At 37.7% G+C, this 281,838-nt stretch overlaps 1 long non-coding RNA gene across 1 annotated transcript; it reads right to left on the reverse strand.

Annotated features, from left to right (window-relative positions):
* Nucleotides 1-83,766: 83,766 nt before the first annotated feature.
* On the reverse strand, nt 83,767-222,272 carry LOC117664380 (uncharacterized). Its single transcript, XR_004591019.3, has 4 exons — nt 222,178-222,272; nt 216,702-216,726; nt 215,558-215,700; nt 83,767-83,838 (listed from the first exon to the last, which is right to left on the reverse strand). It is a non-coding gene; the product is annotated as an uncharacterized LOC117664380 (long non-coding RNA).
* Between the last annotated feature and the right edge of the window lie 59,566 nt (nt 222,273-281,838).

Genomic DNA, 281,838 nt, shown 5'->3' on the forward strand with positions numbered 1-281,838 from the left:
CCTTTTCATTAGCAAAAGCCCTGGAGGTCATCTTAATCAAGTAGTCTGAAAAAAAAAAATTCTATGGCAATGGAAATCATAAGGTAAAACATTAGAGGTACATTATTATGGCATAGCTGGGAACTAAAATGTAGCTTGATTACTAATTATCCCCATTTCTTCTGAAAACATTTTTTAAAAATCACATGTTTATATATTAACATTTTTTAAAACCCAAGAGAACATAAAAAGTTAATAGTTTTATAAAAATATAGTTTAATAAGTCCTAGAACAGTTCTAATAATTAGCCAAAAAAAAAAAAGAGCATAAAATCTTTTCCCTTCTACCACAGATGTATGCAGAAGCAAGTCCTTCTGAAATCAGCAGGATTTACTTCTAAGTAAACCTAAATCCGGAGCTGTGAAGTTTTGCCCATTTCTATGGAAACAAATCCCAATAAGCTAATGAAATCTACTCTGAGTAAGTATCCCTAAGAATATAACCTCATATAAATCTTATGGCTCTCTAGTCAGAAAATTTTGGCTAGGATCTACAGAGGCCCTAAAGACAGAGTGCCTGGTCTCATATACATTAGAGATTGCAAAGGAGAAAACACACACACACACATCCTGATACTCCTTTCTTGTGTGCAGATTCTTTCTATTTCAGCTGAAAAAAAAATTATTACACGGATAATACAAAAATAAGAAAGGCCTTACCAAATATTCAGTACATGTTTCCATAAGTAGTGCTTCATTTAATTCACACTGAACTTCAGCTAAAGTACCGGTAGATCCTTTGATTCCATTTTGATGAGCCAAAAGTGTGATTGTGTAAACACAGACACACAGACAGAGAAGGGCTTTTTTCTTTTTTAAGGCAAGAATTCTGTGCAACTATATACACAGGATATTAGTATAACAATACATTACTTTTATCTCAATCTTTTTCTGACAGCAATCAGAGATGTTTTGAATTTAATTGTAAAATCATGTGATTAATTAAAAAATAAAGTTCTGATTTCTAAAATTTATCAAGCAATAAGGAATACAATCAACATCTGAAATAGAAATAAAACACTGAGATATGATACACTCTTAAATTAGTAAACTCATAGTACAAGCATTGTAAAGATTCGTCTTAGGGCTTTCTTTGTGTATTGCTCAGAGGCATCAGCTGATACAAAAGGGTCTAGGACAACTCGCCATAGCTAATTCACTGGAGGACAACTTACCGTGGGATAATTCAACACTGCATTTCATCATTTCATTCAGGTATTTTTATCATTGTACTTGTCCCAGCTTCTGCCAACCTATCAATTCGAAAGCACATTAAAAATGCAAGTAGAAAAATAGGGACCACCTTTGGTGAGAAAGTGACAGCGTTCTGTGCACCTTTGGCATTTAGTCATGCCAGCCACATGACCACGGAGATGTCTTTGGACAGCGCTGGCTCTTCGGCTTTGAAATGGAGATGAGCACCGGCCCCTAGAGTCGGTTCCCCTCGCACATATGTGCAAGGGGAACCTTTACCTTTACCTTGTGCATTGCTCAGAGGCATCAGCTGATACAAAAGGGTGTAGGACAACTCACCACAGCCAATTCACTGCAGGACAACTCACCATGGGATAATTCAACACTGCATTTCATCATTTTATTCAGTTATTTTTATCATTGGTGACCACATTTTGGTTGATATTATTGTAATATCAACTGGATTGACTTTCTTTTTTTATTATTATTATTGGCCATGGCTCTGTCAAGATTAATTTAACCTTTGTATTTGTTGCACAAGGCAAGTTGGCTGGGGTGAGTTGTCCCATTCCGAATACAAAATACCATGGCTCTGGCTACTCAGCCATGCACATTGCCACTGTGATGTATTATCATTGCTAAAAGAGTTGTAATATAAGAACTGAAGTAACTTGGGAGGCAGATACTGAAGAAAATGCATTCTTGCATAGAGATATACCACTGTGCTCATTAGCAGAGACCTTTGTGATTGAGCATCAGTCAGGAGGAGGGGGGGTGTTTCTAGTGTAGCGTCTAACCTGCAGAAAACCCGCATCTAGAGATAAGCATTCACTAGCTCTGCTGAAAACATTTATATTTACCCTGGCAAATATCAGCTTATGTTGGTATGTATTTCAATAGTCCAATATAGAGGGAGAATATTCCAATACTCATTTATCCATTTGGTTGCTAGGAGGCTGGTCAGTGAGGTCATCAAAGGTTATACTCCCTCTTAAATACTAATGTAGAATATTGGCCTTACCCAGCACTGCTGCATAATTTCTTATAATGTTTAATGGTTATAATTTGATTCATTCCAAATACAAGAAATAAAATTCTAGCCTCCCAACCCATTTCTTTCAAATATATTGAGTTATAATGGCTAGAATTTTTAGCAAACAATATAATAGGCCACACTGGTTAAGAATATTGGGTGTGGTCATTCAGCACATTTGAAACACAGCAATGTTCAAAAGACAAGTCACATGTAAGCATAACGAGATATTCTAGCCAATCACATGTGGTGCTGTACTCCTTGTACTGGGAGTATGTAAACGAACTGAACTGACATTTTCAAAATGCAATATATACAAGCTAATTTATTGGCTCCTGCCTCTCTTTGTTTCAATCAACTCTCTTTGTTTTCAATTATTAAAGCTGTACTTTTCCCACTCTATCAAAATTGGTTATAATTTCCTGTAACACTGAACTTCACTATTCTCAAGATCCTTTTGAATTTAATTTGCAGGAATGGTTTGGTAATTTTTTTTAGGTAAAATTTCATAACTAAACTGCAAGGATCCCTTTGTTTATGAGAAGGCATGACACACACATATACTTTATAGTGAGCTGTTAAATTCTGCAATGTAGGAACAAATAATTTGACTGGTAGCTAAATGTGCATAATTGCTCCACTTCCTAAGAAAGCGGACCATTGAAAACTCATTTTATCTGGAAATCATTTGGCACTAAACAAGATGCCACAGAATAAACTAACTCATCTTTAAATTAGATTACAGTCCCAATGTGGATTACAGTTAGAACTAAAACCATGGCCTTATCTATACAGTGTAGGACTACCATATCTGGTTTGCAAAAAGCTGGATAGCCATTAAATGGAAGCTGTGCTATATTTCTCTCTTGTGGTTATCTGGATTCTTGTGGCCTACATATGGCAACCCTAATGCAGATGGTAACTAAACTCCATTGCAAAACTGAAAAGGTTGGCAACATCCATTAGTGCTATAGTGGGGCTTCTGCTTTAAAGCTGGAGAAAGTTGGCTAATTTGCCTTCACACATTCATGTAGAGAAATTAAAATTAAGCATAATTTAAAAAATAATGGGCTACTTTGTTTTTTATTATAGTATTTTAATTGATATTAAAATATTAAATTATTTTAAGTGATTTATTAAAGTTGATGCTAATAATGTTTAGTTATAAAGAAGAAATATGTGATCATCATTTAACTGCAGCTTCAAATAAGATATAAATATTAAAGTCTATAACAAAACCAAATGGTTGTTTGATATTGAAAATACCATTCTCAGGTGTTCGTGCATCATGTTAAACTAAAATTGGTTGTTTTGGTTTTGCTTAGGGTGACATCTAAACCCAGCCATTGTAGTTTGTAATCTACAATTCAATACTTAATGTTACTTGTACCCAGCCAATTGTGGCTGTTTAAAGAAACCATAGGTTTATGTTATGTGCGAACTTTGTTGGTTTAATAAAATTAGAACAAAATTAACCAATTAAACTATATTGTGGAAGATCTATTCTATTTAGTTTAGTCATTGCTGAATCACTTGAGGATATTTTACTTAAAATGACAAAGCAAAATGACAAAGCAAAAACATAGCATTGTTTGATGCTATGGGAAATCAAATCAAGTAGGATAAGCTAGTGATACAGATCCAGGCAAATCAGTGGAAGGGACAAAGACATAGAAAATAATAACTCTTCCCTGCTGCCTAGACTGTAATCTGCCCTTATTTATTTAACCAGTACAGCGAATATATTTTAAGAGAAGCTGAATTGGAAGAAGATGAGAGTGGTTTTAAAATTAGAGAAAGAAATATCAATAACCTGTGCAATGCCAATGCTACTACTCTGATAGCCAAAAGTGCAAAGGATGGGCAAGCTCTAGTAATGTTAGACAAGGAGCATGTGAAAAAAATGTGACTGAAAATAAATATACAGAAAACAAAACAAATGACAACAAATAGAACAACCAACTTTAGGATTGATAATGCAAACGTCAATGCTAAAATTTAAGATCGGCTATCAACAGTAAAGGAACAGTCAAGAAATACACTGCAAACTAGAAGGAGATACAGCAGCCATAAAAGCCTTTGAAAAGATATAGAAATGTCTCTATGCCTATAAAGATCAGAATAGTGCAACCCAGGGTATTTCCTGTGACACTCTCTGGTGTGGAAGTGGATGTTGGACTATGAAGAAGTGAGATAAGAAGATTGATATTTTTGAAATTTGATGTTGGAGAATGCTCCTGAAAATACTGTGGACAACCAAGAAAATAACCAATGAATCATTGAAAAAAAAAATCATACCAGAGTTCTTTCTTGAGGCATAAATGGCCAGGTTCAAATTATTCTACTTCAGACACATGGGAAGACCAACTCTTTGATTATAAAGTTCTACTACTGGCAAAGGTGCAAGGGAGGATGAGAAGGCGATGTCCAGCAGCAAGGTGGATGAGTTCTGTTATTGTGGTAATGGATACACCATTGGTATGCGTAAAAGATTCAGTTTGTGACAAATTTTCATGGAAAAAAATATACCTAAGTGGTGATTAAGAGTCAACACCAATTTAATGGCACATAATCTATCACTGGTTTCCCAGACTTTTCGCAAACTAAATCGGGTAAACCACAACTAGACAAACTTTATATTTGATAACTTTTTTTTTCAAAGTGCATGTGATTTTAATATAGATTATATGATGGATCTTCAATCAAATAGATTCTATAGTTGATGAGCCATTAACTAGGATTAGCAGATTTTCATTTGCAAAAATCTGTAAAATGTATCATTTTATATGGATCCTTCTTCATGGCAGCCAGTTACTATTGTTCTCCAGCAATTACTGTAAAAGAAAGGGGGAGGGGGAGGATTATCTTTTTTTTTTAATTTCCCCCAAAGCAAAATCTGATTCTGGTATTTAAACTTATTTTCAATTCTTCTGCTTTACTTCCATGGTGGCTGAATGAATGCATGATATTCACTTGGTAAAAACCTATTAAAAGTGACAGTTAAAGAATCAATAAACCAATAAGTCTACTTTGGCTGCTTTATCAGTATTGATTCAGATCATAATTATTTATTTTAATTCTGGACTTGCTGAAGTTGCTAGATTTAACCCTTTGAATAAATACCTGTTCTCCTTGACTCTTGTAATGCCAGAAGCTTTTATGTATCATAATGAAGCTGTTTGGAAAGTTTTGCTTACAATAGCAATAGAAGTGGAAGATAAATGGTAGAACAAATACTGTAATTTTTGTGTCATTGTATTTGTTCTTAATAAAAGAATTACCCAAGTATGGACTTTGGTTGTTTTGTTTCCCATAAAGGGGTGGGGGGGTGATAATGTTATTATAGCTTTTTCAGGTTTGATTGGTTTTCCAAAGTCCATTTATTACATAATTTTTGGTAATAGAATCTTGAGAATTGTGAATATTTTTAAATGATCAATGCTGAGTGCCCTTAAAAATTGGCACCATAAGTTTTGAGAGGATTTGGAGATGTTAAATCAATCAAGCAATTACTTTGTTGAAAATAATTAAAAGCATGGATTCAGAAGGTCAAATTAATGCTTGTAAACAAGAATGTTAACTCACAGGCAATTGTCTAGATTTAATTCAGAAAGAAAAATAGTTTTTAATTCATAGGACAAATATATTTAAAAGTAATAAAGTAGTGCAGCAGATTGGCAGTGGGGAGAGGCATAGAACATAAGGAAAAGAGATAGGGATACAAGAATGATGCAATTTTAGCTTATTAGTTAGTGCCAAGTGGTAGACTGGCAAGGCAGTTGATAAGTATAGTTCAGCAAGACCTGGAGAGACCCAGTGGCTTATTAACTGAAAAAAGAAGGGGCTTAGGATCCATGATGGCATATGAGTGCAGCAATTGAAGAGGGAGAATCACTTCCAAAAGTAGACATTCCACATGCCTTTAACCATGGCGCAAGCACGGTCTCTTCTTTTTAACCTGTCCTCAGGACATAGATTTTATCTCATTCTCTCATTCTCTCACCCGAACGATGCCCTTGAAGTGATGTCCCAGTGTCTGGAGGCCGTGCGGGCCTGGATGGGGAGAAACAGGCTCCGACTCAACCCCTCCAAGACCGAGTGGCTGTGGCTTCCAGCATCCCGATATAGCCAGCTGACGCCATCGCTGGCTATTGGGGGCGAATCACTCGCCCCCACGGAGAGGGCTCGCAACTTGGGCGTCCTCCTGGACGCACGGCTGTCTTTAGAAGATCATTTGACGGCCGTGGCCAGGGGGGCTTTTTATCAGGTTCGCCTGATACGCCAGCTGCGCCCCTTTCTAGATCGGGACTCTCTACGCACAGTCACTCAGGCACTAGTCATTTCCCGCCTGGACTACTGCAACGCTCTCTACATGGGGTTCCCCCTGGGGTGCACCCGGAGGCTCCAGCTGGTCCAGAACGCGGCCGCGCGGGGGATTATGGGGGCGACGAGGCGCTCCCATGTGACACCTCTCCTGCGCGAGCTGCACTGGCTCCCAGTGGTCTTACGGGTGCGCTTCAAGGTGTTGGTGACCACCTTTAAAGCGCTCCATGGCTTAGGGCCGGGGTATTTACGAGACCACCTTCTGCCACCAATAGCCTCCCACCGGCCAGTACGCTCGCACAGAGTGGGCCTCCTCAGGGTGCCGTCCGCCAGACAATGTCGGCTGGCGACCCCCAGGGGGAGAGCCTTCTCTGTGACGGCGCCCACCCTCTGGAACAACCTTCCCCCAGAGTTACGTATAATAACAGACCTCCGGATTTTTCATCGGGCCCTGAAAACCTATTTATTTCAACAAGCTGGGCTGGCCTGAGTTAAATTTTAAATTGATTTTAAATTGGGTTATCTTAATTTCGGCCAAAATATTTAATTATTTTAATACTGTTCTTAAATTTTGTATGCTTTGTTTTTATCTTGGCTGTGCACCGCCCTGAGTCCTATTGGAGAAGGGCGGTATAGAAATTTAATTAATAATAATAAATTCGATTTCATGGAAACCATGACTTCCATGGGCCTGTCTCAGGTCATCCAAGGCACAAATAGGAATAGTAGTCATATGCCTGATTTGTTGTTCTTGTCAAAACAGCACCTATATGAATTGGAATTGGTGGGCCTATCTTTGGTCTCCCTATTATGGTCAGATCATAGTCTAATGGCTATGAGTTTATCAAGAGGGGTACTGCAGGGAAGCGGCAATTATTAGATTGGTCTAATCCCAGTGCCTAATGGACCCAGATCGGTTTCAGAAGGAACTGGGGCAATGGTGAAATCTAAAATTTGTTACTACTGGTTCTGTGGGCGTGTCTTGGTGGTGGGGGTAATGTGACTGGGTGGGCGTGGCCAATTTTTTTTTAACTTTTAAAAATATTTTTTCTACAACCTCTTTGGCGAAGAGGTTCTAAAAAATGCTTTCAAAAGGCTCTGACGATCCCAGCTGAGTTGCCTGATTGGCAGAGGCTTTTTAAAAAACTCAGCTTGGATCATCAGAAGCATTTAAAAGAAAAAAGGATTTTTTGAGCCGCGCGATCATCAGAGGCTTTTTTTTTTTTACTTTTAAAAGCATTTTTTCAGCCAAAGAGGTTGTAGAAAAAATGCTTTTAAAAGTAAAAAAAAGCCTCTGATGATTGTGCGGATCAGCTGGGCATGGGGGGGGAGGGATTTTTGCTACCGGTTCTCCAAACCACCTGCCTCCATCGCTACTGGATCGGGTGATCTGGTCCGAATCGGGAGCATTTCACCCCTGAATTGGGGAAGGAGGATACAGATGTCTACCTGAAGGGATATGCTGAGGAATTCATTAATTTTCTGGAAGACAAAATCATTTCAATTCATTCCCAGTTAGATATCAATATGGTTGCTGATCTGATGGAGGCACCTGGAGCAGATTTTTGCCCATTAAATGATTTGACCCTGTTGCTCCTGACGAAGTGGACAGCATTGTAGGGAGTAGGAACACAAGCACAAGTCTTAATTTCATCCCCTTCCTGGCTTGGGAGGTAAGATGTGGGTGCATTCAGGTGATTAATGATTCCTGTGGGAGGGAGTGATGCTTCAACCTTTTAAGGAGGCTGTGATCCATTCTCTTGTTAAGAGGCCATCACTAGACTCAATCCTATTGGATAATTTTTATCCTGTCTCCAATTTATCTTTCTGGGGAAGATTGTTGAGAAGGTGGTTATGTGGCAACTTCAGAGGTTCCTGGATGAAATGGATTATCTGGAGCTTTTCCATATATTCAAAATTCTGACCAAATATGTGGCAAGAAAAATAAGGTAAAATCTCTGATTTTTTTTCCCAGGAGAAAGGAATTCCAACATTTTTTTGGGGGGAAATGTAGCATTGCTGCTAAAAAAGCTAAAGAGGAAAATATACTCCCTTGGGATTTGAGAGCAGTTTTAAAAATCAAGGAGGTTGTAGATGGCTGGAGAGATGAAAGTGAGAGGCAGGTCATATGCACAAACCCCTGAAACGAGAAAAAGCATAAGCATGCTATACTCACATGGGAGATCTTTTAAAGCATTTTAAAAGCAACATCTTGTTCATCAGACTGAGTAAGAATTGGGGGGAAATGCAGGAGTTTTTCTGCTCAGTAATAGCACTTTATGGCAAAAAGAAAGTAAAGTGTGAGTCAGCAAAAAACAAAACAAAGCCCCAGAGTTTTGCAATAATTATAATACTGGTATGGTTAAAGGTGGTGTCTTTTACAAACAGTAAAATAAATCTTGGCTACATTAAGTGTTATAAATCACAGTGATCCATCTCCCACCTCCACCTTTTGGGTGACAAAGTTGTCAGGTAGGCATGTCAGGGACCTGTTCAATCTCCCACTGGCTACAGAGTTCATTCTCCAATTGATGTCAAGGTAGTTAAAGTCCTCCAATACTACAGTGATGTGCTTCCTGTACACTTGGCTAACTGATTGGTAAAAAGTTCATATTTTCTCTGCGTGGTTAGGTGATCTGTAGTATACACCTATGGCAATGTCATTTCTTTTCCCTCTAATATTTACCTAAATACTTTCAAGAAGGTTTTTATGTCTAGTGTAGCCAGGGGTGGGTTCTAATTTTTTTTTACTACTGGTTCTGTGGGTGTGGCTTATTTTGTGGGCGTGACTTGGTGGGGGTAATGTGTAGCCAGGGGTGGGTGTGGTCATTTTTTTTAACTTTTAAAAGCATTTTTTCTACAACCTTAAGAGGTTGCAGAAAAAAATGTTTTGAAAAGCCTCTGATGATCAGGTAACTCAGCTGGGATTGCCAGAGGCTTTTAAAGGTGTTTTTTTCCCTACGACCTCTTCAGCCGAAGAGGTTGTAGAAAAAATGCTTTTAAAAGTAAAAAAAAAAAGCCTCTGATGAGGTGGGTGGGGTAAGCGAGCGGCGACCGGGTCGGAGACCAGTTCGGGAGCATAGCTAGCCAATGTTATTACCAGTTCTCCGAACTACTACAAATTTTTACTACCGGTTCTTGTGAACTGGTGCGAACCCACCACTGAGTGTAGCAAATTCTTTATGTACTGTGCAATTCCTCCCTCTTTTTTAAAGTTGCTTCTATTTCTTTTGAACAATTTATTTCCTTCTAGTGGTATGTTTCATCATAGGTTCCATTCCACACGTTTCAGTAGTAGTAACAATATTGTATCTGCCTTCATGTACTAGGACTTCACATTCTCCCTGTTGGTTACTCAAACTTAGGCCATCTTAGCCCTTTACCTTGCTTTTGCTTCCTATGCCTCCTATTTTATATCTAAGTTTCCCTTCCTTCTCACCTCTCCCTTTCTCATTTTTCTGATTAGTGATCTTGGGGATTATGCTTGGAGTTTGGTCTCTTGATTGTTCTGTCTCTCCTTCTAATTTTAGTTTAAAGCCCTTGGGATTCTTTATTCATGTCAGAAGCACCTACAAATTATACACATATATAACATTCAACACTGAGCGAATAAAATAGGTATAAAATAGGTCACAAAAATGCAACATGTATCAAAATAAGTAGAATAAATAGGATTAAAATTAAATGCTCATTATTGGCTATGTCAATAGCATTTTCTCTCACCAGCATGAGGTCTTCCTCCATACATGTTGAAGAATACTACTTGCCTGGTAGCATGTGTGAGATGAATTGTTTTTATTCACATTCACACAGGAGGGAAGGAGGGAAGCCTCCTTTTCTTAGATATTCCTGTGATCATCCTATTCAGGCATGCAGTCTATTTAACAATTTCTATGCAGACCAAGACTGTTCTTGACCAGGTAGCAGACAGTCATGTGGTTGTGCACAGTTGCTCAGTAGCTCCTTACTTACCTACGGAACTTGGGATGAGCTGAACTAGTTGTTTTCCAAACACATTCTTCCCGGTTCTTGTGAGATGCAGTGCATCTCTTACCAGAAATCCTTCCTGTAGGTAATGTAATCCATGGTCCAAAAATCCAAAGTTCTCTCGATGGCAGAATTGTAGTAAATATTAAATATTTTACTGCATTAAATATTTTATTGCATTATTATATTAAATGTTTTATTATATTACATGTTAAATTAAATAGTTGTATTTAATTTGTGCAATTTAGCTTCTAAATCTTCAATAGAGCTTTCAGAACTGGACTGCAAACATCTCCGTGTATTTTGCTGTGCCCTCAAGACCCTGCTGATAGTTATTAGCATGATTTGATTATGCTCTTGTCAAAATATCTAGAAAAAAAAGGTCCAAATATTTCTGGAATTTTCAGCCAAAGATGTATTGAAATGGTGCTAAGCACTGCTTACTATCAGATCCACTTGCCGGAGTGCAGAATACAGTGCACACCAATAGAACATCAGTTGAACTGAGTGAAAGCTAATAAACCCCACTGTGATTTAAAGTGTGAAACCTGGAGGGCTTGACTAAGGAGCTTCAAGTAGAAAAAGACAGCTGACTTTGCTGTTGTATTGCCTTGACATTGATGGTAAGGTGGGAAAAGAGGAATAGATTTCTTTTACTTTATTCATTTGTGTTTGTATAGCCTGCCATCAAAGTCTCATATATCAAAGAAGTGCTGTAGTTCCCTGGAGTTATACTATTATTTTAATGCAGAACTGTTAGTAAGCTGGCAGTGCATCATCTCTAGTTCTCATTGGATCCTGTTGAATTCAGCTTGGGGATTCTCAGAGCACATAAATTCATTCAAAACGAGCTTTTTATGCAGGTTAAAGAACTATAGAATCATCTCTTTAAATCAGGGGTATCAAACTCAGCTTCATTGAGGGCCGCATGAGGGTTGTGTTTGACCTTGGGGGGCGGAGTGGGTGATGCCAGGGTGGGCATGGCCAGCTTGACGTCACTCGTGTCGGGGGCACCTATGGTAGCCCGAGTGCTCTGCAGAGAAAATGGGCTTCCAAGCTCTGTTTTCGGCTGTGACAGCCTCCTGCAACCCTCTGCCAGTGAAAATGGAGCTGGGAAGGACCGCATGCAGCCTTCCTGAGTTCCATTTTCGCTGGCAGAGGCATCGTGGGACAGTCATTCGCTGTTTCCAGGGCAGCCCCATGGACCAGATCTAAGCAACCCATGGGCGAGATGTTGTCCCCAGGCCTTGAGTTTGACATCCCTGCTTTAAATGGTCAGCCATGATTTAGCAATATGTCTTTTGATAGAAAACTAACACTTCAAAAGGAAGGTAAAATTAGGGCCTTTTCATAGGCTTCTGGCAAAAGCTATAATAATACATTTCATGATGTCAGCAGACAAATGAGACAAATTTAGTAATTTGCTCCAGTTGCATCATGGCACAGACAATGTACAGTACATAACTTGTATCATTTCCATGGCTATGTCGCAATGTGCATTTGCTTTGATATACTATTCTTTATTTTAAGAGGTAAGAATATTTTTTACATAATGGACAGTCATGAAGTAATCCTAGATTACTACTAGAAGTCCTAGAAAAGTTTATCGTAAACTTTTAAAAATACTGTATTAAAGTTGTTCTACATTTTAAAATCATTCTTATTCAATTTAAGAAAAAGAAAATTACTTTCATTTCGAAACGTTTGGATAGGCAGGGTGGAAAGTTATGATCTATATTAGTTACAGAATAGCTAGGAAACCCAAAAGCGTTCTGAGGATTAAGAATGAATAAGAAGACAAAGGGAGCCCTAATCTTTTAACGAATATGTATATCTCTACAGTAATCAGCTCTGTTTAGTGCAACTTAATTGGAGTTAATCTTATGTCTCAGATTACAAACTTCATATGCAATTTGTGTGTTTCTGTATGTGTATTTGTAGCAAGAAGTTACATTTATTATGTAATGTACATTTATTTTTTTCAGTATCACAAGATTATCGAGTGATGTTTAGCACAAGCATTTTAAGTACCCTCTTCATCTGTATATATAGTTACCATTTAACTTGCAAATGTATCATTTTCTTTATTTCTGAAAATATCAACATGTAGAATAGGAAAAACCTTCAGCTGAGAATACTTTTGTTTTCTATATATGATTGCCACTAGTGACTTTTAACATATCATTTATATATGTACAAGGACAGCAGCCTGTCCTTAACTCATGTATAATTATGTATATTCGGATGTTCTATGGAATACTTTGTTCTCTTCATATTAGTATGTTTGCTTCTCATCAGCACTTTTATTTCCAGAGAAAAACCCTTCTATTTTAACTTCCCATAACCATAATCTGCTTTGTCTGCTGTTTAATAGGAAATCAATGTTGTTGTAATACAATGAAATTAGCATTGATTTATTTCATTGGAACTGGCAGCTAAACCAATAAGGTATTAGTCAACATGCTCATAGAAAGTGGCTCAACTGGTCTCCCAAAACCTGGTGATTTCTCTCTCTCTCTCTCTCTCTCTCTCTCTCTCTCTCTCTCTCTCTCTCTCTCTCTCTCTCTCTCTCTCTCTCTCTCTCTCTCTCTCTCTCTCTCTCTCTCTCTCTCTCTCTCTCTCTCTCACAAACACACACACTAATAATTAAATGCAGTATCTGGCATGAGCTTGGGAGAAGATAGTAAGACAAAATGTCAGATACCAAAAATTTAATGAAAAGCAAAGCAAAGCAAAGCAAAGAAACGAAAAGAAAAAAGAAAGAAAGAAAGAAAGAAAAAAGAAAAAAGAAAAAAGGGAGAGGAGAGAGGAAAAAGGAAAGAAGAGGAGAGGAGAGAAAGGAAGGGAAGGGAAGACAAAATGTCAGGTGCCAAAAATTTAATGAAAAGCAAAGCAAAGCAAAGCAAAGCAAAGCAAAGCAAAGAAAAGAAAAGAAAAGAAAAGAAAAGAAAAAGGGGAGAGGAGAGGAGAGGAGAGGAGAGAAAGGAAGGGAAGGGAAGACAAAATGTCAGGTGCAAAAAATTTAATGAAAAGCAAAGCAAAACAAAACAAAGAAAAGGGAGAGGGGAGGAGAGGAGAGAGGAGAGGAGAGGAGAGGAGAGGAGGAGAGGAGAGGAGAGGAGAGGAGAGGAGAGAAGAGAAGAGAAGAGAAGAGAAGAGAAGAGAAGAGAAGAGAAGAAGAGAAGACCTTAACCATCAAATTAAAATTCATTATTGGGTTAGGATGGCATATTCACCATATACTTTCCTTTCACATCCTATCTGGGATGTGAGCTGGCTGAATAGAGCAATAAAACCCACCAAACCCATGTAGGAGATATTCACAAGGGAAAGGTTAAAGAGGATGGTTAAACTCTATTATTCAGGAGAGTCAGCATTGCTATATTTGTGCGTATTATTTTCATGGCTTAATTAGCTTAGTAGTATGTGTGTCAATTATTTTCATGGCTACATTTTTCTTGTAGCTGACTGTTCAAATGGTTTTAAAATGGTCTCTGTTCTTTCACCAGCATCATTTCAATAACTGCTTTATTGCAGGTTTTCATACTTTTAGTAAATATAATTGTTACAAAGGAAAAAGGGATGTTTTTGATAGAGGCATTTGTCATAGCACTTAGTGATCACTGGAAGAATGACTAAATGAAGCCAGGAGACATAATTGGCACCGCAATGTCAAAAGACTAATAATTTTAAAAATGCAAGGGCAAAGCAGAGGGGGGGGGAGGGGTATATTGGTAGCCTACAAATAAAAGCATTTTTAATTCATTTTTTTTTCCAGATCAGGATCACACTTGGAAATCAGGCAGAATAGTTTTTTAGGTAGAAGGAATACAGAAAACAGATAGGATGTCAGGAACCAGTCAATCCAACCTGCAGACAGCATTGACCAGCATTGGAAGGAGAATATATAATCCCTACCAGCTGTGTAGCAATGTGACATCCTCTCCCTGGGTAAGGGAAAGAAAATAGAGTTTGGCAGTGAGATATAGCCCTCTCCCTCCCTATCGTATACTTATGCATGAATATGGAGGTAAAATAAGTCAATGACTAAATATGCGTGATAATGTAATTATGTAAATGTCATAATTTATCTAGCTGTGTCAAGCACCCTGATACAATGTTTATTTTATTGTCAGATTTATATGGTCACCTATCTCACACGAAGTGACTATGGGCAGCATACAATAAAACCAAGAATTAAAACAATAAAAATGGATAACTCTTATGAGACGGAAGATGTAACTATGGCATTTATCTGATTACATATTTTGATGCCATCAAAGTTTCGTACGGATGTCTCTGTCTTTGCTGAGGAATCAATCCACTCTACCCAAGAAAAATAAAGGTACTTGTTTTGGGCAACCATGAGGACCATAAGAAGAATGGAATGGAAACCAGTCACTAAGTGATTTTGTTCATGATCTTCACTTACTCTTCCTTTCCTGGTTGTATGACATGAGAACAAGAAATCATTCCCTACCACCACCAATAACCCAACCCAAAGCCTTACCACTCAGGCTTTGATATAACCACCATGTGACATATTGAGTAGTTTGGAACATGTTACTATGCAAGATAATGGGGCAGTGGGGCAGGAGAACCATGTTAATATATGGTTGAAAAAAAAATAGGACAAATCAGATTAGCTAGAAAAGATATTAATTCTTTTTTTTTTTTTTTACTGGAAATAAGTTTATTTTCTTGGATATTGCCCAAGGGGAGAAATGCCTAGGAACTGTGTTATTGCTTATGATCTTTATTCCTAATAAGCATATGTTCTTGTTTTATGGGGATCTTATTTGTAAAATGAGATTCCTGGATTTAAGCCTGCTTTGAAGTTTTGTCCCTGTACTTATTAACAACTGAGTGGGTGAAGAAGAAAGGTAACTATAATACATTACCCATCATGGACAAGTTCAAACTGTGAAAGGTGATTTAGGAAAATAGGTTATCTTAAAAAATTGTTTGGTTTTTGGTTTTTTTCCTAAAAGATCAGGAATAAAAATCCAGAAGTGTTTCTCCATGGATTGTTATAGGGAACATTCTGGATATACTGTACATTTATAGATGGGAATGACTACGCCTTGGGACATTGTCTTCTGCTGGTAACAGCATTAACTAATCATATTCAATCTTGCAGGAGGAGCGTGGTCCAGGAGCCATCAGCTAAGGAATGTCAGTTGGTAGGGCCCAGAAAGAGGGCCTTTTCTGCCATGATGTCCTCTCTCTGGAACAGCATTGTCTGTGAGATTAGGTTATCCCCAATTCTGTTGGCCTTTTGCAAAGCCCTAAAAACCTGGTTATGTTTTCTGGGGGTAATTTAAGGTATTTGACTGTTATGTGTTTTTGTTTTATATTATATATTTTATTGGTTTTATCTATTTTATTGTAAGCTACCCAGAATCATGTATGTAAGATGAATAGCTATGTAATTCAAACGAACAAACATAGCCACATAAAATTTCTAATATTTTAAAATGAATTTAGATGGATTTATTTTAAAAGCAAGATTATTAAGTACTTTGTTTTGTACTTTATTTTCAAGAGAATCATTGTTAACAATACACAAGGGGATTATCTGCTGCCATTACCAGTAAAGGAACATATCCAAGTATTTTGCCCAAAAAAATTTTCAGCATTCTAATTGGCTTTGGATCTCACCTATCTTCTGAGGTACTGAGAATTGACAAGTAGAGAGTATCATGCTGCTATAATCAACTATTTAAAAAGAAAATGCAGCACAATTAACCAATTAAAATAGCCCACTCATTAAGGCTAAAGTGACTAAATGTGATTAAACTATTGCCATCAGATATTCTGAAGATATCAAGGTGAATGTTGGTGGCAGGGAATGGAACACATTAGATCAGCTAGATTTTAAAGGCATGTTAAGGCTTAGGAGCACTGTTTAAGAACTATTATCTACTGATAACTGGGTTGTACTTTGGTTATTTATGCAGCTGTGTCAATGCATATTCTACTTCCCAAAGCACAGAAGTAGAGGTTCTTGCCCTGAAGAGTTTAGACGTCAACTCATTTATTGCATTTATATTGCAGTGCAATCCAACAATTCTCAGGGGCGTTTATAATTTACTGAACAGAAAAAACAGTTTGAAAACCCATGGTATGGTTAAAAATACTGATCAAGTAATAATTATAAAATCTTAAACCAAATGATAAATATAGTTAAAATACAATAGCAGAAAAAGTAAAAGAAAATAAAAAGAAAGAAAAGTTAATGCCAGGCATGAACTCAGTTAAAAATGCTCTCTAAAATAGTTCCACTTTAACATCTTCCTGAAGATTTGGACTAGAAGACTTCCATGATACCTTCCAACTCTGTTATTCTATTGTTCTGAAAACCAACCAACACACCATCTTCACTGACAGATTATTCTACATTGATGTTATCATGAAGAAAAAGTTCCTTCTAGCTTTTGATTTTTTTTACATTTTGGAAATATGGGACAAAAAGGAGCTTCACCCTAGAGATGTATTGAGCAGAGATCTAATAGAGCAGATTGATTCCAATTGGAATAGGTATCATGCCCTAAAAGGCTTTATAGATCAAAATCTGTACTTCAATTTGGGAAATCAATTAGCAACCAGTGTAGGGTCCACAGAATTGGCTCCCAGAGGTGGCTTCCTGTGAGCAAATTGGCCCCTGCATTCTGGACCAATTGTAATTTCTTTTTTTAAAAAAATAATCTTTATTTACATTTTTCGTTAAAAAACATAGAAACAACACATCATAAAAAGATAACACACAAAAAAAACAAAACAACAATAAACATACATACTTCCTTGCTTCTTTGTAGTACCTTAATACATAAATGTTCAGTACTGTATCTCTACATTATAATCTGGGGAAGACAAAACAACTTACATGCCTTAATATATCAATTAGGTCTGTCCGACCTCACTTAAATAAATACTTGGGAGTGTGGCTTACCAATAGGTGTTCGAGTCTACAGGAGGACAATTATAAGAAACTACTAGCCCAAACCAAAAGAGATCTAGAAAAATGGGGAAAAATACAATTCTCATTACTAGGACGAGTAACAACAGTAAAATCTTACCTTTTACCGAAGTTCAATTTCTTATTCCAAACTGCCCCAGTGAACCTATCTAAAAAATTTTTTAGGGAGCTAAACCAATTAACAACTAAATATGTTTGGCAGGGGAAGAAACCGCAGATCAAAAGAAAGATGATGCAAGAATTAAGAGAAAGAGGAGGTTTAGGATTACCTAGTTGGGAGAATTATTATTCGGCTGCATTATTAACTTGGGTAAAAGAATGGATTACCTTAGGTAATAGTCGTCTCCTTAAATTAGAAGGGTTTGACCTTCAACAAGGGTGGCATAAGGCACTTGGGTGTGAGAATACTGCACAAAGTAAATGGTTTACCCGACACTACTTAAGAAATATCTTAATTCGAAATTGGGAAAAAGTTAGTAGAAAATATTACACTAAAACACCTTGCTGGTTAGCACCTCTAGAAGCAGAGACATATCCCAACCTTTACAATGTGGCCAAAAAATTAACATATAAGGAGTTGATGAACATACAAGGGAGATTAAAATCTAGACAGGAACTAAACTCCAAAGGGGTGCAAATAGATTGGTGGAGTTACTTGCAGATTCAATCTAAATTTCAAAAGGATAAAGATGGGAAAGGCATTAATGGGGACACACAAGAGCTAGATAAAATTCTGATGGGCCAAGAAAAAGGCATGACCTCAAAAACTTATAAATTGCTTATGAAAATGGAGATAGGTGAGGAAACAGTTAAGGACACCATGATCGCTTGGGGAAAAATTTTTGGATACCCATTATATTTAGACAAATGGCAAGAGATTTGGTGGGATAATATGAAATTAGTTGTATCTACAGCGTATAAGGAAAACATCTATAAGATGATATATAGATGGCATCTACCCCCCGATAGAGTAGCAAAAATGTTCCCGGGGCTTACGGCAGAATGTTGGAAATGCGGGTGGGAACATGGCACTTATTATCATCAGTGGTGGACATGTCTGAAAGCAACGGAATTTTGGGGGAAAATAAAAAAATGGGTCAATGAGATTTTAATGGTAAAAATAGATTGGAGACCAGAGGCATGCCTGCTCGGGTCCAAGCCGGAAAATATAAAAAAGGATTTGTGGTATTTGGCTTTACATATTATCACAGCGGCGAGGTTGACATACGCCAACTCTGGAAAAAACAGAATACCCCAACAGAAGAGGCTATTATTAAAAAAATCTTAGACTGTGCGGAAGCGGATACATTAACCAAAAAATTAAAGGAGAGAGAGCAATTACAGGGAGGTTTAGTATGGGATAAATTTTATAAATGGCTAGAAAAGAGGAAAGTAAATCCCATTTTAGAGGAGGAATGATATCTGTTGAGAAACCTATCCTATATAAGGACCAATTGTAAGTAGTCTTTAAAGGCATCTTTTTCAAGAGACGAATGAGATAAAAATTAAAATAGGGGAATCTATTGTCCATGGTTATATGTGTGGCTAATATGCATCTATTTTCTGGCAGATACAGTACAAATCATTTATTATTCTAGTGTTACAGTACATTTTTTTTATGAATCATGGGCTTGCTATTTAATTTACAGGACAAAATATGGATTAAGACAGATGGAGAGACTGTATCATCAGTTTATATACAATGATCTTTGCACATTATTTGGGTTAGGGTTGAGTAAATCAATTTCAGTTTCTCACTATTTCATATTTTTCCAAATATAGTAAGCTTGTATTATCAAACTGAAGGGTTTTGTTTAATAAAACTTGTATATATTTTTGTGCATGTTTCTCCAGTAGATCCATTTTTGCTTGTCATGTTGCCTACTGCTCTGCACACAATATTGTGAAAAATTCCCTACTATAAATCATCTTATTTTCATTTATATATGTATTTTTATACAGAGTTTTATCTAACTTTTTTTTTAAATCTTTAAAAAAGCGCATTGCAAAAATATAAAATTGTGACTTGACTTATAACTAAATCCTGGGTTTATGTATGTGACAGAAAAATGAATGTAAAAGTCAAAAGTCATTTTCTTTTTAAAGAAAAATTAATTTCTTCTATGCTTCCATCTTATCTTTCAATCTTTTCTTCCTTTATATTGTGAATGTTGGCAGATAATAGATAAGATAGATAAGAAGGGTGTTCAAGACATTCACTGACCACGACTGAGTGATGATTTTGATGATCCTGCATTTCTACAATAATATTTCAACTCTCTGAATCCAAGCAGTATATGCTGTAGTACTGAATCCTGTTAGGGTAAAGTTCTTACGAAGAAATTTTTTTTTCAGTACTCAGACCAGGGGTGGGTTCTAAATTTTTTTACTACCGGTTCTGTGGGTAAGGCTTATTTTGTGGGCCTGGTTTGATGGTCATGTTTAGGATTTAGCAGAGGTGCTGGTCTACCAGGCTTTTAACTGCTTGCAGAGCTGTACTGGTCTACCCATTTGTTTTTAGAGGCACTGGTCTACTCATTTGTTTTTTGAGGCACTGGTCCACCCATTTGTTTTTTGAGCACCCTGGTCTACCACCACACTGCCTTTTAACACTGATCAACTGTAGGCCGGTCCTTTGAAGCCCCGCGGCAAGAGTTTAAACAGTTTTTTTCCTTCTAGCTGATCAGATGGGACTCGGGAGGCAGCAAATAGATTGGAGGTGGGGCCAAATAAAAGGTAAGAATAATGGGGGGGACAGGAGGGCCCAGCTCCCGAACAAAGAGAACCGGTTCGGTGACGTCATATCGTCACTACCGGCTTGGCCGAACCAGGCCGAACTGGGAGGAACCCACCACTGACTCAGACAGTAGACAAATTTTACCAAGTATTTGTGTGCCCTGTGTACTCTAACTTAGGCCTCTTTGGCTTATAAATAAAGATAAATATATGTGTTCCAGGATAATGTTGTAGGATCCAATCTGGGTTTAGCCTTCTGAGCTTTCAGACTCGTGCTGGAGCCCACGCTCAGGTAATTTCTCTTTAGCAGAGTATGTGTCTTCTTGGCTTCTTAGTTCTCTCTGCAATTTTTCAGTCAGGGATCCACCCAGAGTATTCAGGGGTGACTCTCTCAAGCAGCAGTGTTGATTTTCATAGGTGGCCACCCCCTGTTTCAATTACAGAGTTTCTCTTTGCAGGACAAAACAATAAATAAGAGAAGTTATTTTGTGTGGCTTAGAACTTACTTTGTGTGGCTTAGAACCATTTATAACAAAATCCTAAATATCCAGACTTTCTTAGTGTATGACACCCTATCTACAGAATACAGCTACATTCACAAATTTGGTCAAAGTGTGTATTTCCAAGAATCTATGAGGAGAAGGAAACACAATCTCTATACAGTATAGGGTTCAATATAATTTTCCTGCATATTTGCAAGTATATCTATGAATTTGCAGGTATTGTCTACTAAAAGAAAAGTAGCAAAAACTTGGCACCAACTTCCAGAGGAGCTAGTGAGTTAATCATCAGTAATGGAATTTAAACTTGCTTAGGATAAAAACATGTTTACCATCTGACAAAAATTTAAAATAATAAAATAAAAATTAATAAAATATACAAATAATTAAAAATAACAAATAAATAAAAAAGAAAGCAAAAAGAAAAAAACTCAAAGGGCAGACTCAATGGACCACTAAGTCTTTTTCTGCCATTAATTTTCTATGTTTCTAATGTATGTGTATTTCCAACAGAATACTAATGCAAACTATATGCACTTAATAAAAGTAACATCCTATTCTGGAGTCAATGCTCCTGTTCTCCTATAGGCAAACATCTCTCTAAAATTTGTTTTCCTGCTTTCCCTTTATTCATCTCAATTTTTTGAAAAGCCATTTCTCTTGCTTCCAAATCATCCTTTCCCAGCCTAAAGGGATAGTTTAAACTGCAGAAGACACCTTTCTTTCTTTCTTTCTTTCTTTCTTTCTTTCTTTCTCTTTCTTTCTTTCTTTCTTTCTTTCTTTCTTTCTTTCTTTCTTTCTTTCTTTCTTTCCCCCCACTCTCTCTCTCCTTCTCTCTCTCTCCCCCTGTATGTTTGTGTGTGTGAGTCACAGCCGTACCTCTTCTGTTCTTCTGTAAGGATGGCAAGATGTGGATCAGGTTGAAATTTTGAGGCCAGGGTTGGATAAAGCCTTTAAAAACATTATTTTCTTTCTTTCTTGAGGATTTGAGGGCAGGGAGATTAAAGTACAAGACAAACACTCTGATGTTTAGTGGAAAATTGATGTACCTATTTACGGTATATCGTTTTCAGAAAAAAAGAAAAAAGTTTTTGAAAACTGAAAAGTTTGCTACACAATGTCATAGGTAAGATTTGTGAGTGAACACAAGGCTCCATGTAGTTCATGAAACACCTGGTCACTTTAGATGGACTGATTTGCCCCTCAGTGCTTATTCATTGACCTTTTCATTTCCCTTAATTACTTAGAGAATGCTTGCAAAGACAGACAGTTTTTCCTCCCTTTCTTTATTCACCTCTGCTTTTTTTGATCAAAGCGGGCAGGTCAATAGAATGACAGCACAGAGGAGATGCAGTAGCATTGCCAAGGTTACAAATGCCTCCTGAGGCCCATCACAAAACATTTTGGATGCCCTATCTCAATTCTTTTTATTTATTCTTTCAATCCACCCTGCCCACTGCTAAATCTCCCATCTACTCTTCTAAGACACCAGTGTCAGGCATCTCAATTTTTCCAGATTGCCTCTGCTCAGGAAAAACTAAAGAAAAAGTAGGAGGTCTCCTTCAGAAAGGCGCTTAGTTTGATTTTGAAATTGAAAATGATGATGTCGTTTGCTGGCCGTCTGGGCTGGAGAGTCAGAGACTTCTTCCAAATGATCCTGCTGGTCTTTTGAAAGACCCTGAAATTATGGTTTTGCCAGTGGGCATGAGGACCAGAGAATATGGCACAGCTGATTTTGAAGAACCATGAAGTTCTAAGATTTATCCCTTCTCCAGAACTTTGGAATTTTACAAAATAAAAAGTAAAACTAAACCGAGAGTTTCTTCAGGCAGAACAAGTATCCAGTCACTGAATTACAATCTCAATAGGTTTCTAGATGGGTAGGAAGAGCAGGTATGCAACCCTCTCTCTTTGTGCCAAATTAGGACAAAACGTTGTCTAGTAAGAACTACTGTGAATTATAAAACAATTTTGGGGCTGGATTGGGGAGATGGAATCTCTAGAGACAGGAATCTCCAGAGATGCACAATGTATTAAAAATGCTTTACTGTTTCTATCAGGCAAAACTTTTTTCTCTTGCATATCTGAGATAATTTCATAGACAACCTAATAACCATTCACTGAAATTTCCACACCCCTTTTTATTATTTATGTCACTGTTAGCACAAGTTTCTCAATAACTTTTTTTTAGTGTAAATCTTCCTGCTTTTCCTTTTCAGTAAGTACATTTTCTTGATTCAGGTTTTAAAAATGAAAACAGATGTAGGCTCTTATTAAATAGAGCTGCCATTTGTATGACATGCTTTCTCCCCAGGTTTCTGTTGTTGTTTTGGGATTTTTCTCCTGCAAATGACAAATGTTAAGTGAATGTTTATGGCATTAAGGTCTGGAGGGAAGGAAACATTCAAATTAACTTCTAGGGAAATTTTTGGTGCAATTCTTTTATTTTCCTACTACATACAGTACATTATTTTAACAGAGCATATTGTTAAAGTCAACAGTTACACTGTGTCACAAACTCTTGTGGAGCCTCCGGATAATGTGAATAATGAGAAACTACCACACAAGGAGGCTGTCAGAAAATAAATCACACTTGGCTTTTTTTTTTCCACCAAGCAAATATTGTGCTAATTAAAGCTCGATTTCTCAGGATTCTAACACAAAACCCACTATTGCTCAGATAAAGTTTTCAGTTGTCAGAAGTAACAGCTGAATATTCGCATTCCTAGAGGAATTTCATTTTCAAAAATATGTTAACAGACTCTCATTTTATTTAACAAAATTAATAAGCCCATCTATCCAAGAAAAGCAATTGGAGGACTTAAGTTATTTCTCACTTGCGCTTTCTCCAAGCAGTTCCCCATCACAACCTCTGCTATAAGTTTGCCCTCAAATATGATTCAAACATCTTTGGAACCTGTAAGAGAAAATCAGTTTTGTACAGGGAACCCATCAAAGTACATCCTACAGCTATAGAAAAAAACCAGATGTAAAAAATGTCTATACTGAAATAAAAATTATGAAAATAATTCATATATTTCACCTAGAAATTGGGGAGAGGGGAGACACTTATGCCATTTAAAAGCATCATTTTTTATTCTTCCCTTTAATCGCGTCTGATTGTTTGAGACTGCCTGGACAAGTCCCTATTGTTTTCATGGCAAGGTTTTTCAGAAATAGTTTCCCATTCCCTCCTTCCTAGGGCTGAGAGAAAATGACCAGCCCAAGGTCACCCAAATGGCTTTGTGCCTAAGGCAGCTAGAACTAGAACTCATGAGCTCCTGGTTCCTAGCCTAATGCCTTAACCACTACACCAAATTGGCGCTCAAAGGAACCATAACTATTAGTTATCACAAATAAATTGACCAGAAGTCAGATATTAGTCTTCAAATTTTCTTGCTAGAAAAATCTAGCAGAGGTGATAATAGAATAGTAACAGCTGTTTTATTATACCAAGATTATGTTTTAGGATAATAAATCTACTCCTTGGCATTCTCTGTGTTTCAGAGAACAGGATTAGTAGGTAGTAGGGAGGAAAGATATATAAATATGTTTACAATTACAAGCAGTATTTACTGCAACAGAGAAGATTTGGCACATCCATGAAATTCATAACATTCCTCAGCATGCGTACCTTGTCCTAATCGGATTGTGAATCAGTTTGACTATATCCAAATTGCAAGGTGATATTATTTTTCTGTTTCACTTGGATAGAATGGAAAATCTGAATTTGCTTTATTCTGATTTTGAACAACTGTGTAATTCTCAGATTGATCTCTGAACCGTTCTTCTAGAACTCTGGCAAGGTGAAAAAAGCAAAACAGAACTGAGATTTTCTCCAAGCAAAGCAAGTGTTCAGCCACTGGATTATGATCTCTTCTCAAAAGGCTCATTCCATAGCAAGCTAATTGAAACTTATCTATAGCAAATATATATCATACATGGCCATTCATGTATTCATTGTCTTGCATTGTGATGCCACTTGGGAAAATGCAAATCTACCCAAGGCTTACTTTGTTGACTATCAAACGAATCTCCAGAAATATTTGAATAATTAAATTATACTTTGCAAGAGGAAGCAGTATGCCTTTGAGAAAGGCATTACTCTTAACTGCACTTTATGTCAAATTCTTATTGATTCCATTCTATTTATATAATTATAGGACAATCAATCTCAAAAACTGTAAGCATGGACACATATTTCATTTCTCAGTTACTGCCTTTATTAGCATTATTTTAAAATCATCATAGAACATCTCCATAGAACCTGTTGCTCACATGATTTCTGAAAAGAGGACAATTCAATAATTACTCTCCATGTTAAGCTAATTGGCAAAGCAGAAAGATAGCCTGATTCCTGGGGATTGATCAGATGGGATATTTGGGATATTAACTTTGGGATATTAAACTTTGTCTCATAATTTATTTTATACCAAAAAATGGCCAAATTAAAAAAAAAATGATCTCCAAGTACAGAAAATACAGAACAAAAAATAGGCATTAGGCTGAATATTGTCTCAACACTCAAAGATTCCAAAGAACATCCTATCTTATCTTTTTCTTTTTGTATCTTCTTTTTGTCTTTCTTTGTCTTTTTCTCTTTGGCCATCAAAGTTCTGTAATGACATTCTAATAAAACCACAATATTTCATGTTCTGCTATGCTATTCAAATATTCATAAAACAGCCAGTATTGTCCCATTTGTTTTTCATTCTTCCCAAAATATACTTATAAAGCATTTTTTATTTTGCACAAGTGATATATATGAAACTTGTGAGATGTCATAAATAGAGATGATTTAACCCATCATGCACATGAATAATTTTTATTTGAAATGTGACACATAAATATGTTTTAAAATCTAAGATGTATAGGGAATTGCGTTTCTGGCTGATATCCACAAATCCTCCACTAAAAGAATATTTATTATGATCTAGAATGTTTAGATAAACAGCTGTGCATCAAACTCAAATATGTGATTTGGTCTTAATAATAATAGGCCCATAAGGAAAACTTCAATCTTGTTTTGTCATGCAATTAGTAATTTTGTAAAGAAATTCCAGATTTTCATATTTCACATGTTAAGAAGTGGGGGAGAGGGGGGCAGGAAACATTTATTTTTATTTACACAAAACTTACGCAAAATGTATTTTTTTTCTTCACCATTTTTAGTTTAATAACTTACTTTGATAAAATTTCATATTCCATACTCCGCTATATTGTTTCTCTACTATTTCTGTTTCCCTATTATTTTAATATATTATTTTCATAGAAATGATTAAGTTTTATTATTACATATTATACTCTGACATATGCCTATTAAAATATCATTGATTTCACTATATAATGTTATAATAGTTGTTCAGAGATATTGTGCAATTTGCTATACAGGACTTATCCCATGTATGTACGTATAGGATATACGTCTTAATGTATTAATTATATACAGTATTCTTCCTTGATACAGACCATAGCATAAACTGAAATAATTTGGTCATTTTATACTGTGTGGTTGTCTTCCTTTAAATGAATCTTTTCATATATTTTTTACTTGTATAGCCAAGTGACAATATTACTAAATGGTTATAGGTCTTTTCAATATCAGTTATTATGGGGTGAGAAAATCCCATCAGAATAGGAAAAATCTTTATTCTTCTATATAATGATATCGGTTTTCCCCCCCTTTTATGTACATTCTGATATTCCAACTTTAAGTAGATGCAACTTTACATGGAACTGCATTTGAATTCAGTGGGACTAATTTCCAATATCTATGTTCCAACATTTCCTTCTTCACTTATTCAAATGCAATAAATATGGCATTTATAATGCTCAGCTGATTTCTACAGAATTATTTACCAAGAATTTATGTGAAATTTGCTTGCTTCATAGAGCACATATTTACTAACAAAATGGAAAATAAAATATTTGCTGCCTTGATTATTTACCATCGGGTCAGGATTAACTCTTAGTGACTACATAAAATTTCTCCAGGATGATCTATCCACAATCTGGCCATTCAGTCTTCCAACAGTGTATATCATTGTGGCTGAAATTAAGTTCATCTACTTTACTAAGATGATCCTCATTGTTTTCCTTCCAGTTTTGCCTTATGGACATTCTAATTTATAATCTGAGGTACAGAAGGAAGAAAGTTTGGAAGAATCAAAGGTAAAAAGAAGTATATACAATTAAATACAGTTCCCTAGATATACCTATTTCTTACCAAAATGAAATTAAAGATACTAACTAATTAAGCAAGAATCATGTCCAAATATAGGTTTTCTTTCGTATACATTTAAAATTATCTGCTTTTGTTTCTGTATAAAGTGTTAACTGTGGTTGTACTGCTGTATACCGAAAGTTTTTAACATACTGCTTACTCAAGTACTGTAGCAGAAACAGACTGTTTAAATGTTCTAAATTCTAACAAATTACATTTCTAACTGTTTGGGAGATTGGAATAACACACACCAAAATGTGCTCTTTTTGCACATTTTCAAGTACAGAATTAAATAGTAGAAATATGATTGTGGTAAGAAAGCAGTTCAGAAAGAGTAGTTTATAGTACATTATGATGTTATACATGATGCTTTTACACTGCAATCCTCTGAGATTGTAATGAATAAAATCTTGCCACATTCTTTCCTGCATTAATCATTTCAAGCTGATCCTACAGGATACAAGGGCAAATTAAATTCTATTTGCAATTTCATGCATGGAGCACAAGCGCTGGCGATTCCTGAGCTAGCAGTTTTTCAGTAAGACAAGCGTGTAAGTTGCAATTATGCAGCTACTGTCTCCCATGTGCCAGCTCTCTTATTACTGACAATTTTGTAAATGAAAATGTATGAATAGTATTAAATTCACCTTCAAGAGGTAGCAAATTAAAATGAATAACATCGGGCCATGTTTATGGGGGGAAATCCCATACTGCTTTAATGATGAAAATTACAAATGGAAACCCCTTGTTACCTTTGGGCTGCTTAATCTTCAGGCTGTTTTTTTCGTAGTTGTACATGATGGGTATCAAAAAGCAAGAAAGAATGATGACCCAAAACCTCATTCAGAATTGTCAGTAGAAACTTGCAGAATTCTCTCAAAATGGCATCCAAGTAGATCGTGATCTTTTTGTTGTCTAGAAATAAAATACTGAATGCATTTCCTCATTACAATCCTGCTTAAAGGGACATTAGATATTTTAAAAAATTCTTCATGGGACCATAAATATTGCTTCTGCTGCTCAAACTACATCTGCTTTAACAGACACCTCTATCCTGTTTATGCTATCCCATTTTCTTGATTAAGCAAGCAATGGGATTTTCAGTCTTGAATGTCTTCCTATGAATTGGGGTTATAGCAATATCAATAGCATTTAGTGCTTTACAGCCCTCTCTAAGTGGTTTACAGAATCATTGTCCCCAACAATCTGGGTTCTCATTTTACCAACCTTGGAAGGATGGAAGGCTGAATCAACCTTGAGCCAGTGAGATTCGAACTGCCAAACTGCTGGCAGCCAGCAGTCAGCAGAATTAGCTTGCAATACTGCATTCTGACTATTGTGCCACCATGGCTCTTATCCACTTCATTTGAGTCAGTAATATGAAAATTTCACAAAGGCTATCAAAGAAATTGATTTGATTAAGAACCCCAGATCATCTAGGGCTCTGAGTGTTACGTTGGCCAAAACTTAACTTCTCTTTTCAGTGTTAAATATAGTTATAATAATTCAAGACACATACAATTTCATGGGATCTAACTTAAAAATAGTAGCTAGATGAATTCTAACTTCAGTTATCTATGTTGACAGTTTTAAAATATTCAGTATATGTTCCATTTCATTATATTGGGAAAGATTGAGCAAAAATTTAAGTTTGGCCTGAAAGAAGAAATTACAATTAGGCTTCCATAATATGTTTTTCTGAGCATTTACTCACTGACCTAATCAAGCTGTTCTGGATATGTCTTTAAATACCAACAGTGCTGAAAAAATTGCCACTATTGGTAATCATATCAGCAGATGTTAAGTTTGACACATTCAACTAGGTTTACCCACATAACACTAATTTCCCTAAGGTAGAAGACTAGCTTGGACAACTTTTATCTCATTTTTATGAGCCTAGGACATTTGAGTATGAAATTGAAATGAGCTACTGACCCTTCCACCTCAAAGGCCCTTCTGATTATTCCCAATGTTGTCTATTTCCTCTATATAATTATAGACAGGGTATAAGAATCACTTTAGAGCTATTATGTTTACAAAGTTTCAAGTCATAAAACATTGCCAGACTTTTACAAACAAATTAGAGATCTTATAGATCAGAGCTACTCCTTTGATCTAGGGAAATCTCACTCTCAGAAGCTAAAAACTTATAAAAAGCATTTATGGAAAGTCTACAGTTTACATATATTCTATCTAGACTGATTCAGGTGATGTTGTTGGATTCAACTTTGTTATTTTTATGTATCCTACTTTGAAGCAATTACCCACCTGCCCAGTTGACTTGTCTTCAGAATTGGCAAATATCTGTTTTTAGAGGGCAGATATGGGCATCTCCTTCTATTAATTCCCTACTTCAGTTCAAAGCAACCTTAGAGTACACTTTTCTTTTCCAATTCCATAATACATTTAGCAAGAATCCATGCCACTAATTGTCAGAAAATGTGATCACTGATGGCTTCAAAGATTTTAATAAATAATTTTCAACCTTGAAGAATGTACGTGGCTCTGTTTAACCCACTTAGCTTACTGCAGAAACTCTGACCTCCAAAAGGAACAAGTTTTTTTTTATTGGAAAGAGATAGACAAGAAAGTGGGCGGGGGGGTCGGGGATTTTCAAATCATGTTGATCTGCCATGTATCTATTGTAATGGAGTTTGCAATTGGACAAGCTGTAGACAGAAGTAGAGATGTTAACAGATAAATTCAAGTGATAAAGCAACACTAACTAATGGGGTGTATCAAATACGTCAGTTATTATCACTGCTGCCAAAAGGGTCTTATGAGTCTCATAACTTCCAAAGAATATCAACGAAAAAGTGGGGGGAGAAGGTTGGCTTGAATGGTCATCTTTGCCAATGAAGAGATTTGCAGCAGATAAACGTTGTCTCTCAAAACTGATTTTTAGAGGTAGCTTAATACTTTCAGCCAGAGAGGTCTTTTTATGAGGCCTCTCTGTGCGCTTCAGTGCTTCACACCGAGAGTTAGTGCTCTGGTAGAGATTTACTGTTACCATTTGACTTGTTAAGCAACAATCTGTCCTTTCTGTGAGATTAACTGCATCTGTCCAGCCTGATAGAGGCTTGTGCTGCTAATTTTATATGATTTATTGTCCTGATGATACTTTTCATTTCTGATGGAATCACTGGAACCAGGCAGAGGAGAATAATGTAATGGCTTCCTCACAAAACAGATATGTGGAATCAGCTGAAGCAATTTACTGTGAACCAATAACAGTATACAGATGTGCATGTTATGAATTGAAAATTGACTCAGACAGGAATTCATCCCATTCTGTTGTAACCCAAGTTAATTAAAACATAGCAAAATAAAAATAAATTGGAGCCACCAGAAGCTGAGCCACAAAAAAAAAATGCTTTTACTTTAGATTTTTCTTCCTTTCCCTTCCTTAATTAGGCAACCAGTGTCAATTTCTAGTAGAGGAGGCAAAATGTGGGGCAGGTATACTATTTCAGCCTCTTACATTATTTCAGTATTGCTATCATTTCACAGAGACACATTTTCAGATCCTGCAAAGGATGATGATCAGAGATTGGAAGAGAGGGGTCATACCCACATCAACCTGCAATGGAAAATAAGCTTTTATCTGATCCTACTTACTGCTGATCATCTGGCTTTCTTATGACAAATTTTACACAAGTTGCAGTTTACATGAGAGGTTGTTGGCTTAAGAAAGAAACCATAACTTTAAGACTGATCCAACTAGGACAATTTAAGCCTGCCTCATTCATGGCTGGAGACAAACTGAAGGCAAATTCAAGGGGAAACAATTGGGCGCTGTTGTTCAGATCATGTGTAAATCAGTAAACATTATATTAAGCCTCAAGCTTTTAAGTCTTGGAAATAATCTAGTCCTATTAAACCTTTTGGACCTGAGCTTCAACCTGAGCTCTCATTAGCCAAAGGAATTGAGGGTGTGTTGAGACCATTTCACACAATGTTTAAACTCAGTTCCACATAACTTAATTTTAAATGATTAAGGCACCAGGCTAGGAGCTAGGAGAATGTGAGGTCTAGCCTCACAGTTTAGGCAAGACAGCCAGCTGGGTGACTTTGGACCAGTCACTCTCTCAGCTCAACTTACCTCACAGGGTTGTTGTTGTGGAGGAAATAGGATGATGAAGGAGTATTGTGTATGTTCATTGAGTTTTTTTATTAAAAAAATAAAATAAAGGGGGGATATAAATAAATAAATATTATCACCCCATTGTAAAAGACATGTTAATCATTGCCTTTAAAAGTATTTAAAATTCATAGTCTTCTTCACTGTTTCTGAGTTCTTACAGACAATAGAAAATGTTGTAACTTTAAAAATATATATGAACAATTCAGGGAACAAGTGCACAAGAAAAGTTGAAATCTGAAAACAAAACAAAATAAAAAACATGTATAGTAAATGCAAACTGAATAAAGTCACAAAGGAAGTACCATATATAGACAAGAACCCCTGAACTATAGAGCTGATTTCAGAAAAGCAAAAGTTCAGAAGGAACCGAGGTTAATGAGAAATGCTAATAAGAACATTTTTAGAGATGTTCAAAATAAAATGAAATTGAATTGGTGCAGCAGTTGCTCAAGGAAAACATTAAAATGCTACTAGAGAACAGTGAAAAATATGGACCTATTTAGTTTCCATTTTGGTTCAGTAGAGAAGTATGTATTATGAAGAGCAAAATGAAAGACAGGATTGAATCCCAAGATTAACAGAAATATGTCAGAGAATATATTTTAACTCTAAATGTATGTAAATCTTAAGTACTAAGTAATCATGCAGAACTGATGAAATGCCAGATGATTGGAGAAAAACAAATCCTCAGAAAATGGCAAAAGGGACATTCTGCAAATTACCGGTCACTCAGTCTGACTTTAATAGCTAGAAGTATTCCAGAGCAGATCTGAGAGAAATTAAAAAACACTTTGAAAACTTGTAGCAATTACCAGAGATTAGCATGGATTTCTCAAAAACAAATCTTGCAGTTTAACTATTTTTATTTTTTGATCAGATAAATTACTCAATAGATTATGGGAATACAGCAGACTTAATTTATTTTGCTTTTAACAAAGCATTGGGCAACAGGTGAAATTTGACAGAAATAAATCCAAACAACAAAAGTAATATGTCCAAATATCAAGATACCTGGCTTGATAATAATATTTAAGGAAAGGAATCTTGTAATAATTCTTGAATAGAAATTGAGGTAGAGCCATAAATATGACTAGTTGCAGAAAAAAAAATGCAATTTTGTTATGCATCAGTAGAGGTATCATTTTTAAATCTCATGACTAATCATTCCACTGTATCTTGATTTAGTCAGATCTACCTTGAAAAATGTCCTTAACTGTGGGTGAATTTGGGGAAATGAAAAAAGAAGAATGGGGATGGTCAGGTTATTATAATAATTATAAAGTGAGATTGTAGGAGCTGAATCTTTTAGCACTGAAAATAGTCAATTATTCAGGTGTGCAGGGGGGCTCTCTTTCACTGAATTCATTCAAGCATGTGTTTGGAATGTTTTAAATTCTGGTTTCTGCACTGGTGAAGCCTAAGTAATTCTTTCCAAATATGTTTTAATGTATGATGGAACGCACTCTTGGACATTGACATGCATTACCAGCCAAATGATTTAATATTTTGTTAAAACCAGTCCCTTATCTTTTAGTTTGGCAAGTTTAACATTGCTTTGGGCTTCATTCAGTTTTTCAGCTCTCAGTTTCCTTAATGTGGCCACCCACCAGCCCTAACTTGGCTGTCCCTTGCCCTAATGGAATGTTACATATCTGTTCTATTCCTGCCAACACAATTGGAAGTTCAACTGTGCTCTCAGCAATCTAATTTTGACTCAAAGCTGACTTTACTTTTAAATGCTGCACATTTGGGGCAGGTCTGAGCTTCTTGACAATGAATGCCTTACAGGGACTGGCCTAAATGTTTATTAGAGTGAGGGGACAACTCTATGAAAGCTCTTTTCTCCATGTTAGCCATTTTATCTGTGGCCTGTCTATACTTGGTTGTTTTGCACTAGTGATTGATCATTTCTTCTAGAGTCGCCCATCCATTGTGCCAAAATAGCAATAATACAGACAAGCATTGTAATATTTCAGCAACAGCTGGATGATGCTATGAAGATACTATAAGTCACTAGAAAACATTTTTGTGGCATCAAATCTGATTGTGCCATCCTGTCTCTGCAAACTAATAAACAGCAAATCCATCAAGTCAAAGGCTGACTTAACAAATCCAGCCATTCATGAGCGGTCCTTTTCATAAGAGGTCAAATTTTGCCAACCAGCTGTGCAACTCCTTTGACACCTCAGAACATGCAACTGTCATAGCAATAATCCAAGCAGGCAAAGCAGGCCACCTTTCAAGAAGAAACTAATTATCAATCTTTAATATAGATCAGGGGTCTCCAACCTTGGCAACTTTAAGCCTGGAGGACTTCAATTGCGAGAATCCCCCAGCCAGCCAGTTGGCTGGAGGATTCTGGAGTTGAAGTCCTCCAGGTTTAAAGTTGCCAAGGTTGGAGACCCCTGATATAGAGGACATTGCACTACATTTCTTTCTTTCTTTACTTCCTTCCTTCCTTCTTGCTTGCTTGCTACTGATTTTTAAGATATTTTCCTTTCATGACTTTGGGATCTTTTCTCACAACATGAAAATACACTTTCAGAGAGACAGTTTTTAAAAAAAGTATAAATAATTGAAATGATAAGCAACATTTTTCTCCTCAAGAAGAAAGTTGGCACAGTCAGTAAATTCCCCATGATTCCCCTGTAATAAATGCACCAATCATAAATCTATCAAAATCTAAATTGTTTCAGAGTTGCTGATTCTTTGCTGGTAATGTAAGTTAGTTAAACCCTGAATTTATAATAAGTCCTTCTCTTATGGAAATGGGAGGTTCAAAAATCTGAGAAATAAAAATAAACACGGTTCCCCCTTGCACATATGTGCTATTCATTCCTGACTCTAGGAGATGGTGCTCATCTCCGTTTCAAAGCCAAAGAGACAGTGCTGTCCAAAGACATCTCCATGGTCATGTGGCTGGCATGACTAATCGCCGAAGGCACACAGAAAGCTGTTACCTTCCCACCAAAGGTGATTCCTATTTTTCTATTTCTTACATGCTTTCAAACTGCTGGGTTGGCAGAAGCTGGGAGAAGTAATGGGAGCTCACCTCGTTATGCAGCACTAGGTATTCGCAATGCTGAATTGCTGACCTTCGATCAACAAGCTCAGTGTCTTAGCCACTGAGCCACCGTGTCCCTGTTATATTTGAGTGCACCCAAACCCATATCCTAGATTTCTTTCCTAGCAGCACCATCCTTCCCTTTAAGATGTTGTTTCAGACAATAGGAAGGATGTTTGGTTGATTGTGCAGGGCATAAGCAAAGTGTGCATCTTCTACTGACATGCCAATTCCACAGTGTCCTTTTCCTTTTTCCTCTTGACCACCCCTATGATTATAAATGAAGCGGAGAGACCGAACCGCCACTTTTGAGCCAATTAAATGTACCTTGTCAAGCCTCAAATGTCAGCTCTTGCGGCTGATATTGATTCAAGGCTTTGCCAGGGAAAGCCATTGGAAATAATCATAATAGACATGTCAGTAGAAGTCTAGCAATTTGCTGGGTCTTTTGTAAAGACAACTATGATCTTTGCATGCTAGTAATTAACTTTAGTGGGATTATTCTAATGCAGTAGAATAATCTAATTCATAACAGCAGAACAGTGCTGTTACTGTTTTTAAGATTAACATCTAACTTGTTCCATAATCGAAACAAGCTAAATGTTAATTTAGTTAAATTACTACATATTAACTTTTGTATTCTCCATGCTTTCCCCACCCATCCAGCCCAAGCCAAATTGGACAGGATTTTCCCCACATGACTGTAATTAACTTGTATGATTTTGAAAAGAAAATCATTGCCACAGTGTTGGCTTGAACAGTTGGATAATAAAAAGAGAGATAGTTGTAATCTTTTTCTTCCAAGAAACAGACTTTCATCCTGACACACTGTTTGTCAAATTAGTTATTTTATACTTCTTTGCTGACCAAATTCTGTTATTAGAATTAAGATTTTTATTTTTCCAAAGTTGTGTTGTGGTCCGCCAGCAGCCTGCAGAGCTGGCAGCAGAATCAGACAGTGAGGAGGCTGGTCCTGGAGTCTGGGGAAGGCTCGGATGAGGGCTCTGCGTCGGAGGCAGAGATGGGGCCAGGGCCATCTGGGAGTTATGCATGGACTCCGGAGCCTCCTGAGTTGGGCATCAGAGAGGCAGAGGAACAGGAGGAGCCTGTTCCTAGTGCGCACATGCGCAGAGCTGCCAGAAGGCAAGAACAGTTAAAACAAAAGGGACAATTCGGGAGTAAGGCCTGGAGATGATCGGCCCCTCCCATAAGTCTTAAAAGAGGAGCAAAGGCACGTGGGTCCTTTGCAGGAAAGCAATGCTGTTAATTTTGTTCCCAGTCTGAAGCTCTGTTTGATTCTGGACTCCGTGTGACTTTGCCAAATAGGTCTTTGGTAGCATGTCAAGGGAGATAAAGGTTGATGATTATCCCAAAGGGCTTCTTCCGAATGACTTTTTGCAACTAATTGGGACTTGTGTGTTGCAATAAAAGAGGTTTTTGGGACTACTCGTGTGTTCTAATGATTCAGGAAGCCTAGGTCACAACAAGTTGGCAGAATAATAAAGTACTATTCATTTAATATGATACTGTGCCTTTCACTCACAGATTCTGAAGTGATACCCTGGAAGGCACGGTGTGAAGACATCATTGGGTGGAGAAAGATTCAGTTTGCTTCTTCCCCAATTCTGAAGCCACACCCACTAATGTCCACTGACTGCTAAAAAGAAAGTATATTACTATAGACATTCCTATTCTGGGAACTGCTGAGTTATGTATGCACAGTTTAATGGAAAATCCCATTATTTGCTTAATGGAGCAAAACCCTGGATTTATTAGAGGATTTAAGTCTGTAAATAGAAAAGTATTTAACTGAGTTAAGGTAAATATTATCATGCATCACTGATAAAATACCTGAATATATTTTTTGGCTGGAATGGTGGTTTCCAAATCAGAACAAATAAATAAATGATCTTGAATAATATTTCCCCAGAAGGCAAGAGCTGGTTCAATAACATTTTCTATAGCCACAGTAAAGCTGCCTTGAGACAAACCTTTGTAGTTTAATGCAACTGAACAATGCTCTCTAGAATATCTGCTTAACTGACAGATCTTGCCTCCCCCCCCGCTCATAGGCTTCCAAAAAGTAAGCTATTTGACACAATGCTCATTCTATTAGAATCCAGCCAACTCTTTTATAATTCATGTGTTGGATCATTAAGAAGGCTGGTTGAGCCACTAAATAATTTCTGATTTACTGGCTCTACCTCTTTCATAAAAGTGGAGTTATTGGACAAACAAGTCTGTCTGTTAACTTTTATCAGTCGAGGATTCATATAAAAGATAACTAGACTTCTTTCCTGTCAAAGTTTTCTTAACAACATTAAAATAGCAAACCACAATATGGTGGTTTAGAACAGGGATCCCCAACTCCTGGGCTGCAGACCAATACTGGTCCATGGTCTGTTAGGAATTGGGCTGTGCAAGTGACAGGCAAGCGAGCAAAGGCTCATCTATACATGTGTAAGATCTAGGTTGTGCACAATACCCCCCACCCCTTGAGTCCATGGAAGACAATTTTTCTTCCAAAACTGGTCCTTTGTGCCAGAAAGGCTGGGGACTGCTGCTTTAGACCATACATTGTATAATATACTATGTCTGTGATCTGAAACTCAAGACCTTAAGCAGGTAATATGCAATTACCTAAGTTAGACCAACTTGTCGCCTTCCTTTGCTTTTCTTTTTTCCCATTTTCCCCAGATAAACTCAATTTATATTTCTGGTCACTTGGCTGCACTGTTTTTAAAAGGAAATTTCATTAAAAAAAACCTACTTTGCATGCAAGTGACACAACTACCCATTATGTTCCAAGGATTATTAGAAATCCCTTTTTAAAGGTCTATGTTTATGGGTTTAGCAAGAAAACATAAAAACAGTTTTTCTTTTCTTTCCATGAGAATGGGAGGAGGGTTCCAATATCTATTGCAAGGGTCCTCTTTGTAGACTTCAGCTCAGCATTCAATACCATCATTCCAGATATTCTTCTAACTAAACTAAATCAGCTAGCTGTACCTGACCACACTTGTAAATGGATCATAAGCTTCCTAACAGACAGGAAGCAGCAGATGAAACTAAGTAAAATTACATCAGATACTGCACAATTAGCACAGGAGGCCCCTAGGGCTGTGTGCTCTGTCCACGTCTCTTCTCTCTATACACCAATGACTGCATCTCAAAAGATCCCTCTGTTAAAATACTGAAGTTTGCAGATGATACAACAGTGATTAGTCTCATTCAAGACAACGATGAATCTGCATACAGACGGGAGGTTGAACAACTAACCTTGTGGTGCAACCAGAACAATCTTGAACTAAATACACTCAAAACCATAGCAAGGGTGGCGGATTTTAGAAGAATAACTCCTATACTACCACCTCTAACAATACTCGACAACATAGTATCAACAGTAGAGTCGTTCAAATTTCTAGGTTCTATCATATCTCAAGACTTAAAATGGACACCTAACATCAAAAACATCATCAAAAAAGCTCAACAAAGAATGTTCTTTCTGCACAAACTCAGAAAGCTCAAACTGTCCAAAGAGCTGCTGATTCAGTTCTACAGAGGAATTATTGAGTCTGTCATCTGCACCTCTATAACTGTCTGGTTTGGCTCTGCAACCAAACAAGACAAACACAGACTTCAACAGATAATTAGAACTGCAGAAAAAACAATTGCTATCAATCTGCCTTCCATTGAGGACCTGTATACTGCACGAGTCAAAAAGGGGGCTGTGAAAATATCTACAGACCCCTCACATCCTGGACATAAATTGCTTCAACTTCTACCCTCCAAAAGACGCTTTAGGGCACTGCACACCAAAACAACTAGACACAAGGACAGTTTTTCCCCAAATGCCATCACTCTGCTTAACAACTAATTCCCACAACACTGTCAAATAATTTACTAAGACTGTATTACTATTGTTCTTCTCTTCCTTACTAGTATCTATCTCTTCCCACTTATTACTATAACCATGTTGCTTGTATCTTTCAGTTATATTGTTTTTATTTGTTTCCTAGTATGATTTGATAGCTTATTAGTAACCTTGACTATCACTAAGTGTTGTATCTTTTTATTCTTGATGAATGTATTTTATTCTCCTTATGTACACTGTGAGCATATACACCTAAGAAAAATTCCTTGTGCGTCCAATAACACTTGGCCAATAATTTTATTCTATTCTATTCTATTCTATTCTATTCTATTCTATTCTATTCTATTCTATTCTATTCTATTCTATTCTATTCTATTCTATTCTATTCTACTCTACTCTACTCTACTCTACTCTAATCTACTCTACTCTACTCTACTCTACTCTACTCTACTCTACTCTACTCTACTCTATCCAGGGTAGGAGGCCTCAGGAGATTCAATACATGATGACAGCCTACCCTTAAGAAAAATGGAGGAGAGATCTACCAATATCAAAATCATTCCTAGATCTATAAATTCTTATGCCAAATTTTCACAAAGACTTAAAAGAGGTTGGTATACCTCCTAGCTGTGTAACATTTCTCAGCTGCAGTTATTCTCCCTCTAGAAATATCCTCTGGCAGCCTGGCTGTAACACCTTGGAGAGCACTAAATTGGGGCTAGCTTCTCCATAGTAGTGTGATTCTTCTCCACTCCTCCTTCAGTTCCACATTTAACATATTTGTAGTTATAAGTGGCAATTTTCTTGGCATTTTATCATTTAAAAATATTGAGAAAAAGATTTCTTTCTAAAATGAAAAAAAATATTGGAAAATAGACTTCTTTCTGAAACAGGAAGATTATCATTAGTTTCGTTCATATAATGACATCATGAGTACAAATAGTTTTCATGCTTTATCTGTTCTCAGAAATGCCATTATGCAGCCAAATCAAATTGGAAACATGACCTCACTGTTTCTAAGAAGCAGACAAAATTGCTAAGAAGCAGACAACTAGACAAAATTGTGCTTGCTGTTCTGACCCAGAGAGTCACATTGAGTAAGAGAGGCAGAGAAGAGCCAAGAGATTCAATGCCAGATACACAAGTCAATCCAAAATTCACTAGGTAAAGAAGTGATGATGAATCAAGCACTAAAACTACTGTACCATATCTGAAGGTGATTGGGCTGAAGTATGGGGAAGATGCAGACTATACAGACTATGCAGACTATGCAGACATACCATGAAATGCAAGCAAAGGAGCAAGAGGTAAAATGTCTATGGAGATAATCATCTAGGTCATAGTTGTCCTTAAGGACAACTTTTTTTTTTTTTACAAAAGGCAACCAGACTTTCTTGATTTTTCTCCCCCTTTGATGAAAAGTGAAACATTTACAAAGGAAAAAACCAAGAAAGTCCAGTTGCCTTTTTTTTTTTTAAAGCAGCTTTGGGAGAGTCAGAGGTGAAGGTCCTGGGCATGATGTGCTGTCCCAAACTCAGTCAGTGCTTATTAGTACTTGTGCATGATTCCAACTACTGGCAAAGCAATTTCTCTCAAGGAACCTGACCCTACAGTTTGACAATGCTATGCCATTGCTCCTTGACCCACTGACTCACTGACCAGATCATGTGAGACCAGATCACGGATTATAGCTGCAGGAACTGTGAATATAAAAATAAGAGAATCTTCACCAACTAAAGCTAACCCACACTCTCCAGCAAAACAAAGGTCCCTGATCAATGTACTCATCACTCATTTCCTCTTCCGGAGGTAGGCTGGTTGTGACACATATCGAAATACTATTCTGTTTCTCCCAAAATAAGACATCCCCTGATAATAAGCCCAATTGGGCTTTTGAGTGCATGGCAATAAGGCCAAGAGCTTATTTCAGGATTCAAAAAACTATAAGACAGGGTCTTATTTTGGGGAAAACATGGTAACAGATCAGACCAATGTTCAGAATTGAGTCTGCACAGCCTTTTATTATTATTTTGGCCTCCAATGTAAACAATTACATAAGGAAATGTTGCTAAAGGCAGATAAGCTCTATAGAGTGATCAGTGCTGAGGTGAACATGAAAGTTTGTTTTCATTTAACAAGTGATATTTTGGACTAATGTTTCCCCAAAGTTAATCATATATTTTCCCATGATAAATGATTCTGGGATTTGAGATATTTTCTTGAATAAATTTGGTTGTGGAAGAGTAAAATGTAACTTCTAATCAATAATTAGTTACCAGCTAATTCTTGGACTACAATCCATGGATTTGTATGATTTTGCAGGGTTTTATTAGTGATGGATTGTTAAATCAACATAATAGGAAGGTGTGACTAGTTTGAAAATTTATAATAAAGCAGAGGTGCATAATTTCCATTAGTGCAGCAGACTTTAGATGCTATGTTGAGAGCCGCGCTTCTTGTGGATGGAGTTATGAAATTCTAGACTCTGTTTCCTGGTTTATAATTTCTTAATCTACTATAAGTGTCAAGAAGATCTAAGGAACAGATCAGCTTTCCTGTCATCCTAGGTACATAGTTACTTTGATTTGCTGTTTTGCACAATTGGAAACCCTAAGAAAGCTTTTTTCCCTTGCCCACTATCTTACTCTTTCCCCTGTGATTTTGGATGGTAGTATTGATTAAAAGATTCTATCCCTATGATTCTGGATAGTTGACAATAGAATATTCTGCTCTTAGAAAATAGAAAAAAACCCTGGAATTATCTGGATATCCTGTGATCAGCATATCTCTTGATCAGATCCTACTTACAGATGAAGTGCCATTCATTGCAACACACTCTGCTGGTGTACTGCAGCATGTAAGATCACAATGTGTATTTTATGTATTGTCATATTTTATATTGCATTTATAGCCTAGACTTAAATTCCTTTCTTTGATTTTATTTATGAGTTATAGTCAGGCGGTTTCATGCAAGTACTTCAGCTTTGGTAAGGAATTTTTATTTACTATGGTAGTTTCTTAAACTACAATGGTAGAGATGGTTATAGATGACTTGTGCATATATTTCTTGTATTGGTCTGAGACCACATAAAGACTGACTGATTGACTCAGTCTAATAACATTAGACTCCTGCTTCATTTGGGTTCCTAGTTCTTTTTTCTATATAATTTATAGTTTGGCATCTCTGAACTCTTAGTACTTCAAAACGTTTTCGTACAGTTACCTGTATAAACCCCCAACTCACAGACCTGCTGTCATTCTATCCTCTAGCACTCACCAAACCATTTGGGAAAACAGTAGTAAATCGTTGTGCCCCCTGTATTGTTTATCAATGCATGCTGATCATGGCCTGTGAAAAAGTGCACAGCCATAGTACTATGCATTCACAAGGGACCTGGTTTTAATCAGGTTCTAATGTAATACACTGCCAAGTTTCTGGAGGGTAAATTCACAAGCTTCTTCAAAGCAGGTCTTTTGGATGAATTATCCCCTTTTTGCTTTCCTCTTCTGCTCACTGTCTCTCCAGTGGAAGTGGATTTTTTTTTTCTTCAAAAGCATCAGAAAACAAATCTGTATGCTTTAAGTATGATTTTATATTTTTGTAGCTCTTATTGGTGAGATTAAGGAAAATAATTTGGCCATAAAACTAATGAACTAGATGAAAAGCGGATCAGAACAGAGACACCAGTTTTACGGAACATTTCTATTATGCATCAGAATCCTAGAAATCTTCAATATGGATTTTGCTTTTATAAAGAAGTTGAGAATAATCTTCTATCAGTTTCTAATGGAAATGTCATATCAAACATTTCAAACAAAAAAGTGAAATCCCTCCCTTCATTCCTCATGAGTTAAGAAATGAATACCACAATCACAAATTAATTCAAATGACTATCATCTATTAATTTATTATTCTTTTTAATCTCATTTTCCCTCAAACCAGTGTGGTTCAACTGGGGCAGAAGGAGAGAAGGGGAAAACATAGTATCTTTGTCAACTGTTCAGACTCTGACCATGAATATCAAACTGTCAGATGTTGTAGAAGGAAAGCCATGTTAATCTATGGCAGCAAAAAACCAGGCCTCTGGTAGCCCCATTTCCAACCCCCTTTTTTCAAAAGGCATAAGCTTTTGTGAGCTGCAGCTCATTTCTTAAATTGCATAATGTGGAAACACTGATGGAGTATTTAAATCTGAGGCAGGTAAGGAAGACAGGTTGGTGAAGTACATGCAGGTTACATGCGAGACAGATTACAACTGCCAGACTGGTCTTTTTTTCTTACATATAACCTTATAATTGGATTGTCACAGGGCTAGAGAAGTGGAAGAAAAAAGAGATAAATGCATGTTCATTTTTCATCTAAATTATTTATCTTTGGTTTGAGGGAAGCTGCTCTTCCTTAAAATGCTCATGAGGATATAAATGGAAGAAGAGTGACATAAAAATAAAATTAATAAGAATATATAATCTAAGAGGAAGAGATGGATTGTAACAAACACAGCTAGTTTGTTAAAAAAAACCTCTCCTCTGACAGATTAGCCTACAAATAGCTACACCATCCTGAAAATTTAAAGAGATTGGGCATTTAGAAAAATATGAAATCCCAGTTTTGAAATCCTTGACTTTTGACTTTACTCACAGCTACTTTTCATGTCTGTTCTCATTTGGGCCCTTCTTTCTTGGCATAGAATTGCTACATGCCTCATGCTTGAAATTTGGCAGGTTGATTCCTAAGGGATTAGCTAAAATCCTGAAAATTTCATGGCAATTGAATGGTAAACACAAATATTACAGGCAGCAGTAAAGTGGCTTGATCTCTCTTTGAAAGAAACAGGACATGAAAATAATGAAATATTGTGACCTTATGCAGCTGTTAATGGAAGGGAAATGAATTTTGATAAATAGAAAGGAATGGTATTTTCTTTTATTTGAACCAAATAGGGAGAAAATTGCACAAATAATGTGTTATACTTATGACACATAGTGCCAAAGTACTTCATAGATTTGTCATTAACTACACATGCCCAAAGAGACCAGTATTGCAATGTGACTGGAGAGATAGCCTTTATCTCTCCATTAGCTCATGTTTCTTTGAACTGAATCCATCCTTTAAAAGTCTGGGAGAAGGAGGAGGAGGAAGAGGAGGAGGAGGAGGAAGGGTAGGGGTAGGAAACAACACTTGCTTTGAAAAGGTGTCCTTTATTGTGCCTACACTTGAGGAGGAAAAGGAAATTCAATTATTGCTGAACAAAGATTATCTTTCATATTTTCTAACTTTTTATTGAGTTTAATGAAGGACTTGCTTTAGAAATTTTCTCAAAGGAAAAATAGAGTTTCAAAGCATTTATCACATGTAGAATATTAATTGCAAAATGGCCAAAGGACGTGCATTGTTCTGTTCCTGCTTTCATTCTACAGTCATCTCTGCAGCAATCTGCACTTCCTTGCCTTCCTACACTTCAATTCATTCCCAGGAGAAGACATTAATGAGGGAATTCTTCTCACTGGACTTCTTCAGTAGCAATGTTAGCATCAGTACTAACAGAGAGAATTAGCCTTGAAAGAATAGTGAGGAATATTTTTCCTGTAATAATCGTCAACCTGATTTTTCTAATGGGAAATTCTAAAGACGTATTTATAATTTCAACAGTGGCTGAGTTGGTTAAAACTTTCTCTTCTATAATATTACCAAAAAGAATATAGGTTGTCCTCGATTTATGGCCAGAATTGGGACCAGAATTTCCATTGCTAAGCAAGGCAATTTTAAAGGAACTCGCACCCAATTTTATGATTATTATTTTTTTTTGGCTACAGTTGCTAAGCAAATTACTGCAGTTGTTAAGTGAATAATATGATCATTAAGAAAATCCAGTTTCCCGCACTGATTTTGCTTGTCAGAAGCCAGCTGGGAAGGTTGCAAATGGCAGTCACATGATCTGGGTCATGTGGGATCATGTACATCATTCCTTTTTCTTATTTGGTAAACAATGGCTTCTGAAAAGATACCGGTAATTTCATAGGAAATCATGATAGCCCATATACAACACAATTCTTATGATATTTCCAGGAGAATTTCATAATCATAATCACTATGTGAATATATTAAAGGAATTTAAAGGACAAAGGTAAATTCTGCAAAGATTTGTCGTGTGTGTGTGTGTGTGTGTGTGTGTGTGTGTGTGTATGTGTGTGTGTGTGTGTGTGTGTGTGTGTGTATGTATTTAAATAATTTTTATTAAACAGTTTTTTAAAAAAACAAAAAGATATATTAACACTTTCTTCTTTTTAACAGTTTTGCGTTGATAATCCATACTTACACATTTTTTCTCTCTTATCTTAGTATATCTTTTATACATATATTTCTAATATATCATATATATACCATTATAATTTATTATATTATTCTAATTGTTTTATTTACATTTGACATAAACGTGTACACAATTTCCTTTCCACAATTTTTATTTCTTCCCATTTCTTCCTATATTTCTCCACCTAGTTCAACCATTATTTAGTCTTCCCTTGTCCTTTTTTCCCTTTTCCTCCAACCATTTATACCATCTTTCCCAGACTAAGTAATATTCTGTTTCCTCTTTTTCTTGTTTCGCCTTCGTAAGTTTATCCATTTCCGCACACTCCATTATTTTTCTGATCACATTGTCTTGTATATATTTTTAACAATTAAGCTTATTCATTTAAAATTAATGACAGGACATAAGTTGGTATGTTAAAAATATTGGAACAGAGTTCTAGCAATTTCTCTTACATAGCCTCAGGCCCCTTGGAGATTATGGAAAATTTAAAAATTCCAAATTGTACTAAAAAAAAAACTAAGCAGGATCAGATTGGAATCATCCAGGAAAAAATACACTGAGAAGTAAAGCAGAGAAAGAGAGAAGAAGAGAGAAGAAGAAGAGAAAGAAGTCCACTTGTATGTCACCAGAAAACTGCATGGAAGTGTTGAGCTTGACTTTATTTTCCTGATAGATTATACCACTATTGGCATTAATTAAGGAATAGTGGAAAACTCTAAAAGCCCATCTGTATAACTAACTTTAGTCTATTCTACCGGTAAAAGAATTATTTCATTCTGTTCAAATTCTTTGTAAAGCACTGGTAAAACACTATTTCTTTTACAGGTATCTACGAAACTTGTTCACATTTTAGGCCATGTTGAATTTTATATCTGGTCTTTAATCAGCCAAAGCTAATAGTGTGATAAATAACTATATAAAAGCTCTGGCTGTAACTCTCTTTTTCTTGCAGAATCTCTAGTTCCACTTTTGTTGCACTGAAGGCTAAATTGGTTTTGTTAATTATATTTGCCTATGCTAAATCTCTTACTTAATATACAGTTATCTATTTTGCTTTAAACTGCCAAGCTGAGTTGTGCAACAGCATATATTGTATGTTGAGATAAAATATAATCATGGCAAACAAATTAATAAAGAAGTCCACAAATTTGTCTTTAAAACATTAAATGTTGGAGGATAGAATAATTCTATATATATAAAAAGAAAATATTTCCCTAGCATAATGATGAACAGTGAAGAATACTGACTTCTGGTGGCTCACCACTACAAAGTAGACATTTACGCTTAGCTAAAGGAGGGAGTGCAATACATCATGAAAAAAGAGGATAAAAGAGTGTTGAAGGAAGCAATTTTGTATGTGTAGAATATGGGAATCTAATTGGTGCAGAGTAGTGAAGCAACTCTTGTAACTTCAGCAGATGTTTTCCCCAAAAGAATTCATGAAGGAAGAAAGAATACCAGGGGAGTTAGGTCCATGTTATCTGGCAGATAATCAGAGAAGTAAATGACAGTGAGAAAATGCATCTAGGGTAGCAATCTCCCTGGAAAAATGCAGAGTGACAGATTAAAAGGGAACATAGAGGAAATTCCTAACTCTGTTTAAGATATCTCACCACCCCTTGTAGTCTGTAGGTTGTGAATTGCTGAAGAATCAATATAACTGAAGTTGCTGAACCCTCCCAGTACAGAAGACTGTGGCTTATGCAACACTCTTATAGCATAAAATTGATCAAGTACTGTATTATAAGCATCTCCTTCCCTTCCCTAGTCATGCTGTCATTAAAAAGCTGGTTTCCATGAGAAGTGGTGAATAACTGCAGCAAACAGCCCTCCATATACACGGGGGTGTATAGGATCTACATAAGGAAATCACACTGAATTTACGTATGTTGCTTTGTCATGACATCATAGTGTACCTGGAAGAAGGGCAAAGTTGCACAGTAAAGTTTAAGTATTTAATACAATAAGCAAAGGTATCACCCAGTGGTCATGTGTATCATACAAATCAATTTTTCTGTATGCAAATGTAATAATAATTTCAGTGATGTAAAATGGTGCTACAATACATCTAAGGAAAACTACAATGAAGGTAGTAGCATGACTGCCAGCTCAGTTTCTTTTTCCAGTACTAAACATTTATTGGAAACCTTATGATCCCTGTCCATCTCTTGCATTTTCTATTATCTTTAAACTAGATATGGGCTAGATGTCCCTAATGATATTTTCAGATACCTTTCGGTAGCACACAGCTGCTGCTTGACAATATTGTAGGAATCTCATTGGTTTTCATTCTGTTTCCAAGCACAGCTCAGTGTGCAAGTAGGTAAATTTAAAGCACTAAATATGTCTGGATATTTAACCAAGCAACCTGTTCAAATATTTCCTCCTACAACAATTTAATAAATGAAATTGACCACCTGCTGGAAAGCAGCTTAGGTGGATGCAGAAGAGATTCTTCTCTATCATGTCATCAAATCTGTGGAGCACCTGTTTTTGGAAAGCCATTTAAATCATTTTTTCCAGACATTTTCATGTGGACAGTCTTTTTTCCTGATTTATGATTAGTTTTTAATTATTTGTCATTTTAAAACAATTGATTAGTTTAGTGCAATAATACCTCTTCCACTTGAAAATAATATTTCTAATGTTACTCTTTACCACTCCAGTTGCACAGAGACCTGCAAGAGGGGTACTGTCTTCTTATGATGTCTTTCAGTAAAGAAGACAGATAATATTCTTGAAGCTACTCTGGCAGGTATTGTCATAGTATTCTACAGTTATATGCTACTTTGCTACGGATGACTAAGGTGTGATAGAATTAAGGAAAGCTCAATTGGAGCAAAGTTTTAAAATGTCATCAGAGGTAGTGGCTTTGATAGCAGAAGAGGTAGAAGGAGAATATGAGTCAAAATAGGAGGAAGGAAGAAGGAATGGGGTAGGAAATTAAGAAGTGCCACTGAAGCTTCTTTCAGTGAAAGAAAACAAGGGGGACAAAGGTGTTTTTTTTTTTTTTTTGATATAGACTTCATTCATTGTTACCTTGCTTACTTCAATACAAGTAATGCAATCTGACAGAAGAAAACTGTGTTGTTTTTTTCAGTTCCTGTTTAATAGCGGGGCAGAGGAACTCAAATTTTGGACATTTCTCCATTACTGAGTTATGGTGCTCTCTGCGCATCTTTGAGTTGACAGAAAACTATATCAGCATTAAATCTGCATCCATGCTGATTTCTATCCTGTATCAATTGCTCCTGTTCCCTGTCATTAGACTTCTCTTCAAGTAAGTGACAAAGGCCATTTCTTCACTTTTGATTTATAGTATCTGCCAACACCACTAGACCATGTTTGTGTAATCATGCAACCTATATCCATAATTATTAAATTGACACAGCAATGGTTAGATCATGTTATTAGGTGTTATAAATCCCATGGGGAAGCAACCAGAGTCTAACCAATTTTACTTACATTGTGGCTGCTCTCTACTTAAGGAGGTTATCTGTATGCATATGAGTGTTCTTGAAAGCAGAAAACTGACCTGAGAAATGTTTAGTGATGCAGGTTTATAAGAATATCAAAGAGAAGAATTATTAATAGGAAATAGTCACCTGACTTGCTATATCCTACCAGAGGGACAGTCCAAGAAAAAAAAACTGGGAAAAGTTTGCAATATCATTACAGCGACCATATTTTCTTGGAAAAGAATAAAGGACAAACATGAAAAATAAGCCAACCTGAAAGAGGTTCATAAGGATAAAAACAAATTAATTGCTTATGCTTATAATTTTGCTTTACAAAGAAAAGTTCAAGACCAAGACCAAGAAAAAAACTTTACAAAAATGCATATTCTAATAAAAAATATCTGAAATCAAACTGTTTATGTACATTTATTTTTAAAAAGACAATTCAGCCTCCATATTTTATCCATGAATGTGATAACTATATATTAAGTGGCACCACTTTTACAGTAAAAGTTAAATGACCCAAATTAAGGACAAAAGTGAGTTTTTGAAAAATAAATAAATTTAAAGGATAGCTTTGTGAAATAAAGGACTGTCCTTCATAATAAAGGGCATTTGGTCATCACAAAGACAAAGAGTAAGCAGAAGACCTTCTGAAGACAAATGGGAGGTACAAATTACCGTATTTTTTGGAGTATAAGATGCTCTGGACTATAAAACACACCTACCTTTTTTGGTGAGGAAAACAAGAAAAAGAAATCTGCCTCTGCCTCTGCCTCCCAGCAATTTGCCTCATTGCAGCAAACAACAAATAGCCTGCTTTACTTTCATTTTCGTTTTCAGCATAGCTTAATTGGCACAAGAAAAAAAATCTGCTCCCAGCAATTGCTTGCAGCAAGCAGCAGAGGCCCACACAGCAATAGGCAATGGGAATTCCTGCAGCCTGAAACAGCTGAGAGTCGGGAGGCTGATCCAACAGACAATGTGCTAATTAGGCTGTGCTGAAGCTAAAACAGGCTGTTTCTTCTTGCTGCTTGCTGCAAGGAGGTAAATTGCTGGGAGGCAGAGGCTAAAGGGTGGGGGCCAGTGGATGGGCGGGGATACATTCAGTGTATAAGACGCACCCAAATCTTCACCCCCTTTTAGGAGGGAAATAGGTGCATCTTATACTCTGAAAAATATGGTACTTCCTTAACTTTCTGATTTTATCTTACTGCCCCCTTCCGGCTAGTAGGTCCTAAGGTGCTAAAAGTCAGTGTTCTTAGCAGAAATAGAGGTCCAAGAACACTGAAGACATTTTAAGCCTTTCTCACTCATGGGGATGAGATGGGGATGTGGCAAAAAAGAAAAAAAAGCTGTGGCCAGGTTATGTTTATTCCACATCTGGGTGCAAATGGAAAAATATCTGTTTATTAGTACTTTTATATGAAGAAAATTAATTCTGGGGAAATAGTGAAAGTAAGGGAATTTCTTTTTGCCTTTGGCTTGATCTGTTGTTACCATAAATCCCAAAAGGTGATCCAGATTGAATATTCTATTTATTGAAAAAAGGTTGTGCAATCCTCTTGTTCTTTCAAAAAATGGATTGAAAATGACCTTGTTCAACTTAATCACAGTGCTCAATAAATTATTCTGTGTTAGTTTCTCTCTCACTTATCCAAACCTATTTCACAGGGATATTGTAGAAATAAAATGATACACTATGTATACCTCCTTTTGCTCCTAGAAGAAATATTATAATGATAATAAGACTGGCTAGAGTCTGACTGGGGAGGAGAAAGAGAAAGAGAGGGAGGGAGGGAGGGAGGGAGGGAGGGAGGGAGGGAGAGAGATACACACAATGTATTGTATAGAATAGGTGGCAATAAAAAAAAAGAAGTGTCTGACATGACATATAGAAAGCTTCACGGAAGAAATAAAAATGGCAGCAACAATGATTTCCCAAAAACACAGTTAAAAAGCAACTACATTGAGCTACTGAAAAATTATAAGCACTGAAAAATTCAAGTAAAACTACAGCACATTACTTCTTGGGTAGCAGCTACTCGCATAAGGGAAGATGTGAAAATACCTGAAACAAGGAGAATCTGCTGACTGAAGCAAGTTGTGTGGGAATAATAGAGCCTCTGCTGTCAATTTCCACAGACAACAGCATAGCTGTGAAAAGCAAAGTGGGAGACTTACTCAGAACAGTCATAAGTTTTTGCTCCTTACCTACCTGGGTCAGCAAGTTTCTGTTAATACATTTCTGGATCAGGCAACTCGATGATGAGGAAGCCAAAATTCAGGCTGACAGCTGCTGGAAAATGTGGATCCATAAACCAAGATTTGGATATGTGAGGCAAAGGCAGAATTTCTAGTTTTTAAGTGCACAGAATAAAACGTTAGAAATGACAAGTGCATTTTCCATTTTTTACACAAGACAATGAAAGAGTTCCTATTCAGGTGAAATATATGACAAATTTACGGAAGCCAATGAATATTTCCATATATATTCACACACTATTCCATAATATTTGATACTTGTTTCTATCTTGTTATGAAATAATGGCAAAACAAAGAACCTAACCATCCCAGAGTAACATATGTTTCCAATTAATTTGTCATTGATTAACAACTTCATCTTGTAAGCAAATCAGACACTTAAAATGCTTCAGAAGTAATTAACTACTTTTAAGTAAATCGATCATATAAACAAGCTGCAATGATGTCAACAAGCTGATCAGAATTACAAAAAACAAAGAAGGCACAACCTTGTAATGCATTATAAATCACCAGAGATGTAAGTTCAGTTACTTCATGTAAAATGGTAGCAAGAATTGATATTTGGTTGATATTTGAAAACTGGGCAAAAGGGCAGGAAGGATAAGCTAGAACAGTGATGGTCAAACTTGCGTCGTCATGGTGTGGTCACGTGACGTATAGGGACTTTCCCCCCCTTCACTAAACCAGGCATGGGTGTGGCCAGCACGTGATGCATCAGGCCTGCGGGCTGCAAGTTTGACAGCCCTGAGATAGAAGAAATGAAATATGTTCTGCTTCAGCAAAGAATCATTGCTGCTGTGTCTCTTTAAGGAACATTTCCATAGACTTCAGAGACAGAATAAAACAAGAACAAACTTCAAACTTTCAAAGAAGAAATGCATGCAGGACTAAAATTTCTTGATTTTTTAAATTTCTGTTTAAACTTAACCTAAATGAAACATAATTATGTTCATGAATGTAATTTTCCCTTTCAGATACATTCAGAATTACTCTTTGGAAACAACTTTTGAAGATCTCTGGGAGCCTTATTTAAGTCTTTTGTGCAAGGTTATAAGCCTTGTGTCTTAAAATGTTATCTTCTTAGCTGAAGAATATTGGCAAAGTTGTAGTATTTAATTGGATAAGTATTTGTAAACACTATTTTTTTTAGTTTTTTTAAAAAAACTTCCATTTAAAGTAAAGGTAATGGAGCAAATGGGAGCAAAAGAAGCAGGAAAATCAGTGTGAATGAAGAACATGATAATTACATTTTTATGAGTGTAGTGTCACTGAGATATTGTTTCTCTTCTTTATATTAATTATACTTTGTGTTTGCAATATTATTTTATTCCTATAACTTTCAATTCAGGCAGATCGCACAATGTTTCAGATCGCACAATGTTGCATAGTCATACAATCTTCCAAATTAGGGTTACAGAGTAAAACTTTGTAGTTGTTTTCATTCGCAGGTTTCCTTTCCTTCATAACCATTTCCTGAATGATTTCTTTGATCCACATCTTTTCAGACTAGCATTTTCCATAGCACAAAATAAATAAATGGGGATTTCCCTCCACACTTGAGTAAGGGCATCAATTCAATACTAGGCCAATGAAAGTTTTCTCTTGCTCCTCGTCCTCCATCCACTTTTGAAATACTCAAGCCAAATCTGCTCTCAACAATTGTCATGCTATTTAATCTGCAGACAGACTCAGTTACCTGAAAAACAAAGATGAATGTGTTCTCATAAGACACATTTGTTATAAATCCATGCTAAAGTCTAGTAACATTACTTTAAATAAATTCTAAGATCTGCTGTAGACCATTGATATTTATCTGAATCCTTTTCTGTTTTGGAAGTTAGAGGAGCCTTTGCTTCCTGTTGGAAAAAAATAAATGGCTGTTTTTAGAATCTTTCAGCAACTTAATTCATTCTGAATGTTAGCTCTCTTATCAACAATTCTTTTTGTTCAGACTTCCAGTTGATGTCACAGCGAGAATGGCTGGAAAATAGCAGACTCCACTGAGCCCTGCGAAACCCAGTTGGCAACTGCTGTTGGGAGACCCTACGGGGTCCAAGCCACCTTGTTGGAATGGCGAAGAAAGGAAATGAGCTTCATAGACCACAAGGAACTTGCAATTTCCTCATTAGGTCCAAAGCAAGCTCTCCTGAGTGGCAGCAGAAACGATGGCCATTTTTGGCTAGTCACAAGCTGGGACAACCGGGACCAAAAGATTTGTGCTGGAGTGGTCCATGGACAGAGTATTGAAGCTGGGTGAGATAACTTCCAACTCTTACCTTAAAGACTTAAGTACAAGAATTTCAAAAAATACTCCAAGCGTTAAGGAAGCGACAATTAGACAACATGGAGAAGATTAAAGACTGAAAATTAAGAGCCAAAAGAAATGCCCAAAGGAAGCTTTAAAATATAGAAAGCTGGAAAAAAAGCTTAAGCAACTTGAAAGGTGATTTTTGGGAAAAACTATCTTTCTTATTTGTATCTTTAAACCCCCTGGAGAATCAGAGAATCAGCTGTTTTTGTCATACTGTTTTATGTTAGAATTGGGAGTAAGAGAGCCATCTACTGAAAGAAGAGGAGCATTACAGCGGGAGAATTTTCAATGAAAGTGTTTTATGTCTAATACATATAACAGAAGAAAGAAATCAGCACTTGGAAGGTGGCCTGACCTTGATTCTATTTTAGAAGGAGAGTTGGATATTTTGAAGTATTCAGTGAGCTTCTTTTCTTTTTTGGAAAAATTTTAAGAAGAACTAAATTGCAAATTTAAATTTCAAATAATTAAACTCTATTGAAACTGGTTATTGGATTGTGGATTTGAAAGATTGGAGGAAACCTAGTGGATTAACTAGGTTTCTATTTGATAGAACATTCTACAAAGCAAAAGAAGACAGGTGATAGAAGAAAAGAGAAAAGAAGAAAAGTTAATAAGACTTTAAAATCTGGACAATTGGGAAGATAAATAATTGTCAAATCAAAAGGCTGTAAAATATTAAAGAACTTTAAAGATTATAAATTTAGGGAATTTGGAAGTACAATTATGGGATTGACTAAATCTTAATAATAATTTGTTCTGTAGGAGTTTTTAAACACTAAGGTTGTGATGGCAAACCTATGGCACGCATGCCAGAAGTGGCACACATAGCCATATTAGTGGGCACGCCAGCTCAGTTCTGGCATGCATGCGCGCATTGGCCAGCTGATTTTCAGCCTTTCTGGAAGTAGGGAAACAGGCTGTTTCCTCCCTCCGGAGGGCCTGGGGTGGGGTGGGAAGGCCCATTTTTCTTTCTCACCTGGCTCCAGATCCTCTCTATGCCTCTCATCTGGGGAGGGCAAAAACAGCCTTTCCCACCCCCTCGGAGGTTCTCCGGAGGACCGAAACGGCCCGTTTCCCAACTTCTGGTTGGACAGGAAGTGACATTTTTTGCTATCCCCAGACTCCAGAGACTCCTAGAGAGCCTCCAAGGATGGAAGGCTGTTTTTGCCCTCCCCAGATGCCTAGAGAGAATCTGGAGCCAGATGAGAAAGAAAAACGGGCCTACCGGACCATCATGTGCCAGGAGCGGAGGGGAGGGGGAGTCGCATGCACATGTGTGGGGTGGGGTGCATAGAATTATGGGTGTGCCCATGCACACGCGCAAACCTCCCCCGCCCCTCTCTCCTGGCAAGCGATGGCATAAAGGTTAGGAACCATAGGACATAGGAACCATAGAGGGATATTGAGTAATTTTTATCAAATTGTTACAAAATGTACTATCAGGAGATAATAGAGCTATAGGAAGAAATAACTTTGATGTTCAAAAGCATGCATGAAACTATAAAGAATAATAAGGAGACAAGGGGATTGTCTAAAGATAAAGAAATGAGCATAGAAGGTTCTCAACAACTGGGGGGGGAAGATGAATATGATATTCAGAAAATATATGAGAAATTAGAAGAGGCAGTGGAAGAGAAAAATCAAAATGAGATGCAAGAAGACAAAGATAATGAAGAAGAAAGGATTGATAAGTAGGAATCAAATAGATAATTCTTTAAAAGTTTATAATAGAACAGAGAAAAAAAAGGGAAATTTCAAAAAAAGAGAAAGGTTTAGAGGAAAAAAAGAAAAATGTTTTCCAAAAAAAAAGAAAAAATTATGGATGGGTGCTCAAATGATACAGCAGAAAAAGATAAAGGGCAATCTGAAGGGAATACTCAGTGAGTATAAAAATGTCAAAAAAAGTTATAAGATTCCAAGAGAGAGGAATAAAAGGGTGATTAAAAAGTCAATAAATGACGGAACTCCAAAAAGGTTAAGAGATGAGGGATAGTGATAAAATATATTAATAAAATGCAAAAGTAGAAAATGCAAATAGGGAAAATAATAGTATATATACTAATAGATAATAGAATCTATTATAATTAAAAATAAGCTAAGGTTAAAAGATGAAAGTTTATAAGATTACCAGTGTGTTAAAATATATTGTGAATTCAAACTTTTAAGGATTAGAAATTGTGTGGATTTTAAGCTACAATCACAGGATTGATTAAATTTTAATATTTGGCTTTATTAGTAGTACTAGACATTTGGGATATCAAAATTATGATGGAATAATGAGTAATTTTAAAATATTAAATATTAGTAATTTAGTAGGGGATAACAAATAAATGGTGCAAAGAAATGTTATTTAGGTTTAAATGTATTAATGGAAAAAAACGATAAAAGAATTATAAAGAGAGAATGGTATTGGTGAAGTTGGAAGATTAAGATTATGTATATTTATTTGTATTATTATTGTTAAAATTGTTTAAAAAGGACATTGACCCAGTCAACACACTATCCACAAAATATGTATGATATGAAAGGAAAACTGTAAATAAAACTTGAATTAAAGAAAAACAATTCTTTTTGTTCTTTTTTGCTATCTTTTCCTATTTCTATATTTCTATTCTATGTTTTTGTATCTTGTCTGAGCTTTTTGTGCAGTTATATTGGCTGCTTCTACTGTCCTTTTTTCCTTTTGTTGCAGTAACTTGTTTTAAGGAACTCCCACTTATCTTGAGGCACTTTCCCCATTAGCTTCTCTTGCCATGGAATCTGGGGTTATTAAAATCTACTTTTTAAGCTCCAAGATATGTATTTGGTTAAAGTCATTATGGTTTCTTTTAAAATCAAGAACCACAAACACTCTCTCCCTGCTGTTCCACTTAGTTCCTCAACTAAGTCTTCTTTGTTAGTATCAATATTAGCTGATACTTTCATGTTGTCCTCCATTTTCTATTCTTCTCATTTTAACCCAGATGCTTTTTATGATTTATTTATTCAGTTTCTATAGCTACCCATCTCAATGATTCTGGGTAACTTAAATTCAAAAATATACAACAGTTAAAACAATAAAACCCTTTTAAAACAATAATAAAAGCCATCTAAAATAAATGTACTCAGCAGCCATGATATTTGGTCAGTTAACAGTAAAGCCAGGGAATGGGATCCTTAAAAAATTCAGTGCCTGAGACTTAGGAACACAGAACTCGTTTTTATGATATTCTTAAGTTCTTTTAGCTGTTTTTTTTTTTTTTTAAGTGGGGATTTTTTACTACCTGGCGCCATTTCAATTTTCTTTCAGTTTTCTCTCTCTCTTTTTTTTTTTTGCAACAACTGCATTCTCTATATAAACCTCTTATAATTATGAAATCTTATTTGCTATCCTGAAGAGTTCACCCTCATTTTGGTTTTTTCCTGAATTGAGCATTAGTATTGATAACAAAGGCCATAAATTTTATGAGCCAATATTCTTTTTCCTTTGTATTGACTGGTTTAATGGGATGTAGTTGCAGAAATACTCCTGGCTTTCTTGTACAGCACACATTTAGATCCTTAATTATAGGATTTTCATTTCCAAATTCCACATAATTCAGTTTAAAATCTCCTGATCAAACATGCTACATCTTGTCTACTATAGCATGGTATAATCTATAATGCTATTATACTAGGTATAATCCATCTTCTGATAGCAGTCATTTATTTATTTATTTATTTATTTATTTATTTATTTATTTATTTGTTTGTTTGTTTGTTTGTTTGTTTGTTTGTTCCTATTTCTATACCGCCCTTCTCCAAATTGGACTCAGGGCGGTGAACAGCCAAAGTAAAAACAGAACATACAAAATTTAAAAACAGTTTAAAATAATTAAATATTTTGGCCGTAAATTAAAACAACCCAATTTAAAATCAATTTAAAATTTAACTCAAGCCAGCCCAGCTAGTTGAAATAAATGGGTTTTCAGGGCCCGACGAAAAATCCGGAGATCTGTTATTGTACGTATCTCTGGGGGGAGGTTGTTCCAGAGGGTGGGCGCCGCCACAGAGAAGGCTCTCCCCCTGGGAGTCGCCAGCCGACATTGTCTGGCGGACGGCACCCTGAGGAGGCCCACTCTGTGCGAGCGTACTGGCCGGTGGGAGGCTATTGGTGGCAGAAGGCGGTCTCGTAAGTACCCCGGCCCTAAGCCATGGAGCGTTTTAAAGGTGGTCACCAACACCTTGAAGCGCACCCGGAAGACCACCGGGAGCCAGTGCAGCTCGCGCAGGAGAGGTGTCACATGGGAGCGCCTCGTCGCCCCCATAATCCCCCGCGCGGCCGCGTTCTGGACCAGCTGGAGCTTCCGGGTGCACCCCAGGGGGAGCCCCATGTAGAGACCGTTGCAGTAGATAAATTCAAATAAATTCAGATCATAGTTCTATCATTTCCAATGAAATTCCACACTAATTGCATGGCCAGATTTTCCATTTCAATATTCTTCTTTACACAGTCCAAACTCGCTTTTTGTGAGATGTATGACTACACAAATTTGATAAATGCATAAGAAAAGAATAAGGCAGAAGCCCTATCAAGGCTTTCCTTCCTTCCTTCCTAGATCTTTAAAGACCCTGGTGATAGCTGCTTGACATCCCACCCCTCCTCAGATACCATGCACAGATTAGTACGAAGGCATTTTTGTGAAATTAATCTTGGAAATTGTTCTGTCACATCCCTAAACCAGTCTCTTCACAGACAACACACTTCATAAATTAATGGCTGTAGTTGGCACACCCTAATTTCAATATCTCTGAGTAGCAACATATGAGTTTTATTGGTTTTCCTGCAGGATAGAGGCACTGTTCCCTTTTCCTTTTGACTCCTTCAGCCCATCTTCTGCTCTGCAAGCTCCAAACCTGTTACTCATACAAGAGCTTAAAAGTTGTTTCTTCTGTCATCAGAGCAGAGTATCTTCTTCATATGCTGCTTTTTATTGTTAATTTCATCCATTAAGCTTGCTACTTAGTTTGATTCTTTTTCTTATGAAGAGTTCCTTCCCTTTTCAGCTCCTGTTGAATTGTTTCTCTTCACCTGATAGAACCTCATTCTTTTTCATTAGTTGATCCAAGGCTAATCCTCTGGCTTTTTTTCTAAGCCGTATTAAAAGTTTTCACTTGTATCCACATGGGAAAGAAATACTCCTAATTATCTTTCTGTCCTGTTTGACAATACCCCACTAGCCTCTAGGCAAGGGGTCTCCAACCTTGGCAAATTTAAGCCTGGAGCACTTCAACTCCCAGAATTCTGGAAGTTGAAGCCTTCCAGGCTTAAAGTTGCCAAGATTGGAAACCCCTGCTCTAGGCCACCTCCTATAGTTCTCAATTGAGCTACCAAAATGTAGGCTTGCCCTTAGCAGCAGCAGCAATTCTATTCAGGTACATAAGAACTGCAATGCTAACCTATTAATAATGGTGTATTGATTTCAGGTTTTTATATATCACATTAAAATCCAATATTGGATGAAAAAACTATGCATAAATATATGTTTTACCTATCCGATATATTGTAAAATCCAGCAATTGTTTTAATACTGTTCTACTCATTAGCGCTGGTAGATTAGGTGTGACATTTGAAAATTCTGTATCATAGCACTGTTTATTGTTCTAGGCTTATCTTTTTCAGGAGATTTTTCTGTAATTTCTAAAGAAAACCTTTCCAAGTGTATTTTGGCTCTTTGCCATAAAGCCTTCATTCTTTTCTCAACCTCTAATGCTACCCAGCTGCAGCCTGATTTGTCAGTACTAATTAAGCACAGCACATTCTTACAGGATTAAGTGTGTTACTTATGAATAAGTAATTTACAGAGCAACAAAATAAGGCCATAGGCTATTAACATAATGGTGCAAATAAAACACAGCACGTACTTCCGCCCTTACACATTTTTCCCCTTTTAACAAGGCTCCTCCTTGGGGTCCCATCAGCTAAATTAGTAGAAATCTTCCAATGTGCAAGTATAAACCATTCCATAAAAATTTATTAAGTATTTAGACCCACGCTTTGGGTCAGTTAAAATGATGGGTTCATTTCAAAACTTCAGCAGAGGGAATTTTTAAGCAGTATGGTTGGATAGTGGTATTCCATGGCAATTCAGGTTTAAAATCTTATTCCCATAGCCTGTGAGGTATTATCATCATGCTCATCTCACCCTTTCACCCATATCAATGTGTGATGGAAAACCACACTTCTGGTGTTCTTAATTGATTACAAAACAAAGCTGCCATCATTCAGCACACATGGTGTTGGCAATAGTTTTACACTGTGAAACTGTTAAATTTGCATAGACAGAAAACATAGCATTAGAGGTTCTGTTTGTAGCAAGAACTCTGCAATGCAGTGCTTGGATGAAAGAAAATGGTAGAAAGAAACACTGCAACAGGAAATCCAAGTTGCTTTGTTTTTCTTCACCCCACAACCAGCACAATGTTTTTCTCCATTGCCAGAGAGAGAAGAATCAACTGTAAAACAGAAGTAGGAATCAGATGGGATGACAATCCTCTAAATATCAGTCTGATCAGCAGGAGACATTCTAAGAAAACAAAAGGAAATTCTTATGTAAGAAAAGAAGATAAAAATAGGGACTCTTTCTGCTACAAATCACTACATATATTGTACCAGCAGCCAATAGGTTATTTAGATTTATTAGCTTTAAAGGCTAATACATCTAATGTTGATAAAAGCTATAGCTGATGTAAAGGCAGTTTCAACAAAGAAGAGAAACATGTGTTGTAGGGACATATATAAACAGGTTTTATATCTTACCTGCATATGAACAATCTCATTCAAAAAATACAAGACACGGGTTCTAAACTGTTCTTATGACAGTAATTACAAAACCCCATCTGCAATATGTCCCAAAGATGTAATTGAAGGAATGTTGTGTGGGAAACTCAAAGGAGGAGCTTTCTGTATGAAGCTGACTATAAAGGATTATGGCATTAAGTAGAAAGGATGATGAGACTGGATTGTCAAGAGTGACTGCAGGGCAGATAAAGTGCAAAGGAAAGCCTAAGGGTGAGCAGATAAGAGATTGAGAGAGAGAGAGAGAGAGATGATAGAGATGAACTTTTATATACAAAATAAGATACAAAAAGGAATGGATGGTTTAAATCTGGGCATATTCACAGACAGAAATTTGCTCAAACAAACACAGGAGTAAGGCATAAGATTGTTCTAGCATTCACTTCTCACACAATTGTACGGTATGTGCCTTGTGTTTCCATTATAAAAGCAAATTCTCTATCAAGTATTTTGTCATGTGCCTAGAAAGCAAAATTGCTTTTTGGAAATATCTAGCCACTGTGGTGATTTGTATACAAGTGCACTGGTGATTCCTGTAGAGATCCAACCTAGTAAAGTTTTTCTTTGTGAGAAAGAATAAAAATGCTTTTTGGTGGTGGGTATTGTAAACCAGTTGTCCATCTCAGCAAACAGTTTTTCATATCTCTTGCTCTTCAACTTTTAAAATAGATATTTCATAGATGGAAGTATCTCTGGCATGCAGATGACAATTGCTGCTGTTTTCATAAAAGCAAAATGTTAATTATATATGTGTGTGTACATGTGTGCTTTTTATTTAAAAATAACTATCTTGACTATTTAGCTATACAGTTAGATTATTTTAAAAAGTGGCATCACAGAAGATTGGTGAAGAATTAGTAGTGTGGACTACTCTTTATAAATAAAAAATATTTGTGTATAAAAGATAATTTAGACAGTTGAGAATTTGTGTATTTCATGTCTGTGTTATGATCAAGTCCTGCCAAGTGGTGCTACCAAGCCATCTTCAACTATTATTGTTTATACTTCATGTCTCAAGTATGAAAAGATGGTAAAAGCTCCAGAGATTTTGAACCTCAGCCTAAACCCGAAATCCTGCAAAGATGCTGCACAATTGTGCCATTTTAGTGAATCTGTTCAATTCATGCTCTGAGATGTGACTCGGCTTAACTTCCCCTGTTAACTCTCTTACTATTTATTAAATGAAATCTATTGTGGCATTTCATGTGGGTTAGAGCTCTTTGCCTTTGAATCCTAAAGAACATAGAGGTTCATAACCGGCCCTGAGATGCCACCATAGCAATCTTTTTGTAATCAGGTAATTTTCAGAGGTGACAGATTCATAGCTCCCAAAATACCCAGCAGCTTTTAAAATAAAAGACTGAGAGGACATTCTGCTCACAGAAGGTCCAAATCACTTCTGAATAATTTTAATTCATTTACAACTGTAGCAGGGGTGGGTTCTAAAATTTTTTACTACCGGTTCTGTGGGCGTGGCTTATTTTGTGGGCATGGCTTGGTGGCGGGGTAATGTGACTGGGTGGGCGTGGCCAACTTTTTTTTTTTTACTTTTAAAAGCATTTTTTATACAACCTTAAGAGGTTGCAGAAAACAATGCTTTGAAAAGCCTCTGACGATCAGGCAACTCAGCTGGGATCGTCAGAGGCTTTTCAAAGCATTTTTTTGATCGTCAGGTTTTTCAAAGCATTTTTTACCACCTCTTCAGCTGAAGAGGTTGTAGAAAAAAATGCTTTGAAAAGCCTCTGACATTCCCAGCTGAGCCGCGGGATCATCAGAGGCTTTTTTTTTTTACTGTTAAAAGCATTTTTTCAGCTGAAAAGGTTGTAGAAAAAATGCTTTTAAAAGTTTTTTTTAAAAAAGCCTCAAATGAGGTGGGCGGGGTAAGTGAGCGGCGACCGGGCTGGGACCGGTTCAGGGGTGCTTTATAGAGAACTGGTAATGCTATTACCGGTTCTCGGAACTACTACAAATTTTTACTACCAGTTCTTGAGAACCGGTGCAACCCACCACTGAACTGTAGTAAGCAGTTATCTGTGTAACCATATCCCTTGCTGCTCAGAAGTAAGTACCACTGATTTCAGAGGACTTACTCTGAAAGAATTATGCAGAGCATTTCACCAAACTAGATACAGTCAAAGTTCAGTGAATATCATGTATTCATATCATCAAATAGAAAGCTAAAATAATTTTCCACTTAGAAACACTGAGAAAATGACTAAGAGTTTCCATTCTAGACTCATTTAGGGCAAACTAATAACATATTAGGTAAAACTGGTCAGTTGACTGATTCCTATTTATATCCCATTTCAACACCCCCCTCTCACTTAAGTTTATAATAAAAACATAGTATAAATAAAATATTTGTTTCCTTTAGCTTCATGCTGTCCTCATAATCTTTCACTCTGCAAAAACTTTGACACCTCTTAAATATGCCTTTGTTTCTTATTCTTTTATTTTTCTGCATGTTCTTAAATTTGGTAGATTACTTAGTGTAGCTGAAAAGGTTCCATCCAGCTATAAGATTTAAATCAACAGTTAATGGCCTTTGCAAATTATAACTTTAATCTTCAGATATTCACAGATTTATGCCGCTGTAGCAGGTGGCAATTTACAAACAGCAGATTCTAAGGAGAAAAGGAAATACCATCACTAATAGCTTACAGAAGGCATTTGGCTCATCTGTGCAAGATAATAGTTTATTGCCCCTATAGAAAGGTGATTCGATTAAAAAAGACAGAAAAGAAGCAGCAGGAAAAGGACATTGAAAGAACCATAGATAATAACTGCATTTAAAATATCACATAGCAGCTTGATTCACTTCTTGGAAATACAGCTGGTAGATAATACAATCTGTCCTGTCTTTTGTAGCTCTTTAGATGCTATGCTGATGAATCGCATACAAGTACTTTTGAAAACAAGCAGATGCGCTTTCTGTTAACTGAATCAAAAGCTCATCATATAGGAATTGGTCTCATAAGCCTAAAACAGCATGCTTAATAGTTTTCAATGGCTATCATTTTGGCATATGCACTTAGATTTTATAGGATCTGGGAGTTGGAAAAATGGTTTTTCTAGTTCAAACTTCTTCCATAAGAAAGATGTGATAAAATGTTCCTGGGAGAGTTTCCAATACTTCTTTTAAAAAAAACTTTCAAGAAAAAGATAGTAAGGTAAACCCAAGAGATTTTTCTACCTGATGAAGAAATTTCTAGCTTGTTAAAGTGTGTAGCACAGAAGGTAGTTGTGTGTGTGTGTGTATATATATATATATATGGGTTCTGTAGAAATAAAGTCATCAATATGATCCAACATACAACTCCTAGACAGAATAAAAAACAACAAGAGGAACAAAACAACGGGAAAGCCATCTTGCCCTATATAAGGGGAACAACAGATAAAATTAGCAAAGTACTACATAAACACAACATCAAAACCATATTTTGCACAGATAGAAAGATATCGTCCATTCTGAGAAACCCTAAAGACAAAATAGAATTAGAAGATCAAGGCATATACGAAATTCCATGTGCTTCCTGCCCATCAACATACATTGGACAGACCAACAGAAGAATGAGTGTGCGCATCGAGGAACATAAAAACTCAATACAAAAGCAAGAACACACATCATCATTAGTTCAACACATAAATACAACAGGACACAATATTAATTTTAATAACACAAAAACAGTTGCAAAAATAGAACATCTCAATGGCAGAATAATCAGAGAAGCAGTCAGTCAGTCAGTCAGTCAGAAAAGAGGAACCAACTTCTTCCCTGGTCCAACACCTTAAAGCCACAGGACATGATATTGACTTTAAAAAGACCAGAACTATCGCCAAAACTGAACACTTTAACAACAGAATAATCAGAGAAGCCATCGAGATAGAAAAACGCCCACACAGCATGAACAAACGAGACGATACCTCCCGCCTACCAGCCATTTGGAAACCCGCCCTTATTGACAAATGAGTCCCTAACACGACGAATGACACCAGACCCACACTCACGAGTGCCACACCTGATGTCACCATCACACATCCACGCAGAAAGCAGACTCAAACCCACACTGATAATGAGCCACGACCAAGGACCAGAAGCCAGACCGCAGCTGCATCATTAGCCACTTTAAACCCCTCCAATCCATACATGAAGCAGACTGACACCCACCATGAAGAGCTCGCACGGCCACAAACACGAAGCCAAACAACAACAACGCAGCTCACCAGCTCAAATCCCCCTGCAACTCAGACTAAGCTGAGCACAACCAAGCCCCCACCCAAACAGAACACACCCCCAGCCAATCAGAGCACAGCCAAGCCCCTAACCAATCAGAACACACCTCCACCCAATCAGAACACAGCCAAGTTCCCACCCAATCAGCTCACACCCCCACTAGCAGTTAAAAGGAAGAGACAGCTGCGATCTCACATTGCTCCTGGAAGCACGAAGCCGAGAACACCAGCCTGAAGATGACGAATGAGACTTCGTCGAAATGTCACCAAGACACTTCCAATTTTACGTGGGAGAAGACCCGAATAACCAAAGACCTACATACAAACACCCGCGAAAACCTGAGAAAACACACACACACACACACATATATATATATATATATATATATATATATATATATATATATATATATATATATATATATATATATATATATATATATATCCACAAACCATAATCTCTGAGATTAAATAAATCATTATTTGGAGGAAAAGGTACAATTTTTCAAAAATATTGTTTTAAGTTGTGAAATGATCATGATCATAGCACAAACAGTTGCTGAGACCAACAGCGCATTTTAATTTAAAGCATTTAAATTTAATTTGTTTGATGTTAACACAAATAGGTCTGTATTTCAACATTCAAGCTAAATAAAATGTTCACAACTACATTTTCTTATGATTCAAATGACCAGAATTGCCTTACCCAGTTTGCATCTGACTTATGGGGAAAAAATCTGGACTTGTGTTGATCCGTTAATGCTATCTTATGTATTGTTGTGCGAAGGTAGTTATGCTGCATCTTGAGATATTTAGATTATCTGGACCCTTTTCAATTGAATTTCATCCTTTGGTATGAGACAGAGACAACATTGTTTGTATTTGGGAATAATTTCTTGTGGCATAGGGATGGAGGTGATGCATTCATCTTGGATCTCCTTGATCTTGGATGGGCAGATAAATGGATGGGTAGATTGATCTTGGATGGGCAGATTGATGGATGGATAGACAATGGATGGATGGATGGATGGATAGATAGACAATAGACAGATAGACAGACAATAGACGATAGATAGATGATAGATGATAGATAGATAGATAGATTTTCTCAGTGCTCCATATTCTCCCCACTCCTTTTTAACAATTACTAGGTAACATCATCTGCCAGTTTGTGGAGACATATAATCAGTTATACATTTCTAGCCAAGGCCAGCCAAGAGATACTTTCGGATTCTCAGTGCTTGGAGGCTGTGAAGTTCTGGTTAGAAAGAACAAGTTTCAGTTCATTCCTTGCAAGAGTAAGTGGCTTTAGGTCAAGATTTGGTAATTTTCCATTTTTAGTTCTTTATGGACTGGCATTGTTTCAGACAATACTGGTATGTAGTTTGGGGCTCCTTCTGAATTTGTAACTCCTGTTTGAAAGAAGGTAGTAGCTATTGCTCAGAGGCTTTTGCAGAAATCCATCTTTCAAGCCTTCAATAGGCATTGCTTGTCATCATTCATGCATAGGTCACCTCCCAAATGGCTTATTGGGTGCTCTTCATGGGCTTCCCTTAAAGACTACTTGAACACTCCAACTGATATTATAATGTTTTTGACCAGGATGAGGCAAAGCATATTCAGACACAATATAGCAGGAACCATCCCCATAAACATCATAGGTTTGAACATATGAAAATAAGGAAGGGCTATCATTTTTCCCCTTCTGTTTATTGAGTCCACTTGTCAGAGACTTCCTGGACAAGTCCCTGCAGTTTTCTTGGCAAGGTTTTCAAAAGTGGTTTGCCACTGCCCCCTTTCTAGGGCTGAGAGAAAGTGACTGGTAGAAAGGAAAAAAAGCTTGAGAAGGAATGAATGTTTAAGTAAGAGTGCAGAAAGGTACCAATGTGAGTATAAATTTATTGAGTTACCATTTTTGTACAGCTCCTCCTTTCATATAAAAGTATATGTATATGTATATGTATATATGTATATGTAAAGGGACGTGGTGGCTCAGTGGCTAAGACGCTGAGCTTGTCGATCAGAAAGTCGGCAGTTCAGCAGTTTGAATCCCTGGTGCCACGTAACAGGGTGAGCTCCCATTACTTGTCCCAGCTTCTGCCAACCTAGCAGTTTGAAAGCACGTAAAAAATGCAAGTAGAAAAATAGGGGCCACCTTTGGTAGGAAGCTAACAGCGCTCCGTGCGCCTTCAGCGTTGAGTCATGCTGACCAGATGACCATGGAGACGTCTTCAGACAGCGCTGGCTCTTCAGTTTAGAAATAGAGATGAACACTGCCCCTAGAGCCGGAAACAACTAGCACGCATGTGCAGGGGAACCTTTACCTATGTATATGTATATGTATACATATACGTATATGTACAACCCTGATTAAAAACAATAGATACATTAAAAAACCAGCCACAATTAAAAAATAAGTATAAAAAGGCAAACAGAGAGGATGTTATTAACCACAGTAAAGGAATCATCCCAAAATCTCCGTAGTCCCCTGGGACCTGATAAGGCCTGATAACAGAATCTGGATATCAAGCCCTGTGGAATGTTGAGAGTAATGGGGCTAATATCATTCCTGGGGGGAGAAGGTTCCACGAGGGAGGTCCATGGCAGAGAAGGCCTGCTCTGCCATTTGGCATGTGCTCTTGGACATGCCAAATTGCAAACCCTGGCAGATGGAACCCGAGCATGGCTTCTCTGCCAGACCTGATAGAGTGGGCAGTTATAATTGGGGAGGGAGTTTTAATTCAGGTAATCCAGCTCTGTACCATGAAAAACTTTAAAAGTCAAAACTATCACCTTGAATTGGACCTGGAAGCAAACCAGCAACCATCGTGGCTTGCTAAGTAGAGCAGTAACCTGTGGCAGATATGTAGCCACACATATCTGCCCACATCACTGCATTTTATACCAGCTGAAACTTCCAGATATTCTTCAAGGGCAGTCCCGTGTAAATCGCATTATAGAAATCAAAAGAGACATAGCCTCCAAGTTCAAAATATGACAGATGCAATAGCTAGACAGATGCAATCCAGTTTGTTTCTCCTCAGATTGTAAGGGGCAAGTTGCTAGTAATCTGAGCCATTGACTAAATAGGAGATAAGAAAAGAGAAAATATTCTGGGAAGAACATTTCTCAGCCTTCGAAAAGCTGGATTTTTTTGGCACAAATCAGAGGATTAAAAATTAGAAAGCCAAAATGCCTTGATCATGTACTCTTTCAGAGCAAATTGTACTTTTTACTTTACTTAGCAATTTTCTATCTGGCCACCTTCATTAGGTTTTAATAGTGTGGCTCTATTTTAACCTGATGCACTCATTTTTCTTTTCACCAGTTGTCAACAAGACTTTTTTAAAATAGTAATATGCCACTGTGAGTGTTTAATTATTTTTGAGCAGCTTTCCATAATTCCAAATTAAAAAATTACAAAAAGAATGCCATACTATATTATTCTTATATGCATATACCGTACTATTTATGTTGTTTTTTAACATTATACACTTATCTAACATAAATGTATTACCGCTTCTAATAATCTAATATATTGAAGTAATTATTATAACAAGATATTAGAATGATCAGTTGATATTTCATTCCTATATTTCAGAAAATACATAGATTGGGTTTGGGATGTCAATTGTGTGAGGTAATAATTATTGGCTTACATTCAGAGCAGCTATACAGAATTTAGCTACCTTACAAGTGTTTTTTTTTTTTTTTTTTTTTTGATAGAAGGAAATGGGCATGAAGTTCCTCAGAATAACTTTGCACAGGCAGCAAGAAAGCAAAAATCTTCTTTGAATATATTGCTTTAAAAAGAAACTGCAGTAACGGGTGAAGAATAGATTCAGTTGAGCCATCACCACAAAGACACTCATAGAAATTTGTTAAATCTCCCATATAAATGTGCCAGGAATAGACTATTATTATCTGGTGCTGAAGAAAAATGTGTTTTTGGACTGGAGAGATGATTGAATTAGTGTAGTTGGCTGATTTCCATCTGACATTTTGATAGAGCTTGGGATGGGTCTTCTTTCTGGAATTCAATGTCTACAAGCTTTTCTCTGAAAACTCTTCTAGTCTAAGTGAATTTAGGAAAGTATATGAAGTCAAGAGCAAGGCCACCTGATAAACATGTTTGTGTATTCCATGAGGACTGGAATTAGGAGAGATGGAATCAGTCCAACTGGAAAATAATGTCATTTAAGCCAATAATTGAAGATTAATATCCATGCTCTACCTCAACCTACATTTGGCCAGTTTCTAGCCTCAGAACTGCATTAAATATGTCCTTTGAGGCTTGGAGCATTGCTCTTATTAACTTGGTTTGTACAATTTCCATCAGCCTATAATTTAGGTTGGGACCTCACTGGGAATCATAGAGCAGCTGAGCTCTATGAGAATTTGACTGTAAATAATTTAAAAGATGCAGAGATACCTTCTCTGCCTTTTGAATAGAACAATCTTAACATAACTAAAGAGGTATTTTGGGCTTACAAGACCACTACACTCATATTTGTGTTTCATGACCTGGAATCTTGAAAAACAACACCTAAATATTTGAAAACCCTGACTTGCTCAATTTCCTGCCCTTCTCTGCACAACAAAGCTTCCTGAATGATTTAGTGTTGGAATTTATTGTTGAAATGTATTTCTATGCAACAACTTCAGTAATATTCAGCCAGTAGATGGCAATATTTACAAGTTTAGATTTATGGTATATACTCTACGCCAGAGGTGTCAAACTCACGTCGTCACGGCGGCATCACATGACTTATCGGGACTTTTCCCCCCTTTGCTTAACTGGGCATGGGCATGGCTAGTGTGTGACACATCTGGCCCGCGGGCTGTGAGTTTGACAGCTGTGCTCTATGTTCTTTTGTTCTGAGTAGAGTTTCCGGTTACAATTATATAGTGTTATATAGTTGAGCAATAAAGCACATGGTGACTGTACTCTTTGTTTGCTGTGTGTGGTGCTATATATATAAACAGAATTTCTAACATTTAGCAAAGACCATTATTTTGGCTTTCTGGAAGTTTAGTGCAAGATGATTTTCATGGCAGTAGCACACCACACTTATTATTACAGCCAGTTGGGTTCCTTGAAAAAAAAAATCATTTCATCATTACCTAAAGCAGAAGTGATATCTGTGCAACTGCTATTCTAGGAGCATGGAAATTTGGATCTGAGACTTTGGTTAGTGAATTGATACATAAGTTAAGCACAGAAGGAGCTAAAATTAATTTCTGGACTACTCTGTGTATAAGAATTGGGTCGGACATTAAACATTGTCAGTCACATCTTACTCTAATCCTAGAATCTTGCTACAGCTTCAATGAACAATGATTTCAGATCTATATGCAGTCTCCTTAGTATTTCCTACAGAAGGGATCTCAAGATAGAATCAAATGTGGATCTGAAGTCACCAAAAACCATTTAGAGTAGTTCAAGATCTTACAAATATTATTCAGTATAAGTTGCAGTAAAAGAATTTGGTCAAACTCACATTGTCACGGTGCCGTCACGTGATGTATCGGGACTTTTTTCCCCTTCACTAAACTGGGTATTGGTGTGGCCAGCGCATGACAAATCCGGCCCATAGGCTGGGAGTTTGACAGCCCTGATATAGCATCTCCTGGCCAATTCTAAATCCCATCCCTTCATGGCTCCAAATAACTTCACCTGCCAGTCATTCTTGGAGTTTCTAGTCCAGGTAATACATGTACAACTCACTAATAATATTCAACAGACTTATAGGACTGCATTTGGTAGGATCACTTCTATTCACCTTTACTAAAGGTTGGAACAATTATAACCACCGGGCCCCTATTGGTGATACAGTGCATTTCCAGGCTGCCCATTGGATATGAAAAGTGAAGCCAGATTAGGATCCCACCAATCATCATGAAGTTTCAACTATTTAGGTGGAATGTGATCATTTTAATCCAAATCTAATTTAGGAATAAAGTTTTTTTTTCCACATCAAGTCCACAAAATGGGGGCTGCTCTGGGAACATATTCTTGTTTGAACATGAAGCCACAAATTCCTTTGAATAAGATTTTAAAGCTTCCTAGACCTCTAGAGAAAACTGACTGAATATATAGCATATATTATCATTAACTCAACCTAATACCATATGCCAAAAAGAAGGGATTTTTATCCTGAGAGACAGTCAGCTATTGCCACTGTTTCATTACACTTTCTATTTTACTGTACCTGTTGTTTTTGTTTCTATTGCTTTTTTTTTTTTTTTTTTTAATTGTAGTAACTCAGATATTGATATTTGCTCAGAGGCTCATTGATACAGTTTACAGGAGGTAACTAGAGCTCTTTTAGCAGCCACACGTTCTTAGTCAAACCATTTGTTGGATCTATGATTTTGTTTTGATTGTAACTTCTCTATCTGCTTGATGGGCTGTTTCTCACTAATCTAAACAAGCAAATTATAGTTTTAAAATGACTGGAGACCTGTCCTAGTACTTGCCATCAATATATAATTTCTTGTTCCGTCCGTTTAAGATGTTTATTTATTTATTGAATGTAGTTATCCATCTCACTTGCATGTAACTCTGGGCGGCATACACAATTAAAGCAAAAGTAAATCAAAATTAAAAATTATCATTAAGCAATTAAAAACAATTGCAAAACAATTACAAAAGAGAGACAAGAATGTTATCAAACTAATGCTAGCCATCTAATGTCCTCTGCATGGGTCTAAAGGTTGGTAAATTGAATTGGGTTTGTGCTTGGGTACCATTATTAATTGTTGTCGCTTCTTTTTTTTAACCCAATCTTCACTGCAAAGAATTGCAAGTGCAAGGTAGGCTATATAAAATGACTAAATAAATAAATATTACATTGGATGGCTTTTTAGATATTTTTTAATCCTGTCTTTATTATTTTTATAAATAACTCAACATAGTTAATAGTTTTTCCTCCTCTTATTATACCTACAACAACCATATGAGATGAGTTGGGCTGAATAGAGTGACTGGTTCAAAGTCACCCAACTGGCTTTCATACCTAAGAGAACGCTAAAACTCACAGTTCCCAGGATACTAGCCTGGTGCTATAATCACTTAACCTCTTTCTTTTAAAAAAAGTTATATTACTTTAAAATAAAATTACCGGTAATATCTATTGGACACAGAATAAATAGTTGATCATCTGGTCCTGAAAATATTATAAATAAACTAGAATTAGTTTTCACATATGCTTATTGATTCATGAACATGCATGAATATGATATGATGTTAATCTAATTAATCTAATTAATGCCTCATTATCGTAATGTCTCAAAATCAGGAAGTCACAATTGCATCAAAAATTAGGACATACACAAGATTCAGGCATGCACAGACCTAATGTGACCTGGAAAAAAATTGAAAACTACTAGGAAAAATTATCTATAGAAAGCTCTACTTTTTCTTCCCCCCTAATTCTCTAGTGGCCCTGTGGAGGCATCAAACAAAGGTACGCTTCATAGATAGAGTACAGGATTCGTTTGATTTTTAAAAAGCCAGATTTTCCTCAATGAAATCAGAAACTCTACCAAAAATGACAAAGCATGAGTTCCTATATAAGCTATCCAGAAGTGATGAACTGTAAAGCTAGAGGACCTAAAATATCAACCATAACACAGCTGTAGCCACAGGGCATTCAAAGAAGATTCTTCTTATGAGTGGGGTTGGGGTATCTGACTGGCCCCGTCCCCATCTATTCTCTGCCTCCTGAGTCCCAGCTGATCGGGACGAAATGGGGATTTTGCAGTACTCTTCCCCTGGAGTGGGGAGGGAATGGAGATTTTACAATATCCTTCCCCTGGAGTGGGGTGGGAATGGAGATTTTACAGTATCCTTCCCCTGCCATGCCCACCAAGCCACACCCACCAAGCAATGCCACGCCCACCAAGCCACGTCCACAGAACCGGTAGTAAAAAATTTTTAAACCCACCGATTCTAGGTCATTATGGAGAGAGAATGAATCAAATTTTGACCTGCACAGGTCAGAAACACGCTAGACAGAAGGCTGGCCCAAGAGAGGAAGGAAATGATGAAATCCCCAAGAATGTCAGCCTAACCAGTAGGAGATTTGTTTCATAAAAATATATTTTTTAGATAAGGAAGGAAATGCAGAGTTCCTCTGCTAACAATTTCTACTTTTATTGCCCACAGTAGCTAATAGATTTATAGGTGCATAAAACTGATGCATGCAAAGATGAATTCCAGCAGGATTCTCTTAAAGTAAATTCATACTTCTGAGCAAACCCATTCATCTCTGTGTCTCTTTGGATCTGATGAAGCTTTGGCCTCTCTTCCAACAGAGGGCTCTCTGTCTCATGGTGGTTTATTTCTCCTGAGCCGCCTACCTCTGTTTCTAAAATAAGAAAGAGCGGTTTCATCAGAACAAATTTTTCCAGAGTATGCATGAAAGCTACTTAGCTTTAGCAAATATAAGGAAGAAATAAATATGAAAAGCAGATTACATTCTCCGGTCATTAGTCTATCAGAATTAAAGGAAGCTAACCAGGATAAGATAAGAAGGCTCCTTTATGTTTCAATCTAGTATTCATTGAGAGAATTTTTGATGTGTTTTCTAAGTTGCTTTTCACAGCAATATCATACCCTAATTTTTAATTCCTAAGCATTCCCTATTTTAGAGGGGATCAAACTCTGAAGAGTAGAAATTTGAATAACTGCTATCTTCAAATATAGGAGGAGCAATCAGACTTGTGATTGTAAAAATAAGACATCTTTGCTCTTTCCAGGAGGGTATTTGGAGAAGGAGCATCCTATAAGCAATATCTAATATAACAAAGCTATGGTCAAATGCCTTGGTATCAATGCTGAGTTTTCTTCCAAAATTTTAACCATCCACTAATAATGCAGTTCCTCTTGTGCTCTCTCCTTTTATCAATGTCATTTTGATACATGTAAAAATAAGTAATCTGATTATAACATTATAACATTAACTGCTTCAGTTTGCACTAATGGGATCCCTAACTGGGGTCAGTAATTGAACATCAATGAAAAAGGTGATGGAAAGATATTACTGGTGGCAGATCAGCCAGCCCAAATTCAGTATCATACAGTTTGCTTTACCATGACAGAGAGAGAGAGGGAGAAAAATATTATGGGACGCATCAAAGCAGATCTTAGGAAACTATTGTTAACCCACATCAAAGATGGAGACCTGAGCAAGTAGCTTGGCAGGAAGAATCAGCATCATTGCAACAAGATCAAATGGAATAGAATATAAAGATACTGTATGTGTGCTATTCCTTCATCAGCCAGCAAGATAAATAAAGGAGAATCAAAGACACTTCCAATATTCATGATTGACTGGTAATTAAATAAAGAAAGAAGAAAGAGCCCAGGCAGTCTAGAAGACTAGCATTAAGAAGAAGCAATAAAGTGCCACCCATGCAAAAAAATAAGTAAGTGGGACATATCAGTCTCATCCTGGTGGCGTTTCTTTTGACAATATCTTTTACAACTACTTCAGCTGCCATCATAACACATAACCAATTAAAGTCAAGGATTGTCATTTTCCAATTCTACACAGGCAGATAATTTTCTATTGAGTGCAAATGTAGGTAGTTTGAAAATATGTGATTTTATTTAAACACTTCTCCTATACACATTAGCTTTGAATCCTTTATAGAGAAATTTGAAAATATTGACAATAAAAATATATTCAGTATTTATACATGCAGTAGATATCACTTTTAGCTGATGCTACCTAACTCCCTGAAAAATATTTTGTAGTAATACTATAGTATACAATAGTAATACTATACCATTAATAGAAATAGTGTTATTAAAAAATATAATTAGATAAAAACTAATGCAAACTTTAAAAAAGAATTTAAAAAATAGAACAAAAAGGGAAAGAAAAGTAAAAAAGAAAAAATATAGTAAAGATAAGGAGTATATAAAGAAATGACTTCCCTCTTTATCACAAGTAAAAACAATTTTACGAATTTATCACCTTCTCTTAAATGATATCACTTATCTATAAAGAAATCTGAAAGCCTAGTCATTCAGTCTTGATCAGCAAAAGTCTTTTAAGAGTTATCAAATTTAACATATGTATTCTAATCTTTATCAAATAAAATTTACATTCCTTCTTTTTACTTTTACTTTACTTTTAACAATTTGAGTTAAATAAGGAACCCTGATGGGGCAGTGGTTAGAATGCAGCATTGCAGGTAAATTCACAGCCTAGAGTTTGATCCTGACTGGCTCAAGCTTGACTCAGCCTTCTGTCCTTCCAATGTTGGTTAAATTTGGACTGAAATTGTTGGGGGCAAATTGCTGATATTGTAAATCACCCAGAGAATGCTTTAAAGTACTATAGGTGGTATCTGTCTAAGTGCTATTGCTAATATCCTAGAACCATGATGGCGAACCTATGGCATGCGTGCCACAGGTGGCACACTTAACCATATTGATGGGCACGCGAGCTCAGCTCCAGCGCACATGTGCGCAATGGCTAACTGATTTTCGGGCCTTTTGGGCCCACCAGAAGTAGGGAAACAGGCTGTTTCCTGCCTCCGGAGGGCCTCGGGGGGTGGTAGGGAAGGCCCGTTTTTTTCTCTCCTAGAGCCATTCTAGGAGTCTGGGGAGGGCGAAAAGTGCCCCCCCAAGGCCCTCTGGAGGCTGAAAATGACCCGTTCCCCCCACCGCTCCTGGCACTTGATGGCAAAAAGGTTAGCCATCACTGTCCTAGAACATGATTTTTCATTTTTCTTTGTCCCTTGTCACAAAATTCAAAGTTTTAACAAGTCTTTTATTATAAATCCAATATGGGAAAGTTATTGATCAGTCATTCTTTGTTATTTATTTATTTATTTTGTTATTTATTTATTTAGCACTTTTAATTATTAAGACATCAGCCAGTTTCATTTGCACAGTATATCCAGTAGTTCCATATCATTCTTGTAACCTCTCATTTTTATCTACATTCACATTAGTCTCAGTCTTGTCTGGTAAAACATTTTCCTCCTCCATAACATCTTTTAAACACATTCCATCTTCAAAGGCAGATACTGTTAAAATTAACTTTTGAGTCCATTGTTAAAAATATCCTTCAATATGTGCAAAGTTAAAACATTTCTCTCCATTCTGTATTAGTAAATCAAATTTACGTGTTCTTCTCCTTTAATTGTAATCTTTAGTTCCTTCTGGTTCCCTCTACTGTCCAAACTCAAAATCTCATTCTATCATATTTTTAAAGCATTTTGCCACAGGAAGGAATCTTATAATTAATTCCAAAATCTTATTTCAAGAGGTTTTGTTTCTTTTATTTTACAATATATAAAGCCCCAATTATATTACAGCAAATAATTTTGCAGACATAATGCCTACTTGACTGATTCCAAGCAAATAACATAATTGGTAGGTTTTGCAACTTTTCTTTAAAAGAATGATTGAAAGCATTGTTCTTTAATTTAAAACAGCTTCCTTAGCTTGCTGCCTACGAGATGTATAGGTCTTCAGTTCTCATATTTACCCCTGTGCTATTATTCACTAGTTAGTCACTGTGGGAATTTAAATCTAACACTCATGAAGATAATCACTAGATTGAGGAATACTGTCCTAAAAGAAAGACATTAGTAGCTTAGAATTAGTACCATGAGACTGGGAAAAGCAGATTAAGGGCTCCAAATAATCTGAAGATAACATTTGCAATTATGAATAGCTTTTTTTTTTTTTTTTTACTATTTTATTGAGGAAATATACTACTTCACCACAATGGAAAAAATTAAGTTCACATACTATATAAGCTATCAGTTACTGCTAGGTTATTTAAGAACCCTGGAGGTAAACCCACAGTGGGCAGCAGAGAATTCACATATTAAAGTAATAAAACTGAACATCTCTTTTCATTATTCTCAGTAAACAGTGACATGTGATCACATTGAATTGGCTGGCTTGGAAGAGTTCACATTGAAATCTTTGGACTGGAAGCGCTTTTTTCATCATCCATCACACATCAGGGGCAGGAGGCAATAATCTGTAAATCGGCCACCAGATATTCGCTTCCATGAAAACATCATATAAAGGAGTTTTCATAACACTAAAAAAAAAAATTGTAGGGAAATGGTTAATAGGAAAGGAAGGCAATATGGTATCTTAACAATGTAAAAATGGGTATATGAAACTGTGGCGAAGAAATTGTTGATATGAAGTTTTAGAGAAGTATGAAAGAGCAGCCCTGACAATGAGTTCTATCAAGAGTATCCTAAAGGCAATTTAGGAAGTGCTGACTTGAAAGAGGGATCAGTGTTCGCCTCTGCTTTTGACTTCACATAGAAAAAAAAAAACCCTTCCTTTTGCAATTCATTAGAAGAAAGATTTGAAAAATATGGCACACGTGGGAATCCATTCAGAAAGTAGAAGTTTTCTCATTCTAAATTAGCTTTGTGATGTTTAAATAGCTAAAGCTGGCTGGTTAGCTATTCTGTTGCTTCATTCAGAATGAAGTAAGGTTTGTTCCTCTTAAAAATAAAATCAGGGTATTATTCATAAAGAAAATAGAACAAAATAAAAAGAAAAGGGAAAGATGAAAAGGAAATAGTCCGATGTAATGGATTCAAATAAAACTGTTGATTGTGTGGATTTAGCTCAAAAGAGCCTTGGTAGTACAGCGGTCTAAGGCACCCTGTTATTAAGCTGGTTATTAAGACCAGCTGTCTGCAATTACTGCAGGTTCGAATCTCGCCAAGGCTCAAGGTTGACTCAGCCTTCCATCCTTTCTAAGGTAGGTAAATTGAGGACCCAGTTGTGGGGCAATAAGCTGACTTTGTATAAATATACAAAAGGATGAAGGCTATTGCTGAGCACATCGTAAGCCGCCCTGAGTCTCCGGAGAAGGGCGGCATATAAATCAAATTTAAAAAAAACAAAAACTAAGGCATGTAACATTTTATGTAAATATCATCTGACATATTTAGTGCTAAAAACCAACAATAAAAAAGATAATTATAATTTTATAAACTATATAAAAATATTCCTTTTTCTTGATAATTGCTGAACAACCATTATTACTTCATTAGGGAAAAAAAATCTGCTATGTGAACTCTCTGGAGTTCATTTGATTAAATTTTTCCAGTCATTTCTGGTTTATAAATCCAGTAATGAAGTATAAGATATATAATGAATTGTATTAAAACATTCTGTCTCATTAGACAATATAGCTGTTGTCTCTCTTGGTAATACAGGTTAACATAGAATGAGAAACAGTCAATGAGATCAAGGCCAAAAGGCAGTTGGTCTTCTCCTCAAGATGCTGATAAAGAAGCAAAAAGTCACAGTCTGAGTCATCAAAGGTCCTGGAAAAAGTCTTGTTTACCCTGTGAAAAAGCACTTTAAAAAAACTTACTTCATGTTCTGTGCATTTGTCAGAAATTATGCACCTATCATTATAGTAGTTAAAGGTTTCCCTTTCCAGCTGACAAACTCAGCATCTTTAACCGCTGAGCCATCACTATAATATGCTCATTGATAAATTTAGTTGGAAATTCAAAAAGTTGTATTTTCTTTATCTGCTTTTCATATATTGGACTTTTCACCAAGGAAGCAACATGACTTTTCTCAAAGTGGACAGGCAATATGATTCACCTCAATGATGTGTTTTGTATTGGCTTGTCAGGCCATGTTTGGTCCTTTCAGTAGCTGCAAAAGGCATGTTTTGGATTTCAAAACCAGGTTCAGAGAATGTTTGACTTGCCAGGGACTTTTTTATCCAGTCCACCCATATTTAGAACATGAATCCATAACACTACATCCCTAATAAATAACAATCTAGCCCCCATTTTACAATATCTGGTGCAGGCATTAGCCCCTCTAAGTAGATCAGACAATGAAATCAACTCCTCAGAAAAAATCAGAGTAGCTTTATTGAGATTGGCTGTAATAAGAGAAACTTTTAAGTTTAACTGTGTTGTACTTCCTTCCTCTGATAATCAGAGAGACATCTACCTGAACCATTTCCAAATGTTATTTTGTTCTAATTTTTTTTAAAAAAGAAAGTTTCAGTGTGTTTTTGCCAAAGTAAAGGGTCCTGCACATTCCTGTTAAGATCACCTTCCTTCCATTGTGTAATGGGAATGATATATGGAAATCAGGTGAAGAGATGTTACCTAGGGAATGGTCAGATAAGAAGGAGCCTAGCCTAGGTCAGTGGGTAGAATAAGAAGCTTAGGAGGAGTCCTCCCTAAATTATTGGACCGTAAATGTATTGGCAGGCGTATTGTACTTTCAGATATGCAAGGTTCTGTTAATGTAACAGTAAAATAGGATTAGCTTATCTGGTTCTGGTTCCTGTTTTTGTATCTCAAAGAGCTGACGCACTATTAGAGTAGGCAGAGTATTCTACTGTTTAATTGTTGTTTGTCATCAGTTTGTCATCAACTCTTCATGGCCAGATTTTCTACCACTCTGGTTTTCTTGATAAAAATAGGAGTGATTTACCATGGCCTTCTCCCATGCAGTATGACTTGATACCTTTGTCATTGTCACTAAAGTAGAGGTGAGCTGCAGCCAGTTTGCACCAGTTTGGGCGAACCGGTTGTTAAAGTTTTTACCAGTTCAGAGAACTGGCTAATCCCACCTCTGGCTGGCCCCACCCTTCCCTCCCTCCCCTCCCCTCTCCTCCCAGGAGTGCCCTCGTGTGCCCCATTTTGGATTCCAGGTTAGTGCAGGAAAATAGTTGGGATTTCTGCATGATCATTACTGTGAGCTGAGTTTGAAATGGGGATTTTTGCATGATTATTATTTCTTACACATTAATTCTTTTTCTTTCCAGAGCCTTTTCTTTTTTCAAATCTGTTTTTTATTTGTTTATCCCTTAGCTTTGTATTTTTTTGATGTATGAAGGATCAAATACTCAGCCATTATATCTCCACATTCCTTATTTACAGAAATCATAACAAAATTTAGAATGAAATCCACTGGGAACCATCTCATATAACACAGGCTCTGAGTCCCTCTAACCAAAAAGGGCTTATCAATAGAAGATAATATTTGTAACTCAGGGTTGAATTGTGGGTTCCTTGGTGCTCTCTGACCTTGATGTTTCATTACCAAACTAGGTAACATCATCAGTACTAGAAGGGAGTGGAGTTTGCTCTTATTTTCATATACTAGTGACTTACCCTGTCAGTGTTGATCAGTTCCTTCACAAAAAGTATTTTGATTGGTGTTGGGTCTCTACAGCCTCAGGCACAGAGGGCTATTCTGTACCCCTCCCCCAAATGTTCTTTAAAATACAGAGTTTCCCAGCATTCCTTTAGGAACCTCCAACATGCAAACTGTGGTTACTCATCCTAAAATGAGTCCTCTTTACCTAGAGCTTCAATATTTGCTGTTTGCTGGGGAGATGTGTAGCTAAAAGTCAATCTACATTTACATCTGATTTTGGGGATAGTTCTTCATAACCAAACAAAAGTGTATTTTCTCTGCAGTTCACACCAGGGATGAAATGTAAAATTTGTTACTACCGGTTCTGTGGGCGTGGCTTGGTGGGGGGGGGTTAATGTGACTGGGTGGGCGTGGCCAACTTTTTTTTTTAACTTTTCAAAGCATTTTTTCTAATGCTTTGAAAAGCCTCTGCCGATCAGGAAACTCAGCTGGGATCGTCAGAGAGGCATTTTAAAAAATATCTCTCTGCCGATCAGGAAACTCAACTGGGATGTCAGAGACTTTTCAAAGCATTTTTTAAACCACCTCTTCAGCCAAGAGGTTGCAGGAAAAAATGCTTTGAAAAGCCTCTGACTATCCCAGCTGAGCCACGCAATCATCAGAGGCTTTTTTTTTTAACTTTTAAAAGCATTTTTTCGTCAAAAGAGGTTGTAGAAAAAATGCTTTTAAAAGTAAAAAAAAAAGCCTCTGATGATCAGCTGGGCATGGTGGGGGGAGGGGCAGGGATTTTTGCTACCGGTTTTCTGAACCACCCACCGACATCACTACAGGATCGGGCGATCCGGTCTGAACCAGGAGCATTTCACCCTGGTTCACACCCCTTGCTGGCTGGATCTGGACATTACAAAGCAAAGCCTATATTTTGTAATTAATCCCGGTGCCCCATTTTGGCTGGCAGAGTGCTGCAGGAGGCTGAGTGCTGTCATGCCCCCTGGCCATGCCCACCCCGGCCACGCCCATCCTACCACACCCACCCAGCCAGTCATTAGGGCAGAGAACCAGTTGTTAAATTATTTGCAGCCCACCATTGCACTAAAGTGATTTTCTTTTACGGCATCTTCCTATATCCTATATATGTGCTATATGTTCCTATATATGTGCTTGTTTCCTTTAGTTGAATGGCTGGGATGAATTTCTTTCCTTGGGTAACTCTGTTGAGAGGGAATAATTTTGCATGCGCTTCTCTTTTTATTACGGAACTACTGTTTCTAGACCAAAGGAATGGTGTGTGTGTATACTGAACCAAGGTTTTATATGTAATATATAATTACATATGTATATGTATATATTATATATATAAAATCTTGGTTCAGTATATACACACACAAACACACACACACACAATTCCTTTGGTTTAGAAACAGTAGTTCCGTAATTTAAAAAAAAAAGATACATAAAATTAACACAATTGTTCTCAATAATACATGCCAGTTCCAGGAAAGGGTAACGTTCTTTTTTAAATGTACACAATCTGTTTTAATTCCTTTCCCACTACAGATAGTTACATTTTAATGGGTTTTTTTATGTTTTAACCGTGACTTTTTAAAAATATATTTACCATTTACTTCATTGTTGTACACTATCTAGAATCACTTTTTTGGTGAGATAAGCGGCTATATAAACCTGATAGATAAATATTTCCTTGCCCGTAGTTTGTAGGATCATTCACATTCCATTAAACAAAAGGCTGTGTTTGCTCTTTTCTATTCTTTTGGTACCACCTCACCAGTTCTCCAGATGTCTGCTGGTTTCTTTGCATTAATATCAGATTTGCATACAAGATCACTTTTGCCAGTTCCTTCAACACTCTGGAATTCAATTCACCTATTTCTGAGACTTGAATTCACTTAGGTTGGGTCTTGTGATACCAGGGGTGAAATGCTCCCGGTTCAGACTGGATCGCCGATCTGGTAGTGATGGTGGCGGGTGATTCCGAGAACCGGTAGCAAAAATCCCTGCCCCCGCCCCCATGCCCAGCTGAGCTGCGCGATCATCAGAGGCTGTTTTTTTCCTTTTAAAAGCATTTGTTCTACAACCTCTTCCAATGAAAAAATGCTTTTAAAGGTAAATTAAAAAAAGCCTCTGATGATCGCGCAGCTCAGCTGGGATCGTCAGTGGCTTTTAAAAGTGTTTTTTTCTGCAACCTCTTAAGGTTGTAGAAAAAATGCTTTTAAAAGTAAAAATAAATGGCCACGCCCACCCAGTCACATTACCCACCACCACCAAGTCACGCTCACAGAACCGGTAGTAACGAATTTTACATTTCACCACTATGTGATACCTTTATTTAGTGCTGGACTTTCCTAAATCAGGTCAGGAAAGGCTTGTTCTCTTTTTCCCCAATGCAGAGAAAGTACTAAGCAGTTTTGCTTTCTCCTTATTCCCTATTATTTCCCCACGTAGCAGACCAGCTATTTTCTTCTCTTTTCAGACAATACTCAAAACATTCTCATTATATTTTGTATTCCTTGCCAGCCTCATCTCATTTTGAACTTTAGCCTTCCTGACTTCATCCTGACAGGCTCAAACTGTAAGACTGCATTTCTCCTTACTTATTAGCCTCTTTTCCTTTCTTATAATCTCTCTCTTTTTAGCTGTTGTTTTGTTTGCTTCTCAGCTTGTTAGGGAGCTCACTACTCATCCATACAGGCATCTTGAAGCTTTGCCATTTTCCCCCCTCTCATGGGGATTATTTATTTATGCATTTAAAACATCTGTTTACTGCATAAGCACTTTCCAGCAACATTCAAATAATTTAAACTTTAGGTTAAAAATGGATAAATAATGTAATGGTGAACTACATTAAAACATTATATGAATTATACAGAAGAAATTAAACAATAAAAAACAAATGTAAACTATCATAAAATATTAACACATTATTAAAAGATTTGAGATTAAAAAAAAGCTCTTGGTGAAGTACCCCAAAATCCATAAAGAATCTGCTAAATTGTGCTCACACTGGAGAAAGTAGTTCGAGAAGGGCTTCCACTGGAAAGGCAAACACCCAAGAATACACCCATTCATTGCACTTCAGGGTGGGAAGGCTATGGGAATCTTAAAAGACGTATCTTAAAATATGAATAGAAATATGTGGGAAGAGACATTCCTTCATACAGTATATTGGAGAATCCAAGGGTTCCTGCCCTAAAAATGACAGCCACAACTGGACAAGTGAAGTCACATCCCTTTTTACATTTCTGCAATGTATGTGATTTAGAATGGAATGGAATGGAATGGAATGGAATAGAATAGAATAGAATAGAATAGAATAGAATAGAATAGAATAGAATAGAATAGAATAGAATAGAATAACAGAGTTGGAAGGGACCTTGGATGTCTTCTAGTCCAAGATCCTGCTTAGGCAGGAAACCCTATACCATTTCAGACAAATGTTATCCAATCTCTTCTTTAAAACTTCCAGTGTTGGAGCATTTACAACTTATGGAGGCAAGGTGTTCCACTAATTAATTGTTCTAACTGTCAAGACATTTCTTATTAGTTCTAGGTTGCTTCTCTCCTTGATTAGTTTCCACCCATTGCTTCTTATCCTGCCCTCAGAGAATAGCTTGACTCCCTCCTTTGTGGCAGCCCCTGAAATATTGGAACACTGCTATCATGTCACCCCAGTCCTTCTTTTCATCAAACTAGACATACCCAATTCCAGCAACTATTCTTTATATGTTTTAGCCTCCAGTCCCCTAATCATCTTTGTTGCTCTTCTCTGCAGTCTTTCTACAGTTTCAACATCTTTTTTATATTGTGGCGACCAAAACTGGATGTAGTATACCAAGTGTGGCCTTACCAAGGCATTTAAAAGGCACAGGGCTTTGATTGCTCATCTGTGTCCAGTATTTTAAAGACAGTGACTGTGGCTATGCTAGGACAGATTTACAGATTAGCGGAGTTGGAAGGGACCTTATAGGTCATCTAGTCCAATCTCCCGCTCAAGCAGGAGACCCTACACCATTTTTGACAAATGGCAATCCAATCTTTTCTTGAAAGTCTCAAGTGATGAAGCTCCCACAACTTTCGAAGGCAAGCTGTTCCATTGATTAATTGTTCTCACTGTCAGAAAGTTCCTCCTCATTTCCAGATTGAATCTCTCTGTGGTCAGTTTCCACCCATTATTCCTTGTCTGGTCTTCAGGTGCTTTGGAAAATAGCTTGACCCCCTCATCTCTGTGGCAGCCCCTCAAGTATTGGACACTGCTAACGTGTCTCCCCTGGTCCTTCTCTTCACTAGACTAGCCATGCCCAGTTCCTGTAACCATTCTTCATATGTTTTAGTCTCCAGTCCCCTAATCATCCTGGTTGCTCTCCTCTGCACTTTTTCTAGAGTCTCAACATCTTTTTTATAGTGTGGTGACCAAAACTGGATGAAGTATTCTAGATGTAGTCTTACTAGGGATTTATAGAATGGTATTAGTGCCTCACTTGATCTTGATTGTATCCCTCAGTTAATGCAATTTAGGATTGCACTGTCTTTTTGGCTGCCGATGCACACTGCTGGCTCATATTTAGCTGGTTGTCCACTAAGATTCCAAGACCCCTCTCATAATCACTGCTACAATAATTTGTAACTTAGTTTTCAGTACAGGTAGTCCTCAATTTACAACAGTTCATTTAGTGACCATTCAAAGTTACAATGGCACTGAAAAAGTAACTTATGACTGTTTTTCAGACTTGTGACCAGTGCAGCATCCCCATAGTTACATGATCAAAATTCATATGCTTGGCAATTGATTCATATTTATGACAGTTGCAATGTCCTGGGGTCATGTGATCAGCTTTTGTGATCTTCTTCTGACAAGCCAACTCAATGGACAAGCCAGTTCACTTAACAACCTTGTTACTAACTGAACAACTGCAGTGATTCACTTAACAACTGTGGCAAGAAAAGTGGTAAAATGGGGGAAAAATCACCTAACAAATGTTCCACTTAGCAATATAAATTTTGGGCTCAAGTCATAAATGGAGAACTACCCATCTTTGATTTTCCATATTGCCCTAGTTTACCTTTAGAATTTCAAGCTTTAAGAAGTACAGTGCTCACCTTTCACTGAAAGCTGTCTTGCTCAAGTCAGAGATAATTGTCTTCTTTCAACTTTTTCTCCCCAAGTAAGGGACTTGTTCTCCCTCTAAGGAAGCAGAAAAATCTAGCTATTATTATATTTATGTGATCTTTAACATTGTCCAAGCTTTGAGAGCTCTTCCAACTATCGCTGTGTATTAGAAAAATTTCTTTCATTGCAGTCTGCTTTGGAATTTAGAATTTATGAGTGAAAGTACAGAAAAATCTGCTGCATGCAAACGTTGTTTTGTTCATTGTAGTTTGTCCAGATTTTATATATAGGATAGACTGCCATTTATACATATATACAGTATGTACATATATTTGCACATTGAAATGCACATACATGCACAGAAACTTAAATAAATAAAATGTTATACAGAAAAGAAACAAAGCTTTCAGAATCTCATTTCCTGGGGTCGATTTTTCACTTTTCCTTTTGATCCAGAGTACATGCAATGATATATGTTGTCAGTATTCATTTTGTTTTAAACAAACCCGAAAAAGAAACAAAGCAAAATTATATATGTACAATAAACCCTCAAGAGTGCAGCATTAAGTGATGATTTGCATATGTAAACTTATCAAGAACTAAATACTGCAGATGTAACTATTATTAAAACAGCTTTAATGAATTGAAACTGGAGCCATGGAATAAAATGTAATTTACTGATAATGCATACCAGTGGTGGCGAACTTCAGGCGAACCAGTAGCAGCAGCGGCGGGAGGCTCCGCCCATTCACCTGGACATCATCACGGACGCTCTGCACACGTACATGCTCATAGTTCCAAACCAGTAGCAGAGGTAAGTAAAACCCACTACTGATGCATACATGTATAAATTAGTTTTCTTATGTGTCACAGATGTAGCTTTAGCCACTTTTTCAGTTAAGATATTTAAAGTTCCCTCTTGACTGATTTGGTCTTTCCCCTTTCTATTCAATAAGAGTCTACCTTCTGTTTTCTTGTTGAAAGAACTAAAGAATTATTGTCATCAATTGTCTTGAACGTTTAATTGTACAGGTATAATGCATGTTTAACAGAAATGTCAGAAAGATTTTAAAAGCATGCAACTAAGAAATAGAAATAAACATGTCTGAAAGAGTGAATTATATACAAACAATATAGCTAAGCCAAGGCAGAGCAACAATGAGCCATTCCATTGGTAGATGGAAAAGAAAAAAACAATGCATTGCTCATTCACTGCACAGAGATGCACACCATTTCATAACAGTTGGCTTTCTAGCAGTGCAGCAAATGGTGGGTGAAATCATTACCCGTTCACATTTGAATCAAAAATAAATAAATAGAAAGTTTTTAAAAAGCATGCCAGGTTTTGAAGTGCTCAATATTTGTTTTATAAAGCAGCAGGTTCTTTATACAAATGATACTACCTTGTTTTGGCGCTATCTTTAATAAATGTAATCTTCCCTTTTAATTGTCCTTTTTAAAGAAATATTTTTTTTAATGTTGTATTGCAGTGTTAACAACCACAGAGACATAGTGGTACCCTAAATTTGCAGACAATTAACTTTTGAATGCATTTTTTTCATGGGGTATTAAAGAAATGTTATGTAATCCAAATCAGTCAGTCAGTCAGTCAATTTCTATACCCGCCCAATTCAAGCAAGTGATGCTATGTTACCAAAGAAGTCTGACATCTATAAGGGTTGAAGTTGGTGAAGTGGGAAGTAGCCTTGCTCAGAAAGAGCAATTATATAAACATGCAAAAAGTGCATTCCAGTCTTAAGAATGAGGGTGGGGGATGGGTGACCAATGCCAAAGGAAAAGGCTTCAGTTTTAAAACCTGGTTTGATTCTTCCCCTGGCAAATTTTCTAGGCAGATATGCCTTCTCTCATCTTCAAATAAACCACATAAATTTGTTAAGCTTCATCTCTTCTATAGTTCTTGAATGTGGGATTGAATCTGTCTAGGGATATGAGAGTAATAACTGTAAAGAGTTTAAAATCTGACACGTTCCTTCAAGGACAACAGCATATACTTGAATAAGATAAGAGAAAGCTTTAAAAAGTAAGACATGGACAACCAGTTTATTGTAGTAGTTAAGGCAGGAAGCTACACTAGGAGACTGTGAGATCTAGTCTTTTCTTAGGCACAAAGCTAGCTGGGTGACCTTGGACGAGTTGCTTGTTCTCAGCCTTAGGAAGGAAGCAATGGCAAATCACCATATCATCAAAACTCAGGACATGTGCAGGCAGTCACAGGAAAGGAGGAGAGGAGAGGAGAGGAAGCACTAGGTGAAAGCAGAGCCAAAACATATTAGAAATACTCATTGTCTGACACACTTCCTATCTCTTCCAAGTAGCAAGCTGTAAGGAATGGATAATTATATCTTGACAAAAGTCTGAACAGATTGCTTGAACAAGAGAAACAAGTGTATGAAATTAGGTCATGGGGCTAAATTTTATTCCACCCTACAATATTTTCATTTGTTAACTCGGTCACCATCTCCTAAATTTTGATTGCTTTTATTGGACTTGGAACCTTGTCTGAATCCTGAATGACAGGTATCTATAAACTATAGAAAGAAGAATTATTCCAATGGATTTTCAAAAAAAAATAGGAGTAAGATTAAATCAGCCTTCTGCAATGATCTGTTTTGATTGAAGCTGAGTATCTAACACATCAAAAGATATGTGGTCAGGAAAGTCCACCTACATTAAACCAAAGGGATGATACAATGAAACCTATGTCTTCCAATAAAGTAATATTGAGATGTTGCTTTGAGAAAGAAAGTTTTTTAAAATGTATTCTGATGTATCACTGTAACAAAAATTCAGTTTACCTTCTGCCAATACTGATAACAGTATCTGTGTCCTAATGACATACAGAATTACAAACTAACCCCCCAAAATTCATTTAACTAGTTAAACTCATTCACATGTTAGCTTATAGTCTTATGTGTTTCTAAAATGGAAAATTGGATTATTTTCATCAATCATATGGGTGAAAAACTCTGGCCTTCAGAAAGAGCATTAAGACCTACCTCTACCAATTGGGATGTGTTAGAATGATATCCAACTGTGGGAATGTTCTTTTTACCTTTCTAACTTTTTAACTTTTCATTCTGTAACTTTACCTTTTAATTTTTTTTAACTTTGTTCTTATTTATGCTTTTATACTATGATATATTTTTATTATAAGACCCAAAATTGTTTAGGTGAGATGGGTAATAGACATGTAACAAATAAGTAAATAAATAAATACAGATAACATCTAGTACGGGGGCAGGTCAACTGTCTTCCAATAATAGAGTGCAATGGCTATAACTGATATTTGACCCCACTTCTTATGATGTAGTCCCGCTCTTGCATCTAATTTGTTTTTCATTTTTAAGCAATGCTAAGGTGGCCCTGTACATGTTTTAATTTAAACTTTATAGGCTTAAATTTACAGTCTTTTTACAGTTTTAGTAGTGTAAAATTATAATCTAGCGTATTTTAATTACAGTGAAATAAAAATTCCTCTCAACTCTGCTCTACCACAAAATACCTTGCAGATTCAAATTGTACCATGGCTTCACTTTAAGCATATTTAAAAAGGTCATTTGATGAAGATTCATATAAATTAGCAATCTTGTTTTCAACTATTGCAAGCCAGATTTTTCAGGAAAACCACACAGCAAGGTCTGAGGGCAACAAACTGTGCCATCAACCACATCTGGACAATTATATTTTAGCTTTGCAAGATGAGCTGTGAATGCTGCCACTTTATTCCATCTGTCACATGGATACTCAGAATGAGACATGTTCAGTTAACTATGGTTTCCCATTTCATCCAAATGGGGGGGAAAATCTTATTAGATTTATATACTATTCCAGTCATCAACTGTTTCTGAGTAGTTTATAGTCATACCATACCTAAACAAAATAAAATATTCCTATGCCAAAGAATCATAAAAACTCATGTAATCATATACACCTACACAGGGAGAATCTAATGATATGAAACCAATTAAGGATTCTAAATCAAGTTTTGTAAATTTGGGGGGGTGTCAGCTTGGAGAATGATTTTATCAAGCACACATTTCTCACAATGCTGTTGTCATTAAATTCTTCTTTTTATGCCAGATTTGGAACTTGTAGTTCAATTATTGGCTTTTTAATCTGTTTAATCTCTTCTTCACAGGAAACGGTTTTAAACATGGCAGTTTCATGCTTATAGCACTATCTTCTTTGAATATATTTAATCTGTTTTTGAAACCATCTAAGTCTGTGGCCACTATAATCATTTTTTCTGGAAGTAAAATGGGAATGTTGGTGATCATAACTTCATAGCATGAAACTTCCATGCCTATCCCCAATAATTTGAACTGACTGGATATGTTAATTCTCCTTATATTGATGCTTATTTCTCTTTACCATTGGACAAAAACAAATTTGCTGTCAGACTAAGAAAAAAAATCATTGCTTGCATGGCAAAAAAACCTCAGTAAAATTTACTTTTAATGAGATTGCGTAGTAATTTATCCATTGTGCTACTTTTATTGAACTTATTTATGTCCATTATACTTTACAGTTTCTATTAGTAGCTGTGAAGTAGCTAATAAAATCCTAGCCTTCCTTTCTGCATGATAACTCCATTCCACCTGGTAAACTGCATAAAAACAGGGAATTAAAAAGATTGAAAATGACCTCACCTACATTATATGGAAATGGGAAACATTGTCAACTGGATCCTCAAAATTGCTCAATGCACTGTATAATATAATATTAATATACTATAATATACTATAGTATATTACTAATAAACTATACTATAATATTAAGATGAAGTACAGCAAATGAGAATGACCTGCCTGCTAGTAGTTGTAGTAAAACGGCTGAAAAGACCTGTTCATCCTGGCCAATCCAGTTCAGGATCTTCTTTCCAAGACAGGAAATCATTACCATTTAGAACATACTTCAACTGATTTTGTATTGCAAAAGTCCTCTTGACAACCCAGAGAATTAGTATGATGTAATTAACTATTAAAGTGTTGAACTAGGACTGGAGATATCTAGGTTCAAACCCCATCATGAAATTGATCCTCTTCGAATCACCATTTTACATTGTATAATTGCTGCGACATTAAAATACCAGGAAGAGAATATATAGCTGTAACTACAGATTATCATGTCAGGGGCTTTGCACTGGATAACAAAAGGGTTGCCTCATCCCTGAATCCCACCAACTTTGATATATTTATGTGATGGAAATATATAGTCCTCCTCTCTTTGAAATCTAAGACACCAGGGTCTTATCCAGTAGTGGGATTCAGCCAGTTTGCACCACTTCGGGAGAACTAGTTGTTAACTTTCTGAGCAGTTTGGTGAACTGGTTGTTGGAAGAAATCATTAGGGCAGAGAACCGGTTGTTAAATTATTTGAATCCCACCACTGGTCTCATCCCATATCATGCAGAGGGGTACTTGCATTCCGGCAAATGTAGCTACAGCTGTCCTTCATATCTCCATGCATACTCCTTCCCATCGTTCCAGTCCACGTGAAAATTGATTTCCCTTTCCAGGGTTTGCTTTCTAATTTTTAAAATATTTACACCAACCTTCCCTAAAACCAATACTTGCAATCTGCCACCCCATTTTACTAGTGATGTTTTGTAAACATTTTCTGCCTATGTGAAATACTTACTATGTTTACATGCATCCTTAAGCTAAACAATTCAGTTAATGAATGCACAACCATATTATACTCCGTGACCTGCATTTCTTTAACCAGTCTTATTATGTCATCCAAATCCAAAATTCCCACTACCGGGTTTTCAGTGAACCAAAATTATAGCCTTTAAAATACAAATGCATCCATTTAATGAGCACTAAAAGGCATTCACTTAGAGAAGGCTGGTATAAATTTTTAAAAACAATAGATAACAAGCCCTCAAAATATCCAGGTCATCATCAACATTATTATCACCATCACCACCACTAATGGATGTATTAAGGGAATGGAAATTTTTGGATCCCCATTCATGCTGCATTTAGAAGGTATTGAACTTTATACCTTTTTTAATGAAAAGATCTGCCATATTCAGGCAGTAATATGTATGTCCTAACCCTCCTGCTCATTCTACTGAGTCCTGTCACGTCTGTCCTAGTTGCTTAACAGTGAAGTACACTTTTTTTTTAAAAAAAGAAGACAATATTTTGAAGAAGGCTAGTACATATATAGCTCAATACACACCCACAGTTTGTCACCCATCTTATTGTACTCATTGTTACTAGAATAAGCCATTCAAAACACGTGATGTTCCATTCTATAGCTTTTAGATCAGTGTTTCTCAACCTTGGTAGCAGCGCTGGCTGGGGGATTCTGGGAGTTGAAGTCCACCCATCTTCAAGCTACCAAGGTTGAGAAACACTGGTTTAGATCCAAAATTTCCAAGAATGGTTAAGATAGAATATCATTAAGAAGCTAAGCAATACCAACAGAAAAAGCTGGGGTTTTTTTGCCCCAGAATATATTTTAAAACCTTACTTTTGTTCACCGATCTCTGGATTCAGAAGCATGAGTATAACTTTAAAATGCTGTGACACACGTATGATTTTTAATGTCTAAAAATGCCTTCAGGAATTACGTTGAGATCAGCATGGGATCATATAAAAACTGTTAAAAGGGGGGAAAAGTGTTTTCCCCAAGCCCTAGCTGGTTTCACAATTCACAGCCAACTGTGCATTAAATCCTCAGCTCAGCCTTACATATAAACTGTTCGTTTTAGGTTCCTTCTAAGTGAGGCTATCATTCACTCTTATAACTATAATATAAGGTTGTCAAAAAGCTTCCAAACAAGCCACTGTGATATGGCACGGGCAGTTAACCTTTATCAATCCTCTTAGGTAACATTAGATTGGTCTGTATAATACATTATTTTTGTAATTATTCAGATCAGTTGTTTCTGAGGACACTGCTACTCTGCAGGAAGGAAAGCAGAACTCCCAAATAAAGGAAGGAGGGGGGGGAAGCAGAAACAAGCCTTGAAATAAATAAAGCAAAACGAGAACTCACCCCCTCACATGCAAGTACTATAGGTATGAGGTTGCAAACATTTCAGAGAAGCTCCTTGCAGGGAAATTAAAAAGAAATAAAACTCCAAGGGACTCAAGTTGATTCAAAGAGAAATGTATTTAATTTAATTTTGGAGACAACTCATGTTTAAGAGCACCAACCTGGGACAAATGTATTGAATAATTGATCATCCAAGTTTTGCAAGAAAGAAAAGATGAGGAACACATTTTTAAAAAGAATTCTTAAAAAGTGAAAGAAGGGGGGGGGGAAGAGAGGAATGAAAGGAGAGAAAGAGGGAAACTAACCATTTAAAGTAAAAGACCCATACCCTGCTACTGCCTTTCTGTATTTATGTGCCTGGAATCAGGGTTCACTATAGAATAACCACTGAGCAGAATCTGAGAGTGCAGCTGTCCTATAATGCCGTAAAGCAGCCTCTCTCCAACTAATGCCTTCCAGATTACTTGGATGATCATCTACAGTCATTAAAATACAGCCATTGATTCTACTGGCTGTGGATGGTGACAATTCAGATCCAATGCATCTTGAAGATACCAAGTTGGAGCACAGCTGTCCTGTAGCAGTGTGTCAAATTAGGATATGCTCCACAAAAGTACCTAAAATACTAGGGAAGTAAGTCTTGTTTTACTGCCAGAAAATCCCAAGGGCTTTTCACTGGATTTCTTGATTTTCATGTTCTTGGACATTTTTTTCTTTTCCTATTCTATTATATAAAAAAGAGAAGAGGGTTGCATAAGGTAGTGCCCTGTTTTCTTCCTTCTCATAAAGTAACAGAACTGAAATACTTTATTTACTTATTATTTGTAAAGTTATCTCTGAGTTATTTGGCCCAGAAAAAAAACATCAAAATTGAGTTACACACATTTCTTTAAACTAACAGCAAGATTAGAACTATCCTAAAAGCAGAGAAGAAAATGAAGATATTTAAAACCACTGAAAAGCCATGTTGATCATAAAAGTTTAATCAATCCATTTAATAATAAAGAAGTCAAGTCTAACTTTTCACCAAAAATTCCAAAACTATAGAACCTCCACCTTACAGTATCACTGTTTCTTAACAATGTCAGTGGTGGGAGAAATATATAAAAATAACTCTAAGGAAAATCTAAAACCTTTGGGAGACTCATCTTTGATCAATCAGACTTTCTGACATCCTGAATTCCAAATTCTGTTGGTGAAGACCAGCTCTCAGTTTCTCATCTTGTTCAAAATCTTCTGCCTCCACCTGGAGGCACCTGGTCTTTTTCACCACCCCAGGATTAATGAACAAGCAGAACAGATTTAACAATAAGTAGGAAACAGGAAATGAGAAGGTTAGGTTGTCAGAGAGAATTTATGAAGAAAAATGCAAGTGAAAAGGGAATAGAGATACTTTTCAAATGAAGTTGTGTGAATGCATCTGTTGAAGCAGTGACTGTTAACAAGGAGGGTCTACATCTATGATCTGTCTACATGTTATCTTCCAAAGCAGACTTGCTGGAAGCTAGGCAGATTGGAATTATAAGAATTGAGGAATAGATTGGAATTGAGGAATGGATTGAGAAAAGAGCTTGCTATCAGATTGAATTTAGAGAGAGTGTGACAAGATAGGAGAAAACACTAGTCACAAATCAGCTTCATTGATTAGGTCCTGTGCTTCCCAGGATCATCCTTGGAATACTCAGTTTAATTATGATTTTTAATTTGGTAGATTTTTTTAGTAGGGGTGGGAAAGTGGTCACTAAGATTTGACCACAACTGGATGGCACATAATCAGTCAATCAAGTGCTAAGGTTATATTGTGTAAGATGTGTGACCATGCACATCTTTTAAATAAATCAATAAACAATGCGAGCCAAGATTCATAAACCCACTTTAGATCTTAGATTATGATATTAATTTATTGATTCCAGGTTAATGTAATTTCTCAAGGCAACTATAAGACAAAGTTCAACTTTGCTAGTCAACATCACTAGTAAAATTCCTACCAATTGTAGTTGCCAAACATGTCCCGCATGTTAAAGTAATAGTGTTATCACATTTTTCCCTGCCTAAATCTGTAATGAATTGTGGACCTTCTAAGCTACATCTCTTGACAAGAGGAAATTTGAGATGTCCTGCATGTCAGCCAAAAATGTACAAAGAATTACAAGATAGGCCTGAAAAATGTCACTTGCTGACAGCTTATTCTTAAAATGCATAAGATACTAGTAATAACAAGAATTTAGACAACAATTTAATGTTTTCCCAAAGAGGGGAGAAGAAAGCTTTCTTACACATAACTTTGAAACATTTTTTTCTTTTTTCCTGAAACCATTAGACCTAATAGTTTTACTGCTAAGGTTGTTCCTGCACTATAAGTAGAGAATTTTTCATTTTCTAAGACTCACAGATTCAAAGAATGATAAACTTTGGTGCAATTTAGGCTCTGAAATGAAGGAGGCTTTTCCTCCCCTATCAATAGCTTGACTTAAACAGATTCTTTATCTGTTGCAAACATGCAATGGAATTTAAGTTCTTGCTTTTCTTGCCCTGCCCCTGTGAAATAAAATTTTGTCAAGGAGTGATAGCAGCTTAGATTCAGGTTAGTTTTTCTTCTTTAGATAAATAATGTTTTTGTCTAGAGATTGCTTTGTATCACATTCCCCAGTCTTGCTGATTGTCAGTCTATTTCATTCCCATGACAAAGGTTGTGCAAAGAACAGAGGATGTACCAAACTAAGTCTTTGTAACAACAGATGGAGAGATAACAAGTGAGACCAGTAACAAACTAATCCATCCTACCTTATAAAGTGCCAGACTCATAGTCCTTGCTACGCCTTGGATCAAGGTCAAGAGAACTATAGATGTTTCATGATAGTCAATTAAATCTGTCTGTGGATAAGATTAAACTTCTGTTGCCCTCAATAGGATATCTATTTAACAGAGTGTACTGTAACCACCTATTCTACTTACTGGAGCCTCTAAGGTATTAGCACTATTACACTGCTGTCCTTTAAAAGACAATTCTGAATCTCACAAAAGTTCAAGGAAAGCAAGACAGCATGTTTGATGAAATTGTATCAGGCTGATTTCTTTTCCCATGCCCTCTGTTGACTTCTCTACCACACTTTCTGGCTGACATTCAGGAAATGGCATTAAGATTATCAAGATGTATGAAGGTTTTATGTTATACCAACATGCATGTGAGTACACACAAACCCACATATATATTTAACATAAACATATATTTAAAGTTTTTATTGTTTTTTCCCCTAAAAAAATAGAATTTTAATTATGATGTGTTTTATGAATTGTAAGCCACTCAGAATCATTGACTGGGATGGGTGGCCATAGAAATTGAACAAACAAACAAACAAACAAACAAACAAACAAACATGCAATATTAACTGCTGCAGCCTGACATATTTCCAAAGATTTGACAATGTTAGTTTCAGGTCTACAATTAGCTGTGGAAGTTCAATTCAGTTATGGCTGTACTTACCCTTTTAAGTTGTGTCTGTCATTAAGCAGGTCATCAAGTGACCAACCCAAACTTTACAACATTGTTTTGTGATGATTGTTAAGTGAACCCATTGTTCTCAACATTTTCTCCCATCCTGCTTAATATGAACACAAATTTGCTGGGTCGAGTTATTCATTAATTTGGAGTTTGATATCACCAGTAAACTGATAGTACCCTATTTTTTCTTTCAGCCAAGTGAGGCTATTGAGGTTCTGCCCAGTGATAGGTTTCAAATTTTTTTACTACCGGTTCTGTGGGTGTGGCTTGGTGGGCATGGCAGGGGAGGGATACTGTAAAATCTCCATTCCCACCCCACTCCAGTGGAAGGATACTGTAAAACCTCCATTCCCTCCCCAATCCAGGGGAAGGTTACTGCAAAATCCCCATTTCCTCCTGATCAGCTGGGACTTGGGAGGCAGAGAATAGATGGGGGCAGGGCCAGTCAGAATTTTTACTACCAGTTCTCTGAACTACTCAAAATTTCTGCTGGTCAGAACCTGCTGAAACCCACCTCTGGTCCTGCCCCAGTGAGGGCCTGTTGCCTGGGGAGGAGCCAGAGGTAGTATTCAGCAAGTTCTGACCAGTTCTGAGAACTGGTAGAGGAAATTTTGAGTAGTTCGGAGAACCAGTAAATGCCACTTCTGACTGGCCCCACCCCATCTATTCTCTGCCTCCCGAGTCCCAGTTGATCGAGAGGAAATGGGGATTTTACAGTATCTTCCCCTGCCATGCATCAAGCCATGCCATGCCCACCAAGCCATGCACACAGAACCAGTAGTAAAAAAATTTGAATCCCACCACTGGGAGGAACCCATTCCAAACAAATCCTACCAAGAATCAGATATTGTGTAGATATTATTCCTCCCTGAATGTGATGACTCTTCATCCATATTCTTGGATGGGGTAGCACTTCCTCACTTAAGAGTGGTATAGAATTTGGGGGTTTCTTGGACTCGCAGCTCCTGCTCAAAGAGCAAATGGCAGATATGGCCAAGAAGCCCTTTGCATAGATTTCTTTTGTGTACCAGTCATCTCCTTCCTGGACTGGGGGGGGGGCTCATGCCACTCATGCTCTAGACCAGGGCTGTCAAACTCAAGGCCTGGGGGGCAGATCCAGCCCGTGAAGTGCTTAGATCTGGCCTGTGGGGCCAGAAACAGCAAAGGACCAGCCTGCGGTGCATCTGCCAACAAAAACAGAGCTCTGTTTTCATTGGGAGGGTTGCAGGAGGCCATTGCAGCCGAAAACGGACCTCAGGAGCCCATTTTCATTGGCAGAGTACTCGGGCCACCCCCACAACACAAGTGACATCGAGCCACGCCTCCATACCCCCAAGGTCAAACACAATCCTGGTGCGGCCTTCAATGAAATCAAGTTTGACATCCCTGCTCTAGACACTTTAGGTCTCAGCCACTGCAGTCTCAAGTTTGCAATGTGCTTTACATGGGGCTACCCTGGAAAATCACTTGGAGGTTTCAACTAGTCCAGAATGCAGTGGTTCAGGCAGTGATGGGCATGTGTAATTATAAAACCTTACATGGCATGAGGTCAGATGGATGAGGTCATTTGTTGGGCATGCTTGTTAATTTTGTTTTTATCTCTATCTTGTTTTCACATCCCAACTTGCTTTGATTTGCATTGGCTTTAGGGTATTATATTCTGAGCTCTTCAGAGTCAGTTGGACCCTGCCTGTGCATAAATAGAATTAAATAAATAAGTGCTAGCTGGGGATGAGGGAGATCATAATCCAGTATTTGTAATCCAGGCTGTTCTAGATTATCTTCATGAAAAAGAATCCTGTTTGTAGTAACATGAATGTTCTGTCCAGAACTTTAAATCTGGAATGTCACTTTATTCAAATTACACCTTTGATATAGCATTTCTTAAATGATTTACATGTGAGCGTGAACATGTGTAAAAGCATTTTAAAAAGTATTTGAATGCAATCTGGTAGAAGGGTAAATGTGTACAATATATTTATAAATATATTCATGTGTCTTTTGTCTCAAAGATGTGCAGGTTTTAACATTCTGTTAGCTACAGGTTTGTGATTAGATTGAGGCTATTATGAGTCAGAAATAAGAATTAGTAATCATTGCCTGTGGAGATGGACACTCCCATAGACTTCTCTGCAATCCCAGTTAAAGCACTCCATTATGCTGCGCCTTCTACAGAAAATCAATTTCTTGTTAATACCTTTAACACTCATGGAACTTAGCACTCAGAGCACATCGAGGGAGGAAGGGAGTGGGGTGGGGTGGCAATTTGACTGGGACTACAGCAGTGATAAAATGGAGAAGCTTTGTCATCTTCCCTATTGTGGGCCTGGCCCTCTGCCGAGAGTACTCTTTTGCATTCAAGACACCTCAGAGAAGAGTGAGGGGGACATTTTCATATAAACAAGCAATTTTACAAACAGACATCTGTGGCATAAAACCTAAATTACAGCCTTCTGTGAGGTAGCATCCACCTAGAAGGAAGCGTTATTGCATGCCCTTTCAAAAGGGGAGAACATTTTGTGTAATAAAAGTCAATTTGTGAGGGTCATTTCACAAGCTGTGGCAAAAGGAGAGGTGTCCTCATTTCCATTATGGGTGAACCACATCTTTTGTGTAACGTTTTCAAAATATTCACATCTCTGAAACACACATACTAAGCCAATCTGGCCAAAAACAGATTTTTTTTTCAGCATGGTTGCTTAATGTTTTAAAAAATGCATATGCCTGAACTATTTTAAATAGCTCAGATGGAATATATAGCACTTTTGTTTAAAAGGGAGGAGTTAATGAAGTGTAATCCAAACCCTGTTTAGGTGATCCATGTAATGATCTGTTCTAATGCATAAGCAAAGACATTGACTAATGGAAGGTTTCCTGATTTAAGAAGTACAAGGAGATTGAGGAAAGTTCACCTTCCCAGAAAAACAAAAATATAAGATCATCCTGCAATTATTGGCAGAAGCAGCTGAGACTGCAATCAAGTTTGGATTGTAAACAAGTGCATTAAAACATCATTTCTTTAGTCTTAGTTTGCTAAGGAAGCAAAAATTGGCTAGGTTCAAACAAAATAAACCACTAATTTTGTTTTATAAAGCACAATCACCCAGTTTGCAGAGTGTGAAATGTGTAGGATGATGGATAAACCTACTACAGTGGTACCTTGGTACTCAACTGCTTTGAAACTCATCAAATGTAATGATCAATGCAGTTTGATGTGAAAATGTTGTCCCAGTACTCATTATTTATTTGGTACTCAATGCACAGGCTAAAACTTATCAGTGTCAGCTGTACATTATTCCTTATGGGAAAAATTTCTTTGGTATTTGGATCCTGGGAATATCACAGACTTAGCTGTCATCTTATTATGTTCTGTAGTAAGGTAAATATAGGGTTTTTTTTTTCCCACTTATAATGCAATATGGGTTAATTGACCTACATTGTACAGATATTACAAATTTTAGAAGTCCAGGCTGATGTAATACAAATAATCCATTGATGTGAGAGCAGCTGTTTGTACGTAACTTTTCAATGAAATATGTGATGATTTTGAATATAAATGTAAGAAATCTTGCCATGGGAAACAGTGGATTAAAAAAAAAAATAAGGAGATTTTGAAGGCTGGACAATAGCAACAACCAGAAAAAGATTATAAAGGTGAAGAGACCCACATGTATAGAATGGAAAGGAGTATTTTAACTTTAGAAGAATTCAAGAATATCTACACTCAGATATTTCTCTTAAGATTGCTGTCATAACAATGGAGATACAAGAGGATAAAATTTATAACCAGGCTATTTTGAATATGGATTTTAAAATGAGAAGATACAAGAATTATATCGAAAAAATTTACAAAAGATTTACAACAGCTAATCTATATAAATAAAAATGTAAATGTCCGTTTGTACATAACCGCACATCTCTGAAAGTTCTTCACCGATTGCTTTCAAATTTTGACACAACGTTGCATTCGACTACGGGCATGTTTCTATATACCTATATTATATACATGTCACACCTTTGACAGGTAAAAACCATGAAAAACATTGGAAAACATTGAAAGACATTGACAAACATTGATATTGTACCTTTACAGGGAGGATACATGTGGGTGTGGCTTACTGACAGTGGTGGGATTCTGGGGGTTCTAGGGGGTTTGGCCGAACCCTTTGTTAAATTGCTGGCTCGCCCCGCCCCTTGCCCCGCCCCTCCACACTACTATTTATTGCCAATAAATGGGGCGGGCAAGCCAGCAATTTAACAAACGGTTCGGTGTTTTTTTGTTATTTATTGGCCCCGCAGCACACCGAACCATTTGTTAAATTGCTGGCTTGCCCGCCCCTTGCCCTGCCCCGCCTCGCATCCGCGCGGCATCAGCCTACCTTAACCCAGGGCTGGGCAATTGTGGCTCTTTTACAACGTTTGGACTTCAACTCCCGCCTAGCCCATTCTGGGGAATTGTGGAGAATTCTGGGAGTTGAAGTCCACAAGTCTTAAAGCTGCCAAGGTGGGAGACATCAAGCATGAAGCTGGCCAAGTATCCTCCTTGAAAGACAACAGTTGAACATCAGGAGAGCTGTAAGAGGGCAGGGCTACATTTGGAAATTTTCGCATTTTTGCAGGTGGTGCATTACGATCTAGTGTCTGCAATGGAGAGCAAAATCCGGCATATTTGCAGGACAAGGCAGCCCTCATCTCCTGTCGCTTGGGACTCGGAGCGGTAAACAGCGTCTGGTTCGGGGAGCAGCCGGATTTTGCTCTCCATTGCTCTCTTGGCCCCCTGCAAGCTCTCGTCTCTCGAGGAGCGCTCCCTGAAGTGGCGCGGGAAACTTTGGTTGGGCTTCTTGAGAGACGAGAGCTTGCAGGGAGCCGAGAGAGTAATGGAGAGCAAAATCTGGCTGCTCCCCGAACCAGACGCTGTTTACCGCTCCGAGTCGGCAGGAAACACGCCGCAAATATACCGAGGTGGTTTTTTTGCTCTCCGTTGCAGACACCAGATCGGCCCCCTGCAAGAGAATGAGAGAGAGAGAGTGGGGGAGAGAGAGAGAAAGAGAAAGAGGGGCAGAGAGAGAAAGAGAATGAGAGAAAGGGGGACAGAAAGAGAAAGGGGGAGAGAGAAAGAGTGGGGGAGACAGAGAAGGGGGAGAGAAAGAGAATGAGAGAGAAAGTGGGGGGAGAGAGGGAGAGAAAGGGGGAGAGAGAATGAGAGAGAGAGTGGGGGAGAGAGGGAGAGAAAGGGGGGAGAGAAAGAGAATGAGAGGGAAAGAGTGGGAGGGAGAGAGAAAGAGGGGGGAGAGAAAGAGAGAATGAGAGGGGGGAGAGAGAGAGAAAGAGGGGGAGAGTGCCTGAAGGACCCTATCCCATCACTGGGAGTCCAGGTGCTTCAGCAAGCGACGTGCTGGATTCGTATTAGTGGTCCACGAAATTTAAAATTATGAACTTGGTGGTCCCTGAGGTCCAAAACGTTGGGACCCCTGCTCTGGAGGATTTAAGTAGCTTAATTGTGCTTGCTTGCCAATACCAGAATTACAGAGTTGGAAGGGACCTTTGGAGGTCTTCTACTCCAGAGATCTCCAACTTTGGCAATTTTCTCTGCCTGGGCCTGATGCTTCCTGAGAGGCAGGGGGTCTCTCTGAATGGGACCCCCTCCCCAAAAGGCTGGCCCCAAAGCCCTAGCTCAGAGGTCTTCAAACTTTGCAGCTTTAAGACTTGTGGACTTCAACTCCCAGAATTCTCTAGCTAGCATAGCTGGCTGGGGAATTCTGGGAGTTGAAGTCTGCCAGGCTTAAAGTTGCCAAGGTTGGAGATCTCTGGACTAGAAGATAAATGATGACCTGTCAGAAATCACTTTTTTCAGCCCTCTGAGTAGTCCCTATGTGCATATGGACTACTCAGAGGGCTGAAAAAGTTATTTTTGACCGGTCCTCGCACTTTTGACCAGTCCTTGAACTTACGACTGTCCTCACATTTTACGTTTTGCGCCCTATCTTATCACCGTGGTGAAGAGAAGTAGTGGTGAAATGATTGGCACGGTTGTTAAGAATGCTGCAATGAGTATAAATGTGAGGATGGTCATAAGTGCGAGGACCAGTCAAAAGTGCGAGGATCAGTCAGAAATGACTTTTTTCAGCCCTCTGAGTAGTCCCTATGCACATAGGCACGCCCACCCCGTCACATGATCAGCTAGTCACGCCTAGTCACATGACCAGCTAGCCACACCCACCCAGTCACATGACCACCAAGCCACACCCCCAACTAAGCCACACCCACAGAACCGGTTGTTAAAAAAATTGAATCCCACCACTGCTTACTGATGATGGCTAACGAGCCAGAAATAGATCTATATAAGTCTCTCACTAAGCAGCATAGGGCAGCATAAGGCCTGCTGGCTGCCAGAAGAAAAAAGCCCAGAATCTCCACTGAGCTAGGGCTGTAGAAAAATCTTGATTACGTAGGAAAAACCTGGCTAAAAGAAAAACACACATAAAACCTACGAAAAGTAAGAATATATACACACATACACATAGACACACACACACATATATATAAAGTAAGAAAGTCATATATATATCTGCTAAAGAGTACTATAACATGATTTCTTCTTTAAAGAGCTGATAACTTTGTCATGGGAAGGTTCTGCTTCTGACGAAGTAAATAATCATATTGAGTGTTTTCAATGTACTCATTACATCAAATCTATTTGTTCCATGTCATCATTTTCAAGCATTCTCAGGCTTTCCTTATGTAAATGCCTGTCTACAGGCAGTGATGGGGTTGATGAGCTACTGAATTGAAAATAAATCTAAACAATGTTTGCATAAATCCATAGTGTAAAAGTTTACTGCAATAAATACTGGTTGACATGTCTAGTTAGCTTGAATATGGTTTAACATTGAACAGTTTCACAAAAGAGAAGTTAATCTTGCCCAGAAACAGTACAGAGACGAAGATAGTGAAGGTATTGCTATTATTGCAGCTGCTTCCTTTTTTCTACGTGAAGATAAGGGAAAACCTAAGTTTCATTAGTGCAGAGATGAAAACACTCGAGATCCCCACTGACTCTCATAAAATCAAACTGTTGAAGGAGGTGGATAGAGGAGACATCTATTCATGCTTTCCAACTGCTCCAGCTCTTCTACAGATCACATAGTGATCAGATCAGCTGTAAGCTGATATAGTGCATGTGGAGATGGTTATATTGGTGGACTAGCTAGCATGTTATAGAGTTCCTATTCAATTTAAGGTAACCAAAATACCATAGATTGTTCTTAAACAGAGCTCTGGGTTTAGTCCATGTAGAATTTCAATAACAATACCAGCTCTTTGGGTATGGAAAGAAGATGGTAATCACTGGAGTTACAAGATCAGGCTATAGTTATCCTGTTATTTTCTCAGTGACAGTGTGAAAGATCATTACTGTATTCCAGGCTACTTGAGCTCCTTATCTTTCCTTCATTCACTTCTTACTGACACAAAATATGCTGTTCAAGGAGTATTTTTTTTTTATCAGACAAGGAGAGAGACATGAGTGAGGTGCCATTTAATCAAATGCTACATTCACCCGTACATCACTCAGGCAGTTGGTGTTGAATTCCATACCAGCTTATCGCTGGCTCAACCTGAGTCTGGCTCACTTCCAGATGCTTCCTACACCATCATCTCCCCCTCCCTCCTCATATACGATAGGAAAGTAGACAACATTGTACATGGATTGGCTAACACAATCCAGGCCAGTTATGCATGATAAGCTTTTAAATTGCTGTTAATGTATGGCTAAAACTAAGTATATAGTATATTGTTGTGATGATTGGAACAATATACCACATTCAGTACTGCCTATTTTGTACATCAAATCTGTCCACATTATCAGATATCTATAGCTCAATGTTATTCATACAAAACAATTCTGATCTCTAAGCTGGAGGCAACTTCAGATTCTTTGTAAATTAAGGTGACCTTTACAAAGCATCTCTTATGATTGGTGGCATTTTCAGCCCATTGCGCATGCTACAGATTGCATTCCAAAATGTGGGCAGTGCTAGGACAAAAATGTAATTTTGCTTAATGTAATTTTAAAATTAAAATTAATAATTAATAGGACTCTCTTTATGTATGTAATAAAAAAATCTAATTGAAATTTATTGAGGTAAGATTCAGCTGAAATTGAAAACCTTGTGGAGACACTGGAACTTCTCAGTGTCATACTGGGGATTCAGAGGTCATATAATCAGAATGATAAGTAGTGAGTATGACAGAAAAGTTGCCATGTAAAACATGAGAATATTACCTTCCAGTACTTGAATGAATACTTTAGAGATTTAGGCTATCATGAAGAAATAATGTGATCTTTGTAGTAGTAGAAATAGGCAATTGCTTCTAAACTATTGTGAAAAATTGATTATGCAAATTTCCAACATTTTGAAGCTTAACGTGATTTAAAAAGCAAAGAAACATCTCCAAAACAGCTCTAACATTTAAGAAATAAATCAAAACTTCCAATGACATCTATATATGGATGGATCCTGATAGGTTCCAGATGGAGCTTGGGCCATTTCCTGAGGCTCTGACTCATGGCTCGGCTGAGGAGCTGGTGGCTGCCTGGGATAGGGCGGCCGCTGACGCTTTGGACCGAGTCGTGCCTGTGCGGCCTCTGACCTGTCGCCGAGTCTACCTGGCTCCTTGGTTCTCCGAGGAGCTGAGGGAGATGAAGTGCCAGAAAAGACGCCTAGAGAGCAGTTGGAGATCTAGTCGCTCCGAACCCGACCAAACACTGGTAAGATCTCATATTAAGACTTATCTAGTGGCGATAAAAGCGGCAAAATGTAACTATTTTTCCGCTCTTATCGCATCAGCAGATAATCGCCTAGCCGCCCTGTTTAGGGTGACCCACTCCTTCCTCCATCTGGGAGCATGGGAGGATCCCTTGCAGGGTTGTGCTGAGGATTTTGTCCAGTATCTGCACGATAAAATCACTCAGATTTGGGAAGGCTTAGTCTCTGACTGGGTAGGTACAGACGGGATGATGGGTGTCGGTCTTGAGACTGTCATTTGGGAGGAGTTCGACCCTGTTGCTCCCGAGGACGTGGACAGGATACTCAGGCGGCTGAACGCAACCACATGTTTATTGGACCCGTGTCCCTCCGGGTTGGTGCTGGCCTCCCGGGAGGTTACGCGAGGCTGGCTCCAGGGGATTATCAACGCTTCCTTGAGTGAGGGTGTCTTGCCATCCGCCTTGAAAGAGGCGGTGGTGAGGCCCCTCCTCAAGAAGCCTGCTCTGGATCCAGCTGTTTTGGCTAACTATCATCCGGTCTCCAACCTTCCCTTCTTGGCGAAGGTTGTTGAGAGTGTGGTGGCGCGACGGCTTCCTGGGTACCTGGATGATCTGGATCCACTCCAGTCCGGCTTCAGGCCTGGGCACAGCACGGAAAGGGCATTGGTCGCATTGGTGGATGATCTCTGGAGGGCTTGGGATAGGGGTTGCTCCTCTATCCTGGTCCTGTTAGATCTCTCAGCGGCTTTTGATACCATCGACCATGGTATCCTGCTGCGCCGGTTGGAGGAGTTGGGAGTGGGGGGGCACCGTCCTGCGTTGGTTCCTATCTGTCTGACCAGTCGCAGTCGGTGTTGGCAGGGGGGCAGAGGTCGACCCCTAGGTGCCTTGTTTGTGGGGTGCCTCAGGGGTCGGTCCTCTCGCCCCTTCTGTTCAACATTTATGTGAAGCCACTGGGTGAGAGCATCCGTGGCTTTGGGGTGGAATTCCATCAGTACGCTGATGACACTCAGCTGTACATCTCCACCCCAGGCCATCCCAACGATGCCCTTGAAGTGATGTCCCGGTGCCTGGAGTCCATGCAGATCTGGATGGGGAGTAACAGGCAGTTGCATAACAGGCAGTTGTGTCCCTTTCTGGATCGGGACTCCTTATGCACAGTCACTCAGGCACTCATCACTTCCCGCCTGGACTACTGCAATGCTCTCTACATGGGGCTCCCCTTGAGGAGCACCCGGAGGCTCCAACTGGTGCAGAATGCGGCTGCACGGGGGATTATGAGAGTGAGGGGGCGCTCCCATGTGACACCTCTCCTGCATGAGCTGCATTGGCTTCCAGTTGTCTTCCGGGTGTGCTTCAAGGTGTTGGTTACCACCTTTAAAGCGCTCCATGGCATAGGACCTGGGTATTTGCAGGACCGCCTTCTGCCGCCGATAGCCTCCCACCGACCAGTACGCGCCCACAGAGAGGGACTCCTCAGGGTGCCGTCAGCCAGGCAATGTCGGCTGGCGACCCTCAGGGGGAGGGCCTTCTCTGTGGCAGCTCCTGCCCTCTGGAACGATTTGCACCCAAAGATACGAAGGATATCGGATCTCCGGGTTTTTCGCTGTGCCCTGAAAACTTTTCTTTTCCATCAAGCAGGGCTGGCATGAACCCCCTTCCCCTTTTTTAGTCTTTTTTAGTTTTTTAGTTTTTAAATTGTCATTGGGTTTTAATTGAATTGTTTTAAATTGGGCCAATTATGTAATTCTTTTAATAATTTTAAATTTTGTATTGGCATGTGTTTTAGTTCTGGCTGTTCACCACCCTGAGTCCACTAGGAGAAGAGCAGTATACAAATTGAAATAAATAAATAAATAAAATAAATAAATATATGGTGACCATTTTGTCTCACTACCCTACTTATTACAAGTGTAGGGCCGTCCAAAAATGTAAAGTGTTGTCCAATTATTCTTTGTTTACAGGGTCATAAAGAATGCACTTCTGTTTTCTGATCTACTGGCGGATCTTACTGTTAATTAACAAAACTATAAACAAAGCATACCATTTTTCCATGTGTGATGGTAAATTCAAAACTGATTAGTATCCCTGCAGTATTTGAGGAATATTTGATAAGTACAAAGAAAAGTATCACTTTAATCATTATTCAGAATTCACCAACTTCTTCTGTTCTGCTACAAGGATTGGCAGTCCCTTTCCCGTAGGTCACATGGACCCATAGTCAAAAGATCAAGCATTAAGGTATATGATATTTGCATAAATGTGTACATGTAAGCGTGGTGCCTGAGGTGCCAATACAAACAGTAATTTTTTTTGTACTGTAATAATTTTGACAATACATATTTTTATTATTTATCAAAACCTAATTAAAAATCTCTGATATCTATAGATAGTAATGTGCCTTTTTATTGTATTGTAGTCCTTGACTTACAATTGGGATCCAAAATTTGGTTGCTAAACCATAAAGTTGCCTTGCCTAAATCATCATGCAATCAAATCTGATTTTATGACCATGGTTGTTAAGTAAATTACATGGTCTTCGAGTTAATCCATCTCCCCCCTCCCCTTTGACTTTGTTTATTGTTTCTGGCTGGGAAGATCTCAAATCACAATCACATAGCTACAAGATGCCGCAACCATCATAAAAGATGAGCCAGTTGTGAAGCATCTGAATTGTGATCACACAATCATTGTAAGTTAATTTTTCTGAAGCTGTTGTAACTTTGAACTATTGATAAATGAACAGATGTAAGTCAAGGACTACCTTAAACCTGTAAAAAGACATTACACTGATACCGGTACTTAGTTATAACGTTTTCTCTACTCCACAGTATATAGTGCCTCAGTTCTTACTTTTAAATGATCCAATTTTCAGAATATCTATCAATCCGTCTTTGTAGACTCACATTGCTTTGCTTTTGGTCATAACACTATCTACCTTTAGCATAAACAAGACATCCCAGTATTATCTAGAGGGACATACATTGACATCAGAATGTCACTACAACAATATTGTCAGGTTTATAATGACAACACAGTCTATTGAAATAAACAACTTCATTATTCTAACCTTAGCTGCTACAATCTATTTAAACTAAGCACAATGGAGACTATTGTGAAGGAACAAAGGTATTTTTCTTTCACGCTCAGCTAGGATTACTTTTACTCAGCTACTTTTTCTGGGATTTTTATTCTTAGAATATAATGTAAAATAGTTTCTCCTTCAGTTATAGTGAACCAAAATGTTTGACAGAAACTGTAACCATTGCTAATCAAGTAAGAGAATGATTTAATATGTACTTATATGCTCACTGATTATATAGCAGTATTCTTTTTTTTACAAGTCCCAAATGTTTCCATTCTTCTTGTTGTCCTTCTCCCTTTCTATCTATCTCTGCAATACAGCAACATTATTTCCTGTATTGAAATTATAACACCATGGGGTAAAGCATGCAACTACATAAACAGCAAACTAAGTGCTATTCCCAAATGTAGGGCTTTTGATACTCTGCAGAGCCAGAAAATTTTGCAACTTCCCAAACTCCAGAATATCACTAGAATGAAAGTTTATTTGTTGATTTCTTCTGGCTACTATTCCATTGTTGAGTTAAAAAGCTTCCAGATTGGCTGATGGGAGTTGCAGTAAAACATGAACTGCATTTAGCAAAATTCTGACCAAAACAGGACAAAAAATTAAAGACTAAATTAAATTAAAGATTAAAAAAGCTTGAACAAACAATATAGATCTTCACCTTACATTGAGAGATTGGTCACTTGGTCATAAAAAGTAGTCTTAAACTGTAGTGACACAATACAGGTAATCCTCGAGGTACGACAGATCATTTAGTGACTGTTCAAAGTTACAAGAGATCTCCCAAAAGCCATGTACGACCATGATTGAAAGATATTTTTTTTACAGAAATTATCCAGTCATTCACATATACGAATGACCGGGCAGCTTCATAACTTTGCAGAGACGCTGAAGCATGCCCACCTATCTCTCCCCACCTCCCATGCTTGCCTTGCTGGATCTCTGAGAGACTGGGCCTGCTTTGCCTCCCATTCCACCCCTCACAATGTCTTATTTACTTTCCAGAGATTCAGTATTATAGGCCGTTGAGTACAGTATAATGAGTACTGAACAAAATTTTCCTGTAAGGAATAATCTGATGAGTCACACGGCAGCTGACACTGACAAGTTCTAGCTTGTGCATTGAGTACCAAACAAATGATGAGTACTGGGACAAAATTTTCATATTAAAATGCATTGAATAAAAATGACTCTAATTGGTATTTGTAATTAACAGTCACTTTCTATCCCTCCCTAATATTCTTAAAATATGCAATGAATTCCATAGAAAACCTGTACATTACATGGGTCAGAAGGAGGCTGAGAAGGTATCTACAGACCCCTCATATCCTGCACACAAACTATTTCAGCTCCTTCCTTCAGAAGGGGTCTGTAAGGGCATTGTTTGCCAAAACAACTAAATACAGGGAGAGATTTTCCCCCCTGGTCCCACTACTCTGCTGAACATTTAATTCTCTCAGTGCTGCCTAATGTCTATTAACCCATGGAATATGGCTATAGTGTTGCTATTTATCCTTATTAACTTCTTTACTGCCCCTTTTATTGGTATTATTATTATTCTGTTGCTTTGTATGTACACTGACTCTTCTGTACTGGAGACAAATTTCTTGTAGATCTAATCACATTTGGCCAAATGAAGTATTCAATTCAATTCAATGAATCCAATTTCATTAAAAAGTAGAAAGAAAAAAAAAAGAAGTCCATGTTTCCTATGCCTTGACCACAACGATTAATCAACCCAAGGTCCTCAATGGTTATTCCCATATACATACAATCACCACATGTCCAGTCATGCTTAAAGATTTTTTTAAAGCTTCTCCTCATGTGCATTTTGCAGTGATACAACAAAGCTACAAGGTTACATGAATCCCCAAAAGACTGAATTGGCTCTCAGCTATCAGTCGTGTAAGGTCAGTAAGTCTGCTTGAAGTGAGGAGAAAGATTGTATATCAGCTCTATGTACAAGGAGGACACAGCAGAGCTTAAACGACAAAACTGAAAGGCAGGCAAGGTTTAGAGGGGCTGATTGATGGGAAGTTGGAAAAAAGTGATAAGGATTTACTTTTTACACACTGCAACAAAATAATCAAGCAAAGTTTTAGCCATGAGTCTTGAGTTGGAATAAATTATGTACCTCAGGTAAATTATTAAAATAAGCATATTTTTCTGAATGCTGAATAAGGGTCTTTGCAGAATCAAATTTGGATTTCTTTTAAGATGAATGCAGTGAACATTTCCTATCAATTTCTTATTGAGCTTTGATGAATGCTCTATAAGTCATGACAAGCCTCCCAAAATTATTATTTTTTAATTCTTTCCTTCTTTATATGGCTTATTTTGTCTCCCCTCTCCCCTCCCCTTTGCTTTCTTTGGGAGGAGAGGATATAATTGTTAACAGGAACTTGTCATTTAGCTCTGCTCTGTGTGTTTCCATTAATAATTAATCAGTCATAATAATGTTTAATGGCTAATTAGAGTTGCTTTAAAGCCCACTTCTGACTGACCCTGTTGTTAGAGCAGCTTTCCTCAGCCTGGTTCCTTCCAGAACTATCCAAATAATCACAAATGCCCATCCAACAAAAGCCATACTTCAAAAGCTATACTTCTTGGAATTATGGGAGTTGTTTTCCCAACACAACTGGAAAATTCTAGTTTGGTGAAGGTTATATTAGATGCACTGGTCACTCTGTTTCAGAATTACAGTGCCTTCAAAAGAGCTCTGAAAAGCTCTTTTTAAAGCTGATGACTGATGAGAATAGCTGGTGGTTACAATTTACACTCATGGAGACATCACTTTCAGTGAATTCATAATGAGATGCAGTTGTGATGATCACTGGTTTTGATATAATACCTTCCTCCCCACAAGGCTATCAGGAACAAAAGTTGACACTTGAAACTCAGATTTTCCCACATTTAAATTCTTGCAAATACGCTTCTAAACCAAGGCAATATATTAGCTTGATGTCAAGTTTAAGTGCCACTCTGCTAATTTCACTGCTAATCCAAATACTGAATAGCTAATAGAGTTGTCTCCCAAATTACTCTGTGGAGTCTGTTACCTATTGAACTTTGATTATTCAGTTCAAATCCCACTGATACGTTGGTAACTTATTATTAGATTTTTATCTTATCCTTTTTATGTTTAACTCAAGGTGGTAAACACACCTAATACTCCATCCTCCTATTTTCCCTACAACAGCAACCCTGTGAAGTGAGTTTGGCTAAGAGAGACCTACTTGCCCAAAGTCGGTTGAATACCAAGGGAATCTTCTGGTTTCTAGACAGCACTTTAACCACTACTCCATACTGGCTCTCTTGTATCTTATATCATAAGACTTATATCTTTTCTATCAGACTATCCCAGGGGAATAGGATTGCACCTGTTCTCCAATGTCAAAATTCACTTGCTTGATTAAGGAAAAGACAATAAGTGCATTTGTCAGTTACTGGAAAAGCTTTATGGACTTTGCTGAAAATAGAGATGAGCTTGTGATTTATGGGTTTCATGGCTAGAATTGTAGAATATTAACAAAGGGGAGCCATGTTGAAATCTTAAAAGAGGATAAAATATAAACTTATTTATAATTGCGGCTAAGATCAGAAGCTACCTTTTATATCTTTTTTTTGTCTTTTTCTTTCTTTGTCATTTTCATGTTTTTCTTATTTAACTATCACTTTTATTTTGCTTTTCACTTTAAATCTGTATTGTTTTTCTTTTTAAAATCTTTTCTAATAAAAATTAAACTTAAATGAATGCTTTATATGATAAAGTTTAATGGGAAATTAGCAACTATTGGACCTGAGGTCTGGAAAATGTTTCAGACTTGGTGTTAAAAATGTCCTTAATAAAAATAATGAAAAAACAGTTTCAATGTAGGTCCAATTGATGCACCTGTTACCACAAATTTTGTTTAGCTAAAACAAGATGGTTCATCTTTTGAAGTTTGGTTCCTCTACCCCAAACACTAGTTTAGAGGCAGAGACTTTGATGTCATATAACACTCTATTATACAGTAACTGAGAGAAAAGTTTTTTTTTTTTTTATGTACTGTCCTTCCTAAATGATGCCAAAACTAAGCTGTAATTTTATGTAGAACTAAAGGCCAGAGTCTTCAGTTTTTAAATTGGCTGAAAATAATAAAAGTGACTGATTTAAATCATGAGGATTCAGAAAAGCACTAGAAAACAGATTGACAAGAGGAAGTATCAGGAAAATGGACAGATCATTTTGTAGAACTAGAGAAGAAATCAAACAATGCCATTACTGCACTAGAGGGTATTTTTGTTCGTCACACTGTTAAGCATCACAATGATTTCAAGTCATTTGATTATATATCTATCTTCTGAAAAATGATATTCCTATCCTGAAGTAAACTGAAAATTTTCAAGTGCTTGAAGAAGACAGGTATTATTGTTAACGCTGCACTTACATCACATTCTCTTGATATTGCTCTAAAAGCATTTGAAGAAAATGACATAGGTTATAGTGGATTTGCCTCAGATAGAAGCAATAATGGTTCAGGGAAACTACTTCCAGTAATCGTCATTCAGTATTTCTATTGGAAGAATGGTGATTTTGCAATCAACATTGCAAAAGGTTTATGTTGAACGGGAGAGACAAAACAATTGCAACAAACTCCCTGAAAGTAAGGTTTTGTTTGAGAATTGTACTGTGTGTGTGAGAGAGAACTGCAATGCAATTTATAGAGAACTTTTGCATGAGGGAAGAAATAATGTGCTTACAATCTTAAATATGTTACTTTGGAAGAAAACATTAACTGATATGGATTGCCAAGAGCACTTTTGGAACAACTGTATTTGTCATGTGGCAGAAATAATGGATGTAAACACTCAGAGCTTTTCTTAAAAAAAGAAACAAATATTTTATATCCACAGTTAAAGTTTTACCTGAGTTTGCTGATAATCACAGTAGAAAGCAATTTTGTTATATCAAGGGATAATCTTTCTTCCAAAACATTGGAAGGTTATACTCCAGATGTTTCTGAATTTGAAGCCATTTTTTTTTTGTCACACAAACCACATATTTCTTGAACAGAATTCATTTATATTTTTCTCTGGCCGGTGTATTCTTTCACTCTTTTCCTATCATACATTCAATAAAATGAAAAGAAAACAACTTTTGTGAAAACACTGGAAAACTGTAACTTTGTCCTTTTTTTTGATTTAAAAAAAACATTATAAAGAATTACTTTTTAAAAAACATAAGCCTTGCAATTAAATAATCCAGAAACTGATTAGAACCAGGAAATTATGGTGGATGTAGATGGCAGCAATGAGTTGCTTATCAGAGCAAGACCCAGGCAATCCTATGACACTTTAGCTAAAAGATAAGCATTGGTTGTCAATTAATTATCAGGTATAATTTAAAGGTATTGATATACCTGAGTATCTACTCTCCTTTTATACCCAGTTGTTAAGCCTTCTGAAGTTAATTCTATTGTCGGTTTAGCTTTCTGGTCTGCAGAGCAGGCTCTCTCCAGAGTTGCTTTCAGGCTACAAAACACACCTCATTTTGTTTTAGCTTCTTCATATTTAGGAAATCTATAAAAACACATCTTTCATCCGATTTTTAACTGTTAAGCCATAGCATCACAAAACAGGAATATTCAAACAGCTTCTGATTTCATATTGTCATTAGAATTTAGAGTCCCTCATGCCTTCTGATTTACCTATAGCATTCATTTCTGCATTTTCAATCAGAAGTTAGGAATGAGAAGTATTTCCCAACACTAATTGATTTATTGTATAGCCAAAAGGTACATGAGTTGAATAACTTTAATTTTTTTTTTACATTAATTGATGATTGTGAACTAAAATCTTTGTGTATAAAAGTCAGCAAACCAAATGAGGATTTCTTTTACTTTTAAAGGGATATACTCATGGTTACTTAATTCTGACCAATTGCATCCTAATAAAATTGTTTTGTCATATGACCATGACAATTGAATAGCGTAAAGAAAATGCATTTTTTCATTTTTCAAAACATGATCATAGGTTTTAAAATAATTATGAGTTGGAGAGTCTGAGGAGATGATGGGAGTTGTAGTTCAAAATAATTTCGACAACTTTCCTACTCTAAATTTACCCAAAGTAATCAATCAATATTCAAATCAATAACAAATTCAAGCACTTTTGACTAGAAAGTGTTTTCTTCTCTTATTAAAAATATCCAGCTAGCAAAGACCATTTACTATTGAAAAATATTCAGATGGATAGTGTTTTTCAGTCATATCATATAATGTATCCAACACTGTCAATCTATAGATATTACAAAAATGCCGCTAGCTTACATAAATGCCATTAGCTTCCTGTATTTTCTTCTCACAATGAAATAATAAAAGCTTTATTCTACCTCTCTAGGAAATGGAGAATGTAAAATAATACACTGAGGATAATTGATATTGAAGAATTCATAATCTTTATCTGGAGATTATATTTCCATGTTTTGAAATAATTTCTATTTTATCTTATAGTGTTTCAACATGGTTTGGATATAAACCACTCTGGCTTCTATCGAAGACAGTGATTCTATTTTCTCTGACAATATAATAACATTCCATTATGCCATGATGGATGGTTATTAGGGGAAAAAAATCTCTTTTTTGGATGGTAATGACAAGCCTGAAGTTCCTGGTTCATGTCTCAGCCCAAGCTACTATCTTCTCTCTTTGAGTAAGGGAAGCATTTATATTTCATATTATATAACATGCAATCATTATTATTGAGGTAAAGCAGGCAAAGTATTTCCTACTTGGTAACTATACTCTGTTAAATAGTAATTTAGGATTTAGGTGGTTAGTGCAGCATTAAAAATAGGTTTATAAATATCTTTACTGATTTCCCACTTAGGTAGCCATATTATGCTTGAAGGGATAATCAAAGGATTGTTAACATTGAATACATAAGAAAATAGAGGATTCACACACAAGAAGCACATTTTCCCAATCAATTGGTAGCCCATGAAGCTCCTTCACATCTTGCTCCAGGTGGAGAAGGATTATGGCAGATTCTTACTGATATTTCCGAAAACACAATAAAAATCAACTTTCACAAAAGTGACACATGTGACAGTTCTTTCCATAATCTACAAATACTGAAATAAATCACTCAACAGAAGATTTTCATTTGAAAATTGATATAGGACCTTTTTAGTGGAAATGATAACCAGATTCATTGAGAATCTTATGGTTCTCATATGAGCATAAATGGCACCCCTTGTTTTATGTCATTCTCAGATCTTCACAGTACTTGCCAGTTAGTGATTAATTCAGCCTCATAACTCAACATCTAGTTCCATTTACCTAAGTTGGGGACTACAAAATTCTTTCTTGCTCAAGATTCAAGTTTTTGTTGGTTTAATAAATGCTATTTGATCCAATTAAAAAGAAAACAAAGATAGGGAGGATTAAAGACACGGAAAGCAAAAACAAAACTCAGAATTCAACTTTATCAAGTTTTGGGATCAAATTATAGAAAATGTGTTCCTTAGATTTGCTCTTTGACTCAAAGAAACATATATTTTTGGATAGTGAAAACCAGATAGATATGACAGTTTTTATATTAATATGGTCAGAGGAATTAATTTCCGGCGATATATCATGCTCAAAATACATATAACAATGAATATGGAAGTTTACCAAACATCAGTAAGTTTAAACATCTATCTTGTATATCCAATGTACACTTAGAAACATCTACTTCCATATCTCTATAAGCCTTAGATTTTGTTTGTCTTGAAACCAAATCAAAACAATCTCTATTGTACAATGCCTACAAAAAAAAGATATACCTTTAAGCTTTGCTATTTCTATGTTAGATATATAGCCCATTATCTGCCATTAAAATTTCAGTGGAAGAAACTTCCATTCATTTTCATGGAAAAGAGTCTAGAACTGGAATAGAGGCATGTACTGGAAATAGAAGTGGATATGAGAAATAGGGTCATTTCTTAATTTCTAAAATAAAATGCATGATCTTCTTTGCCATCAATAAGAATACTTGCAGAGTTTTTCCTTCCACATTGTAATGCCTGAGGGTGGGGGGAGGTCTCTTTGAGAGGAGCTATGCATTCTCTGTTTTTTTTCTTTAACTTTTCATTACATTCAAGAACATTCATTATGTTGTAATAGTAACAGAGTTGGAAGGGACCTTGGAGGCCATCTAGTCCAACCTCCTGCTCATGCAGGAGACCTGTACTAGGGATTTGAACCACCAAACTGCCAACCTTTCTGATCGACAAGCTAAAGCCACAGAGCCACCTAGTCAGGCTGTTCTTGGCCATCCTTGAGTCACTATGTTTATCAGCATGAACAATTGTATGAAATCCTCATCCATCTCATTGCCAATTTCCATCCAGCTTCTATTGCCTCTGTTTCCAGTCATTGTGATCTCCTGACTTCCCTTCAAGATAAAGGGTGACAAAACGGATTTTAGAAACCTTGAAGCTGCCTTTCAGTGGTATTCCAAGGAGAGGGTAAATGCTCTCTTGTGTAGCTAAGAGTGACTTAAGTGGGTCAAGGCTGGTGACAAGATGAAGACAATATCATGGTGCCATCCACAACAGAAACATTTTGAGCCATGGCTAAATACAAGTGGGAAAGTTACATGTTCATATTATATAATTATCAGATACTGTCTAACTTTACTACTTTACACATAATTTTTCTTTTAATTTTTTTCAGCTTTCTTATCTTGTTTATAGAAAACCAATATAAAATAAAGGGAAACTAAAGAGAAATAAAAGGCATTTCATTCTGCCAAACTCTAGGCTTTCTGTTTTCTATGAAGCAGCTCTTACTCATGACTGAGTTAAAGCATTATCTACTAGTCTTCAAATTGGTAGCAAACTATACTGGTATAGAATTGTTGTCCCTACTGATGATATACACAGCCACATGTATGATGATAGCAAAAGTGTGGTTTTTATTTACAATAAAAGAAGATACAATGTATCAAAGGGAGCAGATTTTCTATGTTGATTTTTGATGCTGATTACCCAAACTTTATTTCCATTCCTTGGGATCAAATGTCATCAGCCAACAAGAAAATATTCACCAACCATTCCCATTCTCATGGGCATGAGTTGGCACTGAGCTAGATGTGAGTTTGACAGATGACTGGATTGGTGATTTTAGCCTTCTGCCAGAAAGTGTTCTGTTTTTACCCAAATTGTTGGGGGCAATATGCTGACTCTGTAAACCACTTAGAGAGGTAAAGCACTTTAAAGTGGTATATAAGTCTAAGTGCTATTACACAAGTGATTTGCCTTCATAGGGTTAAAATCAGAGGTGGGTTTCATCAGGTTCTGACCAGTTCTGGAGAACCCGTAGAGGAAATTTTGAGTAGTTCGGAGAACCGGTAGTAAAAATTCTGACTGGCCCTGCCCTCATCTATTCTCTGCCTCCCAAGTCCCAGCTAATCAGGAAGAAATGGGGATTTTGCAGTAACTGTCCCCTGGAGTGGTGAGGGAATGGAGATTGCACAGTATCCTTCCCCTAGAGTCAGGTGGGAATTAAGATTTTACAGTATCCTTCCCCTGCCATGCCCATCAAGCCATGCCCACCAGGCTATGCCATGCCCACCAAGCCACATCCACAGAACCGGTAGTAAAAAATTTTGAAACTCACCACTGGTCAAAATGAGCCCAGCTACAGCTTCTGAATACACATACTAAATCATACTATGTTAGAATAGTCTAAACCCATGTCCAAAAGGAACTTTACCAGTCCAACTATCAGCTCAGCTCCTTTTGAATATTTTAAAATAGTTCTTAAGCCTTGTTGAAAAGCAGTCTAAAAAGCAGATGATTGGTGCAAGCAAATTTGCATTATAAAGCAGTAAAACGCTTTCTCTGCCTCTCCCCACATTTCCCTGTGCCATCTTCACTGATCAGGTTCAGATCAGGTTCATCAAGTTTTGTAGATCAGATGGGCACACCCTGCTTTGAAACCCTACCCAAAGCAGAAAAGCGCTGGGAAACAATGCTCTGAGAGTGGGGGAGAGGGGTGGTCTCAACCCAGCTTCAAGAGGTCAGTAGCTGCCCACTGAGCCCACATCCTACTGTGGGATAAGTCACCTACTTATGACCCCAACAAAATGGTGAGTGAAATATTTCAGTTTCCATCCATAGCAAGATTGTGACTTTTTTTTTTTTTTTTGCCTGTCTTAAAGGTGAAAAATTACGTTTAGACCAGAGCAGTTAAGAATGTCTTTAAGCTGCCTCAGGTATTGTTTGGGAATTAGATGAAAACAACATCAGTAGAACATGACTTTAAGAAGAGGCTGCTGGTACATGTTTGTACCATGATTAAATGGAATTCGAGAAAGATCCTAGGACTGGAAGCTAAAGCTAACTATTTGTGACTGACCATTTGTCCTGCTTCTGCCTAATATTGTTTACATTTGTCCCTGACTTTGGGAGGAATTTGTTTTGTAACTTAAAGAAGAGAATTTTATCTTAAATAATTTAAAGGGCACATGAAAAAGAAAACAGAAGGAATAGAAAAAATAAAACAAGGAAAGATAAAGCCGGGAGATCTTTTCTAATTGAAAATCATGCTGAACCCATCTAGGTAGAAATGTGGTGAAGAGTGTGTCAGCCCTGGAGGCCCTGGAGCTCTGGTAAATGTTTGGGTAGCAGTAAGAACTCTGATGCACAGTGATAGTTTTCTTGTTGTCAGTGGTTAACCTACTCAGTTTGCATGAAAATTCTGTTATGCATAGGTATGCTTACCTATTTACGTATTTTTAAATGAACAAAGCAACTAAATTTCAATACAACATTTTTCAAATTCAAGCCAGATCTTTTAATAAAAATTGGTATTAATCTCAAGAGACAAAACGCTTCAGTGACAGCATGATGATGATGATGATGATGATGATATCTATTTATATAACCATCCATCTCGTAGTTGTGACTTTGGATAATAAAAAGTTGAATAAACATTTATTCAATTTTTAACCTCCTTAAATTGTCCAAGCAACTTTAGGTAATGTACAACATATTAAAGCAGTAAAAAAAAGTATAAAATAATAACAAATAGTGAATCTGTCTAGAATCAAGGTATAAAATCTTAATATCAATGTGGAATTACAAATAACCCTCCTCTAAGGTTTACTGAAATATGATGGTCTATTACCATAATAAAGATTTGATTTCATTGATTTAATTTGATTTGAAGACTTGCTGAAAGAGAAATTTCCTAAACAATATAAGAAATGGGACTTGTCAAAATTTCAGGTGGGGGAAGGAGGAAATTACATCCCACAAGGCAGGCAACCATGGAAAAGGCAGATCTTTGTCAAAATGACATAATTTTAATAATGGGACCTAGAGCATACCTGCTTTTCCAAATCTAATAAGATGAGCAGATTCTGATCCTTTTGTAACTTGTAAATGTCTTCATGGGAAGCCCCAAAAAGGCAGAGCATGTTACAATAGTTAAACATGACTAAGAATGAATGACTATGAGTAGCAAAAGACATATTTGCACACTATGTGCAAAGGCTGTCCTTATAATGGCCCCTATTCATTATTGAGGCAAGAGCTCAGTTCCCTCTGATAAAATCCAATCAAACACAAAAGTCAGAAGGTGCCTGAAAATGAGGTACTCATGAATTCCATCCCATCTTGATATCTTGCATTATGCAGGTCTTCTAGATCTAATATATCCCTTTGAATTTTCAGGCTAGAGACTAATGGTCTGTAGAGACTAATGGTCTGTAGAGATTCTCAGTCATCCAGGTCATGGTTGTCCTAAAGGTGCTTTTTCAGGAGGCAACTGGACTTTCTTTGCTTTCTTTGCTTTCTTTTCTTGTTTTTCTTTTCTTTCTTTTGCCTCCTGAAAGAGCTATACAATTTGGGATGGACGCCCTTTGAATGGTGTGGGAGTAGGAATGGATTTCCAGAGGAAAATATGCAGATGACAGGAACCAGGAGCACTACTCAGGTGACCCTGAGGACACAGATAAACCTCCAAGTCCTTCAATGACCCTCTAAAAGGATGCAAATTGCCAGCTGTCTGCAAGGAATATAAATCCTTTCATTCCCCACTATCTTGTCAGAGCTGAAGATGTTTCTTGGATGAAAAGCGAAACATCTTCAAAAGAAAACAAGAAAGTCCAGTTGCCTCCTGAAGAAGCACCTTTGGGCTAGAGACTAATGATGAGCAACTTCTCTTATCTAAGTTCTGAGAGAACTAATATTGAGCAAATGGTGGCTTCTGAACTTGACAGTGGTTATAAATAGATCTTTATTTTGAAAATGATAATGATTTTGTAATACAACTATTTTAAGATACTTTTATCCAAGCCACAGTGTAAACCAGGTATGCATTTATAACTTGCTAAGTTATCAACAATATAGATATTGACTAGCTAGCATGTTTCTTTAATCAAAATACAAATTTATGATTAATATTCCTTGTATTGTTGTTTCTCTTTTTAATTCTTACTAATTTTTTAAAAAAGCAACCTAAATGAATAATGGTTTTGTCATGATATAATCCTTTTGGCAGCCTAAAGTATAAATGAATTGAATTTCAAAAATGGTTTTTCTTGGGCTTCAGCAATGTGTACGTTTTTGGGAAATAATTTTGTTTTTCTATAACAGAAATGCCTTGGAGTGGAGTGATAAGTCTTTTAAAAAAATAAAATCCCTTTTTCATATCAGAAAAGCTTTTGTCCAAAAAAGAAGCAGTGTTTGAAAAGAAAGTTACTTTATTCCTCTAAAAGCAATCCAAAATGCACATCTGCATTATCCCTGCTTCTCTTTCAGCTGTCCTGCCACTGCAGTAGTTAATAGGGATCAAGGCTCTAGCTCAGGGATGTCAAACTTTTGACAACACGTTGTCATTGCGTGACGTATCACAACTTTTTTCCCCTTTGTTAAACCAGGAGTGGGCATGGCTAGTACGTGATGTACCTGGTCCACGGGCCATGAGTTTCACACTCCTGCTCTAGCTCAAAAATTTTCCTGGTGACTTTTCCTTCTCATTTTTCTTGGCTAGAGCGCAATGGACAATTTTTGTCTTGGTTCTGAGTGAGTGCAGCATTAAATAAATTTCTCATTAGCTACCTGGTTACCTAAAACGTAATACAGAAGTTGGGAATCCTTGCTATGTTGTCAACCAGAATTAAAAGAGTTTTGTATGAATGTGGGCAACTATATCCACTTATTGTAGCACAGATAGAAAAGGAACCTTTTTTTAAAAAAAAATAAATAAACAGCAAAAGGGTGATTAGAATATTGATTTTGGAGAGTTATAAATGGGCTAAGGGTCCAGATAGATTTGAAAGAAGTTTTTAAAATTAAATAAAAGAATTCTTCCCATGAGAAAATATGATTGTTTTGAATTTTTAAAGTAAAACAAGATTAAATGTTGGACACTACAAGGAACCAGAAGCAACTAAAGATTACAATTAAAGGGGAAGAACATTTAATTTTGACTTCCTACCACACAGTGGAACAAAATACTTTAATATGAAGCATATTGAAGGATATTTTTGAGCAATGGATTCATAAATTAACCTTAAAAGATGTTTCTTTTCTTGTGACGATATTGGCTGCAAACAAATTTAATAAATTTTATATGTTTTGGAAAAGGAACAGGCTTTATTGAACAAGACAGAGATTTATCTAAAACTGTGTTTAAAAATGATAAGCTATCAGAATGTTATGACAAAGAAGTTATACTATATACACAAGATAGCTGATGTCTTAATAATTAAAAGGGATATTCAAATGACAAATCAAAAGAGCAGTTTGAATAATTTTGTTATATTGGATTATATTAAAATTTTAAAGAAATTTCTGAAAAGGAACAAAGGAACAAAAAAGAAAAAAATGTATAATTGTAATAAAACAATTAATAAAACAAGACAGGACAGGACAGGAAAGGAAGACAGCATTGTAACATTGTTAGCTAAACTCCATATATTACTCCATTCTTAGGAAGGCTTTTTACTTTGATGTTCTGTTTTAATACCAGCAAAAATTCTATTTAGAGGAAACAACGTGATCTACACTGCACTTCCAGGAACAAAAAATACTGATGAACTTGATGCACTATATGACAGATTTTGTGTATCTCTGCTTGTGACATGTTGTAAACTGTCTCTCAGCTACAATATCTCTGTTTTCTATGAGTCTGTTTGCCTTCTGGATTTCTCAATTCCCTTACTACACTAATTGTCATAATTAAAACCAACTGTTTCTATGTAAACCTAATTAAAAACTGTTTTTGGCTGATTGTCAATGTTTAATCAGCTCATTAAAAGTATTATTCTTTTTCTTTTTATAAAAAATAAGCAATTACAATGCACAAAATTTATTAACAGCTTACTGAGTAATCTTTGCATGATAAAACCATAATTTGGGATCATGTGTTAAGCTTGTATAGAAATGACAAGTGAGGCAAGTAAGCATTCAGTAAATATTAAATTCATTCTCATTTTTTTTCAGGGATCTGTACATAAATTTTGTTAAATGTGAGGTCACTTAGGTGTTCATTTATTTAAAATTTGGTCTCCAAGTTTTTGATCCTTCCCGTATATCTGTTCTAGTCTAGTCGTTAAGGTATCAGGCTAGAAACCAGGAGATTGTGGATTCTAGTCCTACCTTAAGCATAAAAACCAGTCGGAAATTGGTTGAACCAATTTTCCCCTTACTGGAAGTTCAATACGGAGAGAAGATCTTTTTGATGGAATAAAGCATGTGACATCCAAACACAATCCGTGTAAACCATGTATTCTTTCCTTTTGAATTACAATGATTTTTTTTTTGTGCCTGATTCTTTCCTTTAGTAGATTTTAATATGTACCTTATTTATTTTTCATTATTTTTTGAATAGATCCTTGAATTATTATTAATTTTTAATGGTATGGCACAGCTTCTGTTTTTGGCCATTCTGATACATTTCTCAGTTAAATTATGTTTGCTTCATTGTGCAATAATTATATGATAGCTCTCCTAATCTAATAGCTCCATTTCAATAGTCTCAATGAGCAGTTTATTGCTGTAGTAATTTTAATTTACACCAAGAGCTCTACTTCTCTCATTGAGTTGGATCAAGACTTACTCATGTTTAAAACTATTGAAATCAGTGGATTTGACTTGAGCACAATTAACTTGTATTGTTAGTTTTAATAGATCTCACTCAATTGAAAGGACTTTGAACTACTACTGTGCGATAAGTATAAATTCAATAAATATATAATAAATAATACATTCAACTACTAATTAGTTTTTATTAATTTACTTTTTAATCACAGGTTTATAATTGGCCATCACACCTCAAGTAACTCTGGGCAGTATATTACAAAAATAGCTACAGATATAAAAACAACAGTTATAAAAATATTTTAAAAATCCATATTAAAAAAATATTGTAAAAACCAAATATACAAACACTAGGTGAAAGGAGAATAAGAATGGCTACCTCAGCAATGGACCCATCTAAACATACCTCTTTGGGAGCCCCCGACCTGATGACATAATTAGGTGTAGAGGACCTTCCAGAGTATGAAAGGAATGGAACTAATCTAATTTTGGAAAGAAAAATGTGCCATAACACAAGCAGCATGGTCATGTCTCCTGAGACTTATCAAATGTTGATTTCTGACTGATAGTACCCACAGCATGGCCTCTCTGTCAGACTTAATGGGATAGCTGATATATCTGGAAACAAACAGTCTCCCAGATAGCCCAGTCCCATGCCATGAAGGGTTTTAAAGATTAAAACCAGATGAGATTAGCTGAGAATCTCAGTGGGAGAACTCAATCTTGATTTCTTCCATCAAAACAAAGACTTAAAGGTAAACATTTCTAAAATCAAGTTACAATACATATATATGAATCCCTTTCATAATTGCTCTTCCTTTGATTTAATGCATTTTCATTGCATTAGCCTGGACTTTGCAAAGCTTGTGCCCTGTTGTAGCCTCTTCAACAAGTCTATTCTTAGGGAGAAACATTGATTAAATGAATGCAAACTAATGAGGTGCAAGCAGCACTGATGAAAGCACTTAATTGCTTATTGTACTTTCTGTTGCCTTCTCCCCAGTGTTTTTTCCTCTGCTTCAATGAATAATTTATTCTGTCCTTCTACATAAATAATGGTTCCTTATTTTCATCAAAGAGTTATTCATTAGGAATTGAGCTTGTCTATTGGCTAATAGTGGGCCAATTAATACCTTCCAGACGCTTCCGTTCCTTGGAGAAGAAAAATATGGAAGATTTGCAGTATTCATGATGCTTTACAAATAGTGAATATGGGGGGAATTCCTTTTAAAATTAGAAATTTTAAAGGACAATGACTAGAAACCCCTTCCACTGGTAAAATAATGCATTTATTAATCTCATTTTTATACCAATAGGCTAACAAAACTAATCCTCTGGAAATGCTGCTTAGTTCAATAGGGCATTAATTTTCACCTCTTCTTTGTATATTGTTGAAGTTTCCTGTATTGTTTATGATTACTTGGAGGGAAAAAGCATTTAATCACAATACAAAGAAGAGATCAAATGGGTAGTTCTGGAGCAATGCTTCCAAGCGATTAAGGAGAAGCATGGTACAAAGCACAATTAAAGAGCTGAGTAAATTAAATGTTAACATTTGGAAAGTTCTTTATATATTTTAATTAAGCAAGCTGCCAAGAGTGGGAAATATACAAGCCACAAACACCTTGAATATTTTGTGCAATTTAACCATGCTTGATACTTTCTTTTAATGTATAATACAGGGCAATGGGGGGGGGGACCCAAATCCAGTGTGTATTTTGAGCAGTGGAAAATGATTTCTTTTGGTAAGATTAACATGTAGATCAGCATCACATATTGACCTCCATCGTCCCTGTTTTATAAACAAATATTAATTTTATTTTGTGCTAATAAAATGAGTTATGGCCAGGAAGATTTTAACACAGCTTTATCTGCTGTGCCTGGGAGCATGATGGCTCAATGGTTAAAACTAGTGAGCTTGTCAGCTGGAAGTCTGACAGTCTGGGTTCAAGACCCAAGCGTTGTGTGATAGGGTGAGCTCCCATTACTTGCCCCAGCCTAGCAGTTTGAAAATGTGCAAATACAAATAGATAAAGAGATACCACCAGTGGTGGGCTGCAACCAGTTTAACAACCAGTTCTGTAAGCGCGTGCTTTGCACGAGACTAACACGCATGCGCGCAGCATTAAAAATACAGCAATTTGAAGCTCAGCTGTTTATCTTCTTTGGCAGCCCTGGTAAGTAGAACAATGGAGGCGCGGAAATCAGCTGTGCTGCATGAATCAGCTGAGCAGAAAGAAGGAAACATAGGACAGGATAGGGCAGGGCAGGTGGGAGGGGCCAGCTGATAGTCAGAACTACCTGTTTGCTAGAACTCATCCGAACCGGCAGCAGCCCACCACTGGATACCACTTTGGTGGGAAGGTAACAGCATTCCGTGTGCTTTGGCATATAGTCATGCTGACCACATGACAATGTAAATGCTTTGGGCAATGGTGGTTCCCTTCACTAAGAAGAGGACATGAACACCGCACCCCAGAGTCGGACACAAACTCTGCCTTTACCTTTATCTGCTGTGCAGTTGCATCCTTCCCTCAACTGGGAGACCCTTCAGACAGTCACTCATGCCATGGTCATCTCATGGCTAGATTACTGCAACATGCTCATCATAGGCCTGTCTTTGAAGAACATCTAGCAGTTTCATTGGTCCCTTCAATTGGACCAGAATACAGCAGCATAGGCAGTGACAGGCATACCTTACTTGTACCTTTGTAACATTTCTGCTTCATGTACTGCAATAATTGCCAATTGGCTTCCAAATTTATTATAATAATAATAAAACAATAACTTTATTGTCATTGTACATGTATACACAGTATACCCATACTGTGGGTACCCACAGTATGGGTATACACAATATACCCATACCAATTCACTTAACACCCAAAGACCAGGTCCAACACACATAACAATCCCCAAACACACTCCCACCCACCACAATTCCCCACCCCTAAACCACCCAAACATCCACACAACAGTAATACAGCTCACTGATGGTGGCCCTTTAGTTCATTGTTGAGTGCAATTATAGCTCTGGGATAAAAACTATTCAGAAAACGTGTGGTCCGAGTTTTAATTGTTCTGTATCTTCTGCCAGAAGGCAACAGTCCAAAAAGATTGTAAGCAGGATGGGAAGAGTCTCTGAGAATGTTATGCAACTTTCTCAAACAGCGAGATTCGAAGATGTCATCCAGGGCTGGTAGCTGGAGTTCGATGATATTCTGGGCAATTTTAATGATTCTCTGTAGAGCTTTTTTGTCTGCTACAGAGCTGCTCCCATACCTGCCATATGTCAGGACACTCTCAATGGTGCTGCGATAGTAGGACGTAGATGCTGAGGTAGATCTATCTTCCTGAGCATTCTCAGGAAGTACAGCCTCTTCTGTGCCTTCTTCACAAGCATGTTAGCATTCATAGTCCATGAGAGGTCCTTCGAGATATAAAGCCCTTTATAATATAGGGCTTGGTCACTTGAGGAACCACATATATCCCATAGTATGTGGCAGCCAATTCTATCAAGCAGAATGGCAAGTTCCGGGTTGCTTTGATCAAATTATGTCATCTATCAGGATCCTGAAATCAGGTTCCCCGCACATACAAATATCTGGATAGCTTTCACCCATTGGTGTTTTGAAGGCTCTTAGCAAGGGTAAATGAAACATGATATGTGATGTGACACCCAGAAAAATACAGCATCCTTCACTTAATCCTCCAGGGAAAGATTGAAGGCAAACAAGGTCCAGGCAGAAGAAGAACATTATGGCTTGGGCCATAAACAGGGTTGTCTCAGTTATATACATAAATGTTTTATAGGTAGTCCTCAATTTACCACCACAACTGGAATCAGAAATTTGGTTGTTAAGTTGTGCTGTTAAATGAGATATCCCATGACTGAAACCAATTTTACACTTTTGCCATGATCATAAGCAAATCACTGCAGTAGTTAAGCAAGACATTAAAAAACAGTACTGATTTTTCATTGAATATGCAGAATTGTTGGAGGAGGAGGAGGCCAACAATTACTCAGCAGAACTGAGAATCTCAGACAAGAGTCTGATTTACAAACTGCTGAAATGTTTTGGAGCTTCTCAATGGCCATATGATTCTATATGTAAAATAAAGACCAAAGTGCAACTGGGATTAATTAGTGTCACTGTCCAGAGAAGCCTTTTCCATTTCCAATTCAACCTTCACCTGTGTAACTGTCACTGTGACCTTCTCTGCTGGACGATTATTCTGTTCTGGCCATTAACGATGGAACAAAGAGCAAAGAAGCAGCTGGGGCATTTTCCTTTGTTTCAAATAGGGCAGCACGACCAGTTCTGCATTGCTGCTCTCTGACAGTAAAAGGTTTTACAAGCTTGAAACATTGTGCACTTGTCTAACACAATTTGTTCACCAGAGGCAACTGGCAATACACCATTCACACTTACTTTAAGATAGACATAGTTAGAGTAATATACTCTAAGATAGGAAGAGGGCAGAAGGGGAAAAGAAGGCCTGTTGCTTAAAAATCAGTTCTGTTATTCTCATAACATCCATTTTTGTCCTTTAAACCAATGGATCACATCTTGTTCTGATGAGATTAACTGGGAAAAGTTCTCTATGGAAATGCATGATGGCAAACCCCTCCTAATCCTTTTTTTTTTCTCCGCAGGAAACTATAACTTGGTAGCAGTATCAGAACACAGCTATTGAGTAAACAATAATAAAAAAAAATTAAAAATCAGGGACGCGGTGGCTCAGTAGCTAAGACATGACCTTGTCGATCGAAAGGTCGGCAGTTCAGCGTCGAATCCCTAGTGCCACATGACAGAGTGAGATACCATTACTTGTCCCAGCTTCTGCCAACCTAGCAGTTTGAAAGCATGTAAAAAATGCAAGTAGAAAAATAGGGACCACTTTGGTGGGAAGGTAACAGCGCTCCCTGCACCTTCAGTGTTTAATCATACCGGCCACATGATCACGGAGACGTCTTCAGACAGCTCTGGCTCTTCGGCTTTGAAACAGAGATGAGCACCGCCCCCTAGATATGGGAACAACTAGCACATATGTGCGAGGGGGACCTTTACCTTTACCTTTTATTAAGTAAACAGCATTTTATTTTTTGTTTTAAAGGTGTTTCTTTTATAAAATGCCTCCATATCATAACTACATCATGATATCTTCAAATTATCCTGTTTTTATGACATCTGTTTATTGTGGGTAAATATTAGATATCTGACAAACTCTAGAAATTGAAAGTCAAGCAAGTTTAAAACAAGGAAATATCAGATTCACCCAGTTTGGTATCATTTAACGTATCTCAAAAACAAGCTGAGAAAGGCTGGAATGAATATTGATTATATTTTTTTAAGAAGAAAATTTGTCCTAAATTTTAGACAAGCTTTGCAAAAGAAAGACTGATGGAAGTAGACATATCTGCTTCTGTTACCATATTCTTAGCAACTTTCAACATGACTCTCCTGTTTTGAGTAAGCCACCTCAATTCAAGTGAATGCACTAGTGATAACGATGACTTTAGACTAAGCATAACTATTATTTTTTTTAAAAAAAGAAGTTCTTGCACAGATGCCCTCCATTAAATGAATGTGAACTTTCTTCTGTATTTAGATTTGTGTTAACAGACATAAATACTATCAAAAGCTGCTTATTCCTTTGATTTGCCTTTCTCCTTGTGCTTCTGCAAGAAGACTTCAATCGATTATACAGTATAAAGATGGAGCTTCTCTGTAATAATCTATTCCCAACCTGGAGGTCCCTTAAAGTCTTCCAACAGTGCACTCGTTGCTCCTATAATCTAGTCTATTCTGTTCTCTTTTTTCCTTTTATCTTTCTCATTATTATATATAACATATATTGTTAAGCATAATATAGTCTTTAAAATATTATAATTTGAGCCTGGGTTATTTGTGCCTTGAGTGAGAATTCTGAATTGATTTGTTCTCTGATCTATTTGTTTGTTTACTTGGCTATCCATGGGATTCTCAGTAGACTTCTCCAATACCAAAGTTCAAAAGCTTCAAAATGCTTTTAACCCTGCTTCTTCAAAGTACAACTTTTGCTTTCAAATATAAAGCAAAACCATTGACTGCATGATTCTGTCTGGAGATATAGACACACCACTCCATCTGAATATATTTTGCAAGGCCTTCATTGCTGCCCTATAAATGGCTTACAACATGTTTCTTGACTGCTGATTCCTTTATTGTTGATAGTTGACTCTAAAAGTCAAAAGATGTCCCCCATAAATATCTCCATTGGTAATTCTGGGGTTGATTGTATACTTGTTACTATTAGTTTGGTGTCTGTGCATTTATACATAGCCACATTTTTCACTACCCTCCTTAATTTTCATTAATAGAGCTTACAGATCATTTACATTCCTTATCAGAGAAGTGCCATCCACATAGTACAGGTAATGTTTGTTCCTCAAATTTTAAAGCCACACTCATCTTTCAATTCAGCCTCTCTTAATAAATATAGCAAGTTAAATAAATAAGAAGAGAATATAGACTTGCCTTCCTACTTTGTAACCTGGAGCCAAACTGTTTTGCCATCTTGCTTATGGACCATGGCTTCTTTCCCTATATATAAATGACACAGGCAGGCAATGAGATGTTCTGGAATGTCTATTTTCTAAAGACATTCCATAGCTTTACATGACTTACACAAATGTCTTTATATAAACAATGAAATACATATTGACTATTTCTGATAGTTTTCTCAATGATTCAGCACACATAAGCAAAAATATCTTTTGTTCTTTGCCCTTTTCCCTAAACCAGAGGTCTTCAAACTTGGAAGCTTTAAGACTTGTGGACTTCAACTACCAGGTATGCTGGCTGGAAAATTCTGGGAGTTGAAGTCCACAAGTCTTAAAGCTGCCAAGTTTGGGGACTCTTGCCCTAAACCAATGTATCCTTCAACTTAACTTCTGGAGGATCCCCACTCAGAGAATTTCTGCAGGGCTGTGAAGAAATGTAGAGTCAATGGCATGTTATGTTCTTGTGCTTTTTTATGGTTTTTTGTTGAATTATACATATATTTATAGAATGTTGTTGAGCCACCTAGGATTTTCATTCATAATATAAATGTCCATATGAATTTTCTAAATAAATAAACTAAATAGAAACATCTCTACCTGATAGAATTTCACTCTTTCCACTTTCTTTAAATAATTTGCTATATGTTTTGGTGTCTTTTAGCATACCAATTTAAGATTGGAATTTTCTTAGTTTATAGATTTTTTTGGAAGACTTTTCCCATGTTTGCTTCTATTTTCTATTTCTTTATAGATGTTTGTCACAGCTTATTGCCTCTTCTAATAGTTCTCCAAAATTCTTAATTAAGTTCCTTCCTGCATTATTGTCTTTCTTGACTTTGGCTTCTTTTCTCTTCTTGGCAATTTCTACTATTGGTTTTCTTCGGGGGGGGGGGGTTGTTCCTTTGGCAATCTCTTTTCCCATTCATCCTTAACTACTTTTTTTATTTAATTCTAACTTCTTCTAGGCCCCTGTCAATGAAATTCAAGTTTCCTTGAAAATTGTGGACGTACGCAAAAGATTATATAGTGAAAACAGGTTTAATTCGTCCTTGTCTTTAGTTTGATTTGGAATTCACACATGATCATGACTGTAGACACTACTGGCTGTATCAGTAATGTAGTAAATTTGATTTCTATGCATGTAATAAAATGAAATAAAATTATATGGATGCTGTTTTTAGTAGTTTGTAGAAAGTTTTAGCAATGAAGAACGTTTGGATTGGCAGAAACTGATAAATTACTATACAGTATTGTTTCATTTCTGGTTCCTAGATCATACATTCAGCTAATTTTCCTCCATACTATTTCCAGTTCAGCATTCCAGTCTCCAATGATAAATAGCATACAATATCTTGCTTTCATGTTCTATCCATCTCAGATTTAACTTGGCCACCACACCTGTTGACCTCTTTTCTCTTCTGCATCTGTCATTGCAGCATAAATTTGGATTACCTTCATGTGAAAGTCCACAAAGTTTAATTGATATTATTCAGCATTGCCTGCATTGTACTAATTTCCTTCCTCTCTGTGAAAGCAAATACATTTCTTCTTTCTTTTTCATTACCTAAGTAATAAATAGTACAATCTTCTGAAAGTGCCCATTCCATTCCACTTCAATTCGCTGATGCCTAAGAAGTTAGTTGCAAAGGTTGTGGAAGCTACTGGAAATAGTTAAAAATGTCTCAAAGTGCAACAAAGTTGAAAAAATTTACATCAAACATACAGTAGTTTTCTTCCTTATAGGTTATTATTTACCCGGAAAGAAAATTTATTGATCCAAAACAGCAAAACAAAAACAGCAATGAACACCATGGAGCTAGCATATAACAGGATCAATGGAAACTAAGAAAAGTCCTTAAGGAAATTAGTAACTTCTAAACTAAATAAGATCAGAATAGCCTTAATCTAGTAAAAATCATATAGACATATTTGCATAGTGCTCTGGCTACATGCATAGTATATGCATAGTAAAACTAAATGAGATTACTATGCATATTTTTCTTATGCAGGATTTTGCCTCATATGAAGTGGAATTTTTGCCTCATATGAAGTGCTTTAGCAAACAAGAAGGTCTGAAAGGACCAAGAAACAACTAGAATGATCTAGACCTTTTAATTGGTTCTTCACTTTGATAGTGCTTTAGACAAACCATTCCTTTGAAGCTGCTTTGAAGAGCCATACAATCTCTGCTTCTAAAGAATGAAACAAAGCTCTTGCATTACTTTTTTTCATGTCACAATCCATGAACTGGCTACTGGATATCATTATTATCATCTTCCTAATGTTTTTTGCCTGCAGGACCAGGATCCACTTTTTAGATCGACGAACACCTTCTTCTACATGAAGCCAGGGAGATATGAGAGGTGAAATATGTTGAGCATATAATGTTATGTCATTAGATTAACCAAAAGCAAAAGATACACTCACTGATAACACAAGCAGAAGTTTATAAGAGCTAAAAGAAGCTATTCCAGTCATATTATAAACCTGGCAAAATAATATCCATTGGATTATATAGAATTGGAAGCAACTAATATTATCAGACTACTTATGGTAGTGTTTCTCAACCTTGGTGACTTTAAGATGCATGGACTTCAACTCCTAGAATTCCTCAGCCAGCCATTTCTTAAAATTGGTTTATATTGCCACTTTAATAGACTGTTGTTTTTAGCAAACAGTTTTTGCCCAACTTAAAAAAGAAATTACCCCTCTACCTGATCTAATATTTTGCTATCTTCTGTGTTATAAGAAAAAATCAACAACAAAGGCACTGGCTTTTGGCTTTGCTTACTGGAAGATGTCATCCCTTCTGTGTGACATGACAAACCAAATTAATTTGAAAGAGTGACTGAAAGTGCCAATCTCCCAATTTCAGAACACAGTAATGCTTCCTTTTGGTGAGTGCGGACATTATGGATTGCCCTAAAGCTCCATATAAAGTGGGTGGCATTTCTGCACTATGGGTATTTTAACCCACTTGTAATGTTTAGTGAGCAGCCAGAAGTACCTGCGAATGTTGATTGGCTTAGTCACTGTCTTAAACATGTTTGGAAATCACACCATTAAAAAGCTTCTGCATTTTATTTTTAGCTCAGTAATGACACAAGCTCTATTCCAGCAACAATAGCACAGTATTTGATGAACATGTCACCACTCCACCAGCTTTGGCCAACTCTGATAACTAAGTCTTGGCCTCTTCTCTTTTGGCTGATCTTCAAGGAAAAGCCAGAAACTGACCCTATTTATAATCTGTGTTGAAAGCTCAGTAGAGAAATAGTATTTTATTCAAACATCAAACTATATCACAGTGTAGCTGATTGAGTTTGGTTTAGGGGTTTATGTAAACTCAGCCACTGTGGTTTGTATGCCAGGGTGTGTTATGAAAACTGAGTCTACATAATCCTTCCTTCCTTCATATTTGTATGCAGCCTCATCTAGCAATTCTAAATGAGAATTGTCAAATGGGCCATGATTTATATAGGAACTAGGTCAGAATGTGATTTTACATAGAATTGTTAACTGTGCAGAATATTACATTTCAGTTATAATGATTTTCAAAGTGAGGAATAACAAACTCAGAAAATTAAAATCATATACTGCCTAAGCACAGCATGAAATCAGAAACAAGGAATGTTAAGGGAGATAGAGGGAGAGGTAGTTGCCAGAGCAACAGTCACAATCAAATTTTCACATTGCCTAGTATGTTTTGTAAAGTGTACCTATATTTTATTGGGTGCATATATCAAAGCTACTGTAGCCATAACCAGATTGCCAAAATCTGGATGACTAGCAAGGAGTTGGGAATTTACTACCTGGTTGTCTTTATTACCTGATTGTCATCAGTTAGATATGTGGTAACTGTTGAAGGAGAGCACCTGAATATTAAATAGGAAGGAAAAATATATTAGTATATTAGTGGCATGGGAGTCAGTTTGATTTGCTGCCATGCATTACACTGCGGCTTTCTTTCTTCCTCATTTTACAAACAGATGTCATTAATATTCCCGCTATTTCCATATGAGTAAGAATGGATTTAACTGATTTTGTCCAATTTTGGCATAACCATATAAGTGTTTTCATGTTTAAAAACAGTTTAGTACAGTCTTAAGAAAACTTACATAGTCAAGATGGCAGGTGATTAAATTCTTTTTTAAAAAAACATTAAGCATTGACTGTAGAATTCAGAAGATGGGAATTAAATCACTTCTGTTGGGCATTTTAACTATGCAAATCTTTCCTTATCCTAAAGCTCTTAACTTTGTATTGTGCTATTTATTATATAAATTATATAGATGGTTACATACGCACATAATAGCCTCTTTCACAAAATTTATTTTTGAATTTATATCTAGGGTAGCCCTATAGTTCAGCATCCTGTCTCATTCTTCCCCCTGCATGGCCCTCAGAAGTATAACCAGTTGTTTCAAATCTATGCCAAATGATTTCAAGAAAGTTTATGCATGAGCAAATATTCATACCTTGGTCCTTTTTTGTAGATCTTTCAGAAAAATGTAGATATATTGGCAACGACAACATATTGAGGGGTAAGGCTATGAACATAAATACACTTATCCTTTTTTTGTAAGTATAGTTTCTGCTTAAATAAGTTCTGAAAAGAGTTGTTGTCAACTCTGATTTGATTTTCAGTACTGTATTTTTCAGTGTATAAGACACACTCTCCCCCCCACCCGTAAAAGTGGGTGGAAATGTCTGTGCATCCTTTATGAATGTTGCCAAAGCCCCGCCCACCCACCGGCCTCACCCTTCGGCCTCTTCCTCCCAGCAATTTACCTCCTTGCAGCAAATAGCAAACTGCCTGGTCAGCTTCAGCACAGCCTGATTTAACACAAGCAGGTGATTGGTGGTTGGATCAGCCTCCCGGAATACCACCTATCAGCTGTTCCAGGCTGCGGGGATTACCACCACCCATCATCCCATCACTGCCCATTGCTGCTGCCACCTATCACCACCTCCGCGCACCCCATTTTCAGCCTCTGTGCTTCCCATTTTTGGCCTGTGCACACCTCATTTTTGGCCTTTTCACACCCAGTTTTTGGCCCACTCCAGGTGGCGGGGATAAGTGGCAATGGTACTCATCCCTGCTGCCTGAAACTGGCCAAAAATGGAATACATGGTGGCCAGAAATGGAACACATGATGGACATGTGGAGGCCAAAATGGGGCGTGCGGAGGTGGCAATAGGTGCAGCAGTAATGGTGGCAGTGGGTGGTGGTGATCCCCACAGCCTGGAACAGCTGATAGGCAGTATTCCGGGAGGCCAATCCAACTACCAATCAGCTGTGCTGAAGCTGATCAGGTAGTTTGCTGTTTGCTGCAAAGGGGTAATTGCTGGGAGGCAGAGGCAGGTTTTTTTCCCTTGTTTTCCTCCCCAAAAACTAGATGCATCTTATACTTTGGAGCATCTTATAGTCTGAAAAATACGGCAATTGGTATGGTAACCCTTTGACTTAGTGATAATAATAAGAGAACCTATGGCAATTTACATAGGCATTATATTTTGTCAGTATAATAATGTCTTTCTCACTTTGAAAGCTATTTTCTATGAAAATTCTATTTTTCTTTCTGACTGCGTTTATGACAGCTCTTTTGGACATTTGTGGCTTTTGCGCACTGTCAAATATAGTAGGTTTTAAAGTTACAGTACAATCTGTTTACTTGCAGGACAGTAAAGGAAAATTCTCATTACTAATAGAAGTATAATTGGAACGGGCTATTGAGACATAATTAGATTGACTAGATTGACGCTTTGATGAAATCAGATTGTGAAATTGACTAAAGAAGGGACAAAATGTTAACAAGACTAGAGGAGAGATTGGCAACTTTAGGTTCTGCTTAACCCCATGAAAATGGGAAGCATGAACCTGCTGAGTTAATGTTATTAAATACGTTGTTAAATGCCAGGAGCAATTATTTCAACCTATGCATCTTTGCAGACATCAGATTGGCCCAAAACAAACAAAGAAACATAGCGGCAATCAGACTTTGAAGTTGCAGTGCTATTGATTGCCAAAAATATGCTATATTTCTTGTGTTTTCTATTACTCTAGACAGTTTAAAATGCCTCATGTTTACATTCTGCATGTACTGGATATTGTTTGTTACATACTTCAGAAGGAGCATTTGCATTTTGGAAAATTCATCACTGTTGCATCTCATATATTCAAGTGATTCCAGGGAAGACTCTGTCATTGCAAATAACTAACTAACTAACTAACTAACTAACTAACTAACTAACTAACTAACTAACTAACTAACTAACTAACTCTAGGATAGAAGAATATCCTGTATCCTGCAAGACATTGTGAGGTTCTAGTGCCTTCTGCTAAATGAAAGTTCAGTAAGTATATAGTTACTCAAGCAACCTAATTAAATGCAAAAAGGTAGCACACACTCTGAAATGTGCCACTTGTTCCCATGCCTTTTTTCCTGCATGCCTCACTCAAACAGATGCAGGAAATTACCATTACTAAAACAGTGTAAGAATAAATGAATATTTTAACATTGATTGCTCACTGGTAAATTACCAGATAAAGCCTTTAGGGCAGAGCACATACATTCACAGGTATTTTTTACATTATTATGGAATGCAAATTGTTTTAGAGTATTCATATTGTTTCTTTGTAAAAATGTAGACAATCCTTTTCCAGTTTTATTTGTCAGAGTTCAATATATTTTAAAGATGTGTCTTATTCATAAAACAGGGATTTTATCCAGAAAAACATATTAATTGATTCTCCCTAAAAAGAGTATAATACATCTCTTCTCTTCTCTTCTCTTCTCTTCTCTTCTCTTCTCTTCTCTTCTCTTCTCTTCTCTTCTCTTCTCTTCTCTTCTTCTCTCCTCTCCTCTCCTCTCCTCTCCTCTCTTCTCTCATTTATGAATGTGGGGCCCAGTTAATATATGACCAACAACAGTCAGATGACAATGCATTGACTACTCAGTAGGGTGTAGAGCCTAGATGTCCTTGGCTTGGAAGCTAAATAGGATCATATCTGATTAGTATTTGGATGAAAGTCCTTCAGAGTTACAGCAGGGCTATAGACAAAACAATCCTTATTGGAAAAGATTGTAGAAGGTGGTAGTGGAACTACTATTGCCAAATAAAATGCATGCTTGTATTCATGAAGCCAAAAGCTGAGCTAAACTTGAAGGACACATTCACAGTTATGACTCTATTATAAGCGCTATGCATGAAATAAATATTTGAAAGAAGAATTTCATTGTCCTTTTTAAGCATCAGTCCTAGGCACAGTTTCTGGGCGTATGTTTCACTGACTTCAGTAGATCCTTCATCTAAGTGAACAAATAAAAGAGGAGGCTTTTGAAGTGATCAAGAAATAAATAATGGGAAATCCAATCAACTTCACAATGAAAGGGGAAGTCATATTTTTTTCTTAGGAAAAGTGCCCAAAAAAAAAAAAAAAAAGAAGAAGAGAAGAAGCTTTCGGCAAACAGTAAATGATAATAAATATGTGGTGGAAACAAAGGATCTTCAGCTGAGTCTGTGGACGGTCTCTGTGTTTTTGGAACTTCACAGTTCCCATTTGGGAACTTGTTGCCCTCTATAAAAACACTTCAGGAAAACTATCAAACCTTGTATGCACAAAATAATCCTTTTTATCTTTGTTCAAAGAACAATGCTCAGTATGAATATTATTCCTCAGAATACAAAATACATTCTTATTCAAAATATATGTGTGCTGCCTTACTTCTGTAGCCCACAGATTTCAAAGACTATGCAGTCCACCCAATACATTTTGCATATATGTAGTTACTGGATGTGCATCAATAAATATATGTATTTTCTTAAAAAAAAAAAAAAGACAGCAGGGCTGACAGGTCAGATCCCAGCCAAAGTGATCTCTATCCATGGTCTAAATGTTCAGAGACGCAAAGGCTTTTCCAGTAAAAAATAAATCTCTTAAGAGAAAACTATGACTTATAATCACTTCAGTGATCTCCTATAAAGATTTATCTGTTAAAAAGTAAACCAGAACCCCAATATCCTAGTAGACAAGAAAGAAAAGCAAAAAAGAAAAAGAAAAAATCATTAGGGATTGCTAGTCCATAAATTTGAAATAGTAAATAAAAATCACCACCCTGTGGACAATTCAAGCAAACCAGGGAGGAACAATGAATTATAAGGCATGCAATCCCTTTCGATCAGCCAGCCGATGTATTATGCAAAATGTCATTCTATGCCCAGTGTGTGCAACTGAAATAGGACAAAATTAATTACTTTTCCCAGGTAATTACCATATGTATAAGTTTGCCCACTGTTCCGTGCTCCCTAAGAACACCAATGTCAAGGATTAGAATGTGGCACAGTAAGGAGCAAGCTCCCTACCCAACTTATTTAGTAAATCAGCAGGTGACCAACTTTAGTTAATATTTCAAAAGAGGGTTTTCTGCCATTTGGTTTGTTCCTCAGCCATTAATGGCTTGTTCAAAACTTTAGCAAAAGAAAATCATTTGTGCAGAAATACCTACTTCTATACATGGGGTCAACATGAACATAATAGGAATCAACTGAATGCAGTAAGACTCGGAACAAGGTGGTACAATATGCATTGTGGCTTACATATGTTCTTGAACTGAGCATTTATTTTTATCATGTTTTGGGAGCTTCTAGAAATAGTGCTTTATGAATTCTGGATGACCTGACTGAATATTCATCATAATAATTCTGGCCTACCTAATTATTTTTTGAGATGCCTGTCAGATTTCCAAAAATAATCTTGTAGGCCTGGAATGGTAGCTCATTCTCACCAAATCGAGGCTGAAGCTTAATACAATATGAAAGAATACAGAACTAATCTTGAAAATCAGGAAAAATGAGTGAGCTATTAAGAAAAAAAGTCCCATTCTCAGTCCTGAGAAAGTAGAAAGCATCAGAAAGAAATTAAAGGTGGGACATAAATGAACTTTGAAAATTTTTCAGGATTCTATCATTCTTTCATAAAAAGCATTCTAGACTTACTACCATTCTTCTTTCTTAGGGTTGCCTACCTTGAAGGACTGGTACTGGTGGACTTCCAGACCTTGCTGAATTGCAGCTCTCAGTGTTGATCACATTAATTGCTTCTTAGGTTGCAGGCAGTTGTATAATATAATTACATTTGGAGAGTGCAATTTCTCATGCATGATCTAAACTTTTATATTTATTTAGGTCAGTCCAAATTCTATCAAGACTTGGATCACCATTATCTTATACAGTGATCATGGAGGAAGACCAAAATAATTAAGCCACAGCATAGTGTATAAATAAGATGGATAGCTGGAATCTATTGTGGATCTTACCTTTTGTCATCGCTATGGTTACTACTATCTGACAAAGATAGTAGATCATTCTTTCTCTAAATGATAAAATGATTGTTAATAAGAAGAACCAGCATCTGATTAACTTGCACCAGATTACTACATGTGAGCTGCAAAAATCCAAATGATGGTAAGGTAAAAGGTAACAAAGAAAGAATTTTCAGAAGTTCTGTGCTATCATTTAGTCATTGTTCAAATTTTTGCGGTCCAGATGTGGCAATTCTGAGCATGAAACTTTTGCTATCCTGTATTAAATAAATGTGTGAAAACCCACCAAATTTTTTTAAAAAATTATTCTACCTTTATAGTGATTGAAACAATCTATACATGTCCAGGCTCTGTTTATGTACTGTATGTTCACACTGTAGGTGATGAGAATTTTGTGTGGTCAACTTATTGATAGAAAGTTTGTATTTCAGATGCTTATATTGAAAATGGAGTGAGGTCAAGGATAACAATGGTTATGGGTCTTTTTATTTCTTTTATTTTAGTGACAGTAAATGATTGTGGCCAGATTTCCTTTTGTTTTATTGTTGTTGCTGTTGTTATAGGGAAAAGTTTGCAAAGTAGTGAGGTAGTTGTTTCTTGTGGTGTATGGCCAGCTCTCTGGAGAGAAATTAAGATAATTAAGGTTGCATAATCCTCATTAATTCTAATAATATGACATTATGAGAAACTGGTATGAATGAGAATATGGGTCTATTTTCATTTTTTTTTTTAAGTATTGAAAACATAAGTAGGAAATCCAGGCACAACCTAAATAGCAAATTTTAGTAACTTTGCAACTAAAAGTTTCTTTCCAGTTTATGGAAAGAAACTTTCCAAGTAATGATTAATTTATGATTAATTTCTATATTTTTAAGCCTACATAGTATTTTCTAGTTCATTGAAAAAAAATGGAGATGATAACAAGATGAATTGTAAAATAACTTTTTGAAGAAACATGGCAAAGTAGATGTGAGACAAAAATAAAGATGCTATGATAGGTAGTTTTGAACTATAGATTTTAAATCAAAAATACAATGCAGCAGAATAGAAATATGTTGTTTCATAAAAAAAAACCTAGTAATATGAATAAGTCATAGGTGTGCTTGAGACTACATTCTGATAATTATACTGTGGATTATTGAAAAGAACCTGGTTTCCAAAATATCATAAGGATTTTTTTCTCAAAACCACAAGCAACTTTAAAATGTCCTAGCTTACTTGGAGAAAAAAATAAGGGGCACTTTGTCATATTCTGGGCACTTAGCAAAAAATCTAAGGATAAAATTGACTTATTTTGTAGCTTTCATTCTTTCTCAACAAAACTCATACCTAAAGTTTGATTCAATTTTTTTTTTCCAAGTTCTTCTCTATCTGTGCTGGAGGGATATATTTTTCATTAGCCCAATATAGGAAATGCCATGAAGAATGCTGAGAATAAAGGCAGCTGCTGAGTGAAATGGATTGTTGAACTATGAAAAAAGGCCAGATTTTTGATATCCAGCAGGTGCAGTATCTGACCTTTACATGAGAAAACATGGCTGGAATCTAAATGGCTGCTTAAAATAGGTGTGAGTTATATATAATACTTACTACTTTATATTCTTTGGTAGGTAGGTAGGTAGGTAGGTAGGTAGGTAGGTAGGTAGGTAGGTCGGTCAGGTAGGAAGGAAGGAAGGAAGGAAGGAAGGAAGGAAGGAAGGAAGGAAGGAAGGAAGGAAGGAAGGAAATCAAACTTGTTAAGCACAATCTTTTAAAAAGTTACACCCATTAATTTGTGCTAAACAAGTTAACAAGATTTGCATATTTATATTTTAAGTACTTGAGTTTTTGAGAAAATGTATTTAATTAGACAGCAATGGCCGCCAAAGTGAAATGGCAAGATTACATCTTTTTTTTTAACCGTTGCCTATGTATAATCTCAGTATACATGCGTGATCTTGATATGATTGTTGTACTCATTGGTACAGTTGAACCCAATTTTCTCTACTTAATAATTATATTATGATATTTTATAAGTAAAGGCTACATGGTGGCAACTAAAGCCAAATAAGAATATGGGATTTTTTTCTTCCAAAAAGTGCCAGGTATAGTTTCTAAGCCAGTGGGACAGGGAAGTATATAACAAAGCACTTTCCCCTGGATTGCAGTCAACTTTGCAGGACCACAATAAATTGCCCCCATGAGATCTAGTTCTGATGCCTCTGAATGTGATATTTAAACACAGTGCTGCCTGTGTTGAACAAACATGGCTGAATTGAGTTGAGGCTAGTTATTACTACTGCAGTTGCCACCTTATCACATTTTCGCAGTAAACACCCAAAGTGAATTTTAAAAAACAACCAGATCATGAGCACTGTAGATTGAACATATGTCAGGCAGTCTCTCTATTTTCTCAAATAATGGGTTGTGTATTTAATTGGCATATCTTATCATTTATATCATAATTAATAATGGGCAAATTGGATATTGGCTCATACTGACACTATGCTGCCTCTAATCCTAAGAGATTAGATTGTTCCATTATAGACATCTCCTGCCAATTATGTCTACATCATGGAGGTAGCAAGACAGATGGCTGCACAAATAATAATAGTGTCCATCTACTCAATCCAATTCATACCAATTAATCTTTTTATCAGGAACATTTTTCAACATTCTCCTGCCACTCAGATTTTTAACCAAGAAAATTTAATGTGTTCCCATAGAAACCAATTACTATTACTTTAGTGTCATGACATTCATCTGAGGAAGGATGATTATCAACTCTTCTTTTTCCTAGATCTACAAGGTTTAACAATCTTTCTAAATCTTTACATTTGGTTAAATGCTCAAACTGTTCCTAAGAACAAGTATGTAGCATTTTTAAAATATATTTACTTCATTCTGTAGAGAATTTGACAAGAAATTGACTATTGCTTATGTGATAATGTTGATAATATTACTAATCTTTCAAATAAGTAATCTTCTCTTCAGAGATCTATTTGTTGTTAGATACAGGTTCAAGCATAGAATATTTGGGCAATAAACTCTGCAAAACCTTTCAAACAAGCCCACAAGTTACAAGTTTGCTGTGATCCTCCAGTTGTATGCTTTCTTCACCATTGGCTACACTGGGAGCTATAGTTCAACAATATCTGGAAGACCTCAGACTTCCCATAACTGGTTAATGTTAATAGATCCATCTACAGTACTGCAAAATGTGGAGAAGCTCTCAAAGATAGGAGAATTTCTGCATCCCCTGAGAATTCCCTGGATCTAGACTAGACTTCACAACATAACCCGAACTGTTGTGATTGAATAATAATGTAAATCCAGGTAGAATATTTAAAAAAAAATCTTTATTAATTATAAAGAATTAATATAAACATTAATTATAACTATATATTAATTCTACATTTGTAAAGAATTTTTAAGGGCCTCTTATACTTTCAGAATTCATTGGCCAAATATTAGGAAATGAGAGTAAACTTATTCCTGAGGAACAACTGAGCAGAATATAGCCTCTACCTCAGAGGTTTTCAAACTTGGCAGCTTTAAGACTTGTGGTCTTCAACTCCCAGAATTCTCCAGCCAGCTATTCTGGGAGTTGAAGTCCAGAAGTCTTAAAGCTGCCAAGTTTGAAGACCTCTGCTCTACATAAAAGGACCAGAGGTCAGAATATCTCTGAAAAGACCAAACACCATGGACCAATGGTGAAATCCGTTTTTTTTTTACTATCAGTTCTGTGGGTATGGCTTGGTGGGCATGGTGTGGCTTTGTGGGCATGGCAGGGGAAGGATACTGCAAAATCCCCATTCCCTCTCCACTCCTGAAGGAAGGATATTGCAAAATCTCCATTTCCACCCCACTTTGGGGCCAGCCAGAAGTTGTATTTGCCCGTTCTCCAAACTACTCAAAATTTCCGCTACTGGTTCTCCAGAACCTGTTAGAACCTGCTGGATTTCACTCCTGCCATGGACCCCTTTAAGGTTATAGCCCTAAATTTATATCTGTGATGCAATTTCCTGAACCTAAATCTTCTTCCCAATAGAACAAAGGCCAGTTGTGCAAAACGAAGATTGCAAGCTAAATTTCCATAGTCTGAGTGCTACCAACAAAAAAGGGTTTTGTGAAATGCCCTTTCCCCATCCCCTACCCCATTAGAGTGAAGAAATACAAAGCCAGCTTTCCTCTAATGATCTCAGTCTAGGGGTAGTTTCATTTGAGAAAAGGCAGCCTGATACAACTGAACTATTTAAGTTTTCCAATTTAGAACTAGCACTTTAATTTGGATTTTGTAACCAATGAGGAGTAAATGAAGTTAGTATTAATGTTTTTGACAGATATACCAGATCTCTGGGCATAGGTTGGCTGTAAATTTTTTTTTTTAAAAAAATCAACTGAGCCTTCCAGAAAATCCATTTTATTACTTAATAGCTTAGTGGCCTCTCCTACTATTGAAACATAGATTTAAAACTCCTCAGGGCTACAAAGAACTGTGTCTTTTTGTTTATGTAAAATATGTGGTGTATCATTAATATTTGCAATAGGTTTTAAAGGAATTGAAAACTTACCCTTCTTGAAAAATTTGCAATTTCTTTCCTAGACACCCACATGTTGTGGGTGTTTTATAGCCAAACTGATACATCCCAAGATGCAGAGTAAGAGAAAATGTGTTTTATGGAGTGATTATTTGTCCAATTTAAGCAGCACCGGCAACTGAGTAGTCAAATAGGAACAATGCAACCTAGCCCACTGGATGGCTCTGCTGTTGATTGAGGATACTGATACCTTGACAAAATGCAGACTCCCATCCTGAGCAAGATTCAGACGTGGCTGTAATAATACAATATTTCCCAGCAAGGCTGAGAGAGTTTTTTGTGGTTGAGTGAGCAGTACAGGGAAAGGTAAGGTTTATTGTCAGCACAATCAGTCAAAAAGCATGTAAACAAAGTTCTAGTTGAGGGAGTCTTTCTCTGGTGCAAGACAGATCACTTAGTAATTTATCTACAGTATAGATATTTTGGTATAGAAGAGATCTTCAGAAAGTACCAGATACTTTGCTGATAGCAGCGATAGAACCAGAGGTGGGTTTCAGCAGGTTCTGACCAGTTCTGGAGAACCGGTAATACCACCTCTGAATGGCCCCGCCCCTGTCTATTCTCTGCCTCCTGAGTCCCAGCTGATTGGGAGGAAATGGGGATTTTGTAGTAACCTTCCCCTGCCAAGCCCACCAAGCCACGCCCACCAAGCCACACCACGCCCACAGAACTAGTAGTAAAAAAATTTGAACCCCCCCCCCACTGGATAGAACATGCTTTATTTCTATAATGCTTTTAACTGAAGGATTCAATAAAGTCTAGAAATTCATATCTTTGGAGCAGAAGCAGCGCACACCTTAAAAACATTGTGCTAATTCACCAGTTCCTCCATGAACTGGTGTAATTAAACCTAAGCTTGTTAATCCAAATAATGAGCAGACCCCAGAGAAACCTAGAACAATTCTGAACAACCCATCAGGACAGAAAGTTCTGGCTAGTTTTTTAAAAAATGAGAGCAGAACTCAATTTGCCTTTGTTCCTTTGTCCTCCATTAGTAGGAAAAAGAATTGAGACTACATCCCTCATTTGGAAAAACACGCCAAACCAAAAGAGGTTTGAAGAAAGTAACCATACAGAGAAATGTTGTTAGCCCTGTGAAATAATCCAGGCAATAAGCACAACTAGGAGTGCTAGTTCTGTCTTTATTGTTAGGTTACATTGGTAGAATCAAGCATTTCTCCCCTCCCTTCTCTACCAAAAGGTTCCTTCTGAAATGTTTCCTATGTCCTCCCTCTTTCTGTGGACTGAGATATTTTTACCTAGCATTGGCCAGTCTATGGCTCTCCCTCTTTTCTCCCAAGGTCATTCTCACATATTATTGTTGAGCTAATTGTGAACTAGAAGCTTTTTCTTTGATTTATATTATGGGTTTATCCTTCCTTCCTTCCTTCCTTCCTTCCTTCCTTCCTTCCTTCCTTCCTTCCTTCCTTCCTTCCTATCTTTTTTCTTTTTAACTTGAGTCCAATTTTTTCTACCTGCATTGTAGGCCATTTTCCTGTCTGAATTAAAGTCTGCAGGATTCATAGTATTATCCCTTGTGTCCAGTTCTTAATCACCTGCTTAATCTAACCTTAATCTTAAACATAATAAATAATTGATATCTTCCAGTAGATTCATTCCAATGGGGAATTTTGCCTACCACATATTACATGCATGCCACATGTGTTCCATTAGTTACAAAAAAGGCAAGGAAACCTAAATCTGAGGGTTTTCCAGACCATTACTCCTGACTAATTGTACAGAGTGGAAGATTCTCTGTAAAAAAAATAGTTGGTAGCAAAAAATAAACCTGCTGTCCTCAGGAGTGGGTAGTGTGGCTGTGTGGATATCTGCAAAAGCCCCTCCTTGTAGGAGGGAACTCTATTTGAGGGAACCAGTGAATCCAACCTACCATATCTGTACATATATATGTACAAGAACCCATTCCAATATGCATGCCTAAGAGTGAATTTCAATTGAGTCTCCCAGGTCTTGCCCCAATATTTTGTACATCACATCACAATGCTTAAGGCTCTATAAAACAATTCCACCATTCAATTTCACAGGTTCTACATTTACCAGATCAAACTGAAAAGAAGATAAACTTAACACAGGGCCATTAAATAGGCTATTGTTTCATTCAGGATTCTTATGGGGAGAGTGAAGGTTAAGAACAGAATAATTGTAGGTTGATCAGTAATATGGCAACACAGATATTTGCTGTAGCTCACCAGACAGCATCACAAATCAGCATAAAGTTATCTGATTCCATTGTACAATTACAGGCTCAGTGGACCTTTCTAAAATTTCAGAAAGGCACCCAGAAAGGGACTAGCAAATATTATCATTCATACATAGAATCATAAATATATCTGACCCATGTTATACCACCACAGAATTTCAGAGTAAAGCAGCTTAATTTTTCCTCACATTTTTCTTGTTTCCACATCCTGCTCTGTAGCCAGGCCTTAGGTAGGCTAAAATTTATATTCATTTTTTTCAAAACAATTTTAAAAATAGTATAGTTTACATTATAGCAAACAACAACAATCACAAGGAAACATGATTAGCATAACTGGGTAAGAACATTTCCTACAAAGATTAATAAGAGTAATAATAAAAAATATGCATTAATAACTTAACTAAAGAAGACACATAACCAAAAGTTTCATAAGTGCTATATCTTAAACAACTACTTTATTTATTTATTTATTTATTTTATTATTGCGATTTATATGCCGCCTTTCTCCCGAGGGACTCAAGGCGGCTTACAAAATGGCAATTTCCAATACAAATCACAAGATAAAAATTAAAATCAACACCCCAATTAAAACAGTTTAAAATTATAACAGTGTACACCCAAATGGATCAGTTGAGTTGATGGAAGAGCCATGTCTTCAGCTCGCGACGGATGGAATTACTTGAAATAATAAATGGTTTGATTATGACAGATTATTAGGATGAGGAAAACAAAGGCCAAGCATTAACGGGAAAAAACTATGTAGCCATTTAAACTCTTCTCCCATCTCAGGACAATCTCATACTTGTGAAGAAAGATAAAATCTTTCATCCAATAGTAGCCATTAGTCTTAGACTCAAAAAAACATCTTACAGCATCTAGCTAACAGCTGGAGTAGGCAGTGTCATAGGATTACAATTCTTGCCATTTTTCACCATCATCAGTACTGGCCAAGCATGATGGAAGGTGCAATTCAACTATATCAATACGCCTACTACATGTTGTAGTTCCTGCGCTTAGCCACAAAAATAGAAGTGGTAAAGAACATATTGTAGAAGAGTGAAAAGATTTTTAAAGGATCACTGTGTTCTACTCCTTGCCTAAATCAGACTTAAATCTATCTTGAGATTGGTGTGGAGTACAAAGACAGGATTGGCCGACCTTGCATAATTGTTCCTGCTGGTGATACTATGGCAGGGAATAAGCAGAGTCTGTTCTATACATCACTATCTCTCTTTATCCATGCAAATATGATGTGATTAAAGTTATGAAATAACTATACTAGTTGAAAGAGAGGAAGAAAGTGACATAATTATTAGATTGAAGGTATTGATACAATTTGCTTTGCCTAGCCCAAGACTAAAACTGGCATTGCTTTGTTAATTTCTTCCAAGGGCATAATGTACGCAGAGAGTATTTTCATTTTTAAAAGCACAACAGTTATCAGACTAATTGAATCAGGAAGTTTCCTTTCAGGCAAAATGTTCAGTGGATAACATTAATTCTGCGATCTTCTTCTCCACGGGGAAGAAAGTGATAGAAGAAAGAAAAGCTCAGTTGCTGATCCCGATGAAAAATCTGAGACTATTTTGCCTTGAGTTGTGTTTCTCCATCAAATGCTCTGCATGTAAATATTTACTGGCAACTATTCCCAGTCTATTAGCAACACAGCTTTCTGCTGCTTGTGTTACTAGAGGAACTACTTCAAAAACCACCTTGATGTATGCAAACTCTCTTCAATGTATTCATTGAATTTGTATATATTCAACTTTTACTGCCTCACATTTGGCTTTTGCATGCTTTCCTGCCTGATTAGGTTTTACATTTCCATATGTAATTTATGACAAATTGATTGATACCATGGAGACTTTTAAAGAATTACCTATATATGCTCGCTTGCACATTTTATGTTTAATACTTCTGTGCAGAGAATGAAGTGTAGGTCCTAACTGCACAACACCACAGTTAGAAAAAAAACCATCTATTTAAGGCAATATTCTGCCATCTGCTTTCTGCCTACAATGTCATGGCAAACTCATGAATTTGATTGAGGAGCAGTAAGAAAAAGGTTTACAAACCAGTCATTCAGCCTCTCGGATGACTTGTCAAATAATACCATCCAGTGGTGGGTTTCAATTTTTTTTACTACCGGTTCTGTGGGTATGGCTTGGTGGGCGTGATGTGGCTTGGTGGGCGTGGCTTGGTGGGCGTGGCAGGGGAAGGATACTGTAAAATCTCCATTCCCACCCACTCCAGGGGAAGGTTACTGTAAAATCTCCATCTCGTCCCAATCAGCTGGGACTTGGGAGGCAGAGAATAGATGGGAGCAGGGCCAGTCAGAATTTTTACTACCGGTTCTCTGAACTACTCAAAATTTCCGCTACCGGTTCTCCAGAACTGGTCAGAACCTGCTGAAACCCACCTCTGATACCATCCTCAAAAAAGTTTGTACTATGTTAGATGAGGAGGCAGCTAGAGAAATAAAATATATATTTCATTACATCAGGGATGTATTAAAAATGGGGAGAATTTTGACAAAATTGGGGGAACACTGGAAATCTCTATAATGATATTTTATTCAGTTTTAGCCATTGTTTATAAATTATTTAACAATCCTTTGCCAAATTTATTATCCTCATCTATATAAATGATTTTATGGAAAGACATATTTAAAATAGATGTTTGCAATGTTTTGTATTTTTCCTTGAGATACATTTTCTCTACGTATATAAATATATGGAATGGTATATGAGAAAGACCTTGGTAGAAGCAGGAATAGATCATGCCTATGGAATGGGCAGATAACAGAGGGCATAGACCACATCTATAGAGCAAAGAAGAGAAGGAGCATTGGTCTTACCTGACAGGAACCTTCTCAAATGGTTGCGGGAGAGTCCAAAGTGTGGGTTGACTCTTCCTTCCTGTATAGAATGAGTCAACAGATTTTTTTAGCCACACCCTTCCTGTTCCTCTTTCTCCCCAGTTATTCGATGAAAGGCATAGCTGAGTAAGGAAGTTATTACTCCAATGTCCTCCTAACTTCCCTGAAGGTCTGGACCAAGAAATCCCTAGGGTGGGATTTGGACTCTCCCACAACTGTCTGAGAAGGTGTGTCTCAGGTAAGACAAATGCTCCTTCTCCAGATCAGTTGCAGGAGAGACCAAAGCGTGGGGCATACCAAAGCTGATTACTGTCCCAGGGGAGCCACCCCATGGTCCGGAGATCCCCCAGTCCTGTGAACCCTCTGCAACACCTTCCTACCAAAGGGTGTGTCTGCAGATACAAAAGCATCTAACCTATAGTGTTTAGCAAAGGGAAACAGTGATGACCAAGTGGCTGCCCTGCAAATATCCTCAATGGGAGCCCGAGTTGCCCATGCTGCCATAGTGGCAGTGCTCCTGGTCAAGTGGGCAGATATGCCCCTAGGCACCTGCCTGGCCTGGCTCTCATATGCCATAGCTATGCATGCTCTGAGCCACAGTGGAAGGAGTGACCTTAGCACCCAAAGAAGATGGTTGAAAGGATACAAACAAGGACTGTCTTGGCAGCGTCCTTTTGATGTAAATTTTGAAGGCCCTCCTCACATCTAAAGTGTGCCATTTCTTTTCCAAGGCCTGTGTTGGCCGTGGACAAAAATTAGGAAGAACTAGCTCCTGGGCCCTATGAAACCATGAGTTCACTTTCGGTATGAATGAAGGGTCCAGTCTCAGAACTACCCTATCTGAATGAAAAATGCATAATTTTTCCCGAACTGAGAGGGCCACCAGCTCTGATATGCATCTGGCCGAAGTAATGGCCACTAGAAAAATGACCTTAAAAGTCAAGAATCTCAGGTTGACTGAACTCAATGGCGCATATGGCGGTGATATGAAGGCCTGTAGTACACAGTGTAAATCCCAGGAGGGATATCTGTGTACTACGGGGGGCTGTAGATTGGCTGCCCCTTTGATGAACTTCCAGATGACTGAAAGCTGTTAATGTTGCTTAATTTTTAAGGTGCGGTATCCATGCTGCCTCTAGCAAAGTTACTGATATACTTCCTTTTCTCAGTTCCTCCTGTAATTTTCAAGATTTAACATGATGTTTCTTAGTCTAATAAGGAGAGAGTCTACTGCTTTTCTTCTAATCTGCTGCTGAATTCTTGTAGGGAAGGAAGAAAGGTAATTGTATATCACCAGAAGTCCTACAAAAATGTTGGATATATTCCTGCATATAGTCAGAGGCTTCTAAATTAATGATTAGAGTCATGAAGAAAAATATTCTTGACCACAGTAGATTCTGCATTGGATCTTAAGAATTCATATTTGGAAGAGAAAGAGGTGATATTTTAAGAAGGCAGGCAGGTGTCTGGCTGAGGAGGAGGTGAAGACAGCTGAGAAGGCAGATGAAATGTGACAGGGAAAAGAAAGAGGTGGAATTGGTGGATGCAAACAGATGAGTTGACAGCAGTAAACAGGTTGAGATGAAAATGGGTCTTTAAAAAAGCAAAATAAAAATATATTGGATTAAGATGAGTGAATAGAAAAAAGGAAGAGGAAATTGGAGGGAAAGCCCTACAAGAACAAAAAGGAAGAGCCCCAGGCATTTTTGTTAATAGGTATTCATGACCATCATTTTTCCTATCAGCTTGTGTTCAAAGATTTAACACCAGAAGAATGTCAGTGCATCCAGTAGCATGCAGACTAGTTCTTGGGTTACCTTCCAGACTGTTTTTTTCTCTGCCACACAGATCCATTTTCTTATCCCATAATTGTGGGATCAAGTCATTTTTTTTTTCAGAAGACCTGAAGAGGAGAGGGAGGAGGAAGAGAGGGAGGGAGGGAAAGAGAGAGAGAGAGAGAGAGAGAAAGAGAGAGAGATTGCAATGGAAGGTAGGAAATAGTTGAATTTTGCTGTTATAAAATATACAGGTTTAACTGCTGATAGCATCACATTATAATTTTTAATGTGACAGAAAATGGAAACGATATTAACTATTAAATATATGAGCAATCATTGTATTAACTGCATCCAATTCTATTAATTTAATTTTAATTAATTTTAAAAGCTATACAAATTGAAGCAATTTCCCCCCCCTTTTTTTTTTGCGTCTACCAAGGGATATCCACAGAAGTGGGGAGGCCCACCTCAAAAGTGAAGATGGAGGATGTAGGCGATCAAAGCCTTTTTAATATTTCTGTATGTAAAAAAGTTGGGGGTTTAGTTGTGCAATCATAAACATCACTTGTTTTATTTTTATTTTATTTATTTTTTTTTGTTTAATCTCCTTGCTGATGCTCTGCCCTACTTTTTGATTTAGCCAAATTTCATTTTTGGAATGTGCCCCTGGCATGTAAGTGTCAGTCAAAGTTTAGATGCCAACCTTTCCTTTGAAAAGGCTATTCATTTTGTGGTATTGATAACGAGGAGCTGCTCAACAACAATTACAATTGCAGTAACAAAAGTGGACTCAAAATCAGTGTTTTTTGTACTTGGCAACTCCCAGAATTCCTCAGCCACTTTCAATTCTGGGGGTTGAAGTCCATGCATCTTAAATTTGCCAAGTTTGAGGAAACACTGCTTTAAATGAAGACTGATGAAAGGGGCTGAAAACGAGACTACCAAATCATAGTGTTACATTATTATCTATAATGCAGCTCCACTGTAATTAAACCTGTATGCCTTACCTAAAACAAGTTCCTAATTGAAGTAGAAAAGGGCAATTAAAAAAGGTTCAAGATGTGAGCTTCCAATAATGGGAAATATTATCAAGATTTATAATTTTATCCAATCTTTGGGAAATAATTTCTTTTTTTCCTCTCATTATAATTCACCCAGGGGAAAGGAATAGCAGCTATTGTCTGAGTAAACAGTCTACTTTATAATTCTCAATAGTAAAAGCTGTTGCCTGTCTGAAACCCATACCAAGGCCCAGGTCATTATTCTTAGAGGGTAAATATTTATTTAATCGCCTGGTGTATTAAACTGAATATTGATTGGTCATAGTTGCAGAGCAGGTCTGAAGAAAAGGTCTTTTATGCATAGTTTGCTAAACATAGGCATTTCAGGCTACACAATGTGCTGGTATTTTTGGAGCCTAGTAACCTGGTTAATCAATTCATGGGAGATGGCTGTGTTAACCATACAATAATGTGGTGTTTCCATGTTGAGTTTGTGGTAGTCAAATAGGCATTTGAAAAACTGCCAGACTAAAAGGGATTTTAGTTTGGACCAAAAAAACCCCATGTTTTATATCAGTCATCCACATTCTAATAATCTTTAATATTTTAACTTGACTGACTAGAAATTCTAAGAATTAAAGTCCAAAGAAACTTGGAAGGCACCAGATGGGATAAAACAGTCACATTCTTAACATTAAATACCTTTGTATATGAATAACAATGTGATTTATTTTGTAAAGCTCAAATTAAAATCTTCCTCCTTTCTTAGATTGCACCAAGAGGAATAGTTTCAAGATGACATGAAGTGATAGCAGTGCTTTACATTACACTGGTGAGGCCCACATGATACAAAAAAAGATATTGAGACCCTAGGAAGAGTGCAGAGAAGAGCAACAAAGATGATTAGGGAACTGGAGGCTAAAACATATGAAGAATGATTGACGGAACTAGGTAGGTCTAGTCTTACAAACAGAAGGACTAGGGGTGATTTGATAGCAGTCTTCCACTATTTGAGGGTCTGTCACTGTAGGAGCCTGTAGTCTGCTATGTGTAGGACTGTTTCCTTATCTTGGATGGCAAACCTCAGATAAGAAAGGTTACTCACAAGTAGGTGCCAGGAAATGGCATTAAGACCCTAACTCTATAAACAAGAGGAACAGGAGGAAAGGAAGTGGGATGTGTGTTAACCCTAGATATCATTATAAGTGCTTAGGAAAACAGTAAAGATTCTAGTTACCTAAAGGATTCTGTGAGCCAATGAGATGTTGCCAAGTACTGCTGTAATTTGTAGTAACAAACTATATAAGGTCACTATGTAAGACAATAAAGTTACCACATATATCCTCAACCTTTGTGTGTGTAGTCTCTACATGCCACAGAGAACTTGGAGTTCTTCAAAGCACTTGAGGACCAGACCACTTGAGGACCAGACAAGAATTAAAGGGTAGAAGATCATCAAAGAGAGATCTAACCTAGAATTTGGAAATTTCCTGATGTAACTTGGCATGACACTCGACAGGGCACTCACTTTTAAACAGCATTGTCTGAACACTAAGGCGAAAGTCAGCTTTAGGAACAATGATCAGAAAATTGATAAACTATACATGGGCAGTTCAGCCATCCATGTTGCACACATCAGCTTTCGCTGGGTGGCTCCACAGCACAGTATGCTGCTCCAGTGTGAGGCACATCTGCACACGTGAAACAAATTGATATTGCTAACAATGAAGCAGTACATTTAGTGACCGGATGCCTCAAACCTATACCAATTGAGAAATTATACCCTCTCATTGGCATTGCCCCAGCTAAGATCAGGAGAGAAGTAGCAGAGACTCTGTAAGAACTAAGCAAGAGAATGATCCTTGATATACCCTGAGCAAACATATGCCCCAAGCAGGGGTGAAATCCAGCAGGTTCTAACAGTTCTGGAGAACCGGTAGCGAAAATTTTGAGCAGTTTGGAGAACCGGCAAATATCACCTGTGGCTGGCCCCAGAGTGAGGTGGGAATGGAGATTTCCTTCCCCTGAAGTGGGGTGGGAGTGAAGATTTTGCAGTATCCTTCCCCTGTCACGCCCACCAAGCCACGCCCACCGAGCTACACCACACCCACCAAGCCACGTCCACAAAACCAGTAGTAAAAAAATTAGGATTTCACCACTGGCCCCAAGGTTGCCAACTCAGATCTAGGAAAAGCTTTATGTAAAGAAAAAACAGTCTTAAGGGTATGCAAGAGCAAACCAGAATGAAAAGGTAGAGGTAGGAGACAACTGAGCAAGGAATCACATTAAAGGAGGATATGGCTCAAGGATACAACCTCCCTTATGTTACTTGGAGGACCCTGAATAGGCTGAGGGTTGGAGTGCCTAAGTGTAAGACCAATATGCATAAGTAGAGGCTGTTAGCAGATAACAACATGCTGTGTGAATGCAGAGAGAGACAGATCCCAGCCAATCTGCTGGTATGTCGGTTACTATGAAAACATGGACCAACAATGACTTATTTTTTGCCAACGACAAAGCCAAGAAGGTGGCTTCATTTTGACAGTATAAAGTTTGATCTGGACATGGAAGAAAAAGAATCATGATACCATACAGCATTGGGATAAAAGAAATACGTTTAATGTTCACTTTGGTCACATCAAACTGCACTAATTTTCTCTTGAAGAATGACCCAATAAATCATAGGGTTGTTCTAGTTCCATTCAAAGCTGCCAGTGCTCAAACTCTGCACATAATTGGCATGTAGAACCTTATGAACTGTTAGAGTATGCTCTGGTGCCTTTCCTGAGCCATAGCAACGAAAGACATTATAGTGCATCCAGGTAATTCAGTGAAAATTTACATAAATGCCTCTAGAACATGCATGCAAATAATAAATCAATGAACTAAAATATCTTACCAAAGATTTACTGAAACAAAATCATCTCTTTTGCTACGTAGTACATAAATATGTGATCCTGCATTTACTTGAATTGCTTTGAAACAAAGAATATTATTGTTCATTAGCCTCATTGAGACAGCCAGTATGCAATTCACAGCCTGAACAGTGCCCTTAGCTTTCCAAAGTAAAACTTGTTATGCATGCCTTAATCAACCTCTTTGTACTTCACCATCAGCAATGTGGAATGGAATAGTTCAGGTTGAAGGGGTTTAATTTTGTGTGTTGCATCGTTACCCTGATTGCCGCATACCTGGTGATTTAATCTAGGAAAATGATATGCATCTGACTCACTTTTCATTGGCAAGGTTCTGGCAAGTGCAGGTCCTTCAGTAACACTGGGATGCAGAATGAACAGATGGCCCAAATAGACTAACCCTCATACTCGAAATATGTAATACATGTGCACAGAAGTGTTATTCTCAAGATGGACATATAGATAGAGACATATACTCACCAAGACCCAAGAGAAGCAAAATCTTTAGGAAAAGAAATTAACAGTCTTGCATTAAAATAATAATAGGAATTGGAACTTCACAATAGATTCTTTTGGGCATTTAAGCATTTGGGAAACAGCAAGTAGACACAGACATTTGCCATCTCTTCTACATAACTAGACTAGAGGCAGAGAAAGACTTTATGGACTATAATTGAGACTGGCAACTTGGTTGTTAAACAACAGCTTATGACCTTACTTCAGCTTTCCTTTGCTTTACATATGTGCAAAAGTTGTAAATGCAAGGTTGGGTCACAAAGTTACTTTTTCATCACCATTCTAACGATGAATGGTCACTAAACAAAGCAGTCACTAAACAAGGAGTATAGATAGACAACAGATAAACAAAAACACATAGTCAAATGTATACTCACATTAATTATAAACCACATTTGTGGGGAGATAGGTCTACTTAATAATATCCTATTTCTGTGAGATGTTCTGTAGGATAGTTTGTTTGTATGTTCTGAATTTAAGTAAGCTTGAAGTTTTCTCAGGATATTTGTGTGCAAGCATAAAAACACACAAGCATATTAATTGCTTTTATTTATCTCCCTTGTTGCTGTTTGTTACCTCTTTATTCCATTCTTTTTTCCTCTAAAAGCTCAAACTAGCATATATTAAATTTACAATATGGCATTTCTACACATCTCTTGAGTGTAGATGTACTCAGCTCAAATGAAGTTTACACTTCTGCTGGTACTGAGGACACTGCACAAATCTCCTTTTATCCAACTTAATACATAATGGAATAAGGATGAGAAAGTTCATTTATGAAACTTTTCTGCTTTGTCTTGATTTTTTAACACTTCTTATCTGTAAAACAGTCTTAATCATTTTTCACACGCTTACACATTTTTTTCAAATAACAAATGTAACATAAATGTTGAGAATAACAAAAATAGAATGGGTTGAGCCTAGTCAAAAATACATTAGAAAGTGTAAGGTAGTCTAAAATTAATTTTATTTATGTAAACAAGGCAAGCTGAAAATTCATGGTAAATAAGGCTTGTCCTGGTGAACACTTCTCATAGTGAAAATTAAAGAATGCACTGGAAAAAGGAAGGTTTAATATATGTATGTATTTTTCCATTACGAAAATCTTCAATACTTTCTTATTCTGCTATATATACTGTAGTGTAAAGAACAGATTAAGTTAGAATCGTACTTTTAAAAATTAGCATATTGTCATTAAATATAATTTTTGGCATTATTGATTCAGTACTCCAAGAACAAGCTTTATTAGTGGGATATTTGCACACGTTTTCCCAAAAATGTACAAACTATCAAAATATTCAAGATTATCACAAGTACATAGTCATAGAGGTGTCAGGCTTTGAAAGATGCCCCAGAGCACAAATCAAGAATAAGGATAAGAAAACTCAGATAGTGTTGAGACCATATTCTATACAACAAATTGTGAATAATAGGGATGAAAAGAGAGAGTAGTGCTGGGCTCACATACATTTGGCTATTGATTGCACACATATAGCACTTATTTAAACATGAAAACTGGCTGAGTGGTGTCCAATGGAAGGCGTGGGGAGTTGTAGTATATGAGGTGAAGAAAAAAAAATACCCAAAATTTGATTTCATTTCCATTCAAAGGTCATTAAAATGAAATATAATTAATTTAGACTTTCCAGGCATGTCTTTAATATCTTTTTCCTTCTACCAAAGTAAAAATTATAATTTCATAAAAAACCTCTTGATGTCTCCAAGGAGGGGAGAAACGTATAAGATTTAGGGGCTGTATTTAGGTCTGGAAGTTCAGGCTATGCAACTGTCCTATAAACCATGGTTTGCAGGCTAGTTCATAGTGTTACACCATGACAGAAGCCAATAAACTACCTTACAACTTAGCACAGTATCCATCAGACTGAAGCTTATGTTGGCAGCCTCTTTTATTTTTATTTTTTTCATACCCAAATGTGTCAATGGATGGATGGATGAGAAACTGACATCTATAAATGTTTCCTTAAGATTGTTAATAACAAGAGCATTGTTGCCTACTGTAGTACTACTCAGTTGTAGTACTGTAGTACAGAGATTAATTAGCTTTTGTAAGCCTGTTAGAATGGCCAGTTACGGTGAAAATATTACACAAACACTCATACTGGTTTTATTCTCCCAAAGAACAGATTAGATGTTCAAACAGAACCCTGATTTATAAGATATCTCGAGATTCAGATTAAAAAAATATGATGGATTATTAAGGTGCCTCGTTGATTTATTGACCATATGGCAATTTATAAGTCATGTCAGTAACTTTATAGGTAACACAATTAATTCCAAAGTTAGTTCTCTCTGAGTTCTCCAAGTTGGAAGGTGCTGATGGATAAGCAATGAGACTGACTTATAAGTTGATGCTGAACTATAAATCAGGCAGCTGGATAATAAATCATGAGATGGATGGATTTGATTACAGCACTGAATAGTGAGTCATGCAACTGTATCATACATGCTGAGCAGTTTGGCCAAACCTTCACTGTACATTCTGTGCATTTGTTTGGAAATGTGCAGATTGATTTAACAGATAGAAACACAAATCACCACTCCACTTTGTAACCCAAGCTGATTTTAAAAATCTGTGTTTACCCTGGCCATGTTGATCAATCCAGTCTTGATTTAACACAAAAGTGCCTAGTTTACATTTGTTGCCAGCATGACAGCTGGGGCCTGAGCACATGAAAGGCTTGTCTCGTAACTCTTTTGTCAAGTATGACATGAGAAACATGGATTGATGACATGTTTTGTACATCCAGCTATAGGTTAAAAACCAGGACTGAAAATCCTTACAGAAAATAAGTCAAGAAGCATTTGCTCTTGCTAACTAATGTACCCAGCTATTGCCAAAAAGTGCAGTAATGAGATCTTATAGTGTTAAGGAATGTGTGTGAGGAAATAATTTAATTCAGACAGCATCGCGGCCACATATAATAGTCATTACCTTTGACCATGTTGCAATCGACCACATCTGTGTCATTTACAGAGAGGGGAAGGAGGAGCAAATGATGACATGTGTCTGAAGTCATCCCACCAATGCTGCAATTTACAGTCCATTTTTGCACAATGTGGACTTTATTTTTTTATTTTATTAATTTGTATACTGCCTGACTCCAATGGCTCCAGACTGTTCATGAGTAAGAACACTAAAACTAATGGAACAATACAATAATAAACAAGAACAGAGGAATGAATGGTGGCAAACTGGATAGCATCAATAAACAAACCCACCCAACCTAAAAGGGAGTTTAGTCACACTTGCCAAAAGCCTGGGCAAACACCCTCCCCCTCAAAAAAAAAACAAGTCTTCAAAGTCATTCAAAACACTAATGCAAGTAAGTAGTCATGGGTTTTTGTATGATGTCATCATGAAGTATGTGTCACTTTGCCATAACTGCAATTTGCTACACATTCCACTGACCACATCTTCCAGTATCTTTCTGACCTCATATAATCTAAAGGGCTACAGTTCATATCAACCTTAATCTCGGATACCCAGTATGTACACCCTCCTAAAGGAGGCTAGCCATCATGTAATTATACAGGCTAAGAATTGGTAGTCTGGAGTTTTATTTAGTTACTTTCCTGGAGTTTGCACTGCAAAAAAGGATGTCAGGGAAGAGCGCTAATCCACCTATATAATTTCAGGGGAATTAAAGTGGTGGCTCAGTGGCTAAGACCCTGAGTTTGTTGATTGAACGGTCGGCAGTTCAGCAGTTTGAATGCCTAGTGCCACGTAACAGGGTTACACGTTACTATTCCCAGCTTCTGCCAACCTAACAGTTCAAAAGCACATTGTGACCTAGGCTTACTGAGTCATTAAGACACATGAGTAGTCCCAAAAACCTCTTTTATTGCGACAGCTGTGAATTACTTTCATTCACAGCTGAGTCCCAATTAGTTGCAAAAAGTCCTTCGGGAGAAGTCCAATCTTTATCTCCCTTGACACACTGCCAAAGACCAACTTGGCAAAGCCACACGGAATCCAGAATCAAACAGAGATGCCGACTGGGAACAGAATTAACAATGTTGCTTTCCTGCAAAGGGCCCATGTGCCTTTGCTCCTCTTTTAAGCCTTATGGGAGGGGCCAATCATCTCCAGGCCTTAGTCCCAAGCCGTCCCTTTTGTTTTAACTGTCCTTGCCTTCTGGCAGCTCTGTGCATGTGTGCACTAGTAACAGGCTCCTCCTGTTCCTCTGCCTCTCTGCTGTCTGACTCTGGAGGTTCCGGAGTCCACGCATAACTCCCAGATGGCCCTGGGCCCATCTCTGCCTCTGACGTAGAGCCTACATCCAGGCTTCCCCAGACTCCAGGACTGGCCCATGGTCCTCCCCAGCCTCCTCACTGTCCGATTCCGCTGCCAGCTCTGAAAGCTGCTGGCGGACCACAACACACATAAAAATGCAAGTAGAAAAATAAGGACCACCTTTGGTGGGAAGGTAACAGCGTTCCGTGTGCCTTTAGTGTTTAGTCATGCCAGCCACATGACCACGGAGACGTCTTTGGACAACGCTTATTCTTCGGCTTTGAAACAGAGATGAGCACTGCCCCCTAGAGTCGGGAATGACTAGCATATATATGCGAGGGGAACCTTTATCTTTTATTGCCCTCTCCTGTTGTATGCATTATTATTTTCAGAAATTATAGTAGATATAATTTAGCAAGATTAACTGGAATCAAGAAAGCCTGTGGAGCAATTACATCAGAATCTGGAACTAGAGATGGGCTGGATAAAGTCTAGTAAAATTAGACTCAGTCTTAATAAAACAGAGGAACTGAGGATGTCTAATTCCTGATTTTAGAAATGCAATATTTAGCTCTCTGTATTTAGAAATATGGCATTCAACCTTTCCTAAAAAGGGGCTGTATTTCCCCTGAAGAATAATGTCCCCACTATTCCTGCTTCTTAATATCTTGGTATTTCCATGGGTTCAAAATGTCAGTAACATGGAATAAGTTTTACAAGCTTTCCCTGGTTCACTCCCATATACATGTCACGTGTATGAACAGTTTACCCAGTTGGCAGGGATAATGCACAATAACAGATTCTTCTGTTCTTGGTCCACAATTCAGTTTTCTACAAGTCTTCCAGATACTCTTATGACATTTGAGTCCTCTATTGGGTTCAGAACAATGGAATGATAGAACATAGATAGATATTAGCAACATTTAGAGTATTATTGTAGCGGCCCTAAAATTCTTTTGGGGCTTTTTTTTTTCAGACTGCATTTCAACATTATCTTGCTGTGGCATCATCTAAAGAGAGATAGGATCAATGCTCTGTTGATTGGATTACATAATGAATTTTATGTGGAGTTACTTTGAGAAGTACCTTGTAAACTTCACCTCATATAACAGATAGCTGCTGGGATTGGGCGTATTTAGGGATATAGCAAAGAAATAACAAAGGCTTGAACAGCTCATGCAACAACAGATAGAGAATCAATGTGATGAAGTGTGCTTTGGCAGTTTTATGGAATGTTTTTGTCTTCTGTGTTCAGCAATGCCTTTAATGTAAACATCCCAAAGAGGAAAGTAGGCAGCCAGGCACAAATGTGCTTTACCAAAAGTGTCTCCCTAAATTAGAATCTTTAAACCAGGCTGAAGAAAAATCTCATTTTTTAAACTGTAGTTTCCTTCTGAGAATCAAATGCTGGGGATATCCAATAGGACCAGTTTATTGTTTGCAGAGTTTGGATGACCTTTTGTAACTCAAAGCACTATTGTTGAGCAAACACAGTAAACACTAGCCTAGAATATGCTCTGCCCATTGTTCATCTGATTCTGTCTTTCTCTTGACAATGAATGATGTTGTCATATTCCTTTAGTGTGCCAGCTGCTATAGACAAGATTATTGGCTTTCCCCCTTGGCTCTGCAATCATCCCTTTTCAGAAGATGACTACTCCATGGGGAAAACATTCATCAGTTTGGGCACTGCAGCAGCAATGAGGTAGATCTGATTTCAGAATTCCCTGTCCAGAGTCCATTGGAGTTGGGCAACTAATGCATTTAAAACAAAAACAACAATAACAGCTTCTCTAGACTGATTAGTTGCCCCTCTTTTCACATCCCATCTCAGCATTTCATAAGTTAAAATAAAGTGAAATAAATTGTGAAAAACGTAGGATGATACTATATAAGAAATAAGACCAGAAAGGAGAGAAACAGATTAAACTACTATAATTGTACAAGTGTATAGCTACCTAGGTCTTGCTTGTAGAGGCAGAAAACTGAAATTGCCTTCTAAGCAACTCTCTGTTACTTCATGGAGGGGAGAGGAAATATTTGAAACTGACAAAAAAGAGAGAAACTAGAAAATAGTAAAGGTAAAGGTTCCCCTCACACATATGTGCTAGTTTCAAAGCCAAAGAGCCAGTGCTGTCTGAAGACATCTCTGTGGTCATGTGGCCGGCATGACTAAATGCCAAAGGCGCACGGAACACTGTTATCTTCCTACCAAAGGTGGTCCCTATTTTTCTACTTGCATTTTTTACATGCTTTCAAACTGCTAGGTTGGCAGAAGCTGGGACAAGTAACGGGAGCTCACTCTGTTATGTGGCGCTAGGGATTCGAACCGCTGAATTGCTGAGCTTTCGATTGACAAGCTCAGCATCTTAGCCACTGAGCCACCATGTCCCTAAACTAGAAAATAAAACGCAGTAAAAGATTTATTATTATTTTTTGGAACATTGCAATGAGGAACAAGCACATCTGCTACATTTAGAAGTACAGATCCTCAGTTATTGCATTTCAGTGTAATGTTAACACTGTTAATAGAGAACCCCAGGAATATGTTCTCTTTTTTCCCCAAAATAAATAGCCTAGTCGTTTAAGATTACAAAATCAATATCTAGTCTGATAAGTGTGAATGTATGTCATTTGTGAAATTACATAATTGACATAAAATATATTTACCATAAAACCTCAATTTAGTACACAAACTTTTTTGGGGGGGAAAGATCTTCAAAATAATGGACATTATGACATTAAATGGCCATGCAATTAGGCCACAAATTTTGCCCAATGCATCCCACATGTTAAACTACATTTTTATGGTACTATGAATACAGAATTGTGCAAATTTTCCCTTTCTTCTTCCTGAAGTAAAATATTAGAAGTTGATTCTTGTTGGAAGCCTGGAAAAAGATGGAGGAGGTGTTGGGTATGAATGAAATTCAGGAAGAACATTCAGAGGGTAAATGCTGGGAGACAAATGGCTGTCGTGGAGGCCAGTTAATAACGAGAGATTCTATGCATCTGTATATTTCCAAAACACACTTCTGAGCAGGTGCACACCAGGTCACTTGACCTCACCTTCAAGATAAAGTCTGACCAAGTGTAATAGATTTTACATATCTTGAAACTGTGGTGTTATACTTCATTCAGGGGATGAAGATGTAATGAAGCCAATGTTGTGGAAGGAAGAATGGAGTAGAAAAGGCCTGACTGCATCATGAAAAAGAATAAGTTGAGGTAGACCATTAGAAGAAGATACTAGATGGGCCTAGAACCCAACCTTTAAGGACTAATCCCAGCACCAGGTACAATGGCCAACCTTTAAGGACTAATCCCAACCTTTAAGGACTAATTCCAGCACCAGGTACATTATAATGACTTTACATTTTCTTGGCAATTGCAAGTGTCTTCTGGGCAAGTATGTTTGTAAAGTATACAAGTGGTTTCCAAGTGACCACATTAGCCTTTCAAGGATATACTGCATTAGTTTGGTCTAGGGGTTAAGGCATCAGAATATAAAGTAGGAGACTATGAGTTCAAGTCCTTCCTTAGTCATAAAAGCAAGCTGGGTGACTTTGGGTCAGTCACTCTCTTTCAGCTAACATCACCTCACAGGATAGTTGTTGTGGAGAAAATAGGAGAATGATAGTGTGTCAGATATCTTCACCACCTTGTGTTGTTTATAAAAATAATAAAGGCAGGATACAAATAAATCTAATCTAATACTATATTATTCTTCAGCTATTTAAAGCATATTTCTCCCCATTATATCCACCTGGCCTACCAGGACAGGAAGAGAAGGTACATTATTGGTTTCATCAGTTAGGCATATACATGTGATGGAACCACCTAAAAAAAAGAAAAGAAAGACCTTCTCAGTGGTGGCCCTTTCTCTATATGGAAAATCATTCCCCTGAGGTATGGTTGGTCCCTACCCTGTTGCTTTCCTAAAAGATGTTTTTTTGTCAGTGAGCCTGGGGATCACAAATGGAGACGGAACTGATCAAGTGGCTGATTTGATAGTGTTGCTGCTGTCATGGGAGATGGGGTGGACATTTTTATGGGTTTTATTGTGTGATATATTTTAAATAAATATTGTAAGCCGTCCAGAGTCACCTAGATGTGAGTTGGATGAGTTTATAAATTTATTTAATAAATAAATAAATAAATTCTTTTAATTTTTTTTAATAAAAATAAATTAAAAATGCATTTAATTATTTAATTTATTAAATAAATAAATAAATTTAGCAGTGGCATAAAAGGAAGGATGCTTTGCTTACTTCCTGATTGGTTTTTACAGTCCTGAAATGCATCCCTACATACATATATTGAGAATGTGGATAACCTGGATTTCTTTTATAATCTGCTGATTTTAAGCTCATTTGTCATTCTTCTTGTAACCTCCCAAAAAAGTGAGGAACTCTGATATAGCTTTGGGAAATTTAAACTGGGAAAATCTAACAATTTTTTTTTTAAAAAAAAAAAAAAGAAAGGAAAGAAGCCAAGGTAGCAATTTTTGGTTAACTGAATAGTGATGTAGGTATACTAGGTTTTTTTTAATGGGCTAAACATTTGACTGCACCTATTTTGATGCACCCTGACCTCTGTAAACCTCAAAGGCAATAATTTATTTATTTTGTGTCTATCCAAATTATTGCCCATCTCAGATATTATTATTACATTATTCTGCCTTGGAATAATATTCTGACTTTCAAGAACAGGATGGCATTCTAAACGAGCCCGCCTGATTTGCCTTCAGCTGAGACATGTATCCTGATAAACAAATTTATCAAGACCAGCAGCAAAAAAATGCCTTTAAATTTCTTGGGTAGTCACCTTCTTACCTCTCTAGCTGTTAAAATGTCTGGGCTGGATGTTTTAGACATAGCCTTACTCTGCAAACCACCATCACCTCTGTTCCCGACTCAGCAAACTCCATGCTTGTTCAGGAGACAAAACGTCCTTTTGGAAACCATGCTCATTGTATAACCCTACAGCTGCTTGTAAACATTTCCAAATCATATTAATCATCAAAGGCATTCCTTTCAGCTCTGTCAAGAAGCAGGAAAGTGGCGATGATGCCAGGGCAGGCAGGGCAGGAACTGTGTGACAGAGACAAGGCCACTGAAAGGAGAACAGCGCTCAGACCAAGACAGGCCAAAGTCAAAGTGTCAGCCTGTGAATGGGAACATGGAGCTCAGAGAGGAACCCCAGCTCTTGGTGCCCTCCTTGCATTCAGCTGAAGGCAGCATTACATAACCTCCTGCCATCCCTTTGCACTCCTGGTTTTAACATGCATAAATCATAGGCATGTCATCATCTTGATATACAATTATCTCAAACACAGTCAGCCCTCTCATCTCGAGATGAAACTCGGAGCACCTGCCCTGCAAATAGAAAATGCATTTTGTGTATATAAACAGGACATTAACATACAAATTGGTTGTTGTTAGCAGTACTGTTCACTGAAATTTTGAACCACAGTATACATTTTACAAAGTGAGAATTGCTGATTTGAAAAGAAGACAACAATTTTAAACAATTATTTGCTCCTGCTAATTGCCCATTTATGACAACATGGTGTTTAATTTATGTTTATCAAATTTACCAGAGCTGAAAAATAACATTTTTGAACCAAAAACTTGGAGGCTGTATTAAGATCATTTCTCATTTCTTTTGGCTTAGTAAACAGACTTATCCTACAAGTTCAGCACTATTATTTACTAATTTGAAGATATAACCTTTGCCATTGCAAGACCACATCCACATGGCATCATTTCTCTCTGGAGGAATTCCTTGGAAACCAATAACACTTTCATCTACACATTTTAATTTATCACGTTCTCTGACTCCAAAAACTGTCTTAGAATTCCTAATCATTCAACAGAGCATCTTTGTAGCATCAAGCCATGTTGGAGCTTCTCCAGTTCTGCTAGAATCAGTCCCTGCAGAGCAGAGAGTGCTGAGCACATTGTAAGCCGCCCTGAGTCTTCGGAGAAGGGCGGCATATAAATCAAATAAAAAAAAAAAAGACAATATGGTCCTTTAAATACCAGGAGTTTCATGGGAAGATGGCAATGTTAGACAACTCATAAGAGCCGCGGTGGTGCAGTGGTTAGAAGGCAGTACTGCAGGCTCCTTCTGCTGATCACTGGCTGCCAGCAGTTTGGCAGTTCAGGTCTCACTGGCTCAAGATTAACTCAGACTTCCATCCTTCTGAGGTCGGTAAAATGAGGACCCAGGTTGTTGAGGGCAATATGCTGACTCTGTAAACAGCTTACAGAGGGCTGTAAAGCACTGTGAAGTGATATAATAATCAAAGTGCTATCGCTATACTGGATATATAATCATTTCCCCAATATGTTTCTCTCACATGTTGGTTAATAGTGAGGGGAGGGTTCAGAGATAAGAATATCAACATCATGTAAGACCATATAAAATTCAATGTTCCCAGGCTTCCAGGGAAGAAATGGTGAACTGAAAAGTGGATTACTGTAGCAGAACGACCCCTTCTTCAATAAATTGTCTCCAGAAAAGGAGAGGATTTGGGATTGCTCCTCATGAGGAGACTGTAAGAAAGTCGATGTTGGTGAGTTTAGAGATGTGGGAATCACCATTTTACTCAAACTGCAGTTGATGCCTTTGAAAGAACATTAAATTTGCATACTTCCTTTTCTAAACAGTTTTGGAAATTGCTTCTTGATTGCTTTTCAGCTATTAGGAACCTTTGGACAGCCAACCCTGATAGCACTTTGAGCTTCCTTCAATCTTTAGTGAACAAAGATTTAACTACAACTTTTAAAACCTTTTGGAAAAAAATGGAATAAATAGCAAAAGAATGATTAAAACTTTGATATTAGAAAGCTATAAATGGACTAAGGATCCAGATAAACAATTTTGGAATTCATTATAAAAGAATCCTTCCCATGGTAAAATGCTTTTGTTTTTATTTTATTTTTTTTTAAAAAAAAGATTTAAAAAATTCCAAAGGGAACTAGAAGGAACTAAAGATTTTAGTTAAATTTGACATACAATTACAAAATGAAGCAAAAATACTTTAACGTTGGACATATTGAAGAATATTTTTTAAACAATGGACCCAAAAGATCATTTTAATTGTTTTTGCCTCTATAGATAGAATGTGTCTCAAATATGAAAAAGGAACAAGTTCGGCTTGACAAGATTTAGATTGACATTGAAAAAACTGTTACACAAAAGTTGTTACAAAAGAAGCCAGTTGATGGCTTAATAATTAAAAAGGATATTCAAATGACAAATCACAAGGGTGACGTTTGTTGCATTTTAAGAGAAAGTGATAAGTTACTAAAATTATTTATATTTGTGATTAACGTAAGTAGTCCCTTCTTTATATATTTCTCTTTTTTACTGTATTTTTTTCTTTCTTTTCTAGTTCTTTTTCTATTGTTTCTTTCTTTCTACAACTACTATTCTTTCTTTTTATTCTATTTTTTTAGTTCATATTAGTTTTTACTATTTATAATTGTATTCTTTAATCAAATTACTATTTTTAAGGAGCCCTGGTGGCGCACTGGTTAGAATACAGTACTGCAGTCTAACTCTGCCCACAGTCTGGAGTTCAAACTTAATGATGCTCAAGGTTGACTCAGCCTTTCATCTTTCAAAGGTTGGTAAAATGAGGACCCAGATTGTTGGGAGCAATATGCTGACTCTTTAAACCACTTAGAGAGGGCTGTAAAGCACTGTGAAGCGATATGTAAGTGTAAGTGCTATTCCTATTTTTTAAAAATATCAATATTCCCAATGGTAAACTAAAGACAGAACTTTTCACAGCTTTTTTTCCTCTCTTTGTTGGTGGCTCAAATCAGAGACTGCATGGAAAGGTACTGGAAAAGTACTGGAGTTTGAATGCATACACCATAAAAAGTTTCTTTAAAAGTTTAAGCCATAGATATATCAGTTTCTCAAAAGGTCAATATCTTGTATTATAAATTAGTGGACCAGAGGAATGCTGTCGATATAATTTACTTGGGCATCAGTAAGGCATTTGATAAATTAGACCATAACCTACTACTAGATAAAATAGAAAAATGTGGGTTACACAGCATCATCACCAGATGGATTCGTAACTCGCTGACCAACCACACTTAATGTGCAGTCCTCAATGGAACTGCATCTACATGGAGGGAAGTATACAGTGGGGTACCCCAAGGCTCTGTTTTAGGCCCAGTGCTCTTCAACATCTTCATCAATGATTTGGACGAGGGGATAGATGGGGAACTCATCAAATATGCAGACGACACCAAGCTAGCAGGAATAGCCAACACTCTGGAAGATAGGCTTAAGATGCAAAAGGATACAGAAGATAGGCTTCAGATACAGAAGGATCCTTGAACATTGGACACTACCTAACAAAATGAAATTCAATGGCAAAAAAAAAAAATAGGGTTCTACATTTAGGCATTTAGGCAAGGAAAACAAAATGCACAGGTACAGTATATGTGGTACCTCGCTCAATAGTAGTAATTGTGAGAGGGATCTTGGAGTCCTAGTGGACAACCATTTAAATATGAGCCAGCAGTGTGCAGCAGCTGCCAAAAAAGCCAACACAGTTCTAGATTACATAAACAGAGGGATAGATTCAAGATCATGTGAAGTGTTAATATCACTTTATAATGCCTTAGTAAGGCCACACTTGGAACCTGCATCCAGTTTTGGTCACCACGATGTAAAAAAAATGTTTAGACCCTAGATAGAGTGCAGAGAAGAGCAACAAAGATGATTAGGGGACTAGAGGCTAAAACATATGAAGAACAGTTGCAGAAACTGGGTATGTCTAGTTTAATGAAAAAAGGACCAGGGGTGACATGATAGCAATGTTGCAATATCTCAGGGGCTGTCACAAAGAAGAGGGAGTCAAGCTATTCTCCAAAGGCAGGACAAGAAGCAATGGGTAGAAACTAATCAAGGAGAGAAGCAGTGGTGGGTTGCCCCCAGTTCAGACTGGTTCACAAGAACCAGTAGCAAAACCGGCGGGAAATCCCGCTCATTGCCCCAGATGTCATCATCGGTGATCTGTGAATGCACAGAAGTTTCTGCGCATGCACAGAAATAAAGCACGTGCATGAGTGAAGCGAGCATGCATGCACGATCCCATTTTGAACCGGTAGTAAAGGTAAGTAGAACCCACCCCTGGAGAGAAGCAACCTAGAACTAAGAAGAAATTTCCTGACAGTTAGAACAATTAATCAGTGGAACAACTTGCCTCCAGAAGTTGTGAATGCTCCAACACTGGAATTTTTTAAGATGTTGGATAACCATTTCTCTGAAGTGGTGTAAGGTTTTCTGCCTAGGCAGGGGGTTGGACTAGAAAACCTCCAAGGTCTCTTCCAACTCTGTTATTCTGTTCTGTTCTGTTGTATTAGCTTGAGAAATAACCCATTTCCCAGAATGTTCACCTTTTTGCTCTAATAAAGTAACCAATTCTATAAATTGTGACTTGTTTTCTGAGATGTGTAAAGGTAAACTATGGGGGAAGATATTGTTATTCCTGTGTCCACATTGTATGATTACTGTGGTTGTTTGGATGAGCCCTCTGCTTCCCAGTTGTGTTTCACTCAGCCGAGCTTAGAGAAGAGTCCTCAAACCCAGTTTTGCTGACTAACTTGATACACACAGATTTGTTGGGATATGGCTTGTATAATAAGACCATGGTGAACTGAATCCTCTTTTACTTAAAAAGTAGAAGGATTGGACTAGGGGAAGGTAGTCAGTGACTGGAAAGCTAATGAGAGTTGATTGTCTGGCATTCTCAGAACTCAGCTAATGGCTAGCTTGGATTAACTGAAAGTACTCCTTACAAACTCAACATCAAGTGGAGAATAGTGACAAAGTGTAGGGACCTATGTTGATTTAATCTGAATTGTTATGAATTTGAAAGAACTTATGCATATTACCTATAGCAAAAGAACCTGCACTAGGAGAAGTAATTTTAGTGAAATGATGAGTGAAATTTTAAAGATGGTATTACAACTTTGGACACATTGTAATTTAAAAATGCCATTTGCTCTTCCATACATTCTTTCAAAGATTTCACAGTAAATGAAGATTACAATAAACTGCCATCCATTGGACTTAACCTTCTAATGCATCCCAGTCCATCTACCTATGACCGTTTAGCCTTTCTACCAAGAGCTTTTCCTTTTGCCCAGCACTAGGGAAAAAAGGCATTTTTCTTCCCAAATTCCAGAAATATAGAACATAACAAATATTGAAATATAAGGAGTAGCAGCTATGCTATGCAGTTTTACACATGGGAAAGGTTTTAATGAGAAATTCTCTCCCTAAACCAATGGAGTCTAATCTCTAGATAGAAAATTTATTTAAGGAGAAAGGGAAATAAAGAAAAATGAGTATAAACAATATTCACACAGAGAGAATTCCAAATGAAATCAATAGTCTAGCTAAATGAGTTACTTATTTGAGCAAGCTCTCTGATTTTAGCACATGTTCAAATCTTAGCACAGAGAATATAGTAGAGAGATGCCTCTTTTTTGTCTTCCTACTTGTGTATTGTTTGGCCAGTCTGTCTTGTTTGTTGTTTCACTTGAGCATTGTCCTCGATTTTACACACTCTGGAAGTTAATTATAAATTAATCTGAAAAGTCAAACTGTTGCTTTGTCCAATCCAGCAGAGTGCTGTAGCTCTGATGTCCCATGTTTAACTAACAAATTACCCAGTGGCTAAACTCACATTCCTAATGATTTCTGGTGGCTTGATAAAGACATAAAATAGTTTTTGGGAATTAGGCCATTACACGGTATAAAAAGAATTATATGGGGAAAGTATAACACTAATATACACCTTCACGTACTGTAACTGCTAAATCATTATTGATTGAAGAAATAAATATTGATTGAAGAAGGTTAATTCTTTAGGTACACTACTACTGATAATTTAATGTATAGTTTCTCAGAGGTGAGACTTCACAGCAGACAAATACTGAAAGTTTTATGTCAATATTTTCAGTTTTGTATGAGCTTTTACGTCCAGCATTAAATAACACCAACCACAACCTTCAAAAATGTGTCTGAAGAAACACAATGCTATATCATCTCATTTGAAAAAAGTTTTGCAATCATGATTCAGTGCAGAATGGACATCCCATGAATAAATTGATTGTTCCTAAATGTATCTCCCAGGTTCTTTTGAACTCATTTATTCATAGAAGCCATTTAAGTGAAAATGAACAACAACAAACACCACCACCACAGAACGTAGGCTCAATGTTATAGCCAGTTACAAGGATTAATAGAAATATTTTTACTTTCCCTAAATAATCCATTTAGAGGACAAATATTACCTTGTAAACTCCATTAATATTTTTCTTTTACAATTTTATTTATTTGTTACTGTATATCTTACCTGGCACTGCATTGGCCCCATTTTAATAGTTCTAATCACCATCTTTTTCTCACTAGCTGAATATTCTATATTATTCAGACATTCACTTCCTATTCAGGGAAACTCTGAAGGTGGAGTTGGCTGGAATAGGAAGGAAAGGATTGCTTATTTTCTTTCCATCTATTTAATGGTGCAGCCCTAACCACAGTCTTCTGAATGGAACAAATGCTTCTATACACAGATCACATTATGCATTATATATCACTTTCCATGATGTCCCACTGCCTGGAGGCGGTATGGGCCTGGATGGGTAGGAACAGGCTAAGACTCAACCCTTCCAAGACTGAGTGGCTATGGATGCCAGCGTCCATCACTTTCGATGGGGGGGGGAAGTGCTTCCTCCCGTCGAGAGGGCCCGCAACTCAGGTGTCCTCCTGGATTCCCGGCTGTCTTTGGAAGACCATCTTAGGGCCGTGACCAGGAGGGCTTTCGCCCAGGTTCACCTGGTGCGCCAGTTGCGCCCTTTCCTAGACCGAGATGCCCTTCATACGGTCACTCATGCCCTGGTTACTTCTCATTTGGATTACTGCAACTCCCTCTACATGGGGCTGCCCTTGAGGTGCACCCGGAGGCTCCAGCTGGTCCAGAATGCGGCTGCGTGGGTGGTTATGGGAGCTCCCTGTTACTCCCGGGTAACACTTCTCCTACGTGAGCTGCACTGGCTACCAGTGGTCCTCCAGATCCGCTTCAAGGTGCTGGTACTTACCTTTAAAGCCCTACATGGCTTAGGTCCGGAGTATTTGCAGGACCATCTCCTACCCGCCTCCCACTGTCCTGTCCGCTCTCACAGGGCTGCCCTCCTCAGGGTACCATCAACCAGACAATGTCGGCAGGTGACGTCCGGGGTAGAGCGTTCTCTGTAGGCGCCCTGTCCTCTGGAACGAGTTACCCACTGAGCTTCGGATGGTGCCTGATCTCCGCTCCTTCCGTCGGGACTTAAAGTTGTTTGTTCCAACAAATGGGTTGACCCTGATCCTTGGGTTTTATTATTTTGATTGTTGTTGTTTTAATCTGGGTTTTAATCACTTTTTATTATCGTATGTTTTTAACTTGTGTTCGCCGCCCTGAGTCCTTAGGGAGAAGATCAGCATATAAATTTTTGGTAAATAAATAAAATAAATAAATGGTCTTTGCAATTTAGAGATTCTAGAAAGCATCCCTGTTCATTGATAACATGAGACTGGACTGGAAAATTTATCAATGGCGGAAGAAAACAGATATTAAAAATTCCACCTTGTCTCATGTCAACTCCCAAGTCCAATTATTTTCATTACATGAAAAATATGGCATCAATTACTTTTCCTGTCTTGCATCTAATCATATCTCTAACCTGACAATTTTTTCCCATATCTCTTTGATTCAATTCAAATTCAAACCTTTACTGTCAGAGTACAACATGTGTACAATGAGATTGGCTGAGCCTCTCTTTGTGCACCCACCCCCAACACAATACAACTCACAGTGAAAGACAAAAAAAAATCCCTAGCCCAGTGACTCCTACTAACAACCTCTCAGTCCTATTGTACCATGTGAACTTATTGCACGTCGCGCTGGCCCCGCAAGTCAATCGTACTATGTTGTTGTAGAGTTATTTTTCATTCAGGAGTCTGACAGCCCACAAATAAAAACTGTTCTTCAGCCTGTTTGTGCGGCTGCCTATGCTTCTATATCTCCTTCCAGATGGTAGGAGAATAAAGAAGGGCTCACCAAGGTGTGAGTCGTCCCTGAGGATTTTCCTCACTCTTCTAAGGCAGCAAGCCCTAGCGATGTCCTCTAGTACCAGGGTACCAGGGACAGGCCATGATGTTTTGTGCTGTGTTCATCACCCTCTGTAATGTCTTTCTATCCATGGCTGTCAAGCCACCCTACCACACCGTAATGCAATGAATGAGGACGCTTTCTATTGTGGACCGGTAAAAGGAGGTCATCAGTTGTTGTTCCACTTTATTTTTTCGCATGACCCTAAGGAAGTGGAGTCTCTGTTGGGCCTTTTTGGCCACCTGGGTCATGTTGATTTTCCAGGTGAGATCTTCGCTGAGATAGACTTCCAGGAATTTAAAGGAGGAAACTCTCTCCACACAGGCCCCCTCAATGTAAAGTGGGACAGGTTCCTCTCTCTTGATGCTAACATCATCTGATCCCAACCTGATTTGTGCTTAGAAAACTAAAGTAGCATTATTTTCCTTTTACTGACACCATCCAAGGAAACCTTGAGAATTCTGAAAATGTGTTAAGCTTTGTCACCCATTATCCTGGAAAAAAATCAGGTGACTGGGAAAGGCAAAAGAGAAAATGGCAAAAGAAATACAAATTTATACTAGTTGAATTTTTTTTAACTGTTCTTTATGAAAAACAGAACTTAAATTTAGGAAAGGGGTCAGGTCCCCAATAAATCCAAAAGAAGAAAACATGATAGAAATGAAATCATGGATCTGCCACAAATCTTTTTTTTTTTTAAAGAATGGTTATAGATATATGGTAAATATTTGTTCCTTTTTCTTGTCCTTATATGCAGGAGTGCAAATGAGTCCAGAATCTGTGTGCTCTGATTTGAAAGGAGTTGGAAAGTTAAATATGCATTTATGGATCTAAGCCATTATGGCTTACATTTTTGAAAGTCTATCAATAATCTTTTTTTAAATAAAGCCAGTAAACAGAGACTCTTATAACAATCAGCAAATACTTTTCATGTAATTTTTTCCTGTGCCATTGCCAACTATTTCACTAATAAATTAACTCAACTAAAAGAGTTGGGGGAAAGAAAGCACAAGAAATTATGGCATTTTGATGCTTTACCTGCAAATATTTATTCCAGCTTTGATATGAAGACATTGTTGTATTCGTATTTTATATGATGCAGTGATTGTTAATTGGTGCTACTGATGGCACAGCACTGGCATCAAGTGACAGAGCAACAGTTAAATATGATGCAGTAAGACTTGAGAAATTAATAGGCAAAGCTGCAAAAGGTTGGGATTGGCTACAGGGTTAACTATGACAGTGTCAATATGCCAATAATGACTTTATATGAGTAAGAATACATACATAGCATCTGTAACCCAGTTTCAGTGCTCTAAATAATATCCAGAAACATTCAGCTACTTAGATACTTTAAATATGTATATAAGCTTATTATGAAGGTGTGCTAAATGCTCAGATCTTAAAATACACTATTTTTTTGCTTAATAGTATTCTCAAATGTCACCTATATGTTGAGGGAGGTTTTACACGCATTCATAGCACCCCGTTTGTGCCCCCAAACCCCCTAGTGAGTAGAACTCATTTTTTTCCCCCTGGAGATAGTGGTGGGATGGGCTTTATAGCAAAATGGTGGCTTTAAGGCTTAAACTATTCACACCATTTAAAATATCCAAAAACAATAAAGGACACATTCCCCCCTCCCTCTCTTTGGCTGAGGTTTTATGAAGAAACACAGGTTTTTAAAACAGATCCAAAACCCTTGCCCTGTGGTCACATCTCAAGGTTTTCAGCTGGCCTCTGCAATCTTTAGACAGTTCAGAAAGAGGATGTGTGACCAGAGAGAGAGAGAGAGATGGTGGTTATATGGCTTCTGAAAACTTGTCATATGATATCAAATACTAGACTGAGGTTGATATATGCCTAAAACCTTTGAGAAATACTGAGAAAAGTGAAAAAGACTCAGCTGAAGGTTTGTGTCTGACCCTTTCTAAAGTATCTGACCTATGCAACTTGTGCTCTCGGCTGGTATTCACTTGGTATTCTGTTTGATCTTTCATATAACGGTACTGTTATGTGTTTTCCCACTCGCCAGGCTGGTGAAAAGTTTTTCAAGAGTAGCACAAGTTCTATTTGTTTTGGGTTTTTTAAAGAATGAAATATCACTTATTGAATTTATTTACAAATATACAAGAAAATATTTTTAAAAACCCCAATATAATGCTTTAGAAGCTTCAGACAAATCTCCAGGGAAATGCACTTGCATAAACAGACATTATAGCTTATTGTATGATTCTTTTTTTTTTGCCAGTGTTTTTGTGTCTCAGATCTCTTTCTTTCCAAAATCATTACCATTTTGTGTATTCACACACACACACACACACACACACACACACACACACACACTACTATATTCAGTACCTTTGGGCTGCTCTGAGGAAGTGTTTGAGAAGTATGTTCAGAACGTTGCAGAGAAATCTTACACTATTTTATTTTAATTCCATTAAAACAAAGGAACAATGTCATTTGCATTTACTTTGCCTGACAAAGGAGATAGCTAGCTAGTAGTCCCCATCCATATTTTTTTTGTCTTTTACACTATGCAGTGCAAAAAGCACACAATATTGTTGTGGTGTAAACTGATTTGGTTAAAACAGGTACAGTAGTGGCCAAAATTGTGAAAACCTTTTGCTGTATTTTTGAGGTTTGATGGCTAATAACACTACTTTTTTTTTTTTTTTGGAGTTTCAAGATAATCTTATTCCACTGCTGGAATGGCCTGGGAATAGCCCAGACCTTAACCCATTTGAAAATCTATGGAGCCGACTAAAGAAACTTGTTAGTCAGAAGCAATAAAACCCAGTTAATAGAAGCAATCATTCAATCTTGGTTTCACATTGTAACAGCTGCAGAACTAAAAGACTTGGTTAACTCCATGGGAAGACATTGTAAGGCCCTAATTCATGCTAAAGGTTTTCCAAGTAAGTATCAGCTGACATGATAATTTGTATATCTCGTTTTTTCTACATGTTTCACTTTTCTTCTTTATACTGTAATTGCTATTCTAATAGCAAATCCTTCATAAAACTATTGCATTACATTCTTGATTAAATTTTCTTTCCATTGATATATAATTTTATGGTACTACTCCAAAAAAGAAAGTGGTGTTATTAGCTAGTTTTAGAAAATACACTTTTCCCAAAAGGTTTCTACAATTTAGGCCACTACTGTATAACACTGATGACTACAAGACATTGTATATGTAAACAAGAACTCCCCACTCTGATTGTAGAACACTCTGAAACAGCTTCATTTGCAGATGTAAATGTAATTGCTCCAAATTGGCAGTTAGGAAGCAAAAGGAAAACTGTCTTCCAAAACTAGCTAGACGTCCTCCGGCAAACCCTACTGAGACCCCTCCTGTTCGATCTACTGGGGTGATCAAATGCTACTGTTGCAGACAAGTGGGTCATCAAGCTTCTGAGTGTCTGGCACCTTCACCAGTTCCACAACCACGACCTGCCATGGCGGCTCGAGGCAGAAGGGTTCCATGAAAGCCCCCGGATGCCAGCAGATTTGCCCGGCAGACAATTGTCTAGCAGAAACCCTGACACAAATATTAAGTGTTTGCATAAAGTCTTGGAGGGTGCTAGGGCACAGTCTGCATGTGTCATTTCATGTACATATTGCAGCCTCAAGAACAAAACTTCAGAGACTGAATTTGTAAATAGGAGCAGCACTAAAAAAGGAAATATCCTGCTTTCTAGTTCCTTCCAACTTGCAGCTACAGACTTAGACTTTGTCATCCATCTGCAAAATCCTGCTTAACCTTTTAATTCGGAGAAGTGGGCATTCAGGCTTCTCTGGTCGAAAGAATGTTTCCAACAGTTCTCTAATATCCAGATTCAAATTGTCAAGAAGGATTTTTTTTAAATCCCTTTAAAAATTGTTGAATTGTAAACCTCATCAAAAATAATCTAGAAATGTGGTTTTGGACCTTGGTTCAAGAAATATGAGTTAGGTAAGTCTATACCAGGGGTGGTTCTACTTACCTTTACTACCGGTTTGCAATGGGATTGCGCGTGCACGCGAGCGAAGTGAGCACACATGCGCCTTGCTTCTGCGCATGCACAGATTGCTTCTGATGATGTCAGGGTCAGTGGGCGGAGCCTCTCACCAGTTTTACTACCAGTTCTATAGAACCGGTCCGAACTGGGGACAACCCACCACTGGTCTATACTATTTAAATCAATTTCTCCAGACTAGATCAATTTTCATGGGCAAACAGCATGTACTTGACTTATACAACAATCAAAACACTAGTTTTAACATTACTTCCTCTTTAGATTCATCCTCATTCATGGTGAGAACCCCCCCCAAAAAACTTAAAAATCTTAAAAAATACATACAACGGTAATTTATGGAAAAACACACAATTTGTCCTATAGCTATCTCTGTTTTTACAGGCTGAATTACAAACATCTAGTAATGATGCCTTAGGGCCTTGCTCTCAAGCATCAGAGTACAATGAGTCTAACCTTTTCACCTCCTTAACTCCCCAGTGTGTCACTGGTGGTCAAGTATACGTGCCCTCCTCTCATCTGCACACCCACAGTAGAGAGATTCATCAGTTGTTCTTGTCAGGAGCCTCTATTAATCACTGCAGGTGCATATGTGCTTTCTGCTAATGCATCTCTCCCTTCTCAATGGGACTTTGTTGCAAAACTGGCTGCCACCAGCAGATATCTTAGGCAATTAATTAAGATGTCATTTATAGGCCCATTGGGTGACCTTAATTAAACTGTAAAATGGTGAACGCTAATAAGAAAGATGATATCTCTGTAGGTGGCAAATCAAATGTATTAACCTCCCAGTAAGGAAGCTTGGCTTCATTTGATACAGGATCTGAGAAGCAACCACAGCAGTGACATTCAGCGACTCATTGCCTTCTTCTGAAAACCTCAAAAGTAGAGAATAGGATGTTTTGCTAAAATTATGCTAGAGGTATTATGCATGTGCCTTGAGTTTCTTATAAAGCTACTGTAGAGCTTGCTTATGTTGAAGCCCTAATGATCACACTTTATTATGCACTCTCTATAAACTCTGCTGTCAAAGAAGTACTCTCAAATGTAAGGTGACCAGACGTCCCGCTTTTGGCAGGACAGTCCCGATTTTTAGCAATTTGTCCCGCGTCCCGTGGCGTTTTAAAAAAGTCCCGATTTTTCATTCTGCCTCCTGAGTCCCAGCTGATGGCTAGAGGAAAAAAAACTGTTTAAACTCTTGACGCGGGGCTTCAAAGGGCCGACCTACAGCTGATCAGTGTTAAAAGCAAACAAATCAGTAGACCCATGCCTGCAAAAATAGAAAAAACAGCCCCTTACAGCTTCCGCTTAGGTTAATTGGCTGCAAAGAGTTCCTGGAGCAGATTTTTTTTTTCCTAGCTATGCTGAAAAAGCGAAAGCGAAAGTAAAGCTGCAACGTGACAAAATGAGGCAGAGAGAGATTTCTTTTTCTTTTTCCTCACCAAAAAAGGTAGGTGCAAAACTGAAAACAATGGGAAATTTAGGGCAAAAGAGGAGAGTTCAAGATTTTAAAACACAAAAGAAAAAAAGCTCTATTTAACTAAGGAATTGTAATAATTGAGATACTATTAATAATTGTATATTGTGTTGAAAGCAGAAATGGTTAAGTTGTGGTTTGGAGGAATATATAGGGGAAATTATTTGGTTTATTATTATTGGTAAATATAATTAATTGATTTGTAAGAAATTGGATTGCATGGAAATAACTGGAATATTCATGTTCATATTGATTAATATACAAAAAAGATAGTTATATAACTAATTGATTTATATTAAAATGTTGAATTTGTATTAAACAACTGTATTACATAATTAACCAATGTGAGGATGGATATAAAAATAGATGACAATGGGAAGGGGTATAATATAGAATAGAAGGGAAAAATTGAATTTGATTAAGATTAGAGATGAGGATGAAGGGTAATATTGTTTTTTAAAAAAAATAGATGAGGAATAAATATGGCAAAAAGGAAATATAGAAATTGTAAATTTAATTGAAATGACTAAACACTGTTTAAATTTGTGAACCAGCCAAATATTCTGTTCAAAGAAAATACATTGTATGTTTGTATGTGTGTTTCTAATTATTGCTATTTATTTATATTTGTTCTCTTTTATTCTTTAAAGTTTAACAATTCATTCTTTATCTTAATATCTTTATATTTGCTTGGGGTTGGCTTTCTTCCCTTTCATCTTTTTTATTGTACAGCAATCTTTCTTCTCAAACCTACCACCTCTCTCTTTTCTTTCCTTCTTACTTTCTCTTCCCCCCTCTTCTTCTTCTCCCTACTTCCTCTTTCTTTCTCCTTCTCCTCCTCTCTTCCTCCCTCTCTTACCCTCCCTCCTACTCTAATTTCCCTTCCTTCATCCCTCTCTATTACTTTATCCTTTAATGCATATGGACTACTCAGAGGGCTGAAAAAGTTATTTTTGACTGGTCCTCGCACTTTTGACCAGTCCTCGAACTTACGACTGTCCTCACATTTTACGTTTTTTGCCCTATCTTATCACCATGACGAAGAGAAGCAGTTGTGAAATGAGTGACATGGTTGTTAAGAATGCTGCACGGGCATAAATGTTAGGATGGTCATAAGTGTGAGGACCAGTCAAAAGTGCGAGGACCTGTCAGAAATGACTTTTTTCAGCCCTCTGGTTAGTCCTTTTGTACATATGGACTACTCAGAGGACTGAAAAAGTTATTTTTGACTGGTCCTCGCACTTTTGACCAGTCCTCGAACTTACTACTGTCCTCACATTTTACGTTTTTTGCCATATCTTATCACCATGGTGAAGAGAAGCAGTTGTGAAATGAGTGACATGGTTGTTAAGAATGCTGCACGGGCATAAATGTGAGGATGGTCATAAGTGTGAGGACCAGTCAAAAGTGCAAGGACCTGTCAGAAATGACTTTTTTCAGCCCTCTGAGTAGTCCCTATACACATAGCCATGGCCACCCGGTCACATGACCAGCTAGCCACACCCACCAGTCACATGACCTCCAAGCCATGCCCACAAAATAAGCCACGCCCACAATGGTGTCCCTCTTTACCAATGTTAAAATCTGGTCACCTTACTCAAATGGTACTCTCAGTATTGTAATGATTAATGTTTTGGACGTCTCCCAAGACATCCTGATGGCAATGTCATGTATATTGAGCAGACATCAGCATTTATTTATTTATATTTTAAAGAACTGTGTTAATAATTTACATTAGAGATGTGTTTATTAGTTGTGGTTAGCTACTCTTAGTAAAGACCCAAATGAGCAGAAAACTACCAGGAGAAATCACAGGATTATAACTGGAGATACAGAATAAAAACTTAGTATATCGAGAACATCTCCACAATATAAAGTTTAGCATTTTTTCAGGACAGGAATATTGGTTCTACTTAATGACCTAGTAAAAGAAACCTTGCACCTTTGGAAGGTCAAATATCCTTAGGCTAAAATCTTATTTGGTAGTATATATTATCCTCAAAAACTTATTATGTGAACAGTGCACAATGTGATTTTAAAAAACAATCTCTAATAATTTTTTTAAAATGTAAGGATGCCTTTAATTGAGTTTGACACCAGTGATTCCATACATGCAGTTTTCTTGGCTGTCTTATAAAAAATGAATAAGTGTTTGGCTTCTCCTTCCTCTCAATATAGAATTTCCCATTGCTGCTTTGAAAACAGCTGAGACTATGCTTCCTGCCAGATTTAGTCTTTAACAAGGAAGTATTTTCAAATTGAGTTATTGGCCATCACATCTGGGTCAAAACAGTCTATAAATTAGAAATCTATTTGTTGGCACAATTGCTATTCAGGCTTATTTTGTTTTGTTTTGTTGTTGTTATTGTTTTGTTTTGTTTTGTTATTTATTTATTTTGTTTCATAGTCAGATAGTAAACCGGAATGCACTCACACCAGAGGTGGGTTTCAGCAGGTTCTGACCAGTTCTGGAGAAACCGGTAGTAAAAATTCTCACTGGCCCCACCCCTATCTATTCTCTGCCTCCCAAGTCCCAGCTGATTGGGAGAAAATGGGGATTTTGCAGTAACCTTCCCCTAGAGTGGGGTGGGAATGGAGATTTTATAATATCCTTCCCTTGGAGCGGGTGGGAATGGAGATTTTACAGTATCCTTCCCCTGCCATGCCCACCAAGCCACGCCCACTAAGCCACATCCACAGAACCAGTAGTAAAAAAATTTGAAACCCACCACTGATTCACACATCCCTAATATTCTGTTTTATACACATGACTGGGGATGTACAAAGATTTAGTGTGTGAACCATTGTCTGGATAAAGTAACTCTTTTCCAATGTCCATGCCTGAACAGAAATGAGTGTTTTGAATATTTTCGAATGTACAAAGCTGGTACATTCAAAACTCAGTTATTCCAGCTAGAGGTGTTTTGGATGTTCTGTTTCAGCTGCTATGAGCAGAAATTACTGTATCTTATCTTTTGCAATTGGGAGATTATCTTTTAAATTATATTTTAGTACTCAGAAGGTGATGAAAATGGAATCTTTCCAGAAAACATTGAGGTATGCAATAGTGGCGAATATCTGTAGCTCAGGTGTAGGATGAGGGTGAAGTTTCGTTCTCTGAGCTTGTGGGTTGGTTTTTGAATGTTTCATTCCAGCTAACTAAAATCTTCAGTAGAGTTTAGGGGATGTCAGTGATCTATTTATAAGGGCTTCAGATGTGGGTGTGTATCAACACCAACCAGGACCAGTTCAATTGGAGCCACAGAAAAATCATCAGCCAAGCTACCACCCGCAATGCTCATGAGTTCCTTAAAGCTTTGCACAGGCAATTACATCAACAGCCTTATTGACCTACAACCAGCCTACGAACCCCTCAGAATCCAAACCAACCACACAACCAACCACAGACAGCACCAACCCTCAACCAACCCATGCAATCCCCCCACCAGAGTTCACCTCCCAATGACTCTGACGTGATGTAACCTCCCTATCACAAGACCCTCACTGATGACCCACACCTGACCCACCACAAGACCCTCATTTGATACACCCTCACTTGAAGCCCTTATAAACAGAAGAACATTGAAACTGGCATCCCCTAAACTCCTTTGACAATGTTACCTAGACTGGTAACGAAATGTTAAGCAACCAAACCAACAAGTTTGCAGAATGAACTTCACTCACATTGAGGTATGATTAAAATGACATGATTTCGACTTCTTCCTTTTCTCTTTTTTATTACTATTACTACCACCTTAGATGTGTTAATGTTGCATACTATTGGATGCTTTTGTAGTTATCTGCTTGAATACCTTTGAGATTATGGCAATCTGATAAAGAAACAAACAAACTTGAGAGCATGCTAATGAAAATAACTTTCAAGGGACTGCTGGACTGGTGTTGCTGACTTATGCAACAATCTCTACAGTCCAAATCCATATTATTTAGAACTCTGGTTGTTTTTGTATGTTGCAGAGGGCCAACATGCAAAGACCACCAGGAATATGAGTTAGATTGCTCACAAACTGCAAGTTATACAGGATTAGTCTTGATCTGGAGAAGGCCAGATTCAAGATGCCAGTGCAATGAGTGATCATCCAAGGCATTCTGAAGAATCCATTATCAGTAAGATAAGAAGCATAGGCAGAATGCATCTCCTTCCTAAATGCAGCAGGCCATCAACAATGTTATTATCTTTTTTCCCCCAAACATTTTAGGCTGATTGATTGCTTTGGTTTTGCCAGCTCTTCTGGAGTTCGTTTGTTTGTTTGTTTTTTTACATCAGCATAATGTGTTCATCATTGCATTCTGTGCTTTGTATTTTGCCTTCTTATTTGTGAAGACTTCAGCATATATTAGAAATGCAAAAGGAAAAAAAGAACTCGGACAGCAGAAAGGAAGACAGAAAAGAAGAAGAAATTACAAGGCACTCTCCCTGGGAGGATGGGAAAAAGGAAGAAATACCTTAGAGTCAGTCCTGCACACAATAACTTCTAAATCAACCAAACATTCATAAATTGAAAAAGTCCTTCAAATCATAGAAGCTGTAAATAAGTCAATTCCTACATCTGCTGCTGTCCCAAACTTCACCTGATTTGAGGTATTTGAATGGGATTTTCAACCAGAAACAGAAAAACAACAGCTGGTAGCTCTCTTTGTGTCCCCAAAGGAAGAAATGCAAAGGGCAGTGTGTAGGGTGGCCTACTAAGCTAAACTATGTGTGTGCACTTTGATCCTGTTCTGTGTATGATTGCTATACTCCATAATACATTTTGTTGCAAGATTATCCTTCAACTTGTTGGTTTAACTTAGTTGAAGTGTTGTCTTGTTAATTCTTCAAGTGTAAAATGAAGTGTTGTTTTGCTTTGACGGAGTATATGAATGGTTCACGGTTATTCTTTTGTTCTCTGTGCTACTGTATCCCAGAGTCCACTGAAGTTAGTTAGCCAATATTTTTTTTAATACTAATAATAATAATACAACATTAAGCACACTGAAATCAAAAAGAAGATTGGTAGTGAATACATCAGAACAGTGAAGAGGATTTTAAAGTCCAAACCCAGAGAAAATGTCATCAAGACAATTAGCACCTGGGCAATTCCAGTTCTTAGATATACAGCTGGAATAGTGGGCTGGACTCATGCAAAATTAAAAGCCCTGAATAGGAAATCAGAAAAATGATGACAAGGAATCGTGCCCTTCCTTATGACCAAGCTTTAAGAACAAATGCATATAAAACCAAAACTGTGAACAAACAACAAATACTATCTCTGCAAAGAAGCAGCAGCAATGGGCCACCTGGTTAAGTGGTGCAAGAAAATTACAAACGAAGTATTTGCATAACAAAGTAACAGCAATGGTGCATACAAATATTTGCAAAAAATACAAGCAAGAAGTGGTGGAACTACAAATAGGCAAACTAATAGAAAATGAAAAAGCTAAAGTGCTCTGGGATTTTAGAATTCAAATAGAGAAGCTCCTACCACATAACACCTAGACTTAACTATTGTTGATAAGAAAGACAAAACAAAGAAGTCTAGATAGTGGTTATTGCAGTGCCTGAAAACAGCAGAATAAAAAAGAATTAATTGGAGAAAATCACAAAATATAAAGACCCGCAAACAGAAATAGAAGGACTGTGGCAAATGAAATCAAAGGTAGTACTTATAGTAATAGGCACCTTGAGTGCAATTCCAAAACATCTGGAGCATCACTTGAACATATGGAGCATCATTTTCGCAATACCATTGAGAAAATCACCATCAGTCAATAGTAAAAGGCATCTTTACTTGGAACAGTTTACATCCTGTGACGCTATTTTCAATATTATTAAACAACATCTACATATCCCCACGTCCTTGGAAAGGATTCAATAGGTGGACAAAAATGCCAAATTCATTCTAAACTTCTGGTGGACTGTGCGTCCAACTGTTATTTTAAGATGTAAATGTTGGCTGTCAGGTAGAGAGGGATTTTTTTTTTGTTGTCAAATGATGGAAAACCTTTGTGTCTCTGCTAGGCAACAGATTTCCTTCCTTCCTTCCTTCCTTCCTTCCTTCCTTCCTTCCTTCCTTCCTTCCTTCCTTCCTTCCTTCCTTCTTTCCTTCCTTCCCATTCATTCTAGCAGTTATAAACTGCAATTTTTCAATAGTAACTCAGGGTAAAAGGGGGGGGAGTTAAATCTGCAGGCAACTAAACCTTTAAATCAGTGTTTTTCAAATTTAGCAACTTTAAGATATATGGACTTCAATTTCCAGAATTCCCAAGCCTGTGGAATTCTGGAAATTAAAGTCCATACATTTTAAGGTTGCCAAGTTTGAAAAGCACTGATTTAAATGTTGGGATAGAGGGATATATCCGGTGTTCTTGACTGTCACCACTTAATGGAGTTAATTTAATATTATTGTTATAATGAAAGAGTCAGCTGTGCCTTGTGTGGGAAAGCACTGGATGGGAAGAGGGGGAAAGAATTATTATATCCTGTTGTTCTGTTACTGATCATGTCAGTCTCCAAACCTGGATTATCTTTCTATTAAAGAGAGTCATCTCTTTAAGGGTAATCTTGAGTTTCTTTCTCACCCCTTCCTATTTTTCCTAGGCTAACTTCATGTTTTCCATATCTTCTTCAAGCCCTATCTTTATACTGCTCTTCATAGAGTCTGTGCAGCAAAGTACAAAGCTAATTTTTTTAAAGAACCAAAAAACACAAGAGCAATATTATCAGTACGATTAATACATATAGTTAAAATACAAATTGACCTCAATTTACAACCACAATTGAGCCCAAACTTTATGTTGCTTATTGAAAAATTTGTTAAGTGAGTTTTGCCCCATTTTACAACTTTGCTTGTCACATTCTTTAACACTGCAGTTGTTAAATAAGTATGACAGTGGTTAAGTGAATCTGGTTTCCCCCCTGATTTTTGCTGGTCAGAAGTTTGCAAAAGGAGATCACATGACTGTGGCACACTGCAACCATCATAAATATCCAAATGTCAAGCATCAAAATGTAAATCACATAACCAGGGGGATCAGAGGTGGGTTCTAAAAATTTTTACTACCGGATCTGTGGCCGTGACTTATTTTGTGGGCGTGGCTTGATGGTCATGTGATAATTCTTTAGGATTTAGCATAGGTACTGGTCTACCAGGCTTTTAACTGCTTGCAGAGCTGTACCGGTCTACCCAGTTATTTTTGCAGGCACTGGTCTACTCATGTATTTTTGCAGGCACCGGTCTACTCATTTGTTTTTGGAGGCACCGGTCTACCACCAAACTGCCTTTTACCACTGATCAGCTGTAGGGTGGCCATTTGAAGCCCCCAGCAAGAGTTTAAGCAGTTTTTTTTCCTTATAGCCCATCAGGTGGGACTCAGGAGGCAGCAATATATTGGGGGTGGGGCCAAGTAAAAGGTAAGAAAAACATGGGGGGTGGGAGGGGGGGACGGGGTGGGCAGAACAGGTTCGGTGACATCATATCATCACCGCTACCAGCTCGGCGGAACTGGGCCAAACCGGGTGGAACCCACCAGTGATGGGGATGCTGCAGTGGTCATAAGTGTGAAAAATGATCATAACTCACTTTTTTCAATGCTTTTGTAACTTCCGTCACTAAACAAACTGTTGTAAGTCGAGGATTACCTGTAAATGCTATAAGAAATGCTAAAACCTGTAAAGTAGATTACTGACAAATGGTATATGAAATAGACATTATCTTTTTAAAAATTTTCTTCTCTGCAAAGATGTCACTAATTTTCTTACTTGCTTTGAAGTGCCCATCCCTTGTTCCAGCGCTATTGTTTATTTCCATTAGATTCCATATATATAAGCTTTAACACAATGTTTATATGGCGAACATTAATCTTTGAATTATACAAGGAAAATACTAAGAATAGATATGTTTTTAAAATGGAATTTTAATTTAAATATAAAGAAGCTTTTCCCCATTGATGTCCTTTGGGAAACAGAGATGTCTGCCTCAGGGAATGAAGAGCTGATATTTCAGCATCACCCGACAGCAGAATATTCAGCAGCCTATTATTTCTGTGCTGCCTCTGCAACCAGTAGCTACTGCTCACCTGATGAGTACTCAAGAGCACATTGCTGGACCACTTCCCAGAGAATCAGACCCTTGAAGGAAAATCAAGATTGATTTTGCTTCACTTGCCAAGGCTCTCCTGCCATTCAATTTATTTGGACCACTTCAGAGGCTCTTGCTGAAAAATGCACTGATGCTGTATATTGTTGGTTCTCTCTTTATTTTTCACCAATGCTTCAGGGCCAAATTCATAGACATTTTCAACTGCAATAGTCTGCCACCTTTACACTGTGGGAAAACTGAAAACCTGTTTTGCTGCTGTTAAATCAGTGGTGTTGAGTGAGCTTTAGATATGCAGATGGATAATTCAAGAACTTCAGATATTGAAAATCTTCACCCTTACAAAGGGTGGATCTTAAAGAACTGCCGTATTTTTCGGCGTATAAGACGCACTGGAGTATAAGACGCAGCTGAGTTTTTGGGGAGGAAAATAGAGGCGAAAAAAATCTGCCTACCAGGTATTCATCTGGCTAGCGTCCTTAGTCTGGTCAGCTTCAGCACATTAGTTTGCTAGTTTTTTATCCCCTGCTCTCAGGATAAAAAACAGCTTCTAAGGCACAGCTGAGAGGAAGCAGCAATGAGAAAAGCAGGCAAAGCACAGGGTGGGAGGGGAGATCACTTCACTCGGTTAGCGCCTAGTTAGGGCTGAAAAAAAGCTAAAGAACAGCTGAGAGTCAGAGCAAAGCATGGAGATTGCTTCACTCGCTACTGCCTCATTAGCGCCTCATTAGGGCTGAAAAAAGGCTTCGAAAAAGCTACATTCGGAGTATAAGACGCACCCAAATTTTCAGCCTCTTTTAGGGGGGAAAAAGGTGCATCTTATACTCCAAAAAATATGGTAGGTATTGTACATCAACTACTAATGGCTTTATTTGTGAAAGACGAAGTTAAGGTAAATGGGGTCATATAGGACTTCGGTATGCTCTAGCTGTTAAGTAGGCTTCATCAAAAAAATCTTCTGAAAGCTTTAAGCTAAGAAGCTAATTATTTTATGAACCTGTATAGGCAGAAGATGTGAATGGAAACAATATAATAGGATGGCACTAATAGTTGGTTCTAATTTTGCAGACTTCTCTACTGGTACATGCATATACATGCACACAAACACACACATTACATAATGGTGTCTAGTAAGTTGATATTGGGGAGAAAGCCACAACAAAATACAAACAATATTGCTTATGAAAAGTGTGCAGAGCTTTCGCTTTATACAATTCCTACAAATTAAGTACATAGCCCCTGCTATTTCCATGACTGTTTTAAATAAATTTATCATTAGTAGTTACAATTACATTAGGTAAAGATGAGTATGGCCATAGATCTGGACAAATCTCCTTTGGAAACATGAAAAATGCCTATTATCGTATTATGAAAATCAATAGGAAAGCTATTACATTATGGTCATAGAGAAAATAGGTTTGCTTATGTTTTACACTGCTAAACTAAGCTGTAATTTGAATAAAATAGCTTTGCTGAGATAATAGAAAATCTGGTCAATAAAATACTTAGGAAAAATATAAATAATGGTGTTCTAAAATATATTTGTATAAGAAATAAAAAGGTGGATTTTTATCTATATTAAGAAACTTTGAGTTGTTCTTCCAGCATGTGCCAATAGGAATATATAAATTTAGATACCTTAAGTAAATGCATTTTTTCCAAAAGTTATGTAACATTAAAGAGACATTTTTTAAATAGGTTTGACTATGAAATTTATTTGATAGTCAAAGATGAATCATATAAATATAGAATGGGGAGTCAGATAAAGAGATTATGTAGATAAAATCATTAATATTACTTCAACATGTGCAAGCACTGTACTGTATTGCCAAAAAAGTTAAATAAATGTATGTATGAAATATTCAGGAGTCCAGATCAAATGGACATTTATAGAAGAACAGGAAATCTTAAACTCAGATTTAAGTTTACCTGAAACATTTCCTTTTTTATATGATGCCATTGTGCTTTTTACTCCTGTAATCCTATGTTATGCACTACATCTTCTTTGGGTGGCACAATTTTTTGTTTTAGGACTGCATAATTAATTCAGAATGTATTCTTCCAAAGGGTTTAAAATATTAATAACAGGTTTCATCACCTCCAGAATTCTGTTTTCCTAGTGTAGTATTCATAGCTGTTCATTGCAGGCAGCAAACTTTAAATTAATCCAGAAAAGTCATAAAGCTAAGGAAAGCAAAAAAATCAATCAAAAGTACCCAAACTACCTTATGTCAGAATGAATTTTGACTTGAGTATATCCTAAGGTGACAAATTATTTTCATATGCTTTAAAAGCAATTAAATTAAAAAGAAGTCCACAGGAAAGGGAAACTAATATAGACCTATACTATTCAATTTATCAAATTTTAAACATATGAAACCTTAACTTGTTTCTTAAAAATGAATATTTTAAGGGAATGCATATACAACAAAATAAGTGAATAAAGTAAATTCTGATTCTTAAGAGTGTGTTTCATGTGTATACCTCTGTTTCAGGGGTGAAATCCAGCAGGTTCTGACAGGTTCTGGAGAACCTGTAGCAGAAATTTTGAGTAGTTCGGAGAACCGGCAAATGCCACCTCTGGCTGGCCCCAGAGTGGGCTGGAATGGAGATTTTGTAATATCCTTTTCCCAGGAGTGAGGAGGGAATAGGGATTTTGCAGTATCCTTCCCCTGGAGTGGGGTGGGAATGGAGATTTTGCAGTATCTTTCCCCTGCCACACCCACCAAGCCACACCATGCCCACCAAGCCACACCCACAGAACCGGTAGAAAAAGATTTGGATTTCACCACTGCTCTGTTTCAAATGCAGCACCTCAGAAATTGAGTTGATTCCTTTGGATTTTCAGGCACTTCTCTGTGAGCAATATTTTTGACTCATGCTTTCCTTTTCCAGTAATTCTTGGCTGCCATGCATGTTAGGATTCTGCAGCAGGTATCCAATGTAGCTCTTCAAGTAGAAGAGGATACATTACTCCCTCCCCAAATTGGTAGATATTACCAATATTAGTAGATCTTTCATGCCAGTAGTAGATGTAGTTCTTTAGTGCACTTTGATGTCTTGCCCAATGCAGTATTGGTCAGAAGATATAATAATATTCCTTTTGCAGAATGAATTTCTTCTTGTGCTCTGGAGGAACCAGTCTCTTCGCCTAATATGTTCCTTTGATGCACTTTTTGCAGTAATTTGCCCTCCATTGTCTTACTTTTACCAATCCCTTTTGTCCTGAGGACAACCTTAGTTGTCCTTTGCTGTCAGATCAGAACATCAATACAATGAGAAGAGTGGTCACTTTTTTTTTGAGTTGCCATTGTACAATACAGAAAAATTACTTTTTTAATGTTTGTTTTTCTGGTTTTATTAACATATAATTATTATTTGTTGTTTTAACTCTTTCTTTAATTGCATCTAGGTTTTGTTTTGCCTTGTCACTCACCAATATATTATTTTATTGATACATATTTATATAAATTCATATATATATATATGCACTTACTGGCTAGATAGAACTTCATAGGTAGAACTTAAGTATTCCATTCCTGCTAATTAATTTGTCACTTTCTTTCTATAACCTAGGCTGTGTTTCTGTGCTCTATCCATTGCTGTAAATTTATATATATATATATATATATATATAAATATATATATATATATTTATATATATATATTTTCATTCTTGTATGGCTCACTTTTATTTCATCTTACTTTAAGTAGCATATTTTTAGCCTTTGCTGTTAACAATACTCCCAGTGTGGCATGCCATAAATTAAAATAATCAGGTCAACACATTACAAATGAAAGAAGTTTTAAAAGTATAACAGCATGATTATCAGCATATCTGCCAACATTTCAAAATTGAAATTCAGGAACAGGATTATTTAAATGTGACTCTAGCAAAACACAGAGTTATTTCTGTTCCTTCTTTACTCATCTCCCCCTATGTATTTTGTTTCTTGAGCCTTAAAAGGACACTCTTCATGTGACTCCAACTAAACCAGACATCCAGGAAATGATTTCTTCATTTCTAATTAATTACATTACACCATTTATATCATCAGTCACGCAGTACTTGTTTGAATCTTGGAAGCTTCTGCTTGTGTCACCAAGGACAGCATCTTCTGTTAGCCTCTTTTTGAATTGCCTTTGATTTTTCCAAGCATTAGAATCTTTTCTAATGGCTCTTGCTTTTTGGTTCAATATATTCTCAGGAATTTTACTTATTTATATTTCATATTTCTATCTCTCTTGGAGATGTGCATTATACAGACACCCGTCTTCTACCATCTTCTTCTGTGGTGACGAATATTTTTTCACTACTTCCTTAAAAAGAATCAAACGTCCTTCCTATACCACACCAAGTTTTTTCGCCATAGTGTATAAATCCTGATATATTTTTTTCCTCTTGTGGAATGTTTGGATAAATTATTATTTGTACAATGCAGCCCCTGGATTTATATATGAACCTGATGAAGATCAATGAGTTTATTCTCAAAAGCAGCTTATTATAAAAACAGCAGTTATTTTAAACAGAATTAAACATCTTAGCAGAATCACATACCACTGATTGAATGTACAATCTTTAATTTTACAGTATCTTCAGGGGGGGAAAAAAAACCATTCCTAACTGCTATCCCTATTTCTAACCATTGGCTTATAATATATACCGGTAAGCAAAACATAATCAGGAAAAAATATGCTGTATTCCTCATGTTGCATATATCTGGATTTAATGAAAGCCACAAATTTCTCTGCTCTTCTCCAAGCTATGGTATTGCTCCAGCAATTCATAAACTCCTGAATTCCTGAATATTAAGGTCATGTAGACAGCCTAAACTACAGGTGGGAAGCAATTTATTAAAGTTGTTACTTTTGATTTTTACCATTATCAAATTGCTTTGCCCTTAATTGACTATAAATCATAATACTTCTAGCAACAGCAGAAATATAAATTCCCTACTGATAAAATGAACAGAAAATAAGCAGACAAAGAGGAAAAACTAAATTGTCTTGGAGAAACAGCCTGCGGCTTCTCAAAGTTTACTGTGTCCTAAACGGTACATAATCTTCAAGAGAGGGCCATGAATGCAGAAATGACTTAACTAATGATGAAGATCCAGCATGCTTTTTTGTCAGAATGCAAGCTCTGTCCTTTTGAATTTATCCCATGATGTAATATGCAAAAACATAGGTATATGTTGTGTCACAAATATTATCACTTGATTCCCTTGTGCAACCTAGCCCACCCACTGACATCTGTGATCCCATCATTAAAGCTGACAGGTCATTTTCCAGGGTTGAGCAACTATTCTCCATGTGTGTGCATGCCAGAGATGGATTTCAGCAGGTTCTGACCAGTTCTGGAGAACTGGTAGTGGAAATTTTGAGTAGTTCGGAGAACCAGTAGTAAAAATTCTGACTGGCCCTGCCCCCATCTATTCTCTGCCTCCCAATTCCCAGCTGATCGGGAGGAAATGGGGATTTTGCAGTAACCTTCCCCTGGAGTGGGGTGGGAATTGAGACTTTGCAGTATCCTTCCCCTGCCACGCCCACCAAGCCATGCCCAACAATCCATGCCACACCCACAGAACCAGTAGTAAAAAAATTTGAAACAAACCACTGGTGCATGCATATTCATTCTCCTCTTACACAAGGCAAGATTTCCATTTGCCACATTCTTCCAAGTTTATAGCAAGACCTGGTCCCAGAAAAATGCAAAATCCAAATGGATTTCTCAAAAAAAAAAAAAAAAAAAGTTTCTATTTAACAAAAAAGATATCTGTATGGGAGCCGCATCCTAAAGTTAGAGAATTACAACATAAAATGCTTATTCTAAAGTCAAAGTATTTCAATAGAAAATGCCAATACTCTTTGTGGGACCACTGGTTAGAACTCATTATTTGCTTTCATTCTATAAGACATGTTTATAGATTTAAAACACAATCTCAGTGTGAGGTTGTTGGAAGTGAGAAAGCAGCTGGGAACTTTGTATCAGTTGTGGAGGAGACACAAAGAATCCTGTGCTATTGTGTCATAGGTAACAAGCTTAAAATGTTCTAAGGGAAGAAAAGAAATTGTTTTATTCTTATTATAAAATGCATTCACTAACAGAATTGATGAGAGCATCTGGCTGTGTGTCTCATCACTCTGAAAATAGCTAAAATGGTCACACCAGCTTGCCACCTGCAACTGTTGCAGATGGTCATTCTACTTTAAGCCCCAACACATTTGTGCATTAATAATATACTGTGAAAAAAAGTCTTAAACGATTGTACTAATAGTTTTGGCAATATAATTTTAGTATTGTATTTTACTGGTAAGTATGTTCACATCACACAAAAAAGATGTCTCATTAAATGCAATCTGCAAGAAGATATCTTTAATTTGAGATTAAGAACATTTTTTTTTCAAACAGAATAACAGACTTTCCACATTTTATTCCTTAGTAATATACAGTTTATAGATTTTCAGAGCTATAATGCAATGTGCGGTCCAGGCGTGCCTATGATAACTTGATAATAATATCTCCATAACATGCATTGGGCTACTAACCTCTTAATTCAGAATTCTGCCACTGGTTGGATTGTGTTTTGAATTCTCAGTGCATTTATTCCCTAAAGAATATAAATAGTATAGAAAAAGACAAAGATGCCACATCAATAATAAGGCTGAAAAGAGAGACATTGACTGGTGAAAATATCACACAAGACATGTCATGTATTTATGAGATTAATTGTAGCAATGTAGCTAGTGGAGATGACTAGAATATTTTAATTAAATTTATTATATTACAAAAGTATGTTATAATAGTAAGCTATGTTTAAGTATCAATACTGTTATTTTTATATTTAAAAAGTAAAAATAAAAATTGCCTGAAAAGATATTTTCTTCCATCTTTTACAAAATGTATTTATTTCATCATATTTATTTATTTCCCGCCTTTATTATTTTTACCTACCTTCCTCTTCCTATTTTCCCCATAATAACCCTGTGAAGTAAATTGGGCGAGAGACAGTTAAAGTCACCCAACTGACTTTCATGGCTGAGACAGAACTAGAACTCATAGTCTCCTGCTTTCTAGCCTGGTGCCTTAACCAGTGGATCAAAATGGCTCTATATGTTGTTATGGTTTTATAGCATTTCAATATTTAAATAATATTTGTGCTTTTTAATCTGTGGACAACCTGAGAAATGAACCAACAGATCAACAAATCAATACAGAATTATTATTATTATTATTATTATTATTATTATTATTATTATTATTATTATTATTGTTGTTATTGTTATTGTTTGTTGTTGTTGTTGTTGTTGTTGTTGTTGTTGTTGTTGTTGTTGTTGTTGTTATTATTTAATCTTTAGTGAGATTCACAGCCTTTGAGCTGGTTAACCAGCTCGAGTCCTAACCAAGGACCTAGGAACTGTTAAGGTATCGTTGGAGGATGTAAGCTGTTCCGAGTAAGGTGGTTTTTTGTAGAGTCAAAATGTTCAAGTCCGGCAAATTTAGAATTTCTAAATAGCGGGGTGGCCCTTTGGGTATTGCTCCAAGGGCTCCAATTACAATCGGGACAACACACGTTTTCTTTTTCCACAGTCGCTCAACTTCAATTTGCAAGTCCCGGTACTTTGTGATTTTTTCTTGCTGCTTATCTTCAATCCGTGCATCACCAGGTATTGCAATGTCAATGAACCATACTTTGTTCTTTTCAACTATTGTTATGTCAGGTGTGTTGTGGACCAAGTGCCTGTCAGTCTGAATCCTAAAATCCCACAAGATCTTGAGTTTCTCATTCTCTAAAACTTTCTCAACCTGATGTTCCCAGTGGTTTTTGCTATACTCAAATCCAAACTTCTGGCACAACTTCCAGTGCATGATCTTAGCAACACGGTCATGACATTGTAGGTAGTCAGTTTGTGACAGTTTGCTGCATCCACTGATCAGATGGTCGACTGTCTCATTTTTCTCATTGCAGAGGTGGCATTTGCTGTTGGTGGTAACATGTTGAATTTTTGTCTTCATGCAGTTTGTGGCTAGGGCTTGTTATTGAGCTGCCAAAATAAAGCTTTCTGTTTCTTTTTTCAGTACTCCTGATCTTAACCAGTTCCAAGTTAGTTTCTGGTCAGCTTTGCCTTCAATACTTTTCAAGTATTAGCCATGCAGAGCTTTGCTTTTCCAATTTTCAGCTCGCTACTCAATTACTTCTTTCTTATATTCTGCTTTTGTTTTAGTTGTCTTTAAAAAGCCTCCTTTATTTACTTCCTTAATCATTGGTTCTTCACTTTTCTGGATGTAATCATTCAAACTGCATTTTTCTTCTTCCACAGTCTGCTTTACTTGTAGGAGTCCTCGACCACCCTCTGCGCTTGGTAAATATAATCGGTCAACATCACTTTTAGGGTGCAAGGCATGATTCATTGTCATAAGCTTCCTTGTTTTTCTGTCCAAATTGTCTAACTCCATCTGGGTCCAGTCAATTATTCCTGCAGAGTATCTAATCACAGGTATAGCCCAGGTATTTATGGCTTTTATGATGTTTCCTCCACTCAATTTGGACATTAATATCTTACGAATTTGCCAAATGTACTTGGCTGAAGTTGATTCCTTGACTTTATTATACATTAAGTCAGAGGCTTCTAAAATCCCCAAGTACTTTAGCCTTCTTCTGATTTTACTGCCTTTATCATTTCTTCATTCTCTAGTTCTATTCCATCCTCTTCTATGATCTTGCCTGCTTTGGTTGCTATTGTTGCACAATTGTCAATTCCAAACTGCATACTGATGTCTTGGCTGAATTCTTTTGTGTTTTCAATTAATAAATTCAGTTCAGCTTTTGTTTTACCAAACAGCTTCAAATCATCCATGTACATCAAGTACGAGATTTTCAGTCCTTTCTTTGCAAGTTCGTATCCACAGTTCATCTTCTTCAAAATGATTGTCAGTGGTAGCATTGAGAGTATAAAAAGTAGGGGTGAAAGGGAATCGCCCTGGAAAATGCCTCGTTTAATTTCAACTTCACCCAGTTCTTCTTCATTAGCCATAAGTTTCGTTTTCCAGAGGTTCATTGAAGATTCCATGAATTTTTGTATGTTGCTGCTGATGCCTAAGATTTCCAGGCATTTCTTGATCCAGCTATGGGGAACTGAATCAAATGCTTTCTTATAGTCTATCCAAGCCATGAACAGGTTGTTTCGTCTTTTCTTTGAGTTCTTTAGGATTAGCTTGTCAATCAGCAATTGATCCTTTGTTCCTCTTGAGTTTTTGCAGCATCCTTTCTGTTCTACAGGAAGCAAGTTATTTCTTTCCAGGTATCCATAGATTTGGTTTGCAATGATACCAGTAAGAAGCTTGTATGTTGTTGGCAAACAGGTGATTGGCCTATAGTTTCCAGGGTCTTTTCCTTTTTCTTTATCTTTTTGGATCAAAAATGCCCTTCCAGTTGTCATCCATTCATCATTTTCAGGTGTTTTTAGGATCCGTTTCATCTGGGTTGCCAATCTTTTGTGCACACTTGTAAGTGCCTTTAACCAGAAGCCATGCAGCTCATCTGGTCCAGGTGCACTGCAGTTCTTCACTTTTCTTGACTGTCTTTGCACCATTGCTTTTGTTATTTTCACGTCTTCCATTTTATGCACTTTAATAGAGTCCTCAACCTGTTTGATCCATTTTGCATTTCTGTTGTGCTTCTTGTTGTTTTCCCACAAATTCTTCCAGAATTTCAGAGCTTTCTCTTTATCAGGCTTTTCATTCGTTGTTACTCGGTCTCCATTTTCTAAGCTCTTATAAAACTGGTGCTGATTTGTTCTGAACTGTGAGTTTTTCTTGAACTGAGTTACTCGGTTTTCATACCTTTTAATCTTTTCAGCGATGGCAACAACCCTCTGCTTCAGCTCTTCAATTACTACCGCAATCTCCTTATTCCTCAGATCGTATCTTGCTTCCAGGCTGCTTTTGACCTGCTTGTTCTTTAGCTGACCTTGCCTTAGGTTTTTCAAGTTGCTCAAATCTCTACGTACTTTTTTGATCTTCAATTCTAACCGAATTTTCCACTTAGGCTTCCCCTTCTTGCCTCTTTGGTTCTTTTGTATTTTCAACCCCAGTTCTTTGGTGGTTATGATGGCTGCTGCATACATCAGTTGGTTTGTTTCAGCTAGTGTAGTGGTTCGAATAGTTTGCACAGCCTCATTGACCTTTTTTAGTACATTTGTCAATTCTTTATTATTATTATTATTATTATTATTATTATTATTATTATTATTATTATTATTATTATTATTATTATTATTATATTAATTTGTTGATCATCTTGAAGGCAACTGAGAGTTCTCACTTGAGGCACAGATGACAAGGCTCAAATTATTGTATCCTATTTGGGACTCAATAGGTGAAAAAATTGGGTTCTGGAGAAGGCTGTAAGACTGGGAAAGGCAGATGGAAAGGGAAAAAGAGGACAACCAGCAGCAAGGAGAGTACACTCAATTGCAATGGCGATGAGTGCTCCATTGGAAGACTTGACAGATCACATTAGGGACAGATTGTCGTGGGAGAAAAAAATCTATTCGTGTGGTCACTAAGACTCAACACTGACTTGATGACAGATAATCAATCAATCAAGGTTTTTAAACACCAGTCTAAATACAGTATATGCACAACCACCCTACCAAAAATATCATTTTTTTAAAAAGTGATAAAAATAGTGTCGCCCACAATCATATACAGAATGTGTGTTTCAATAATTAATGCCCACATCAGAACCACAGCACATGGAAAAACAGTAATAAGAGCATGTGGAGGAAACATTTACAATTCTTTGGAAAGGAAAATTATAGAAGTAGTACCTAGAAAAGGAGACAACTGTCAATGGAAGCCTGCATTATTGGTTCATCTGTGAAAATTTCCATTCCACAGTAAATATGAAAGTACCCTAGATTGAAGAGACCAGGATGCATTAAATGAACATTTGTACAAATACAAAGCTCATTTTAAATGAGCAGACTTTGTTGACTGAAAAAAATGCAAAATAGCTGGTTGTGAACTACAAATGTACTCACTGGAAAGAATTCATGGGCTACTGCCAATAATTGTAATCCTAGAAAAAAATCCAACATTTCTCCTATATCTAACAGCAATTAACTGACCATTACACGATTCTATGTAAGTGCAGCTACTGAGAGCCAGTTTGTTAAAGGTTAGGGTAAAAGCCTTGAAGCCAGAAGTCTGTGAGTTCTAGTTCTGTTTTACACACAAAATCTACTAGGTGACTTTGGACCAGTCATACTCTCTCTGCCTTAGGAAGGAGGTAATGGCAAACCACTTCTGAAAATCCTGCCAATAAAATTGCAGGGACTTGCCCAGGAGTCAAAAAAGTAACACATATGATTTGAAGGCATTAAATTATCATCATCATCATTGTCATCATCATCATCATCATCATCATTACAAATTAGAAACTATTAGCAACTATCTAAAAAAACAGAAGGACCACTAGATGGTAGCAGAGAGGAACAGAAAATTCTGCTGCCATCTAATGGTTGCCAGATTTTTGCAGGCTAAATCTAGAAGACTTACTACTGTATAATTCAATTTTTCTTATCAATTATTTTATGAAAGGTAGAATTTTTGGAACTTCTTTTGCAACCAAAGTAAAGTCAGCAATTTTCTTCTAAAGTCTTTCCATGTAGTTAAAGAAAATGACAAGGTCTCTGCAGCAAACAGGACAGGGAACTGTCTGGGTCAGCCAGCACTGACTTGTTTAAATAGTGTGAAATTGTTCTTTATGAGGCCACTCACCTTTTGACCAGAGAGCTAGCCTTTTGCAATGTCTAATGTTCTCTGCTATCCCAGATGTTATTTGTTAGAGAGGAAAAGAGAGAGGGAGAGAGTTGAATTTAGGTCCAGTTGTTCAGCATTTTGATTGCTAAATGTTAAGGGCTTAAAGATAAAATAGACTGAAATGTAGGTGGAGGATTGACAAGTATGGAATTCAAGGGTGGTTAATCTTTTGGCTTCCTGCTGAGGATTCTAACAGCATTTCCTTCCTGGAATTGCAATTTGTACTGTTTACAGCCCCCTGTGTTGGGTGCCTTGTAGCATCTACATTCAAATAACAAGGAGAAAGTTGTACAAAAGACAAAGTCTTTGAGTTGGGAGTAAATGGCTTGTAGTTTTCCCTTTCTCACACTATTTTAATAACAAAACTATTCTAACTGAACTCTTAAATATGAATCTGATTTTTCAGATGAAACCTCACATTTTTATCAGATCCTAGCTAATTTACAGATGTGTATTAATCTGCTGTCATGCAAGGAGATAATGCTCATGCAGTTACTGTTGGATTGATTTTTCTGAACAAAATAGCAAACCAATTTTGCTTTCTGATAAACAGTATTTTGTGACTGGCCACACCCATCTAGGGCAGTGTTGTTGTTTTTTTAGGCTGTTCATCCCAGGGTCTCAAAGTTCCAAATGTGTCGACCTGCTTCCAGATTCTGGCCATTTCTGTTCCATTGTATAGCTATAAATGGAGAAACTTCCATATGATATACAAAGTTCAAGATTGGTGTTGAAGTCAGTGATTGTACAATTGCAGATCTGAAGGGCTCATGCTTTCAAAAGTCCCCAGACCATTTGTTCATGATAAATGTAAGTAGACTACAATCTGGCCTGTTTATAGTGCAACATTTAATGTCTCATCAGCGGGGCTCAATGTGGAGTTCCATGAAACATATTTCCAGCTGTAGATAATTGCATATGTACAAGGACCTGAAGCAGACATGTATTATGGCTGAAACAACAAGAACAGTGGACCTATGACCCAGAAATAAACTATTAGTGGGATCAAAGTCCAAGGCTAAGTCCAAGAACCCATAGGTATCTCTTTCCTTATTCTTTCTTCAATGTGACAATAATGCTCCCACTCCAAAATAAGGCTTAAAAGTAAGCATAATCAACATCATCCAACTGTGATGACCCGGGGCACGGCACAGAGGCAACAAAGGCAGATGACAGTTCAAACTGCCCCTTTATTGCTCCAAATTGCCCCAAACACTCCCACGTTTCTGGCAAGTCCCAGAGCAAAATGATGATACATGTGCACACACACACACACACACACACACACACACACACAGACACATACACACACACACCTCCTGCAGCCTCTGGCCCAACACAACATCTGGGCTATGATTGTGATGGCCCAGCACATCACTGTGAGCACAATGGCTGCAAAGCAAGAAATCCAGCAGGGCAAGTCAAGAAGTCTAGGAAGCAAAGGAGTAAGGCAATTAATACAGAAAGCAAGAAAGAATGCAAGGAATCCAGGAAAGTTCAAACATCAGCATTCAACACTCCATGAATTCAGCATTTGTTCCTGACAAAAGCCCCTCCCCACAGTATCTCCTTAAGTCTTAGTTCACAGGTGTGCCTTATAAAGAGGGGTGGGGTGCTCTCCTCTTGAGTAGTTGGGGCAGTCTGCGCTGTTCTCGCCTTCTCTCCACTCTCTCTGCTCGAGGATCAGGAGGGAGTGGTCCTTGCTCATCGCCTGAGCTCCGTCTCTCATGTTCACTGCTTAGCCTCTCTTGGTCATCCTTCCTCCATTTCTCCCTACCTACAAACCATCCCAATCCTAAAAGGCCCTGGCCTGACTAGGCCTGCTCCTCCCCATTCTCCTCCCAAGCCGGGAGGAGCCTGGTGGTGCAGCAGACTAATAGCCTGTTATTAACATTCAGCTGCCTGCAATTACTGCAAGTTTGAATCTCACCAGGCTCAAGGTTGACTCAGCCTTCCATCCTTTCTAAGGTAGGTAAATTGAGGACCCAGTTTGTGGGGGCAATAAGCTGACTTTGTATAAATATACAAAAGTATGAAGGTTATTGCTTAACTCATTGTAAACCGCCCTGAGTCTCCGGAGAAGGGCGGCATATAAATCAAAATTTTTTTAAAAAAAAAGCCAACAAAGCCACCCCCTTGCTCTCCGTTGGCTCCAGTTCCAGCTCGTCTTCCTCCACAGATTCAGGCTCTGATGGGAGCATGACACCAACACTACCTGGACTTGAAAAACCAGAGCATCCTCTCTGGGCTGAGCATCCCATAGGCAATGCTCAATGAAGTAAGATCGTGAAAAATCCATATGAAGTTATATATGTGTCTCTAGTCTATAGAAATAAGACAGTGCACAATTAGAAACCTACGGACATCTGGGCTATGATCATGATGTTTTATAACAGGTGATTCTCTATCAAAATGATTGCCATCTGTCATTTTAAAAACTCTCCATATTTGCCAAACAAAGCAAACATTCTACCATTGCTAAAAGTCAGCCTAGCACTCTGTGTGGGAGATGGAGAGGAATGGATCCTTTCCGCACCTTAAAATGTTCTTTTACCAAACTGAAGGGAATTTTGAGGTGCGTATAATAGCCAGATTAAATGTTTAAATAAAGATAGTGTTGGGTTGCTCTGATGGAAGACCCAAGGTCTGCTTTATTCATTCTGGTCAGAGTCCAATATAATTTTCCTATGGCCGGTTGAGATGATATAATGACAGAGCAATTGAATACTGCCTTTTCAAAATAGGATGCAGGTTTCATTCCTCATATTTATTTTGTCTGGGGATCTGACAGACCTGGCACTCCGCTCTGATCACTAAATCATTGTGTTGACCTCTCTGGCCCCCTCACTTGATTCCTTTTTAATGAAACTGTCCTGAGGAAAAGAAACCTCTTTAAAAGAGCTGGCAGAGACAGCTTACACCATCATATAGACACATATAGTGCTCTCCTCCCTCGCAAAAACCACCTGGGCCAGCAGTTGCCATGCATCTAAAAGCAGCTTTATTTCTGCATCTGCCTTACCTCTACCTAAAAGGTGCAATATTGAACAGGATAATTGTTGAGATGTTAAAACTAGTACCGCAGCGCAGTACATATATAATACTTTCTGAATTAATCCTTATAAGCAGCAAGTACATTTGTTGTTTTTATTCTACATAGGATGCTAAAAGTTACAAGAATTGTGTAATATTGAGAATGTGAAAAGGATTTCTAGCTTTCTACAGTCCTGAAACCAGTGGATAGAAATCAGTCACAAATATCCATGCCAGAAACTTCTCTCATATTACATCTGACAGGCCTGACAATGCAAACTGACACTACAGCTCATAGACTTCCATAGGGTCCAAGATGGCCTGGGATTCAGCCCTTTCAGAGCTGAATCATACATTATCTTAAGCTATAATGTGGTGGGTTTTGATATTGACATAACATTCTGTGTGAACTGAGACATTATGGTTTATTTAATAAACCATGATTAAGTAAACCATAGCTTACTCCACATACCAAATATGATATCCTTCTGGCTTTGGAAAATCATTATGTTATATAGCTATATTATAATATAGCCAGCTGGTGCCATCGCTGGCTATTGGGGGCGAGTTACTGGCCCCCACGGAGAGGGCTCGCAACTTGGGCGTCCTCCTGGATGCACGGCTGTCTTTAGAAGAGCATATGATGACCGTGGCCAGGGGGGTTTTTCATCAGGTTCGCCTGATTCGCCAGTTGCGTCCCTTTCTGGATCGGAACTCCTTACGCACAGTCACTCAGGCACTCGACACTTCCCACCTGGACTACTGCAATGCTCTCTACATCGGGCTCCCCTTGAGGAGCACCCGGAGGCTCCAACTGGTGTAGAATGCGGCCGCGCGGGGGATTATGGGAGCGATTGGGCGCTCCCATGTGATGCCTCTCCTGCGCGAGCTGCATTGGGTCCCAGTAGTCTTCCGGGTGCGCTTCAAGGTGTTGGTTACCACCTTTAAAGCGCTCCATGGCATAGGGCCTGGGTACTTACGGGACCGCCTTCTGCCGCCGATAGCCTCCCACTGGCCAGTTCGCTCGCACAGAGAGGGACTCCTCAGGGTGCCGTCAGCCAGGCAATGTCAGCTGGCGACCCCCAGGGGGAGGGCCTTCTCTGTGGCAGCACCTGCCCTCTGGAATGACCTGCCCCCGGAGATACGTAGGATACCAGATCTCCATGCTTTTCGCCATGCCCTCAAAACTTTCCTATTTCATCAAGCTGGGCTGGCGTAAATCCCCCCCCTTAGATATTTTTAATTGTAAATGGATTTTATTCGGGAGGTTTTAAAATTTGGCCAAAATTTTGTTTAATTCTTTTAAAATTTAAAATTTTGTATTGGGATGTTTTTTATTCTAGGCTGTGCACCGCCCTGAGTCTAGCAGGAGAAGGGCGGTATAAAAATTGAATAAAATAAATAAATTAAAATAATAATGTTGATCTTGTCCTCCTTTACATAGTTTTCTAGGATTCTACTCGATTGGAAGGAAGAACAAGGAATGAAGATATTCAGAAATGGCTTCTGGGATTCTTTCCAACCCTTTTACCAGTGAGGGCCAAGGAGGCATATGCATTCTCTTATGTCTAACAAAATGCTATCACCTGTAATAAAGGAAACTATTTGTAGCTGAGGATTGAAATGAGGGATCCTTGATGGTCTCTGAACTTGGTTACTTGCAGATGTTTCATTATACAAATTAGGTAACACCGCCAGCGTTAGTCACCATCAGTGTTAGTTACCTAGTTTGGATAATGAAATGTTTGCAAGAGAACAAGGTCAGGGAGCACCAAGGACCCCTCACTGAAATGTATTCTCTTTGTGCTTTTTTCCCTACTTCGCTCATGTTGAATCTCTGTGTGTTTCTGTATGTGAGTGCACAGGAAGCAAAGGGCGGTGAACAGTAATCTGCTTTGCAGCAATTGACCAGAAAATATGGAAGAGAGGCACTTAGGATGGAACAGCTGTCATATTCTGAGTCGCTCACTACTACCAAACTCTCTTTCCCAAATTGGAGTGTCTTCCTCTGCAGTCCGAAGCTACAAGAAGCCCATTTTTGAGAAGCATCTTTCCTTTGCTGGCTTCTCCTGTGATACCAGACTTTGAGACTTTCAGTTTTGTTTTCAAGGAGTTATCCTGCTGATGGACAGGGAGAATCTGGAATTTCTTTACATAATTTCTTTTCAATATCCTATTGGGCTAGAGCAGAGGTCTTCAAACTTGGCAGTTTGAGACTTGTGGACTTCAACAAGTCCACAACACTTCTATGCTGGCTGGAGAATTCTGGGAGTTGAAGTCCACAAGTCTTAAAGCTGCCAAGTTTGAAGACCTCTGGGCTAGAGAATAAAAACTGCATTGGACATACTTCAGATAAAGATGCCTTGACCTTTTTTGATAAGGGGGATACATGGTCACAGTAAATTAGTGCCGACTTGAAAATCATCCAGAAATTGCAACTGGAATAGAAAGCCATATTGTTAATTAATATTGCTTGCTGTGAGGACATCATCCCGGTGTTAGATTACAATTGATTTCTGATTTGTTTCTAGTCCCATCAAGACTTTTAAAAGCTGAAAGCTCAAAAACTGCTTTCTGTTGCTAATCTGCCCATCAGCTGAAATTGACCAGGAACTTAATTCAGATGAAATGGACCCCTGACAAAGAAAGCAGCTTCCTCATATCATGCAAACTGAGGTAAGAGAATACACAGAGTGTCATAACCACAACATAAACAACAACCTCAACAGCCAACGAAATCAAAACAAATGCCTTGGTGGGAAGGGGAGAACCGGGGACTGTTTACAAGACCATGCAATAATTTTTTTTAAAATTACATTAGTTTAACATGTCAAACACATCTTTAAAAGTTAAAACAGCAGCAGCAATAGCTTACCTTCCATACAGAAAGACAGACAATGGCACAATAAAGTTAGTAATTGTATCTTATACTGGCCCAGAGATCCATTTTGCACAGGTCTGTTACATAGTCTCAGAATGAATGCACCTGTGGTGGGTTTCAAAAATTTTTACTACTGGTTCTGTGAGTGTGGCTTGGTGGGCGTGGCATGGCTTGGTGGGCGTGGCTTGGTGGGTGTAGCAGGGAAAGGATACTGTAAAATCTCCATTCCCTCCCCAATCCAGGGGAAGGTTACTGCAAAATCCCCATTTTCTCCCGATCAGCTGGGACTTGGGAGGCAGAGAATAGATGAGGACAGAGCTAATCAGAATTTTTACTACCGGTTCTCTGAACTACTCAAAATTTCTGCTACCGGTTCTCCAGAACTGGTCAGAACCTGCTGAAACCCACCTCTGGAATGCACCCTGTACAACCCAGTGATTGGGAAACAGGAACATCATCTTTGGCCATGTGCCAATGGGAACCACAGGAGCACTGTGGTGCACGGGGGTTTTTTTTCACGCCTTTTCATCAGCATTCATAAATATGGAATTTTCTAACACATTCATTTTCAGTTCAGAGCACCAGTAGGCCACCTAAGTCCTCTTATCACATGCTGTTCTCTGCAGCTGTCTCTGCCGCAGGTATGTCAAAAACTGCAAACAGGCAGCGCAGACTTCTATAAAAATTGATGACAGAGCACAGTTTTCTATCATAAGAAGTTCAGCTACTTCCTTTATTGTTGATTTTTAGCAATATCGGATTTTGGTAATGATTTGCGTGAGACTAGGAAATGTGTCTGACAAGTCATTATTGTATTTCTGGACCAGTAGTTCCCTGAATGCAAGTCTCTTCATCAGCAGCTGATAACAAGAATAAACTGTAGTATTTACTTTATTCAGCCCTGCAAATTGACCAGTATTGCAAAAGAAAAAAAGAAAGAAAAAAAGAAAACCCACCACATTTGCTCTTAATTGGTACTCTGGAGATGTTGGTCTTTGATACTTTCAAAGATCGTCAGGAAACTTCTTAAACACGTTGGGTCTTGGAAGTCCTGAGATATATCCTGAGGCTGGCCATTGCTACAGTACATCATTATCCTGTTTGATGCCCTACTGACTTATAGCATTTTGTGAATTATTGAGAGAATCTGGAGGAGCTCTTCAGTTTTGCGTAGGCCAATTTCAGGTGACTGCCATAGTTCTGAAATGCAATTGATAAGGTCCAACATTTTTGAGAGCAGCACAGTCAAAAATACAGACTGAAATTTTCCTTTTGAAATTTTATTCTACTTTCTGCTGTCTCGTTCCTCTTTCCCAGAACGATCTGAGTCAGCCCCTCATCAATATCTCTTAAATAGCAATTAATGGACATGAAAGTCTCACATCGTAGTAATCTTCTTGTTGCACATAATACCTTCAATATAATCTTAGATTAGGATGTTGTTCGTGAGGGAAATAAATGTCCATAAAGTAATCATAAAGTTGTTCTATAATTCCCCAAAGTTTCTCACTTTTGGAATAGTTGATATGACATCATTCAGAATTAAATGGAGTTGATGTGAACTCTACTATAATAGCAGTATAAACAAAATAAATTTTATCATAATCCAAAATGGCTTACATCTGTGGGAAATGGCCTGAAAGAACAAATATGGCATGAGAACTGGTGTTAATTGCTCTTCTCAATTCTATATTGAGTGAAATATTCTCTTTTTTTGTCAGTTATAGATAATGTATTCTGTTATTCCTAGAATATTTCCTATGACTCAAAATATTTATGAAAATCTTGAGAGATCCAAGTAACATTCCCTGAAAGTTGCACTTCATTGTTGTTTCAATGAAAGTTGTACATTCATTTGTTTCGGGTCACCATTATGATTGGAGAAAGTCTTCCTCTGGACTTTAAGAGTTTAAGAGTTTAAGAGTTTATTCGATTTCTATACTGTCCTTCTCCCGAAGGACTCAGGGCAGTGTACAGCCATATTAAAATACATAGATTTATAAAATTTAAAACCAATTAAAATCAATATATAAAATTGGCCCGCAAGTTAAAACAAACATACACCCATAATAAAAAATTGTATTAGGCCAGTCTGACTTGCTGGAATAGGAGGATCTTAAGTGCGCGGCAAAAAGTATACAGGTCGGGGCTAAGTCAGAGCTCTAGGGGCAACTCATTCCAGAGGGCTGGTGCCCCCACAGAGAAGGCTTTCCCCCTGGGTGTCGCCAGTCGGCATTGTTTGGCCGACGGCACCCTGAGGAGCCCCTCTCTGTGGGAGCGTATTAGCCGGTGGGAGGTTGTTGATGGCAGAAGGCAGTCTCGTAGATACCCCGGTCCTAAGCCATGGAGCGCTTTAAAGGTGGTAACCAATACCTTGAATCGTACCCGGAAGACCACCGGGAGCCAATGCAGCTCACACAGGAAGAGTGTTATGTGGGTGTGCCGAGTCGCACCCATAACCACCCGCACAGCTGCGGGTGGACCAGTTGGAGCCTCCGACTGTTCTTCAAGGGGAGCCCCATGTAGAGAGCGTTGCAGTAGTCCAGACGGGACATCACGAGGGCATGAGTGACCATGCACAAGGCATCCCGGTCCAGAAAGGGATGCAACTGGTGCATCAGGCAAACCCGATAGGAAGCTCCCCTGGCCACGGCCGTCATATGATCTTCCAAAGACAGCCGTACATTCAGGAGAACACCCAAGTTGCAAGTCCTCTCTGTGGGGGCCAGGATCTCACCCCCAATAGTCAGCGATGGAGCCAGCTGACTATACGGGGATGCCGGAAGCCACAGCCACTCGGTCTTGGAACGGTTGAGCTTGAGCTTGTTTCTCCCCATCCAAATCCGCATGGCCTCCAGGCACTGGAACATCACGTCAAGGGCATCATTGGGGTGGTTCGGGGTGGAGATGTACAGCTGAGTACATCATCAGCATACTGATGGAACCTCACCCCGAAACCATGGATGATCTCACCCAGCGGCTTCACATAAATGTTGAACAAAAGGGGCAAGAGGACTGACACTTGCGGCACCCCACATACAAGGCATCTTGAGGTCGACCTCTGCCCCCCTGCCAACATAAACTGCATACGGTCAGAGAGGAAGGAGGATAACCACCGCAACATGGTGCCCCCCACTCCTAACCCCTCCAATCGTCGCAGCATGATACCATGGTCGATGGTATCAAAAGCCGCTGAGAGATCTAATAGGACCAGGACAGAGGAGCAACCCCGTCCCGAGCCCTCCAGAGATCATCAACCAATGCAACCAATGCCATTTCCGTGCTGTGCCCAGGCCTGAAGCCCAACTGGAACGGATCTAGATAATCAGTTTCATCCAGGTACTGGGGAAGTTGTCGCACCACCACACTCTCAACAACCTTCGCCACAAAGCGAAGGTTGGAGACTGGGTGATAATTAGCTAATACAGACGGGTCCAGGGAAGGCTTCTTGAGGAGAGGCCTCACCACCGCCTCTTTCAAAGAGGGGGGGGAAGTAGCCCTCGCTCAAAGAAGCGTTAATAATCCCCTGGAGCCAGCCTCGTGTAACCTCCCGGGAGGCCAGCACCAACCAGGAGGGACACGGATCCAATAAACATGTGGCAGCGCTAAGCCTTTCTACATTCTATGTAGAATGCTCCATGCTATGTATTTGAAATATAAGCTATTTTGGAAGAATTGTGCTACTCTCTCTTCTTGCGGTGATCTCAATTTATGCTTCTGAATAAACATTCTATAAAATTTTGGCTTTTCTCACCTCTGCCACTTAAAGTTGTTCTCAACATAGGCATGGCGGGTTCTCCTCAGTTCTGATAAATTAAACTCCTCAGAATATTCGTCTATTCAAACCTCAAAATCTAAAATATGTTATGCTGCAATCAACCAAGCTTTATTATTGATAGTTCAGTGTGCAAGATAATCCTAGTCATATGGTTTATTCAAAAAGTTATGGTAAAACCACATCTTAGTTAATGTGGAAACCCAGCCATCGTTTTAATGCATGTTTTTGTCATTAAGATTCAACAGTTATTATAGAATTTATTCTCTCTCTCTCTCTTTCTTTCTCTCTCTGTCTCACACACATACACATCTTCCTTTATATATAAAAAATAATAACAGATACATAGTCCATAAAATGACTAATCTATCTCTTACTGACTAAGCAGAATCCAGTATCCACTATCCCAACACATAGTCTTATAATGGAGCCAGAAGCTTTGCAAGCTGTCCATGAGATATTAACTGTGCCTCTGATGGCATTATACAGCATGCCTACTATTACTACTATTACATTCATGTTGGAAGTATCTATCAAGGTGCTTCTAGGTTGAAATATTTAGCCAGTGACATCACCATTGCCCACGGGACTCCTTTCATGTCCCTGCTATTTTCCCACTAAAGTGGTGCCTATTTACCTACTTACATTTGCATGTTTTTGAACTGCTAGGTTGGCAGGAGGTGGGACTAATTGATGGGAGCTCATCAAATTGCCTGCTCTCAGGTTTTGACCTGCTGAGCAATCAACCCCTCAATGGTCTTCTGATTCAACATCTTAACCACATGAGCCACTCCTGCACCAGCATGTATAGCTAGGAATGTTAAATGTAACATTCCTAGCTATTATTTTTATGGTTTCTACAGCATTTGCTCCACCTTGTCCTCATAATTTTTTAGGCTCTACAAGTACATGTATGGTAATAAAGATAGTATTGATTATGACGACCCTTTATCACCCTTTCTTCTAATATCACATCATGATATGAATATAGTTGATCACATTTTCTGCTTCACCACAGAAACTTATCTTAGTTGGCTTGCATTCATTTTTGTGCAGCCTGTCAGTGGCTTGCACATAAACATAACATTTTGTCTATCCTGAACACAAGGAAGTTGACTTTAGACATTTTTATATTACTCTGTTACTGAAACAGCCTTTGTGTTTACCAGGAGAATATCTGTCAGCACCTTCTCCATTAATATTTGGGCATAATGTTTCCAGTAAGTGGTGTTTCAATGTTCAGTTAAGCTGCATGCTGTTGTCCACCAGACTCTTCAGAATATTCAATAAACTGTTTCACAGATTGAATTGTCCTTTTATTGTACGATTAGATTGAGGACCAACTGGACTAGCAAGACATTGTTTAAAATCATTATGATGTTCGGACTGTTTAAATTCCTGATTTACAAGGTCTATGGTTCCACGGATTTTTACATGAGAAAAAAAAAACAGCTTTATGCTTTCAATTACTGCCTTTGCTATTTTATTTATTAAGACTAATCATCGTCTTCTCTTGTTTAAAATAATAATTAATCACAATTATAAAATTCAATTATCGATACTCAGTTTTTTCCCCAGGGAGAATCAGGAACCAGATACAATTTTAATGGCCTCTTGAATGACTCCCCCAACTGGGGGCACCCTCAGGTTATTTTTCTATTGCTTGCCTGGCATCAACTTGCATGCCAGCCAATGTGCTAAGTATGCTCCTTTCCTGAGCTTTAAATCTCTGAATTCCTTGAGGAGTAGCCCAAAACTGAGAAAGGACCTCCTGCTCCTGCAAAGCAGGAATACTTACTCTCATTTACACATAATGAAGGCCATCCTGACAATGTAGTAAATTCTTCACATTTCCCCAAAGCTTTGCAGCTTCTGGAACAAGGAAATCCTTCTTTATGATTGATATAACAGTTTGAAGTTGAGCATCTTGATCAGTCACCTTCTGCAACCTAGCAGTTCAAACATTATCTTTGTTTTGAGCTTTCCACTATAACTTTCAATCTTCTAAATTCTTATAATCTTTCACGTACCCTATCCATCAATTGAATAGTATGCATTTCCTTATTGTTTCACTAAGAAGGTCCATACTTTGAAGCAGCGCCTATGTTATCAGCTGAAGTACAACAAATCTCCAAAGCCTTTTCAAGTTTGAGATCTGAATCTTGTAACGTTCACCCTTTAACCTGTTCTTCTTTAATGCTAAGCAGTATTTTGGCTCTAATGATCTCGTTCAATAAAGACCAAATCTCTCGTCTATTAGCTTTAAAACACAACTTACTCAATTTCATCAATGTGAGACATAGGTTGAGTTTAAAAACAAATGTTCAAACATTTCATATACCGGAAGAGCTTCTTCAACATATTTAGGATGTTTGGCATTAAAAAATGGTAACAAATTATAAACTGTGAATATCTTCTTTCCAAGGTTTCGGCAAAGTAGCTATTGTTCCCTTTTAAATACTGTATGTGTTTTCTCCCCCAGTTGCTGTCAAATACAATATAAAACTTTGCTCCTAATACTTCCAATTATTTGCAGTGTTATATGCAGTACCAACAAAGTGGAAAATAGAAGGGAATATCTGTAGATCAGGGTTAAACTGTAGAATTCTTGGTGCTCTCTGAGTTTAGTTATTTGCCTGAAAATATTTCGTTACCAAACTAGGTAACATCATCAGTGCCAGGACGATACATCTAAATATTGTATGCTCATTTTAAAGAATAACCAGTGGTGGGTTCCTCCCGGTTCGGTCCGGTTAGGCCTAGCCGGTAGCGGTGACGATATGACGTCACCGAACCGGTTCCCTCCCTCCCGCCCTCCCACCCCCCACTCCCCCCACATTATTCTTACCTTTTATTTGGTCCCACCCCCAATCTATTGCTGCCTCCTGAGTCCCAGCTGATGACTAGTGGGGAAAAAACTGTTTAAACTCTTGCCATGGGGCCTCAAAGGGCTGTCCTACAGCTGATCAGTGTTAAAAGCAAACAAATGAGCCAGGTTGTAAATGCGAGGACTGGTCATAAGTGCGAGGACCTTCCAGAAATGACTCTGACCAGCTAGCCACGCCCACCTAGTCACATGACCTCCAAGCCACACCCACAAAATAAGCCACGCCCACAGAACCGGTAGTAAAAAAAAATAGAACCCACCCCTGAGAATAACATATTCCAAACCTAGCTTCTCTGAAACACACTTACAAAGAACAAATATAAGATCATGTAGTGGTTTTCAAGCCATGCCACATTTGCAATAGCATGGAGAGATTTATTCTTGGACAAAGTCATTGTCTAAAAGAATAGAAGTGCAAATAATTTTGCCAAGAAACCTAAATACTTCCAATAGTTGAATAATATTACATATAAATATATTTCATGAAGATAGTTAAAACTCTTAAACGAGCCATGTATCACACTTCCTTTCTACGGTCAGGGGGGGGCGACCACTATGTTGAGTGAGACAGGTTCATTAAATAACTACAAAGAGTCCCAGAGAGGATACCAAGCTGCCTGTCTGCAAGTTGAGCAACCACTGGGAAAATACTAAACTCTTTCAATGCTAGCTATGCCCATGGGATGGACCTCAAAGGCCCTTCTTTGTATGTCCTCACTTTTGGAAGTTAAATATAGAAAGACTTCAAAGTAGACTTGTAAGAAATACTTGAATTTTTTAAGGGGGACAAAGTTTTATTATTCCAGTTATGTAGAGTTATTTAGTTTTCTGACTGTTTTAAGCTGTTCTTTTTACCTTCTTGTTCAATAACTATTTTAATATATTTTAAAATAGGTATTTGATATATTACTGATTATAGTCTTGACTGCATCCAAACATAAACTGCTTGCATTTTCATCTCAATGTACTCTATGTAAGAAGTTTGTGCTAACTAATACAAATTACTGATTCCAGTGGGGATTTACCATACAATCCTGCATACTCTAATTAATATATATAGTATCTATTTGAAAGGTAATCCAGTGTGGGAAGGACAACTGATTATAGAATTGCAGTTTAGTGTTACTAAGAACCTCACCACATTAGGAATTCTAATGGAACATATTCCTTGACTGACTATAGAAGCTTCCAGCTTATTCTTTTATGGCGAAACATTTATACCAATCTTCCTAGAGGCTGGGAGTTCTAAGACTATAGCATCTGGAAATGATTGCAATGCAATGCAATGGCTTTGAATACGTTTTGTTGACTTCCTGAGCACCTACTTCTGCAAAAGTACAGCATTCCTGAATACAATATGTCTCTTATTAGTCCAGCATTTTGTTTCTCATGCATCCAACCAAATGACTATACTGTTGATGGTGATGGAGACATATCCATCTTCCACTATTGTTCCCCTATAACTGGGATTTGGAGGCATCCTTCCCCAACCCAGTGTTAATACTAAACCTTTAAAACTAACAGCTGTCAGGGTTCCAACAGATGCCCTAATTAAACCATGAGCCTCAAGCCAAGTTTCAAAAGAAATCCTAATAAATAAGGAGCAACATGTCAGCATGTACCAAGTGAAGTCAGCTCTGCCCCACATAATTTACAGCCCAACTATGACTCTGTTTAGGACCGTGTCATAAATCACATTCGCCAACGGGGCACTTTCGCGGGCTGTAGAGTTTTCATGCCTCTCTGGCTGGTTCCACTAACCTGGGATACAGCCTTGAGAAAGGTATGCATGAAATGTGCTTCTGGTTGTGGCTGCCATGCTGCTCTGTCAGTTTTCCCCCCTTCTGCCTATGGCAACTCGAGAGCAGGCCTGGAATGCTTTATGAGTTGACAATAGCCCTGATAAAACTGCTTTCTATGATTATCCAAACCTCTTTTAAAGCTGATGAAGTTATTGCCAGCTTCTATAGCTGTTCCTAGGTGTTCCAATTTAATCTGATTTCAGCCTCGTTTTTATATGGATATGTTTTAGAAGTCATCTTGAAGGCACTTGACAAATAGTAGAATAAATCTCATAAACCATAGATTGATAGTCAGAGTCAGAGTCATTGATCATATTTGCATGTATACCATTCTTTCTTGTTGAAATGTCATTCATTTTCCCTAATATTGGTATGGCAGGAGGATTCCCCCTGCCAAAAAAGGTAGAATATCCTGCCTGCTCTAAAGTCTACACATGTTTATGTACTTTGTGTTTGTTTTGTTTTTTTCAGAAATAGGCAAAAGTGTTTGAGATATGAGACCATTTTTATATGTCTGGTGTATTGTGTCTTTTTTCCTAAATGCTTAGCCCAGGGATATTAAGCAATTGAAATCTGTCAAAGAAAACTCTCTCAGAACTCCTTTGGAGCAGAGACAATCAGGCAGCAAAGATATAGATGCCTATTTTAAACTTGCTTAAGCATTATGACCTACTTTTTTCTGAATAATTGAAGGAAGAAAGTACATGACTACCTTATTCTCTGAGAAGATCCAGAGTCTTGAAACAGAGCAGCTTGTCATAGTGACTTGTGAATAATTAGCTAGTTTATACTATAAGGTAAAGGTAAAGGTTCCCCTCTCACATATTGCTAGTCATTCACGACTCTAGGAGGCGGTACTCATCTCCGTTTCAAAGCTGAAGAGCCAGAGCTGTCCGAAGACATCTCCATGGTCATATGGCCAGCATGACTAAATATCAAAAGCACACTCCTAGGTTGGCAGAAGCTGGGACAAGTAACGGGAGCTCACCTTGTTACACAGCACTAGGGATTTGAAACACTGAACTGCCGACCTTTCGATTGACAAGCTCAGTGTCTTAGCCACTGAGCACCACTAGTTTATACTATACCCAAATACTATTCTGATATTTGCTTTCAAAATTGAAACTGCAAAACCTAGTTAGACTATATCCTTTTCTCCACTGTGTATGTTACGCATAAAATAAAGTTAAGATCTATTTCTGAATAACTTAATTCAGTTTTATATTTCCCAGGTCCACCAAAAGTTTCCGAGAAAACAAAGTTCTTGGCTTATTTTTTTACCATGACCAGTTTTCCAAGGCAATGTAAACAAAACCATTAAAAAGTATTTGACAAAAACAGAGTTTACTTTCAATCCAAATTCAAGCACCCAGAATTTATAAGCATCCCAAAAATATAAGTAGTATCTTTGATTTGGCATAATATTTTGAGAGGTTTAATGGCACTTGGCATGCACAGATATTGTTATTATAGTTATTTTGAGATTTATAATGACTTCTACTCTGAAATAAGATATAAAGCACATGTTAATTTCCTTCCCAATTTAGATTTGCTGTAGCACTGCTCCCAAATGCCAATTCCTCAATTATTGAGTAACTCACTTCAACTGATAAAGTCTTCCATATACAAATACTTTCATGTCCAATCTATGCCAGATGGTAATGTAATTTTGAAATGGTTAACAATTGCAGTTTTTGTCTATGGAGATTCTCAGTCATGCAAGTCATGATTGTTCCACAGGTGATTTTCAAGAGGTAACTGGTCTTTCTTCATTTTTCTTGAAGAGCTTTTGCTTCTCACCCCAGAAGCTTCTTCATTTCTGACATCAGTTCTAAGTCAGAACTGAAGAAGCTTCTTGGGTGAGAAGCAAAAGCTCTTCAAGGAAAAATAAAATCCAGTTGCCTCTTGAAAATGCATCTTTGGGATAATTGCAGTTTTTTTCATTTGGAAGGTATAGGGCCATGATATCAAACCTATGGCACGCGTGCCAGAGGTGGCACGCAGAGCCATGTCACCTGGCATGCAAGCTCATCTCCGCGTGCATGCGCGTGCCAGCCAGCTGATTTTCAGGCCTTCTGGGCCCATCAGAAGTAGGGAAACAGGCTGTTTTCTGCCTCAGGAGGGCCTGGGGGGATGGGGAAGGCCCGTTTTTCTTTCTCACCTGGCTCCAGATCCTCTCTATGCATCTGGGGAGGGCAAAAACAGCCTTCTCCACCCCCTCGGAGGCCCTTCAGAGGCCTGAAAGCCTCTCTAGGAGTCTCTGGAGGCTGGGCACAGCAAAAAATGGACTTCCTGTCCAACCAAAAGTTGGGAAATGGGCCGTTTCAGGCCTCCAGAGGGCCTCTGAGGGGGTGGGGAAGGCTGTTTTTGCCCTCCCCAGATGCATAGAGAGGATTTGGAGCCAGGTGAGAAAGAAAAACGGGCCTACTGGGCCATCACATGACAGGAGCTTTGCGCGCACATGGGTGGGACGCATAGAATTATGGGTGTGGGCACATGTGCGCGAACCTCCCAGCCCCCCTCTTCCTGGCACACGATGACTAAAAGGTTAGCCATCACTGGTATAGGGATAGGCATACTGAGAATTTTTCAAATACCTTAGATGTTGAGAAAGTGAACTGTAATGTATGTTTTTAGCATGAAAAGTGATAAATATTGTTTGAACAACATTTACAATGTTTAAAATAATAAACACTTTATTTAATAATTTATTAAATAATAATTTATAATTTATTAAATAATTTATTGACTCTGAGTGACTCACAAAAAAGGAATTACTGTATAATAATATCAATGGTTAATTTTAAATTTAATTAAAACATGGTGTGCTTTTTGGGCAAAGATATAACACTACAGTTATTTATAGCAGTAAGGATACTGAATTTGAAAACAGAGCAGTCTGGAACACTCTTGCCAAGTCCTTGCCAAGTAAAGCTAACTCTTTTTAAAACCTGGCACCTTTCAGATTCCCAGAATTCCCCAGCCAGTGTGGAGTTGAAGACCACACATGTTCACCAAGTTTGAAAAACACTGAGTTGAAGCCTTTAAAAATCGAAAGTTGATTTGGAAGCTTAACTTTGCCCTACCCATTGCCTGGTCAGTCTCTTCCTCTTTGCCTCACTGTGCTTCTTGCTTTTCCAACTCAGCTTGGCAAAGAGGCAGGATGTCCATAGCAGTAAAAAAAAGTCAAGATGGCAGCTTCAACCATGCAATCATATCCTGACACACAAAGAGCTTGGATCATGTGATTAGAGACTTTGTGGAGTATGTATGTATTTATTTGTTTGCTTGCTTGCTTGCTTACTTATTTACTTACTTTCATTCATTCATTCATTCATTCATTCATTCATTCATTCATTCATTCATTCATTCAGTTATATACTGCCCAGTGGTGAAATCCATTTTTTTTACTACCAGTTCTATGGGCATGGCTTGGTGGGCATGGTGTGGCTTGGTGGGCCTGGCTTGGTGGGTGTGGCAGGGGAAGGATACTGCAAAATCTCCATTCCCACCCCACTCCAAGGGAAAGATTTTGCAAAATCTCCATTCCCACCCCACTCTGGGGCCAGCCAGAGGTGGTATTTGCCGATTCTCGGAACTACTCAATATTTCCACTACTGGTTCTCCGAACTGCTCAAAATTTCTGCTACCAGTTCTCCAGAACCCATCAGAACCTACTGGATTTCACCCCTGATACTGCCTTTCTCACCTAAGTGACTCTGGGTAGTTTACAGTAATTTTTCCTGTAAATACTCCTGCACAAGAGTAATTTGGTTGTAGCATCAGGCCACATACCTAAGAAACTATATCACTTTTCTTTCAGGGCTGAGCTGCATAATGTAGAGAACCTGTCCACAGTAGCATTTCTTAGCCTAACCCAATTCTCGCTAACCACAGAAGAGCTGACAGCATAATGATGCATTGTCTTAACTGTCTTCACTTTCTGCTATTATTTGCAGCTCGTTATTGTTTTGCAGTATGGAAAATAGCAAGAGAAGGCTGAATAAATCATAGACAGGAGGGGGCAGGACAAAGGCAGTTCCACGGGGGCAGTAGTAATGTTGGATTTTTGCCAGGCTATTCTGAAGATATTGTAAATATTTTTTTTTTAAAAAAATGCTCAGTAAATAAGATATGTGCAGCCTGCTTTAGTTTTTATTTTATATTTGTATAAGAAGAGAGGTTACTGTCCCAGACTGGGATTGCTACTCCAGCTCCACCTATATTTTTTAAGGAAATATGCTCCTTTATATTCCTAAATTCATAACCCATCTCCTATGCAGAATTTTTTAAAGCTGCTTTTGTGCAACTGGAGGCAGAACAAGATGGGGTAGGGGAAATTGATATTTTCTTTAAAAAAAATGTGAGGAGAGAATCTTTCCGCCATCCCTGTGTATGGCAGTCACAATATAGCAATAGCACTTAGACTTATATACCACTTCATAGTGCTTTTACAGCCCTCTCTATGTGGTTTTACAGAGTCAGCTCCTCATTTTACCCACCTCGGAAGGATGGAAGGCTGAGTCAACCTTGAGCCTGGTGAGATTTGAACTGCTGAACTGCAGCTAGCAGTCAGCTGAAGTAGTCTGCAGTACTGCACTCTAACCACTGCACCACCTCAGCTCTTAGATATAGTTTGGGCCTCCATGTTTTTACAGCACACACAATCAAACCAGAAAAGAAGCTTTATATACATAGTTCATTTTATCAGAGATTCATGGAAGCAGTTTTTTGCAGTTTATTTTAACTTAATGTTTTATGTGAAAAATTATCCAAAGGAAGGGCTTTTGAAGATGAAGCCTGCAGAACTTGAGTTTAATGTAACTGTTCTCTTCATCTTGGGTTTAGCATTCTCCCCTCCCCCTTTTCTCTTGATGGATGTATCCTTATTCCTTGTGCTATTTGTAAAGGAGAAAAGTCATATATTGGCATCAAATATGATAAGCAGACACTCTGAATTTTCTACAGTGTATCCCAGGAAGATGCACATTATGTCTGGTTATGAAAGAAAGTTGATGTTTTGCTTTTAACTAATTAACCCAGTGTACTTTTCAAACAAAGTATTGCAGTCATTAATTATTTTCCCCTTGCTAAGTGTTTGCAAACATCATCTATTACCCAAACATGACATAGCTGCCTTTTTGTGAACCACCAGAATCATCTTCCATGTCATTCTCTGACAGGAGGATGGTAAAACTGCATTATTCAAATTGCACATCAGTCACAAAAATTGAAGAGTAATTTGTCAAAGTCACAGCTGTGCTCAATAACTACTTGGAGATGACTAAGTAATTAATCAATAATGCATTCTCACCTTTTCATTTCCCAGATTGCAGGTGCTGCTGTGCTGAAATGCCTTGGAATAATAGAATGAGATGTTCAGTGTCTGCTGGTTTGGCAGCTCCAATCTTCAGGAGGGAGCTTCTAACGCGGCTTGTATCCAAGACGGAAATGTTGCTGGAATACAGTCAGTAATTTTGTCTTCATAAAAACTTCATGATCACAATGATTTATAGAGATGGAGATTCAGTAATCACAAACATCAGGGTATGCCCATTGATTTTTGCAAGCAAGTCAGACTTCCCTAATTTGATGCTCTCCAAGTGTGTCTAGAGGATCAAATGCTAAATGGTAATTCTGGGAACTGAAATCTAATCTGTCTGGACAGGCCAGGGTAGAATTTCTAGCCCAAATGGGCAATTTGTGCCCCAAGTATATTATAGATACGAAACAAAGTAAATCATCCTGCCACACAAACCTCACCCTCACCCATTTGTAAAATGTAGCCCATCTACTTTCTCACTTTCAACACTGCTAAACCCCCATAACTTTTCCCAGGCTTGTACAAAAATAAAACACATAATGAAATATGTGTCTGTGTGGAATATCTATTTTGTGCTAGATTGTTTTAGACAGCTGCTAAAGGTTTATTACTGAATCCTGACTGCAGACAATGAAATATTAATTTAATCATTATTGGATTAATATCCAATAATGCAAACTGTAATAAGTCCTAGAAATGCAAGCAAAACAAGAGATAAAATAATCCATACATTTCATAATGATTAAAACATAATAAATGAATGCATTACAATGTAATAAGATCACTGTAATATAATTGACCAAAAAAAAAAAACCCTGCATAATAATCTATAAATAAGACTCAATATATAATAACTGACAAAGTGTATTATTTCAAATCATGGCACAAATTTCAAATTTCAATTCTTGGTATACTGATTCCCAGTATAAATATTAAGGTTATACAAATTTTTGAGTTTCTTTGGAAATTCCTAAGGGTCAACAACAGCCTGGGAAAAAAACCAGGTTGCTTTAATTCTTCCCCAAAAAGTTGCTTCAAGTGCATTTAAAATATTTCTTTTCGAGAATTTGCACAGTTCTAATAGCACATTAAAACATTTATAATATTGTGGGATAAAGAGAAAGAAAAGTTATACCTCTCAATCCAGAGTCTTAGATGGTCTTCAGATTCAGATGAAAGTTCAAAGAGTGAAAAGGAAAAAAGAAGGGAGGGAGGAAAAGATCATGAAGAGGAGGAGTTGTTATGATAGTTAAAGATGTTGAAAGAGAAGAATCACCTCTTCTATGATTGTGGCAGGAAGGCTAAAGATTTAGACAGGGTTGTTGTGGGGAGAATTGGTGTGGGAATGCTAAGCACACTGCCTTGAGTTTCTAAAGCAAAGGTAAAATATAAATCTAAGAAAGAAATATTACAGTGGTGTACAAATGATATTCATGATATCCTGATTGACTATTTAGCTTCTGAAGTAGCCCACAAATGTCATTGGTCATTAATCCTTCGGATACTCATTGGCTGCCAGTTATTTCCTGGGGCATCCTATGAAAGTATCAACATAACAGTTTGTGGGGGCAATAAGCTGACTTTGTATAAATATACAAAAGTATGAAGGCTATTGCTTAACGCATTGTAAGCCACCCTGAGTCTCCAGAGAAGGGCGGCATATAAATCAAATTTAAAAAATAATTTAAAAAAATAACAATAATAGACAATCAAACTAAAACATTATTAATTTCTTTTCCTTAGTTTCTTAATTTATTTTCTCACTTCTGGATTCTGCTATTGATAATTGTTATAAATTTGTCCCATCCAAACATTGTTTGGACACAAAGATACCCTTATCAAGAAGGTACCTCCTTAGATCACATTGTATCTTTCAGCTAGCTAGATGCAATCAAGTTGGAACTTGATTTGCCTTACCCATTGCCTGCCAGATCTCTCTTTTTGCCTCATTGTGCTTCTTGCTTTTGTAAATATACTGTAATTTATAATCCAATCATAGATCTTTTGTCAAAAGAAAACTTTTCTTGAAAAACAGAATACAATATTACTATAGAACTATATTAAAAAAATCCTGATTTTATTAGCAATACACAAGTATTTTATTTGGCCTTGTCTGGCTCCAGACTTCAAAGTATTTTCTTACTGCGTAGCACACATTTGCAATTTGTGGCTCATGAAACCTCTTAGTGAATGTCTCACATGCCAATCTTTGCAACCTCCTATTTCAACTGAATAGAGAAACCAAAATGTTAATGCATTCCTTGGTTCCAGCTATAACTCCTCAAAGTCAGACTTTCTGGTCAAGACTTACTTGATTTAATATAGGATCAGACAGACCCTGTTTTCCAGGAAATCTAATTTCATGTTTATAGTATGCTTAAAGTATGAGTTTGGCTTTGACCTTTAGTAGCTTTAGAAGCAAATATTGTACTGATATGCTCCTCGTTCATAGCAATCGGAATGCGATTGGACTAAGAAATGTCTAAGTGGGAAATCCATCAAGATGGTCTATTCTTTATTTATGCATTGTGTTGGGGCCACATTGGAAAAAAAAAACAGATGAGGTTGTAGATTCAGGGCCCACAACCATTCCATGGGATCATTTTCTTCTAAGGTATTTTGACTGAAAATCTTCACTCAGAGCTCTCACCATGGGTGACTTGAAACATTGTCTCTTAAGACCAAACCTGGATTTCTAAAGTGGTACTAATAATTATGTGATTTTGATTGTATACAAACCAAGCATTGTATTAGCTTTTTTGGCTGCTGCCACACATTGCTGACTCATATTTAATTGATTGTCCACTAGGTCTCCAAGGTCCCTCTCACAATTACTATTTTTGAGCCAGGTTTCACCTACTTTGTACTTGTACCTTTGGTTTTTTTTCTGCCTAGGTTTAAAATGTTGCTTTTCTCCATATTAAATTTCATTTTGTTGGATAGGGTCCATTGTTCAAGTCTGGATCCTGAACTTGTTTTTTGGGGTGTTGGCTATTCCTGCCAGCTTAGTGTCATCTGCAAATTTGATGAGTACCCCTTCTATTTCCTCATCTAAGTCTTTTATCAATAGATTGAACAGTTCTGGACCTAAGATGGAACCTTGTGGTACCCTACTGCATACTTCCCTCCATGTAGATGTAGTATCCATAAGGACTACTCATTGAGTATGATTTGTCAGCCAGTTACAAATCCATCTGGTAGTGATGCTGTCTACCACATTTATCTAGTTTACCAAGAAATAGGTTGTGGTCTACTTTGTCAAATGCCTTACTGAAGTCTAAGTATACTATGCCCTCTTCCTTGATATTGAATTCAATCCTGTTCACATTAATATGCAAAATAAAGCATTCTTTTGAGAGAGAACTATTTTCAGATTCCAAAACTGATATATCCAGGTCTTCCTTTCAGCAGATAGATTTAACTACAACAGATTTCATATAAAATAAACGCTAAGGTACAAAGTATAATCAGCAGAGGCAAGTTTGGGACTGAGGAATGCCAAGTATGGGATTTACAAAAGATCACTTTGGATTTTTGCTGCCTTTTCAAAATTTGAATTTCATTGTGAAACATTAGAATTGATGTTTGTACCTTTATTCTACCTATTGGGAATATCATAATATTTCCCCAGATTTAGGAATAATACACTGGTATCTGTTCTTTTTCCAAACCTCTAGTTAAGCTTTAGGAACCTATTTCCATTTCTTTTTTTTAGGATTCTTCTTATAGAGAGCACCGTGGAAACATCCTTTGCATGTTTTCTGTGAAATTGAATACAAATTATTCAAACTAGCAAAAGATAATTAAATCTCATGAATCTGGATTCTGCCTAGGTTACAACTATACTAAAATGCTAATCTTATTAATTACTTAATTTTACTACCACATTATTCAGTGAGTTCAACAACCCACTTGGTGAAACTGTTGGTGAGGAATGAATATATCACAACAGCTTTTTGAGTTTAAAAGCCCTTAGGAACTGCAAATCTCACAATTTTATTAATCGAATTATGACTTCTTTGAACTCACATTTTCAAAGCCCAAATCACTTTTATCACTCTAGTGATAGCTCTAGACCAGAAACATTAAAATAATAATTTAGACTAAATTAGGTTGCTAACCATTAAAGCATTTTTTAGATAAGTGGGGAAACTCTGCGGATAAACCATTGCATTACAGTATGGCATTTCTGTTTTCATTTTTGGTTTGGTTTGGTTTTGACTGCACACTAACAGTTCTATATACCTCTTTTTAAATTGAGCAGGCAACTAGGATAGAAAGACTACATGTAGCTGTGGTCTTCTATGGAGCCCACAGAGTTCTCTATGATCATTCTGAAAGCTACAAACTGGGCTCTATATTTAGAGATGGAAACATTTTAACTTTGGGTAGTCCTCAGCTTACAAACAATCATTTAATCACCATTTAAAGTTACAGTGGCGTTTAAAGAAGTGGCTTACAAGTGACTCACATTTATTATCATTGCGGCATCCTTGCAGTCACACAATCAAAATTTGGGCTTTTGTCAACCAGCATGTATTTACAATGGTTGCAGCATCTTGGGTCATGCGATTTACAATTGTGAATTTCCCAGGGGAGTTTCAACAAGCAAAGTCAATGGGGGAACCTACATTCACTTAAAAAGCCTGCTGATTTGCTTAATGATCACGGCAAAAGAGATTATAAAATTGAGTGTAATTCAATGGCTGTATACAGTAACTTAGTGCTGGAAGTTCTGGTCCCAATTCGGTTACGAAATGAGGACTGCAATAAAAGCTCTAAAACCAAATCTTACCCATATGTGTAAAATCACTTTGCAGATTTTAGATCCTTTATTTATTTTATACTAATAATAATTCATAGATTTTTTTAACGCAGTTGGGGGGGCTAAAATAAACACACAGATATAAATATCTGCTTTCTGAACTACACAAATTACTAATTTCTAAAGAACAAATTAAACCTTGCCCATTGATAAAGAGCTAATTCAAACATATGCACTATATGTCCAACAAAAAAAAAACACAATATTTTTAGTTGTACTCCAAATTTAATAAATCCAAAGTTCTTCATAAATTGATAAAAATCCAAATTTTTGATATATAATTTCAATATCATTGTTGTGACCTGTTGGCCGCCGGCCCCTCCAGCAGTTAAATCAGAAGAGGAGGAGTCAGGGTCAACATCAGGGCAACTTGAGAGCTTCAAGGGGGAAGAGGGAATGGAGCTGTCAGAGAGAGAAAGAGAGACGCAGAACCTGGGACATCCATCAGGTTCAGATGGAGAGTCAACAGCCCCCAGGTCTGGAGGTGATTGATGAAGAAGAGGAGGAACAACTGGGTCCAGTGCCTGACACGCAGCTGCGCAGAGGGCAGAGAAGAGGAGAGCAATGGAAAGCCATGGGCCGATCCTGGGGAAGGAAGAGCCACCACTGCTATCTAATCTGTGGATAAAAGGCAGGGGATGGAGATTTCATCCAAAGTGTCTCAAAAGTGCTTTTCCAAAAGATAACTGGACTTTTTTGGAACCTCAGAGTGCTAATGACCAGATGACTGATCCTTCCATTCCCCACCATTCAGTTAGAACCAAAGAGGCTTCTTGGATGAGAAGCAAAACATTTAAAATTAAAAAAAACAAAGAAAGTCCAGTTGCCTTTTGGAAAAGCGCCTTCAGGACAATCATGAACTGGATGATTGAGAATCTACACAGCCATTTCCATCCAAAGGTTTGGCAATCTCTAAAACATTTTTCAATATAACAAGTACATTGAGAATTTTATGGGATGCAAATTCATTAAACTGAAATGTCAAAATATATTTTAATTGGACATATTTCCATGTGAGAAGACTAATGCTATCCACTTTTTTTTTTCTTAAAATGTATTAAATGAATTGAATGTATTAAGTTAATAATCTGCTGATTTTTAAACTAATACATGGGTATAACCTACTACAATAATCCCTTTCCTGCATAAATTACTGAAACAAGCTTTAAGGACCTGAGAAGGTTAATATAGCTGAGAAATCCTTACTATTAATTATTTAACTCCAAGAAGGAATATTTCTGTAATTCAGTGATTTAGGATTGACATATTTACAAAGGGTTGCAATTGTCTTAGAAGATCTTCGCAAAGTTCTGCTTAATTTTTATCATCGTGTTTAGGGTATAAAGAAAGTGTTACAACCGAGGTGTTTTTTAATCCTGAAATCAAATCCTTAATAACAATGCTAAGATCAAACAAAAATATTGAAATATATTGGCATTTAATCTTCATCCCACAGTACTATTTGTTTACCTAAATGTCTTGCTTTAACAGACTGGAAAGACAGGAAGTGAGAGCTAGTTTGTCATAGTGGTTAAGGCACTGGTACACTCTGAATTCTTGTGCTGACTTGAACACCAAAACAAATGAATGACCATCAGCCAGTCACTTTCTCTCATCCCTAGGAAGGAGGCAATGGCAAACCACTTTTGAAAAACCTTGCCAAGAAAAGAGCAGACACATGTCCAGAGAGTCTCCAAGAATCAGACATGATTGAACAGAAGAAAGAGAAAAAAGTAGGAATTAAAGGAAATTTCAAGAGGATGGAACAGGGGTGGGTTCTACTTACCTTTACTACCGGTTCACAACAGGGCCATGTGCGCACGCTCACTTTGCTCCTGCATGCGTGCACTCTAATGCGAATGCGCAGAAGCGTTCTGATGATGTCGGGGTCGGTGGGCGGAGCCTCCCGCCGGTTTTACTGCTGGTTCTATAGAACTGGTGCAAACCAGGGGGGAATACTGGGGTGGAATATTATGAAACACATATTATGGAATGTCCTTAAATCATGTTCACATGAACAAAGCCCACCATCACCACCACCACTTCTCAATGCAGTAAAGTGGCTGTGTGCTCTGGAAAACTAATGCAACTGCTTTGAATGCTATCCCTACCTGATCTCAGTGTTGGTGTCATCTCTGCATAATTCATGTGTCAAGAAAGCCAGAAACAATCTTCAAAGCAAGCTTTCCAGAGGACACGGTCACTTTAATGCTTTGAGAAGTGCTCTGCTCATGCTAGTGATTTGTGAAATGTCTTTTCTTAAAGCTTTGCATAGCCCTACAATATTTTCTACGCCTACTCTAGATTTCTGGATTGATCAAAGCAAAAGAATAGACAAGCTGAAAACAGCAGGTTCTGTTTTTCTTGACAGGCTACATGGAGCAAAACACATCCATCACCACTGATTCTTGAAGATGAAATGAGATTTTTGCAAGAATATCCAGCCATCTGGACTTGGAGGTACTTTCTCAGGAGAATATCTTCCAATGAGCTTCTCCTTGGATAGTCAGTTTCATCACTCAAAGAAACATCTGATGTTTAGCCTGATAATGTCCTTTTGGTTTTGCTTTATGAAGATGCATGTCTTCAAGCAGGGCTTTCCACATGGTGTTTGACTTGGTTTGTTTCTATCATTTCAGAAATAGAATGGTTTTATATAGAAAGATGAATCTTTGGGAAGGAACAAGGGGGAGGGAGGGAGGGATGGCAACCAGCAATCATGAACAATGTTAGGAAACCAGGCTGCATAAACTGCATAAACAAAACAATTTTTCCTTCCTGGCTAGAAACATTGAAAGAGTAAAACATTGAAAGAATAAAATATCAGTCATCATTTACCCTTAACTGATTCCTAGGTTATTTGGTAGGTTTCTATTTTTGTGAATAAGATATTTTTTTTAGGAATAAAGTTTTCAGAAGCATTCAGCAGAATTTGAATAACACCTGGCTATGAATAGAAGAGTAAGAGGTACAATCTTTTATTATCTAAATTCTAATTAAGTTTCCATTTCATTCAAGAAACCTATTTAGAATACGATAGGCAATAGGCCTGTGCTTTGATCTGCCTCTTCACTTAGTTAAGGGGGCTTTTGTACCTACATTGACTATTTGCAATAGCCTCTGTTACTGAACAAAGCTAGATTTGCTTCATTAACAAAAAGCCACATATTAGAAGGGCTGTTTGATTGAAGCCTAAAGAAGCAAATTTCCCCTTTGAAATTGCTTGCAATCCTGAGCCCACCAGATTCATCAGCTTAAAATGCCTATAAATCTCATTGTAACAGAAAGGGGTGAGATGTTTATTCCCAACCAGACTCCTTTCTAGAGGTTCTGTCCACCTGAGCTCTGGCATGTCTGGATGTGGCTATTCTCTCTAGTTAATAATTAGTTACCACCAGCTCTTATGCTGGGAGATGCCCCAATTCAGCTGGAATTTTGATGGAGCACAATAGGAAATCTCCCTTTCCCAAGAATAAAATTTAAATAAATAAATGGTTCCAGTTTTTCCATTTAAACAGGGGATTGGGTTTTCTGCTGCATGGTGCTTGGAAAAGAAAAAAAATGGCCTTTTTATCATTTCAATAAGGGCAACGAAATGATGATATGAAAAAGAGTTAAGCTGCATCAGGTTACTGTGAGATCTGCATACTAAAGCTGGTCATCATTAATCTGAGCAAACAAAGAGATGAAGGGACAAAGAATGACAGCAGATGTAAATCTATGCAAACTGCACAGCAGCACTTAGAAGAAATAAAATATCTCTCATGCATCAGCCTGCACGTTCCCTGCCAAATTTACCTCGCTGGTTTTAGGCTTCCCAGGCTCCATAAGCATTGCACCTGAATCCCAGGCCTAATCAGGAAAATGTGCTATTCATTCTACTCCTTCCCTGCTTTCAGAGCTTTCCAGTCCATTAGACTTTTTAGGAATAAAGAAACTCCTGTCCTTTGCCTCTAAATAGATGCTCTGCCTCACTTTACAGGGAAAGTCTACTTATCTGCAGGGCTCCAGGCGAACTATCATGAAGGTCAAAATCTACAAAATGGACAGGACTGCATCACAATCTCTAAGCCCCCAATCCTTTTGTGTATGCACGCAGCACCACACTGGTTATCCATAGGTGGCCAGTAACATGACTGTTGCAACATTGTGACCCAAGATCTAACCATTTTCTATGTGATGTATGAGTCATTTTGACAAAATTGTTACATTATGTGCAACATGTTTGCTACAACTTTACTCTAATAATGCACTTATTACATTAGTCCATTTTGTGGGCTTACTCCATACCTTTGTGTGTACTTACTTGGCTTCTATTTTTTGATACCAGGACAAGACCCAGAAGTTTTCTTGGCAAGTTTTTCAGAAGTGATTTGCCAATGCCTGCTTCCTAGGACTGAGAAAGAGAGACCTGGCCTGAGATCACTGGCTGGCTTTATAGTCTCTCAACTTGTAGCCTTTTGCCTTGCTTGCTACACTGAACTGGGTCTTACCCTTAGCTCCAAAGAAATAAGGCCAGATTAAACTAATCAATATAGGAAGACCTTGTTTAGAGACTGCCTTGTTTAGCACAAGTTATGAAAAAGTAAATTAACTACAATCTTTGCATTTATAATCTTCACAGTCTGTAAAGAGCCTTGGTGGTGCAGCAGACTAAAGTGCTGTTAAGTAGCACCAGCTGTCTGTAATTACTGCGAGTTCAAATCTCACCAGGCTCAAGGTTGACTCAGCCTTCCATCCTTTCGAGGTAGGTAAAATGAGGACCCAGATTGTGGGAAAATAAGCTGACTTTGTATAAAAAAGAACATCGCTTAGGGGGGACCGAAAGCCCTACTAAGCAGGTATATACAAAAGTATGAAGGCTATTGCTTAACGCATTGTAAGCTGCCCTGAGTCTCCAGAGAAGGGCGGCATATAAATCGAACCAATAAATAAATAAATAAATAAATAAATAAATAAATAAATAAATAAATAAATAAATAAATAAATAAATAAATAAATAAAGCAAAGGAAAATTGAAATAAGATCATAAGCAGTCTGTTTCACTTAGTGACCAAGTTGCCATTCCCAATTGTGGTCAATAAACAAGGACTATTTGTAAAGAAGAAAGAGGTTAGAATCAGTGTCTGCTAGTTAGAGTGATCACATATATATTCAGGGATTAAAACTTCTCCTGCAGTTTTCCTGGTTTTTCTTATTTAATTAAATATTTCTGAAACTGAGATGGGAATCATGGTTTAACTCCAAAGTTTAGCTGAATCTTTCTTTCATACTGCTCTGATAAACTGGGTCTTAAAATGACCTGTTAAGAATGCCATATGAATATAGGACATGTTTCCAAGATGAAGGGTAAACAGTAGTTACTGCAGCTAGATAAAAAATTGCTGTTTTGGTACCTTTCTATTATCCTGTGTCAGAACCCTGATAAATCTTACTGGTATAAAATGTCAAATATATCAAAAGAGGGTTTTGCTGATTGTGGGAGGATGATTGGAGTAGCAAAGCTTCTTTCTTTCTATCATGCATCCAACCCATCCCACTCTACATATGTACTCTTCCACAAAGTACAAGCAAGTTAAGGAAGAAGCTGGCACAGGGAATGCATGGGTATAAAAGTTTTGTTTGTTTGTGTTCTCCCCTCTCTTCAGGGGAGTTTTGTGAAGAAGGAGGCAATTGGTGAGTACATGTAGGCTGGAGGAAAGAAACTAAAAAAATGGATGGTGACAGAAGTGATCGCATTGAAAGGAACTGAGCAGTGAAGCAGGACAGCTGAAGACGTAGAAATCATTCATATCATTGATGGCGATCTTTAGCAATAAGGCAGTGGTGGGAAATTATTGTTTCCAAAGATGCTGGACTTTTGCTTTTTTTTTTTGCTTTTTTTTTGCATTTTAATTTATATGCCGCCCTTCTCCGGAGCCTCAGGGTGGCTTACAATGCGTTAAGCAATAGCCTTCATACTTTTGTATATTTATACAAAGACAGCTTATTGCCCCCACAAACTGGGTCCTCATTTTACCTACCTTTAAAAGGATGGAAGGCTGAGTCAACCTTGAGCCTGGTGAGATTTGAACTTGCAGTAATTGCAAGCAGCAGATGTTAATAACAGTGCTTTAGTCCACTGTACTACAGGCTCTTCCTGTAGTACAGGAACTAGTACTTCTACTAGTCAAAGAGAATTATTCTGGGGTCAGGTTTACTCTGGTTCATCCCTCACTCCCCCTTTTGTTTTACATATCAATAATAACCAACCAAGCAAACACTAGCCAAAATATTTGGAGGTAGCACCCAAATAGGAACTAACTGCCAGCAAAGTCCAGGAATGGAATAACAAATTGATTTCTGTCCCATCAGCAAATCCAGAAAAGGAACTCATAGACAAAGAAGAAGTGAAAATCCAACCACAGCTCTTAATCAAAGACAGAGCCCATGCAACAAAATAATGGTGGCGGATCAGTACCTGGGACTAGGAGAAGGAGAAGACCATTAGGAAATTTGAGACTCTCTATGCCTTTTTGTATTAAGCACCAAGAATAAAAAAAAATAATAGGGCTGGAAGAAACCTTGAACATCATCTAGTCCAGGGGTGTCAAACTCAAGGCCTGTGGACTGGGTTTGGCCCATGGGTTGCTTAGATCTGGCCCATGGGGCACCCTGGAAACAGCAAAGGACAGGACCATGATGCCACTGCCAGTGAAAATGGAGCTCCATTTTTACTGGCAGAGCACTGCAGGAGGCCCCTGCAGACACCCCCGACCAGTGGTGGGTTCCTCCTGGTTCGGCCCGGTTCGGCCAAGCCAGTAGCAGTGACGATATGATTTCACCAAACCGGTTCTGCCCCCCCGCCTCCCACCCCCCTGCATTATTCTTACCTTTTATTTGGCCCCACCCCCAATCTATTGCTGCCTCCTGAGTCCCAGCTGATTGGCTAGAGGGAGAAAAACTGTTTAAACTCTTGCCGTGGGGCTTCAAAGGGCGCCCTACAGCTGATCAGTGTTAAAAGAAAACAAATGAGTAGACCGGTGCCTGCAAAAATAAATGGGTAGACCAGTGCCTGCAAAAATAAATGAGTAGACTGGTGCCTGCAAAAATAAATGGGTAGACCAATGCCTCCAAAAACAAATGAGTAGACTGGTGCCTGCAAAAATAAATGGGTAGACCAGTGCCTGCAAAAATGAATGAGTAGACTGGTGCCTGCAAAAATAAATGGGTAGACCAATGCCTCCAAAAACAAATGAGTAGACTGGTGCCTGCAAAAATAAATGGGTAGACCAGTGCCTGCAAAAATGAATGGGTAGACCAGTGCCTGCAAAAACAAATGAGTAGACTGGTGCCTGCAAAAATAAATGGGTAGACCAGTGCCTCCAAAAACAAATGAGAAAACCGGTACAGCTCTGCAAGCAGTTAAAAGCCTGGTAGACCTGCTAAATCCTAAAGAATTGTCACATGACCATCAAGCCATGCCCACAAAATAAGCCACGCCCACAGAACCAGTAGTAAAAAAAATTTAGAACCCACCCCTGCCCCCAACCAGTGGTGGGTTTCAACTGGTGTTACCATTGGTTTGCTTTGCACACATGCACATGCTTTGTACACGATTTGTGCTCCGCGCAAGTGCATTGCATTTCAGAACAGCTGAGGCACGGCAATCCACACTGCAGCGCCTATCAGCTGGGCTAAAAATGAACAAAGATAGATAGATATATGCAGGGGTGGGCGAAAGGGCCCAGCTGACAGTCAGAGAGAACTGGTTCGCTCTCACCTCACCATTGCCGCTACCAGCTCACCCAAACTGAGCCAAACCAGTAGCAACTCACCACTGTTCTCGACACAAGTGATGTTGAGCTGGCCATGCCTACCCTAGCCATACCCACTGGCTCCCCTGAGATCAAACACAACCCTGATGCAGCCCTCAATGAAATTGAGTTTGACACCCCTGTTCTAGTCCAAACCCCTGTCCAGTGCAGGAATCTTCATTCCAAAGAAATGGGTGTCCAATCTTTTCTTGAAAACCAGTGATGGAGTACCCACAATTTTAGAAAGGAGGCTTAATAGTTCCATAGTTTAATAGTTGTAACTATTCAGGAAAGTCATCATTATTTCAAATTTGGATCTCCCACTGTAAAACTTCCAACTATTAAATTTTATTCAAAGCTCTAAATAAATAAATCCACCCCTTCTTCCCTGTCACATCCATCTTGGAAGACTGCTATCATAGCCTTCTTTTTCTTAATTTAAACATACTAACTTCCTTTAACTTCTCTTCATAAAATTTTGCCTCTGATAGCCTTACCATCTTTGTCTGTCTTCTCTGAATTCTTTTTAGTTTCTAAGTATCCTTTTCAAATTATGACCTCCAGAGCTGGACATAATATTCCAGGAGTGATCTGATCAGTGCAGCACAGAACGGTACTCTCGCTTTCTATAATCTTGACACAATATCTCAATTGATGCACTCCAAAACTAACTAGGCCCTTTTGACAGTTGCAGCATATTTCCATTGCTTTATTTGTGGTCTACCAGGACATCCAAATCCTTCTTACACCCAAATCTTATTCAGCCAGTTTGATTTGGCATGTTCCATTTATTAAACAATGAAGGTTTAGTATGTTCCATTGATTAAACAATACCACCTATTTGGATTGAGGGTCCCTCCCCAAGATACAACAGTCGTCACCCTACTGGCATTTCAAAGCACCCTGAAGAAATGACTTTTTTGCCCAGGCCTTTGGCAAGGATAAAAATACCCCATTTCTTCCTTTTCCTTGTTCCTATCTGGGTTTGTTTACTTTGCCATCATTGCTTTTATTTTGTTTATTTTTTTAATTGTTCCATGTTTTTAAATGAGCCACCAGTAATTGGCTGGCCTGAAAATGTAATACATTATTATGGTTTATCACACAGCCAGAAATTTAGACTGGATTTGGCATTTTATCCACCTATTGAGTTCTTCCCAAGGACTGGGATAGGCAGATGTTATTGTTTGCTGGTGTTAAAATTATTATTACTATCCTTCTCTTGCTTCATAGATGATAAAATTAAGAGTTTTTTCCATTGTAAAAGAAAAGCAATTTATTTTAATCCTATAGAGTTCAAAGGTTTATATTAAACAAAATAATTTGCACTCAGTGGCCTCATTAAATATTGTAACCATTAGAAATGTCTGAACATTTAAACAGTAATAAATTATTGGCCAAACCTCTCTCTTTTTAACTCTATCTCTATCTCTATCTCTATCTATCTCTCACTCCTTTTAATTTATTTGTCCCAGTATATATTAATTCTACTGTTCTACATTAATACCTTACTAATTTGCAATTTAAATTACTATTTTTAAAGACAGGGAGCATTTCTTAAAACCAGACAGCCATAACATTCATAATAAATAATACGGAAGATTTTCTTTTAGCGAGGAAAAGGGAATCTCCATTTTTAGATTTAGTTTAGCTCATGGGTGTCAAATCCATACCATCACGTTGCCATCACATGATGTTTCATGATATTTTTCCTCTTTGCGGAGCTTGGGTGGACGTGGTCTGCATGTGACGCATTGGCCATGGGCCCCCAGTTTGACACCCCTGGTTTAGCTAATGGACCCATGAAGCAAAAAAAAGATGTAAAGGAGGACATGGCACTGCTGGGTATTTCTACTATTGTATACAAAAATTGCATCACCACCATCTGGGCCTTCAACCAGCATGTGAACAGCTTCTGAATAGATACTGATGCATGCACATGAAGCTCCTGGATTTGGGAGGCTAGCGTGTTTGGACTGTGATCCCTCTGACATTGAGGTTTTATCCACTTGTAAATCAATACAAGTGCAAATCCTTTTCATATGCTTGTGGGTAGTAGCAATGAAAGGAGCAATTTGGGGGGAGGGTGTTGCTCTTCCCTGCATCAGAAATTATGGCTGGAACCAACCACCCCCACACCTCTAAAAACTTCTTTCATATCTTCTATCAGTTTGTGATGTAGGTGTCTCTGAAGGTCTCTTATTGTTTCTCATTACCTGGGGAACTACTTGTAGGAACAGTTTTCATTCAGAAGTTTGCTACTTTGTTGGATTGTTTATGCATCAGAAGAATGTAGGATGTTTTTTCCATGAAGCAAAAATGTCTGTTTTTAGAAACAACTACTTTTATTTAATTAAACCTGATATCTTATACAGACATAGTTTAGCTTATTTTATCAGTCGCTAAAACTGTTTTAGAATTCAGCACCCTGTATTTTCCCATATGTTTCAATGCTCAGTTATCCATGCTCACATTTAGTAAATATTTCAAATCTATATGTGAACCTGCAATAAATATTGGGGCATAAGGAATTCCTGCTCATTTAACTATCTCTTCCTCCAAAAAACTCCACTGCATTTCTCCATATTGTATATTCTTTTCTCACCGCTACAGCCAGTTCCTGTGTACTCTAGTCCTTACTGTGCTATTTTCAAAGGCTTTTTTCCCTCCATGAATGCTCTCCTCCTACCAACATTTGTTTGTTCTTCTTATGAACACTAGCTTTTCTTCAAAAAAGCAGATACCTCCTTTTCTTGCTGCAGATGAACCTGGCTAAACCTGCTTGAACAAAGTAAATTTTTAAAATGGGAACAGAAATTGAATCAGTTCCAAGCTTTGAAAGAAATACCAGGAAAATATGACAATTCATTTAGGCTCCAAACAAATAATTTCTACTGGAATCTGTGATGTTGCTTTATTGGAGAAATATTTGGGAGGATACAAGTAGGGATGTGCTAATCTGTCTAAGTCCATTAATTTCACGTATTCCAGTTTGCTAGCATCAAAATATATACGTAAATATGTGGGATCTAAAGTATATAGGAGTGTATATGCATTAAAATCGAATTATAAAATTGACTTCTACAATGCTGGGATTCAATAGCTTGTATCCATGATGTGTCCCTATAGATTTGATCTGCTCTTCCAAAATGTGTTGAACCAAAAGCCTTTTTTTTCATGAATAATATCCGAGTTAAGAGGGTCATTCTTCTGTTTATAAAAGAAATGAAAAAGAATCCTCACTAGAAGCAATGTAGCCCTTATGAATTGTTTATTCAAATGCTTCTTTCTAAATCCGCATTTTAACTCATATATTGTTGCTGCTACCGTTTTCCTTCTCATCTACCAAATGAGCTCATGATTTCAGCTGTCAGCATTTTGATTTGGAGCCTGTTGTAGTATTATGATGTACTTATTTCTAAATGAGAATGTCTGCTATCACCAATAACATATATCAATATATCTATTTCCATTCATTCTCCCAGAAGAGTCAGTGCCTACAAAATAGGATATATTAATTCAGTGGCAGAATAGCTCTCTATTTCAGATCCTCTGTGCTTCAAAACAAATGAAGAGATAAAACACTAATATGCAGTATACAGATCTTACTTTTATAAGCCCACAGAGGGGTCTGAAGGCTGTGGTAGAGAAAGTCGAGTTGGAAGCCATGACAGTGCAATTGAAAATCTGCCCATTTTTAAAAGTATGTCGTGTGTGCAACACATGTAAGAAACAGATTTAATTGCACTCTTGGGACTGTCATCTTATTTTTTCTTTAACCACACCTTGGGGACACCCCCATAAACTTGCCTATCAAACCTGTATCTCTGCTTCCCATGATTCAGAGTTGCCCTTTATTTAGAGAATATGCAATTTATGAGCTCATCCAGACACACAATTTAATGTATGTGATAAAACATAAAATATGTCCACATAAATTTCCTATGTCCCCATAGTAGTTAAATATGGTGAATGATGCTAAGCAAATATTTTACAATGATGCAAATTAAATTTCATCTATTGGTGGATTTCCCAAACAGTGGGGGGGGGAGGGGAGCGTGGAAATCCACCAGCCAGTTTCTTTAACATGGGCTGGAGCTGAGAGAGGCTGGACTGGTGAGCTACCTGTCAGAACTGATCAAGAAGTCTGCATTGACACTGTGAATTACCCTACCCATAATCCAAGGATGGCTATAGGTTTAATTCTGGTCGCTAACTAAAAACAATTTATTGCTGATTGAGATAAGTTTGGTTTTCAGGTAAATCGTGTTTTCGGACAGGCTGAAAGGCAGTGGTTTTGTTCAGGTAGTTGAGTAGGACTGACATGTCTACTTGCTAACAGGAAGAGCCCTCAGAAAAGCTTCTCAGCAGCAAAATTAAATGTCTTTCCTGTCAGCCCTGGATCACCCTACAGTAGGGGTCCCCAATCCACTGGCCGCAGACTAGTACTGGTCTGGGGCCTGTTAGGAACTGGGTCACACAAGCAATGGGTGAGCAAGAAAAGCTTCATTTGTGCATGTGCAGCATCTGGTTGCATGTGGAAAACCATCTCTCCTCCCCCTCAGTCCATGGAAGAAAATTTTTTTTTCCTGAATCTAGTCCCTGGTACCAGAAAGGTTGGTACAGCATTTGATCTATGGGATGGGCTGACAGATTATTCCATCCCTTGTAGATCAAATACTTGGAGTTGCCAGTAAAGTAACAGTAACAGAGTTGGGAAGGACCTTGGAAGTCATCTAGTCCAACCACCCTGCTCACACAGAAAACCTATATAAAGGATTCAAACCGCCAACCTTTCTGATCGACAAGCTCAGTGTCTTAGCCACTGAGCCACTTAGGGAGCCGTCTCTAAGTAAGAGGCATCTTACTAAGAAGTAAGAGATGTTTTCTCTCTTTCTTCACTGAGAAATTATTACCAAGCATGACATGCCCACATTCCCTGCTATCATGTTCCAGTTGAACCTGGGATGCAAGAGAGGGGCATCCCAGATCTTCCGTAGGACTTCCCAACAAATTGCACAAGTGGCTAAAGAGAAAAGTCCTCTTCCTTCAGCCATGCTTCAGCCAGACAGAGATCCTCCTGCTGACATGGTCTGTGGGAGAATCTACAATATGCAGTCTCCTGTGTACGTGTGCCACCAGATTTCATGTGGATGCTGATATGGCATGCAGAAAATTTTGTGTTCTCCTACATAGTGTGTCAGTTAGTCATGCCATGCAGCCAGTTATTTTTTAAAAATTTCACAAGCAGAATATGAAGCAAACATCTGCTGTGCTTATTCTAGTTATCAGAGCTGTATAGCTTTTCATACTGCAACTTTCTCAGCACTGAAAATTTAAAGATAATAACTTCCTAATAAATTGTCCAACCTTCTTTAATGTCTTCCAGTGAAAAAAAGTTCATCTCCTCTCTGTTAAATTAGCTCTCTTGCCCTTCTCAAGGACTATTCTAGCTGGTCTGCAACAGGGATGGGCAATATTGTGCCCTTGAACATAGTTGTGCTTGCCTGTAACTCCCTTGTCCACAACAGTTGTCTGCACCATAGTTTTACAGTTAAGTAGAATTATGGTTCTGTGAGTGTAACTTGTATTTGTGCTCTTTGTAGTTACTGAACTTAAAGGTGGCATTTATTTCCATACTAATCAAACTATTGATATTGGCTTCTCCTGAAGGAATCTGCTCTGAGGCAATCTAAGCTGATGGATTCCACACCTTGGGGCAATAAATTTGTATAAAGAATGTACTTCTTCCATAGCATTAGCTTTCCAAAATGTTATTACTTCAGCTTTTATTCAGTGTCTAAAACCTCTCCAGAAAGCATGGGAATCCTCTTCTCTGCAGGTGGGGAAAGCTGAAATAGAAGCCAAAACATTATTAGAAGCAATGGAGCATGTGCTAATTTGTTCGTGTTTCTATTCAGAAGGCATTTATTAAATGTTTCTAACTCCATTCATATGCAGGTCAATTTAATAATGTTATCGTAGTCTCCAATGACATCTATGGAAACAATAAAAAGCTTTCTATATTTTATTGAACATAATGTACAAGACTTGATATAATCTCCAGACAGACAACCCAATTAGATTTGTAAAGTTGTTGTTCTTGTTAAATAAAAATGGGGTTTCTACAGGTTTTGGTGTAGATTTTTTCCCTTGTTCCATCCTATATCTATGAAGGCCTTTCCTTATTAATTAATTCAGTGCTATCCAGCCATTTTTTATTATACCAGTATGAAATTTTCTATTCCCTTTGCCTCTCCCTAGCCTTGCCTCTTGCTTCTTTATCCAATCACTACTGGGAAAGTGATAGGTGACAAAGCTTAATGGATTGTATGTACTTTGTGGCAGTCTTTCAACAGTGTCAAATTAAAGGGGAAAATAGTAGTAAACTTGTCTCATTCATGGGTGGAAAAGAGAAGGAGACAAATTCATGGAGCTACTGTAGGGGCAAAGCATTGCTTGAACATTGTCAGAAGTACCACCTCATCCCTGTGCATGCCTGCAATCATTTCGGTATCAGTCTGCCATGAACCTTGGGGGGAGGATGAGAGGGAGGGTGAGCACTTGGGGGGAAAGTGAAAGTTAAAAAAATGAAGGTGCCTGCTCAAGATGGCAGGTCGCTCTGCGATGAGAAGAATGCAGCTGCAAGCCAGCTTATGATCAGAGTGGCCATTTCCAAATCATCTTCTTCTAAATTGATTGGACAATGGGGGACCAGCAATGGGAAGCTCCTGAGGGGGAAAAGTTTTCACTTGGGCTTTGGCACATGAATTTCAGTTTTGGCTTTGTAGTTCTGTATTTAACTTGGCTTCTAGTAAGCTATACCTTTCTCAACCCAATGGCGTTAAGGATTGTTCTTCCTTAGAAGCTCAAGGTGAGGCAGGTATGACAGGCCTATAGTTGCCTGAGTGAGAGATTCATATATGAAAAGTGAGGGATCAGGGGTGCAAGGTATTGTCAGATGCATACTGACATGCCTATATTTTGGGAGAAGGAGAAAATCAGGGACTTGGACCACAATGAATGACAATATGTGCTCCTTCATTTCTTCAGTTTTTTACTTTATGAATTCCTTGAGGGGCCAGTCATTCATATCCATTGCAAATTCTTTACATCTAAAATCATGGCACAGGACAGAATATAAATACTAGAAATTAATTAATCAATACATACAATAATTATATAGCACGTTCTCCATAAAATTAGCATGTGAAAATATAAAAAAGACACCTAGCATAAGTGTGTCTGCAGGATCTGGCCCAAAAATTCATATACACAAAAACCAAACAAACCCTCAATTGCGTTGGAACAGCCATCATCTTGACTCTTTTACGGACTTTTCTGTCAATTCACTTAAGATAGATATTAGGCTAGAACTGTCATACTTTTCCCCCTTTAGTCTAAATCCAATCTGGAATGTATTTCTGGAACATATAATTCTGCATAATTCAGGCTTCCCTTGAACTTCTCCCATAAACTAGTGCTACTACCCTGTCTAGATAAACTACAGAAATTGGACACAGAGAAGTAAGACTAGAATTGTGGTTTGGCTTTAATGTTTGTTTTCAAAACAGGCCTTGCAGTTTATAATTATAGAGATGGTGCTTGATGTCTCTCCTCTGTTTCTCTCTATTTATGGTTTGCAAGCTCTCTCTGTGTGTGTGTGTGTGTGTAGAAATGAGTACATCAAGAAGGATGCGAGAAGTAAAATCATGCAAAGTGATAGAAGCATCCAAATGAGATTGAGTAAATTGTTTCTCTTCCTTTTCCTCCATTTCATGCATGGGACTGGAATCAAGGCTAGATTTGCTCAAATATTTGGTGTAAACTGCATTTTCATATTTGTGATCAGATATGAATAGAATTGCATTCTACAAGGAAAATATTGTTTCGATTATCTGTTCTATAATTCAAAATGTGAGCACTGAGGACCCACTAAGTGTTCTCTCCAAGTATCTCCTGGGCTGCTTGTTCCCCACACCTGATGGGTTACAAGGTCAAAAGATGATCAAACACAGATTAAAAAATAATAGTTCATAAATTAGCAGCAAATAAAAATAGGTCTTCCAATTTAAGAGCGGCCAATTTTTCTACTTCTATTTTCTTACTTTTCTATGATTCTTTATATACTTTATGCCATGGGTGTCAAACTTGCTATGTCATGTTGATGTTACTTGACGTATCGCAACATTTTTTTGCCTTTGCGGAGCTGGGGTGGGCGTGGCCTGCACGAGATGCATTCAGCCCGCGGGCCACCAATTTGACACCCCTGCAGTTTATGCCAAGCAGAGGCTTTATATAACCATCATGTCTCTTTACATTTCTAAAATTCCCCACTAATATTGGGCCAGTTTAAGGTTCTATGCCTCTGCAAAGTTGAAAAAACTAACTTCACCCCTGAAAAACCTTCATTTTTTTTTAAAAAAAGGAAAATACTTCAGCTTTGCCAGCTTCAGTAACATTACAAGTCATTAGTTACTCATTCCCTTTGTATCATAGGATGAAAAAAGGTAGGTCATATGTTTCCAGGGCCCACCAAAAACTCAGCCAACCAATAAATGTAGAACTACTTTGATATGGGTTGTTATAAAGATCTGGTGCTATTAACAGGTCTCAGGACAGGTGAGTTATGACCCCATTTCTAAATTGGAGCAATGTTTTATAAATTTCATTAATACAAGCTGTTAGAAGTTGATATTATTATTGAATGGTCTTCTGCTTTTGCTTTTAAAATATATTCAGTATATGATTGCATATTGCTTAGACTTGCTACCTTGCACAATATTTTTTTTTAATGGACAATTGAAATATATAACATTTAACTCCATATACAAATTTGTACCAGAGGCTCCAATTGCTAGAAGCAAAGATGGGACAATGTCATAAAGTTGCTATGTATGCTTAAATAATATTGGAAAAATAATACAGAATTTGGTATGTTCTTTGCAACAACAATTATGTTCAAGGTGTCTCTATTTTCATCCCTGGAGTGTTTATGGAAACCTCAGGCTGGTTCTAGCAACATACTAAAGTACAAGATGTTGGTTTTTTTAAATTTTGTTTTGGTTTTTGTGTACTCTGTGAACCTATTCTCAATGTGACCAAAGAGCTGAAACTGGAAATAGGAACTCCTTTGTCTATATCCCATCCTAAGATTGCAGTCAAGCACTTGTCTTAGGCTGTTTTGATCAGTGCTACAGTATGTAGATTAAAGACCTAAATACATATATAAATAAACCGCTAAATAAAGTCGTTGCTTCCTGCTGTTTCCTGCGCTGCTATGCTTTGTTTTCCAATCTTCCATTTTATTCAGGCTATCAAAGTTTTGCTAAGAGAGAATCACAGAGAAATGCACAAAGCAATTTTTCACCAGGGCATGATGAGATTTTGACTGAGTGGCTGCAGTCTGGAGGGAGGCCAGAAGTTTCCTGCAGTGAGCAAGGAAAATGAAACCCATTAGAAAGATATTTTCTTTTACTGTCCTAGATAAAAAATTTAGACATGTTGAACTAGAGGGTAAACTAGTCTCTGCCAGAAATATTTGTCCATGCTCTAAGACACATAATAATCACTGAAGTTCAACAACAACCCAAAGCTGATGTGAGCTTCATGATTGATGATTAACTGGAAAGGTGGAATACCGGTAGTAGTTTAAATATCTACTGTGCTAATATAAAGAAGAAAACAGCCACTTAGCTCTTTCCAAGACACAACAGGGCACAATCAATTCAAGTGGCACAATAACATATTGAGGACATAAGCCAGCTCATCTTCTCAAAAGAAAGAACAGCTAAATTGTACCTTTCTTTTACACCTATGAAATTTGGAGGTGGTAAAGAATAGCTTTATTCTGAGCTGATTTTTTTTTTTTAAGAGACTATATGGGTACTTTTCAGTGGTTCTTTAAAAAGAAAAAGAAAAAAGAACCAGGACAGCAATAAAATTTAAAATAAAATAAAATTTAGTCTGACTAAAGCACTGTTATTAACATCAGCTGCCTGCAATTACTGCAAGTTCAAATCTCACCAGGCTCAAGGTTGACTCAGCCTTCCATCCTTTCTAAGGTAGGTAAAACGAGGACCCAGATTGTGGGGGCAATAAGCTGACTTTGTATAAAATATATACAAAAGTATGAAGGCTATTGCTTAACGCATTGTAAGCCGCCCTGAGTCTCCGGAGAAGGGCGGCATATAAATCAATTTAAAAAAAAAAAAAAAAAGCTATTACCCATTCTTTCCTGAGCTGTATTTTTCTAATGCCAAGAATTGTAATCCAGTTTTAATTTGTTATTTCACTGGTACGATGTTGGTATTTTTTTACATGACAAAGTTGGTTCATGTGCTCTATGCATTGCATTTAATAGGACTAAATGATGTGTGGTTTCAATTTTGCATTTGTGTGCTGGAAGCATTGCAGATAAACCATGCACAATATTCTAGTTTGGGCAGAAGGGTGTGGAACCACAACTGCCTCCTTTGGCTGCCTGAATTAATTATGTAAGATGATATTCACATGTAATGAACATGACTAAGACTGGATACCGTAATTAAATTAAGTCCAATCAGAAGAAACTAGTCCCACTTGAATAACCCTGGAGAGATATTAGATTGCGAGAGATCATAATAAAATAATAGCAAAATAGTGCTTAGCATACTAAGCAGCCATGCACATGTGATGGCAGAAAAAAACAAAATGGGAAAAGTATGCAGAGCAGAGGAGGTATCTGTAAACTCTTCTGCCTAACAAAGTTAAGCATGTGTGTTTCTGATCCCATCTAATGTTGCCTCAATGTGTTTTTTGGTATTTTGGGCACTTGGGTCTACAACAACATCCACATATAGTCCATTCTGGGTCACATGACTTGGGGAAAAGAAGAGATTTAGAATGGAACAGTCAACAACATTCTGAGCCATTGCCCAATTGACTTTCCTATAAATTTGCCCTGGGTTTTTCTCAGATATCTTTTTCAGACCACAGTTCTTCTTTTGTTGTCATCTTCCCTTATATTTGGCCCCATTTTATTCAGTTTATTGTGCTGATGGACAGAACCACTTTGTTAGGAAAAAAATGTTGTGACTAATAAAAATTATGAAGGGCATGATTTGGCATTAATGATCATCATTGTATCATAGATTCTATTAATCTTGTTCATATGGTACTATACTGGATTTTTAAAAAATGTTTAATTTATTATTATTATTTATTAGTTTAAATGCCACTTGTTCTCCACAATTTCTAGATAGTTTATCTCCACAACTATCTTATTACATAAGTAGACTCAGAGAAAGAATGACTGGCTCACTCAGTGAGCTTTTATGTTTGAAGGTTTACTTGAACCTAATTCCCCCAAGTCCTAATACAATACGTTTACCAATCAACCATAGCAACTCTGTGTTATTATTGACAATCATTATTACTTAAAAAAACAAATAACATGGAACCTTCTCATATGAGAAGAATAGGTATTTTCAAGGGCCAAGTAATGAAATATGCTTTGCAGTACTGCAATACAAATTCTACACTTTACATACTTTGTATTGAAATTGCCACATAAGTACAAGATGGTGCAGCTTACATTGTGACTGCACAACTCATTTGGATGCTACTGTGAATTAATGCTCTCCCAGAAACATTTCCTGTATTTCACCCATCTAGCTGAAATTATGAGGTACTGTAATAATACAGGCAATGCAATTTTATGCAAATGACCAGTTAAGGAACTTTGCTGTTGTAAGGGGGAGGGGGGAGTCAAGGATAATGTGTATTCGAGAATATGGGATAGATACAAACCTGTGCCCAAAAACTTCTTTGTGGATCTCAGAACAAGAAGTATTTTAGGCATGACAAATCATAGGCAAACATAAATGACTTATTGCCAGATACTAGATTTTTGAGAAAGGGTATATGAAATAAAGTCAAGAGAAGAACTGTTGACATAGGGATATAGTTGTCAGTGGTTCTCTTACTTAAAAATTATTAGAAAGGTTTAAAGGAAAAAATTAAGATACAGTTTTGAACACTAAATTTGAAATAGAACTCTGCAAAAAAGATGAATAAGTAATTACTAAAATATATAAACTTTTGCTGAAATTTGAAACAGAAGAACAAGTAAAGTAATGTATGATAAAATTGGCTAAAAATTTGGTTGTAACCTATAGGTGGAACAATGGGGAAATTGTTCCCATGGGTTGAATGGATTGAAATTGGTACTACATTATAATCTTAAAGAGGATTTTTTATAAAATGTTGGTATATGTAACCTGAGAATGTATAAAGGAACTTCAAATTTATGTTGGAAATGTGAACAAGAAGAGACATCTTACCATGTTTGGTGGATATGTAAAAAAAAAGTTAGGAAATTCTGGATTCAAATAAATACACTGATTCAGAGGGTTTTAAAAATTAATATACAATTGAGACCAGAGATTTTTCGATTGATAGAAGACAGCCGGAAAAAAATATGGAACTTCGTTTTTGTGCATGATAACTGCAACAAGATCATTCTATGAACAAAGATGGAAAGATTTGGCAATACCCACCATGGAGTATTGGTTAGTAAAAATGATGGAGCTTGTTGAGATGGCCAAATTGACTTCTTTAGTCAGAGAAAAGCCAATATCTACATTTACTGCTGTCTGGAAATTCCTTATAGACTTTTTGCATGAAAAAGAAAGGAATATTTTTATGGTTTTGATGATTAGACGGGATATACTTGAACATTGGATGCTATTGAACAAAATAAAATTCAGTGGTGAAAAAAAGTAAGGTTCTACATTAGGCCACGAAAAACAAAATGCACAGGCACGATATACTGTATGTGGTACCTCCCTCAATAGTAGTAACAGTGACAGAGATCTTGGAGTCCTAAGTGGACAATCATTAAATATGAACCAGCAGTGCTGCACCTGGCAAAAAAGCCAACACAGTTCTAGGTTGCATTAACAGAGGGATAGAATCAAGATCACGTGAAGTGTTAATACCACTTTGTAATGCCTTGGTAAGGCCACACTTGGAATACTGCATTCAGTTTTGGTTGCCACGATGTAAAAAAGATGTTGAGACTCTAGAAAGAGTGCAGAGAAGAGCAACAAAGATGATTAGGGGACTGGAGACTAAAACATATAAAGAATGGTTACTAGAATTGGGTATGTCTAGTTTAATGAAAAGAAGGACCAGGGATGAATGAGCAAGCTAGAACTAAGAAGAAATTTTCTGACAGTTAAACAATTAATCAATGGAATAACTTGTTCCAAAAGTTGTTCCAGAAATTGTGAATACTCCAACACTGGAACTTTTTAAGAAGAGATTGGACAACTATTTATCTGAAATGGTATAGGGTTTCCTGCCTAATCAGGGGTTGGACTTGTAGACTTCCAAGGTCCCTTCTGTTCTATTCTATTCTATTCTATTCTATTCTATTCTATTCTATTCTATTCTATTCTATTCTATTCTATTCTATTCTATTCTATCCAACCCTACCCTACCCTACCCTACCCTACCCTACCCTACCCTACCCTACCCTACCCTACCCTACTTATCCTAGAAAAAAAGAGAGTCACAATGTAACTTTAGAGTAAGTGGTAAATTTATAATTGCTATTTTTTTTATTTAGACTTCTATACCACTTCATAGTGCTATACAGCCCTCTCTAAGCGGTTTACAAAGTTAGCATATAGCATATTGCATATTAGCATATTGCATTAGCATTAGCATATTGCCCCCAACAATCTGGGTCCTCATTTTACCCACCTTGGAAGGATGGAAGGCTGAGTCAACCTTGAGCCGATGAGATTCGATCTGCTGATCTGCTAAACTAGCAGTCAGCTGAAGTAGCTGCAGTACTGCACTCTAACCACTGCACCACCTCGGCCCTAATAACTATTATGCTATTATGAAGATTGAAAATTACTTCTTTATATATTATTTCTTTTTAATTTAATTTTTTCTTTTTTTCTCCTTTCCTGCACTTTCAGCTTTCTCTTTGATTTTTTCCTACTTTATATTAGTTTGTATTAGCTTTATTTTCTTTTTAATTTTCAATATAAATTATATTTTTTAAAAAGGATATTACAGGCCCCATTGTATAGTATGTTTCCAAAGATTGGAGCTTCCAGAGAGCCATTAGGTGATCTTTTCTTGCTATTTCTGGCCAATAGCTGAGTACAAGAACCTGTCAGTGCCACAGTGCCTGCTTGCTATCATTTCCAGCTGGTCAATAATGGAGTGCCTTAATCCATGCTTTGCATTTCATTAGATTTATGCTTCAACCAACCTTCTTGTCCTTTTTTCCTTTCCACAAACCAGTACAATAATTTCAAGTGTTTTCCGCTCTCCTATGCTTCCTCCATATCTGGACTTGTAGTTGTGAACATTAAAAAATATATTTTATTAAAAAAAAAATATCCCAGAAACACTTTAAGGGAAAGCTGTGTGATGGGAAAGCAGAGTGTTAAAAAAACAAAACCTTGCACTGAAACCTTTCTAAAGCTTCCCAGTTGTCATGGCAGCAGATCTGCAAAATCTTCCAGCCCCCTACAATTTATAAAGCTGATGTAGCAGCAATTCTACACTTGGGCACCTTTTCCTTATCAAGATAGCAGATTGTTACAACAGAAGCCCAGGATTTGGGAGGTGAGGCAAGGCAAGAATTCTCACTATGGGAGCTGCCCCTTGCAGAGCTACTAGGGATATACTCAGACTCCAGAAGCAACATTTACACAGCTATAATAGTATTTTTACATTCACAGAAAAAACAGCTTTGGCACAAAGATAGGTGGTAATTATAATCCTCACTATAAAAGTCATGAAATCAGCATGGATTGAGGTCATGACTGTGCAGAAGTGACATTGGATTTTCATAGATCAAGTTTGCTAATCCAGCTAGAACTAAACTTCTGGCTATTCTTCTTTCCAATCTGAAAATAAAAATTAAATTAGAAATGGGGGTGTCTTTATTGTCTTGGAAACATTAGGTAACTCTGGACACAAAACTACCTTTACCTTTGAGAATCTTTCTTGGTGAATGGATTACCCTGAAGGTTCACAATTGTTTATGCTCATTTCACAACACATCTTTTTACATGAAGCAGCTGGGAAAGATTCTGATATTCCTTTCTTCTGGATTTTAAATTTTGTTTGTCTCTGAAATGATAAGCTACCCACTGAGCCTATTAGCTTTAAGTTCAAGGGCACTTTCTACATACCAAGTCATTGTAGTCTCTTTTGCCAGCAAATATCTTTGACATAATATACACTGCAGGGAAGGAAGGCAAAACACAGAACAAGCTCTGTTTTGAGCCTATTCTATTTACTGATTGGATCAAAGATTAAAGTAGGTATTCATTTGTATAAAGTGATTTCTAACCATGTTTTCCTGTTGCTGTGAATGGGGACAGGAATAAAACCATTGATTTGTGCAAGTCACAATTTAACTTGTACCTTTTTCAGCCTGTTATTAATCTCTTGATTTATTGCAGGCATTTGATTTCTGCAGTATTGTTCCATAATAAAGGGATTACCAAAGGCCAGAAGTCTCTCCATGAATGCTTATTTGTTACGGCTTACATTCCAATTGTGTATTAATTAATGGGTTATATAAATAAAACTGTAGGGTTGGGAGTCAGTGTTTCTTTAAATCTGGGGAAAAAAGCAAAGCCAAGAGACAAATAGCTCAAAAATGGTGTTTAAGGCACTGAACTGAAATTGCAAAAGCTATTGCAATTGCATGGAAATGCAAAAGTTATTCCTCAATCAGACTTAGAAGGCCACAATGTAAATGCAATACATTTGAAGTTGAAGTTCCTCAGGACTTTTCTTCAATCTTCTAAGCTTTAGTTTTTCCATCCAGTCAATATTAAACAAAGAGCTATTGAAGTTCTTGCTCAAAGCAAGTTCTGAGAAACTGAGACTGGGTAATATGGGAAAACACACTAGAGTTCAGCACAGTTCCTTCAATCAGCTCAACTGGTGCCTTATCCATCTGGGATTATTTGAATTCCCTATGCAGCAGTCAGAGATATTACCAGAATCAAAAGATTTAATGAGGATTTATTAAAGCAAGTATTCACAATGTTTTTTTTCAAGCTGAAGGCCACATTTGCCCATTGAATGGTGTTCTGGAGGGCCGTATCTCCAAAAGTAACTAGATCCAGCATGAAGTGTGAGTGCATAAAGCACAGAAACAAAAACTAATTTGAGATAAATTAAGTTGAAATGTAATCAGAATTGAATTAATTGCATCAAGGTAAGATTATTCTTTGTAATCATTACTTTATAATTTGGTAACAATCTTGGTAGGACTCTAGGACCCACAAAGTTTTAGAGTCATGTAGCATGATCTGAAATGTTGACAGTTTCCACCATACACAGAGGAATTTTAAAAAGTCATGTTGTGGCTACAATCTTATAGTCAATTCATCAATATTAAAAAGAGACAAGGTGTTGTGGTTGCAGACGGCATCTCGACTACCCTCCTCCTGCCTGATGCAACTCAGATTTAGCCTCAGGAATCTCTGTCAAATGAAAAACTTATTATGAGGATGTCCAGTTGACTGAGAGAAACTGTGGTCCTTGTCTCATGAAACAATTTGTCCAAAGAATTGCTAACACCTGTAATCTTGTTTTGACACAACTGTATGCCTAGTATTACATTTACATTTGAGGGTTATGACGATGCAGTAGGGAGGGAAGGTAGAATGGTTGTTGTTTCTCATGATTGTCATTCTGTGTGTCTTCCTATTATTGCTGAGAACTCTCATTAAAATTAGGTGATCCTATTGCAGATGCTGTTTGAAGAAAATGGCCTGGGGCAATGCTGGAGCACACTGGACCTGTGGAAAAGGAGCTGACGACCTTTGCTTCCAAAGAGCAGAATGAACCAGAGGATAGAAAAGGTGCTGATGGAGGATCATTCCTGTAGCTGAGACCCAGAGACAGGATGATACAAGGACTAGAGATCCAGTTTGACAAAGGAGAACTGAATCAGTTAATCATAGCATAGCAGCAGAACTCTTACCTTTATCCATTTCATTCTCTGGTCTTGCTGTGCCAGATTGTGGGACAGGAGAGAGGAAAGATTTGGAAGAATAAACCATTAAAAAAGGCTTAAGACATCAAACTTTTTTGAGATTTTTGGATGTGAGAGAGAAAATGGTAATGGTGGTAAGAAACGAAGCTGTAAAAGGGAAAAGGTGGATCAAAATATTTTATCAGAAGGAGAAAAGAAACTTAGTAATCATGTTAAGTCTGTAGATGTTATAGCAAGGCAGGAAGAGATATATCAATGCAATCTAGTAATAATTCACAACCACTGCTAAGCTAAGTATCAAAATTTATTTTGTAAACTGTTTTGCAATAAAAGTGGTTTCTTGTTCAGTTCTTAAATTGTTTATGCCTATTACCTGACGAATACAACTTCACCCTCAGGGATGCTTATACCCATTTCTGATACTTACAAAAATGATAATGCTCTTTTTTTTAACTGACAAGCATACAATATTTCTTATTGAATAACAATCTTGCATTCTCCAAGCAGTGAGACTTTCCAGAGATGTGGCTATTACCCTAGTTTTGTTTTCATGAAAGGAAATCCCTTGAGGCCTGTTAATGGTTGGTAATAAATATCTGGTTATATATTACAATATAACTACAATATAACTATAGCATAGATGAACAGTATGAAAAATCTAAAATGTACTGTTTCCTCTACATTTTGCTACGGCAGCATCCAACCCTTTAGGACTCCAAAACAAGGTCAGCTGTGTTTTGTCTTTTTCTGTTTATTCTTGTGCCAAACACCCATTTAGACTTTTACATTCACAAATCAGCTACATTGCAAAAGGACAGGCCTTGTTCCATCTTGTCATTCAGGGAAAAATGATTCAGTAATTTGGCCCAGCAGTTTATTAGTTTATAAAGCAATCCAATTCTTATGATCTGGCGATCTGACTGCAGGATCCACCATTAGCCACTGCAACCAAAGGTTGTTTTCTGATGATAACATGATTCCTAGAGATCTCTGATTCCAGTGCACCCAAATAAGGTTCAGGATAACGCTCAGCTCTAGATCAACTTTTGGGTCCAGAACAAAGCATTTTTACTTTTAGAAGCTATTTATGAAGTTCCCTTTTCAGAGAAACTCACCTCATGTCCCCTGTGAAGTTATTCTAACAGCTATTTGCTCAGGCTTTTAAACATGTAACATCAATATTATGTGCGTATCATCTGGTCTCCTGAAGATTTATGCCAAACATTGTTGATCTTCTCTCTTGTTTGCCTAAGTGTGATTTTAATGTTTTCTATTGATTTTGTTTTATAATCCTGGTTCTTGCTGTACCTGCACAGCTTTGCTGAAGGTTAGCTTTAAAAATCCTTCAAATAAATAAATAAAGATCTTTGAAGAGTTACAACGCAGCAAAAAGAAATTAATTTGGCACCGTTTTCCTCCCTAACAAAGGAGGCTCATGAGGTTTGCCTTATGTCTTTCATCACTGCTAGAATTGTCAACATATGGAGTGCTTAGGGAACCTTATGCAAGTGAACCATACCAGACTATTTTGTTGGATATTGATCATGTATGGTGAGGCCAATGACGTATATTCTCTCTTCCCTACTCCTAGTGGGTTTGCCCTCTGGCTAACAAGGCTGGAGGCACAAAACTGCCTGAGGGAGGAAGAATATGGGATGAAAAGCAAGCTGTATAAGATGCAAACTATGTTGAGCGTTCCCTAACTGAAGTGAGTGTATTCTCCTATGCATGAGCATTGCATATGTGGCCTATAGGCAAAGCACTAGAGCTTTTGAAGATTGCTTTTAAAAGATATATTTCACCACATGTTGAAATCTGGATTTCATTTAGCTAAAGTGCAGGACTCAAAAATTATCTGGACTCTTTTGTTTAATGGCAAATGAAGGCATAGAATGGAGACCTCTTATGAGTTTTTAAGTGCTTCTAGTTAATTTTTCTTTTCTAAGAAATATGCTTTTTATACATTGAATCTAAGTTTTTCATTTTTTATAATCTAAGCAAAGAAATTGATTCTTCATATCCCCAAATCCAAAAAAAAAAGGTTGTATACCATAAAGAAAAGAATATTAAAATACTTTCACAACCTTTGTTTCCCACATATCTTTCTTTGGACTTCCTATACATGACATGGAGTGCAGCAGTAGCTAAAAGTAAGCTACAAGCACTTCTGCTGAAATAGGGATTAGCTCATAAATATTCAGAAATTAAATGTGATGTATGTACACATTTTAACTGTAATCAGATATCTGCACTAGACATACAACAGATTTGGATGGAATCAATTTACTAGCCTTCCTTAACCATTGGTCTCCACAAGTTTTGGGAAAACAAGGTCTATGGAGATTCTCAATCATCCAGCTCATGGTTGACCCAAAGGTGCTTTTCAAAAGGCAACTGGACTTTCTTTCTTGTTTATTTTTCTCCTTGAAAACATTTCACTTCTCATCCAAGAAGCTGAACTGAACTGGAATGAAGCTTCTTGGATGAGAAGTGAAATGTTTTCAAGGAGGAAAAAAAACAAGAAAGAAAGTCCAGTTGCCTTTTGAAAGCACCTTTGGAAAACAATGTTCAGAATTCAAGGCAATATTGGCAATCTGATCAGGTGGTAATGCTGTATTATTTGTAGTTCAAAAATATTCCATGGGAGACTTCCAGCTGATGTCGCGGGAATTCTGGCTGACATTGCGGTGAGATTGGATGTGAGGAGTGGGTCTCCGAGCTCCCACACTGACTTCTCCCCATTGGAAGGCTCCGAAAGGAGCTAAAATCACCCTGTAGGGGTGATGAAGACAAGAAGGGCACTCTGCAGGTCATGGAGAGCAGCAACTCTCCTGTTTGACCCAGGGCCTCTTCCCTCTCATCCACAACGAGGAGAAGAGGCAGCCATCATGGCTGCCATGAAGCTGGGACCGAAATGTGCAGGAGCAGTGTAGATGAACAGTGACTGGAGCTGGGTGAGAATATTCCTTTTGTATTTAGACCTAACTTTAAAAGAAAAAAAAGAAAGGAAAATCTCTGCGGGGATCGCCACTGCCTGCCACCTATCGCTGCCTCTGCGGCCCCTGTTTTCAGCCTCCATGCATCCCATTTTCTGTCTCCGCATGTCCCACTTTTGGCCCGTTCCAGGCAGCGGGGATCGCTGCTGCAGTCATCTATCCCCACCGCCTGGAATGGATGAAAAATGGGATATGGGTTGGCAAAAATTGGAGCATGCGTAGGCTGAAAATGAGGCACGTGGAAGCAACGATAGGTTGCAGCAATGATGGGCAATGATGGCAATGGGCAGTGGCGATCCCTGCAGACTGGAACAGCTGATAGATGGTATTCCAGGAGGCCGATCCAACTGGTGCTAAATCAGGCTGTGCTGAAGCTGACCAGGCTGTTTTCTGCTTGCTGCAAGGATGTAAATTGCTGGGAGGGAGAGGCCAAAGGGTGGGAGCCGATGGGTAGCCAGGGCTTTGGCAACATTTGCTGTATAAAATGTACAGACATTTCCACCCAGTTTTTTTTGGGGGGGGAGTGCGTCTTATACACCAAAAGATACGGTATTTCTTAAAGTGGTGAACAACCATAGAAAGAAAAATCCTAGACCCGAAAGAAAGGAACTAAGGGGAGAAAAGCTAAAGACCTTTTAAAACATAGAAAATTGGATTTTTAAACTGTGTAGGTGTTGTTTTGGAAAGGCATTATAAAATGCTGAAACTATCTACTTGAATAGCCGACTTTACTTTCATAAATTGAATTAAAATTGGGATTAATCAATTTATCAGACTGGAAACAACACTGAAACCTTAGCTGTTTCAGGGTGCCATCTACTGGTGAATGGAAAATATACCATACCCCTACAAGCCTAGGAAAATTCCTGATAAGAGGAATAATCAACATTCATCTGGAGGACTGTGGTGATACTTACTGTTCTATAACTATCTACTTTATGATTACTGGAAACTCTATTGCGAGAATAAAGAAGATTCTTAAGTAAAGTAAAGTGACTTTTGATTTGTGGAAGCTGCCTGAACTACTTAAATGGAACTAATTAATAATCCTAAAATGTAAAGAACTATGATTATTGAACCTTCTGAGGAACAACACTGGACTTGAATACATTGTTTTTGAACTATTGAGTAAGAATGGGACTTACTAAAATAAGACAAGATGCTCCATCAGGGGAAATGAGTGAGATTTCAAAAGAAATGGTGTTGATGTTCCAAAGCATTAGGGATACTATGACAAAGAATCATGGAGACATAAAGAACCTATTGCAAGGCATAAATGGGAAAATAGAAAATACAAATGATAATAAATGAAGATCAAAGAGTCCAGGAAAGAGAGGAGACAGCAGAAAGAATGAAGGAAAAGATAGAACAGACAAACCAGCAAATAAAACAAGAAGATGAGAAGGAGAAGACAATAAAGCTAGTAATGACTGATGAAATAAACCAAGGGAAAAGTACTTTAAGAGATTGAAAATTGAAATTGGATAACTTGGAAGATACTTTTGAAAGGGAGATAGGGGGTTTGGGTGGACATTCTGGAGACCTGGCAGCTTAGGAGGATAGAGATGAGAGAAATATCCAGACTGAATGATGAAAACACAGATGCTGATAGAGACAAAGATCCAAGAGAGGAGTATGGAAAGCAAGCTAAAAATGAATAAGAATTGATGTATTAAAATGGGCAAGAGATGATGGATAGAAAGGAACTATTTCTTTTTTTCTAATATAATGATGGCCTGATTAAAAACTGGAATAGAGGTAGAAATAAGAATATACACCTGTATATAAAGCAATAGTTAGATGGAAAGATTGAACGTTGAAAGATGGTATTATTAGGTATGTTTAAATAATAGGATGATTGGTACTAGAATGGCATAATGTGACTTTGAATAACAAAATAATGAAGGACTATGTCTTAATATAAACATGTGTATTAACACTAGGATTAGTAATGGTGGCCTGACTAGAAGCTAGAATAGAGGTAGAAATAAGAAATAGGGGGAATATTATCAGATATAATTTTTATTTAATAGAATATATGTAATAATTAGATTGCAAAATTAGCGATTGAAAGATGGTATTACTATGTATGCTTAATAATATCATTGGCATTAAAATGGAACATTGAAATATTGAATAACTACTCTAAAACAAATATGTATATCAATACTAGGATTATAAAAGTTTTATTAATGTAATTATTATTATTATTATTATTATTATTATTATTATTATTATTATTATTATTATTATTGCTGTTCATATCAAAATGAATTATACCCAGGGACCACATTGTTCATGTATTGATATTGATGTATATTTAAAAATAAAAACACAATAAAACTTTAAAAAAAATTCCACAGGAGTTGGAATCAAGCTTTCAAACACTGTGTTGTGCTATTATCACATCTGCACTATGACCTGCCTTGGAAATGATAAAGGAAAGTGTCCTGTTGCAGATGGCAGTGCATAAAAAAAAAAACACCCAATTTTTAGAAAGTATGATTTCCAACACTTTTGAAGAAAAATATAATATTATAGCAGAGAAAGTAGTGATTCAAACCTTAGTTTAAAATATCTCAAACCTTAGTTTAAAATATGTCACCTAACTCTGTGCAGTTTATTGCATTAATCCTATCTATAATTTCCTTTGGGGGAAGCTAGGACTGAGATCTGATGCTTTATTTATTTAAAAATAATATCACAGCTGGCATTTGCATTAGAATGAAGTCTTATACTATAAATTGATGTTTCCCCACAAATCAAATAATAGTTTTCCATGAAGAATTTTCCTCCATAGTATAGCAGAGCAGACAAAACTTACATTTCCTCTCCATTTTCACTCTGATCATGTTATTCCTAGCTCTCCTATTCAATCAGTGCTTCCAAAATTTACATAGGCACAGATAAAGTCAATGTGCTTTACCCCGGAGTCATTGTAGAAGGAAATGAAGCTTATCAGACCAACCATAACAGTTGAAACAAAGGTGACAAGTCAGATGAATGGACATTAGCTTGTTAAAAAAAGAACAGCTGATACTGGGAATGGGAGCTTGTCTCAAATTTTAATAAATATTTTATCTAAAATAAAATTAGTTCTGTAGGGTATTTTTAGCCATTCATAAAGACATGTATCTCCCTTTCTCTTTATTTCTTTGAATAGAAAATATTTATTTTCCTTAAATGTCTCTGTATCAAGAAAAGGGACAGATTAATATAACCTCTATTATATTTGTCTGCTGTGGGGTTTTTTAGGGATTGTGGAAAAAGTGAGCATCGGGGTATTAATCTACACTGGGAGTTGATCACAATATTGTACACTGAAATGATGCCAGTAGCAGGGCACCACCACTCTTTCCAGTGGCTTTTATTGCACATTTTGTTGGAGCATGAATATTTTATTTTGTTCTCTTCCACAAGAACATCTTCACTGATATGCACTTTAATAAAACATGAGACCATGTTTTTTGGCATCTCCTTGGTTGCCTCCAGAACAGGCCCCATCACAATTTCATTAAGCAGAACAAACACTTCGGGTTCATATCCTTAATAGCTTTGTTCTGAAGGAGTCATAGACCATGTAATTTAGCAGCAAAATGTGTTCCTGGGAGTCTTGGTTGTGCTAAGAATAAAACATGTGCAGTCATCAATAAAAACTCAAAATATATAACCCAAAATATGAGGAGATTAAGCATTCTTTACAGGCTCTCCCAGGTTCATGGAATTTAATATAGTTTCTTTCCTGTGGAAGTATCAAAAATAAAGGCTGAAGTAGGGCATAGATATATTACCAAAAAAGAGAACATTTGTAATCCAATAAAAAAAAAAAAGCAAACACAAAAACACAAACAAAAACAGAAAGACTATCAAGCAGCGGTGGGTTGCTACCGGTTCGCACTGGTTCGGGAGAACTGGTAGCAGTAATTTGGCCTGGGTTGGCGAATCGGTAGCAACCACTGGCTGGCAATGCCCCCAAACCAGTCACCCACTCACTCACTCACCCCACCCCATCCCAATCAGTCACTCCTCACCTCCTGGGTGGCTTGCCTGCCTAAGCTGCCTTCCCAAGTTCCCACGTGGTGCCTGCCTGCCCTGCGCCCCAAATGAGCTGCCTCCTCCTGCCTACAGGTAAGTCGCGCTAGCCCCCCCTCCCCAGAGCTTGCTGCGCCCCCACCCCCACCCCCACTGGGCTCGCGATGTTACCTTCTTCCCATGGCTGGTGGCAGAGGGGAAGGCAAGCCAACGCCCATGAGGAACGTTGCTGTTAAGGAGGACTTCTCCTTGGCCCCAGCCATGCATTTTCAAGCCCAGGCTATTACAATAGCTTTTTACTCCAAGCAGCCCAGCTGGGGTTCCTCGTTTCACTCCAAAACGCATGGCTGGGACTTAGGAACAGTCCTCCTTAATAACCTCCAAAACTGTTCCAAGCCTTGGTTCCTTATGTAAGTACTGGCCTTCAACCTGGCTGTTTCTCTGTACCTGGCTTTCTGGAGAGGTCCCCAAAGCGCTGTGCTGTGAAAGACGTTCCCCAGCAAGAGAGCAGTGGAGAGAAAAAGCAGCTGCTGATCACATGGAGCATTGTTCTCCAGTGACCTGTTTTCTCTCCCCCACTCTCTTGCTGGGGAAGCGTCTTTCGTAGCACAGTGCTTTGGATTCTGTAAGTGTAAGTCCCATCCAGAAAGCCAGGCAGAGAGAGTCACATTGCAGCAAAGACCCTTCTTTACTTTCAATTTCACTTTTTCAGCATAGCTAGGGGAAAAAAAATTTGCTCCAGGAATTTACCTCTTTGCAGCTAGCTCTTTGAAGCCCCGCGGCAAGAACTTAAAGTTTTTTTTCCCTCTAGCCATCAGCTGGGACTCCGGAGGCAGCAATAGATTGGGAGTGGGCGGGGTAAGCGAACGGCGACCGGGCGATCCAACAGAGGCAGAGGGTGAGGGTGAGTGAAGGCATTGGGGGGGGGGCGAGAGAGGGCTTTGGCGACCCCTGTGAAATGGCCGTTCGACCCCCAAAGGGGTCGTGACCCCCAGGTTGAGAACCGCTGTGCTAGATGCTCTTACTGAAAGTTTTAAATTTTGGGAGGCTCAAAATGTAGGAATCGGGCCAAATAACTGCACACTACTATTCTGTAGGGTCTTTAAAAAATGTGGTAATAGTATTTCATAATATGTCAACAATAAAAGGTAAAGTAAGGTAATTAGATGAACGTAGCAAAAAAAAATATGATCATTTCAGGATAAAATAAAATATATGTATGAAGAGCAGAGTATCTATGGAGATTCTTGGCCATCCAGGTCATGGTTGTCCCAAACATGTTTTAAAAACTGAAGCCATCCATTTGTGGTGGGTGGAATCTAGGGCTCATATAGGGTGCTAAGAAAGAGAGAGAGAGACAAGAAAGAAAGAGGAAGGAAGGGAGAGAGAGAGATAAGAAAGAAAGAGAGAGAGAAAGAAAGAAAGAAAGAAAGAAAGAAAGAAAGAAAGAAAGAAAGAAAGAAAGAAAGAAAGAAAGAAAGAAAGAAGGGAGGGAGGGAGGGAGGGAGGGAGGGAGGGAGGGAGGGAAGGAAGGAAGGAAGGAAGGAAGGAAGGAAGGAAGGAAGGAAGGAAGGAAGGAAGGAAGGAAGACAAAGAAATAAAGAAAAAAGAGAAAGGAAGATAAAGGAAGGAAGGAAGGGAGAGAGAGAGACAGAGAGAGAGACAGAGACAGAGAGAGACAGAGACAGAGACAGAGACAGAGACAGAGACAGAGACAGAAGAGGAAGGAAGCACCATAAACCCTGGCACTAGATGTGGCTTCAGAAGATGCTTTGAAACAGCACAGCAATCTAGGGCTGGAAGGGATCTCGGAGGTCATGCTGCAGCAGGAAACATTACATCGTCTGAATTATTTTGATATCTCTAACAGAGAGGAAAATTGCCAGAAAGGAGAAGGCATTTACTAGGATAAGGCTACCATGCAGAGGAAGGCAGAGATAGTCCTTGATTTATGATCACAATTGAGCCCAAAATTTTGGTTGCTAAGCAAGAGTGTTGTTAAGTGAGTTTCACCACATTTTATTCAATCCATGACCTCTCCTGGCTTTAACAGTCATGTTCAAGCTAGTGAAGAACATCTGAAGGTGTGTATAATGTTCTAATGTACAGAGGTTATGGTTAAATGTGTGGCAGAAAGTGGACTCTGGATTTGTTTTTCCAAATGTAGTAAATGAGGTTGAATGTGTATAGTTTTAGAAGACCTCTGTGTGTGTGTGTGTGTGTGTGTGTGTGTGTGTGTGTGTGTACATACATATACAGTATATATAGTAGATAATGTATCTTTTTGTTTGGCTATACACACTCTATATTATGTAATATGTATGTACACATATGATATATATACATAGGATTAAATAGTATATTTTGAATGTTCAGTAGTAGTAAATAAATAGACAGAGAAACTATATCTTGTTGAGGCCTTTGAGGTGAGGAGAGGCCAGGACCCTAACCCTAACCCTAACCCTTGACATGAGTGACTTCAAGTTGGCCACGCCCACCCAGTCACATGACCAACCAGCCACGCCCACCCAGTCACATGACCACCGAGCTACACCTGCAGTCACATGACTACCAAGTCACACCCGCAGTCACATGACCCCCCCCCAAACCACGCCCACCAAGCAAGCCACACCCACAGAACCGTTAGTAAAAAAAAATTGAAACCCACCACTGCTATCAAAGTTGATTAAAGCTTAGATCCAGAAAAGCATAAAATATACAATCAAATAAAAAAGATGTTGAGGCTTCAGAAAGAGCTCAGAGAAGAGCAACAAAAATGATTAGGGGACTGGACAATGAAACATATGAGTAACAGTTTCAGGAATTGAGTACATCTAATCTAATGAAAAGAAGGACTAGGGGTGACATGATAGCAGCGTTACAATATCTATTGGACTGCCACAAAGAAGAGGGAGTCAACCTATTCTCCAAAGCACTTGACAGCAGGACCAGAAACAATGGATGGAAACTAATCAAGGAGAGATCCAACCTAGAAATAAGGAGAAATTTCCTACACAATTAAAAAAGTGATCAGTGGAATGGCTTGCCTTCAGAAGTTGTGGTCCTCCATCACTAAAGTTTTTAAAGAATTAATTGGACAGTTATTTGTCACACATGGTATGTGTGTACCATATTTCTTGGACTATAAGATGCACCAGAGTATAAGAAACACCTACCTTTCTGGGGGAGGAAAACAAGAAAAAAACTCTGCCTTTGCCCTTTCACTGCCACCCATTTGCCGTGGCCAGTTCACCACCACCGTGGCGTGTTCAGCATGGCCCATTCACCGTGGCCCATTCGCCACCGGCATGGCCCATTTGGCACGGCCCGTTCACCTCCTCCTGTTCGCTGCTGCCCATTCACCACCACTGCCCATTTGGTGTGGCCCATTCACCACCGCCAATCCCCGCCGCCTGGAACCAGCTGAAAATGCAACACGTGGAGGCCAGAAATGCAACACGCAGAGGCCAAAAACAGCTGAATGGTGGGTGAGCAGAGCTTCAGCAACATTCAGTGTATAAGATTCACCACAATTTTCATCCACTTTTAGTGGGAGAAAAAGTACGTCTTATACTCCGAAAAGTATGGTAGTCTCCAGCTTGAGCAGGGGATTGGACTAGAAGACATCCAAGGTTCCTTCCAACTTGTTATTCTGTTAAACATACATTGATGCAAGGAAAAACCTATATAAAACAGTTTATAAGTTCCCATAATGTGAAGCTAATAATAAAACAACAACAATATGATGTGGCAGTAATAATAACAATAATTACAACACCAATGTACTATTGCATATTCTTTTTTAAATGCAGGAACACTCTAAGATTCTGAATTGATCATTGTAGCTGGTTTAAGCCCTGTGCCAAGCATGTAAGATGTTTTTCATCATCTACTACTACTACTACTATTACAACTACTAATGCTTTATTCTACTGCAACAGAGAGAGTTGGAAGTCAACACTTTAGTTTTCTTTTCTTCCTCCGCTCCTCACTTGTCTTTCTCTTTTTCAATTCTGATGATATTGAGGATACTTCTCCTTAGCATGATCTATATGCAAGAGCACTTAGACTTATATACTGTTCCATAGTGCTTTACAGCACTCTCTGAGTGGTTTACAAATGTCAGCATATTTCCCTCAACAATCTGGGTCCTCATTTTACCAACCTTGAAAGGATGAAAGGATGAGTCAACCTTGAACCTGTCAGGATCAAACTCCAGACTGTGGGCAGAGTTAGCCTGCAATACAGCATTCTAACTACTGTGCCACTGCAGCTCCTAAGCAGTGATTTATAAACCAGAAATTAACTGGAATCGGCAATAACATTTAAATAAAAGTGAGAGCCAGTTTAGCATAACAGTTAGGGTACTGGCCTAAAAACCAGGAGACTGTGAGTTCTCGTCCCACTTGAGCTATGAAAGCTGGATGGGTAAATTTGGACCAGTCACTCTGTCTCTCTCAGCCCAAGTCATCTCACAGGGTTGTGAGGAAAATAGGAGAAGGAAGGACTATTAGGCATGTTTGTCACTTTAAATTGAATATGAAAAAAAGCTTGGATAAAAATCTAATAAATAAACATTTCACCTAATCTTGTCTCCTAAGGCTCTGTCTTCTGGCAGCGGCTGCTCTGGGAGTGCACTTCCTGTTCTGTGGTTCCATCTCCATGTGTCTGCCCCAGCTCCTAGAAGATTTGACAGCAGGCGGCTAGCCCGACCGGCCTCTTCTCTGCTTCCAGCAGCTTCCAGACGGGTTTTGGAAGCCACAGAGGAAGCCATGCTCAGTGCTTGGATGACGGCGGCAGTGGTTCAGTCTTCCCATGCAGGGCTGCGGCTCCCTTTCCCTTTGCCGCCTCCCTGCCCTGGCTGCTGGAAGACTCTCTGCTCCGGCTCCTGGAAGACTTGGCAGCAGGCGGCTGGCCCGACTGGCATCTTCTCTGTTCCCAGCAGCTTCCAGCCGGGTGCTCACTGCTTTGCCCACATAGACGTGGTGAGGCCTGGGAGGTGCGCAAGTGGGGGAGGGAACATGGGCTCATGCAGCTTGGCGCCTTCAGGCCACACGTGTTCCCCCCCCCCGCAGGAGGGGCAGAGCTTGATGGCACATGAAGGGACCCTCTTTCTGCCAGACCCCCTGATAATTATTTCGGGGATCTTATTCCTGTCTTATTTTCGGGAAAACATGGTATGTGATCACAACCATTTTAAAGAGCAGATGTAATTATTAGCAATCTATTTGACTCACCAATCACTATCCACTCAGCTCAGGAGCAATTTTAAACACCAAAATGGGACCTATTTTATTTTTCTTTCTCTCTCTGAATCACGTAGAACAAGGGTGTCAAACTCAAGGCCTGAGGGCCAGATCCGGCCCACAAGTTACTTAGTTCTGGCCCACAGAGTTGCCCTGGAAATAGTGAAGGACCAGCCCCAGGTACTTCTGCCAGTGAGAATGGGCTTCTGAACTCCGTTTTTGGCTGCCCTGGCCTCCTACAACCCTCTGCCAGTGAAAACAGAGCTCGAGGGGAGGGTGAGCTCTTTTTTCACTGGCAGAGGGTTGCAGGAGGCTGTGGCAGCCAAAAATGGAGCTCGGGAGCCCATTTTCACTGGCAGACTGCTCGGGCCACCACAGGCATCCCCAACATGAGTGATGTCAAGCTGGCCTCGCCCACCCTGGCCATGCCCACCCCAGCCCCCTGAGCTCAAACACAACCCAGATGCAGCCCTCAATGAAATCGCGTTTGACACCCCTGATGTAGAAGCTAGTTTCCGTGACATCTGCCTGTTAATTTTAAAATAAAAATCAGAAATGAGCATATCTCATTTCACAGTAATGAAATCTCAGTCACCAGTATACTACTGCCAAGTTTGCTTTCTTTTAAAATAATTACTTTTTGAATTTAGGACAACTAAGAATAAAAGTAATTCTAGAGAGAATGGCTGGTCCCAGAAGGGCATTTCCAAATGATACATTCTCAAAAGAAAATTCATATTTGCTCCAAATATTCAAAGCTATTCCAAAAATAAAAAGTGTCTTGCATTTTTCAGTAGCATTTTTTGTGTCTGTGTGAGATGGAACGGGAGGGGAAATAGTCATTGGCTTCCTTTTTCCTAGTTACAATAGCAGCTAATCTTTCCTTATAGCTTTGAAATTAGTTACATTCCAGCACAAGAGCTGCTGGGTTTCAGTATTTATACCTATTACCTAGTAGCACAGTGGAGAAGATGCAAGGTCAGCACTTAGTGCTGACACAAAGGGGCCATTGTAGTGCTGAAGAACTGTAGGAAGTAAAAGAAAAAAGCATTAGAACTAGCTGTTATGTGAACAATAAAATGATTTTATAAGATTAAAGTCCAGTCTGTTAAGAAGTTCCCAGAATTATAAAGAGGTTAACTTTCTTGCATGGCTAAACTGAAACAGTTTGGACTGCTAGAGAGAAAAAAAGATGCTAAGTATCAGCCTTCTCTAATTGACTCCTTCCTGAAGTCTTGGAATCCAATTCTAATTATCCATCACCCAATGTGCCCATTGATGAGATGGATTTAGACCGCAGGTGTCAAACCCGCAGTGTCACATTGCCGTCAAGTGACATTTTGTGACATTTCCCCCCTTCACAGAGTTGGGGTGGGCATGGCCTGCGTGTGACACATCCGGCCCACGGGCCACCAGTTTGACACCTCTAATAGACTCTGTCTTTGTGTCAGGTACATAAATTCAGTATTTTCTTGGCTATGTCATAATTTGCATTGTTTTCTCCTCAGCAGATGCCTGTATTTGAACTCTTGTATATTTTAAGCACACGGGAATCAAGGGGGGGTTTCTCCGCAGATGTTCAGATTAATATTAATCAATATTTGTAGCAATGTTCTAACTGTAGCAGAAATATAACCTGGAAGACCTCAACAGAAAATAACTTCCATATTGTTCCCAAGAATATTCATGGCATGGCAACTGCATGGGACCCTCATGGCATGGGACCGTACTATCTGCGGGACCACAGTTACATCAACCTACCAGATTAGATCAGGTAGAGAGGACACACTGCAGGTACCATCAACTAGGGAGATGCATTTGATGGGTCACAGGAGACGTGCCTTCTGCGCCATCATGCCCACTTTATAGAACATCCTTTTCCCTGAAATTAAATTAGCTCCATCCCTCTTGATATTCCAAAAGACCCTCAAGATCTGGCTTTGTTATCAGGACTGGGGCTACCAGGGGACAGGAGATTGCTTAGAGAAGGGCTGTCAAATTGGGAGCCTGTGGGCCGGATGTGTCATGCGCTGGCCACGCCCACGCCCGGTTTAGCAAAGGGGAAAAAGTCATGACACATCACGTGACGCTGCCGTGACACTACGAGTTATCAGATTGTTGTGCACTGTCCAGATTCATTTTTGGGAGACGAGTGGCTATATATGTTTGATTAATAAATAAATTTATAAAATAAATATATGTGTCCATCAAGTTATCAGAAGTCAGGTTTGACTTGAGATACACTATACTTTTGGGATTAGAAAACATCATTCAGAATCACTCAAAATTACAGGCTAAGGATAAACATCTTTTTGATGCTGTGGGCACATTTGGAAGTCCTCAGTCTTCTCATAAAATAATACTGCAGCTTTTGTGGTCAGTCACAACCCATCCATTTATGAGAACTCAAACTGATGAAATTGCTCCCTGCCACCATTTCTGATCGATTATTTCTCTAAGATTGTTTCAATTTTATTTTCCTTTCCAAAACAGGAATTGCTCAAACTGGCTTTCAGAAATAAAACAATTCAGCAAGCTGAAAACAGCAGAAAAGATTAGAACTTCCATATTTCCCCTCACTTCTGATTAATCTTCAATAAGTAAGATTAAGCAGTGGGATGATATCCTTGCTTTTTTAAAGTTTCTGACTGAACACAGATAAAAAATCTAATCTAGTAGGCATCTTTTATGATCAATTGTCAAGTCTGCTCTTGCCTTTTGAGGTGAAGTCAGCGCCACCTCACTTTTTGGATAAAGGAGTTCTATATACAAAGTATTGCTGCCACAGAAACCCTGCTGTAACTTTTGAAGACAGCTGTTCCTGCAGGAGATGAGCATCTGCTGATATTCAAAGGTGAATGTGCTTGCATTTCTTATGAAGTTTCATTAAAAAATAAAAATAAATACCTCCATTTCATGGTGTGTTGATCTCCCATGATTTTAAAAGGGTTATTGAAGTAAGCCATAGTGAGTTTTTCTCTTCCATGTGTGTGCCTTAGATTTCTACCAATATATTTAAAGCAGAACTTAGATTGATGGAAATATACATTCTCTCTTTCAGAGAGATTTTTGTTAATGAAAACTGGTTACAACTTGCTACAGGGGCTACACAGTTGATTTCAACAAGAGCTTAGAAAATGTAGCAAATCATTTCTAAATTGTATGCCATTACTTCAATTGTGTTATTTTTTTAAAAAAATAATAATAATATTGCATTACAAAGTTACATGTTTAATTAAGATCCATAATTTCACATTTGTTTTCTTTAACAGTGCTGGCCGACTGAGTTTTTGTTTATTAATCTGTCAATTCTAAAATGGCACATCCCATTTTGTTTATTTAGTATTGTGAGAGCCAGTATGGTGTAGTGGTTATAGTCTTAAACTGGGATCAGAGAGACTCACGTTTGAGACTCTATTCCACCACGGAAATTATAGGCTGACTTTAAGGCTTTGTCTGAGACCCACCACCTCTCATGACTGCCATGAAAAGTTAAAGTGGCAACCTCATGTGAGCCACTTCAAATTATTAAGAGGAAGAAATATGCTATACTTTAGTTAAGTATATTTATTCCTTTACCCTTAAAGGAAAAGTAGTAGGATAATTAGACATTTGTCCAAGAAATTTCTCCTCCATTTTTGGAGGAGGTGTCCCAAGCATTGTACACATTCCTCCTCAAAACAAGCAAAATGCCCAAGTTTCTAGGAGCCTGACCTGGACAGCAGGCTAGCAGACTACCATAAAGATCAGGAAGCTCATTTTACATGAGCAGTGAGGTAGGAAATAATTTCTCCATTTTCCATTAGTTCCATTTGCATGAGTATTTTAGTAGGACCACCATATCAAGGCTGCAAAATCCATTCACAGAAAATAGCTATGACTTACCTGTGTATCTTTGTTTCCATCTAATTGTTGTCTGTAGTTTTGTAACCCAGATATAGAAGTTCATATCTATTGCTTATTAGACATCTATAAACTAGGTTAGATCTGGACATAATTCTACACACAAGGTAAAAATATAAACTGAAAGTATTGGAATTACAGAAAGCCACTTCCTTGTGGTAAAGCATTTCCAAACATTAAATTCCATTGTTTCTTCTTGTTGTAATTCTGGTTTTAAAATGTTCACAGAGTAATGAATTACAATTAATTGTATGAATGTATAAATGTATACAAATCAATGTATCTCAGCTCTTATTCTGGAAAATCTGGTCACTCCACCCAGTGGATATTATGTGCACCAAACATTGAATATCTGTTAAGTCACGTTCTTTGTTTGGTGTTCTTTATCCATCTTCATTGTAACTATTCAAATCATTCTAAGAGTTGTTTTATTATAATACCTTCAATGTTAAATATCATCCTAGTTAATTAACTTACTGGTTTATTACTGAACCTTTACAGAGTGTACAAACAAATATTTATTCCTGATATGTATGCCTAAGTGCTAATTCTCTTTCCATGACAAAATGAAAGTTTCCCATCACTAGCTTTCTTCAACTGAATTTGGAAACCTGGAGATTTTTGAGTGTTTATGGAATATGAAATGACAAACAGAGACTGTAGGCAGAAAATCTCCCCCTTGTCCAAGTGGAGCAATTGAACATTCAAATGTTTCTCTTTAGCAAAAATTGTTTATACAATTGCTATGAATGCCTATAGCATTCAGGACATCCAAGAGAGTAAGAAGGAACTCAAGTGAAGGAAAAGGCTGCAAACTGTAATAACCGTGTCCTATGACCCAGCTGTCTTATTTCACATAACCAGTAAAATGTGCTTTAGAAGCCACTAATCAGTTGATTTCCAGTGGAAAAAGGTAACAATTCCTTTGCATTCAAAGGAAAGGAACAAAAGCAGAAACTGTAGGAGTCAGAACAATGGCGCCCAGGGTAGGCAACCTTATGTGGTAAAACTATTTGATTGCTATAAAGGCATTCTAGGCCTACCCCCTGCCTAGGGCAACTCCATAGCTTCAGCATTTCCATCCCCCAAACTCTCACAAAGCAGTGGGAAACTGACTGCTGAACATCTTGAATTGTGCTGACTTTGAGATGCAGGGAACCGGCAGAAAATTAGTCAATGCATATTGTCTTCCCTTCTGGCTGATTAACAGTAGAGGGTAAATAACATCATTCAATTAATGACTTGCCCCTTGAGTTTCAACTGACCCTAGAGTCACAAAAATCTCTTCACTCCCATTCCAAACCACCAGCCAAATATACACAGATAGTGGAAAAAACATGAATAAGGGAATAGTAGAGAAGCAGTCTTTATTTTATTTCTTTTGTGTGTGGAATGCAAGTGACGAGATTAGTTGGACTGGGAGAATAAACAATGCAGAGAGCAAAAGACGAATTACAGGAACAAGATACTGAACCTCAGTATAGGGACAGTAGGGGTAGAGATTAATGCTTGACTTGAACCTAGGAGATGGCAGCACCAGTCAAACTAATGGGAAAATAGACCACCCAAAATATTGACAGAACCCCACTGACAGAACCCCAAAATACCAGTTTTTTTGCTATTTCAAATAAACCAGAGAAAGAAATGGATTCATCTCCTCAAACAAACATCATGAGATAAAACATTTCTAGATACAATAGAAAAATAAGCCAAGTAATGGTATGGAGATGCCCTAATCTTTGGGAAAATGTTGTATTTAAAGAGCATTACAGTTAAGTAACAAAAAGCCCAGGTTATTTTTTCATCATCCTCATCTGCCTCCTTCAATGAAGAAGAAAAAAAATACACCTGTCCTGTATAAGAAAGCTATTTATGGAGGATCATCCTGCTTGCTCTGCCTTTGTCTCCCATATGTCTTCATTCCTTACTTGCCACCTAATTTTAGACTCAGCACAAGGCAAGGACTTTTTTACATTTTGCCAGGGAGAGAGGTCTAAAAAGAAATAGAGTTGTTCCCTCATGCGCCTCATGGAACAATTTGTTTATTGAAGATTAACCCCCATCTGTTCCTGTTTTCATCACAGAGCACATTTGGAAATCTGACACACTTTGATGCCTCAAGGGCAGGCTGTAGAAGACAACCCCCTCAGATATCACAACCCCCTCAGATATCACACTGCATCCAAGTCCTACCACTAGAAGCAAATGTCATCGCCTACTTCCATATCCATAACACTTGGAGTTAATTGGGACTGGTGCATACCTACCCTAAAGGTGTATTACAGACTTAATTGCTAGGAAGAAGCTTCCATACTAACTTTAAATGTTTGATTTCTTCCAAAGAAGCAACAGCAGTTAAAAAAAAGCTAATGCTGTTTAAATTAGAGCATCCTTTCCCGGAGACCAATCAATTTCTTTTAATCTTTAGATCTAGTCTTTTATTTTTCAGTCCTACAGTTGTCTTTATAAACCCAAGCTCACTGCAATTGCCAAGAATCCCTGGCCCATTTACTTTTAATGTTCAAAACTATGTTCGGTGGTTAGTATAAGAGCCAATGATGATCCTCTTGGAGCAAGCCATGGGCCCATCTAGCCCAGCATTCTGAGTTGCACAATAGCCATTTGGGAAGGTCACAGGCCTGGACAAAAGAGCAGTAACTTATTATTATTATATTATTTATTTTATTTTTATACCTTACTTTCTATTGTGCCTCTGAATGGCTCATGCTCCATTGGGGAGACAAGCCAATACCAGTAAATACCAGATCTCAGAAAGTTCTAACAATCACCATTTAGACTGCATTTGTTGTGACTCCGGCTTCCGAGCCTGTCCTCATGGAGGAAGATGACTCTGAAAGTGATGGGGAGGAACTGACAAGGCATCCCTCTCCAGGACCCTCCTTTCTGGCAACGCCTCAGGTTCCAGCTGAAGGCCAGGAGGAAAGCATGTCGGGGCACCCACTAATAGGGAGTGATGAAGATCAATCTTGGATTGATCCCAGGCAGTGTCAGAGGGAGAGGTGTGCGCAGCAAAGGAAGAGGTGGGGAAGGGCCAGAGATTGCTGAGTCACTGAGCCATGCGCCACAGGGGATAAAAGTGGGTGGGGTTGCTCTGCAGGCTCTGTGACGGACAAAAATTGCATATTGTGAGCTTCGGATGGGATATTTTTCGGACTTAAGGCTTGGACTTTGTGAATGACTTCTGACTACTCTTTGAACTCTTGGTTGCCCCAGCAACGGACTACAGATACGCTGACTCCTGTTTCTAGAGGTGATAAGAAACTTGGCAGGCATTCGGAAAGTAGCTGCCAGAATTTTTATCTGCTAAAGGGATTCAGGTCGGCTTGTAAAAATAAATTACTGGTAGATATCTTTTGCTCGTGTGTCTGCCTATGTGAGGTGGGGGGACAGAACAGCACTGTGTTCATTTCAAGCATAAGAGGAACACAAAATGGGTCATTTTGAGTTTTCCATTTTCTTTTGTTTCTTTGCTTGCAGAATGACTGCTCCTAGTTGGTTATAATGGATGAAAGAGGGCATGAACCTGAAGGGATGTCTTCTTAGGAGAACTGAGGGCATCTCACCTCTTTTTACTTCTTCCTCTGAGATTGTGAGGTGTGGCTGCTGCTATAAACATCCACATAAACTTCATCTTGGAAAATCTGAGACAATCCGCAGATTTAGTTACTGATGGAACTATACACTTCCCATTTTCTTTTGTTTTTCTACTTAAATCTGTGGGTACAGATATGTATAATTTATAGAACTCATTGAGATTATTTTCGAAGTGCTGCCCTGTTTATTCTTATCAGCTTAACAGCCCCTTTTCTATTTAAGGGTTTTGACCTGGTTCAGTGTAAGAAATTGGTGGTGACATCCTAATCCTCATTTAGAAACTGGCTGACATTTTGTTTCCCCTGATTCTTGATGCTTACTGCAACTGATCACACAAAATCTGATTCTGAGCTGAGGTGAAAGAAATCTCTTCAGAACCAGCAAAAATGTATGATGGAGAATATAATAGCTCTAAATTGGCATGAAACTATTTTCTGGGTATAAAATTGTACAAGTTTTTTTTAAAAGGCCAACACCTGGACATTAGGAGTTTTCATACTCCAGTGATAAAGGTATGTATATTAAGTATTAGAAAAAGTTATTCTTCAGCTTTAACAGGGCTTTTCCCCTACTTCATTCTGAATAAGTATTCAGAATGCTAATATATCTAACAAGCCCAGCAGCAAAAGGTTAGTTTGGGTCAACATATAATGGTGAGAAACAAGCAGCATAACTGGTGATTAAAGACAAAAATAGACATTGGGAGTGGGCTGAAATAACTGGGAGAGTTTTCATTTTCTTTCTATTGTATTTCCCAGTGTCCATGAAAAGAATAAGGAAAATTATTCCCCATTCTCTCGACATATTATTCTATTTTTCCAGTTCCATCAAACAGGAGAAAAGGGGAAAAAGAAAGATGAATGAATCTAGTTCATTTTCTCAAATTTTTGCAAATGCACAGTTCAAAATGGTTTCATGTTTTAAAAATTATGGCTTGTGGAGAACTATACCCCCCGCCCAGATTTGATGAGAGAAAAGGGACAGTTGTATTCTAATCTGTCCGTTAGTCCAGGAGGCATACATCCACTCATAGAAAAATTCCTACAAATTTGAAATCTCAGGCATCAGAAATTTGTCCAATCCTCATCCATCCATTCAGCTATAATCATTTCTATGGCAACCTTTTCCTAAACTTTCCCACAGTTTGGTTTGATAGTTATGTTAACTTTTAGCTCTCTTAGATATGAAATTATATTTTGATAAATTGATTGTGGGCAATAGCTGGTGCCTCCAAATGTGTTTCACATCAATTTCCATTATTTCTAGATATGCTAGCCAGGCATCATGAAAGTTGAAGACATCTGGCCAGCTTCATGCTAGGATAGCTGAGTGTCTATATATTAAAAAATCTCAAATGTCTTCAGTCTCTTCAGGGATTTTCACTTAGTACCTCCTTCATAAAGAAACAGATTTTCTTAAAAACGTAATTAAAAAGTTAGTCTTGAACTGTTGTTGGTTTTTTTCATCAGTTTATTGTCTTTTGTACTTTTTTTGTTCAAGGCTCATTTATTTTATGAAGAGATTATGCAGAAACTGAAAACAAATTCACCAACACGAATTTTCATTAATCCAGAATGTTAAAAGCAAGCCTTCAAACTAAATGCTACAAAAAATGGGAAACTGAAAGCTCAGCTAGTCACAATATTAACAGTCAATGGTGCCAACTTAATGCTTTGGTTAATCTATTGTCTTTAAAGAAATAAATGTAAAAACATTAAACTAAACTTCAAAACATAGAAAGAGAGACTTCCTGAAACAACCTTTACAAAATACATTTCTCAAAACACTTTGCCTACCAGTTCTGCTAATTCTTTTTCTCTCTCATATCAAGTGGTCTTAAATCTCCCAAATAAATTATTTACACTTACAAAAACTAATCAATGCAAAATCTGGAAAGAGAGGTCATTCTTCAGGCATTTGTATAGACAGTCTGGCACATAAACATGCTCATACAGATACATAATCCAAATTTCTTTTACTATGGCAGTTATCCAAGACATTTAGGGGTACTGGAACAGTCTTATCTCTAAAAATGTAAGGCATTTCACTATTGTTTGACAAAGACTTTCATGTTGTGAATTTTTGTTTTCTTAACAAAGGAAAGATTCCATGTCAATAAATAATGGCATACAGGTTTATTTTGTTTTGTTTTTTTCCCCAGAAAAAGATAGCTCTGTATGAGGGGTGTTTCCAGTTAGGATTTATAGATCTGTAAGTGTCTATGGAGATTCTCAGTCATCCAGGTCATGGTTGTCCCAAAGATGCTTTTTAAAGAGACAACTGGACTTTCTTTGTTTTTCCTTGAAGATGTTTTGCTTCTCATCCAAGAAGCTTTTTCAGTTCTGAAGATGAAAAAGCACCTTTGGGATATAGATCGGTAATCATAGGTTAAATGTAAAAAAAAGGTTCTCTGTATAACTGTGGTCCCTTAATTTCCAGGGATTGGGTCTACTATTATCCCTAGCCATTGTCCATGCTGCCCGGTGCTGACAGAAGCTGCAATACAACAATCTAGGGGCACACATTTAAAGGAAACTGCCTTAGAGCTCTGTGTATCTTGAAGTCATGTGTCCTGTATTATGAATACTGATCTATAGTTGACTGGATCTTTGGCTGTTTGGTGGGAGCTAATATGACTCATAAATGTCCCTTTTTAAGTCAGCACTAGTTAGTAACTGTACATATCATTGTCCTTGCTGTTGATTAAAATAGTATGTTATGTGATCCCAGCCTAAAGAATTTAACATCATTTAATCCAACCCTGGAACTCCTTGTTAAGTTTACCCAAAGGCTTTGGTACAGATTCCAGACAGCATGAGAGGTAAGACGTAGAGTCGCCAGGTCTGCTTCCAAAAAATAGCAGACAAGCGGGGGGGGGGGGTGTATTAAGTAGTAAAATTTTTTTAAAAAAATTACAATTAAATTATATATTTTCTTACAAACATTTTAACACGTATTAAAATAATCACTTTACTTAAAATTCAAAACATCAAATATATTATAATAATATGTAAAATATTAAATTACATTTTACTTTGCTGTTGTGTGTATTTTTTATTTGACTACGCAGCTTTGATCAATTCTTTGTGTTTAAGGAATAATTCTTTAATTTCAGTACAATGTTGAGAAATATTAAAAAATATACAAAGTTCACTTCGAACTGATGGTACAAGCAGTCGGTTACGTTCATCAGTCCACAAATTTCTCATGACACTGAAAATTCGTTCAACGTTTGCATTTGATACTGGAATTGATGCACAATACTGGAACAGTTTCAGTAAACTCGGAGCTGGCTCTTTCTTGAAAAAGTACGTCCACTTATCAAGGGATGAATCGCCCTGCAGATGAACATAAACTTCTTCTAAGGCAGAAATTTCATCGAAGAGAGTGTTGGGTGGAAGTTCTTCTCGCCATGGTGATAATAACCAGATGTTCATCATTTCTTCTAAAGTTGGAGGATTATTGCGATCAATTAGATTGAAATAACTTAGCGTCTCATATACTGAATCAGTGAAATTATACCACTTTTCTAGGTACGCAATGGCTCTTTGATACACGTTGATGGCTTCTTTCTTGAACTTTTGCACGGCATTCTCAGGCAAATGTTTTTTACATAAGGCAAATAAAACTTTCATTCCAAAAAACTGCTCATCCTATTTTTTTTGCAAAGAATCACGCAGCTTACACATGATAATGTGAAGATCACATGCAAGAATTTTCTTGCTTTCCAGCTTCAGTAGGGTATCTTGCATTATTGACATGAAGAAGTGTGTGAAATATAAATACAATTCTGAAATTGTTGGTTCATCGTCCTTTGCGAGTTCATTTTCCTGATCCAAAATAAGGTTCCAGATAACCTTATGGCACTCATCAGATCCAAGAGAAATAAAATACGATTTTAGAGGTATCCAATTTAAAAGAAGTCTTTCGACTGCTTTAAACAAACTTAACCAACGTGTTGGAACATGGCGCAAAACTTCATGGAATCCTGACTCGCAAAACTCAAAAAATGATTTCAACTCTTCTCGTTTCTTCGCAGAATTCGAAAATTCGGCAAAAACCTTCAGCACTACATTTTCAATATCAAAAGATAACTGCTTTAATGCATTTTTTGCGCTGTTGTGTAAAATGTGATTATTGCAATGAGCATTCAATCTTTGTCTCATTCTAACTTATGAAAAAAAAGACAAAACGCAATTCTCCTATCCTTATTCTCTTAGACTGTACAGCTTTAGATTACGTACCATTTCATCATAAAGCTTTTGAATAAAAAAAATGTCCACTATTTTGTGAAAAAAAATAGTGGACATAATGTGAAAAAAGTGGACTGTCCGCTCAAATAGTAGACACCCCGCAACCCTAGGCCCCAAGAGTCCTATGGAAATCTATAGCAGAACTGCAAAGGGGCAAAACAATAAGTAGTCCCATCTTTTGAAAATGATTGTTAGAGGACAAATCACAGCAATACAGTATTCCAATCAGATAAGAAGAATGTGATCATCAGGGATAATGAAAGACATTGAGAGACCAAAGAAAATCATATATTTTTTTAAAAAAAATTATTACTTGTTATGTGAAGAATATTGCATCTTGATATTCTGCAATGGAATTATGGAAAGGAAAGAAGTATTTTTATTTTTTGTTGGGATGTTACTATTTGAATGTTAACTTTTTGTCTAGGTATTCCTACTCAACTAGCATCTGACTAACGCCTTAAAATATCTCCAGTTTTGCTAATCTAGAGAGTACCTTATTCTGTACTTGCATATAGAAGACAGAGATGATGGGTGTTTTAACTGCTGGAATTGGTAAGTACATAAACAAGAATTTTAAAAAGCCAAATGGTTATCTTCCTCCTGAAATATTTAGAGACCTCCTGCTGTAACTGAAAACCACTGTGTACTATTCTATGTCAGCTAATATCCACATTGCATTCCTTAAGGCTTTCACTTAAGACTCCATTTAAAAATGCAGCTGGTTTAGAAATTGTTGTTAATATCTGCCTCCTTCTACTTTTTTTCTGACTTATTTTGTCCAAGGAAGAGTTAAGAAACTTGAAAGCTTGCAACTTTTTTTAAAAAAAAATATTTAACCTGATCAAAATATTAACTGTGTGCAATTTTAATATCTATTTTTGTAACCGGTGTAACTATTACGGTTATCTTTTTTTGTTGTTGTTGAAAAACATCACCCCATAAAATAAGTAAGGCCCTTTCAATTTCAAAATTAGGCCCCAATCCAGATAGAAATGCATCTTAAAAACAGGAGCATAGATCAGATTGGAGGAAACTTAAGCTAAATAGATCAGAAAGATTTGAGATTTGTCTAAAGCAAAGCAAATTTCCCCGGAATTGTTCAAAGTAAATCTGTATTCTCCCTGTGGTCTGTGAGCGTTTTAAGATTCAAAAGCCATAGGAAAGGCAATATCTCCTGAAAACTTAAAATTGGTGGGCCCAAAATGTTCCCAGATTAAAAAGAGGGAGGAAAAAGAAGAGATAGCATAGCTTTGTGACCATTAAGTTGAATTTCAATCATAAGGAAACATTTTACTAGGCCTTTCCTAAAGTATTGCTTTGGGGGGAATACCGTGTATACTCAAATATGTTAACTTGCTTTCAAATTTCTTCTGTGCTCCTTTATAATTCTCTTTTGGACTGTGTAGCATAGCTTCGGTGATTGGGCTTATTTTTCTTATTTTTTGTTGTAACACAGTCCTTTCTTATTCCAGATACTAGTTACTTAAAGCCCCTTCCTTAGCAATCCAATGTTTATTCTTTTAAGGATTTTTTGTTTGAGTTCGTTCTGAAGCTTAGTTATATATGGAAACTGTGCCATGTTTCTTCTTCCCTCACACATATCCCAAAGTTGGTTTAGTCTTACAACATTAATTTGAATGTATGTCCATTGCAGCATCTGTATGTATCTTTGTTTCTATCATTGTCATTGTTGGCAATACAATGCTTCAGCTCTAAATGCTTCATGAAGAGATTTGTGCCAGCTGAAGCTAGGTATCTGAGATTTTCTAGGAAAATCCTGTGATAGTGGTTCCTCTCAAAATTCTCCTAGACTGAGACTTTGAAGGGCTGTAGAGCCAAACAACAGAAAGTCATCTGGCCACTTCCCTCTGAGAAATAGGGAAGGAGGGATGGCAATGCTTTGCTTGAGGATTTTCACAACCCTAACAGAAAAATTGTTAGATTATCAGATCACTGCAAAAGAAAACTCCTTCAGTTGGAACACAGCTTCAAATAGCGCCCCTTTAACTCTTTTTCCTTCTGCTCATACTCAATTCTATGAACTATGATATTTTCTAACAAACTATATCCAGAAAACAATGGAGGGAGGAATAGAAATATATTTTCCTGCTCCACACATAATGCTAAGTACTAAGAACAAGTACTACACTTTTTCTTCTGAAATCCTATAATCTTTTTTTAGAATCCTTGATCTCTATCTCTCTATCTCTAATTGCTCCTTCTGCACAAATAAGAATAAATACTACTCAACAATACCCCTGCATCCCTCGTGCAGGTTTCATCCAATTCCAAAGGAACTATATGTATGAGAATTAGTTATAGGGATTACCAGGCAGCACTTTTTTTGGTTTCATCCTTATTTAGAATCATCATATTTGAGCGGCCAGAAGTTATTCTCTGTGGTTCAAACCCTCTATTAGAAATTGAACTCATGGACCTTCATGCTTTAGATGGCAGATGTCATATTGTACAAAACATTGGCTTTAGGTCCTATCTAGCTAACACTTGAAATTACAGGAAGGGATATAAATGCTATAAAATGGTTTATACAGTTCAGCTCTTCTTAAGAACATGGAGCAGGGAGATAAAGATGTTATGCCCCAGGTGCAGGTTTTTTTATATGATGCCTGAGCTATCAAATAAACAATAAGCCTAGGATGAGGAAAACCCTACCAATTCTTCCCATAGAAGAAATTCTTCAGTGCCAGTTCATTCAGCAGAAATAGAAAGGGTATTTTCCAGGTCCATCATACTCTAAGAGACAAGAATTGTCTGGTGATCTTGGAGAAGTATCAAATGTCAGATCCAAAACCAAGAATGAATATGGCAATTCTTCCAAACTGAGTTATTTATTGTTTTACACCAATAGACAAAGTCTTGTCTTCATCCTCTTTCTCTCACACATAATATCTGGGATGAGTTGCCTCTTAGTCCTTTGGAATGTATCCTTCCCTCCTGCAAATCCACATCCTACTGCATTCTATCACATCAAACATGAATATGGCAATTGAGTCTGTAATTGCCTCTGATAGCATTGTGCCAGTATCTGAATTCCAGACAGTCAGGTGTTTTGCTCTTCCCAAAAGCAAAATTAACTTCTTACTTTTATATTGTGATTTGGACTGAATAATCGGGGAAGGCTGGGATGACAGTGGAATGAGATACTTTATAAAGATCATATGGCTGATGGTGGGCTGCATTATCATTCACCATCATGAAGGTGGTTCAAATCTGGATCAGATCTTTTCAAATCATTGCTGTAGCAGGAGATAAAGCACTATAGTTGTTCTTGGTCTTTCCTCATGCTTGGCATCAAGATCCTGATACTTGAGTATCCCATAGCTATGGAAAAAAAACCCCTACCTTTCTCTCCTTTTGAAAACGTGGAGGCTCTCCTGAAGCCATATTATCATATAACAGTATTCCAGTATTTGAGGGGCTGCCACAAAGAAGAGGGAGGGTCAACTTATTTTCCAAAGCACCAGAAGGCAAGAAAAGAAGCAATGGATGGAAACTAATTAAGCAGAATCAATTAAACTAATCAAGGAAAGAAGCAACCTGAAATTAAGGGGAAAAAACTTCCTAACAGTGAGGACAATTAAGCAGTGGAACATCTTGCCTTTAGAAATTGTGGGTGGTTCATCACTGGAGGTTTTTAAGAAAAGACAGGACAACCACCTATCTGAAATAGTATATGGTCTCCTGCTTGAGCAGAGGGTTGGACTAAAAGACCTCCAAAATCCATTCCAGCTCTATTCTGTTTAAGCTATGACAACAACAATGTCAGAGGATTATGAGCAATTAAATAACAATTTCAGCTGTTCTAGCCTGAGTAGAACATCACTAAGGTTCAGTAAGGTAAGTGTGCCAAGATAAGAACCTTGTGAAGAGCTCTTTCAAACTACTGTTAAGTTTGAAAGCCTGGAAAGTAGCTTTCTGTCCAGCTATTGATCATTTATTGCATTGTTATACTGTACCATCCAACAGATCTGGTGCAACCAATCAATTATACCAATCAACAAGAAATTGCTACATAAAATGGCTAAAAATTATGTATGGATACGCTTTTGTTTTGAAACTGATGACTATAGAAGTGGATGGTATCTAATCTTCTCTAATCAAATCGGTAGCCAGAAAAGATATCTAAGTATGGCTGATATACACAATTTGTTTTTCCAGGTCAGTCCACCTGCTCTATTTTGCACATCTTTAATAGTATCTCCACATACAGGTTTTCTGTAGGCAAGTCTTGGCATTAGCTGAACATGATAATTCTAAAATCAATGAGACACGATAATCATTGACATACCAACAGAAGTTGATGGTGCTAAAGATTACAATCAGTACTTGTAACATTTGCAAGAATGCAGCAGTTCTAAATATACATAAATTTATAATAGCTACATATACAGGTGAAACTCAAAAAATTAGAATATCATGCAAAAGTTCATTTATTTCAGTAATGCAACTTAAAAGGTGAAACTAATATATGAGATAGACTCATTACATGCAAAGCGAGATAGTTCAAGCCTTGATTTGACATACTTTTGATGATTATGGCTTACAGCTCATGAAAACCCCCAAATCACAATCTCAGAAAATTAGAATATTGTGAAAAGGTTCAATATTCTAGGCTCAAAGTGTCCCACTCTAATCAGCTACAGTAATTAAGCCATAACACCTGCAAAGGATTCCTGAGCCTTTAAATGGTCTCTCAGTCTGGTTCAGTAGGAACCACAATCATGGGAAAGACTGCTGACCTGACAGTTGTGCAGAAAACCATCATTGACACCCTCCATAAGGAGGGAAAGCCTCAAAAGGTAATTGCAAAAGAATTTGGATGTTCCCAAAGTGCTGTATCAAAGCACATTAATAGAAAGTTATGTGGAAGGGAAAAGTGTGGAAGAAAAAGGTACACAAGCAGCAGGAATGACCGCAGCCTGGAGAGGATTGTCAGGAAAAGGCCATTCAAAAGTGTTGGGGACTTTCACAAGGAGTGGACAGAGGCTGGAGTCAGTGCATCAAGAACCACCACACACAGACGGATCCTGGACATGGGCTTCAAATATCGTATTCTTCATCAAGCCGCTCCTGAACAATGTGAGAAGCGTCTTACCTGGGCTAAAGACAAAAAGAACTGGTCTGTTGCTCAGTGGTCCAAAGTCCTCTTTTCTGATGAGAGGAACTTTTGCATCTCATTTGGAAACCAAGGACCCAAAGTCTGGAGGAAAAATGGAGAGGCACACACTGCAAGATGCTTGAAGTCCAGGGTGAAGTTTCCACAGTCTGTGTTGATTTGGGGAGCCATGTCATCTGCTGGTGTTGGTCCACTGTGCTTCATTAAGTCCAGGGTCAACGCAGCTGTCTACCAGGAGATTTTGGAGCACTTCATGCTTCCTTCCGCAGACGAGCTTTATGTGGATGCTGACTTCATTTTCCAGCAGGACTTGGCACCTGCCCACACTGCCAAAAGTACCAAAACCTGGTTCAATGACCATGGGATTACTGTGCTTGATTGGCCAGCAAACTCGCCTGACCTGAACCCCATAGAGAATCTATGGGGCATTGCCAAGAGAAAGATGAGAGACATGAGACTGAACAATGCAGAAGAGCTGAAGGCCGCTATTGAAGCATCCTGGTCTTCCATAACACCTCAGCAGTGCCACAGGCTGTTAGCATCCATGCCACGCCACATTGAGGCAGTAATTGATGCAAAAGGGCCCCAGTCCAAGTACTGAGTACATATGCATGCTTATACTTTTCAGAGGTCCGATATTGTTCTATGTACAATCCTTGTTTTATTGATTTCATGTAATATTCTAATTTTCTGAGATTGTGAATTTGGGGTTTTCATGAGCTGCAAGCAATAATCATCAAAATTATGACAAATCAAGGCTTGAACTATCTCGCTTTGCATGTAATGAGTCTATCTCATATATTAGTTTCACCTTTTAAATTGCATTACTGAAATAAATGAACTTTTGCACAATATTCTAATTTTTCGAGTTTCACCTGTATTATTTAGATATAATATCTAAATTAACTTGTTCCTCCTGACTAACCCATAGCCTGGTTAGAAAGTTCTCCTGATCTTTACTTCTTGGGCTTTTATTCTTTTGTGCCAATGTAATAAATTGAAGGCAGCAGACCCTGTGTGTGATTTAGTCCTGGAATTATTCAGAAGCAGCAACATGCTTATTTTATACAGAGCTATGAATTTACATTAACCATTCCCAGCCTATAGTTAAGAGATCATTAATAATCAATTTTAAAACTCTCGGTTTGTTTTTAAACATTTAGATTTTTATTAAAATAAAAGTAATATTATTGTTCCAAAATATTTGAGAATTCAAAAGGTTTTAAAAAGGAATATTAGAACGCAACATATTAGGAAACATGTATGAAAAATCTATAATGTTAAAGAAAAATCATTTAACATTTTTAACAACGAATGTAAAGATTTAAAGGTAGAAGATGTTACATGACTATTTAAAAATAGCAATAGTGTAAATTCACAGGCAGGTGAGGATACTTTAGCAAGCAGCAAGTTGTTCCAGGCATAAGTTGGGAAGAAAAAGCGTTAGCTATTTTTCATGCAATAAAGCAAACCTGTATTCTGACTACAGAAATTTCCATAATTTATAATAAGAATGTGCTGTTCTTTTTTATTCAGGGACCTTGGAAACTATAATTTGTCATGTATTTATTTAAAAGATTTTTTTAATATTAACTATAAAAGAGAATTTCAAAGCAACCTTGAAATTAGAAGACAATGCAGAAACTAGTAAAATCCAAATCCTGAAAACTATTTTAAAAAATTGTATTCCAGAGCTCTACAGTAAACTACACTAAAGGTGAACAAAAGTCTCAGCCCACCCAATGCCAAGCACAGGTTTTAACTCTAATGGGAGATAGGGGACTACTAGGAGACTTCTCAGCTATACTTCAAATGACAACTTTTAAGATGATATCGGGGCAATTAAAGTATAAGCTTTCTGGTAGCACACAGGATTGGATCCTACTAACACATGCTTGGTAAAGGTCTAGTTAAGTGATATTCCACTGGAGATTTTGAGGAGGCCAAGTCAGTTTTGCCTTCACTGTAAAGTGTCCCAACCACTCTGAAAAGATTGTAAGTTTCAAAAGAGCATGGAACCTGATGTTAAAATTGCCTTCAGGGGAAATGAGGCAATGACAGACCTTCAGAAAATCAATAAAAGAGTATCTTGTTTACAGAACACTATATTCTGGAACCAACTAGATTTATAGCAGATTAAGCTGGGAACTAAGGAAAACACCTCTCTCTCTCTCTCCCTCTCTCTCTCTCCCTCTCTCTCTCTCCCCCACTCCATCTCCCCCCCTCTCTCTGGCCCCCCTTTCCCCTCCCCCTATCTATCGTGTTAGAATTAAGTAATAAAAGAGACTTGAGAAGTGGTTTCATTGGATGGCAGCATTTAGACTACCTTGGCTGATCTGGAAAAGATAAACAGGGTTGGAACTAGTTAGTACTTGATGTAAGCCAGGCCTGGTGCTTGAAAAAGCCTCCTGGAAGAAGACAATGGCAACCAGAAGAGCACATGTGTATGGAGTCCCAGTGGCTGAATTTTACTTGAAGGACACTTTTATCTTTGGCTCTTCAGATTTTATTGAGACCAATTCCAAGGAGTATCACCCCAGAAAGGTGATATATATTTGGTGTCACTCGCTTGTATATCACATAGAGAAGCAACCCAGCCAGAACAATCTTTTCTAGAAAAATCATTAAAAGGTGGATGTTTCATATAGTGAAAGATTATCATTACAGGGCCATCTGCAATAACGGCCACTGGCTTCAAAGCAATCAGCATGATAGGATAATTAAAGACTTGCCCCCCTTGTGCATATTTTCTGATAACAAATTTTACATGAAACATTTAATCAATATATAAAAAGTTTCGGGTCTTCTCCCATGTAAAATTGGAAGTGTCTTGGCGACGTTTCGACGAAGTCTCATTCGTCATCTTCAGGCTGGTGTTCTCGGCTTCGTGCTTCCAGGCGCAATGATGACGAATGAGACTTCGTCGAAACGTCGCCAAGACACTTCCAATTTTACGTGGGAGAAGACCCGAATAACCAAAGACCTATATATATATATATAATATTCCGAGTTAGTTTTAATAGTCTTGCATTAGTGTATTACAGTGATTAAGAATATATATTACCTTATAGTTGAGCTTCCTTAGAGCTAGTTCAACTGACAGTTCAGCAAGGTTTGCTTTGTATGCTTTTGTGTATGTATGTGGATTGTATATGTGTATCAGTGTATTATACCTCTTTTTTTCAATGGATTTGTTTATATTCTACAGCTATTTTACTCAATATTGGCTTCAGTAGGAATTGGCAAGCTTCATGTACAAATGAACATATTCTCTTCTTTCTTCAAAATATATCTTGCAGGCCGTTGTTGTTGTTGTTGTTGTTGTTGTTGTTGTTGTTGTTGTTGTTGTTGTTATTATTATTATTATTATTATTATTATTATTATTACAGTATAGAATTACTTCATCTAATATCAGTCAGTTTTTCCATACTCTCATTGTCTGAATTGTTTTGTACATTACTCTCAAATGAAATTGATCATTTACTGATATAATCATTTATTGATCATAAAGTACATTACTTAAATCCAAAAATAAAATATTACTTTAACTAAGTTTTGTGTGTACATGCCAGCTGATTCACTAGAAATTGCAATCCCACAATTAACTCAGTTGACAACAACAAAGAAACCATTAAGTGCTGTTGTTTCCTTTGGCATTGTGGATAGAGAAAATAAGAATAATTCTACGGAAATGAAGATTTAATACAGAGCTGCTACAGATATGCAGCATATGCATTGCTACCACATCTAATTTATGAGCTATTTAAATTAAGATACATAGTTTTAATCTGACAATGTCTCTGCCTCCTGAATCTCTTCTCCACTCCCATCCCTCAACCACCTTGTTTCAGGAACAATCTATTCACCTAATTTACCTTGGAAAACTTTAAATTGCTGTGCAATAGACACTGCTTTGATTCCACAGTTGTGTCTGAAGCCACCACAATGCGATAAATACTTTCAGCACAGCCACTCACAACCTTGTGCCAATATATTGAAGCTGAATTTGCATCATCCCTGTCAGAATGGCCATTGGCAATTTGGCAGAAGGCTGCTTCTCTTTCTTGTTCCTACATCAATACTTTTGTCTGATGGTCTTAAGTGCATTCCCTCCCAATTAATCAGAATTCCCACAGCAACAATTTATTCGGCCACCAGTGACATATCTGCCCTTCACCAGAATGTAATTGATTACTTACACTTGAGGAAATGCAGTTGAAGGCATAAAAAGCAGGTTCTTACCAATTGAAACACTTATCTCCTCTAGCTACATTTCAGCCTTAATAAAAAAACATACAATTTTATACATTTTAAACTTAAAATACTTTCCATATAAAACTATGCAAAAAAGGGATACACGTATACCTTTGGGCTTTGCATAGCCCTGAATGTTCGCAGCTCCATTAATTTACATTAAACACTACCTTAAAGAGTAATGAAATTAACAGAAGCTTTAATACTTTAGCCAAATTCCCCAGTGGCAGTATCATCTTTTTAAAGTGTTTCAGTGAGATGGTGGATTCCCAGCACAAGGAAATTGCCTCAATTTTCCACACATTGAGCACAAGTTAAAATCTAGAAACCAGAAGAACCTAGGGGTGAAGAGCTAAATTAATGGGCCTCATTGCAGCTGTAAGTCAGAAATGTAATCACTGTTTACATCTTCTTAAGCGTTTGGGAAAACTCTCGGTGATTTTGGACCAAGCAAGATTTTTTGGGATAGCAGCCACCTGTATTTGGGGTTTTACAAAAAGGGGATACATTTTCAAGAAATATTCATTTTCAGACATCCCTCAATTTTTGCTAGCAATGGCCAAAGCAGTTCCCTAATTATTCTACCCCCAAAAAGGATAAAGAATTTCAGACAAAACTGAATCCTACTTCACTATGCCTCTGGTTCTTTTTTTCTGTCCACCCCTTTTGTCACCCTGCACTAAATAATTTCTGACAAATAGGATGGAAAGGCATTTTTGCTCAGCCCAAGCATTTATTCATACAAAGCTGATTCTGATACTTATAGCAATAGCACTTAGACTTATATACTGCCCCATATTGCTTTACACTAGAGAGGTATAGTGCTCTCTAAGCAGTTTACAGGGCCGGCATATTGCCCCCAATAATCTGGGTTTTTAGTTATTCTTTATTTCAGATGGAAGCAATGAGACTATAGGATGACTAAGTTGATCAAGATCCAATCCACTGAAAACAGAAGAGCATCATATCTGTATCAGAGGTATCAGAGGCAAAAAAAAAAAGTATTAAAGCATTAGAGAATGGGAGTGGGAGAGGTTGTAATGCTTTCTCCAACTGCATGATCAGGTTACATCTTACTAACAAAAGTCAGTGTCATATATAGGAAAGACTTTTTTGATATAGCGGTAGTCCTCGACTTAATAATTTGTTCACTGACTGTTCAAAGTTAAAACAGAATAAAATGACTTATAACTGGTCTCCGAAGTTATAGCTGTTGTAGACTCATGTGATCAAAATACGGGCTCTTAGCAGCACACTTAGGCAAACTGGGCAAGCAGGGACATTTCAACTCCACTCACCCACCTATCTCTCCCCCACCCATCTTTGCCATTTTCTCTGCCATGTACAATGGCACTTGTCAGTAAGAGCAGAGGGACTGCAACTAATGTACTGTAGAGGCCCAGAGTCTTTAGCCATCTCAACCAAGTGGTACCACTACCAGCTCTTACTTCAGCCCCAGGCTGCTGGTGCCACCAAGAAATGCTGCCACAGGGTCTATTTTGCCACCAGCCACCTCAGCACCACAAATCCCCAGTTGCCTTTGCTTTCTGATGTTCCACAGGCCTCACTGTGTCCAGTTGAACTTCGTTATCTTCCTCTCACTGCTGATGAGGCATTCTCAGTTTGATGCTATACAAGGCAGCTGCTGACCATGCCAGGTCTTCTTCCCAAGGCTGTGCAAGCTTTTCTCCAAATCACATGTGCTGTTCTCCAAAGAGTGTGTCCCGTTCTCATGACAATTTAGAAAGCCCTCAAAAAACTTCTGAGATCTTCCAAAGCATTGTGGGAATGGGGTGTATGTCATTCTCCAAATGGAGTGTCTGCCTTCTCCTCAAATCTGGGGAAGATGGTAGGATTCTGTGGCCAGCAACTGCCTCACAAAGGACCAGGGTGGACATGCCTTGTCAGCAGTAGGAACAGGAAGACAGAAAAGAACACCTGGAGTGGTGGAATGCAGGGCAGCAACAGTCTCAGAGTACAGTGAGGGTGGCTGGGCTGGAATGGCTGGGGCTTCCTGGGGTATCTATTTTGTGCCATGCTGCTGGGTAGCATCTTTGTACCATTTTGTTGGGGCTTCCTGGGATGGGTGGGGCTTCCCAGGGTAGCTAATTCATACTCGCCTACTGTACTACAGTTTAGGGGCTTCTTGCAGTTGCAGAGTTGACACACCAAGAACCCTTTTTGCGCTGTGCTGCTAGGCTATGCTGGGACTGGACTTCCTATTGCATATTCTTTCCCTGTTCTTCCTGAGCGTATGCTGAACTGCAGCACTCTCTCTCAACACTGTCAAACTAGTTACTAAGTCTGCATTACTATTAATCTTCTCATCATTTCTATCACCCATTTTCTCCCACTTATGACTGTATGACTCTAACTTTGTTGCTGGTATCCTTACAATTTATATTGACTGTTTCCTCATATGATTTGATTGCTTATTTGTACCCTATAACTATCATTAAGTGTTGTACCTTATGATTCTTGACAAATGTATCTTTTCTTTTATGTACACTGAGAGCATGGTATGCACCAAGGCAAATTCCTTGTGTGTCCAATCACACTTGGCCAATAAAAAATTCTATTCTATTCTATGTCCTGTATAAGGCCCCCCATCCCACCCCCCTGCACACTTTATCTGGCCCTCTCTTCAATTCCTACCTAATGATCCATGTATCTGGAGCTATGACAGCAACCAGGCCTGGCCTGGATTGCCATGGTGATGCAGTCATGTAACAGCATGTTTTATGATTACATTGGTTAGTAATGGAAATTCTGATCCCAATTATGGTCATACTGTATGTCAAGGACTACCTGTATTTTGAAAAACTAAAAGAAAACTAAAAGAATAGAATTACAAGTTATAATTTGAAACTAGATGCCTATATTTTCTGATTCTTGATGTATAAGAACTTTTATGCCATCTTCAAAGAAATTTGTCCTTTATTATTTTACCACAGCTCTAATAATTTGGTTTCTATTACTTTGCTAGCAATATAACTACATTTAAAGCCATAGATGCACACATGCACAAACACATGGTGGTAGAAGATCTACTGTGCCATATAATATCTATCTATGCTTGCAGACTACACTTACAATCAATTGGATTGAGTCTTGTCACAGAAAAGTGGGATACAGTTATTCAAAATAAACAAATCAGAGCAGCTTCAACCCTAGGGAAACGGGTT

This window comes from Pantherophis guttatus, chromosome 3 (assembly GCF_059756535.1).
Source record: "Pantherophis guttatus breed Tessera chromosome 3, ASM5975653v1, whole genome shotgun sequence".
NCBI classification, from domain to species: domain Eukaryota; kingdom Metazoa; phylum Chordata; class Lepidosauria; order Squamata; family Colubridae; genus Pantherophis; species Pantherophis guttatus.